Source organism: Falco rusticolus, chromosome 8 (genome assembly GCF_015220075.1).
Source record: "Falco rusticolus isolate bFalRus1 chromosome 8, bFalRus1.pri, whole genome shotgun sequence".
NCBI lineage: Eukaryota > Metazoa > Chordata > Aves > Falconiformes > Falconidae > Falco > Falco rusticolus.
This window is the reverse complement of record NC_051194.1, coordinates 61,216,687-61,477,892: the sequence shown is the minus strand read 5'-3', so window position 1 is coordinate 61,477,892 and position 261,206 is coordinate 61,216,687. Positions and strand designations below refer to the sequence as shown.

Here is a 261,206-nt window from a genome sequence, read left to right as displayed (position 1 = left end):
TTTTCCACTTCAAGCAAAAAAACCTAACCACCAACCCAGTGTTCGTAAGACAGTGACAGTGGCAGGAAATCTGGCTGTAAGTCTGAGCACAGGGATTTGACAGTAACAGTCTCTGGCTCCTTTGTCATGGAAAACGGCCACAGGTTTGAGCTCTGCCTGCACACAACTGAATCACACAATAAACAAGCTGCCAGTCATCCAGCAAATTCCAGTTTTGTGACTGGAAAACCAGAAAGCAAAGACTGGGCATGAACACAGCTCATCCTTCGCCCACCTGTGGCAAATCAAACTGCGGACAAGTCAGAACGAACAAGCAGCAGCTCCGTACAGCCACGGGCTGGAATGCTCCTCAGGTGCTTTGGAAAGCATCGGTTCATTCAGTACTGAGGTGGATCATCTGCCTTCCTCAACTGTGGATCTTTTACAGGATTTGTTTTCCCACCTGTCAAAACACCATCAGCTTTCCATTTTGCCACGATATCTCCTCATTTGGCCAAATAGGGCATTTCCCTTTTTGTCCAGAGAGAGCAATGTGCCTCCAATTAGCACAACAGTTTTCTCCTTTGCCATGAAGCATAAGACAGCCTGAGTGCCTAGACCCAGGATTCAAGACAGAGGTCACCCCAGGGGAGATTTCACCCCGTGTGTTGGCATTAAGCTCAGGACAGGATCTGGGAAGCAGCATTCAAACCTCTGGCTAATTCAGGCTTGCCATCAGCTTGGTGCTTGGCACAAGCTAGCAAAGACCACCGACCTGACCTGTGCATTTCACGCTAAGGGCTGTGATAGCCAAGAAACCCCTGGAATGGAGGCGGCTCAGCCCCTACCTCCTGCCATCACGCACCGGGCTCTGCCTCGCAGCTGGGGGCTCCTTAGGGACATCAGCACATTTGGGCCTCTCCAAAGGCACATCTGGGAAAGTGCCCACTATCAGCGCAAACGCCAGCGCGATCTTTACATCAGCATGAACAAGTTACAATACCAACACATTCGAAGTTTCATTTCCATAGTTTCCTTTGAAAACACATCTGAAAACTGACTGGGTATAAATCTGGGGCAACTGTTTCAGTTCAAGGAAATTTCTGCTGAAAATGGATTTGGGTGCCCTCCTCGGCAGCCAGCAGGGAGGCAAGATGGAAAAACGCCCGGACAATTCATCCCTGGCAGCTCTGCAGCTCTGTGAGCCTGCTCTGCAAGGGCACGTCCTCGGTCTGACCAGCGATCGCAGCGGCCAAACCCAAAAGCCGCCAGGCAGAATGAACCTCATCTGCTTCAAAGGGCTGAGCATCTCCCTCAAGTACTTGGCCGATTGTTTTCTGGTTTCTCTTTGTGAGTACCTGGGATGCAGTGCACAGAAAAAAGGGCTCCCCAGGGGACAGATACTGCAGCATCCGATGGACTCATTAGCTGCTGGATCAGCACATTGAGTCACAAAACCAGGAGCCCCAAACAGGTTTTCTTCTCTCACTATTTTTCAAACAAACCACATACAGCTTTCCCTGCTAACCTGCCTTAGTAACTCTGCTTTTCAGTTCAAGAGTAAGTATATCCATAAAAATTAAGAAAAATACAGAAAAAAAAAAAAAATTAAAAACTCAGGAGGGCTATAAGAACCTTCTGAAATGTTGTCTCATTAATTCTACAAACTTGGAACGTATTTCAAGAGCTTAAGGAAGAGTTTTTATCAGAAGTAAAGCTTGACATTTCAGTCTTCCTAAATAACATTCACCCACCCACCCAAAGGATTCTGCCGTTGATGGTACAGAACCGGAGAAGGACCCAATTTTATCTAGTAGAACAAATTATTCTTTCCTCCCTCTGTAAAAGAAATATTTTTGAGAGATAGCTGCATGCATCCCTTCACAAGCACCCCGTCCAGGAAATCATAAAAACCATAATTAGGAGAGGGAAAGGCCCAGTGTCCTGTGAGATTCAAAGGTTCATGTCAGATCAGTCCCCACATTAAGTGGTAAGTGACAAATCTTCAGTTTGAAGCCGTGTAGCACTAGGGAGCACATCAAGTATGCGCTGCGAACTCCGTGCATACAGGAGGCAATAAGTACAGTAAGTAATAAGCACCATGTGTTAGAGTTGTACTTAAGATACTGAGATTTCTAACCACACATAACATCTGTTTGTGAGGATCCTCTTTCCCACAGGCATATGAACATAGCAATGACACGTCTTTGCGCTTTGTGTGTCCTCTGTTACCAAGGACTCTGCTTAGAAAGAAAACTTGTACTTGGATTAAAGATGCTGGACTATGACTATTGTTTCAAAACAAAATTACCCAACCCAAACGCATTTGAACTAACTGTAGGTATCTGCAAACTTGTTTTCAGAATAAAACCAAGTACATTACAATAATAAATCCCACGCATCACATATTGAGGCTTAACAAGTTGCTGCAGACCGGGAATGACCATTCCTATCTGGTAGCATGAAATTATGTGAAATTTCTACAATATATTTATCAAGACTTTTAATGAGAAGTCATGCTTTATTATTGTTTTTCCCACTATTTAAACCTAGTCGATTATTTCCACTAGAATTTGAGAAATGAAAGTCTGCTCCTCAGAGAAGTGACCAACAGAAGGCGGTGTTAGAAGGGGAGTTGCACCACTTAGGCCAACAGAAGTTTAAAAGAGAATGACTTTATAAAAGCTCTCATCCTAAATACTAATGCTGGATGGTGTCCAGGCAGTTACAGATGAAGTTATTATGCATGTATTTCCTTTAGTTACATACCATTCTCTCACCTTTGTGATTTTCTTAAAGAAGAGCTTGAAGGGGAACTGACTACGTAAGTTTTAAGCTGCGGATCCAAAATCTTTTTGACTGCGAGCAGAAGTGCAGACAGATGGACAAGTCAGCCAAACTCTTTGCTGGCTGTCCGCCAGTCTGTGAGCGGTAGCAACAATGAAAGCAGTGTAAACAAAGAGAAGTGCAGCATGGAAAAATCAATGGCTAAAACCCTCAGAAATGAGATGTTTCTGGAAGTTCCATCTTAATAATTTTGTAAGCCTGAGAGACTTCTGCTTCCCCTGCTAGCTAAAGAAAAGAGATCAACTTATCTAGGGCACATAAGGACAATTATTAAGTCAACTTAATTGCAAGAAAAGCCAGTGGAAGGTAACCCAGCTGTGAAGGATGTGACCGCATGTGCCAGACAGATGTTGCCAGCACCAGAGTTCTTCCTATGTTCCCCAAATGCTAACTGCTCACTGGGGATTATGCATGGTTTATACGCAGGGAAATTGCAATTTCTTTGTTCTCCAGCTTTATTACAACTTACTGAATTCTTTTGCCGTGCAAATTTTCGCCAAAAAGAAGCAAATTAATAACATATGTATACGGCATGTTTCTGCCTCCCTCGTAGTGAATGCAGTGCTTGTGAAAGATGCTATTTGCAACCTTCTTGAAGCAAGGATCTCAAATCCAGCCCCAGCTACACCAGTGCGAACCAACTGCAATTCTACTGGAACAAGCAAGGCAGCAGTGATGTAACCGATGCCTCAGCCAAACTTTTAACTCTGTCCAAATAGAAACAGAGCAAACACGTCAATGCAACCTTCCCCTACATTGCCCCATTAACTCCTCATCAATGCAATTACTCAAGCTGTTCTACTACCTGTTTGAATCCAAGAATATACTTTATTAAATGTCACCAGATTAGTCGCTAGTCTCTTTGTAAAAATGTAACCTATACAAACACTTCCAGCATTCACCGATTGTGCATGATTTAGCTATTCTCTGTGATTATTATTCTGTGTAATATATAGATTCTCATTTTTACATAAACAAAACATACGTGTTATAATCAAATTCTGTATATTTATGGTGTGTGGTCCTGTGCACGTGTTGTCCCATAATATGTATTACAAACTGTTTGCTTACATATTTCTCATCAATAGAGGGTCACAGCCTGTCTTTTCTTCACAACATCCACTTTGTTATTTCACATTCACTCATTAAGAAACACTCTTATTGTGCAAGTAATAAACCATCTTTATCTCCCATACTGGTTTAACGAAAAAATCCCTGCTATTTTTCGAAGGACTGCACAAACCATGTTTGTAGTACGATCCCTAAATGTGTGCTTCTTTGAAGCAGAAGAGCTGGGCTGAACCGGGCTTGGAACGTTGAAAATACACTCTGTAAAATCTATAACAGCTGCTTAACAAAGATCGCTATTTTTATTCCTCAAACAGATGCACAGGCTTGGGCCTGACCACCCTCAAGCCCGAGGTACTGTGCCCACTTCCAGCATGAGGCAAAAAAAGGTAAAGAGAGAAGGACATAAATCCAAGCCCTGTGCCAAGCCATTCCGGGGGTATTACCTAGCAGACCACAACAGGTCTGAAGGTCACCTTTCGTGTACATAAATAGAGATATTTCTAACCGATGCTAAAAAACCAGACTGGCTACTTGCTGTAGGTGCCCTACTACGGTAGGACACGTCATCTCTGAAGTAACTAAAGAAGTTCAGTTGACTTTGAACTAAATTACCCAACAGCTTCCACACAGAAAAAGCACATTCATGGAAGTGATTTACTGTTGTAATATAACACGCAACTAGAAAGAGCTCACACATGTCCCTATGGTTTCTATGATTATTCTCTTTAGGAATGCACAACTGAGAAAGAGAGAAAATAGCTGGAAAGCTGCCGTTTCATCTGTATTATTTGCCTGTGAGCTCTAAAGCACCTGCTTCAGGGAGAAAGTACTCCTTTTGCCTTGAAAAATTAATGAGAGAAGGGGTCCTGAGAGAAAGAGATCAAAAAGGAACCTTTCTCCCAGCTCATCACCCATCCCAGGAGCCAGTGAGAGGTGCAACTGTACTTAGTAGAGCACAAGACTTGTCCCTGCCATACCTCTTATAAATACTGGGAAAGCAATGGGTGAGAAGGGTGCCGGCCCCTCTTCCCCATCTCATTCGCTTCTTAAACTCTATACAAAAATAACGAGAAGGGGCCAGATTGGTCAAAGTTACTTGCTGTACTGCCTGTTATATCTAGGAGTTACCTCAGCAGGAACAATCCTAGCAGACTATCAGACGCCTGATGAGGGTTACTGCTCCGTACTTTACAGGGAACCATTCTGAGTAATGGTTTAGTATCGTACGACACGTGCTGTTGAAGTCAACGATGCATTGGCAAGGCCACAGAACCAAGCAGGCTGTGAAACACAGGACAAGCAACGTAAAAAGGCAACGGAGAAGAAGATACTGAGGATACGTATGCTATTCAAGTCCTTGAAAAGAACACTCATCGCAAGGGAGTTCCTGCGATTCAATGAAAGGACGGATAAAACACATTTGCTGTGGTGGAAGAATTAGGGTTGGTAATTTTATCAAGATAGCATACCAGAAAAGAGAGAAGAGTCTTCAAAAGGCTGGATTCTTCATTGTAAACAAAGCTGCTAGACTTCAAGTAAAACTATGTGGGCTATAATGAATGTTTTTGACTGTACAGAGAAAAATGAATGGCTTGAGTCCAGAAACCATCTCTGCCTACATACAGAACTGAGTCTGTAGGAGATCCTTACTCAGCACGTTTCCTACAAAAGACATTAATTTATATTTACTTGTTTAAAGAAAGATAACTTTCTCCATGTGAGAAATTCCAGCAGACATGGGCTTGGAGGAATGACTGAGCACTGCAGAGACCACTGCACATTTCATGCAAACATTCGCCACCTGTTGCCATTTTGAGATTTCAAAGCTCTTGAGGAAAATGCATTGGGGTTTGGGTTTGGTTTTTTTCAGAGCAGAAACTAGAACATCAACCCTGATTAGTCTGCAGTTGTTCACCTCCTGACAGTGCAGTTTGAGAGGCGTGAGGCCTTAATCAAGCTCGGTCGTAAGGAGAGACTTCTTTTAAAGGCTATCAATGTTAATGAACAACTCGTTCTTGTTTCAACATTCAGACTGCAATATGGGCAAGTATCTGATTTCATCACGTCCCCAGTCTTTTGAGCAAGCAGATTTTATTTGCTAAGCATCAGTCAGGCCAAAAGGGATGAGGTTATCCTGAGTGGCAGTTGCTGGGCTTGGATTCTGGACTTTAGATTGCAAAATGTCCAGAATTTGAAGCATTTTCGCCTGAGCCACCTATGTTGAGCTTTGGGCTGTCCTTGTAAACCCAGACTAAAGAAAACTGTCCTGGAGCCTTGCCAGAAAACAGAAAGGCACATTCTCACTCTAAAAGGTTTTTATTTTTGCTTCTAAAAGCTAAAAAGACATGCTGAATCTTTGTGCCAAAGGTAACGATACAAACACAACTGGATGTACTAACGTTAGCTCCGGTTTTGCTATTCCTCGCTAGGAGCAGAGGATTCCAAATTAAAAGCCATGCTGAAAGCCAGAAAATACATATCACATCACTTTTTAAAAACAAACCCTTCAGAAAACTAGTCTCTTCACCTCATTCATGAGGTGAATTTATATATGTTCATTTTATCCTTTGATTAGTTTTTTATTGGTTTTTGACTATGCCAGTAGTCTACAGCTGCAATATTGCTGCAAAAACCATGCAGGTATTTAATTTAAAATCAAAAGGCTTTTGTGCCATTTTTTAAATCATGAAACCATTCCTACTAATATTAGATTTTTATGAAGCCTTTCAAACTTATAATTTTCATATACCATCGTCCAGATCATGCACTAAAATGCATCTCCTGTGAAATTAGAATAGCCCTGCATAATTATTAATCTATTAAAACAAGGCTTTTCAAATGCTTACTCACTGATCTGTTCTGTGTACTGTTGCACAACAGCTTCTCATGAATTTATTAATCACGGACGTATCACTGTTGAAACATTCAATATGTTACACTGGGGCTTCCCACTCCTTCCCTCAGGGTAGACTCCTTTCTTATTGCTCTGGCTCTGTATTATTGACTTTTCCAGTAACATTGCAGTTTAATCTTTTTGAAGAAAAAAGTTGCAACAGAAAGATATGCATAAAAAGGGGTACGAAATAGCAATTCATATGTTCAGCCACCTGCAGAAACCAAGTCCTACCCTCTTCAAGCAGGATTCAACTAATTAAGGGGCAAGCCCACTTTTACTTTCCAGTGATACTCATTTACTCCTCTACATCCTTTCCAACTGGAGTGGAAGAAGGGTTGCAGCTACTTCTGCAGCCTCTTAGCCTTCTCACTTTTTCAACCCTCACTGCAACCAAACTACCAGGAAATGTGAAATTCATATTCAGCAAATAAACTGTTTTCTGAAAATCATGCTCTAAGACCAGAGCTTTGCAGGTATCAAGTGGGGAAGGACTTCACCTTTTAGCCTGATCTTGCAGCTCATTAACAGTTCCTCGGGAAAGGCCGGTTTCGTACCAAATACCACCGGTATCTGCCACCATTCCAAATACAGCACAACATGAAGCTCAGATTCAAAGCTATTTACATAAAAATGTGATGGAAAAGTTATTATCAATATAGTCATCCCTTGTCCACATTACATGGGTACTTCAAAACAGACAGCCATTTCAGGGAATTTTGTTTAGACTAATTTTATCTCTGCACTTAAGAAAAAGCACATAGCAAGACAAACTTCCTGAAGCCCAAGCACAGTGTAGGACCACGCCATTGCTTCACACAGGGTTAAATTCACCACTACACTGACATCCAACACAAGAACACCCAATTATCACTTCCACAGCAAATTTTTCCTTTAGGACACACAGCTTGCCTGTCCTCTTTAGCAGAAGACTATGACACAGCTGAGGAAGCTGCTCCTCTCTACTTATATTTTCCTAAAGGACCCACAGAAATGTAAGCTGAATAGGAGAAAGGAAAAGAGGAACAGGCTGCCCCTAGGTGCCAGCTTTTAAACCTGGGAGAACACCTACCAGCTACAGCAGCTGGAACGTATGGATGGGAGCCCCCAGACTGCCTCTGAACCACCTTCGGTACGGCCAAGGGTGTAGTCATGGCAGAACAGAGCATAACAAGGACTGCCTGCACGAACTGAAGTCATGCTTTAATCTTCACTGCAAGCGTTCTCTTAGAGTTTGTGTTTTGAGCCATAATCACTCATTTAATTTAATATTAAGCAGTTTGTAATTTTAACTAGAAAGACCATGCATGCCTATAGTCTTGTCTTGAAAAAAAAATCAAAAAAGTAAGGCCAATCACTAATCTTAGATGTCATATTTTTCCAGCGAGCACTTGGTTGTTTTTTTTTTTTTTTAAAAAAAAGAGAAATCCTGCTTATCTGCTTGTGTCCTTCCATTACCTGTGTCAAAATATCTTGAGCAGTATTTCCTCTTCCTTTTTTTCCTCTCCCTTTCCTTGTTAACCAGTTAGCTATAGCTGATTTCAAACAGAATAGTAATCTATGGTAACTAATTTTATTTGCACAAGGGATGTGTTAAATATTGTCTTATTCTCTTTCTTCAGCGTACTCTTCATAAAAAAGAAGCTTTACATGTTCCAGCTCCACAGGATGCCAAGCATAGACATCTCCTGAGCAAACAGAATAAGTTACTCAGTGTAATAACTATAAAGACAAGAATAAGATTACAAGAAAACATCCTCTACAGCTGTAAACACTAGCTGCAAAGCTTAATACCACCATAACATTTTCATGCTGGGCCTATTCCGATGCTTTCTTTTCTTGCTAGAGCAAGCAGAATTTTTTCCATTATTATGGATCTGCTCTGTACTATTTTTGTAGAGAGGAAGGGACATAATTATAAATTAGTCTGAAAGTCAATCAAAACTAACACTGGATCATGCATCTCTTGTTTTAAGGCTTGACACACACCCCCCCAAAAAAAAGGGAAAAAAAATCAGAAGTGAACAGCCTGGGGAGTTTCTTCTTTGGCAGAACTAGAGTAAGGCAGTAGCCAAACACATTGTTACTGGCATCCAGTCTTGGAAATATTAAGCCAGCAAAATCATAGATCGCTTCAGTATAATTAAAACAGATGCTCAAAGGGGGCACTGTGAGGCTAAGTGAAGAAATTATACAAAAAGTATTTTAATAATCAAAATGTCTCGAGCAATCAGGAGGGAGGGGAAGTGGTATTTCTATGCTTTGAAACTAAATCATGAAAATGGAAAAAGCAAAAGGCATAGTAGTAATTAGATGAGACTTCTCCCCCATGCCCTAAAACAGTCAACTTGGGCTAGCGCTATGTGTTAAATCCTGTATTCTGTAGGCCTTAATTTTCACAAGCCCTGCATCTTTTGCAAACATGCAAAGATTTTATGAAGAATTGTAAGACATCGACCAAGGTCTGCCTAAATGCAAGCATTGCCATTTTCTTTAGAAAGCTGTTAGACACTTTACTGTCATCGCTCAGATAGGCAAACTTATAGATATGTAGAAAGTGTTTATAGTGTTATCCACCATATGCGCTTCACTGTAGCTGCTTTATTTTGATTGCAGCAGGGGAAAAAACATTAACCAAATTAATGATTGGTTAAGGAAAGTTCATGCCTAAAACCATTAGGGTCATCTCAACTATTCTTGTCAAGCTCCATATGGTCTCTATAGGAAACAATTATCACTTTATAAGGAAACATGAATTTCTGTCCAGCTTGTTCAGTTTCTAGCGGAGTTTGGATGTGTCTGTTCATTCTACTATTTTGAAATCACTCTCCTCATTTTTTAATGACTTTATGAACAGAGCTATTGTCTCCTGAATAGAGCACTATGTCTGATTTACACCTGTATTAAATACTCCTTATGACTCCCCTCCAGCAGTACAGAGGACTTTCAAGGACCAGTATGAAACTCAGCCTGACTAAGGCCCCTTGGCAATGCCAGAATGGAGGGGTCTCGTTAGAAAAGGAGAAGTTAGGCTCCCTAACGATTAGAAAAAAAAAAAAAAGCGAGCTACAAGCCATATGCACCGATTCTATTTCTTCATGAATGGCAGTGATCCATATGGTGACATTTTCACTATGAATTCCATGTGTGTTAGCAATATTAAGTAATAGTTTTCTAGTCTCGTGTTCAAAATCGGCACATATGTTGTCCTCAAAATGCTATAGAGGACTTGTGGCAAGGAAGTTACAAGGCTTAGGCATTGGTAATCTGGTGGCAGGATGAGGGTAATTCAGACCACAGCATTTTTACAGTCACATGTAAGTCCATGCAGATAAGATACAGTCTTGGCATACAAGATACAAGAAAAAAGTACTCCCCTTTATCCAGCCTATGACATGGTTCCTACAGTCCTCAAGGTCAATGGCAGAAGAAGCTTCCTACAACCTCTCCTTACAGAAAACTGAGGGGGATCATAAATCAGGTCAGTATGTTACAGTTGTTAAAAGAATGAATAGAAGTATTAACTTATTTCAGGTCCAGGATGTTCTAAATTGCTGTGCTGAAACACTTCCAGTGGCTGCAGACTGAGCTCTGCTCTGCTAGTCACAGAAGCCAGAGGCATCAAAAACTGCACACGGGCAAGACCGTCCTCTGCTGTATGCTTCCAGCCCTTTTCTACATCGCCTTTTCAGCATCCTGATCAGCCTGGTTTCTAGGCATCACACACAGTAATTGTTCCACACACTAAGAGGTACCCTACATGTCATGGGCAGATCTAACTTGTCTTCTTACCTTAACTTCAAATAAACAGGTGATTGTTTTACTGTGATGCTTTTTGTTGAACAAATTTATAGGAAAATATCACTTCATCACTAATTAGGGATGAATGTTAATCCAGCAAGTATCTTATATGCATTGTAAAATGACATTCTAGAATGGCTTTAGTTTTTCAGAAAAAGGATACAAGACACATTAGTCTGGGAGGCAAAGGATTTGCCTTGTCATCAAATTTAAGAGATCAGTTCTCTATTTGTCAAAATTATTTTGATTAGCCTTATCATGCATCTTATACAGTAGAAAAACACAATGGGGAAAGTAAAAAAACATTCATTCACCAGGTAATTTTTCACATGCATAGAAAAACCACTCTTGATAATAGAGTATCACTACCCACTCTGAAAATCTGGTATTCAGGCTATCATAGTGATCTCATGGTTCTGCTATGATTCATGAATATAGAAATCCATAAAATGCTTTCATTAATCCCTGATGTTTTTACTGTATGCAAAAGGCATGCAGCTTAAATACCAAATTGTACAATAGGCTCTAACCTCCTGTCGCGACTCCCTCCTGAGTCTCACTGGCTTAGGGAAGGAAACGAATGACTAATTTGAACTGTGTCAATGCAAAATTTAGAGACAAGTTAGGGCAAAATGTTTTGCAAGGCATGACTATCATGACTATCACATTTGAGTGAATAAATGGTATTCTGAAGGCCACTGTTCACGACCTTTTTATGTGAATGGGAAAGCATTCAGCTTTACCTCACTGAAAATAGGTTGTGCAACCCCCACACAAACTATTGCAGACAGGAGGCGAGGAACAAAAATGAAAAGTGGTATGTTAGGGGAGAGCAATGGTTTCTTTTATTAAAAATGAGTGATTTGCCTGTATTTCCACTCCCCCCCCAACCCCACCCCCAGTCAGTGAAGCTCATTTACGTGCAAAGTTATAATTACTTTGTTGTTGCTCGGATGGGTTCTATTCCTTTTGTTTTCATTAAGCTAACAGTTAACAAAAAGAGTAACAAAAATTAAAAAAAAAAAAATCACCTAAGCAGACACAAAAGGTACATGGTGACTCATGAGCTCCATGTTCCCACTGAAAAGCGATGATTGCTGTCCTGCATAGCTGCTTCCAGAGCTATTGGAATGGGTCCTACTCACAGGAACCTAAAGAAATAATAAACTGTGACCTTCTAAAAATGAAACACTTTTGTGAAGTTAAGGATATGGTTTTCCACCTCCTGAATCCTTTTGGCTGCTTTCTTTCAAGCGGCAGTAATCAGGCGATGGCAAACACAGGTGAGCTACAGAGCTGGCCCCAGCAGCCAGCTGTTTTCAGGAGGTTTGAAATGTTTAGTTGCTTCTATCTCTCTGCCACCTCAAAATTATTCATTCTTTCCTGATGAAGTGCTTCATGGGCTTACCCAAAGGTCTCCAAAATACCCAGGAGATACTGGGGAAGAGTTGCCCATCAACATGAGCATGTAGGAAGTGACACAGCTGGAGTGTCCGCTCTGGGCTCATGGGGGCTGGGCCATGCTGCCACCTACAAAGAGTTAACCAGCCTGGCTAGACAACTGGTCACAGAATGTCGAACTGGTCGGGGTCGAAGGTACCTCTGGAGCCCATCTGGTCCCTCCCCTGCCAAAGCAGCGTCACCCAGAGCAGGTCGCACAGAGTCACGTCCAGGCGGGATGTGAATGTCTGCAGGGAAGGAGACCCCACAGCCTCTCCGGGCAGCTGTGCCAGGGCTCTGCCACCCTCCAGGGAAAGAAGTTCTGCCTCACGTTCAGATGGAACTTCTTGTGCTGCAGTTTGGGCCCGTGGCCCCTTGTCCTGTCGCTGGGCACCACCGCGAAGAGCCTGGCCCTGTCCTGCTGACACTCGCCCTTGAGGTGTCTGTAGACATCGATAAGGTCCCCCCTCAGCCTCCTCTTCTCCAGGCTGAACCGGCCCAGCTCTCTCAGCCTTTCTCATCAGGGAGATGCTCCAGTCCCCTCGTCATCTTCGCAGCCTCCGCCAGCCCCTCTCCAGTAGCTCCCAGCCTCTCTGGAACTGGGGAGCCCCGCACCGACCACAGCACTGCAGCCGCGGCCCCCCCAGGGCCGAGCAGAGGGAGGATCCCCTCCCTCGACCTGCCGGCCACGCTCCTCCTCATGCCCCCCGGGTCCCACCGGCCCCTTGGCCACCCGGGCACACTGCTGGCCCGCGGGCACCTTGCTGCCCCCCAGCACTCCCAGTCCCTTCCCCAGAGCTGCCCCACAGCTCAGCCCCAGCCCGCGCTGGTGCCGGGGGCTGTCCCCCCCAGGGCAGGACCCTACGCTGGCCTGGGTTGGGCTCCATGAGGTCCCTCCCCGCCAGCTCCCCAGCCTGGCCAGGCCTGGCCCAACGGCAGCGCAGCCTCTGGGGTGCCAGCCGCTCCCCCCGGCTCTGTGCCATCACCACCCCGCCGAGGGCACCTCTGTCCCCTCGTCCCGGCCAGGGTGGAGGCGTTGCAACTCTGCCTTCACACCCTTGTCAAAGACTTCCAGAACAAGACAACGTGCACAGCTGCTGTTTCACCAAACCCTCGCAGAGGGCTCACGCAAGGCTCTCGCCTCGGCAGAAGGTCAGCATCGGCACTGGATCTCTGCTGCCAGCCCCTCACAAGCACCATTCCTGCCCCGAGCCGTCAGCTGAGGTGAGTACCTCTGCTCTGTCTCCACCATGACACTGATGCGCAACAACTGGATTCAGTTAGCGACGGGGTTTTACTGGGAAACAACGCCCTGCCAGTAACTGCTCCAGCAGAAAGCACTCCTTGTTTACCCACAGAACACTTTACCTCAGATTCCCAGCCCCTCTGTAATGTCACTTTTGTTACTGATGCTTAGAAAACAACCAGCATGCCCGTCTTTAAAGTTCACCATAGAACTTTTAATTAATCAGACCAAGGGGGAAAAAAAATAGAAAAAAAAAAAGGAAGCAGTGTTGGCATTACGGGAGATATGCTTGCAAGCTTTTTTTAAAGCTAAATCAGGACTCACCATCTTGTTCTCTCCAACACTACCAATTTTCTTTCCAAGCTGTAATGGACCTTTAAGCAGCACAATCATGATAGTAAGTCCTGTAGCATTCAGGGATATTTGCCAGAACAAAGATAACATCCATTTCTAAATTTAAAAACCAAGCAAAAAAACCCCAACATTTTTCCTTTGCAATACAAAATCAAAACTGTTAGTCCTTCTTTTTTTTTTCTTCCTTATTTTTTAAAGTAAGTTTTAAATTAACTAGAATGCTGGAAATACATCAGGGGGATTTATTCTTCTTATTCAGATTTGAAAGATTAACTCTTCAATTATTAAATTGTATTGACACCTGATGACTTGCCAGGCAGTCTATTTTTAAAAGTACATGAAAGATTAGTGTAACCAGTATACCAAGAACATTTAGCAAAACTCTGCCATGGAGAAATGTAGAATTTGTGTTTGCGATCTGCTATATCAATTTACAGTTAATCCCAGGCTTGCTCTCAGGGGGGACTCAGGTCACTTTTTAATGGCCTTCAACAGCTGCACATACACGACCATCCTCTCCCCAAACCACCATGCAACACACAAGTATTGTTCCCAACTACAGGTACGATCCAAATCCTTACTAAAAAGTTCTGATGCCTGCTTTACATTCAAAATTACACAAGTTTTGATATCTTGTGATATCACAAGTTTGTCTATCAAAAATAAGTGGGCTGGGAGAGGGCTATTTCAAACTACTTCTACATTTCTCTAGAGCCACCAGCAGTTCCCTTTGAGGTCCTGCTAAAATCCTGGTGCCCATATTCCAGAGGATTTGTGCTTTGCAGAGCTCCAGGGTGAAAAGAGAGACAGAAACCAGAAACCTCTCCAAAGCATCATGTTCTACTTGGTGCTACCCTTTGCAGACTGAGGCGAGTCCCTCTAGGTTTTGCTCCTCCAGGAACCATAGGTGGGTTAGTAAAACAAGAGCCCTTCATGCAGGTCCCTGTCTCCTAAATGTCTCACCCTGCCTATAAAATTCAGTGAATTCTGGGAGCAGATTCTCAGTATGCACCTTTCAGCATGTGTTTCTTCAAGAAATTCAGCATGTCTAAACCCACCGGAGCACATCTCCCCGCCAGCATCTATTCCTAGCCAGAAAGTCTAGGAGAGTTTGCCCTCAGCAAATGATGTCTGATGATGTCTTTCAGAATCTCCTTCTGAAAAACATCACCCCAGGAACTGTTTACTGCTGTATCTGAACCTACTAGCTCCAGGCTACAAGGGCCTGACATAGTATACCAACACCAAACACAACTTAGCTCATTCAAAAAAACTCTATTAACGTAAATAAATTGCTACCTCAGAACTCATTCCATAGGCCTGACCATGCTGAGACACAACGGGACATGAAATAAAATAAGTGCTAATAAAAGCAGATGACCCCTTGAGAATAAGCTTTATTTCAGTGGTAAATTCTGCATGGTGTGAGCCGAGGCAGGAGAGGATTCATGCACACCAGCAGCCAGCTGAGATGGCCCACGATGACTGATGAGCTTTTGAGACATCATGACACTAGCAGGCACCAGCAACGCGGCGGCGCAGCAAGAGTTAAGAGCATGTGCTGTACTTCACTGGTGGGAATAGTTTGGGAAAACAGAAATAGTAGGAATAGGATCCCTTACAATGACTTCAGTTTTTATTAACATATTTTTACAGGATATCCCAGTTAAGCCAGACAGCTTGTTTACAATAGGGCCCTGTCCAAGGACAGCTTAAAACTATTATACAGTACATACAGAAGGACAATACAGTCCCAGTACAAGCTACCAGCAGGCAGTAAATCATGTCAAAGCCTCATGTTACACCTGATTAACTGCTTGGCTCCGGTACTACAACCTATTCCAAGAATGCTTCCTTCAGTGCAGTTCAGAGTTGTCAGAGAATTTATGTCATCTGATGGCAAGTTACATAAAATAGTGCCCCAGTGTATCATTTAAGAAGCATTACTTGGCATGAGCTGCAAGAGTGTGTGCTTCACACCTGCGGTATCCTCTGGTGCTATGTACTCCTTAAAAAGGGACTCCATTTAGATGTCTCATTTACTAGGAGAAATCACATCACCTCTGTCCCAGCAGGATCACCTAAGCCTGGATTACAGCTCTATCTGAAGTATCTTCATCAAACACATCCAAAATATTATCACTCATGAGTCAGTCCATCCTCAACATGGCCACTGCAATTAAACTAAATTTCCCACAATTTTTTTATTGCTTCTCTGAAATGCCTTAAAAATAGATACCCTCATAAAGTTAAAGAACTTACATTTTTCACTAGATTTTTTTTTTCCTTTTTTCTCAAAGGAAACCTTGTTTCTGTGAAGCTCAAAATCAACCCAGGCTACTAAAGAAGATGATTTCAAAAGCATCCTAAGGTCTGTAGATTGCATACTAGTCAAACACGCAAGGTACTGCGAAAACCAAGAAATAACCTTTACAAAGTCTGCATTTATCCAACTGCCAATCAGCAAGGCATATGGCATTAACTGAAATGTCATGTGTCTTGATCAAGAGCTAGAGTCCTGTAAGTCAGCAAAAGTCTTGAATTGTAAAATTCCATTAGCTCTTTTTCCAGAGCTGTGCAGGTACTTAACAGAAAGCTGGAGGTCAATTTTAGGAGAAACTCCTTCTACACACACACACGAACAAGTCCAACAGTTCTACAGGGTTCTTCACACTCGGCCAGCAGGAGGCTTGTTGATATTCTTTCATAAGATGAACCGATCACCACCTTTTTTTAAAAGTACAGTCTCATAATTATTATCTCTTTCCTAAGGCAAGGCAAGCAACACTTCAGCTTTACCCTTAATTTCATAAACTGGTGAGCTGGTTTGTATTTCAGGCCTCTGCAGGAAACATAAACTTAGTAAAGAGGACAATTTCTTGCATTTAGCATATCGCAACACACATGGTGGGCTGAGCACCTGAATTCCTCCTCTCGCATATTGAGTGAGGCAATTTCTTATTTTAACAATTATATTGCAGATCCCAGTAAAACCTTTTCTTTGAAAATTAAACAAGAGTTTAATTAAAATAAGAATATGCCTTCTAAAAATAACAGCAGAACAGCAAAGCACACATCTCTGGACTGTAAACCTATTTATCTACATTTTCTGCTCAGGCATAACAGCATTTCCACAGCTATCACAAGAAAAGCTATTAACAAATGGAAAGCCTGATATTCAATCACTTTCCCTGGTAGAAGATGACGAAAAGTTCTTCTCATTTTAGTATGGAGAAAGACCCAAACTAAATACTAAGGCCATGGTGAAATAGAAATGCAAAATCTTGTAGAAATCCAGGTATGGACAACAGCTGCAGTGATGTTCAAGGCAGAGAACACCTGAATGGTACCGCTGTGGTGGCCTTTAGACATAAACATCTGTGGAGCTGAGAGGCAGGAAAGAAACCAGCCCAGGTTCCCTAGCAAGGCACAACGTGAGATGTGAGCACCAAGCACTGGGGAACAGCAATCTGAACTGGAAACTCACGCAACAGCATCTGTGGCAGAGGGGCTTTTGGGTAAGCAGTTAATGCTGGGAGAAATGATTTGGTATGGGTTAACTGAGGCCAGCTTTTCAGAAAACGTGTCTCTCCAGATCCTGAGTGGCACAGGACTTGTACTTACAGATGGCACAGCCTCAAGGGACAGGAGCTCTGGCACGACCATCTCTGATGCTGCCACGTTTTTGGACTCCACGCTCACAGCTGCTTGGCTGGGGAAGGAAGAAGGCAGAGGCAGAGGGAAAAGCTCAGCCATTGCTGAGCTCAGTAGTCGTAAGAGTCAGCAAAGCTTAACACAAGTGCTCACAGGGTTTAGCAAATTGTTCTCCAAGCCTTTGGGTGAGATATGACCAAAGAGCTGTGCTGCCGTGACACGAGCCACTGGGCACAGCGTAGCAGTTCAGACACAACATACAAGATCTCCTTTGTGGCTATAAGCAGTCTGACTGCTCGGCAGAAAGAGCGGTCATGTTGCCTAGGTCCTGGAGGGTGCTCACCAGTCGCCACTGCCATTTCATTGCCATTTGCGGAGCTCAGCATCTTGAGCAGCCTTGATCCTTGCAGATTTGAGCTGAACATCTTAATCAGCTCTGGTTTGGAAAATACAAAATCAGTAAATTTGCTTTTACCCAGCTTGCTAATCTCCAGGTGGTTTTATTTAATGGCAAGAAAAATCAGAGGTTCAGTCTCAACTACGGTTTCAGAGAGTTCAGCTCTTCAAAGTTCAAGGTACAACTGAAAATCTGTGACAAAAGCTGGCTGTGCTCACTGCCTGGCTCAACTGCCTGCAAGCGCGTGAAGTGGAAGCAGTGGTATCTGCCTCTGCAGACTTGGTGACTAAGTGCAGATGTGATTTTCTTTTCCTGGTCTTGCAAGTCTTCACCCAGAGCATCAAATGCCAGAGCCATGATGTGTTAACACCACCTTTCCTGTTGAGCTGTGCTCTACCACTCCACAGTAGGTCTCCAAGAAGCTGTGCGCCTCTGGTAATTCAGCCTGCTAGAGGCACTCATAAGGCAAAATTGCACGGAAACTACTGTATTCCTTTCAAATGGATCTATGCCATTTCTAAATTGACTTTCAGAAATACACCAAATACACCCAGGGGAAATAAACTAACAATGTGGATTGCTGCCTGAAATCATTATACAGATAGCTCAGGGCGTTCAGTGTTGTGATGAAAGAAAGGAAACAAGAGAAAGAGATTAGCAGAAATAACATGGTTTAGTAAATCCCACACTTCCCCTGCCACAACAGAAAGTTTGACATCACCTAGATCTGTAAATACAGTACTGTACATGTTGGTTTTCCCAGTTTGGAAATCCCTGTTGATGGAGTTCAATATTACACAGGAAACATGCCGACAGTAGAGGGCTAGCTACTACTCTTACTTAGACATAACTGCAAACTTGTGACATTATCATTGTTTCACTGCACAGCTTTGTAAGAAGTGATTTTACTGCAAATAAGACTGCCTTCTCGTAAAAAGGCATGTACATTCAAGTGCAGTACTGAAAGACAATTAAAGTTTTGCCTTGCCAGTGTATCAGAGTAGATAATTCTTGCTGAGGAACAACACAAACATAGGTAATGGACTTCAGGATGTCTCAAAGCCAGAGTTAGGAGCTGAGCTGTCTAAAGACATAGCAAGCCTCAAAATCCTGACAAGCTTTCTCTTATTTAACTTCAACAGAATTTAAAGGGAACTTGGGCACCATTCATAGGGGAGCATAGTTTGATGAAGCTCTGGAAAATAAGCCTTTGTTTTTTTTAGTATTTCCTTTGTATTAAATATTCATATGATAGAGTTACACTTAAACAATATAGTGGCAAGTTTTAGCATGTGCACTGAAATGGTATTTTACCACCTTCAAATAACCAGGAGGATGGGATATCGGAGACACTAGTCCTGGCTCTATTATTCTTCCACTGAAACTACACCTACAGTATTTCAGCATTATGACAATTTGCACTTGCATCATATTTTCCCTTATTAAAAAAAAACAACACAACTCGACCAGTGTTTCTACAAGCAACTCTTGCTCAATTAAAATGATATATCCAAACAGATTTATGCTACACCCTGTTTTGTCATGAAAGTACTTAATTCCAGGCGATGAGCGTATGTGGGTGTCTGCTCATGACTCTGAACTTCTGTTTTGCATGTGTTCCAAAGATACTTTCCATATAGACAAAGTCAATGGGGACGAAGCAGGAAAAATTGAATTGTTAAAATTTCACAAAAGGATTAAGAAAGTTATGTACAGGAAAGGAGTTTATTTCAATGTTAATCTTAGCAGGATTCAAATCCATATTTTTTTTGGATTGTTTATTTTAGTTATACATCCATTGTATGTTTTAGTTTTTTAAGGCTTGGAATCTTGGAATCCATGAGAGACAAAGTCACAGAGTAGCAGCTAGACTGTGAACACTTAACAAATAATAAATGATCCAGAAAGTTTTCCCCTAGTTAACAAGATGCTTGTAAACATTTTTAGTGCTAAACTTGCCAAATTACACTGAATAGACACTTGTTAGTGTGCTGTTACCAGTATTTTCTTGGTTTGGTACATATCCCATCCCTACATGCAAATTCCGACAGAAACACTGGCTGTTTGCGATTCAGATGTCAAGGAACCCTCAGACCTAATTGCACGGCCCGCACTCCCATCCCCTCCCCACCCCCCGCAAAAAAAAGTAACAGGGAAACAAACAACAAATGAAGAAGGAAAGAACAAAAATTGGCAGATAATGACTGAGGTGATCTTTAAAGTGACCCATACTGTAGTCAAATACCCTTATTTATCATGATGATTTTAACACTTGAAATTAATCTACTTAAAAAAAGGTAGATAAGGCAATTCTAATTATACCAGAAACCCCTATTAACAAAAATAATGCCAGTGCCATCACAATAGCAGTCTTGTACAAAACCAAGACCTTTACAAGCAGGACAACACACTTGCCAGACAGATGCAGGTATCTGCATTTTAGATGCAGGTACAGATGGGGAAACAGAGGCACAGAGCGCCAGACACGTTACCTTAAGGGGCTCTGTCTCGAAGTCTGAGTCAGAGGCGCAGCTGAGAAACATGACTACTTCTTCCAATGATGACCATTACTCTGTTGTCACCTTTTATTCCCCCTTCTGCACTTCTAGTGCTCATACAACTGCACGTCCATTTACTTTTAAATAATAAGCACTTTGGGTGAGAGATGCACACAATGTTCAGCAACATTGAGTCAGGGTCTCCAAGCACCATTGCTACACACACAGAGTGGTAACACTCCTAAGCCTGGCTATAGGATGGATGGGAAGAAATGACTGCAAGAGGGTATTTCTATTGTAATAAAGCTCATTACATACTAATCTAATACTTCTCTTTTGCATAAATGATGCACAGCCTCACCACTCTGAAGCATCTGTGTGGTCATCATCATGCTTCTTTTTCCTCCAGCTTAAACAAACATATCTGTTTGAGATTAAGATATAAACGCTAAAAAAGAAGGAAGAAAAAAGCTAATTAATAATTAGCTTTAATTAATAATTAGAAAAATCTCTCTGAAGACAATATCAAAATAGTAAAGCAGATACTAGAATAAACGAAACTTTTTATTACAGTGGAGAAATGCTTACTGCTGTGATCTAGCAGATACCTGAACATCGACAGAAGACCAAATGGGCTTCTACAATTTGAATCTGAACTTTGCTCCTGGACTGCCTGACGTGCCTTTTCCAACCAGCACTCTCTAGCCTATTTTCCATATTCAGAAAGAATATTTACAACTCATGGAATAAAATACTGATCTCATGTTTTAATGGATAACAGCTCCTTGGATAGTCTGAATCTCAGTGTGAAACATGACTTGCTTTCCAGTATACTGGAATTAAACACACCTCATAACACCCGTTACTTGGCTTAGTTTCAAGAGGTTCTCCAGGTCCCACCCAGTTGGCAGACTATGAAGCCAAGCCAATGTGTAAGCCAGTAAAGGTAGCTATGGGAGCAGGATCTGGTTTGGAAACAAGCTCTATCGAGCGTGTCCAGAGGAGGGCCACAAAGATGATTAGGGGGCTGCAGCATCTCCCCTGTGAGGACAGGCTGAGACAGTTGGGATGGTTTAGCCTAGAGAAGAGAAGGCTCCAAGGAGACCTTACAGCAGCCTGCCGGTGCTTAAAGGAGGCCCACAGGAAAGGTGGGGGAGGACTCTTTACCAGGGAGTGCAGTAATGGGGTGAGGGGTAATGGTTTTAAGCTAAAAGAGGGTAGATTTAGATTGGGTATTAGGAAGAAACTTTTTACTGTGAGGGTGGCGAGGCACTGGGGCAGGCTGCCCCGAGCAGCTGTGGATGCCCTGTCCCTGGAAGGGCTCAAGGCCAGCTTGGACAGGGCTTGGTCTAGCAGAAGGTGTCCCTGCCCATGGCAGGGGGGGTTGGAACTAGGTGGTCTTTAAGGTCCCTTCGAACCCAAACCATGCTATGGTTCTATATCCTACCAGTATTATCTTTCTGTAACATGAGGTAGAGTCTAATTTTATGTACTGTCTTTCTCAACAGTATCCTTTTGAATGGCAATGGAATCCTTTTCACTCTTAATTCTGGTAATTTTTTCAGGATCTCTTTATAGCCACCTCCTTGCTAATGACTTGCTACCTAGAACAACGTTAGCTTTTGATAAAGAAAGGCACATGGAAAACAGAGTCTTCACCTTGGTGAACTCCGGCAGTATAACCACCTTGCTTGAACACAAACGCATTCGTGCAACTCACATGTGGCTGCCTCTGAGTCACCACACAACTCCCACATCAGCACACAACCTCCTGTCATTTGAGGACCTCATTAAACCTATCAACACTTGTATCTCTTCAGACTGATGACACAGGAAAATTTTTGAGACAGCAGCAGGCTTTGCTGTCCCATAGCAATAATCTGCTGAATTTGGAAATTCTCTTCATAGTTGTTGCCCCTCTTAATGCTAATGGATATGTAATGTAGATTGTAATATATGTAATTTAGATTACAACATTTATTCAGAATTAGGATCCTCTGGTTGAGAAAAAAATACGCAGTTCACAAAGCAATGTAAAGATACTTGTTCTCAGCAGAACTGCAAAACAATAAATCTTCAAATAAGCAAAAAAAGTCTGATTATTCAAAAAACCCACTCTAATTACTGTGGTTTGCTCAGTTTTCTTTTGAAGATGCCTAACATATGGTTTGGTTTACACAACACTGGTAGTGAGCTCAAGACAGAAGATTCAAATCTAGCTGCAGAAGTATGCAAAATTTAACACCATGCATCAAGATCGTTCTCATCAGCTGAGTCTGGCCATTTAAGTTTGCATGTATAGCTAATCCCTATTGCAAAATATTCTTTTAATACTAAGAGATGTATTTTTATATTTTCATATGTATGGCTTGTAGTCATAACTGATGACATAGGGACTGCCAAGGGGCGGAGATCACTTTCTTCCTCGGACAGGGCAGTCCTCTCCTTCCGGATGTGAACTTACACGCCTGGCTCCAACAACCTCAAGATAAAAAAAAGTTTGTGTACAAGGGAATGGCACTTCACAAGACACAGTCTTCAAACTACTCAGCGTACAAGCTCTGGCTGTACCTGCTTCACTCAGGAGGTGCCCCCAGGGCTCAGCCCCCCATGGCCATACCAGTCACCGGGCCATTGCACAGCCACCTCTCCCAGCAAAGGGAGGCATGACAAGCAGGTTGGGCAAAACCCCTCAGGTGTCTGTTTTCTTTCTAGGGCTTCAAGGAAAGAAGTTACAAACAGAGCCTTCCACCACAAAATACTACAGCCTTCATTAATATCACAGCTTTTGGCGCTGCTCAGCCCCCTACATCTCCCAGTGCTGTGACCACTCCATGCATCCAAATACAGCATTATGTTACTTCCTTCTCAGTAAAAGCACTTTAAAAAATAACAACATATAAGTTCTTACAAAAAGAAAAAATACCACAAGAGATACTAGCATCGGTTTAACCGAGAACCTTTTGCTCAGTTCTCAGGAGTTCAGAGAACTCAGCGGTTTCTTTTTTGACAAAAGATAATGTTAGCGGTGTAGGTATAGCTGTGGTGTTGGAGCAGCACTTCTCAGTCTCTGGGTCACAAGTAGGTCATAAACCTTCACACAGCACTTTGCAAAACAACTATACACAAAGTAAGATATGCGTACATTCCTAGGTATGGAAAGAACTAAACAAAATCAGCACTAGAAAAAGGATAATAATTCAAAAGCTTTGGCCCATTTTTTTGAGTGCAAAAGGTAAGTACTGTGGCAGCACGCCACAATGCAGTTGTGATAAAATTTTCCCCCCCAGAGAAGTCGGGCAATTCTCAGATTTTTTCCAATTAGTTTAGGTGGCCATAAGAATAAAAAAACCTTGGAAAACACTGATCTAGATGGCCTCACTATCAGGATTCCCTGTCTGAAAATCTAAGTCACAGATTCTCACCAGGCAGATGCTGCAGACCCTGAACCAGAGGAGAGAAGAAGAAAATTGAGATCACAGATCTCCACTCGCATTGGTTTTAGGATCAATGATACAAACTGTACAAAGAGGAACTCTTTATTCTGCGTTCAGAGCATTGAGAAAGGTGAGAAATACATATTCATAATTTCTAATGTTTAACGATGAGCCAAAGAACATCAGAAAAATAGTGATTTATGGCTTGTTGTTTAACAGACTACCTTCATAGTACCTACCATTTTCAGATTTTGGCAACGTTTACATTACCAGACACTTAAGACAGAAGAGAAAAAGGTTTTTTTTTAATTCCTGTTAGCCAGCGTGAGACTAACACAAGACTGCTTGCTGGGATGCTCCCGCGGCTCAGAAAGGCCTGACAAGGACAGATGCAGAAGTACCCAAGCAGTTCTTTTCTGTGCCCCATCCACCCAGCTTCGCCACGTACACAGAACAGCAACAACACAGCAGTTTGTTGCTTAATACAAGGCAGCTTATAAAAGAAAACTTTAGCCTCATTTTTAATTAAAGACAAGATCCTAAACACACTTAAAATGAAATCTGGGTGGCATTTTGGAGCTGAGCTGAAGAACGCAATCCTCAGAATTCCTGCCCAGTCTTCTACCCCCTAGAATTTGTGGGTGTCTGAGTAATGCCACTGAAATTGTGCCACCCATACCCGGGTTTGTTCAACAGCTTGCTGCCCCTTCAGCCTAACCAGTTCTGAGTCAGGACTCTTCAATTTGGCAAGAGCCTCGGCATGCTCTAGCCCCAAGCACAAGCTCAAACAACACAGGACACGCACCAGTCTCAGGGGGGAATTCCTGCTGTAAACATCCCCCTCCCCTTCAAATCCATGCACTGTTTTGCAAATAAATCAGTAAGCCAGTATTTAGAGCATTCATCAGGACTCAAGGACCTGGTGTCATTTCCTTACCAGACTGAGGGAACTCAGATGTGCTTTTTCTTCTCCTCTCCCAGCAGACTCCTGCAATGCTGAAACTGCAGGCTGCTTCAGAGTATTACAGCGAGAGGATGAGGAGAACTTTCTCCCACAGCTGAAGCTGTGCCACTTCAGACCAGGAATGAAAACATCATTATGCCCAGCCACAAAGGCCCTCCACTCTTACTGGGAAGATGATGGCTCTTACTGGCTTTGATGCCTGCTGCACATATGCCAGACATTGCACCTTCTTCATATGAAGCACAAAGTCCTCAGGCTGTGATAGCAGACTGGCCTGAATGACTACAGGCTACAGTGAATCAGCAAGCTCCCTCCTCAAACCAATCTATTCCTCCAGGAGAAACAGGAGAACACCCATTCCCACCTTCAGAAGCCTCATGATCAGAGTAGCTTTGGGGTCAGTGCAAGATATAAGCTTGAATGACCACAGGCTGACAAAATAATTGAGCTTTGGTCCTACCTACATCCTTTTGTGGCTGCAAGCTGCTTTCCTCCCTACTGGCCTTTCACCTCACGCTGGCCAGCTCTACAAATAACTTTTTTTTCTCTTTGTGAAGACAAGAACAACAACATGAGTTTTGTTTACACCATTAGAACAACTTCCAATGCTAAATTTTCACATAGGCTTTTAGCTCTTCATGTCACCCCTACACCCGTAGACACTCCAATTATCTCCCAGTGAAAACAAGCTCGTTTTCATTTCTGGTATGAACCGATCATACTAAAAATTTTGAAACATACTATAAAAAGCCACTTGGAAAATTCAGAAACAATAATGATTTTCAAAATAAATACAAGATCATTATATTCATCCATACTGGTCCTTTTTCCTCACTGCCATGGGAATTACACTGAGTGAGGGACATGCCAGTTTGCAGCTCAGCTAAGCTTCCCATCACAAAGGCCCTTACCTACAGCATGCTGAGGGACCGAGATCCAAGGAAAAGCAGCTTTACAGGGGAAAAATAAAATCCCACCTGACTTGGACTGGTTCTGGAAAGCTGTAGAGGAGTAGAAGGATCCAAGCAAATACCACTTTCATACATCTCAGAAGGAAGACAATGAGCTCATAACAGGCATGGGATCACCATCCTCCTTGTGATATCCAACAACACGATTACAGCCAACTGTACAACCACTTCAGATTTGTTGATATCTTATTTCTTAGCCAAGGAAAAAGCTGATGTTGTTTCTGAAGATGTGTGCTTTGTTATACAAATAATATAAAAAGATAAGGAGTTTCAGAGAGTAACATAAATCAAGAGGTTCTTTTGGTACCAGCAGAGTTAAAACCTGTAACTTTCATACAGAATATTTCAAGTATTATCAAGCAGAGATAATCAGAGTTTGGTTTAATTGCTCCCATTGTGAAAAGACTTTATTAAATTAATTAACCAAGTTATCCTCTCAGAGCACAATCCATTACTAATTCTAAAATTATTGATCTTTTCATTTGGAAGTCATTGTTGGGCATCAAATTGGTTTTTGCAATTAGCATATACTAGCAAGCTTAATAAAACTCAAGGACTCCTCTAAGGACCTAAGAGACTGTAAAATGAAAATATTCCCAAGTATGCTCAGAAATTACCATTATGCATAGTCATCTTGATCCCAAGCAAGGAAGGCAGTAAGAACTTAAGTAACTATTGACAGCACAAATCCCAAATGAGCTTACTATGAAAAAAGTTCTCTTTTTTCCTGTCCAGCCGACATTGACTTACATACTAATCAAATTGCATCACCAAGGGTGTTCATTTTGCCCTCCATGTTCCACCTAACAGGAACATATATACAGAACCACAGCATTCCCCAAATCACACTGACTTTGTATTCCTTTCTCACACTCTACTTTGGAAACCACTAATCACAAAGTCTTCAGCTTCTGTGAAAACAACAAGTGATCATTACCATTTGACAGGGAAGCTGTTGTATGAAATAACAAAAAAGCTTCCTCAGCACCCACAGACTACACTGAGTGGAAAAGCCTATTAAAACAGCACGACTAGCATTCCTAACAATCTGCACGACTACAAACAAAAAAGGAAACCTGACTCTAAAGTAATCCAGGGAAAGTAAAACTTAAATTTGCACAGTATCATTTAGGAAGTAGAAGGCTTACAGCAATTGTGTGTGTGTATATAGTTAGATAGCTAGATAAAGCAACGAAAATTCCTGAATAGTTACCAGAGAAGGGATACAAGGCAAAGCAGATTTACAATTATACTTCACATATGCAATTTTTCATTATCAAAAGGAAGTTTCATTCACGCTAGAAGGTAATTAATACAAGGCCCCCAGAGTTGTTCCCCTTTTCCTTGCTCTTCTTTCTTTCTTTCTATTTTCTTTGCCCCCACCTTCTTTCCATTCTTCCTCCATTTCTCCACACATGCCCTTTCCATTAAAAATGAGACTGGGATTCAGGTGGAATTGAGGCCTTTCAGATAATTTCTTCCTACCTTAATTTTGTCAGTGTGTAAGTTTGCATGGTGACTGTAGGACCCCAAGTGGCACTGGCTTTAACTTCTACAATAGAGATGTACCACAGGCTTCTTTCTCCTTAGAAGAATACCTTCTACCCAGAAAAAAAACCTCACCAGAATATCCAAATCCTTCCTCTTGAAAGCCAATACCTCGGCATTTTTCCAGGATACACATTAAACCACCCAGTGCAAAATTGCAAATATGACATCAAGAGGTAAAATGACAAATAAGGCACACATGAAAACAACATACATGTTGTTCAAAGGTACCAATAAAAGAAGTGGACTCCTGATGTCCCAGCTTGAGAGCGGAACTTCTTACTTTGATCTTGCTATGAACTGGTGCAGAAGATTTTCTCCCCAGGTGGGGAATGGCATAGACCTTCCATTAGGGAAAGAGGTCTGGCCACAGGCACAAGCCCCAGCAAAAAGCCTCAGAAGGGAAACCGTCTACCTACAGGGCACTCGTTCTGACCTGTTCCTGCATTGCTGAGTGGTTGCTCTACCTGCACCTGCCAAAAAAAGCAAAGCTAGAGACTGCAGTATTGAAAGGCCATGCTGCCATGAAAGCAGACAGCTGAGCCCAGCTCAGCGGGAGAACACTTCATTTTCTGTAATTCCCAATTTCTCATTATCCTCTACATGGCAAGTTAATTACTTTTCTTCTAGCTGATATCAGCTTGCTTTTGGGGAGATATGTATCTTTACTTCATGTGGATTTATACATCCACACATATGGTTCATTCATTACTGGAAGGGGGGAAAAATGGTAGGTTTTTCAGCAATGGAGAACAACCAAACAGCTAAAAAACCCCATCTTTTCTAAGCATAACAATAATTCCTTTAGCTACACACAAACACTGCTAAGACGTCTTTCCAGTCTTCATAAACATCTTGTTACAACATGTAACTTCAGGACAACATTGCTGTTCCTGTCTTTTTCTCCAAATAGAGGACAGTTAGGGATGTGACCTGCACGCACAACTGCTGATTTATGCTGTGCTGACTAGGAGGAACTACACTGTCAGCAAGACAATTTCTCATGATTAGAGTGTTTACTAGTCTCACCGAGACCAGAAGTCCACGTTCTGAATGTAACAAGAAAAGCTGTGAGCAGCTCAGGTACAAGACATAATGCATGTATAGCATGTATAAGCTAAATGTCTCTTTTACATAAAGATAGATGACACATACCTTAATTAAAGGTTAGTCAAGAAGCATAATGACTAGAGGCCAAACAGATGATAATCTTGATTACAGGTTGGTCAGACAGATCAAAGTAATAAACTGGCTCAGTTTTCCTAGAAACAACTTTGTGAACTCTTGATGAGAAGATTACTGTGTCCTGAATTCCTTCTCCATCACTTGAGACTCTTTCTTCCCTTTAAATAGAGCACACAGTTTAGACCCCTGCTTCTTATTCTCCTGCTTTGACCAGGGCCGAAACACTGGTGCAGTACAATGAACCATTACACAGTGAAGACTGACCTTGACCGGCCAAACTCAACAGTGGCTCGAGCCATCTCTGGCCTTGTGCCTGTCTGTACTCTCCAGGGCTGCAACCTGCACCCTCACCATACTACTGTGACTCCATGCAGCTGAAGAAACGCCTTCTCCTCCATGGGCTGACCTATGCTCTTTACTGCCTCGTTCCCCACTTCCCAAGCATCGTTTCAACCTGTCCTGCCTTGCCAGTGTGCCTCACTGAACTCCTCCACTGAGTGTGAGCCACAACTCCTTGCCCCTGAGCTTCTCCTTTCAGCCCATGCCACTGCCTCCCTCACACCCTCCCCGTGTGTTAGCTCAGCAGTAACCACTGCATGCCTTGGCCATCTCCTCCAGGATCCCACAAATGCAGCTCTTCTCCAGAGCTTCCTTGAACTGACCTAGACCATCTCTTTCTTCTCATCTCAGTCCTGCTCCACAGCAGTTTCCCGCACATCTCCAAGCATCATCACATCCTTCATGGTGAGCTCACATGCCCCACTGACCCTTCTTCCAAGAGCATAGAGCTGAGCCATACCACAGCCTCAGAAGGGAACCTCTCACCCCTCATCGCCCTGACAGTGTGCTCTGCTGCTCCACACCCTCCTCTCTCCCACCTGTGGTCCTCACACTGCTCCCCCATTCAGGCTGCCTTATCTTGTTTAAAAAACACGTAGATGTGGTGCTTAGGGACATGGTTCAGTGGTGGGCTGGGCAGTGCTGAGTTAATGGTTGGACCTGATGATCTTAAAGGTCTTTTCCAACCTGAATGATTCTATGATCTTCCCCTGCACACCTCAGGCCTTTTCATCCTCAACCATCCAAACTCTAACACCATAGGAACACAAGCCTCTTTATTCCCTACACCTAAATAAAGTGCACTTGCCTTCCAGTCTCCAACGAGCTTCTGTAAGGCCCCAGGCTTCCCCATGACTCACTGTAATGTCACAAGCGATTCCACTCATTTTCCAGCACCCCTTGCCGTGAGGATCACACCCTTGTTCTCCTGCCTCCACAGCCATAGCTGATACACCCAGCATCCTGCACCCTAACAGCTGGTTCCACAGCTGCTCCCCATCCTACCAATCGACCTGCCTGCATTGCCGTACCTGCCAGCAGTGGGGGGAGAAAGGAGGGAAGAGGGGAATAGGAACATCTGCCCAGAAACTGGTCTCTCAGTCTCAGATGAGGAATGACCTCAGATTCCCCTGGGTTTTGAGAATGACACCTTACCGAACTTTTTTCTCATGGCCTCTTGAAGCAAGCGTGAATAGATATTTGCATCAGATAATAGGAAGCATAACATCATCTGAACAACAACCACTCCACCATATAGCTTCTTTTCTAGGTTAAGCAGAGAAACAGCAAGCCACAAGGGGATCGGAAACCTCTTACTGTCTTATTGAGGATCATATGAACTACCTGTCATCTTATCGTTATGTATAGCAGTTACATAAGGATGCTCAGAGAATGAGTATTTAATCTAAAAAGAAAAATAGTTACCAATGTTTATTTAAAGGCTAAGGAAAAAAGTACAGTGCAATAGTTCCCCCTACTGACAGCACAAAATCAAATTACTAATCAATGTTATTGCTGGGTGGTCCTCAAACTACTAATTGAGTGTCCCGATGCTGTACCTACACAAGCTTACGGGTATGCAGTAAACAATGTGAAAATCAGCTGCCTTAGAAAATTATGAACATTTTCCAAATGCTAGAGAAGAAAATTTGATAAAACTCCAGTGGATCCCTACCTGAGATTATTTATCACATATACAAAAATGACAGTATGCAGTCCTATGGAAAAATTATAAAATGCACGTGAGATATGTATTCTGAATGAAATTCCAGGATATCCATCAGCAAAAACAGAAACATAAGTAAAGTGCAGCTGTATAGCTTCCTGTGCTTGCTGAAATCTAAAGGACAGATGGCAGGTCTAAGCAGAGACTTGCCAAACTCCAGCTGCATTTGGGGTCTGACCTCTTTGGACAAAGAGCAAGTCTGACATTCAGCCTGGTCCCCAGTTCCCAGCAAAAGGCTGTGAAAATACTGTAATTCTGCTCTAGTGTCAGCTTTTTTGAGCGAGTGGCAGCTGAGTTAAACTGGAACCAACAACAGGCACTTACAGAAGTCAAAACACAGTTTGGGACTAGATGTGCATCTGGTCATGAACAGCAACAGAAGCGTTCCTCCAGCCTTATACGCCCAGCTTTTGTTTCTGGGTTGTAAAGCTAACATGATTTTGCACTCTGGTCTTTTAACAAAAAAGTAAGAGGCTGAAGAAAATCCTCTAGTACAGCCTATCCTTATCTCATTTGAAAAAGATAACGAACAAATACTCAATGATACAATGTAAAAGAATAATAGAAATAGAGAAATATGCACTGAACCACACAATTCTATAAATCGGAATTTTGCAGACTTCTGTTACTATCCAGAACCTCTGTATACAAATTCACCTTAAAAATTGCTAAATGCTACTAAAGATAATGCCAAATCTCATTTCAACCACACGTACAGTGAATACGGTGCCTACCCAGCCAATATGCAGACATGAGTCAGCTGCTGACACCTGCATGCTATCTTCTAGGAGTTGTCTACATAGCAAAGTTTCTCACATCACTTTCAATTCTCCTTCTGCTCTATCTGGAAAACATTACACATCAATAGTGACAAGCACTTTCCTCTCAACTACAACTCCAGCACCTGGCTTTTTCACTTGAACAAGGTTTCACGTGTCTCCTATGACAGAGTGTAATACCACTTGGTCGGCTCCTGGCAGCTTTTGTGAGCATGTCTCTTACTCCAGGTTTGCACAGCCTGGTGCAGAAAACCTTCAGTCATGACTGAGGTTTCTGGCAAGACAAAATATGATAAATAAAACAATAGCCGGTCAAAAGGACCCTCTTTAGGGCAGACTGCAGCTGCTTTGCGTCACATCAGAGCCTCAGCCCTACCACCCAAGTTCTGTGCTAAAGTAAGCTGGATTTGAAACGGTCATAATTTAGCATTTTCCACTCGCTTTGGTTTTAGCAGCATTGCACCTATTGTAGAAATCCTTTTCCCAAGAATATACTTCTTTAGGGAAGAAATACTCGAAGCACATCTGTTGCCGTAACTCTCACTATAAGAATATTATTTACAGATATGACATTGGATTGTTAACTCCTTAATTAGGACAGGGGTCAAATCTTTTATTTTGGAGAGAAGCTCCTGCATCCCAGGCACTACCTGAAATGAGGGATGCTGTTGGGAGCCACAGCACATGTCATTTGCATGTTCTACCACCAAACTTCTGGAAGGACTAACATATATATATATGTGTGTGTGTGTGTGTGTGTAACAACTGCTGGTTGTTATAGCAGGAGCTTGGTGGCCGGCATGTGCCTTGGGAAGCTGCTGGGTCTGTGCCGAGGAGCCTGGCTCCCCAGGGGCATGGTGGCTCCCGCCATGGCAGCCCCCGTACTACGAGCTGGAAAGGTTTTAATGTTTTTAAAGTCTCCTGAAGATAAATAACTTCTTTTCTCCTCAGAGCTTTTCTGAGATGATTGCTTCTGTTTTGCTGGTACCCACATCGCACATTCCACAGCACCTGAAGCCCAATGGTACTGAGGCACCGGGGAGGGCTGGTGGCTGCCCGGGGGTTCTGAAGCACCCAGCACCGCTCACCCGCAGCCAGCCTGGGGTGGCACCGTGCGGGGGAGCGCGGGGCTGCCCGGGGCAGGGGGCTGTGCAGGGGCAGGGGGCAGGCCGGGCCCAGGGCCCGAGGCCACCGTGTGAGGGTCCCCAGGGCTCAGCGCCGGGCCCTGCCCGCGGGTCACCCCAGCCCCAGGCAGCGCCGCAGGCCGGGGCACAGCGGCTGGGCAGGGCCGGGGGGAAAGGGCCCGGGGGGGCGGCTGGGGCCGGCTGGGCACCAGCCCCCGGCCTGCCCGGGCGGCCGAGGCGGCCGGCAGCGCCCTGGCTGGTGTCCGGAGCGGCGTGGCCGGCAGGGCCGGGGCAGGGACCGTGCCCTGCGCTGGGCACCGGTGCGGCCGCCCCTCGGGCCCCGGGGCAGCTTCGGGCCCCTCACGTCAGGCGGGACGCGGAGGGGCTGGAGCGTGTCCGGAGCGAGGTGGGAGTCGGTCCCTTCTCCCCGGGAACGAGCGGCAGGACAAGGGGAAACGGCCTCAAGCAGCGCCAGGGGAGGTTTAGGTTGGGTGTGAGGGAACATTCTCCACCGAAGGGCGGTGAAGCCCTGGGACAGGCTGCCCAGGGGGGTGGCGGGGTCACCACCCCCGGAGGTGCCCACCCGCCTAGCTGCGGCGCTCAGGCACGGCGGTGGGTGACCGCCGGCCCCGCCGCTCTCAAGGCCGTTCCCCGGCGCGGAGGCCGGCCCGGGGCTGACGCACAGGAAAGCCGCAGCGGCGGGGCGGGCGCGGCATAAAGCGCGGCGCGGCGGCGGGCGGAGGGAGGCACGGCCGCCCGGGACGCCGCCGGCAGCAGGCAGGGCCCGCACCCGCGGCTCAGGCAGGTGGGGTGCGGCGGGGCCGGGCCGCGGGGCGGGGGCAGCGGGCCGGCCTGCCGGGGCAGGCGCTGGGGGAGGCGGAGCGGGACCCTGCCGGCGGGCCGGGCGGCGCTCCGGTGGCGCCGGTAGAGATTCACCTTCAAGCTGGAAGAGGGGAGACCTAGATCAGAGATGAGGAAGGAGATCTTCCCCGTGAGGGCGTGAGGCGCTGGGGCAGGCTGCCCCGAGCAGCCCCGGCCCTGGGGGGGTCAAGTGGAACGGGGCTGGGAGCAGCCTGCTCTGGTGGCAGGTGGCCCTGCCCAGGGCAGGGGTTGGGACTGGATGGTCTTGGGAGGTCCCTTCCCAGCAGCCAGCCTGTGGTTCTACATGTGGTCGCGTTAGAGGCTCCCGGACAACACCGGCAGCCTTTGGGCAAGCACTCGGCCTCCCAACGCTCCATACCCGCTGTCACACACCCCTGGGCTAGTTGCTTTCAGGGACGAGCCACAGCAAACCACAGCTATCTTAGCTACTCGTGTGGCTGCTTTTGTGCAAAAGGAAAACACATGTGGGCATGTATTGTACCGAGCGCTACAAAAATCCCGTTTACAAGCCATACCCATGTGCCCTGCAAGCGTTCATGCCTGTGAGCATCCCCCCATGTTACATAGAAGGCCTAAGGGGGTTGCAGCCTGGACAAAATCTTGCTTTGCTTTTCTTTTTTTTTTCTTTAGGTAATAATATTAAGTTTTCTTACTAATCTTTTTAGAATGTCCTAATCACCAGGATTCACCAGGAATTGCAATAAAAAGTCCTGCTGAAATTGAACAGGCTTAAAAATCTTAATTTCTTCTTTTTCTGAGCATGAGTTACTAACACCTCATGATCTGGTTCCTTGTATGCATCTCAGGAAATAAGGTCTGTGATTGTTTGTGACTATCAGTATAGCAACAGAGATAGCGAAACGCTCCTGTGCGTTACTCCTCCTCAGCAATTTCAAGAAACAAAGTAAATGTTCAGGCAATATTTTTTCCTCTCTGAACGGAAGTAATAAAGAGGAGGGAAATATCACTGGGCACATTTCCACTGACGTTACATACAGTGCCCTTCATACCACACACAGAATCATCCCATCCAGCCTTGGTTAAGGAGAAACTAAAACCTGCCAATCTCACTTTTGCATGAGTAAGTACTCATGACTCCACTACACCTTGGGATACTTTGTCTTTTTATGTTTTTTCCTCTGACTTAAGGAACCACAAAATGAAAGACCACAGCATTAAAAGATTAAAAAGTTTAAAGTTCTCTACTTTAAACTGTTGACATCCTGAAACTGTAATTCAGAACTGGAAATAGGAAAGCTGTTTATAAAAATGTCAGCTTTCTATAAAAACATCAATTTTGATGAAATTCTTTTTTTTTCGGGAAAAAATTCTGTCAAAAATATTCAAGCAGATATAATATGTTGACCCACTGCAGTACAATCTTTAGCCCATGACTGGATTTTCTGTAGACTTAACACAAACAAACATTCTAACAAATGGGAAGACAGCCTCTGGTATGGGATCACGGTGTGGGCAGAGCCCACTTGAGGACCAGGATCCCAGGGCACAGACCCTAGGGCATCCCTCTTCTCTGCTCATCCACGATGGCCTGTTTTCCACCCTACTGTTGACTTTTTATCCCTGTGCCACATCTAGAATTACAGCCTGGTGTAGCATGCCCTGAGGCAATGTTTTAGCTGTAGTCTTTCCTGCATTGAAAAAATCACCATGAAAATGGTGGGTTCACCAGTGGGATTAATGACGAGGCAGCACAACCCTAGAGTGCAGGCCTCCAGAAGGTAATGTTCTCCTAAGTAGGGAGTCAGTCACTTGGGCTGAGGTGTCTATATGGAGAGCCTGCACACCCAAAACAATCCTTTTAGCCCACAGAGTGGAGCAGATACTAATTCAGCCCACCTAAAATCTGGAACAACCAAGCTTCTAACTCCAGAATCTCAGTAAACAGCCAAAACTTACTCGGGATAGGTTTTTTTCAGTAAGAATTTCAGAGCCTGTCATTGGGTGATGCTACTCTTGCTTGTCTTACAGGTTTCATCTAACTTTACACTTCCCAATTTTTTTTTTCTTCAACTCTCAGAATTCTATGGCAATTGAAAATGGAAAAGAAGTACTAGATCAACAATTCAGGCTGTAAAACGTTTGTTCTCAAAACAGAGAATGTGGGGCTCTAGGAACAGCACAGTAACATGCAGCCGTTAATGGCTTTAGGAAAAAATTTGAGTGATATAAATTCGCTAAGAGAACAAATTGATTGCTTTCTACTACCATAAGAATAGTTTTACTTGGATTTGAAGAGTACAGCCCTAAGATGCCTTTCTTAATGAGTGATGCTGTGTAACTCTCCTTGCTTTCTAAGTGTCATACAGTACCCCAAAACATTTGCATTACGGAAGGAAACTGGTGGAGGTGCCCAATCAAGTGTGAGAGCTAGAATTTCTTTTAACAGTCTTGCTCACTGTTCGCACCCTTCCCTTTGACAACTAACTTTAATCAAGTACCATCTGCTGTGAAAGACAGAATAAACAGGAACATTAAAGTATGTAATGAGAACTACAATGAAAATAAGTGATTTATACTCATTGGATCATTCATTCATGACTTTTCAATGGCAAACACGTTTCATCTTTTCTTTTGCAGTATGTCCCAATGGAGTCAAGTTCAGCAATTGGAAATCAAGTTTCTGGAGCAGGTAGACCAGTTCTATGATGATAACTTCCCCATGGAAATCCGGCACCTACTAGCACAATGGATAGAAAGCCAAGATTGGTAGGATTAAATTTATTCCCTCTCTTATGATTTCAGTCATGAACAATTCTTTCATTATCTGGCAGATTTTAGGGTGCTTCTTTGTCAACTGCGCAGGCATCTGCACTTCAAGTATAGTATCCCACTAGTTATGGATTTAGCACGTTGAACTGTTGGAGTTTAAATTTAAGGAGTGTCTGGAGATGAGGTTTCATTTGAACTTACTCCTAAAGAAAATCCAATAATAATGGTTTAGCAAATTAATGGTATTACAGTTTTTTCATAGAAAAAAGTAACGTAAGTTATTTTTCAATGGAAATGTTATACATTTACCTCTTGCAGCATAAAATTATTCACTTGTCCAAAACTGCACTTAAAGCTGGATATATAATTTTGGGGAACAAGCAAGCTATTTGCAGGAACTGTTCTCTATGAGGTGAATTTATGCACGAGTTTTATCTTAAGAAAACTCCAAACTAAATGCAAGAAAAAGTTTATATTCACTGTAGCAGAAAGAGACATCTCAATTTTCAAGCTAAATCCACAAGACTATTGAAGGACTATTGCAATTAAACAAATATCTGCCGAGGAATGTGATCTTTCCTTACAGTTTATAGCTCAGTGTTTGTGGGGCTGTAGGAACATGGGAAACTTTAAAGTCTCCTTTTTGCCATATTTAGCAGGCATCTCTCAAATAGGCATCTGCCACTTGCAGGGCAAGGAGAGAGAATATCCCAAGGACAAGGATGACATATAGTCCAAAGTCTATCTTCCTCTATTTAGCTTGCTAATGTTATTGCCCTTCATGTGCCAAGCTGTTCCATAAACAGAAGAACCAGTAAAGCCTGGTTTTGTGTGTCTTTGTGTCCTGCATACCCTTCACCAGTAGTCAGAGTCTTCCTGTATCCCCAAATAGTTTGGCTGAGTGAAGGCTCATCTGGTGCCTGGTGTGAAGAAATATATCTGCTGACTGGCCATCTGGCTGTTGCCTCCTGGAGCAAAGTTATTACTGCCATTTTCCTCAGTGGAGGCGCTAATTTGGATTACTCTCCTCTACCAACCTGCCAGTTTTCTGTGAAATTTGTAAGAACATACTATCTTTTAGACTTCAAGCCCAGTGTCAACTTTGTCTGAAACTGGGCAACAAAATCAGAAGTTATATCTGTGTGACTGACAGAGCAAGAAGGACTGTATGTGTAAGCCCCATTTCCTTTGAGAAGTGGGCTAAAAATGCTTAAATATTGACCGGACCAGAGACTAGAAAACGCCGGTTGTCTCCCCTCTGGCTGACTCCATAGCTGCACGCTAACATCCTCACCCTGTCTTTATAGCTGCATATCTACTTGAATATAAATAAAAGGATCATAAAACCAATCATTCACAAACCTCTAACTATATGCAAGTCGCTATATATTTAAAGGCTTTTTTTCTGCTAGATTTCTGAACAGATTGTAATTTTCTGTACAGATAGATTGACACAACATTTTAAACGTGTGGTTCTCATTTGTGGATTCTTTAGGGAGGCTGCATCCAACAATGAAGCAATGGCAACGATCCTTTTACAGAATTTGCTAATACAAGTGGATGAACAGCTGGACCGGGTTTCCCAGGAGAAGAACCTTCTCTTGATACACAACCTGAAAAGAATCAGGAAGCTGCTGCAGGTGAGTCGTTACTTCAGATGACAAATTGCACACTCTTACTGGTTTCTAAAGGTAGTGTCCAACCTCTGTTGAACATGGTTTGTTCCTGTGCACAGCTCAGAGCAGTCCTGATTGCTATGGACTCTAAGCAGCTATGGGAAGACCAAGCCTTCAACAAGATAATTCAAAATAATAATTCCAGTATCTGTTACTTTGTGGAACAATAATTCACATTTTAATGCATGCTGCTGAGATACAGGTGCTGTGACTTCTTAGCTCTGTGTGTACCTGTGTTCCACTGAGTTCTTGAAAAATAAGACTATGTAGTGCTTATGGATGTTCCTGTTTTGTACAAATGTAATTATCACCTTTCAGACACATACAGATATTTAACTATGGAATAAAAATGCATATTTGGGGCTTAAAGAACCCTGAAAAAGAAAACCCTGTAAATCATTAGCATGTGTGCTATTTTATGCGCAGGTGGGATTATTTGTTATGAATGGTTTAAAGGTTTTTCCGTTAGGCTTCTGCAAAATGATACTTATTTTGATTAGCTGAATGTTTCTCTAATAATTGTTTATCTAAATGCGAGGATTCTCAGAGTCCCACTTCATTAGTCACCTACTTCCTGACATCTCTCTGTCTGCTGCATAAAACAGATACACATCTGAATTTAATGAAAGTTTGGGTTTTCTCTTCTTTGATGGTGTTTTCCATAAGTACTTAAATGACAATTATATGGCTTGCAAAACATTTTCTCTATTTGAGATATATACATACATATATGCATACACACACTGGTCTGGAAAATCTTAGCATGACCATGCCAAATATTTTGTTCTCTTTATGGCTGTATGTCTTTCTATTGTTTATCCCTAATGGTGGCCTCTTAAAAATGTGACAATATTTCCATCACTACCACGATTTCTTCCAGTGTTATGCAAGCAGTCTCATGTAACTTAAAAATTAAAGTTGTTTTTTGTTTCTTTTCTGGTTTGTATAGCAGCACTATCCATAATTTCAGTACTGCTCAGACACACCAGATTTACTTAACTGCTTTTGGAGTTAACTAGAGAAAGGTTAATCCTGTTATTTCTGTCATGGTCTTGGCACACTTTACCACAGCAGAGCTGAGACAGAGCTGTATCGCCTTATTAAAAGTAATCTGCCACAGCAGCATACACATGGAAAGAGCATTTCAGGGCACTGAAATAAGCAGTTGCACTGGTGTATTCCTGGCTTAAAAGATTGTGCATGTATGGTTATACCATCACAATGTGCACATGCAGAAGGACTTCTATATATTTACCTACAGGCTGTACAAAATTAAAATCTCTCACTGGTCCTTTGTCTCTTCACACCATTTGTTTTATTCTAATATTTTTACCAAAACTTGAAGAGGCAACTCTGAATGCTCTGTGAAATTTGGCATATGTAATCAAGCCTTGGGCACACGCACCTAAGTTTACGTAATAGCCAGCATGAAAATGGCCAGAACAAAACTCATTTCATTAAAGTCCTGTTTGGACTTAAGTTTGGAAATTCTATTATATATTTCCAAAGAGCATGAAGCAAAGGAGGCTAATTAAAAAAAAAAAAAAGAGAAAGGGAATTTTAAGTGATTTCTGATCAAGTGGTTTCTCAGGTGGCAAGGATCTGAGCCACAATTCCAGAACAAGCCAAAATTTTCAGCCAAGCCCCCCCCCCCCAACTGTATAGCTAGGTTAGAGTCACCATATACTAATTGCAGCAGCGCCAGCATCAGAGCTGATCTTTTACTTCTCTAGATAAAACAACAGTAAAGGTCTATGTGGAGCAGTCTAACCCATCATTTCGCTTGATTGCTGGCTCAGAAAAGAAATGCTGCACAAGTTGTGAGGTGCACCAACTTATTTTCCCCATCACCCTGTAGCACTGTAAGGCCCTGACTTGGCAAGCTTTCTCAAGCAGCATGGTCTCTCTGCTCCCTTGGGGTGCAAAGGTCTGTAGGTTTGCAGTCTAAAGCATAATGAACTTCTTGAGAGAACAGGTGTGATGCTGGAATGACACTGCTTGTTAAAAAGGATCTGAGTCTTGAGCTTTGCAGTAAAATGTTTCCAGCTCAACAAAAAAAATTATAAATACAACAGCTCTCTCCACACTGATAATGTTGGCCTTTCTCCGTTACATCAAGTCAGTATAACCTGTATTCAGATAAAAACCTACTCATTCAGTTTCAAAACAGACATGAGAACCACCAGATGCTGAACTGCACTTTCACTATTAGAGCTTTTCCTGATTTCTTATGACCTTTAGCGCTATCAGCCACCGTCTATTCTAATTGCCAAAATAATTTCTATAGGCTGAAGTAGGACCAGACTCTTAAAACAGTGTTGTTACTATTGTTATTATGGATAAGGCAAATAACTTAAAGTATGTCTTAAAAAAATCTGACACAACAGTGTTTTTGATTTTTGTGCAAAATATTATGTTACAACTTCTAATTTTTAGAACATTGATGATAAATGCATTTTCAGCCAAAGCATGGGCTGCATGTTGTATAGAGCTGCACAGGCAGTCGCCTGAGTTTCAGCTGTTAAAATTATTTCTTTATTGGTTAGGAAAGTACATCAGGAAAAAAACCACTATAGTAGTGGTAATCAGCTGACATCCTATCCTTGTTATTAACTGTCAAGTATTATTAATGGACTATGAACTGTACATGACACATAGTATGGACAGTATCAGCTGTAACGTCCTATAATTTGACTATGCAAATTATGTAATTATGGGGCTAATTTTTTTTAATGCCTCACTGATTATATTTTATTGCTGAATACATGAGAAGCTTGGAACTGAGCATTTGGCTCCTCACCCACAGCTGGATGCATTTGCAGATACCTAACTCTTGCAGCTTGAGCTGGCTTGTGACAGTTCCGTGACACAACAGCAGCAAAAGGTGACTGATGTACACAGTACAGCACCATGGTCCCTGTTGTACCAACATCCCACCTAGAGAAAGGGAGACTGGAAAGGTGTGCTGTAAATCTAGCGAGATTTTTCACCAGCTTTGATGGACGGAGGACTGGGTTCCTAAATAAGAGAGGAAGCTGCCTTTGCAAACAACTTGTCATTTCTAGTGACTCTGCAAACAGTGTTGGTTTGATTTTCTCTGAAGGTTAGTTATCATGAGCCCACCTTTATCTTTGCTTTGCTCTCTAGCGCAAGCACTTCTTTGAAATTTCACAGTTCACTCCTCTTCCTTCCCCTCTATACCACACACACAGATGTACAGGCACATGTACAGCATGCACACACACACACAAAGCTGGTCAACCTCAATACATGATCTAAGTGCAATGTTTGTTCATTATTTTGAACCAAATTTTGTTTAAATATTAAATAATACTTGTGAAAATAGATAATGCTGGAAACCAACATTTATTACTAAGTATGTGGAGTAGTACGTTGAGCTGTGGTATAGGTCCCTAAATACTATGACAATAGCAATAATAAAATAATTAAAATTAGAGAACACACAAAAGCCATTCAAAAGCAATCTGTAGTTCTTCACAAAAGGCAAAATGAGGAACTAGTGTTTAATTAGAAATACAACTAGATCGTTAGCGAAGAGCCGCCGTAGAAGAGGAAGCAACGCACACTTTACAAATGGCTTGTGCAGCTGTTTGCTAGACAGCAAAGGACTCGTTAGAATCAAGATTCCTGGTGCTGTTAATGAATCTAGAGAGGATTATGCCTATGAGTTGCCAGCACTACAGCCAAGCACACCCCATCTCAAAGATCTCCCCGGGCTTCATTTTTGTTATAAAATGGAGAAAACTTTATATCCTGAGCTTCACCTGCAACATCTTTATGTAAACATCTTAGTTGCTCCATGAAAATAACACTGGAAGAAGTGGGAGAAGTGAGAACTTACCCGCCTCAAACTTGCAATACAAAGCTCTGTGCAATCTTAAGCATTGTGAAGGGTAGGAGTAGAAGCCTCAGTGGGAAGATGGGTCTGCCTGGCACCCTCGCTTTTAGGCCACAGGACCATCCCTATTCTCCCACCATTAGAGAAATAACTATGGAATGCGGCATTTCTGCTTAGACTGCTGACATTCCCAAAATAATCTTGTTTGAGGCAAAAGGAAACACTGACCAGCAAAACCACGCAATTTGACAAAGTTATAAGCACTTGAAAACAGGGCTGAGAAACTTAGCTTAGCTGCTGATGTTATTGCTAGCCATCAGTAGTAATTTGCTTCTCTATTTCTTGCTTTCATTGGAACGGTGCTTCTTGACATTGATCTGGTGTAAATGCACATATTAAAATCAGAGTCAGTGTTTTAGGTTAAAATTCTTCATGTTTACTTCTTACATTATTATTACTTCTCTAGTCACTAAATTGAATTTATTTCTATTACAGAGCAGCCTTTTGTTGTTGTGCTCTTCGGTGAGACACAGTACAGCACAGTCACCTGCTAAGGTTAAATTCCCTGTCCATCTTCCTACAGAACTCCTGCGCCCCCACCAGCAGCAGCAGTTCTGGAAAGGGATGAGGAGAGAAAATGTTTGGAGGCAGTGGGAGAAAGAGGGGGAAAACTATGTCTGTGGTTCTTTCTGCTGCTTAAAGCCTAGATGGAGAAAAGCAAAGCAGATTAGTCACAAGGAGATGGTTTGTGCTGTTGCCATGCCAACAAAATGTAGAGGGCAGATGTTAAGTTCAGATGAGCTGCCTAGCACTTCTAGGAACAAAATTGCAGATGCAACAGTCTACATGATCTTAGCCCATGAACAATGACATCTTAGTTTTCACAGGAAATGTTTTTAAATGAGAGCATGCCTGTCCCTGATGCAAAGCTCCTGTGCAATACGAGAGTAGGTTGAGTACACAAAGACAACTGGTGAAATAGAGACACTCATGTAAGACACACACTGTCCGTGTTCCTGACTCACATGCCAAAATGTGTGGTTAGGGGAGAGCAGCCAGGCTGCAGTGCGCCAGGGGAGCCAAGGCAGCGAGGGCTCAGAGTAGCCTGGGGATCAGAGGTGGCCACCATATCCCAGTGCCCCACCGCTCTGTTTAGGCATGGTGCTGGCAGGCGATTGCCTGTGGATCCACGGGTAATCCAGGGATGTTCATCTCGGGGATGTTCTTCCCCCTCCAGCTCCGAGCTGGAAATTTGGAGGGCTCAGCAGGTACCTGCTAGCCAAGGCATAGCTCTGCGGGATGCAGCCTGGCCCGTGCATGGCTCAGGTGGGCTCCCGGGAGCTGAAGAGCCGCTGGCTGGGCTGTGCTGTGCACTGCAATGGGTGCGTGACAGCTGCGTCAGGGAAAGGCAGAAATTCCTAGAAACGTCCTTCTCATAATTGAAGCTCTCATTTATACTCTGCTTTCAAGATAACTTCTGAAAGCAATCCCTTCTCATTAATGGCAACATGCATCTGTGTCACATCACTGTTTACGGTATTCAGGGGAAAATCTGATTACATAAATCTTCCTTTATAAAAGTGAAATAACAGATTTCAGGAATAATAAGAAGGGCTGCTCTGCTCATTACCATTGAAGCCTGAGTTAATGAGTATACTATGTGCTCTGGGAAACAATTTGCTGTAAATTATGTATATTCATGATATTAATTTAATACTCACAGCAGATTCTCAGGTATTGGTGAACTTTACCTGCTCACTAGCCCTGCTAGAGCCTAAGATGAGGGGAGGATCTGAGCGAGCAGATCTGTGTGCACACCATTAACACCCTGGGGACTGTGCTTTCAAAGGGAAAGGTCAGGCAGAATCACCAGATTTGCTGATTCACACCAACCAGTTATATAAAAATGAGCTTTGGAAGCACTGTAGTTACAATGTGGAGCTGGGAAATAATACTTGAGTTGTATTTCTTTCTCCTACACAGTCCTACTTTCTTATGGAAAGATCTGAAATAGCATCTGAAAGTATCTTCTGTCATCTTAATCAACATATATTAACATTACAGCACTTCTTTCCATAGAAAATTCCCCTTGTTTCTAAGTAGTACAAACCAACAGCATCTGACTTTACGCAGTGCTACTTAAAACAGTAACATGGTAGTGTGTTCCTGGTTCTGTTTCATATTCTTGGTTATATTGCCCAGTTTGTTTCCATCTGTAACGAGAATTGAACGCCTTTCTGCTTCTTCAGATAGAACAAAAATGAACATATAAAGCCTTTTTACTTCAGGTGACTGTTTACGCAAGTCACCGTACCAGCAGCGTAACATGCATAAGGGATCCTAAAATTATTTCAATACATCAAAGAAAATGGACAAAATAGCATTAGACCTGAAATAGGACATTCCAGTTGGCACTAAACAAACAATTCTAATAAGTACTGTGGTGAGAAACAGTTGCAAGGAATGGAAACATAGCCATTGATGTTTGAGTTGCAGTTTCCTGTTAAGGCTTACAACAGGGTGAGAATGGAACAAAAGAGAGAAAGTTTCTAATACACCACAGCAGATCCATTTCAAAATGTTATTTACATGTATTTAGCGCTCATGTAACCCACCAGATCAACAAAGCACCAAATTATAGCAGGAAATGCATTTTGAACCAGTGTGTCCTGCTAATACAATTCAGATTGATTTTTTTATATGAGCATCTTTCCCCCAGTGAGCTTTCCAGTTCAACCATTAAAGCTGTTTACAAAAAATTTTGTCATACAGATGGGAAATCCCACACAGAAATCTGTATGCTAAAGCAGCTACCTGTCTGCTGTTAGCAATTGCAGGCTGGTGACTGAACAGCGGCTAATAAACATTTTTTAAAAATGATTAATACAAGACTGAAAAAAGGTTAACTTATTAGAAGTAAAATATTTTTGCATTCCTATTTATTATTTAAAGAATGTGAGTCTAAGTTTATAAATGTTTTCAGTTTGGTTTTGTAGAATGAATATGAGTTAACTTACAAGTAGAAGTAAAAATACAAGCAAACAAACTAAACAACCTCTTCTGGGCTTTGTTCATTCTGGAGTATTAAGGGCCCAGTTGCAATCAAACATCTGCCTGAGAGATTAGTTGATAATACGCACATCTTCCTGGCCAGAAGATTAGGGGGTGGGGTTAAAAAAAATATCTGTTCTCTCCCTCCTCTGCTGTTTTACCCTTTTTCATAGGGAGCACTGTACTTTTATTTCTTCTGAAATAAACCTCATTTAAATAAGAAGCATTGCTACGTTATTAGTCCCCCTGGCTGCACAGCTTTACTGTCTGATGATGAGATCCACAGCCATGTATTTTTTGCAGCTGTATCTCACCCTACCTGCTTAGAAACCTGCTGTTCCGATAGATCATTCCTTGACTGGTTGTAGTGTCTGCTGTGAGCGACTCAGCAGTGGGATTTGGGGGCAAGCTGGGGGATGGAAAAAAAGATTTCTGCCTTCACAGCTCATTCAGTATGGTTTCACAGCTTTGCCTATTACAGTTTGGTTGCACATGCCCTAAAAAAAAGCTATGATCTTTTGGATGTTACACGTTTTGCGATATGAGAAAAGCAGAAGTACAACACTACAGACCTATGTATTAGGGCTTCCCACACATCATAGGAGCTGTCTAAAACAATGAGGTTGCCTTTAAGTTCTCTCATGTAATTTGAGAGGGGGAAGGGGAAATCTAAAAATAAAAGTCTAATGAGAGCAGTCTAAATAGATAGTGTCACAGGTACTTCCTCTTAAAGACCTAGATAAAACAGAGCCATCTTTCCAGTAGAAAGAGATTTTTTTGAGTAAGAATACTGCCTGTTTATATACAGGCTTTCAAAAAACTCCCAAGCACTTTACTTACATCAGAGTAACACAAAGACTGACTCTTTCTTTGTATTCTAGCACTGTCTTCATTAGACTTTCTGCCTGGATGCATAAACAAAGGTAGAAAACAAATGAAGGCAAAATGTTGTTTGTCATATTTGAAGGTGAAAACGGGAAGTAAGCGTGTATGGTTATGCCTTCCCACGCACACATTTCTTTGAGATACACAACTATACCAAAGGTTTCTTTCTTTCAAAAATAAAATTATAGAAAAAGTTTTTTTCTCCCTGTTTCTTAATTACATGAAAGATGAGATATCTGCTTATCTAGACAGATGCTGGGTATCAGACAGTAAAATAAGCATATCAAATGAACAACAGGGAAGGTAATGTATTTTTGCTTGAATTTGTAATCCTGTTTCCCTTCTTTCCATGTCCCATCTCCCTTCCATCAGCTTTTTAAAATATTCATTCAACTTCAACAAATACAGCAATAGTCATACTAGTCAACAGTTCCATGCCTCCAAGTAAAGCTGTTCTTGTATACAGTTAAAATGCTCGAGCAGGGCTTTTACAGCAGGAACAAGAAAAAAATCCAGCTGATGTTTTTCATTGTTTAAAGAAAAAAAAAAGAGAGAGAGAGAGAGAGAGAAAAGCAGGGAAAACACAACCAAATTCTGAAGTGCTTTTTCGCAATTAGAAAGCACTAAAACCTACTCAAGTCCTTTTCAAGGTCACCTTGAAAACCAGGAAATCACCAGGTAAAACCCTGACTGACTTTCTAAAGGTTGCACAGCCCTTCCTTGTACATTACAAGTAGAGACTAACAGTCACTAATACCTAATCCTCTAATGTAATCACCAAAGAGTCAGAATACTCCAGTAGTGCATATATAGTATTCACTTATAGATGTGCAGAGTATATAGAGACCTTTGACACATGAAAAGCAAGTTGGTCAATACTACTGTGGTTGGGAGTGATCTACTTTGTGATGGAGCAGGCCACAGGAAAATTATCTAAGTTTTGGGAAAGTGAAAAATGGGAAGAAAACTGAAAGAATGACCTTCTGGTCTAGATTTGTTCATTCTTCTCAGGAAAAGCAGTAAATTCCAGGTGCTAAAACTGACAGCTGTTTGGTGTTCTTTTAAAATGCACATGTATTTTAAGGTGTCATAATACATATCTTAAAGTTTCTCCATGATCTTATAGCTTACAGAACCAAATCCTGTGTTTTCCCAGCCACTGTTTCATCCATCTTAACAGATATTTGAAGCTGTTTTAAAGTTTGGCTGGAGGGTCTAAACTCTGCACACTGTAATCTATAAATTATTTTTGCAGAAATGCCTGTTTTTCTTAATGGTCTAGTAAGATACTATCACAACAGGTGCCTCTGGAGTAGAGAGGGTGCATGCTCAGCAGTGGTAGGAAGGTTTTCTCTCGGGGAAATGTCATCAGCATTCAGAGAAAATATTCACCTGTTCAGAATGAAAGTTTAATTTCCTCTGTTTGCTTAAATTTAGCATCATGCAAAGAAGCCAGCCCAAATCAGATGATTTGCTGTAAACCATAATATGGAAGACCTCAGCAAAATGGAAGAGAACAACAACGACAGTAATATTAGCGGATGAGACTAATGTTTCCATTTGAAACTTCAGATGAAAAGCGAATCCTCATTTTCTCTTTGTTGGTATTTATCAAAAGAGAAGTATAAGTTTTCTCTGTAAATATCTAAACCTAATAATACAATTTTGCATAACTACAGGATCCACACCCATCCTCCTTTCCTGGCTGCCAATTCTCATGTCACGCTAAGTTAGGATTCCCCCATGTCAAGTCTCTCTTTTCTTTTTTTTTTAATTTCCTTTATTTTCCAACTTATACTACTCTTTCAATGATAGGAAACAATTTCCCATTAGTCATTCAGAAGCCAAAGTCATTTGGAGCATATTCTGCCCTCAACCAAAGACAAAATGGAAATGCCGAGCACCAAGAGTTGGCAGTAGATGGATAATAAGGCACATTCTGAAGCAGCACGCTGTGTAGTGTAATTACTTCTGAGAAGTATAAAACATGGAGAGAAAAAATGCAGTGTTATTATTTTGACGGAGTCGAACAAATCGGCTATTGTGACTCTTAGTAATTATTGTTATTTAATAAGCTACAATTATTGAGATACTTAATGTCACAACTTATTTATTATTTATCAATGTATTATCATTGAGTTGCAATCCATCTGCTAGGTTGCTGCACCAGAGGCTGTCAATATGGCACGTATGGGACAGAGGCAGCTGTTGGAGGAGGCAGAGCTGAGCACCGACAGGGCGATGCCCACGCAGGTGGCGCACACTCAGCTCCGTGCCAGCGGTCCTGCGCTCAGAGCACCCAGCTGTCAGGAAGGCAGGCAGGGCCCGTTCCCAGCCTTGGATCGCTCATGCTGCCCATCCACCGTCACTCCAGCTTTTGTCGGAGGGGCTGCTGCTCCAGGAGGGCAGGTGGCTGTTCCCTATTGACCTGCTTGGTGTCAAACTGAACCAAGCTGAACGAGCACCAGACAGGCACAAGTACAGGAATCACTCTGGGTGCAGCTTAGTGCTAGAGCTTTATGAGTTAGAAAAGTGAATTTTCACTTCAGCTCTTGATTCAGATGGTTTTCTTTTCATGAAACAAAGAAAAAAAGAAAGAGCTTTTTAACATTTTGCATATGAATAGTATCTAGAAACGCTAGGAAAGTCCCTGATACCTGGCATTTTTTCTGGGGGATTTTAAAACATCCCACTGTCAGCAAATTTTTTTGAAGTGCCTCTCCTACATAAATGCATTTTCCAGCTCCAAGAGAGGATTTTTATTTCTTCTTGACTTAGTTAAATGAATTTTTATTTGACACCTTTTTGTCACAGGGCAAAGGCAAAAGGCAACCTTCGATGCTTAGAGTGCCTGAATTGTGTTGGGCGTCGGTAAGCTGGGACTAAACACTTCTCAAGCTTTGTAGCTTCAGATAGCCTGCAGGTACCAGCATGTGGTACGGGCCTCATGTACTAGCTCTCTACGTGGAAGGGGGCACCCTGTTTTACCAGCAAAAAGATAACAACAACAAGCAGAAATTAGCAGACATTAACTGAGGAATTAATACACACATCAGTGGATTTACACCAGTCACAGATTTGTCACCACAGCTTTCATCCCAAGGCTTATTAAAGACAGGACTTCTTTCTCCTCTAACCAAGGCGCAGACAGATGGGACAGGCTTAGCGGTATGGCTGACTGCAGCCGAAACAAGGCAAGCCTCTTCCCCCTCTGCCAGCCAACCTCTCCCGACTTCACGTGGGCTAGTCCTTAACAACGAACTCATCCTTTGCTGAGCAGCTTCAGTCCACCGAGGAGCAGAAAACCCACTCAGCAAAAAAGCCTGAGTGGTTTCCATCCCAGTTAGCTTGCTAAGGAGTCAGGCACTGGGCCGGCACCGCGCTGCCTGGAGCATGACCGTTCTCTGCAGCAATTAATTTGCTCCGGCTGTTGCTGTTGGGCTCTACCTTCACCTTACTTCCACATGAAGCTCCACTCCGCTCAACCTTTTGCAGGAAGATCATAGCCATGTCCCACAGTCCTGTATTCCCTTCCCAAAGTTCCATCCTGACACTACGCAGAGACTGCTTGGGAATATGCTCAGTAAAGGGGACCAGGGATATATTCCTGGAGCTGAAGTTCAGTTGTGCTGAAGGAAGTGTGCAGTGAGAACAGTTATTACCCTTAGACCCAAGAAGCTGGCAGGGAGAAACGAGTGATGGCAGATCTTTGGCACTGTTTGCCATGGAAATCTGCAGTGCTTAGTGTTTCATCTGAGACATAGCATGTCCTGGGGTAGTGCTACTCACCACTTCTTTTTTTTCCAGACAACCTCCTAAAATCACAGTCTAGCCCATAACGCCTGTTCCTCAGGGTGATACAGATGATTGCTGGAGTTAAGCACCACCCTGTGCTGCGTTTAAAGCGCTCAAAGGATGCCCAGCACTGGGGCTGCTTTGGCTGTGCACTGGCTGCACTATGGGGCATGTACTTTATTTGTCCTGAGAAGACTTCAGAAACCCTAGAAACATTAGAAAGCTTAGTTTCGTTGCTAGCAATGCCATGGCAGTCACGGCTGCTCTAGAAGGGAATGTTCTGTACATCAGTTATTTAGTTTTTAAGAGTCCTATGTCTTTCACCTTAGCCTCAACGCAGAACCACAGTATAAGCAACAGCACGGTATTTAATACCAATTCTCCATAATTACAATTAACATTTTTAATACACTGTTTCTTTACCTTGTAATTGAAGTAAAAACATATTCTGGAAAAGTCTTTCACGTTACTTGGATTTCATGCAAAAGCACCCAGGAAACGATTGAGTTTTGTCTGTCTAGTAAAAAGTGTTAGAAATATATGTTTACTGTCATAGTAGTTGGCATATAGAAGCAGTGTGTTAACATTTCTATCAGATGTGTTCCCACCCTGTTTCTAATACAACAATTGGTATGAGATATCAAAGGGAAACACAGCATCAATTTAAGTATATATAAACTTACTGTGCCACATTCAGAGAAAGCAAGAATAAATGAAGTTCTGAGTGGCAGCAAAATGTGATGAGAATAAAAATTAATCAGAAAGAGGAAAATATAACGAGTCCAGAACTGGAAACCATGGAGGAAAAGAAATTAACTGGATTAATTCTAGTGAATGGTTGAAAACGTTATGAGCATTGAATACAGGCCATCTGAATGAATGGTATGTGAATACTGCATAAAAGGCATGAAGGATGTTGAGAAACACTGAACAAATATGTGACCATGAAAGAAGCTGCTTGAGAGTCCTCAATGATTCCAATTTGATAAATACAGCACAAACCACTATGAGCTGAAATTGACCCAGTCCTCACTCACACATCAGCAGTTCTGTGCCTTATTTATGCTGGTGTAAAAACATAAGATATTTTTTGGTTCTTTGATTTGGGACAGGAGTTGCATCTTCCTTCATCTTAGGCACATTATTTATTGAAGGAGAAAAATTGTTCAGAGACATTAAGATTTGTCTTCTGGCTTTATGCTGAAGAAGCTTTTCTGCTCACATCATTACTGTATTGATATGCTTACAACTTTTGGTTGGCAGAAGTGCTACGTGCTAACAGTGACATCCTATTTCAAATGGAAGACATGATAAAATCGTGCCCAGAATGGGCTGACAGGAAAGCCCTTTCAAAACAGCTGCGTTAGCAGTGGAGCAATTTGATCTTCACATGGTGCACATCTCAGAGTTGTATCTTTATAATCTCCGTAGAACACTGTTAAGAATATTTTATGGCAATGGCACTAACTGATGCTCCACTGCAAGGCTGAACCAGCACCAACAAAGTTCAAGAACGGTAGGGGAGTCTTTTCCACCCACACCAAGCTCTAGCTCATAGACACTGAAGCACATGGTGATTTCCAGAGGGACACCCTGAATTCTGAATTTTTAAGAGTTGTATTGACTTCTGCTTACAGGGCAAATATCATGGTAATCCCATGCATATAGCAGTGATCATCTCAAACTGTTTAAGAGAAGAAAGAAGAATATTGGCTGCAGCTAGCATGCCTGTACAGGTAATGAATTACATTGCATTAATCTGTTCCATGTTAATCTGCTCACATGCTCTTAGGACCAAATCCTGCCCTTTCATTCCACTACAGTGATTTGTGTGCTCTAGGGGTTACCAAACATTACCCTTTAAAACTCATGTTTGTACTTCGTTAGTGGCTCTACTGCTGCAAACATTGCTATAAGTGGACTTCTGTGTCACAGCTAATCTTCTGAGACTTTAATCTGTGGGAAAGGCTTTAAAGAGATTATTCTTTGCAAAACAGATGTGTATATTGTAAATTATGCAATGCATTAATGCACATCAATTATGTAATGCAAAACACATTCCATCTGATATGTGGAAAAGGCGTTGACAGGGTTTTTGTGTTCTTTGAAGAAAGAAAATATAAAATTACATATAAAACCTATTTTGGGGAAATTGTTACATAGTTAAAATCCAGATACAATTTTTAAGTCAAATGTGTCCTTTTTAATCACATATGGATATAATACTTACTCTTACAGGGTGTTGTGACATGGGTCTTTTTCAAAAATCTAATAATCTGTATCTCAGTCTCTATAATTTACTGGATATTTACTGTTTGCATTATACCCAAACCTTTTCACCTTTTGGATTTCAAAGTTAAAGGAGCATGTTTTTATTTTCTGTGGAACTAAACATATTTGTCTGTTTACATCAGTCTCCAGCTGGTAGAGGACCAGATTCTGAATTCCCTCTCTATGCTAGAACTTGCAGTACAGTTGCTATCACCTGTTATTACTCATCCATTCATTATATGTTCAATGTGTTCCAGGGCCCACTGGAAAAGTCTCTGCAGAACTCCACGGTTTCAGAACGACAAAGAAATGTAGAACACAAAGTGTCAGCCATCAAGAACAGCGCTCAGGTATTTTGGGTTGGGTTTTTTTTTGGTCCTGTTTGCTTTTTACACAGCAGTGATTTCCGTACAGACATACCTGAACTATCTTTAAGCTAGGTAGCACAAAAACTTTTGCTAACAAGCTCTGCCACCCATTTTCCACTATTCTAAGAATCTCAGCCCCGACTAACTACTCAGGACATACCTGGATCCTCAGGTTTTTACAGCTGCTCTGGGTTCAGTGTGCAAGCTACCTGTTTTAAAGCTGTCGCACTCATCCCTACGCAACTTGAAGGCAGACCACCAAGTGCAGTAAGAACATAAACCACTGTCTCTAAAAAGACGTGGGGTTCAGTAAATGCATTTCTGCAACTTCACCTCTTTTAGTAGCTGGCCTTCGTGACCTCTGAGTCACATACCAAGATCTTTGTAAAACTGAAGGCTGTGTGACATAATTATGTTTTGGAGACATGAGGGTAGAAGAACATTGGGAACTGATGGTAACAATTCTCCAGGAGTTTCCCATACCATTGCAGGGCAGAGGCAAACCTGTAGCAGTGTCCCACAGAGACCTTGAAAGCTCAGTCAGAGAATACCTGCCCATTCAGGTCAAGGCAGGATAAGGATTCAGATTACCTGCAGCCTTTTTGCTATCCCACTCCCAGCTTTGCAGCAGCCTCAGTTTAGAAGCTGTATTTGAAATATCTGCCCATATGCCGTTCAAGAGCAATAGTTCTGGTATACTGGAAAGAGGTCCTAGTATCATCCTCTCATCAGTGTCTCCCTACGTGGTGAAGAATGGTTGGAGAGATGAAATCCTTGGAAGGATAAAGCTAGTTTTAGAAGAATGTGATACTAGATTTCTACCTATGTATAAAGTTATGAGAGTGGCAGAGCACAAGCAGGCAAAGCTGCAACCTAGCAGCCTACCATGCTGCTCCTTCTGCCTGCATGGGGAACCACAGCTATCCCTGAAAGGCCAGTGAAAATGAGAACAATTTCTAGATACAAGGGGGTTTTTAGTAGGTAATTAAGTTGAACACAGAAATCAGCCAGCTCCTTGTGTATGTAATTTCATACCTTAAACATATAATTTAAAAGTTTAGTCTCCAAAATAAAGAGTAAACCAAAACGGCTAATTCTGCATGTCCTAATTTAGCAAACAAGTTTTTGTGTTTTCAAATGCTTAACATGCACATCCCAGGGAACTAAAAAGGATTGTTTATGAGTGGCTGGCAGAATCGAGTCTTCCTATAAACAGCACAGAAACAGACCTTCGAAGTGAAACAAATGATCTCCTGCAGTTTTATTTTCCTTCTTTTGATGTGTCTTTTTTTGAATTATTGTTTGGTTACTAGAAAACACCTTCTAGACTTTCTGCAGTATGCAGGAGAACAAACTCTTGCAAAAAAGCTAAAACAGCAAAAATCTTTCATTTCTTTACTTGAATTCTTAAGTAATTAAATAAAGTCTCTGAGCTCAGCTCCTGCCTCTGGCTCCACCTTTCTTTGCTTTGCACACCCCATTCCCATTTCCATTGAAGTCAATGCAAAAGTATCCATTTGCCCTGCTTTAAAGTTCCAAGAAGAAAGTTACATTATTGGCCTAATAATTTCAGTTTAGCTCAGGCTAAATGTAATAATTCCTACTTTCCACTTTGTCACTGAACTAGAAAACACAGAGTGGTTTAGCTGTATCAACTACTGTTTGACTGTGGGAGAGAGAACAATAGTTGGTTTTCTGAACAAGCAAAACAAACCTGTAGTTACAAATGTGCATTTATAATTCAGTTGCCTTTTCAAAGTTTACAAGATATTAAACCGGAGTTCCCAGAATGGCTTAAAGATTTTCAGATGGTAGGAAAAGAAAATACTACATTATGTATTTATCCATTACAAAACAAATTCCTTTTTATGTCCCTGTGAACGCACAAATAATTTTGCTTTCTTTTCCCTGGGAAAGATGACTGACCAAGATGTTAAATACTTAGAAGACTTGCAAGAGGAATTTGACTTCAGGTATAAAACAATACAAAGCTTAGGTAAGAGTTCTTACATTTTTTAGATTCTCTAGGAAATGGCTCATTCCGCAACTAGACCCCAGGATTCAGGGGGTTTTGTGCATTAGCCAGTTAATATATATAAAGATAAAAATGGATTTTTAGTCTATATGAAGTTATAGTCTTGGAACATAATGACTCTTTTGGGGTTAAGAGAATCTTGTCAAGCAAGTATAGTTATTTTCTATAGATAAGCTACATAATGGCATGAAAAATAGTACATTTTTAAAGGAACCTATTTTTTATTTCTTGGCCTTTGACTTGGCCCTTCCTTGACAGGATGTGGAAGAGCCTCTTATTTCTCAGAGCAGTTATGCAAAACTGAGGTTTTAGCCTCTAACTTGGCTTTCTGTTCTTTTGTGACCACAGTGGCAATAGCCAGCTGGTAAGCGCCCTGAATGCATGTTCGGCCAGCCTACGATGGCTGAGATCTGCACGTGGCAGCAGTCCTTGCATGATCTCTTTCAGAAAAGAAACTGAGGTCCACTTGTGTCTGCTCGGGTATCTTCATATTATCTCCCTTTGAACAAGCAAAGATATTGGATTTGAAATATTCAAGTTCTTAAACGTGCCAATCCTTATGTTTAAGGCTGGATATGGCCAGGCAGCTGGAAGACATCAAGATGCCACGGTTGTTAGTCAGGCCAATCATAATTACTGATCATGCAGATGATTGAAGCCTGCCCCACTTGCAAATTAACACAAGCTTATATCAATTACTTTCAGGGCTTAACATTTCAGTGTACACAAATGCTCTACACCAGCACAGCTGACGTACAGTGCCTTACAACGTGTGTGTAAGCAATTGCTGGGGCTGTCTGCCTCTATTGAAATGTCTACCCTAACGTAATGGGAAAATGTCAATCCAGAGCTTAGCAGAGACAAGGTTGGCACCAATTTCTTTTTTGAAGGTAGCATGAAAGATGCAAGAAGAGCAATAGGTGGGGGGAGGTGAGGGCAGAGGAATTGCTGCATATGAAAGAGCATGGGGCAAGCTTAGGGAAGCTTGAAACTAACGTGTGATCCAGAGAAGGAAAAAAGTTACGGAGCAGGGGAAATACCCAGTAATCAGTACTCCTGGCTGCTGAAATCCCCACAGTGAGGAACACTATCTCTGTTTCAAATGCCTAACCTCCACTCCCCCAGCCAGACGTGTAATTCGCATCAAGTCAAAAAAGCTTTCGTCTAGCTACTGACACCACACGCACGTTTCACTAGTATACAGATCAATCGGTGATCTGAGCAGATGCATATAACACGTGAATATGCACATGAGTAAGGAGTTTGTATATTTCTAGGTATCATCCATATGTTTTCTATGTTTTCTTGTTCCATATGCACATCTAAAGAGTGGAGTCATAAAACCTTATCTTAAACTTGTACTAAAGTTAGTCCATGCAAATGAAATTACATAATCTGCTGATTTTCACAAATTCATGCTGCAGTCTGGTCATGGTTTTCCCCCTCTTCCCCTTATAAACACGCACATGCACCCACAAACACATTTATACTGACTTTTTTTTCATCCCCTGCAGAGCAGAGCGACAAAAACAGCGCCCTCATTAAACAGGAAATGTTGGCCTTGCAGGTGATGCTCAATACTTTAGACTTCAAGAGAAAGGTTAGTGACATGTTTTGTCATTTGTGGTTTGTTTGCTTTCTCCCCTCATTCCCACACCAAGCACTCAAACGCTTATGTGTGCCTTTTAAAATTCTCCTCCCAGAAGAACAGACAAATAACATAGGAAAAATCCACGAAAGGTTTGGGTGGGCATGGGTGATTCTGACTAGCAGTTAAGTAATGGCTCAATCAAGGTTACGGTTCTGCACACCTTAGAAGTGAGGTGAGGGTGTCAATTCACAGGACCTCTTATGTACTGTGCCAAATGGATAACTTAGCTGGCAATCTGTAGCTTTTAAAGTAAATAAGAAGTACTGAAAGTAAATGTAATTAATATTTGCAAAGAAAATATACCAACCCCAACAACCTACCAACGGTACCTTGCTCCGTGCAGCAACAGAGACTTGTAAATATGACAAAGATTCCCCAGGTCACTTCTTTACTGGCACAGAAAACAATACATTTAGGCAATTTGTTTGAGTCCGTGTAGTTTTTATGGTTAAAAGCGAGCAAGCAAAAACCCAATGCACTGGATATGATGCAAAACAGAAGGAGAACTTTTTGACCTTGATGGTGCTTGCAAGTGTCAACATCTTGGAGGTGTTATGCCCACAAAGAATGCAACCATCCTCCCTCCCACCTCTCTACCCCCCAAAAAAACCCCCAAGTTTTACCAAGGAAGAGTTCATAGAGATTCAGGATTACTTTCAAGGGATGAATCCAGTCACCTCTGAGTTAAAGAGGCCAAAATGGTAGGGACTAAATACATTTACTTTCAAAATAATTGGGAAAAAAAGATACCTAACTGGCACTTTCTGATAATTGCTGAATTTTGTGGCTGTTCCCTGTGGTCAGTTTATGACACCTTTCCTATTTTACAGGAAGTACTCAGTAAAATAGGGCGTGTGATTCATGAAATCGATATGCTTATGAGCAACATGCTGACTGAAGAGCTGCTAGACTGGAAGAGACGGCAGCAGATTGCCTGCATTGGGGGGCCTCTCCATGGTGGGCTTGATCAGCTCCAGAACTGGTAAGCTTGCCTTGAGCTTGTGTTTCCACTGAAAACCACAGGAAGTCTGCTGCACATGAGATGATCATTCCTTTAGATTAGTTGCCTTGCTACCTTGCAACAGCAGCAAATTAATTAGCAGCTAAGCAAGTAAATAACTAAAAATACAATTTGTTTTGGTGGGCAATGTTTGCTATTCGGAATTAATAACGTTACAGTGAACTGCTGAGCCTGAGCTGTGGTTGTTGCTCATTTTTTGGTTTGACAGTTGTTCCAGATACATGATGCATACCCTCTCGGGAGTTTTGCTTGAGTAAGAACCGTGGTGGCTGTTTGTCACTGAGGACAGTGGGAGTTTTGTCTAGGCAGGAGCTGGGTAGACACTTTATGCTTTGACTCACTAGGTACGTCACTCCTCCAGAATTCAAACTATGCAAGAATTGAATGGCAGTAATCTTGTGGTGACAACGACAAAGGTGATTGCAAATAAAAAGAAAATAGCATTATATTTAAAAAGGTAACATAGCCAGAGAATGTCAATGTCCTGGTCATTTGTCTCCCATCAAACTTCTCTTCTGGAAAAGGCGAAGTGAAAAATAAGAAGAAAAAAAAGAAACACAACCAATAACCTTTTTAGTTTTGAAGAAAAAAAGTATTTTTTGCCTTTTTTGTATGTCGTTGGTTTTTTCCAATGAAGTTGTTAAAAATAGCTTAAAAGTGTGATTTTATATACACATACCCTATTAAACGGTTAGCATGTGTGTTTGGATTTTATTTTCCTTATTGTTTTATACTTTGTCAGTCTTGGTGACTTGCTCGTTTTAGATAAATATTATCCTTTTAAAGAATACATTTTGCAAATCTACTGAGCTGTAGGAAAGAATTAAAATTGGCACAAGTGCCTTGCATGTAAAACATCAGGACCATGTATTATTTCTTCCAAATTATCACAGACAGCATTGCATTGCTGTTGATGAGGCCTGTAGCAGAAATATTTATCTTTGAAAATAAAGTAGGTAATTTGCCTGATGTATTTATACACTCATGTAAACAAAAGGTGAATGGACATGAGTTTGGATAAAGATTGAAAGCACCAGGCGGTACCAATTCTGATTTCCCCAAGCAAGAACTTCAGTAGCCATTGTGTTCCAAGAAGTGGTTTAGATGCAAGATTGCAAACTGATCTTTTGTCTTGCTGTAGTTTTACGCTGTTGGCAGAGAGTCTTTTTCAAGTTAGAAGGCAACTAGAGAAACTGGATGAACTGTTGACCAGACTGACTTATGACGGGGACCCGATCCCAGTGCAGAGACCTCAGCTGCTGGAAAAAGTCAACTTTCTGCTCTACAACCTTTTTCGGAAGTGCGTAAGCCATTGTCAACGTATATAAATTTACCTGAAGTGGCACAAATTTATTGGTAACAATGAGACCATATTGTTAAGAAGAAAAAAAAAATGAAAAAAGTTTGATTCTCTGAGGATCTTAAAGACAGAGTTTCCAATATAAAAAGTATGTACAGCTGTCATCAAAACTCCTAGAAGCTGAAGGTGCCAGGCAGCTCCTAGTGTGTGGCAGTTAAGGGTTTGTGACTAAGTCCTGACTCTAAGCAAACACATAAAATCCACTTATTTCAGTAGGAGTTATGTATGTACTGCTGAGAAAAGTCTTTGGTTTTTTTGTGGGGTTTTATTTATTTATTTTGGGGAGGGTTGTTGTTTTGGGGGGGGTGTGTTTGGGGTTTTTTTTGTGTTGTTTTTTTTTTTTTAAGTAAAGTGGCAGGTGCTAATTTGTTCCTTGTCTTTCCTCTTCTCCACAAAGACATTCTTCCCACCCATTTCACTCTTCTATTAATAGATAAAATATTATTATCATCAATCCTTTTGCCTTTTGTACTGGCTATACTAGAGATATACCACAAGTGACTATTTGAAAGCAAAAAATTATCAATTGTTTTTTTATGAAAAATGAAAAAAGATAAAATGATAGTTTAATTTCATTGGAGCCAGGATCAATGTATTTTCATACTCTGTTTTATGGTTCTGATAAAACCCTTGGTCTTTCAGACTTTATATCATATAGACCTGGTATTTTAAGACTATGGAATTTTCTTTGGTTTGGTTCTTAATGTATTCCAAATATCTGTTTGTTATGGGAACAGTTCACCTAAGACCACTGGATCATTTTGAGAACTGGGAGATGGAAAACATACCTCCCACCTCATCTGTGGAGAAACAAGTCTCTAAGAGATACCAGCACTTTTTTTACCCCCCTAATATAGCTGTTTATGTATATTCCTAACAATCTGTTTGTTTCACTTCCTTCCACACAGTTCATTCGTGGTTGAAAGGCAGCCCTGCATGCCAACACATCCCCAGAGGCCAATGGTTCTTAAAACGTTAATACAGTTCACTGTTAAATTAAGGTAAGGAAAGGACACAAAGAATCCAACACAAACTCCTTCATTTGCGTGCTGCATTTTATCCTGGGAAAATTGAGAAAGCACAGCAGACCAACTTGTGTCAGAGATCCTTTTGACTCCTGAGAGATTTTCTGGAATGGGGGTATAAAGGCCATAGAATCTGTCACAGTAAGTGGCAATAAAGAGTAAATCAGTGTGAGGAAGAAAGGCAGATTGTGACTGAAAGGCAGGACCTTTAGGGTTCTGTATGCATTGAATTCCTGTTTTAATGACTTTGCAAACTGAGCAAGTAATGATCTACATTGTACAAGCCAACATCAGACTACTCAGAGCCACTTTTGCATTTAGGAAAGAGTTACTTCTGCATTTTGGGGGGCTCTGGTGAATCAATGACAAGTTATTTCTTTCCCACTAGCTCCTTGCCCAGTTGTGAAAAGAGCAGAGATTGGAGAGGAACTCTCATCTCGTTTCCACCTTGCAGCATAAAGAATGCATAGAGGGCTGGGATGTGTGGAAAGGGTACATGGAAGGAAAGTACATCTGCACATCTACGGTGCAATCACAGATTATACAAATCCATATCTTAATTATTACTTCTTTGTTGCCTCTCTAGCCATTCCCTCAAACACATTCTAACTTTTCTACATACTTGCAGGGAGGGTGAAACACCTACCACTGGAACAGCCCAGCTCCTCTTTCTGAGTATACGGCCCTGTAAATCATGATACAATCCTAGATGCCTAATCTGTTTTCAGATTATAATCATTTCAGATACTTTAGTGTGGAGCTACTGGTCTCTAATATTTTCTGGTGATAAATGTATTCTGTTAATACTCACTTTTATATTTTCTGTTTTGAAGGTTGCTAATTAAATTGCCAGAGCTGAACTATCAGATCAGAGTGAAAGCAACTATTGACAAGTAAGAAACTTTACAGTGAAGATATTTTCTCTCCCACTACAGAGACAAGTCAGGTTTTTCAATTGCTACCCTATCTGATTTAGAAGTTGCTCTAAAGAGAGAAAAAAACACAACCCGCAGTTAAAACATCAGGGTAATGCTTTTCTTTTTTTGATGTGGAAGATTTCTCTGCCAATGTTTTTTTTAAATCTGTTATGCCTAATTGATGTTTTCAAATTAGAGGTAAGAAGTCCATTTAAGATTTGTTTCAAGACTTTGATAAAATTCATCATCCTGAAACAGCAGCATCACACAAAAACTTTAAATCAAACTGTATTGCATTCATGGGATAGTTTGAAATACTTTCAATAGTTTGAGATGGGATAGCTTTGAAATACCACTTATCTTTGCTTATGTTAATAGGCCCAGTACCTTCAATGCAGCTGCTCCAAGTAGTACACAAAGCTTGTGCTTGAAAAGGCCGTGCTGTAATTAGTAACTATGGTAGTTTACAGAATTTTACCCCTGCCTGAAATTAAGGCTGCTGCATAAACTCCTCCTTTCTAAGGTGTTTGGTTCTCCTTTGTGTTCCCATTATTTCTTACAGTGATCCCAAATGAACAGGATCCCCAGGCTGATTGTTATTTCCTGAGCAAAAAGGATCTCAAAGCCTGTCTGTAATACGTTTGTGAAAACAGTGTTAACGCTGCCTGCTGTATTTCTATTTGAGTTGATGCGTCTTCTCTTCGCAAGGTGTATTATTCTGAGCAATACCCAGTGCTGTAGAGCAATCTTGGTCACGGATAGGTCAGGGCACCCTAGTGTGATAAGACATGGGGCTGAAGGCTTGCTGACAAGGTATGATTTCAAAATCAGCAAAGGTGATTCAAGTCCTCGCCACCCCCCATCCTCAGCCACAGGTACGAGCTACCTCCCTTCTTCTGGCTGTTGTGCTTCTGCAGGCCCCTAAAACCCACCTTGCCCACACAGACATTTGGCCCAAAATAAGGAAGGAAAACACTCGGTGAGGAAGGAGCAAGAAACAGGCCAGGATTGATTCTTTCAAAAGCTGTGTCCTGTCCAGTCTGCTGCTGTGCACATGGTCTCCCAGTACACCGCAAGCTATCACAAGCTATACGCAGTCTTGTATTGTCCCAGAAGACAGGCGTGCAGGCAGTTAATACTGCAGCTTTGAGTACAGAGTCAAGACTGGTCGGGGTTGAAGGGACCTCTGGAGCCCATCTGGTCCACCCCCTGCCAAAGCAGCGTCACCCAGAGCAGGCTGCACCGTCATGCCCAGGTGGGTTTTGAACATTTCCATACCCACTTCCATACCATTTTCATTCCAGTGGCAGGGAACAAGCTAGATTAAGCATACTGCTTGCATCTAGCCAGGTGCAGAAGTTTAACTGGACAGTACAAATGTGGGTTCTTTAGTTAAAACATTGCAGTTGTATTGGTAACACAAATCAACTCTGAGAAGGCAAAATCTACCAACTCAAGATAGGTTTCTCAGTACAAGTTACGGCTTACATATCTACTGATTCACAATCTGTTTTCTCTCCCCTGCCCCTCTTCTATTTTAGGAATGTTTCAACTGTGAGGTAAGAAAATAAAAGATCATATTTCTTAAATTATCCCACATGACTTTATCTGAGTACGTAAGTGTAATGTCCTCCCGTAGTAATCGTAGATTCGTTCTGTGCGGAACACACGTGAAAGCAATGAACATGGATGAATCCGCAAACGGAAGCCTGTCAGTAGAATTTCGACATTTGGTAAGTTTGACTGCTTTTGTCCTTGTCATGTACCTCTGATAAAGAGATAAACAATTCTTTATGCAGGGACAACTGCATTACTGTCAAGCCTACACTCATTTTCTCTTGTACAGAAAGTTTACTCCTATAACCTCTTTATCCCATTCCATACTTTATTACCTAAAATAAGACTGTATGTTTTCAAAGAAACAACAAAGCAATTCCTAATTAATGCCAGAAAAGGAAAAGATTAATCATGGTGAATTACACAGCTTCTCAGAAACTGAGTTTTATTAAAAAAACCCAACCAACCAAATCTCCCAACAAACCAACCAACCAACTAAAACACCAAAACCCAACCACCACCACCACCAATGCTTTAGATCTGGTTGAAATGAATGCCTGCAGTAACTGTCTTTTGGGAGACTAGAGTACCGCTTCTGTAACTTCTCTCATCCCAGGGAGTCATGCTTTCTGACTAGACTCCTTCACCTATGGTGGGGTTTGGTTTTTTTGGCTTAACCACGGATGCAGTACATCAGTGCAGTTTTGCAAAAAGAGGTAGAGATCGGTGGTCTTTAGTGCTTGTTTGGATTACATGCTTCACAAACACCCTAAATAATGCTTTGTTACATTAACTTAGTTTCTTAAAAATTCTTTAAAAATATCAAAAGACTATTCACTGAATAGACTTTTCAAGGCATAGTGTCAAAGCCTTCATTACAGAGTATTTGTGTACTGTAAATAGAACTTTATCGTAAGAGCATCACAGTTACAAACTATGTTCTTTATATGTACTTCTGTCTATAGTTCCTTTGGCACATAAATATTGTTTTGCTTTATACAGCAACCCAAAGAAATGAAATCAAGTGCTGGAAGCAAAGGAAATGAGGTTTGTGCATTTATTTTATGTTATTTTTTATTACTCTCCCAAGTATTTTAGATTAGATTTTATTTAAATCAAAGAGCAACCATAAGTTGTTAAATTTTGAAATATATATTTTCCTTATAATAAGACCCAATCATCTTACAAGAGTAAGTATGATGAGAACTTTTCAGAACTACTCATAGAACTTTTAATTACGTAGTTCGCATTTCTATATTTAAAAAGTTACAGCAGAAGGTAGGAAGTAATAATCTGAGTATATACATTCCTCTGTAAGGCTGCCTATTTGGTAATTTACATTTTGAAAAAAACCCAAGCTTTTTGAGGTTTTTGTTGAAGCAACGTTTCCTAGAGGAACGGTTCTTTAAATGCATATTCCATTGACCAAGTTCACAGCTGAAGTAAGGGTAAAATTAGATTCGCATCGGAGAAGTTTGTGTGCCTCAGCCAGGACCACATGTGCCGGGGTGACCAGCGCCCCCGCACCGGCGGGGGGCTCCCCTCTGGCGCTGGCACTGCACTGTGGCACCCCAGCCCTAAAACCAGCCGGTGCTTGGCAGCACCCAGATTTCAGACACATCCACGTGCCGCCTGGCAGACGAGGTGGAACGCTATTGCAAGGGCGTGCTTCCTAGCGGAGGAGCCTAAACCCGCACGTTCTTGCTTTAACGGAGGCCAGAGATCAGAAGTGTTGGCGTCGGGGCTAACCCACACCCCAACGCCGTGGCCCTGCACCGCAGAGCGCTCCTTCTGCCCCTGTGTGTCCCCCAGCACCCTGCACGTCCACACCACCGCCCCGTGCTCCCCCCCTGCCCAGCTTCTCACCCCTTCCCCTTCCTCGGCACCCGCACAGCTCTACCCTACAGCCCCCTGCTCAGCTCCGGCTCCCTGCAAACCCCAAGTCCACTGTCTGCCCCAGACAAGAACCCGAATCACAGGCCAGAAAGCCCCTGCCCTCGTGCCCCCACCCTCGGCATCGCCGGCACGAGGGGGGCAGAGAACCACATCGCATCCAGCAGCTGGAGGTGGCAGGCAGGGGGGCAAAGGCACGAGCACACCCAGACCCGAGGGCGGCCGGGGACCGTCGCTGCGCATCTGACCTTGCTATTGAACAGCAAAAACCTGCAGATGAATCTCTGACTGAAGCCGTCTCTGCCAACACTACCAGAATAATTAGTGTCTCCCAAGGTAACTGCAGCCCTAAGAAGCTTCTATGAACGCCACCTACTGACACAGGAAACGAAACGGCCTGTACTGGTTTAAGGTGTCTCCACACCAGTATAACTTTTTTTTGTCACAGTAGAAGGGTAAAGTACTGAGGGTAAAGTTTTATTGACAAATTTCAAAAAAAGATTTCAAAACCAATAAAATCACTCGTATCACTGCCCAAATAGATAAGAGTTATACAAACACAAAAGTTACTACAAGTAGTATTGAAGTACAAAGCAAGGGTGCGATCAGCATGGGGAATTTTAACCAAACACCTAAAGCAGAAGGTACTTGTGCACGCTTCACTCGGTTTTCTGCACGGAGTAACTTGCAACCTGATTAGCAAGACTGAAACTCAAGGCTCCCCTCCCTGTTACTTTGCCACTTGCAGAGTCATTTGCATGGAGACAAGCAAATGCAAAAACGTAGGTGTAAAAATGTTGGCACTCTGCTTTTGGTAGCATTTTACTCCCCCTTTCACATATTGTGCTTTTATATCTATAAAAACATAGGGCTGTGGACCATTAGGGCAGCTGAGCAGCGACATGGTTCACTGCTAACTGATTTCCTCAAACAGCCTCTCCTTGGTCAAATCAGGCTGGGAAGTCATGATTAAAAAAACCAGCCACAATGTGTTCATGCTATTAACAGCAACCATAGTAATTTCAAAACTTGGTTTGTTATAGGATTTTAGTAAGTGGAGATTGTAGTTGTTAAATATGAGTTGCCTCATAAAAAAAATGTGGAAGCTCTGTATTTGAGATTATTTGTCCTTTCACATAGATATGGCTGTTTGCCTAGATGGTCTTTCTATAAGAAAAAATGAAGATTTTGCAAAATCAGAATGCAGAGGAGTGGAAAGGGGAGTTTCACCAACACTTTTCAACTTTGTGCCCACAATACAGGTTGAGCTGGATTGATTCTACCTGTATGAAGATATTTGAGCTCATTTGATGGATGTTTCATGTAAAAGCCTTCAGCTCTAAGCTGGATTTTCCCTTTGCAAGGCAGATTATTATTCAGATGCCTGAGGATCTCCTGTGGTCTCGGTCTCTCATTTATACAGTACCTTTTATTGCAGCAGCCTGTACCTGTGCTGCAGGAGGGGCTCCATGGGAAAGATAAGGCCACAAGGCACTTTCCCAAGGAACGGTTTTATTTTACATTGGCTGACAGCAGAGTATTTCAGTAAATGGAAGCATTTTGATCTCAGATTTTTTATTGGGATTTTATTTTTTTTAAGTCTGGCAACACAAATATGTGATGGAGAGGGGAAAACCACAACAAGAAATGGGGAAAGGACAAATATATATTTATATTTTAACTTCTGGGGGTGGAAATGTATTTCAAAAGATCTCTTTCCCAAGGGGCAGAGATATGCATCTTTACAGAGCCATGCTGGTTTGTAATCAAAACAAAAGACTTGTACTACAAACCTTAATCAACTATGACAGATATTTTTTCTTTTCATCCAAGAAAAGCTTGGGGTTTTTTTAATACCAGATTTACTATGGATTAATTAATTAGGCCTCTACTCCTTCAACTAGTACTGTCTAAGTATGTTTAAAACAAACCTGTGATCCCAGATGAGGGTCTACATGTCATTAAAACTGTGGCTTTTTGTTTTATTTCCGGTTTGTTTCTCCTGGAAGCTTGACATCTCTGTTTAAACTGGAATTGTCAGTCAGTAAAGAAACTTCAGGAAAACTTGAGACAATCTTTATGAGTCACAAAAAAGAATGTGAATTTTTGCGTATGAATCTGTGTTTTAAAGCATCATTTTAGAAGAAGTTAAAAGCAAAAGTTAAAAGTGTAAAAGCATTGCTTTAACAATGTCAAGGGGTTTTTAGGTTCATCAGAAAAGAACATCCACTAGACTTCTGGACTAACTTAATGCCAAAATAAAACAAATAATTTCTTTCCTTCACTTCCCTCTTTTCCTGTTCTGCTTATATATTTGCTACATGTTTTCTTTCAAAGTTGTGTTATCTCAGCAGTCAGATGACTAAAACAGTGTTAAATGCCAACTGCATTCACAGTTTTATAACCTGCTTACTTCCTCAGGGCCCTCACATGGTGACAGAGGAACTGCACTCCATCAGCTTTGAAACACAGGTCTGCCTGTATGGATTGACTATAAATCTGGAAGTGAGTATTCCAGCCAGATTTTCTAGGGCAAGAATAAAAAACATTTTCTAGCAGCTTATAGAACCGCCGCCGTGTTGGGCTGGACCTTCAGCGGTAACCATAAGCAGACCCAAGATTTTCAGAAGTTCTGGACAGAAGTGTACACTTCAGGAAGGAAGAGGGGGCGAAAAAAGCAAAGCATAACACAGCGCTAACACTTTCCTCCGCTGCATTTACATACCGCATTCATTCTTTCCATCAGACCAGCTCTTTGCCTGTGGTGATGATTTCCAATGTCAGCCAACTACCCAACGCATGGGCTTCTATTATTTGGTACAATCTGTCAACCAACGATCCTCAGGTAAGTCTTCAGTACGCAAGTACCACCCTTCTGCATTTTCATGTTTCTATTATTTGGTTACCAAATATATTAGTTATAAAAATGTTGTGTTTCGCTCTGAAACTGGCCTGACTTTTTTCACATACAGAGTTACCAACGTAGTATTTTAATGTTGTTTGCTTCACCATTTGTTCCCTGCCCAGATATGAAACCACATGAACACTTAGCCTTCCCTTTTGCAGGCTAAAGCAGTAGTTTTTAAACTAAGAAAAGGTGATAGCCCTTCTCCACAACTTTTCTAATTTGAATATGGATGCAGCTGACCAAAACTGTACACGGTACAGAATAAATCGACTAGTGCAATTCAAAAGTAGGTGTATAGGTGGGGGGTCTGTAATGTGCTTAACTGCTGCTTTCCCTCATACGTTTTATAGGAGCTAGTGCTTTCTACGGAGAAGACTGTAAGTGTCAAGTAGCCCTTTCTACTGGCTCCAACTGTGAGCAAAAGCAAAATTGTTCTTTCTCAGCTCCAGCTGGCTCAGCACATATTTCAGATTCAGTTGCTGTTACTCTGCAGGTTGTAGAACAGTGGTGTCAATAGCTCTCAGGCTTTCAGCTGGGGATTAGCAGTCACCTAGATGTTCAGAGGAGAGAAAGGGTAAGACAGTTTACAGTGGCGTGCACCTAGGAGTGATGGGAGGCCAGCTGACCAGCAGCCTGGACTGCGTGATCACTCCGTGATACTTCAGAGAGTTTTTGCAGTCCTCAGGATGGTCATTACGTGTACAGTCCAGAAACCAAATGAAAAAACCTAAAATGAGCCAAACGATCCAACAACATACCGCTATATGAGGGTGTAACAATTTAAGATTCCCATGCACCAAGCTTGACAAGTGAGAGTATCTGCATTTAGTGGACAAGATTTAAGCATATTTTCACTGTCTTAACATTCGATACTATCAGAAGCACAGCAAGGTATTTTATCATCCAAGATGCACGCACAGACTCTTGCTTTCTCTAGGAGTCTCGCTCTAAGCTCCGCTCGGGCACTCCCGTGGACCTCGCTGGGTGGCTGCAGGTGGGAGGGCCAGCACATATTTGCTCCAGTGTATCCATCCCACACACCTCATTTTTAACATTTCCAGATTGTGCTCAAGTACAAGTACTTGCAGCCTTCTTTCACAGCCTGCAGTGTATTTCATGGTTGCTAACTCTCTAAACAAAGCACTAATTCTGTTGCAGAATTTATCATTCTTCAACAATCCCCCTGCTGCCACTTTAAGTCAGCTCTTAGAAGTACTGAGCTGGCAGTTTTCATCGTATGTTGGTCGTGGACTCAATTCCGAGCAGCTCAACATGCTGGCAGAGAAGCTTGTGGGTAAGTGTGTAGAAATACACAGATTTTATTTGCTTTGGGCTCTTATATTGATAGTTACAGGTAACGACTTCAAACGTGTCGTGGTTTAACCCCAGCCAGCAACGAAGCCCCACACAGCTGCTCCCTCACTCCCCCCCGGTGAGGTGGGAGAGTGAACTGGAAGGGTAAAAGTGAGAAAACTCGTGGGTTGAGATAAAGACAGTGTAATAGGTAAAGCAAAAGCCGCGTGCGCAAGCAAAGCCAAGCAAGGAATGCATTCACCACTGCCCATGGGCAGGCAGGGGTTCAGCCATCCCAGGAGAGCTGGGCTCCAGCGCACAGAACTGGGACTTGGCGAGACAGATAACATCACTTCAGACATCCCCCCTCTTCTTTCCTTGCTTCCTTCCCCAGCTTTATGTGCTGCACATGATGTCCTATGACACAGAATATCCCTTGTGTCAGTTGGGGTCCACTGTCTCAGCTGTGTCCCCTCCCAACTCCTCGTGTCCCCCAGCCTCCTTGCTGGTGGGGTGAGGAGCAGAAAAGCCCTTGGCTCGCTGTAAGCGCTGCTCGCAATAACAAAAACATCCCTGAATTATCAATGCTTTTTTCAGCACAAAAACCAAAACATAGCCCATAGCAGCTACTATGCAGGTCAGCTCTGTCGCAGCTAAAATCAGCATAGCATGACCTCTGCTTCCAGAGCTGGTGTCAAAAATGCCGCAATGACATTTTTTTTCTTTAAAGAAAAGCACGCGTCAGCTTATTCTTACCACAAAGTGATTCAACTTCTGAACTTCCAAGCTGCTAAGCTGAAGAAAGAGGGCATCAGAGTCACACTGAACTGCGATGTTATTTTGTTTCCTTAGCAAGTAATTATCTCTTGCATCTGAAATCAAAAGGAAGTCTTTCTGCTTGGTTGGTTGGTTCAGGTTTTGTTTCATTTTAAATACCCGTCCTTGTGAGTGTGTTTAGTTCTGGGACCCATCCTGCACTGGTGACAGCACAGCAAAGAGGCCCTGTACCTTCAGCGAGATGAACTGTTGAACCTTGGGTCTGTCCCCCAGAAAGGAGAGGTCTTAGGGAAAGCTGGCAGGAGAAAAGAAAGCTTTATCTGTTTCTGGAGAAGAAATAATTATAAAATATATTGTGAGCTGCAAGAAACCCCAAGCTGAGGGTAACGATACCTCTACTGCCAGGTGAGAACAGAAGCATTTGTCAAAGACAGGGGAGAATCTCTGCTCTTGTTGTTTTCAAAAGCTGGGAAGCAAAGATGGTTTCCTTGGGTAACAGTCACTTTTCCTGATGGTTTTTTTGAGATTTCATGCTGAGTGAAGGTAATGGAGTTGAGAGGTGCCATTGTAAATCAGCAAGAATCATAAGAAAGAAAACAAGTCATCTTAAAATACAGAAGCTCAAGAAAGAGCGAAGGCCAAGAGAAGTAACACTCCAGCTAAAAACTAAAATTGAGCACACTGTTGCAGAAACAAAGTCCCAGACTACTTTAGGCAAATATTCCCAAAACTACCATTATCAGCTGCTACAAAAGGATACAGAAAAAAAAATAAATTATCTACAGCCCCTCTGTATGTCCCTCCCATTCCCTCTCCAAGTCCAGCTGTACTGTACCCCACTCCCCCAGCTATACAGATACCAAGCTATATCTATTGCAAAACTTCAGAAAAAGAGTCACTGTTTGGTGTTTTTTTCAGGACAACAAGTCAGTTACAATGATTATCAGCTGTCCTGGGCAAAGTTCTGCAAGGTACGGTTCCAAAGGTAAAACCACAGTCTTACTGGCCACGCGCGTGCCTGTCTCTCTGATGCTACCGGTAAGATTCCCACTTGCCATACGTGGGACTTGTAGCCCAGCACAATCACATTACTTGTAAAAACCGAACTAGGAAAATAATATTTCCAGAAGTTTAAAACTTGATCTAAGAGATCTACTTAGTTACATTGCTACAGATACCAGAAACTGTCATATAATGTGCCCCATATATTTCTGTAAATGAGCAACAGATTGTGCTATCAAAGCATACAATACATTTTTCATCAAGCACACAGTAATTTCTTTCATACGCTCAGTTGTGACCGAATTATTTCAAGTCAGTCAATACAGTCAGTATTTTTGATGAGGAACAGACAAGTTATTGAGAAAGAAGGGTAAATCTATTTTATAGATATTAACTAAATTATTTAAACAAGTATAGAACCTGGGAAAGAAATTAAACTTTCTCGCCATCGTTTCTCTCAAAACATCATTCCGTAACCAGGAGGAAACAACAAGTGCAATTTTTTCCTCTTGAAAAATGAGCCACTTCCAGTGCTTATCTTAACAATCAATTGGGTTTATGTCAGGCTGAAAGAGAGACATTACTTAAAACCAGCAGTTCAAATCTGTCACTCTCACCTGAACAAACTAGATTGTTCTTAAGAAACTGAGACAGCCGTGTCATGTGGATGTTGGGTAATAACACTCTCACAATTCTCATGTGTGTCATGTCTGTTTGTGTTTTGGTTTGGTTTTTGTTGTTGTTTTTTAACCATTAGGAACATTTACCTGGAAAGTCTTTTACCTTTTGGGTTTGGCTGGAAGCCATCCTGGACTTAATTAAAAAACACATACTTCCTCTTTGGATCGATGGGTGAGTGACAAGGAAACTGCTGTATATTGATCTCCCTCTGCTTTGTCTTTTTTCTTTACTGATCTCAGTTTTAGCTATGCAGAAGAGAATTTGCAAAGAGTCTAATACTTCTGTCTCCCACTTCCCATTTTTCCTTTCGGAATTTTTTGCCAAAAGGGAACACTCTTTAGTGTTTAGTGCAGGTTTAGCTCTATTTATCAGTTCTCTCAGTGTACAGTAACGTACTGTGATAAATTTCATCATGCTTCGTAGTACTGTGAGCTCGCTGCCATACCCACACGTAAATCCCATGAAGCTTTCTTCACCATTTCAAGACCATATAAAGCTTTTGTAACCAGGCTTTGAACGCCTATATAAAGTTTGGCCAGATGCACTGTGCAGATTGAAGTACATATTTTTTCCCCCCAAAAGTAAACCCATGATTTCCTGTTACACTTCAGGTACGTGATGGGATTTGTAAGCAAAGAGAAGGAACGAATTTTGCTCAAAGACAAGACACCAGGAACATTTTTATTAAGGTTCAGTGAAAGCAATCTGGGTGGAATTACCTTTACTTGGGTGGATCAGTTAGAAAACGGTAAGTATAGCTTTTTTTAAAAGATAACATAAACCTCAACCCCTGCAATACACCATACAGGAGCCACAGTTTCTTTGGCTCAAACGTAAAATTTGTGTGTTACCATGTCTTAGTGTGGTTTTGGCAAGATACAAGTATCATATTTACTGAAACACAAACCAAAACTCTGAAACTCTACCTCTCAATTCTTTGTATTAACTATTTAAGTTCGTTAGGAGGTATACCTGCTCTACTGCAGGCTTTAAATTTGTTTCCACATGTGCAGAAAGTGTATCTTGAAAGATGCTAGCATTGGTGTGAACAGGTAAAACCCACACCTGTGTAAACTGAAAAAAAAAGGCGAAAATACATTCCAGCTGCAGATGTTGATCTGCTGTTTATCAGCGGTGATGGTGCCTTTGTGTTTTTACAGGAGACGTAACATTTCATTCAGTGGAACCCTATAACAAAGGTCGCTTATCTGCACTGCCTTTTGCCGACATTCTGCGCGATTACAAAGTTATTATGGCAGACAACGTTCCTGAAAACCCTCTGAAGTATCTGTATCCAGACATTCCCAAAGATAAGGCCTTTGGCAAACACTACAGCTGTCAGCCAAATGAAGGTTGGGGTCCATTTCTCTGTTCACCCTTTCTGCAAAGCAGCTGCAAAGTCAAGAGGCCATTTGAGGAATGTGGGGAGAGGAGGAGGAGAGCAGATTAAGATGCCTCCCTTAATCAGCATCTTCAAGAGAATGGTTTTAACGTGTCTGTCACTTAGACAGCATCATTTTGTAAATATATCCCTGGACTCAGAGATTACATTAGAGGTGATGACAACAATATTTAAAAGAAGCTAAGAAATAGATGTTCGTGTAGGTAGAAAGAGTCCAAAAATAGGATATTTTTTTTCCTGACCAATGCATTAAAAAATTCAGTGCTTGGCTGTTCAAAGGAGATGAAACTGAAAACTCATTCTGCTTATCAGCTTCATAATCATGTCACGCTGTAGTGTACCGTATCTGTAATTCCAAGGAAATTCTGTACTTTCCAAACAGCTTGGAAGACCGGCTTTATTTAATTTCATTCATTGGAACCCTACAACAAAGGTCACTTATCTGCACTGACTTTTGTCAACATAGTGCGCTATTACAAGGTTGTTCCAGCAGACAACATTCCTGAAAACCCATGGCGACTGCAATGGAACATACAAAAAGGCCAGACAAGCACGGGTCCAGATATGTTCAGGCCCATGCTCTTTCTTGCCCAGGTTACAAGTCAGGCCATTTAGCTCAAACACTCCCTCTCAAAAACACCCTCAAAGCCTTGATTTTCTCAATAGTTAATACACCTTCTTCTGGACTTTCCATATAAAAGGTTGCAATTCCGTTTGAATTCAAATTCCTACACTACTCAAAAATATTTGGAGGCCACAAACATTTTTCCTCTTCACTTTAATTCAGCGGGCTTTGCCTAATTCTCCAAAACTCTAAAAATATTACGTGTATGCTTAAAAAACATTGCTGAATCTGTACCTGTAGAGAGCGAGCTCCACGCAAGCATTTGCAGAACTGAAGTCTAGAGGCTCAGAAGTACCAAGCACGTAGAGTTATAGCATGTTTGCTTTTGAAGCCCTAACGAGACCTCTTTCATCCCTTGTGGTATTATATTCTGAGATGGCGAAACATATCAAGGGAACACAGTCAATTATGTGACTAAGATCTGAACTGAAAGACTAACCTCAGGAATTCCCCTCATTTTTATGGCTGCTTATTTAAGCATAAACAGGGATATTTAGTTTTTAATACATTATGGTCTTTGGCACTTAAAGCAGATAATGAACTTCAAGTAAATAATAAAATTATCAGCCAATATTTAATTTCTCTAATATTTATTTCTAGTCTCAAAGCCCTCAGATGGAGGAGGCAAAGGTTACGTTCCTTCTGTATTTATCCCAGTCTCCAAAATGTAAGTACCCTTACAGATGTATTACACTTCAAATATCATTTTTACTAAATCTACATACTTTTTCAAAGTTTTCCCTGCCTCCCTTCCCCCATTCAAATAGTTCAGGGTAGCAACACATCGTGTGTTTCTCTTTGGCCAAGGACGGCTAAAGACAAGAAAGGGAAGTAAAGAACTTCACTTCTACAGTACTTTACCCATCTGTGTGGCATAACATCTACAAAAATTGAATTCAGACTTTATGGTACTCTGATCTACTTGTCTTTCTCTGTCTCCTTTTTCTCTCCAGCAGCTGATATTACAGAGCCAGGCTTATCCTCTCTTCCCTTGGTCCGATCTACATTTTTAAACGTATACCAGGTTGTTGGCATGTGGTTACAGGGCCACCAGCAAGCCCGAGTACAAGCTTAATTAACTTAATAAGCATTCACCATACTCCACTGCTATGCATCAAGTTAGAGGAATTTAGGTTGCTTTTAAGATTATTTTTGTGTTTTGTTCTCGTTTGTTTTTTTTTTAAGCTTAAATGATTCTACAGATCCACATTCTCCATCAGATCTTCTTCCAATGTCTCCAAGCGTTTATGCTGTGCTGAGAGAACACCTGAGTCCCACAGTGATTGAAACGGCCGTACGTTGTGACCTTTTCCATTCTTAAGTTACTACTAAGCAAATGGGGCATGTACAACACAGATGCTAGTTACTGCTGCTTGCACAATTATGAAAAAAATAGACTTGTATTATATTCTGAATACCACTTTTATTATATTCTGAAACAATGGTGCTGACATGCCCTACTCTTAAGCGGGACAGGATCCTGCAAGCATACTTGAAAGGACTGTGTCATGTGAAATTGTCTGACTTGCTGGCCAATGAACCGTGAATGCCATAAATCAAAGATCCCAGAGTTCTCGCACAAACAAAGCCTTCACACTGACAAATACATAACAATTACACTAATTCCATAAATAGCACAAAGGACTTGACTTGTTCAGGGAAGCTGCACAAGGAACATAAAAATTTCCAATTCAGCAAACTTGCACAACTTTTCCATGCTGCAAGTTTCTACATGGAGTACCAAAGTCAGAAATTAAAAGTCAACTAAAACATTTAGCAAGTAAAACTAATATTCACTAAGTATACCGAAAGATTGGGAAAATATTGTACCAAGGTCTTATTAAAAATATTTTCCTCTTTTACTTACTGACCAGAAACTGTGTTCTGAATCATCACAGCTCAGAGTATTTAGAGCACTGATGTATACCCACCGCGGGTTTGTCCAGCAGGCTTCTGTCAGGAAACACAGCAGTGGCTTGTCTTTAAGAGCTTTAAAAGAAACCCTCCTTTTTTAATATTAGCTCTCAATTTTCTTATGTTCAATGATTTATGTCTTAAAGTGGTTATGTATTTAAAAGCCTGTCAACTCCCCTCCAAATGCCTCTCTGTAAACACTCCTCCTCACACACAAACAGAACAAAACTAAACCAGAATCCTGACTGTCAATGACTGGAAACACACTTAAACCTTATATACAAATAGAAGAGTTCTTTAATATACACCAAGCTGGAGATCTGTTCAAGAACAAAATATCTTTTTTTGCTTCTTCACCTTTTTCTCTGATAGCGCTCATGACAGACTAGTTCTTCAGCTAAAACTAAAGTACTAGCCTGAAGGAAAATTCTGCGTTAAAAACTACCCCACCCAGTCTGAGAAATGTCCCCACTCATCTGTTTGGTTTACACATGTGAGAACACTTCTGACCTTCTAAACTGCATCTGTGAACTATGTACGCATTTGCATTTCCCAAAGTTTCAGCAGTGAAAATAATAGTTGACATTGCTTTTGTTAATCATCAGCCTTCAAATGTTTTTAGTTTCTTTTAGCATGCACAGTAATTCTCAAGGAAGCTCCGTCCAGAGCTCCCAAACAAGCTGTGACCGTTGCAATCTTTTGGGGTCATAACCGCACAAAAAGAACATGTTTGGTGATGAATTGGGAGTCTCAAATACAAACGTTGCAATTTTTCAGGGTGCTAGAGAAGTGGTTCAGTGCTGCTAGATGGTAGGGGAATTTTTGGAGGCTTTTACTAGAAATGTTTTCAAGTTCTACAAATTGGAGGACAAACTACAAAAATACAAAAATAAAAAACCCTACAAAAATAGTTTTGTAAGGTTTTTAAGGAGTTCCTTCCTTCCTTTTTTCCATTATATTTACCTTGCTAAACAGAAATGAAGAAAATACATAGTTTTATTCTTTATCACTCCAAATTCACACGACAATCTCCCCTGGTGAAGAGCTTGCCAAGCACAGTAAGCAGACAATCTGCATTAAAGCAATACTTTTTCCTCCATGAGATGCCAATAAAAAAGCACCATGTGAGATGCAGAGAACAAGAGTGAAATCTGCAGCAGGACTATATCCTACAGCTCCATAACTCAGTCTTAGCAAGATGTACGTTCTGCAGTCTTGCTGAATTCCCCTCTATTGCCCCCCTCTGCAGATTCCCCTACCCATCAGGAAAACAAGCCTCCAGTAAGAACCCTGCTATGCATACCCATAGGCTGCAAGAATCACAGAGGTTCATATAAAAATATATACAATTTTTATTGTAGGAGTTTGCCATGCAGTGCTTTCTAATCAGCATTCCTGTATTTTGTGAAGAACTAGTAACAGGATGCTCAGATCCTTATCATTTTTTGCTAGTTACACGATCAAAATGACAGTGCAGCAACCTTTAGTCAGAGACAGTTTCATTTGTGGTTGTTTTTGAATGAACAGCAGTAACTGCCATGAGAATAATCTTTTCCCTTCTTTTCTTCTAGCTGAGTTCTCCTTATTCAACTGACTGAAGCTCACATATTGGAAAAATAAGTAATCATGCAAACACTGGATGCGTTAAAGATGCAGTAAATTTTTTTTTTTTCATCATCTTTGTAAATCAGCATTTCCTGGAAACCATTATGATGTTACTCTTGGGCCTCTTTCTGTTATCAGCACTCTCTAAATCAGAAATCTTCTCAGGGATTACAAATAGCCTCAGAATTGTTATCGTCACTGATACATAGCCAAATCCTTCCCAGCTTGGAAGTCGTTTGACTTTAGTGGGGTCCAGCAGGGATAAATTTTACTTGCAGAATTGCTGTAAATATGAGACTGTAAGAACAAAATGTTTTGCTTCTGAGAACAGCATATAACTAAAGACATTAATGTGTTCAAGGAAATTAGGATTTATTATGTTCCTCTTTAATCATCATCATGCACTCCGTTGGTTTAGCTTTAGTTTTAAAATAAAGATTCTCGTCTCCCTGAATTTGAACATCCCATAGGTGTCTGGGGTTTGCTTTTTTCCAAAGATAAACTTATCTTCAGCATAGGTTTTTATCTGCTACCACAGCAGAAGTTGCAGAAGGCAGGCAGGCAGACAAGGCTGGGAAGAAAAGGGAGTTCCAGAAGGGAAACAGACACAAAACTTAGGGTGGTGAAAAGGCTGGCTTCATTTTGCCAATGGAAGAGAGGGTTAGTAAAACTCGCCCCTCTCACAAAATAATTGTAGAAGTAAATCTATTTTTGCATGAAGCAATCAGATACTACAGCAAGTACTATTGTAAAAGTCTACAAAGAAAAAATCCTGATCTGACAGAGTTTGGATACTATCTGGTAAACATGGACTGGAAAGCACAGTTTTAAAAAATAGTTACTGAAGAGCTGCAGCATTTGCTGACCACTGGGCAATTTATGCTACATGACAGAATATTACACCCTGGTCAGAGACTCATTTAATAAGCAGAATAACTAGTTTTTGTATAAATGGTAAATTGCCTTTTACTATTTTTTTTTTCCTTTCAGGCACTGTTTATTGCTGGGTTTGGGTTGTTTGGTTTTGTTGTTGTTTTTTCCCTCCTAATATTATCCCTAAAACCTCTGTTAAGAGAATAATAAACAGGCAATTCCAAGATTGCTGTATCTCATATATGAAGGCTCATTCGAGATTTAATTCTTGTCTGCAGAATACATAGTTAATGTGTGCAAAGTTTTTAAAATACATACAGTTGAGCATTTGCATCTTACAGTCTTCTTGAGTAGGTACAAACTAGACATCTGAGATGAAAGCCTCCTTGAATCAGTTAGACCTGGATATTACTTTCATTTCTCCTTTTTTACTCACTCCTCTTCCCGATGCTATTGACGTTCGTTGAATGCAAGTGAATGGAAACAGGAAAATGTGGTATTCCTATGATACATGGGAGTAATTCTAAACTAACAAACACATCTCTGTTTGTTAATCTGGGTGATTGAAAGCAAGCTGCAGATAATTCATTTTCTCTCAGAAAGCATCATGTATAAATAATTTTCCAAAACAACAGGAGCAATGGTGTATATAGTTTGGTAACATCTGTAATTTATATGACCAGCATGAATAAAAACAGATTTTTGGCTTAAAGTTGCATGCCTGGACTTCTGTGGAATTTTTTCAAAATACAACAAAAATAGTCTTGCCTTTTTTTTTTTTTTGTTGATCTCAAGTCTGAACATCAAGCAGTAACACAAACTTCTAAACCAGCAAGCCTAACTTCACCTCGCATCAGTTCTTGCATTCTTTTCATTCTAACCTGTTCTCACAGTCTTAATACAAACAAGATGGTGAGTACCCTATACTTTTGACCATCTCAACCTCTTAAGTAACGTAAAAAAGGTCCAGACATGGCAGATGTGAAACAACCTTCTCCCTCCTTCCTCCCTACTTGGTGTGCAACGCAACTCTTCAAGACTCTCAAGTATTGACTTCAACACACTATATTTTGTGTTGCTGAGTAGCATCGTGGAGCAGGTTTTGGCATTACAGTTTCTACTAGTTTTAAAACAGATTTTGCAAGGGGTAGATTTAACATTTAATTGAGAGGCATAGGACTTCAGATCAGTTCACTACTTTAAAGAAAAGATTGGAGTCATTTTCTGCAAGGTAATATATACAGCGCAAGCCTCCTTCCATTAAAGAGTAAGATTTTTTGTCTTTATGCCACTATGAGTAAGAATAGGGTTCTCTAGTGAAATGATGGGGGTGGGAGGTAAGAAAAACACAGATTCTTCAAATACAGCCAGGAGAAACGAAACATCTGCTTTTAAATACTTTTACTAACTGTGCTTGTGCTTTCACCGTGTTTTGCAGCAACAAATGAAAAAAGAAATTGTGTGATTGTTTTGTGCTGTGTCTTGCTGCATCACCATAGTGATTCCATTTTAAAAAAAAGTGCAAACTGTCAGTTAACTTCAACTACAGCTTTTATTTATACCCACATACACTACTTGGTAGCATTTCATGCCATATTACCAAACAGACCTTGTACTTCTTTCTTCCATGGACTAAGAATTATCTCCTCCGAGGACAGAGGAGGATACAACAGATACTGAAAAAGATCCAAGTACCCTGGAGATCTGCATGAAAGCCTGGGTGTTCATTCTTCCAGTCTTTGTTGGCACTTCATACACAAGACAGAAACCAAGACCACATGTGTCTAAGTAGCAGTAACAGTGTCCTAGCAAATAAGACTTCTGCAAGAAAGGTGACATGAAGGGAATCTTCTAATCAAAATACATTTTCCTGAGAAGAAAATACTCAGCAAATGCCAGGAACAATTGAAACAATCAGCTGCCTGCAGTTTATAAACACTTAGTTTCTGTAACTTACATGGATATCTGGGTTGCAGTTTGTAAACAATTACAACTGTGTGAGTACAATCCTTTATGGCACTTGCGTGCCTTTCTTCCACCTGTGCATTGCAGCCGGTTGAGACAACGGCCACCTTCACGGGCTTCTGCGCCCCAGCTACTGCTTTCCAGGACCAGCCAGCCATGCCACCAGCTGAGTATTTTCTTACTGCAAAGGTGAAGAGCAGGTCGCTTCCTATTCCTTACAGTCCAGAACGACTTTTTAACGTCCAACCTATCAACCTCGATAAACCATGATAATGAGGCAAGCAAGCCAGCGCTGCTCGGGCAGGGAGAGCCGGGCCGGGCCGGAAGGCAGGTGTCACCACGCCAGGGGCCCGCGGCCGCCTGCTCGGCTGCCCGGGGCGGAGCGCTGCGGCGGCCAGCTAGCCCTGGGAAAGGCGATACGGGCCGCCGGGGGGGGCGGGGGGGGGGTGAAGCTGGGCCGCCTGTACTTTCACTTTCGCCTTCCCCTCATCCAGCCGGTTTCTGGGTCCTCGCCTCCTTCCCAGAAGTCACGTGTGGCGGCTGTTCCCGGTGCCCCCCCCGCGCACGCGCGCTGTGCGGCCCGCCCTGCCGGGCTCCTGAGGCGGCCGGGCCCCAGCCGGCGGCTGGCCGCGGGGGAGCCGCGCCTCAGCGGGCGGAGCGGCGGGGGCTGCCCGGCGCAGCTAAAGGCGCCGCCGAGCTTTACCCTTCGGTATCTTTCCTCCTAGGGCAGGAGGAACCACCCCACAGCCTCCATTCCTCACAGGGTGGGAGCCCGCTCCTCACAGGGTCACAACAGCGTCGCCCACCTGCAGGGCGGCAGCCCCTGCCTTCCCTTCGCCTGTCACACGCGCTGACAAATCCTACTTTTTAACCCGTCTTTTAGCCCCTTCTCGACAGCTGTACGTTCTCTCGCGCGTTTACTAAACTTTTAGCGCAGCCCTGCTCGGCAGCGCCAGAAGCTGGCAGAGGCCTGGCCCCAGGGACGGTGCTCAGGCTGTTTCTGCCTCACCGGCTATCGCCAGCACCGCCGCACTGCTGGACAGCTTTTTATTTAACGGGTGCGAACCTCTCTCCGCTAAACGCGCGGCGCTTCTGCCTGCGGCTGTCCGGGCCGGGCTGCGGGCACCGGCGGGCTCCCCTCAGGCTGCCGGCGCAGGGAGGAGCGCGGCGCCGGGAACACGCCGCCGCCCCCAGGCGGAAAGGGAAGGGGCTGTGGGCGGGGACAGCCCGGCGCCGCCGCGCGCCCATTGGCCGAGGCCTCAGCAGCCGGGCTCCCATTGGTCCGGCCGCCGACCGCCCGCTCCCCGGCTCTGCGGGTATTTCAGAGCCGAGCGAGGGTCGCGGCGCGGAGTCGCAGCGGAGCCTCGACCTACGGGTAAGTGCGGGCCGGGCCGCGGCGAGCGTGTGAGGTGCGGAGCGGGGGTGGTGGGGCTGCCCCCTACCCTCCGCTCCCGGGGAGCCCGCGGTTCGGCGGCCGCCACCCGGGCCTGGTACCGGGAGCGGCTCTGCGGGGTCAAACGCCGCTGGAGCGCGGGGGAAGGGCTGTGGTGCGGTGGGGGCCTGGCAGCGCTGGGTTAGCGGCCGGGCTTGCAGAGCTCAAAGGCCTGAAAGGGCTGCGTGCTGCGCTCGAACGGGGGTGTTGGAGCACAGACCCGCGCAGCTCTCGCCGCCCGTCAGGGGCGCCCAGCTGGGCCCTTCTCCCCGGGCACCCGCGGGCTGTGCCCCGGGCAGGCAGAACGGCCCGCGGGCTGCGCGGCCGACAGCACCTCGCGCGGCAGGTGGCCGAAGGCGGCAGGGTGAGCCCTGGGCCGCTGTGGTGGTCTCTAATGCCTTCTCGGAAGGTGCCAGCTTCCCACTTTTGCAGTGTCTCCCTGCTCACATCCCCAAGGATTATCTTTGCTGAATTATTATTTTGCTCTGTAAGCGCCTCTTTGTATGGTTATCTGCCACCGCTCCCTAGTCCCTTCCTAGTCTGGCAGCTTTAAAACACAGGAATAGTGGAATAAGTCTTCATTTAAGCACTCGGGGAAAAACCCCATGAGACTAACTTCATGCATTTCGACAAATTCTTCCAGCTTTCCTCACCAATGTCACATATAACTGTTTGCCTTGGTACCACTACAGCATACACAAATGCTATGTTACCTATAGTCTGAATTCCATGCACATCAAAATCCTCAAAGCCCTCACTTTAAGCATAATAGCATTTTTAAACTCTCATTTGCTTCTTATGTAGCATGTGCCATTTGGCAGGCGAGGGGACTGAAACACTAATGAATTTGACAGGAAGCCACATACAAGATAGCCCTCTGCCCCAGTGCTGCCCTGTTCTTTGGATGGGTCCAATCACCCTTTTTTAAAAAAAGTTACAGGTGGACTTCCATCTTACCACCCATGTTCTCAGCCTGAGCTGTTCCTTGGACATATCTTTACATGCCATTTCCACTACAAGATGCTAGCCTGCAGCCCACTAACTGATCTGTGGCTGGAGACTGTACATCAGAACATAAAGCCACTCTGTCATAGAAGTGTTACTGTACAGCGTGGCTTCTCTCAGTCATATTAGTTCATTTTAAGTAACCAGTGTCCGCTCCACACAGAACTTGAATTTAGCCTGAAAATTCAAGGGCATAGCAGAAAATTTTTCTTTCCAATACTTCTCCATTTAAAGTGGCTTGAGATCTAGTCCATTTTCAGAGCAGGCAAGTGGGGACACAAGTAGCCCTTGAAAATGGACCCCTAGAGGTTTCTTTTATTTTTCCACTCACGCTCTTGGTGATGGGAGTACACCTGTGCCAACAAAACGTGAAACTCCACATACTGGATCTTGATCCTGCGGAGTATAGGTGTCAGACACACAGGTCCTCATTCCCACATCCCTGCTAAGCAAGATGACAGTTGCCAGTACTCTAAATGCTGTGAGAAGGGGTTTAAAAGAAAAATGCGACTTCTCAAAGGGAAGTGTGATCTAGGTTCAAGTTATTTTTCACAGAATAGTGCACTATCCTAACTTGAGTGTTTTGTGTTTAAAAAAAAGTTAAACACAGAAGAAGTTGTATTCAGTTTTAACGATTAGCATCTAAAACTGTTACAGCTGAAAATAAAACGGTTTTGTTTGCTGGAAATGCTTTTCCTTCCTACTCCTCTGTCATGGTCTAACCACAGCTGGCAACCAAGCCCCACACAGCTGTTTGCTCACTGCCCCCGGGTGGGATGGGGGAGTCAATCAGAAGAGCAACTCGTGGCTTGAAATAATGACAGTGTAATAGGTAAAGCAAAAGCTGCATGCACAAGCAAAGCAAAACAAGGCATACATTCACCACTGCCCGCAGGCAGGCAGGGGTTCAGCCATCCCAGGAGAGCTGGGCTCCAGCACGCATAACAGGGGCTTGGGCAGACAAACACCACCACTCCAAATGTCCCCGTCACCTTCCTCCTCCTTCCCCCGGCTTTATATATTCAGCATGACACCATATGATATGGAATGTCCCTTTGGTCAGTATGGGTCCACTGTCACAGCTGTGTCCCCTCCCAACTCCTTGTGCCCACCCAGATCTTCCTCACTGGTGGGATGGGGTGAGGAGCAGAAAAGCCCTTGGCTCTCTGTAAGCGCTGCTCGGCAATAACAAAAACAACCCTCTTAACAGTTTTAAGTACAAATCCAAGACACAGCCCATAGCAGCTACTATAAGGAAATGAACTCGATCCCAGCTAAAGCCAGCACATCTCCAATTTTGCTGATGTTCATGAAAATCTTGAATGAGTTACTTTTCACTAGTTCAGTCCAAATACTACTAAAACATTTACACTGATTATTTCCCGCTCTCCTTCCTCAGGATGACTCAGTGGTATCAGCTACAGCAACTTGATTCCAAGTTTTTGGAGCAAGTTCACCAGCTATACGATGACAGCTTTCCTATGGAAATCAGGCAGTACCTGGCACAGTGGCTGGAAAACCAGGATTGGTAAGCGTAGAAGTGGGCTGTCAGGTTGTGGGTTAAGCAATGCAGTTACAGGCAGCAGGGGAAGCAAGCTGCTAGGTGAACCTTTGCTGGTACGACAGTTCAGTAGCTGTGTGGGTGCTGTAGCCTGTGTTCCTGCCCCTCTTCAGGGCTTTCTAGAAGGACCCAACACGTAGCATATCCGATTTCCCTTGGTTGGTCTGTAACAAAAATGGCTGTTTTAAAACCCAATCAATTACTACCTTGGCAGCTCAGTCTCTCACTGTTCACATACTGAACTTTTGCTAAGATTTTGGTGGAGTGTCTTCTTTTAGACGAGTGGTACAACATGCACATGCATCACGTTTGCTTTTTAGCTTCTTGATGTGCGTGGAATGAGTAAATGAAATTGCACAGAACGTGGCAAGCATAATAGAGAAAAACATTTCTGTGTCAAGGAAAGTAAAGTCAAAGTTGAGAGAATGAAACTGGTGTATATTTGAAGGCAATTCTTACTGCTTGCATCTGCTACAACTGGAGTTGGGAATTAAAAAAATTAGTCCTGTATGCATTTCTTGAACACGGTGTTGAAAGTGTGTTTAACACAAGCATGCCTTAAATTGTTCTAGGGAACATGCAGCCAACAACGTATCTTTTGCTACGGTGTTATTCCACGACCTGCTCTCACAACTTGATGATCAATTTAGTCGATTCTTGATAGAAAACAACTTTCTGCTGCAACACAACATAAGGAAGAGCAAACGTAATCTTCAGGTACGCCTGGGGTATAATGCCTGCACATTTGCTTGAATTGCTTCAGTAGTGCAGTTGGATGCCTTTAAGCAAACTACCCTACCATGAGGGATTTTCGCAGAGAATGTGTGAGAATCTTAATTTAAAAGCCAGAATTCAAATGTTGCTCCATTTTTGTTTTTAATTGGCTACAGTTATAAAGTTACCATTTCAGTACTGGTACAGTTACAGTTTCTGAGAACTCGAGGAAAAAGGAAGTTGTAGTTTGCAAGGTGTTTGCTATATTTATTTGGAGCACTTACTCGAATGTAGTTTCACTTACCCCACCCCTTGCCCAGCAGGTTTCCTCAGCATCCCAATAAGCTGATGCAGAAGAAACACGGGAAGAAATCCTGCCCGTTTAACTGCAGAGCTACAGTTAATAGCAGAGGACTTGTCATTAAACAGCACTTCTGTGCACCATACTGTACTGACAAAGACAAGGGCCAAAGTAATTGGTAGCAAGTGGCAGTTGGAGCATATCCTTAGTGGGCTTGATTACTTTCATTAGTCCTCCCCTCCTCCCTGTAGGGCTTTTCCATAGAGTCACCTTCTCCACAGCCTGTTGCCCACACACCTAGCTTCTCCTCACCACACGTCAGTGACTGGGGGACTGTTTTCTGAGGAGAGGAGACATGACCAGGCTGTACTTGTAAGGCCTGGTGACCCCTCGGGGCAGCCCCGTTCTGAGCGGAGCACAGGCAGTACTCCGTCCAGAGCATGTTTCAATTTTATATGCCTGTGGAACAATAAGGTTGAATTTGTATCCAGCCTTGACTGCGTGTCCATAAGCAGCAGGTAACAGATCCCCTCTGCACCACTGAGCAAGAGCTGTACCTATCAAACTGGAACAACTGCTCTTCAAAACCAGCAGCTGTACTTCAGAGCTGTGGGAGGATGGCTCTCAAGAGACGAGCTCTCTCCCGGATTGTAGGGTAGTATCTCACTTCTCCCACTACCGTCTCTGACCCCTACCCATTTTGTGCCAAGTCCCATCTCTTTGTACACTGATGAACTAAAAATAGAAACTCATTCTTGGAGATAGTTTCAGCTGTCACACTTGCTGTAGGCTTGGAGCACGCTATGGCCAGCGTGTGCCCCAAGGCTCACAGTCACCCCCTGATCTTTTTGCTGATCGGTTTAGTGAGGGACAGGAAGTTATGGGTAGGAACTTTTAACAACATACTGTCTCTAATGCCAGGATAACTTCCAAGAAGACCCAATACATATGGCAATGATCATCTACAACTGTCTGAAGGAAGAGAGAAAAATACTGAACAGTGCCCAGCTGTCAAATCAGGTAACAAGTCTTTGAATGTTTACTGTGGTTGTATCTATCCTTTGTTATTTGGGACAGAGGGACCAGAAGAAGACTGAAAGAGGAAACAGGCTGTTCTCTCTCTGCCCTGTTTCTTAAAGACGGAAGAGTGAACACCAACAGCTGGACAGTGTGGTTTGTTTGTGCTGTATGAAGCTTTTGGAGGGGAAATGGCCAGGAAGTAATTCTTATTCCTTGACTGATGTAAAAGCTACACTTTTTTTAATGCTTCTGTAGCATAGCCTGATGTAATAAATCTGATGAGCACAATTTAATAATTACTGCTTGCCTCATTTCTCCATCAAGATTTGATTTTTTTCTTCTGCATTTTACTCCTGAATTTAATCCATATTAAGCAGCTGAGCCTTATTGCTTCTGTGAACTCTCTCTCTGGGAAGATGATGCATCATTCTCCTTCCCAGTTATCTCCAAGTATTTCTTTTTTTTTTTTCTTTTTCTCTCTCTAAGTGAAGCCCATCTCTGAACTATAGGTAAAGCCATATTCTTCTCCTTCCTTATCTGTTCTGACTTTTCATCTTTTTGTGTTTTCTTTGCAAGGAGAACTGTTTTGCAATAAGAACATTCTGCAGTTGGGAAAGGCATGCAAACTGTATAGCTAGATGTAATCCACTTACATAGTGATAGTGATGACTGACCAAGCGTGATACTGAAATACTTCCCTTTAGGGCAAAGCTGGTAGAGTGGCAAGAGCACCCTGGCACAGACTTTCAACAAGGAACCCAATACAACTGTGTCCAAAACAGCTCCACTAAAAATATGACTGACAGACCCCTTGTAGCTGCAGCACAGCTGTTCAGTTTCTGTTCTGGCAAAAGCAGTCATGACTGGCTTTCTAGCACACAATGTATTTGAGTCATTAAAGAGGGAAATAAGTCCTCCTATACTTACTGTTGGCACTAGGTACGACAGCATGCCCTACCTCTGCTTTCTGGTGAGTGTTCCTATTTCCCAAAGCCGAGAAGATAAAATGCAGAGCAAGGCCAATTAATAAGCATCATATAAACCAAAAGGAGAATGTTAGAGTATGCTCAGATCGCCTGAATAGTCTGACTTAAACCTATGATGGGGACTTTTTGCAGTTTACCAAAATAAATACCTTAGATGACCTTAGCTTAAACTGAAGCATTAGTCAGACCAACAATGCATACCTGACTGTCCCACACTGGAGGGACAGCAAGTTTCTAACACCAATTGTTTCATTCCACACATTAACAGTACATCTTGTCTTTCAAATTACTACAACTCTCCCTGAGCAATATCATGCAATAAACTTCCTGAATGATATTGAGGTCAGCTTTCAAAAAACCTACAGAGTTCTAAAAATGTGTTTCAATGGCCTGTAGGAAAGAAACTGCACACCAAGTTACCCTTTTTGCCTGTCAACAGACCTATCTTGTTCTTGCTTTTAGCCCGTTTCTCCCCGTATCCAGTGTGGATGAATCTAATACCTGATGTAGACATCATCCAGCCTTCAGGGTGGTGGTTTTCTTGAAACACATTTAGAAGATACATGAAGATAAGCAAAACAAAAAAAAATGGATTTGTGCAGAGAGAAAACAGAATATGTTTATAGCTTTATATTGCTACGGATGAAAAAAAAAAGCAGCATTACCTCGCAACTGGCATTTTTAGTCCTGCCTTGTTTCTTGCAAATTCACCTGAACTCGATTTTATGTTATAAAGCCTTAGTATAATTTATCAGAACAAGCATGCTTCATCATGTTGTTTGCCAACAAGAGCCGCTAGCTTACATTAATAAAAAAAAAAAAGTATTTACTGTCATGGTTCACTCTGGTTTGACTTCTGCTGTTGTTCTGCTTGCTTCCCTCAGATGGAAGTAGGGAGCATACAGAACACTGTGATTGGGATGCTGGACAAACAGAAGGAGCTTGATGCGAAAGTTAAGGCCGTAAAAAACAGCGTTATAGTAAGTATAGTATGACTTCGGAAAGTAGTGTTTGTTGATTCACAAATGTTGAAAAGCTTTCAGTACGTAAGACTTCTAAAAGGACAAATAAAAATCAGGTAATGGTTTGGTTTTCAAGGCTATAACCAGTGATTGAAAAAAGAAAGCAATTGTTTGTCAGTAACACCATAATGCAGATTGGTATTTGACTAGTTTAGCAAGATCAAATTTCTTGTGCCTGAGTATTGGCAACAAAAGCATTTTACCTATCTGGAATACTGAGGAAAAACTAACAAATCATATACTGACCAACTTGTTGTAAACTAGAAGATAGATTTTCATTTAACACATACACGTTTGTCATCTTAACAAGTAGTGTCATGACAGAAAGCTTTTATCCAAGCAATATCTAAGAATCTGGAAGTTTGTTTAAAAAGCTGTGTGCTGTTCCAGGTTTTTCCACTGTAGCCTAGGTTCTTCTAAACTCTGGAACTTATGGAAAAGCCCTTATTGTCTAGCCATATATTTAAAATCACTAGATTTTTAGTTAGCTGAGAAGAGGGAGGAAGAGTGAATAGAAGGTGATTAAGTGTAGGGTTATTTCCTCTTTGGGAGTTCCAGGAAAGGGCATTACAGAGGTGAAATCCAGTTCTGAAGCAAAGGGCTAGTACCAGGTAGTTCCTAGTCAGAAGTAGTCTTGCATTACATAAAAATATTGAATAATTGTGGCCACCCTTCATTTGTGCTTTATAGGACGTAGAGCAAGACATCAAGACATTAGAGGATATGCAAGATGAATATGACTTTAAGTGTAAAACCTTGCAGAATAGAGGTGAGTAATTTATCAAGGACACACCCTACTGCATATAATTTGTAAGAGTATAAACTCTGCTGCCTTGTGTCAGGAAACGAAACCTAACGATGTGTAGCCAAACATACTGGGAACGTCCCTCCTCTTTAATTCTACTTTGATAATGCCCCTCCATTAATGCCAATTTACACCAAAACCTAAATTCCTGAAAATGCATTCTCTGCATCTGTCTGTTTGTACAAGAGAGCCTCTTTTTTTAACACAGACAGCATTCCTTTGTCCTTTATATCTCTTTGCTGCTAGAAGCTGCAAGCCCTATAGATTCTGTCACTCTTCAACCATACACCTAAATAGTTAAGTTTAGGCTTTTCTTTGCCATCTTGTATTTCACAAATGCCTTCCTGCTTCAAGTTTTGTATTTTCTTGTGTACTGAGGGAAGCACATGCAGCTGTAGGTCACACTGGTTTTATTATATAGACCTGCCTTTTTCTTTTTTTGGCTACTTTGTTCTAGAAAAGGCTTCAGTTTCCAATACAAATTGGCAGTTGATCATCCCTCAGAAGAGGGATGTGTTCAGAAGATCCCAAGGGGAGCACTGAACCAGGATCTTGCTCTCTGTACTCGGGGGCAGGGAGCACTTGTGTGAGGCAGACAGGAACCCCTACCCTCAGGTCGGTGGGGAGCAGAGGTGGTAGCCAGGGCGACTGTAGGACCTGTCTGCCTGTGCTGCCTCAGGAGGCTCCGAACAGCCTCCCTTGAAATAACCTGGCAACAGAAGTTAACCGTTAGGTAATGTGAATGATTAACACCTGAAGTCAGCACGAGAACAAATTGCTCAGTGTGTATCTTTACACAATATAATCATTATTTTACATAAGGTTCTTGCACTAAAAAGCAAGCAAACTCACATCTCAATTACTTTGCTGGGATAGTGGCTTTTCCTTGCATTAGTGCTTTAGTTGCAGACTCTGTCCTTTCAGAAGCGGGAAAGGAGGAATCCAAAAAAAAAAAATCTAGGAGATAGTAAACATTTCCTCCCTTAAGCTTTAAAGATACACTTCACTTGATGCTGGCCAGGCAGGTCCTCATGTACACGATTTGGACTTTTTTACAGAGCATGAGTCCAACGGTGGGTCACAGGAAGAATATAAGAAAGAACAGATGAATCTCAAGAAGATGTTTTTATCACTTGACCTCAAGAGAAAGGTAGTGCTCAAATTTTCTTTCAGAAGGCAACAGCACTTCATTTTGAACACATGTTCATTTTCATTGGATTGACATAAATTATAATAGAAAAGTTTTCTATTATTATCTGTTAAAGTAAGATTTCATTTTGTCCATCCTGACTAAAAATCTAGAATCCCTGTAAGCAATTTTATTTCTCTTCTAGCAACTTTTATCACTGTCAGGTAAAACTAGACAAACAACAAGAGGGAAAGTGTCATATCAATAGTCATGTTCTTGAGGAAAAAAACGATTTAAAAATTTGCAGCTCTAATGGAGTTAGTACGCTCCCTCTTGTTGCAGTGCTCAAATCCACAGCAAGTACTGAGTGATCCCAGATATACACTTGGGAAAGACATGGAAAAGATACACTGGCTCTTCAGAATTTAGCAATAGCGACTATGCTTTGTTTCTCCACTTAATCTAGCAAATCCTCCAGCTAAAATGCATGCGTTTCTAGGAAACATCCTCTGTTGACAGAAACTATTACTTTGAGGTGCTTGCAGAGGTTTGAGAGACAGATAGCATTAGCTAAAACAGTACTTAGTTTTCCTGTATGAAGTCTTTTTAATAAACAAGGTAATTTAATACTCTCTATAGGAAGTAGTGAACAAGATAGTACAGCTGCTGAACACCACAGAGCATACTCAGAGTGCTCTTATTAACGAGGAGCTGGTGGAGTGGAAGCACAGGCAGCAGACTGCGTGCATTGGTGGGCCACCCAACGCCTGTCTTGACCAGCTACAGAACTGGTAAGTCGTAGTCAAGAACTGCAGCGGACAGGAACCTGCAAGCGTGTTATGAAGGAACACCAGATCCGTGAAATACACCGATTATTTATATTACGCATTTTTATTCTGTCACAGCATAACTATGTTTCATTGATTTTATTACCTCACCATATTTCCAATGGGTGAAAAGTGTTCTCTGTGCACTGCCTAGTCCTTAGGGACAGTCACCTGGCTGGTGTCTCAGCACTATTACAATACACAATCTTATTACTTTTAGCGTGCTTTTGTAATTGTAGGTTCACCATTGTTGCTGAAAGTCTACAGCAAGTTCGTCAGCAGCTCAAAAAGCTTGAGGAACTGGAACAGAAGTTTACCTATGACCCTGATCCCATCACAAAAAATAAACAAGTTCTGCAGGATCGAACATACAGTCTGTTCAAACAGCTCATCCAAAGGTAACAGACAAGAAGAGTCTTTTTGTGCTTGCATGAATAAATGGATGGAGAACACCTTCCCTTCTGTTCCCTCAGTATTTCCTGCATGCTAATTTGGCATTTTCTGAGGTTTTCCAGGGCTTGTCACAAACAGTAAACTGACTGGCTTTGATGTTTACCCTATCTAGGTTTTCCACAGGTTTAGGCTCATGGAAAGGTTTGTAATCAGTCATTTAATCATAGCTCCTGCTAACTACAGTCTACATTGACTACAGAATCAGACTCGTAGTGTTTTTTTGTGCTTTAAGCTTCAGCCCTGCAAAATTCAAGTAAATAGAGGCAAGAAGCCACCCGCAGCACCAAGCTGTGCCCAAGATAAATACACACTAGATTCTTCAGCCCTTTTTTCTCTGGACACATCCTTTGTCTCCAGCATGGAGAGGCCAGCACTACTGCTGTGTCATCTCTAGGATGTGAGTTACTATAGCTGATAGTTGCCCCACATAAGACCAGAGTCCCATTCCATAAACATACAACAAACAAAAATCAATGCTGTAGAAGACTTTAACCTAGCAGGAAAGAGCAAGGACTTAGATACAGTAGGTAACACCCTGTTACAGGGGTCCAGAACCCACATTTCTATAGTCCCGTTCAGGTGCTTTGACCACTTGCCTTTCATTGGAACTGCTTTTCAGTGAAGTGATGGCAGTGAAGAGCTGTAGAAATCCAGCTGCTGTTTAGTTATCTTGCCTGTGCTTACAGTGGAAGGAAAAGTCTCCATGCTGCCTAGGACTCTGTAGCATTAGAAACGCTTCAGGATTTGTATCTACCTAGCACAGTGTTACATAAAAAGATGCTAGGGATGGCAGCAGTTTAGGCTGTTACCAGAACAGGTTGGCCTCAGGGGTTTGTGGGCTTAGCCAGCCCTCATCAAATCCGCACATAGCTTAATCTAGCTCTTGGGCACCTATTTTGACATAGCACTGTAACCAGAAGAATTTAGTGAGCACTGGGAATGGCAAAGGAAGCAACATTCCTCACGTGTGTTATGCTACGTACCTCAGTGTTTACATACTGTTGGATTTCAGGGAAGTTTGAGGTAGCAGTCTCCCTTCTCAAGCCATCAATTTATTTAGACAAAGCCAAGCCACATGAAATCACTTTATGCTCGCAATATTTCTAGCCCCATCAACAGAAATGAAAGAAAATTACAATCTCTGTAGACTGAAATTGAACAAATGAAGTATATAGTACTGCTGGTAAATCACCATTCCTGTAAAGTTTAATTTTTTATGCAATTTCTTATTCCTTAAGAACACTGATAAATCAGAGTGCCTTTAATCTGTTCTTTCCATAGCTCCTTTGTGGTAGAGAGGCAGCCTTGCATGCCAACACATCCGCAGAGGCCTTTAGTCCTGAAGACAGGCGTACAGTTTACTGTAAAGCTGAGGTATGTTTTCCCCTTCCCACTCATTGCGTGGTAAGCCTTTCATGTCACCGGCTTCCTCCAGCAGAGCACGTTGCACATCTTACGCTGTAGCCCAAGTGCTACGGTCAAAAGGAAGCAGGCTCCATGTGGCGTGGGGGCATCTTCTAGCAAAGTTTAACTTGCAGTCAGCTTCTACTCTTTACCAGAAATGGGGGGTATTGAGTGTATGAGAAACACAACCAGAGCACTTAGTCATGCAAAAGAATAACTCATTTGCCCATCTAGTTTCCTTTTTAATTACAATCGTGTACGAAGCAAGCCTGGAGCCTGCATGTGGCCCCGAGTTGTGCAGCTCAGGTATATCTGTGATAAGTAATACGATAGCAGAGAACCTATCTTTTGCAATTGGCAATAGTTTGGGTTTGGTTTTTTTTTTCCCCTCTTTCCAGGTTGCTGGTGAAATTGCAGGAATTGAACTACAACTTGAAAGTGAAAGTTTTATTTGATAAGTATGTTGCATTTTTCTCATCCCTTTATACATTAATAGTAAACAGTCCCCATGTTCAGAAATCCAAAAGGCTGTCATATTTTTAAGTGCCGAGTTGGCCAGCAGCAGGCTGGTTCCCCGTGGCAGCAGGTACATCCCATCCTCCCTTTTTCTTACCCATACCCTTGCTCTAAATCTCTTTCTGCCATTAGAGAAATGTCACAAAGTACAGACGGCCTCAGCTTCTTGCCACCAGCTCTGCTCAGATGCACCAAGGAGAGCTCGCTTCTGCTGAGTGCGGGCACAGAGCAGCACTTAAGCAGCATGTGCACTTCTAAACTTCACTGTTGCAGATGTTTCAGTTGGGCTAGCTCTAGGTGAAAGTGTAGAAACTGTTTTCAGTCACATAATTTAGTTGTGTCTTTAAAATACCTTCCTTTTTGGGTAGCCTCTAGTGATGAGTCTAGCTACCCCTAAAGCTGTCTTTGAATTAGGGGTATAAACGAGTCTACCTTTAACATGTGAGACATCCTTAACTAGTGAAAAACTATAGCAATAGCAATCTAAACAGACTATTACCAATATTTTGTAAGCAAGTTTAGCTTTTTATGAGCAATACAGTTCAGATGAATTCAGCATTTACTTAAAGGGCAGGGAAATAAATGTAACACTGTCTCCAAAATAATGACAGTGGCTGTGCTTTTAAGAAAGCAGATGAGGTTTTGTCTTCCCATTCAAGTCTTTAGGGGGCATTCCATTCGCTTGAGACAGCTCTGAGGTCCAGAAACTTGCATGGAGTAGGGAAAAGGAAAACTAATTCTTATGTGGATGTGGGAGCCGAGGCTTTGAGAATTGCACCAGATATAATGCAACTCAGTAAAATCCTGAGAAGTGGGAAAACCAATTCAAGTGATGCAGCAATTTATTCTGCAATATTGTATGGTTTGAAAGCAAATTTAGAATGACAGAGCTATATTTTTTTTCCTCAGAGCAAGAGTTGAAACCTATGTGGTAAAAGGACTTTGATTATGAGACCCTCATAGCAAAATTTAAGCCTCAGTTAAAGACAGCCTGCATAGCACAATATTTGACTGCTTGAACCAATTGCCTCCTCTTGTGCACAAAAGGCTTCAACCAGTTCTCATCAGCTGTCAGCTGCTAAAACACTTAGTCTGTGGCAACATCTTTGAAATATTTTTGTCTTTTTTTTTTTTGACAGAGATGTAACCGAGAAGAACTCAGTCAAAGGGTATGTAGCATCGCAGTTCGGTATATTAATGTTGGGTTTTTTCAGTGAATTTGAGACTCAATTCTTTTCTGTCTTCATGCAGGTTCAGGAAATTTAATATTTTGGGAACAAACACAAAAGTAATGAACATGGAGGAATCTACTAATGGAAGTCTAGCAGCAGAATTCAGGCACTTGGTAGGGGATTTTTTTATTGGCACATCCATTTAATTGTGTGGGTAGAGGGTGTGGTAGGAAGGATAGAGATTGCTCTTACTGAAGTCACTGTTTACTTTTGTAAAAGAGGAACTGTGATCATCTCCCCTTTTTCTTTGTTCTTCCCTTTTTGAAATCTTTGGATCAACTGAAGTGCTGTATCTTTTGTCGCTGAAGTAGGGCCAGAAATGCATTTTCTACTATGTAGAAAAGTATTTTCTACTATGGAGCTTGTGTTGCAATGAGTTCTTTGGAGGAGGAAGAAAAAAATCCTGGAAATGTTGTTCAGAACAGACACTGTCTGGACTTTATTGTCCAGTTCAGAGGGTACTTTGGTAACTAGTATTTCATCTGATCCTTCCCGATTCACACTGCTGTTCTTACAAGGCCTCTTACATAAAGTCATTACATCGTAACGGTGCAATATCTGTTTTCACAGATGAATATAAAAGAGTAGTAGTTACCTATAGTTTAATCCTACGGCTTTCACAGCTTCGACCCAAATGGAATCAGACACTAGTGCAGCCAGTTTGCATACAGTTGATCAACTAGAGCATGCAAGCATTTCCATCCTCTACCACTTTCATTTGTGGCTGATATAAACAAGTGACGGGTTTTTTTTGTTCATTTGCAGCAACTGAAAGAACAGAAAAATGCAGGGAGCAGAACAAATGAGGTAAGCAGCACAAACATTTGAGACAATTCTCCACTCAGCCTGATGAAGAAACACACAGGTTGACAGATCAATCAATAGGAGTTCAGGGCTTCTAGGAAGTGATCCACGTAGGAGGCATCTACAAGCAAGAACTACTGCCAGAATGCTGTTCCTCTGGACTCTCCCTCACTGGCATCTAGCTTAAACATTTTGGTTAGGACTTTCTGGCAAGGACAGATTTTTCTGTGGCTTCTAGGTAGGAGCCAAAAACCCCACAAACAACCAAAAAAGGTGCTTAGAGAGTACGAATTTTAACAGGCAGTTTTAGGAAGTCAGCAGCATCATTTGACTTTGACCTGTAAACTGTTTCTGAAGTCTAGAGCAAGTAACCTTAGGCAGAAAAGGTTCCCCCCCAACCATGATAAATCCCCTTACCTTCCCCCCAGGCAGTTTTCAGTCCCTGAAAGGTTTTCCCTTTTTTCTTTTTCTTTTTTTTTTTCTTTTTAAGGGTCCTCTCATTGTAACAGAAGAGCTTCACTCTCTGAGCTTTGAGACACAGCTGTGCCAGCCTGGCTTGGTAATAGACCTAGAGGTATGTCCTACATGAAACAGATAGACTTTAATTCCTGTATTTCACTCATGCTGACAATATAAACTTTTTTTTTTTAAAGCGCTGGCTATCAAGCACTTTCAGTTATTTCAAACTATATGAATGAGATTCCACAACATCTCTGTATAGACACATGCAGTGAGAATGCTGTCAGATCTCTGGGTAAATAAGAGTAGGTGTTCTTTGCAGGCTGTCTGATAACCAACCCTATGTTGTAAGCTCTAGGTATCCATTTCCCTTTATTTCAGAAGCAATATGCTATGTACCATTACTATCAGTGCTATCATATCTGACACTAAATGAAAGTCTTCATCAGATAAAAGTCACCTAAGTCTTTCTAGCATTTCATCATACTAACATTTTCTCCCTGCGTGCAAACTTCAAGTGAGAAAGTGAAGACCATGCAAGGAGGGACTTACGATGGCAGTGTGTTTGAGGATAATCTAGAGGAGGACTGCAGTGGCAGCGCACGGTAGTCTGACATGTTTCCTTTTGTACCCTTTCAGACAGCTTCCCTTCCCATTGTTGTGATCTCAAACGTGAGCCAGCTTCCAAGCGGATGGGCTTCTATCTTATGGTTCAACATGCTATCTACTGACCCCAAGGTATTTGCAAACCCCCAAAAAATGCATCAGAAATGCTACGTGTAATTTTCAAGCATTGTCTCTATATTTTTTCCATGCAGTAACTCTTAATGGCTTTCAGGTGTAGCAAGAGGCACAGTGACTTCCCTATCCTAAACAGAGCAACCTTCAGATCCCACATAAGGATAGTATACATTGTGTTAGTGTATACAGTACACAGCGAGAAGCCAAACATTCAAGAATTAAAATACAGCGCATTTGAGTAATCTAGGAATTCTACCCAGTGGGAGAAGACACATCCAAAGCAGAGCCCCAGAGGTTGCTTTTTGCTTTTCCTGGTAAAGAGTGCCTACCCCCGTCAGACTAGCAGCCTGCACTCGCTGAGCTGTCTCAAGCTGACATCCATTCTTAAGTCTTCGTTTTGTTTTGGCAATACACTTATTAATTTAAACGGCATTCCAAAAATCAATGTTTATTAACTATAGATTGTATTTTTCCCTTCCATTCTAGAACTTGTCCTTCTTTCTGAATCCACCTTATGCAAAGTGGTCTAAACTTTCTGAAGTTCTGAGTTGGCAGTTTTCTTCTGTAACAAAGAGAGGACTTAATGCAGATCAGCTGAGCATGCTGGGAGAGAAGCTACTTGGTATGGCCTGCTTCCATCACAGATGTCCTCTTTGAATTGAAGCTACGTCTTCACTGCAATCTTATTTTAAGTTTTCATTTCCTCTCACACCTTTTCCCCTCATACAGTATCACTTTAGAGTAGTGAAGCGTTTTCCAGTTTTCAGTATGGTAGAATTTGTAGATGAAGGTCAGGTCATGAGAAAATCCACAGTTCTAACTTAAGTCCTATGTATTAGGGCAAGGCAGATTGGGGCTACTTTTGCCTTTTGAAGAGCCACTAAAGTAGTGCACATGTTCAGTCAATCTTCAAGGTGTGGCTGTTTCTTGACTTTTTTTTTAAGCCATCTCCGTTAATTTTAATTTCACACATGCCCCCAACTACGGTGGGGGCTTACTCTAACAGCATAAATACAGCTGCAATACCAAAATGCAAACACTATGAAACTTTTAAAGGACATCAAATGGAACATCTCCCAAGCAAGAGTCCTTAGTAAAAGCCTAATCAGCCACGAGCTTTGTTTCCAAACTCCTTGTCAGTTTGCCTGATAGGCAGAGCACTTGACACCGCTACTGAGTTTGCATAGTAGACTAGGTTAAGATACCATTGTTTCAGCATATTCTACCAATTTAGGTTTCAGGAAGCATTTATATTTAAAAGGATTTGATGTTAGTGGGTTTAGGTGGTAAGTACAGCATTCAAGTAGTCTTTTCCTTTAATTTCCCCAAGACATAAGATCTGACAAAAAGCTTACCGATTTAATAGATTACTTTTTCTGAACTCTTCTGGGAGAGTAATTTCTTTAGTTTAATTAACCATCATGAAGACAAAGTGACCACTGACACATTTCTGTAGTCACTTAGCATTTCAGAACTTCAGAGGTTTTGTCAAGCTCTGGTAGCAGCAAGGATGCTATTTAAATCTCTACAGCTAAAAGTAGTTCACTACTGAGACTGTTCAACAACCTGGATTTTTTTTTTTCCTATATTCAGGATTCACTAGTGCAAGGGGACACAGAATCTAACAGGGTGCCAGGATACAACTCATCTGCTGGTTTTGTGATGTGAAAGTTGACAGAATCTTGCTCTCTAACACTAGCGGCACAGAAACCAGCTCCCTAATCCTATATATATTTTAGGGAGATTAGAGGAAAAAGCAGCATACGCCCGACTTCATTGAAACACGTAGTGTGATCTGTAACAGAAAGGATTTGGCTCCGAATACAGTCAGGGTCCTCAAAGCGCTAGCTAGCTACTGTAGTCACAGCATAGGATTTGCTTTGCTGTTTGAACATGGTTATGAAACACTAACATAAAAACAAGGTAGGGGGAAATGATTGCAACAGGAATGACGCGAGTCTGTGGTTGGGGCAGACCTAGGAGTCAAGAGTTTCTGGAGCAAGAGCCCAGAAGTCACCAGAACGGAGAAAAAGTGCTTAATCCCAGAAAGATATTGTAGAGTCTGCTGCGCTCCTACAGCAAAGCCTATGGGTTGCAGTTCTCTCGTTCTGCTGGAGAAGAGATGTGCAAGATTTCAGTCTGCTTCCTGGAAGCATTTTGAAACTGGCAAGTGTTAGGTGTAGCACAGCACAGAACGCCTCAGAACAAGTTGGTTCCCATTATGCAAGGTCTGTTTAATACATCTGGTCATTCTGATGCAAACTTCTCCAGAGGGGAACTTTGCAAGCCCTCTTTGCCCTAGTCATGAAAACACAGTAGTCCTTTTCTTTTCTTGCTTAGTACAACAGCTCAGAATTGTAGATAAACGCCGAGAACTTGGTGCTTTAGGTGCTTTCCTTCCAGCCTAAGTAACTTGCACAACATGACTGAAGTCAGTTTATTCTGTTCAGGGCCAACAAGCGGAGGATCTCACGATGGCCTTATTCCTTGGACAAGATTCTGCAAGGTATGAACACAGTTTCAAAACTGAGATGAAGAGGGAACTCTTGGGTTGGTTGGGTTTTGTTCCCCCCACCGCCTGGTGCTTTCTTTTTCAGAAGTGTACCCAAATTATTCTAGAGTTTATATGGTTGTGGGAGGTTTTAGTGGTGAGGTTAAAGTAGCAAGAGGAAAAAGGGCTTGTAACAGCAAGGAGCAGATGATTTTGGATTGCTTTTGAGTCACATAAAAATGTAGAATAATTATAATAAAAATATGTAGAAAACCGCATCTTTCAAACACAGCATCTTTGTTATTATTAAAGCAGTTGCTGTTAATAGAATAGCTCTCCAGTTTAACTATTACAGAAAATTTTTACAAAACCCCCACATGGCAAGATGCACGATTCTTTTGCCATTGTGAAGGGCATTTCCCAGACTAGAGGCAACTGGATTAGGCTAAGCAGAGGGCAGCCAAGAGGGTCAGCGTGATGGCAGAAAGCCACATCATGAGATTTCATAACACTGGCTGCAGCAAGGCAGGAGGCTGCATCACATTTTCTTTGGCTTTAGACCCTAAACTGGTATAGATAAGTGGGAAATGACAGCAGGCAGAAGCAGAGCAAAGCTCTGGTGACCTACAGGTACTCAAGGTCATTAATACGAGTGCTTCTGAGGAATTGAAATCCGAGTTTGAACAGAAAATGTCTCTGAGCTGTTCTGTTCGCCAGCCTTGTTGAAAGCCCCACAGTGTTGGATTATTTGGATGTCCCAAGAGCGCCAACAGGGACAGTACCCAGGCAGAAACCAGAGCCATTCACTGGCTCTTAGACCGGTGGTATTGCACGAGAGGTGATGGGTCCTGGCTTTGTGGGTACTGTAGGCTCATGTAGGCATTCACTCACATTGCCTCTTGCCTAGAATTCTGTACATGCTTCATTCCCAATAGTTTCTGTCCTTCTGGAGTAGAGAAGGAGAAAGAAGGAATTCTAAGAGAATACAGGGAATGTGGGGAAAAAAAGGGGAGAAAAATGCTGGAATAAGTAGATGCTGGCTCTCAGCACTGACAGCTTGCTTCCTTTCTGCTTAATAAAACTGATGTTTCATTATCCCTGTTCTCCCCCCTCCCCCCCCACCTTTCCCTATTCTGAATTTCAGGAAAATATAAATGATAAAAATTTCCCGTTTTGGTTGTGGATTGAGGGAATCCTGGAGCTTATTAAGAAACATCTCCTGTGTCTCTGGAATGATGGGTAAGATGTAGTTATTGCCTCCAACCTTTCATTTAGGCTACAAGTTGCATCCTCAGGTTGCAAGGTTGTTTGAGAAGGTACTTTGGATCCAATAAAATAGAACCTACAACCAGAAAAATCTGAGGCAAATTAATTCTAGTAGGGAAGAATCCTCTAATGAGGCAGCTGCTTAAAGCAAAAACATCAGATGACCAAGCTGTCCCACTTAAGTCACAGAGCAAGGCTTTGAATGTTAGATGGGTTTTTTTTTTTTGCCTCTGCTCACACTGTATGTAGGTTCTTCCCACTGTCTAAAACGGAGCCTCTCTTGTGTTGACAGGGAAGACTGAAGTACAACAAAGTCATCATCCATCTTAAAAAAAAAACAAACAACAAAACATACACCACAAAATCCAACAAGCAAAAAGCCTACCCCACAAGCAACCATCGTGGTGAGCCTCCTGAGGGTGGCAGCAGCCAGATTCTGAACTTCTGTGTCTACAATATGAGTCCAGAAAGTAGGTTTTACTGATTTTAGTAGAGTATTAAGTAATTGCTGCCACAGACAGGTTTAGCCAGGGTCACAGTGACAAAACCCTGTCGACAGCACGCTCACAGCAGAGCATCCTAGCATCCCACAAGCTTGCAGGATCTACAACAGCAGGGTTGCTCTGTCTTGCTATATTCAGCAGAAAGCTTCCAATTACTACCCCCCAGCTCCAGATCGGTTCTGTCGAAGCCCTTTATAGTGCAAGCCTTGTTTCTCTGCCCAAACCTACGTATTTCTTAGCTAAGCAGACTCCAGTGCAGTGGGAACTTCTGCTCCCATTACTGAAGCAGAGTTGCAGTTCTGTCCTGTTTGGTGTTCCGCCTCAGCACGGCTGTGTGCCTGCAGGGTTGGTTCTGCGTGTGGCTTTGATAGTATACAGGCTTGAACAGCGTTACTCATTGCCCTCTGTTATGAGGGCAATCCCCTGCTTAGGGTTTAATGGAAGAGAGGTGCGAGCTAAATCCCGAACGCAGTCAAACCCAAAGATTTACTACTCTTAGGTTTCCCCCTCTCAGCTGGCTTTGGTGGATAGTCACAGATCTTTGTTTCCTAGAAAGGCAAGAAGGGGAAACTGAAGGGAAAACTCCTGTCAACTGCAACGATACTTGAGTGGGAAAGAGACAAATCTATAGTATCCACTAGGATAGAGACTCCGCTTGAATACAAAAGAATAAGTATTACAGCCTCAACAAGCATTGTTATACTTAAGGCATGGAAAGGCAAAACACTTTCATTATACACAAGATATTGGCTACTAAACACATTTGTTACCCAAAGCATGCCATTTAAAAAAGAAAAAAACAACACAACAAAGCAAAACAAACCCCCGTAAAACAGGATAGCTTACAGCAACTCAAATTCTAAGCAAGTCATGATTTTAGGTGGGTGTGTTGTTGTTTTTTTGCAAAAGGCGCTTTTCTTAACTGAACGGACAGAAGGACAGTCGTACTCAAAACTTCATTATCGATGGAGTATTTTAAGGAATAAGAAGCAGTCCAAAGAAATTCTGACCTTTTTAAACAAATCACCCGGGGTTTGACCAGGGTTGTGCCCTAGTACAAGTATGGCTTGTGCAGCTCGCTCCCCACTGCCTGTTCATTTCCTATAATTACCCCGTTGGCCTCCTCGCCAGTGACATTCGCTGAACATAGTGAATTTGCAAGGTTAGTCACACAGGCTTAATAGCTCATCTAGAAAATGCATGCAAGGAATAAAGCAAACCCCACCCCTGTACGAACACAACCTGGTAGCTAGCAAATTCTGCTTCATCAGCCAAAAAGGAGAAACAGCTGTTCCTTAATACACTTTTGAAGTTAAAACCACTAGCTGGGATCCAACCATATTACATATAAATTCACTTCTGCCTCCACAGCCCAGCTTTGACAGTAAAGAACAAGCTCTCTTATTCTGAGCTCAGAAAAATATTTGTATAAGCCACAAGGCCAAAGGAACAGTGCCGAGGAAAGCTGTGGCGATTCATGGCTTCCACAGGGCAGCTCCAGCCTATCCATCCCACTGCTGGCTTTCCAGCTCTTCACCCGATAAAACCTTCTGTGAGGCTTTTTACAAGTATTTCAGCTCTTCCAAGTGACAAAAGCTTTTTAGTTTTCTCTACCTAGCTCAGCACAACTTGGGGTTTATGTTGAGGTGTAAACTCAAACTTTTTCTTTTCAACATTACAGCTGCATCATGGGTTTCATCAGTAAAGAGAAAGAACGTGCTTTGTTGAAGGACCAGAGCCCAGGAACATTTTTACTAAGATTCAGTGAAAGCAGCAAAGAGGGAGCAATCACATTTACGTGGGTAGAAGGATCTCAAAATGGTAAGCCAGTAACAGAGAACATCTTTGCCTTCAAAATATGTTTACATGAGAACAAGAAACCTTCACACTCTTCCACACCAAGAGCCAACATGATACACCACCCTCGCAAGCAGCAGGCCACAAACGGCAGCAGACATAGACCTTAGCGCAGCACATGAGCCCCACAGCGACTTGTTCAGGGTTTCAGCTGGGGCTGATAACACTGCCCAGGTACTGCTGCTGGCCTGGAACTCTGCTGAGGACAAGCTGCCTCCCCCCCCTCCTTAAGTTCTTTCTTAGCAAGACACCCTTAGTACATACACACCTGCTTCTCCCTCCAAACCCATATCAGCTTCCTATCAGAGATTTATTTCCCAGGATAAGTTCGCTACAACCACATTCAGCGCTCTGTATTATTGTTCTCTCCCACTGCTCCTCATATACAACACTCCCTTCTCAAACAGCTTTACTTTAACTCATGGTCCAAAACATTTGATCCTCCTCACATTCTCCATAGATAAAGCACATACTCACTTCATTTTCCAAGCAGTTCTCCTTCCACCAATTTCCAAAAGGCTGATGAGGAGCTTGCTTCTTCAGTTAGCTGGACTGTTCTCTCCTCCTTTTTCAAGGAAACCTGGAGACTCAAAAACTGCAAAAAGATCCCACCCCATCCAGCCAGGGCTCCTCTCTTATCATACTACTTAAATCAGCCCCACCTGCCAGGATGGCACAGCTGCTAGCATTCACTTGGATGAGCCCAGGATCTACAACAGCTGGAAGAGAAACTGCTGAATGTACTTGAATGACTTCTTTCCCTTTGCTGCCTTCATACCTGAGACATCCAAAAATCAAGTAAAGAGAAAAGGCTGATAGTATGTGGAACATTCAGGGAGGTTTTATCTTTCTCTTTCTATGATGCATAAAAGCTCCAAGTGGTATCTTGGGATCAGGCTTCCTGATAGGCAATAGAGTTGGAATGACATCATTTGGAAGAAGGTTGAAAAGGTAGCGCGACTTAAATTAGTTGATGAAATACTGCAGTTAATTTCCACAGCCAAGTCACCCCAGTCATTCTGAATGCAAACTGCACCAGGAGCCATCACTACGTGCTATCCCCCCGTATGCTCTCCTGTCCCACAAAACAATTATGCTCCTTTTGAGAGGCATTAAATATTTACCTGTGGCACAGTAGGTGTCATCCAGGCGAGCCTTTTGCTTATGGGACCTCTGAATTTGTGGAAGTGGCTGCAGCTTTTTAGGACAGTTTTAGAAAAAAACTTTGAAACCACCTTTAAGAGTCACTGCTTTTCTCCTCTGCAGAGCCCCAGTTCCATTCGGTAGAACCGTACACCAAGAAGGAGCTCTCTGCTGTTACGTTCCCCGATATCATTCGCAACTACAAAGTGATGGCAGCTGAAAACATTCCTGAAAATCCACTGAGATTTCTGTACCCAGATATACCCAAAGACAATGCCTTTGGCAAATACTACTCCAGGCCTAAGGAGGGTGAGTGCTAAAAATGGCTCGTACGCTGTCAGTGCGATGTCTGTGCTTGAGGTGCTTGGGCACTGTGTCGGTTTGGTGGCATCGAAAGAAGGGGTAGCGCTTGGTCGGAGTGTCCTGGCAGCCTGTGGCACGCCGGAGTGCTGCCCAGCTGCAAGGCGACAGCTTTAGTAGGCTAAGAACAGGTCTGGTTTTAAAGAGGTGCAGCATGAGATCTAGGCAGATCAAAAAAACCCCAAAAATAGTTGTCACTGGCCCTTACATGTGAGCCTGTGAGGTATTTCGGAGATGTAGGTTCCTGCTAGCAGCCGGAACCATGGCTCACATTGGACTGGCACAAGGGCTGGGCCTGCCTGGGCGGCCTGGCAGCACGTGTTGGAGAGCTACACCAGACTTTAGTGGGGGCTCTGTTCCCCGTTTTCGATAGGGGAAGAGCAAAAAGGAAAATGTGTCTTAAAAATGGAATAAATTAACCATAGTGCTGTGTTGATAGAGCTACATCAAACTGTAGCAGGGCTTTTGTACCCTGTTTTCTATAGGGGAAAAGGAAAAAGGAAAATCTGACTAAAAAATGGAATAGGTTAACCGTAGTGCTGTAAAATGCATGAGAGAGACTTGCCCCTTATCTGGGTCACAGGCTTTATTTTTGGTACAATAAAGATGGCAATGTGAAGTAAACCTGCTGAAAAAAAAACCCAAGCTTTTTTTTTTTGCTTTTTTTTTTTTTGTCTCCTTGAAGCACCAGAGCCTATGGATTTGGATGGTCCCAAGGGAAATGGCTACATCAAGACTGAGTTAATCTCCGTATCTGAAGTGTAAGTGGAATGCTGGATTTCTAGGAACTGATCATAACTTTTTTAGCTGTGGTTCATGGGTATTCACAGTATTTAAGGTGTAGGCGCTCCTGTCAAATCCCTCCTCTCTCAGAGGATCTGATCACACTGCGTGCATGCAGCGCAGTGTTCGAAACACCAGGTTTAGGTAAAAACCCTAGAAACTTGCAGGTAGTTGTACTGGCAAGTAATTTCTTGAAAAGCAAGTTCTTACAGACTTGTTGGGCTTCCATTAGAATGTAGATCACCGGGTAGGCCCAGTTTTCGCTTAAAGCCATGCTGGCTTCGTAAAGTGTATTGCACACAGGCTCGGTCTTCTTCACAAGAGACCTCATTAGTGGCCCTTCCGGACTCAGAGCCGGACACGGCAGCCCAGATGTGCCTCACTTTTACAGTGAAGGTTTTTCCCTGCTCTTCTCCTCCTATTAGCCACCCCTCCAGGCTCCAGTCTCCAGAAAATCTGCTCCCCATGTCTCCTGAAGAGTTTGACGAGGTGTCTCGGATGGTGGGCCCAGCAGAGATTGACACTGTGGTATGTATCATAAACCCTTGTGGGAGGCTTGAGCTGGGACGTGCTTTTTTCCTTTGTTTTTCCCTTCGGACGTACATCAGACACTTGACAAGCTAACGCTTCGGAACGAGTCTGTTCAGACGCGTAGGAAGAGCTGGGAATCCCGAGTTAGACTGGGATTGCTATCAGTTGTTCTTTCCCCTTGTTTGTGGGGATGAGGGTTAAGGACAGGAGGGGGAGGGAAGACGTGGGGCAGGAAGGAATAAGGCTGTGCTCCTTCCGAGGGGTCTGGGTGGGGAGGGAAGCTGGAGCAGGCGTGCAGCTTGGAAGCGTTGCTGTCCCAGCGCTGCTGAGGTACCACCTGTTAACAGACAGCAGCCTCGTCCTTTTGGGGTGTACTTCAGAAAAAAATTCCAAATTGAAGCGTGGGGTTGTCTTTTTTTTTTTTTTCCCCCATGGTAGTTTGATCCCAAGATGTGAATCTGCTGCTCTTTGGCGAGGACCTGGTTGCGCTTTGTAGTTAGTAAAGGGCAGAGTATTAGGTCTTTACTTGGCTTGTTTAATTGACATCTACTTTTCTTGTTGCAGATGTGTTCAGCATATTCAACTTAAAGGCTGAGCTTTTTACTGCTGATTAGCTTACGCATCCTGCTCTGCAGTCAATGGCTTGGTGACACGCTTCGATTCTTTGGTTTCTCAACCTGAAGGTCCAGTAGCAGTTTTTAACTCATGGGCATATGGACAGCATTCTGAGCAGCCTCCTTAGGTGCACTGGTTTTGTTTAGAAGTTCTTTGTTAAAGAATTGCCAGTTGGCGAGATACTGCGCCAGAGCCGAGTTAAAGAGGAAGATGGGAATGAGAGGCAAGAGTGATGGGAGAAACACGCATTTTTTTGTTTAAGGGAATTAGTTAAATTTAATGTTTAAAATAGTTGGCTGTATGTAGGCGGCTTCAAAGGAAAGCTAGCTCTTCTGCGGAGGTTCTGCTCAGAAAGCTTGCACCTTCTGTGGGAACTACTTCTCAAGAAATTTCATAGCTTTGAATTTTCATCTGCATCACAGAAGAGAAACGCTCTGCAGGTATACACCACACTGAACCCACGTGCTGCTGAAGTTTGACCCGGTTTAATCATTTCCTAAGGGCATGGTGCAGCGAGAGAGCATAAGCCGAAAATGTTAGCTGGGTTTCATGTTCGCTTGTTTCTTAAGGCAAGGTCTCCTTGTGTAGGACATCTAGCACGACCTTTCTCACGAAGAGCACTTCTTAGGCCACCACCTTAAAGCTGTACTGGAACATGCTGAGCTTGTAGCTCAACGGGTACAACCAAGACTAAAGCCTCTGCAGGCTGCAGCCGTGCTGCCTAGCGGCAGCGTCGGCCAAAACGAGACCTACTCTTAAAGACTGCAAAAAGGGCTGGAGGTTGTTTTTATTCGCCCTGTTTGATCTAGCAAGGTGAGGATCTGGTCGCTCATATCTTTCACAATAACAGATGTGCCATGTAGGTTAGAACAGGTGGAATGGAACTTCATTTTCTCATGTACTATGAACCAGGGCATTTGTTTTAACTGTTGATTTGAATAGCTAGAAGACCTTACAGGCTTTGATAATGAAGTGTTTTTGCAATTAGGGATAAAGCAAAGTGAAGAAGTTAAATTTATACGGAGCAATAGCTGCAGGGCATGCCATCTTTAGCACTTAAAGGATGGAGTTACCAGAGCAGGAACAGGTTTGTTTCTCGGCACCTTTGAAGATAATTAACAACTCGCAGTCAAGAGGCAAGGCTCTCTTAAGCAGCTGGTCTCTAGGATGCAGCCGAGCGGAGGGACAGACCGCAGGACCCCGCACACAGCACCTTTAGGTGGCCCTGCTTGAGCAGGGGGGTTGGACAAGGAGACCTCCAGAGGCCCCTCCAACCCCAGCCCCTCCGTGACACAGTCGCTGCTGCAGCTTCTCCAGGCGCTGCCATCTGTTCCCAGTGCCTGGCAGGGTGGCAGTGGCCAGTGTCACTCACAGGGACTGCAGTGCTGCTTTGCTGCCCCTCAGAAGCGCTGGATCGACCAGCTGCTGCTCAGAAAAATAAATGGCTGGTTCAATTTAGTGTGCTGTGCCCAGGAAGACTGATGTGCCCCGTGCAGTCAAGAGAAAGAAAATCCGAAGGACCTAGAGCACACAACGTATTTAGCAATGCTTTCCATTTAAACTGACTTTTATTTTTGGTGCCCCAGGCCCCTGAGGTTAACAGTGCTACAGAACATCACGGCTGGTGACCTGATGCCTTTATCTTACTATAACTAGCTGAATGTGTGTCTTTACTGTAACAGAAAAATCCAGTATTTGTTTGTTGAGCTACATCTCGTACTCATGTTCTGTATGCAGCTGTTTATTTTCACTACTTTTATACTTCCAGTTTTATTGACGAGGGTGAAATTTTCTTGTGAGATTTAAAGCAATCAATGGCTTTGTCTTTACACAGCCAGTGTTTTTTTCCCTGATGGAACATTCTTTTGTCATTTTAAATAAACGGAACGGTCAGTTGACGCTTTTGTCCCTTCTCTTGTGTTTTGCCTACTTCTACTATAAAGATGACGAGTCTGCCAGTAATTCACTGTGTATCTCATTTTAAACTTGTTTGTGCAACTGAACGGTTACAGCCCTAAAGCCTAAGGCAGTGGAGATGCATTTCAGTCAATACAGTGCTGCAGGTCAGCCTGCAGTACGGGGTTCTTAGGAGGTAGCTATTCTCATTTGTTTTTTAATTATTTCTGGTATCGTATCACTGGGGTTTTTTTTCTTCCCCAACCAAACTTCAGTAAACTCAACTTGAACTTCTAATCTGCATTGATCAGCAGGATAACCAACCTACAGGTGAACGTTACGAGCTATCAAGCTGGTCCACGGCTGCGTCATTTCCCATTGGGGCTACCCAGTGATGTGATTCCTTGTCTCACACTTGTCAGGCTTTTACATTAACTACACAGCCAGAATAATAATACAGGAAAGAAACAGTTGGTGAGATGGAGGACAGCAGGAGTAAAGAGTAGGCAAGAGAAAGCTAGAGCTGTTGAGGGCACTTAGCCAATCCACTTAGGAATCCCAGAATTAACAGAAAGCAACCAGTGAAAGGACACCGCTCTAGAAGCATAGGTAAAAAAAACCAACAAACCACAGAACAAAAAAACATCAAGAAAAAGCAAACAAAACAACCAGCACAAAACAGAAAAAAGCAAAGCTCCATCTGATAAAGTCATCCTGAGTTCCCGTAAGCCTCGCACCGTGGATGTGACCAGAGGCAGTCGCATAGATAAGCAATAAAACCCACCACCACCTGGGTATTTCCATTTATTATGCTGTAAAAAGCAACACTATCTGGATTTTATTTCTCAAAATAAATAACTTTCATTTTCAGAACCAGTACAGCTCAAGTTTAGATTCATTCATGGGGAACTGCTAGAAATACATTCATCACTGTCTATTCCCCACGACACAGAATCTAAGAGTCAAGATCAGCCCAGTCCGTTACCGTGACCAGAAGTACACTGCCAGGAAGTGGAGTCACCCATAGTCCAGCTCTGAAGCAAAAAAAGCCCAAAACCCGGTACAATACATTTTGTTCACGAAGATAGGCTAATTAATGCTAAGACTATCACAATATTTCTGAGTACAAAGCATTAAGTTAGCTTAACGATTTTAGGTTGTGATACAGAAGAAACATGTATGACAAAAACCCAAAGGAGCGGAGAATCCTCTTTGGAGCGTAAGGAAGTCAGCGTTTGAGAAGATAACCAAAAGCTATTTACGGTAAAATCTACATGTCAGTGTCGTGAATGATCAACAGCCAAACCAATGTACTGCATATATTTATATTTATAAATAACGCCATGTCTAAATAGCTGCATCGCTGAATCGAACATTACAAAATAATCCATCTTCTCACAATGAGGAAGTACTAAAACGAACCAGCAAAAATGCACTGAAGCGAAGACCGGCTAAAAGCACTCGGTATGATTCAGGAAAGCGTTAGGCTGAGGGACAGCCGTGATCTTTAGTGTTAACTCAGTTAAAACCCTTCTTTTGGTTTGGTTGGTTTGGTTTTTCTGTTAAATATATGTGTATTATATAATATACCTATCTTTTAAAAATGCCAGTTTGAGCAATGCAAGTTTCAGTTAAATAAAGCTAAACCAGGTATTTTTCAGAGCAGCTAAAGGATATGTTTTAATAGGAAAAAAAAATACGGAGGAAGTCAGATTAGCACTGAGATACAGAACATTAAATCAGAATCCATCTGAAAATATTCCCCTGCGCTGAAGTTGACAGATCTGTTGCCAGAGAAAACATGTTGGGATCCAGCTCGGAGAAGAGCCCTTGTGCTGCGCAGTGACCGCTGTGGCTCAGCAGGGAGCCAGAGGCCACCTCGTTTAGTTCTCCCTTAGAACTAAAGGTGGCTGTGACACAGGATGTGAAAAGAAGGGGTTAAAAGCCTTCAGAAAAATAGCTGATCTTTGGACAAAAAAAAGAAAAAATACAAGGAAAAAAAAAAAACAACAAACCCCAACAGCTTAAGAACAGTAAGATTCTTGAGAAAAAGTGTTTGATAACCATGCCAGCCAGCTTCGCGATGCTGTTCCAGGGCTTCGCACTTTGAGACTCCCCCAAGATTTCACCACCATGAAGACAGTCACCGCTTGTGACGGGTACCAAGCACTTTTCCCGTGGCCTGTCCTCCCTGCAGGGAGGCAGTATGGCTATCGACGAGAGACTGTCCAGGGACCCCGGAGGGTTCGTTCTCAACTACACCGACCTGCTGGGCCACGCTGGAGAAGGTGCTTCTCCCTGGCCCTTAGTGTGCTCATCTGCAAAAGGAGGGTAACGTGGTTCAGACCATCTCTATAAAGTGCTCGGGCCATTCTAGAAAGAGTTTGGACATCGTTTCAGGAGGATTTTGCTGCCTAAACACAGAAAATTTAGACTTTTGAGATCTAATGACTTGTACGCTATGCGCTAGGATAAAACCAGCCGTACACGCAGTCCTCAAGCACAGTCTCCTTTTCCACGTGCTGAACGATTCTCACCTAACATTCTTGTGCTAAAATCCTTGCCTACGTCCAACAACGGTGGTGCTTTGTGAATATCGAACTCTTAAGCGACCACTCACTCCTGAGGCTCCGTGCCCCACTATCAACAGAAGCCGCTGCACGTGGGGCAGGGAACTCTGGCACGTGCTGCTTCCGTGGACAAGCAGCATCTGCCTTTCCCACGCCCGGGCACGTGCCGAGCTGCCATCAGCGGTGCGACAACAAATGCCACCATTCACCGCAAAAAGGCATCACCTGCTTGTGCTCCTGACGCTGAACTCCTGCTCTACACCAGCAGCATCCCACCGATGCAACAGCCTGCAGCGCGAGAAGAGAACAGACCCCAAAAAATCGGGCTGCCCTCCCGCTCTGCTCATGCTTTGATTGGCTCTATGCTCCTTAAAGCTGTTTCACTCCACCCGCGTTCCTGATGACAAGCCTAAAGTCAGTCACATTTACAAGTAATATTTGGTTTGGTACTTCGCCCTTCCCGTACTTCCGCTGCCCTCGCCGGTTCGCAGCCCAGGAGGGCTCCGCAGCTCGCCGGCCTTGCCGCAGGGCGAACGGAGCGGACGCACCCGCCTTCCCCGGCTGCAGGGGAAGCACTTTAGCAGCTGGGTGTGCAGAGAGAGGAGGGAGGCAGAGGGAACTATAAGAAACTCTCCCAGAACAAAAACAAAAAACCCCACTAGACACTGTCTGATGTTACAAGTCACATTCCCCTGTGCCATTTTGGTCAAATAAACCTTAAAACAGATTCCCTGACAAGACTATCTCTAAGAACAAGCCTAGACCACTGACAACTGTCACCTATATACTCTTGATATTTATATTATGTAAACAAGGTTGTGTGGAAATCTCTTTTGTTTATTTTTTTCCCCAAGGTAAGTGCAGATCCTTAACACACCCAGCCTAAATCTACATCAGCATCCTCAGCTTTTGAAAAAAAAAAAACCCTCACTGACGCTCATACCCGACAGTACTCTGGCTCACCTTGGCCATACTGGAAACAGAGGGCTACAGAAACAAAAATTCAGCAGAAAAATTCCTGACCACGGACTAGAGTTCACACAGAACACAAAAATAAATTAAGTAGTGCACAGTAAAGCCAACAACAGCTAAATATTTTTATACATCAATTATATGCAGCATGAGGTAATATTGCTCACATTATGGAGGGAGATTCTTAGTTGGTTTTGTTTCGAGAGAAATTGGATTTGTCCTGTGCGTATAGAAACTCCTGTAACATAACACTGAAGTAACAGAGACTTCTGTAAAATATATACCACTATCAGATAGAAACACACACGCTCTTCATTACTTATGTATACCACAATTAAATAGGTGATTGGATTCTTAGGATCTAGCTGAAGATGATTATAGTAAGCCATCTAGGTTTTTATGGACCGTTCGGTTCTCCTTCCCGTTGTTGCAATCCTCTGAGGGCGTGTATTGGACCTGATATTCTTGGAGAATTTTGAATACATCGTGGTGTCCAAAATGTAAAGCTTCGTCCATAGGAGTGTTATTCCACCTACAAGAAGGAGCAGAGCATGGCCAACATCAGCACCCACGTACGGAGCCCAATGCACCGACAACCCGGCTCTTCCCACGCGGCGCTAACCGTTCAGCCAGTTCTGGAACCGTGAAAATACTTTGGAAGCCGAACTGTGAGCACAACCTCTGCTTTTAACAGTTCGCCTTTTTTTGTTCCTGCTGGCTCTGCAGAACCTAGAGAGCAGCAGTAGGGTCCCGTCCCTGCTGCTCCCCTGCACCGGCTCAGTAGGTTCCCGGCTCGTTTGCCCGGCACCGCTCCTCACGGGGGCACGGAGATGCTCCTGGGGCACCTGTCCTCCAAACCGGCAATGAAGCCACTCACCTGTCTTTGGGGAACGGATTCACTTTGCACGCTTCCAGCAGAAATTTAACAACATCCACATGGCCTGTAAGACAAGGAGCCTTGTGAGTGTATCTACGTGTATGTACCTCCATGTATACACAGACCAAGTTTCAAAAAGCAGGTGATGCCACCTACGGTGAGCGAAGGCACTCTAAGGAAAGCCGGCCACCACTGACAGCCAGCGGATCACCCGTGAGGAGGCATTACCTTCTGCAGCTGCCACATGCAGGGCTGTTCGTGAGTCATAGTCTCTTTGTTCCATATCCATTCCTGACAGAGCAAATCTGAATAAATATAAATAAATATGAAAATATTGCAGAGGAAAGTCGTACGTAATTACAACAAGTTACCAAACTAGCAGGGAACATCACCCCTATGCTGAAACGTCTGCTGCAAGAGGGTCTTGTACCCTCGGTTGCAACAAAAGGGGCCCTTACGGCTTTGGCTTTAAAAAACAAGGTAGGGGCTTAATTGTCTTTCTGCTTTCCAGTTGTCATAAGGAAGAATAAAATGTCTGCAGGAAATGTAACAGTTAAAGTATCTGATCTAATAATCTAACACGGACAAGCTAAGTCATGTAAGGCAAAGTGATTTTATGCCAGCTGAGGACATCCAGGGAGGACTACCACGTCTGAAAATCCTCAACGGTGTTAAGCTGTTGGCAGAGTTCTTTCAGCACACTACCGTGCCCGGCGACAGCAGAGCTGAACTACACACATTTTTCCGCCTACTAATGATATTCACATATATTCTAGCCAAATTTATACGCTTATTTAGGATCTTTTACCATTATTACTTTAAATGTTGCCAGACTCTATGCCAGATTTCAAAAGCAAAGCTAGATTTCCTAACCCCTCCAACAAGAACGCGCATTTTCCAGCCTGAATTCTTGTGGCAGTTTCAGAATTGAATTATAAAGCAGGTGAGAGTACAGCTGGGCTTTTTGGCTATCACTATAAAAAAAAAAGCTGGTTGAGGAAACATCTTTAGACCATCCAAAGCGATGGAAAACAAAGGGGCCGCGGGATAGTGTGAGGGTACCTTTTTGGTAGTTAGGTTTGGGGGGACGACGGACTGGTCAGTTGGTTGGGTTTGGGGTGACTATTCCATCCCCCGGCAGCTCGGATGTCCCCGACACGGACACAGCACATGTGCGCATCCCTATGGAACCAGCAACCGCGGGTACCAAACAAGCAGCATCCCCATTCCCAACCCCGCACCGATTTTTACCTCCGGAGTGCAGACACGTCCCCCGTGTAAGCAGCAAACAGCAGATTTATCACAGACTTCACCTACAAAGAGAGATGAAGACCAGTTTATTGAGCTTCTTTCCACCAAAAGAAAACAAAATGTAACCCCAGAAAAGTCCAGCATGACCAGTTGGTCCAGTGCTTCGGGACCAGCTGATTTTACCCCCTCCCCTGGTGACACTTTGCAGAACAGCGTAAAAATGAGAGAACTCATTCCAGCTTGCGCCGCTACTGGCACTTTTAGGTCTGTCTTTCCAAGGTGGAAGTTGTAAGGACAAGTAAAGGAACGACAAAACACGCGTTTCTACTCTACTGTGGGTAAAAAATACGAGCTTTGCTGTATTGACAAACGGTATTTCTCTCTTTGATGCTTTGTAATGCAATAGCCAGGATCACTGTGCAATCGCTCTGCAAAATTCATCAACACCTCATAACAAACTCATTCCAGAATTTTATTTTTTTTTTTAATTAAACAGAGCAGACTCCTAATGCTAGGAGAAATCTGTGTTAGCGGAAATGAAGAAATGGCACCGGTTTTGCTTTGTATTACATATTTTGCTTGCATACTTCTAATATAAGGGCTTTCTTTGAATAAATATTTTTAAGCAATTCTATCACATAATGAGCCGCCACAAGAAAAGCAAGGTTTCAAGGCAGACAAAAGCAGGATCTTTTTAGATTGAATAAAGTCTCAGACAAGTAGTGCTTTTCTCAGCTACGTAATTAGTGCTAATAAGAAACACACTGTTTGGTTACACCAGCCTTGTCCCATGCACATTTTTAACACATTCTGGCTATAAAAACTCTACAAGTTTTAACTAGAGCCAAAACTGACAGGATAGATGGTTTTAAACATCCCACATCAGCTTCTTTCATGAACTGATATAGTCACTTCTAGGCAGCATTTCACAGAAATTTCCAGTGCGTTTTCTAAATGCTGTGCTACTGTTTGGGTCCACAAAGTCCTGTCACTGCTACCAGCCAGGTAACGGAGGTGAAGAAGAAAACTGATGCTGCACTGACCTTCTAGAACAAGGAGGAGAAACAGATTTTTTAAAAAAAAAAAAACACCACCAAAAATAACCCCCACCAAAATCACAAGCTAGTCTCCCACAGATTTCTGCAAAAACACTGGTGTGTTTGCACAGGGCCACAGCCGAGCCAACATCTGCGCCTCTTACAAACCCAAGCAGCAGAATTGCTTGTTATTTTTTACACCTCAGATATGTGCTGACGCAAAGAGGGGCCGAAGCCAAAGGGGATGGAGGCAGAAAGGCCGGATGGGAATAGCAAGGGGAAACAGAGCCCCTCGCCTCGCTCCGGTGCCCACGAACTCCTGCAGCTCCTTTTGGGTTCGCACAAGGATGCTCGTGTGGCTCCCCCCGCCTCGTGCAGCGGGGTGAGACCTGCAGGTCTCCGTCGCCCCCCAGGGGCTCAGCACTCAGCACCCACCCCGAGGCACCTGGGTCCCCCTTCAACCACCCCAAACCTCCCTTCCTTTCCCAGACCCTCCTCAAAAGCACTATGGAGGGCAGGGTTGCTCCTCACGGAGGGGGGTGGGGGTGGTGTGTTTAAAGCTTGTATGAAAAAGGAAAAAAAAAGAAAAGGTGGGGGAAAGAGAAGGAGGAAAAAGAAAGGTGGGAAAGGGAAAAAAAAAGAAAACCCCATCACAAATCGACCCAGAACACCACAGGACATCAGCATGGGCTTTGCTGGGACACCAAGCTGGCCACCCCTGGCTGAGCCCACCCCCTACAGCCCTCCTGCCCCCCCCACAGTGGGGCTGCCTTCTCCCCTGCCCCTGCTCCGGTGCAGAAGCGAGGGGGCCGGGGTCCCTCAGCACCCCGCAGGGATGCCGCGTCTCCTCGCTGCAGCCCCAGCGCAGAGCCCTGCGTCGCCCAGCCCTGCCAAGGGCAGCGAGCACCCACAGCACTCCCGTGAGGCTCTCGACACAAAACATCCCGGTCACACCAACCCACGGCATCCTGCAAGAACACACACGTGTTTTAAATACAGCCTGCAGCCCGGCATCTAACACAGGCACGGAAGGGGAACTGGGCTTGATCATCTCTAAACTTCTGAAGATGCTCCAGGAGCCTTCCTCGCTGGGAGAGGAGCTGTACGCTGCTGGCGCCCTGCGGGCAGACCCGGCAGCGTGGGAGCCTCGGGCATCCCAGGCCAGCAGGTGCCCAGCACCCCGCCTCTGCAGGAGCCAGGATGAGCAAAAGACGTTCTGCCTGTAACAAAAGCCATTTCAGAGGTTACCAACCATGTTGGCTGGGCTTCTTTATGGTTCTGGGAAATGCAAATGTCTATTAAAATATTTAAACGAAACTAACACACATTCCTTCCTTACAAAAAAATAACTTCCCAAGTGCACCTCGGGCCAAGAATCCCTCTGGATTCAGCTGAACCTTTTGCTGAGAAGCCATTTTTCTATAATGATGTGACAAAATCTAATTTGGAGATTGCTGAGGCTTTCTAACACAATCTCTCAGGCCATGTCTCTCAGCAACCCGGGAGAGGTTACAGCCGCTCCTGCCTTAAGATAAATAATGTAAAAATCCAAGGTCGCACTATTATAACACGGAACTTCTTGACAAATCAAACCAAAAAGAAATACAAATCCAGAAAAAAAGAAAAAAAAATAAAACCACTGCTTGTTTAGTTCAGAAGGAGGAAATACAACTGCTCTCTGTACAACAGTAAAGGGAACGAGATACAAAAAGCAGGAGACAAACAAGTTTAGCACAATTATTAGCAGAATAATTATCCGGAACTGGTCAGGAATGAACTCAAGGTGAAAAAAGCTGCATGTAACATTCAGAGCTGAAACAACCCCTGCAGGGCTACCTGCCCCCACTTCAAGTGAGACTTCAATGATTTTATGGAAGAATGAGGTTGGATTTGCAAGCAACAAAATACACCGACTCTGTAACCGCCCCCTACTCTACCAGCAGCATAGCCCAGGCCAAAAAAAATGAACACGTTTTATAAGGTATGAAGCAAAATTGCTCAAAAGGCATCCCTAAAGATGGGCATAAAAAGTGAATTCAAGAATAAAATTTGAAAATCTGCAAACACAAAATACATTTCAAATTCAAGGTAAGGAGACATTTTCCATAAGCGCCTTCTCAAAAAACCCTTAGTTTTCAAGGGAATATTAATCTAAGTAGCACAAGGCAGCTTCATGTAAAAGGTTATCATTGACACTCAGAAAAAGTTATTATGCAAAAATAACTTGCTGTCAGCAGCTCTGCATCTGCACGTTTCAAATTCAAAGTAAGAATATAGTTTCCACGAGCATCTTCTTGAACATCCCATAGTTTTCAAGAGAATATTAACCTAAGCAGCATGTGTGTATGTGTATATATATATATATTAAACTGTCATGTAAGAGGTCATCTGCATTGAGAAAAAGTTATTAAGCGAAAATAACTTGCTGCCAGGATCTGCACAGAATCTCACTGAGGCTGCCATGAAGTCAAGCACAATCAAGACTTCAAAAACGCACGGAAAAATTCTCTACCCCCCAACGCACAGCTCACTCGCCGGAAATAACAGGTCTGTTGCCAAAATCAAGAGCCCAAGAAACTCTGAAGTGGGAGCAGCAAACATGATTGCGGGGTTTGTAACTGTAGAGGAGAGAGGAAAAAAAAACCAAAAAAAAAAAAGGCGCAGACGACAGCTGAGCTTCACCCATTCACACTAAGTAGGGCACGAGGGACCAGGCAACTGATTTAGGTGCTCAGAGCCTTTGTCAGCGGGTTTCTCACCGAGCGGTACCTTCTACGTGCCACGGTCAGTGCTGGTGTTTCTGTTTACTGCGCTGATGACCACAATTTTTCCCTCATCTTCAGAAACAGAGAATCTACCTTCAACCCAACAGCCAGGAATTACCTTTTCCTAGTGCGCACAATTCCTCCACTATGAGAACTTAGTAAAAGGAGAAGGGATGGAGCCCCTTGGCTACGGATGGACACACGCACAGCTATACGCCGCTATCAAACCCAGAGTGAAAGCTGTTCCACCTCTGGTCAAACAGGAGATAAAAGCTGCACGTGGCGCCCCGCAGAACTCGGCAGCTCTGCTCATCACCCCAGACACGGGGAGCGCCGCTCGCTCAGCCGCGATGAAACCCTCTTTGTACAACACCTCACCGAGCGCTGGGCACCACCCTTGCTGCCCAGGTGGTACAGGTTCCTCAGGAACACTCGTGTCACTCCACACTGAAGATCAGAAGCCCCAGACCACACACCTTTCATATTCACCTTCAGGTTAGGAGGTGTCAGAGGTCTCGGGCTCAGCGGGATGAAGCTACGATGGACCCAATCTAATGCCAGCAGTGGTCCTGCTTCGCGTCAGAGGTGGCCAAATAACCACCTCCAGAGGTCCCTGCCAACTAACAGTCCTGGGAGTCTGGGGGTAAGAACGCCAGCAGCACATGACAGAAAACCCAAGCCCGCTGCTGCTGCAGAACCACACCGAGGTCCAGTGAAAGCGCGGAAACGCTCCAGTTCAGAGTGGCGGGAGGTCACGCGGCTGCGGCAGACAGTTCAGATAAACACTGGGGGCCAAAAGGAAAAAAAAAAAATTTAAAATAGGAAAAAACCATCAATCCAAAACCCCAGAGCACAAACCGAGTGAGACACAGCACTGACAGTTAAAGGAAAACCGAGTGTAAAAGCGGCACCTAGTCCAAAGCTTTCACACTGCAGTTATTTTAAGCATCTTCTGATTGTGCTGCAAGTTCCAGAGAAGTCTCCTTCAAGCAGCAGGATTCAGATGCGAAGCCAACTGCGTGTGAACGGAGGAAGCGCAGCAACAAGCACGGGCTGTCCCAGCCTTCCAGGGAGCCCAGCGCACAGCACGCACTCCCCACTGTCCCCTCTCTGCCTGCAAACACGCTCTCAAAGTAGGTGAGAAGCAAGACACGATGGGGTTTGGTTTATTTTTCAATTTCTCAGTGTACCCACCTGAAAAACCTAATGAAAAAAAATCAGTTTTAACTTCAGTATTAATACACTGAAGTTAACTCACCGCAAGTGAAATTTCAACACATGGATAATTGATCGGAAAGGCTGGGCTGGTACGTGGAACAGCCTTGGTGGAGCAGTCCTAACAAAACAGTCCTTCCTAGCTGAGCTGCGCACCCAAATCCAGCCCACATGAGCAGACTTTAATTTAAATAGTCTTAGTCTCATGATGGCTAATAGCAAATCCCCGTATAAGGCTGAGATGAGAATCACTTCCCCCAACACAGACCGGTTTAGAGGACTTCTTCCTTTTTAACGAAGAACAGCAGCCCACGGATCACTGCCAGCTCTAACGCTATCAGCGGAAGATCTCTCCAACCACTTTACAGAGCACAAGGCGCTATCGTTATTGGCGCTTAGCTGGGAAACTGAGGCCCGAGGGATGGAAACGAACTGATCTGGCAAACAAAGAGTGTCCTGGCTCACGCGCTTCAGCATTACAGGACAACAACCAAACCTGGAGCAGGAGCCGACCCCAGGCAGCCGTGCCCGGACAGCTGGCACGGCCCGACTGCGGCACAGAAGGGGAGCTCTGCTCCGTACTCCGCTTGGGTCAGGAGAGACAAGCCAAACAGCTGTGCATGAAAAGGAAACAAATCCTCTAGGAAAAAAAATTAATTTAGCTCAGAGCTGGATTAATTCCATGAGCAGCTCTTAGCTAGAAAGGTCACTGAATCTGGATTTTCATTTCTGACTGTGCCCTGCTTCCCGAAAGCACTCCCCCGCCTTTAATTTCTGTGAAACCATTACAGAATTTACAGTCTAAAGACATATTACTTCCAACTTCACTGTTTCTCCAGGTGGCAGAGGAACACAGTCAAGCCCAATAGTTTAAAACGGTGCTGCTAAAGGCAATACAAATGAGGATGCTCCCCCCAAACCCCCTCATCTTTCCAGTGCTCTTTACATCACATTCAGGGACAATGCCGCAGGTTGGCCTTCAAAAAAGATGCCCAAAATATTAGGGGGAAAAAGGTTGTTTGAATGCATGCTGTTTCTCAAGAACTTTGCCATACCTGCACTTCACTAGGCACCAGGCCCAGCGTGCGGGCAGGAGATGCTCGAATACAAGGGGCAGGGGGGTGAAGAGCGAGCGGCACTAGCTGAAAAACACAGGCCACCACGCACCTCTCGCGTTTCATTTTTTGTGCTTAAAATGGGACGCAACGTTCCTTTTGGGAGTCCTCCCCACTTTGCCAACCAGCTTTAAGAACTGAGCTTTAAACGATCCCCTGCGCAGTACAGAGGCGCAGCGACAGACCGGGACCTAAACGTCAGCTCTTGCAGCTCAGGACTTCCCTGATGACAAGCAACCGTCACAGCGACGCCAGGTCCTGAGGCACGGGGATCTCCGAGCGGGTCCAAGACCCTCGGTGCACGGTACCCCATCACCCGACCAACTGACAGATGCTCCCAGCCATAGGAGAGCTGTCCTGAGATGGGAATGAAGCTCTGCAGCTCTTCACCAGTGCAGAACACACCAGAATAAAGAGCAGCCCGGCTTGCCTGGAAGCGTCTCCGAGGCTCAGCTCTCCAGACCACTAAAACCTACCAACGCTGCAGCGCACTTAATCTGCGTTTACGACACCTTGGCCATCGTCCTTTGGCACCTGCAGCAGAACCATGGCTGTGGCGGCACCTGCTTCCCTGCTTATACCAGAAGTCTGACGGGTGTTGTTTCAGAACGGTGGATCCTGGCAGCACATCGTTACGACCAGGAGAAAGGCAGGAGCGCAAAGCGCACGGTGATCAGTGCCTCTTTGCACAGCCCTTGCTCGCCCCACCAAAAGCCACCGCTGCTCAGCAGCTGGGTGACACCGACAGACCGGCCACATGAGCAAAGGTCCTGCTGGCCAAGAGACGCGGTGCCCTGAGGCCGCAGCCGCTGCCCGGCCAGCCCCGCTTCCGCACCCATTGTCAACGGCGCACGGCGGCACTAAGCCGGCTCAGCGCTGGATTAACTCCGGCAGGCAAAAAATAGAGTTTTAAGCTGTTTAAGGTGAGCGAGTCCCTAGCGAACGAGGATTAATGTTTCATACTGGGAAGAGACAGGCTACTCTGAACTCTCCCTGTTCTCCTGACCTCTACAAATGACCAACTACTCATGAGTAAGGCAGGAGCAAAGAGTTTACGTGCGCCAAGAGGGACTGCGCAAAGTAACAGAAGCTCCACATTCAACAGAAATTCAGCTTCGCAGTGACAGTTCTGCTGCTTTTCCGAAAGCCGATTCCCCGATGAGGGTCTCCGAGTATGAAGCAAGAAGCGATCATTCCTCCCGCACTCCAGAACAACGACGCTCATTTTATCAATGGAAAAACGTGCCTGAAATCTAAGATGCTGATATAAATTCTGAAACAGCAGCGGTGACCTATAAAAACCAGAAAAAGTAAATCTAGAGTTGTTAAGATTTAAAAATAAAAGTTAGATAAAAAGAAGTTAAACAGTTTAGTCACCCGGGTTTTACACATTAACTTGTAGCCCAACTACGCTGAAGCACAGCCTACAGATGAGTTTCATCACACATGTAAGGTTTCAAAATAAAACTGAAAAAACAAAACAAAAAACCCCAAACCTGCTCAAAACGAATCCTGAAGCTTCAACGCTGAAATTAAACCTAGAATGCAAATAGTCCCTAGAAGGACGAAAATAACCCAGGGATGAATGTCAGAGAGGAATGCAGGTATCTGCGTGTTCAGACACTAGACAGGAACACTTATATTTTAAAAATGATCATTTTTTGTATTTACAAATAATTTGCATTAAACTGGAGTCTGCTCTCCGGGGTCCACTGACAAAGCTAGTGTTGGAAAAAATAATTTAAAAAAATATCACTATTCAAGTCTAAAAGAGACAGCCACACTCATCCTTTAAAATACCACACCTCACAGGAAGCTAAGCTGTATTCTGTAGGGAAAGAAATCTCAGTCGTAAGTATCTTTGCAACTGAGCCTCTGCTTAGTTTCCCATGAGATACAGTGAAAGTTATTACCTACAGGGAAGAAAAATATTTACTATTAAAAACCGTAAACAAATACCCAATGTATCACTCCGTCCTCCCACTGAAGCTTCTTGCAGCTTTTAAAACTGCTGGGTGTCAGACCGGCACAAACAGATCTGACACCGGGCGCACCTGAAGGATGGGAGCCGGCACCGCGATGCCAGGGTGGCAGCGCCGGAGCAGCGTGGCCACGGCACCCTCCAGCGCTGACGCCCGCCCTACCCGCGCCAGCAGCCCGCCGGGGTTTGCTCACCCAGCCCCACGCCGGCGTCGGTGAGGACCAGCTCCGCGGCAGCCGCAGGGCTCGCCTGGCCAGGTGCTGCCCCGGAGCATTCCTAGGGACGGACAGCCCGGGGAGGCACTCCAAGCAGCCTCTGGATTAAGCCACGACGTTACCTTGTTCTACAGAAAACTAGCAAGTTACATAAGAAAACGTAATTTCTTTAAATAACTTTGAGGCATGCAAAAATAAGTCTTTGGGCTTGAGTAAGAGCGATCAACAGATCACACCTACCTCTACGGCCACCAAATGCGACTGCCTCTGACGGAGGCTCTTCCCCCAACTTTAAATGAACACAAGGCTCATGAGAAGTTTATAAAGCTGGAATTTCCTGGAAAACTCTTTGTTCCCATTGTACTATAAATAATTAAAGGATACACTTACACACATTTGTATATTATCCATTATACATATATATATATATACACACACACCCACTGAAATATTTGAAAGCCCAAACAAGGCTAGCTGCCTCTGTAACACTTTCACTTCCTCAGGACTTTTTCCCACACCTTTTTATCCTATTTTCTGCATTACTAATCCTCGTTTCCTCATGTAATTTGGGGAAAGCACAGAAACAACTCTAGAATCTGCAAATATTTGCTCTGCTGTGTTTTGAAACTAACACAGAAACAAGACTTGGTGAATATTCCCCCCCCCCCCCCAATCCATTTTCTAATGCATCAACCAGCAATTTCTTTTCCTCTAGATGGTGCAAGCTCCTCTCTACAGCACAGGACAGAGGATGATCCCCAGCTCCTGCAGTTTCATGAGCTGCGAGTGCAGCATTTATTTTTGGAGTCAAAACTGCAACAGCAACTTTCAAAGCTGCTACCATGGAGTCTATTTTTGGAGTCTCCCCGGTGGAATTAACTTGAAATGCTGCTTGCACAGCGATTATTCACATAGCTTGTGCCGGCGGTGGAAAACTAACAGCCTCACAAAACACTTGTTTGTTCTTCGGTAACTGCCACGCCGTTTTGGGCAGCCACGTCCAAACACGATCCCTGTGTACACCGAAAGCTTCTCCTCCCATGACTTACGTCTAGACTGCAGCCACGCAAGAGGCTGTGTTTCCACGTGTACGTACCCCAAGCCGCTTTAAGCCAACTGTACTGCTCTAGCTGCAAAAACCTACGGCAAGCCAGCCAGCCAGTCCTGCACCCAGCGTCACGGAAGAGCTGCTCCATCTCCCCTCTGCTCTATCAGCTGCTAACAGGGTACTAACAGCTTCCGTCTGGAAGCACTTAGGTGTGTTACCTGCGTTTAGGACTGCCACAAAGACCCGTGCCAGCACTCCAGAGCCGACACACAGACCCTTCCTGCATCTGCATAGTTGAGCTGATCGCAGAGAAACACAAGGGATGCATTATTTTAGGTAATATTACTGCTTTTTTTCTGTGAATTTATTAAATAGTCCACAAAAATGCTGGATAATTTTTGACATTTAAAGGGGGTTTTGACCTTTAAATTATTGATCCAACTACCAATCAGGATGGCAGCCGTCAGCAGCTGCTCCGAGCAGCTAGGTAGGCTTTGGGAGACAAACCGCTGCTCAGTTAGCAGTCTGCTAGGAAATCTGTGGGGGAGAATTTCAGCGCCAGACTGTGCTTCAGGCACAGGGGAGGGAAGGTGGGAAAAGTCACGAGACTGGTGTTACTGTTTGCTAATAAAGAGAACAATTCAGCAGAAAAATTATGTCAGCCTGAGATATTTTTTTTTAATTTGCATATCCAGCTGGACAAAAATCACAGTAGGATTTTATCTTTTGTTACAATTTAACTCTCAAAATGGTTTCAAATCCAAATTCAATCTTTTAAAATAAAAGCTGGTCATTTTCTTCTTCTGACTTCCTACATTTTTTAATTGGCTGGTACATACTGCCCATGGTAAAAAAGCCACATTCTATGATCCTAAAAGCATCCAACATCTTTAACATTTAACGTTTAACATCTGAGAACAGAGCAAGGCGTTTTGACTAGGTTCGGATCGGACACAGGAGCACTAATGTACACACAAGCCGGTACTGGTAGCTCCGTCTTGGTATTTGTCACAGGAGCTTGTGCGTGTAGCTGAGTATAAGAAACATTTCATTAAACCAAATACATACACTGAGGATTTCTCTTGAAATCAGGAAAAAAAAAAAAAAACCAACCAAAAACCCATAACCCCCATCCTTCAGCCTAAGAAGAACTGTCAAGCTCCTTTACTGGAAGGCTTATAGGCTGAAGTGGCCAAAGGCAAGGGCAGCCCTCCTGGAGGTGAAGGTTGAGCAGAGATGGTTTCCCTCTCCGCCCCTCCTCACCCACCAGTTTACAATGGATTTCTACCATTCCTATTTCCCCTCATTCAAACCTTTTACAGATAGCTCAAAACGTCTGAAGTACTAGATTATGCCACCCAAAACTGCAAACAATTAAGAGTATCGATACCACATTTTACAGCAAACTGAGTTTCTTTGCCCATCTCCACCTCAGGTCCTACTTTCACCAGAATGCTTTAAGTTAACCTAGCTATTTAAGAGCATCTAAAAATGATACTTGTTACAAACTAGCACAAGACCATAACTGCTTGGCCATCTTTTCTGGTCTGTCATGGTACAGACCAAAATTTCCGGAAAATGCTACAAGCCTAACGAGGACGCAGGAAGCAGTAATGGGGAACAGAAGGTTCCTTCTCTTCCGATCAGGTGTGGCCCATGAAAGCCAGACTCAACCAGAATTCACCTCTTATTCATAACATGGCCATCAAGTGGACACAAATTTCCAGAAAAGAGTGTCTCTCACCGGTATTCCTCAAATCAGCATCTCTCTATCTGTGAAAGGGCTAATTCATCTTAAATACTAACAGGCAGGAGGTGCAAGCTCTTCAAGGCGTCAAAAAAATATCCTTTAACTCATGGAAAAAAGCAGGAGTTGCAGACGGGTCTGAGCTCAGTTCTACAAGTAGCTCAGCCACTACATGCTCAGAGATTATTACATTTAATTCTTCTGATTTTTAAATGATAAATGAGAATTAGGAACTTGTAAGTGAGATTTATGATACTATACTTTATCGTAATATTTCTATATACTAAAATATATAAAAAATACTATATATTTCCAGTATAGATCTTACATCAATAAGCAGTAAGGCTACTTTGTACTATGTTTAGGTTTTGCTCAGGTGCCTGAAAGACAGTAACACAGTCAGGCACTGACTGAACTGTTCCTGGAGATGGCAAGCTACGGGGGCAGAGACCTTATTTCATCACAACACACACTGTGAATCTGCAATGACTTAGTACTTACACTTCCGGCTACTGAGATTAATTCTAAAGCATTATTAAATGGATGCTGTTTAAATTATAGATAAGACTATTTAATTAAAATTAATTCAAGAGTTAAGTAATTAAGCAAAATGTTTACTCGATTAAGTGAAACATCTACTTACCTCCAGTGAGATTCTTTCAAATAGACCATGCCCATCTATGCCACTCCTGAGACGTGTAAACCCCACGGGGTAAGCCCAGGCTATTTTGCCCAGCCATGTTTCTCAAATCCCAGACTCCCACCACCGCCTCCCCCAACGGAGGCAAAAGAATCAATCCGTCACCAATACTGACTCCAGAACTTGAGCTCCAGAGGCGGAGAGCGGGTCACACAAACCGAAGTTGAGTTGAATCCCTGCATACAAGCCTCTCCCCCAAGAATCGGGGCACTCAGGACGATTTTTACTGGAAAATATTACTAGTATCATAAGGAAGTCCGGGGTGCATGGACGGGCCAGTTCCCTCCTTTCCTGTACCATCATTAGTGGCAGGGCACACTCAGCCTGACAGCAAGAAATGTGGGAAGAATAGCACATGATAGGTTTTATCTTTCCCCTTTCTAACAGACAAAACCACTACCGAGATGAACTGGTTCAAGGGGTATGCAGAAAAAACCCACACAAGTCAGAGCTCGAAATTCAGAGCCGTTGACTCCATCAGTATTACATTACAAGATCCCAGGAAGGAAATTCCTCCAGCTGGAAGACAATTCCTGCAAAAAGGCCTCAGGATTTTCTTACACACAACTATGGCACGTAACATTAAGAACAGGTCCTAGGATGGACACAGCCGATGTTGCCCCGTCACAGATGCCCCTGAACAACTCACAGATGATCCTAAATTTTTCAACACAGGAGGCCTTCAGCAACTCATGTGGAAGCTTCACCAGGGCTTAGATGATGCTGCAGTGACCGGGGAGCTTCCCTCCCTGCGCACGTGCACGCCTGCACAAATCGAGGAGTCTGGCAGAAGAGTAGCTCGTCTCGAGAGCTGCTCCCTTACAGATGTCTTACCCTTTGCTTCATACCCGTGACCTTTGCTTTGGGAACGATTATGTTGATCTCAAAAGGTACAAATCCTGGGAAGAGAAGAGACGCTCGTGTACCAGAACTGCCCGACTAGACTACAATGAGCTTGGTCATGCTTGGTTCCACCAGCTTTTTCTGATTTCTTCTGGTATCAATGAATCAACATACCTCTTACTTTTGGAGACAACAGCATTAAGCGTATCACTGACAAAAGTCCCAAAACATGAAGTAAAAATTCAAATCATCTTTAACTAGATTTAAGACCTAAAGTTGGTTAATTTCACATACATTTAACAAAACAAAAAACCAAAACCAACCAACCAAAACAAAACACAAAAAAAACCCCACACACCACAAACCCAAATCCCCCAAAAACCTTTCAGGGGCATTGATAAGCTCATAAACTGTGCCAGCAAGCACCATTTTTGAAGACCTAATGAAGAAAATTCAGTTAGTGAATCAGGCTGTTCCAGAGAACTGTGACTTACCAAGAGGGAGTAATAGCAAAATCTAACCTGGCCCCTGTCCTGGTGGCAAAAGGTGTTACTGCTGGGTTGTTTGTCACAAATAGTACCAACAAAGGAACAGAAAGCAGAGAATTTTAACAAAAATTTTACAAGATCAAGTGAAACATTTGAGGTTGAAAAGGCACAAAGACTTTCACCCTTCAAGTCTGAAGATGAAGGCCAAGCGAATTTCCAGTTTTAGGTGGTATGCATTTCCCATCAGTAGTTTGGGCAAAAATACTTGAATCTTGCTGCCATGTCCAAAGCATCAAAGTTATGGGAAAGAAAATGAAGGACCCTCTTTCAAAGGCTTTAACTGACTCTGTTGTCAAACTTTTGCAGCATTTCTTATCAGTAACGAAGTTTTGCCTGCAAGTTCGACTGCAAGTTTCAAACCAGTAAAATAATAATTCTTGTAGTAAACTATTACAGGAATCTTAGGGTCATCACCATCTCATGATGCAGACTTTGGTAGTTTCTGTTCGGCCCTTTCATACGCTAATCCCTGCAAACACTTCTGCAACAAAAAGCATACAGAAACCTTAACAAGGGGAATGAACACCGAGCAGTTGACTCTGGGTGCAGGAAAAAAACAAGAGCCTTTGAAGTAGTGGATACAGACATTACTAACACTGCAAGATTTGGGACCAAAGGACTGGGATCAACCACAGTCCCATGAATAAAGCAGAATGCTGATGGGCGCTTTACTGACGCTAGCTGTATTAAGCAGACAGGACAAAAGAACGTCTGCCTTTTCAAGGACCTATTGACTACAACTGATACCCACACAACCGAGTAGAATAACGCTCCCGCTTCCCAGGCTGTAGGTACTTCACAAATTACGGACAACAGTTTCCTCTTAACTACAGGACTTGGAACTGGAATTGTTCCCAAAATAGAGGAGGATGTTCCCAAAGATGCTTACTGAAACTTTACTAGCAAGAGACTGACTACACCTTACAGGCTGAAAGCAGAATAGGGGAAATCTTAACAGAAAACTGCACTCTGCTCCTGTTGGGACAGTTGTTTCTAAGCTATTAGGAACGTGTTTCTATAAACCTCCTAATTTTTAGACTACTTATTCAGGACCTGCTTTCCTTGCATTGGAAATATTTCTTAGCTTAAACAGTTCTTGTGCCTCCATGGCTTTATCTCCATACCACGGGAACAGTCGTATTATTCCCCATCAGCCTTTGCTAGATGGGGCAAGTGTACTCAGCTGTTCAGCCTGCTTCCCCATGTCCTAAATCATAATTCTTGACCCTTTTCGGCAATGGCATAGGTGGCTTTTCTTTTCTTTTTTAAACCTGTTTGATCAGAACAACTCATTCTCAGACCGAAATTACTAATTTTAATTAGCTGTCTTGCCATAATTAAAGGTTGGAGAAGTTTAAAAGAGAAGCCCTTTAAAAGCAGCATGAAATGCACCTCCCATACAGAAAGCCAAAGCTACATATATAACCAAAACCAGATCTAACAGGCCAAAAAAATTGATACGGAATGAGTAATTTCTAGGCAAACAATGAAGTTGCCTGCTTCAAGGAAAAAGCTGGACTAGTGAATGACATCAACAGGAAACAAGCAACATTATCTCTTCCTATCACCCCACTTGTGTTCTCCGTTCATTGTTTGATAAGAGCTCTGATCACAAGAGGTCCCAACAGTAACATGCTGTCCCTCAGCAAATAATATACTTCCACGTTTGCATTTAGCCTTTTACGCTTGAATAGAAAAATCAAGTGAATATGGCATTTTAAAGTCCTTAAATCACTTTATTTTCAGTGATATAATAAAAAAAAATAATTTAGGATCCAGTAGGAAAATACAGCAGGAGGTGAAAACGTTTGCCATTGCTGACCAAAAGCCGTTTTTTACCTCTGCCACTTCTAGGACTCCCTAAAGGCCAACAGGTTGCCACAGGACAGTAAGCTCATCATGCACAGTGAAGAGTCCCCATCACAAGCTAAAGAAAGGGAAATTTCAGCTGGAGGTTAGGAAAAAAAAATAGTATATTTGATAAAAGCGGTAAAGCACAGGGACAGGTTACCCAGTAAGATTACTGAAACCCCATCCTTGGAGGTTTTCAACACCTGACCGGCCAAGTCCCTGAGCAACGTGATCTAACCGATGTTAGATCCTGCTCCGAGCAGGAGGCTGGACCGACTGATCTCCACAGATCCTTTCCAAGCTATACGACCTTATGGTTTCAATTCTTGGGTTGCTTACAGGCACTAGAACCTCCTGCACTTCATACAAAAGGGTTACGATGATCATCACCAGCCAAGTAAAACTGACCTGATTTAAGAAGGGATATAGTAAGGTAAGTTCCCATGTTACAGGCTGCACAAGATCTGTAGTAACACGTGCAAACTTCAAATTCTGTACACCAGCTGTTCGGCAGCTCAAGGGAAAAGCCTACTTAATGATAGCACCTAGCTATTAAAGAACTTTACAAAGAAAATAAGGTATTTGTTGACTGCATTACCAAAACAATTATTTCAAATTTTCAGAATATTCAGCAATATAAAAGTAAGAATCAAACTCATGCAATTTCACTGAAAAATCATGATGCCAACCAGATTAACAGAAGCATGAATAGAGAGGACCAAAACCAAAAGAAGTCAGACTGCATTCCAAGTCTGACCAAGTAACTGTGAAATTCACATACGCTGATCTCTAGCAGCGGTACTACCAACTGCCCGTAACTTACAAAATAACAGTGCTACCTAACTGGTAGCTGTAACTGATCAGCTAAAGGGGTCAGAGGACATCTGGAAAGAAAATATGCAGAGGACAGCTTTTGCCTTCTACAAGCCAGGAGAGCATGCAGAGGGCCCCACAGAAGGCACCAGCTACGTGCCAGCTAGGTCAAGAGCAGAGCAGAGCAGCAGCTAAACCAGGAAGCATTGCCTTAACAAGAGATGTGGTCCCCCACGTGCCTGCTGCATAAATGAAATACATGGAAGTAAGGGCTGGCTGGAACATTTTTGACAGTAGAAAAGCATTCTAGAATTATTTTCTTTTCCCCTTGTCCTTCCTCCAACCCTGTTTCCTCATCAGCCTTAGTGCCGAGGTGTCAAAACGTCTATTATTCTCCCAACGTGTAAACATGCCTGTCTCTTCCTTCTTAAAAATCTCCATGGTCCAGTTAACAGCCTCACTCTAGGTCACGCATCCACGTCAGCTTCATTACCTAAATTAAGTTCTGTTTAAACTACTTAAACTGGTGCAAAAACCCCAAGAAAACAAACCAAACCAAAAAAACCAGCAAACTTCCCACCGGCACACTTTTGCCAGCCTGAAGTCTATTGTAAGGCTGCATTTAGTTAAACTGCAGCTTCAGATTAACACTACACAAGGCCTGCTATTGCACGTGCATTTTCAGAAGTAACTGAACTCTGTGCAGAGCTCTGCCACTCAAGTCTTGCAAACACTTCTAAATGTGAAGCGTTCAAGCGGTATCAAAAGTCTGCATAAAGCAGTATTAGACGCCGGTAATAACATCAAATTCTACTTGCATGAAAACCAAAAGGGAAGAGGGCATTTCTATTTTGCACGCAGTATTCTCTAGAAGGAGCAAATGGTAAATCAGAAATTGCTTGATTTAAATTAGGTAGTTTAATAATTTAGACTGCAACAAACTATTCCACATAGCAGGATGTAAATTCCTGAAAGAACACAGGACGGTGCATGACCCATCCTTTAAATGCACATCATTATACACACTACTTAGTCATGAGTTTGCTAGACCGGACAAGAAGCGTGGAACAGAAGATACTAGCAAGATCAAAAAAAAAAAAGGTAAAGTTTAGTTATTTTTCTGCCTGCTTTAAAGACTCTTGCCATGCCTGCAACTACTATAACCTTTCTGTGACATTCCAATTCCTCAAAGAGACTCCGCACTGAAGATAATGTATTAGGTGTATCTAGGCATCCCAGGAAGAACTGCACTGAAAAGTCTGTTCTTTCACTACAGTAACTGCTTCTGAACTCCCACCAGAAAACTAGAGAAATATTTAAACAATACACAAAAATAAAACAGTAAAACAGTAAAAGCCTACCAAAACATTACACGCCAATTATGAAGCTCATAATTAACTACTTTGCTTACAGCTAATTATTGTGCATCAATGACATGTATGTATCAAGACCACAAGAAATAAGAACAATGAAAAACCAACATACTCTATAGTCCCCCCCCCGCCCACCCTCTTCTGACTCCGTTGCCTTTTTATTCATCTGCCCACCCACTGGTCTTTTGACAAAATTGCACAATGAAAAACAAAATGTGAGAGCCAAAATAATTCCATAGTAGATCACCGGTGGTTCCCTCTTTGTATCTACTACTCTTCCACCCTTCCTTGTCTTTACGACTTTCAGAGAATACACTCTTTTGATACGTGGTATTTTATGTACAAGGAACATAAAGCCAATTTTAGAAACACAGTACAAGTAACTGCAGTTTATAAATCAATCTACAGAAAAGTTAAATTAATAATTACGGCCATCCTCAGTACAGGCAGATCTCCAGTGACAAAATCTTGCCTCGGAATCACCACATTATAAATACATCTACTATTCAGTCTCTGAAATAAATTTTCACAGAAAGACACGTAAGCCTGTGACAAAGGGCAAGTGCTTTGCCAGGAACCCAGATTCAACAAACCATTGTTCAGATCCTACTACTGCTACTACACAAGGATGTGGGGTTTGGACCACCATCCTTGCTATACGTAATTACAAGCTGTATTTTTCACTTCATAGAGCTCAGGATCTACAGTCGCCACCCTGGCGCTGGTACCATTAACCATGTATTTTCCAAGTGACTGAATTAGTATCTTTAAAACCACACAAATACGCAGGGACATTAATACCCTACTGCACCGTGACATTTTTATTAGAAAAGTCACAGTGAGAAAGTTTTGCTACTTTGATATTTGCTTTCAACTTTCCAAGATAACAGTACAAAGAGAAAAATAATTAGATTATTGTACAAAATGTTTAAGAAATCTTGGGAAGATTTTCAATGACTGGTTTAACAAAATCTGCTTATTCCACCTACTTTTCCAGAACTTTTTCTCTCTTTTAGAACGGAGTGCTCGCTATCTCACTTCAGTCTCAAAAATGTATTTGAACAAACCTGTTCTCCATTGAGGGAAAAAAAATACAATAAAAATCAGCTTAAAATAAATTTATTAAACAATACAAAAATAAGCATGCTGGAAATTGGATACATAAATAACATACAATGCAAATGAAAAATGGAAAATGAGACAGGTAACTTAACAACTGAGCCAAAAGGTACAACACAAATGCTTAAAATAAAATTTTAAAAAGCATTTACATTTCTAATGAAATGTTAATGATGCTGACAAAGAAAAACAAACAAACAGCTAAAATGCTTGAATATCAAGAATTGCTATTTACTGTAGCACAGGTGAACACTAAAACCGTTGCAGACTTCAGACATTCAATGACTAGCCTCTATCGCCACATTCTTCCAGACCCGCTCACCCAAGGGGACGCAGGCGTCCTGGCAGCCCCTGCCATGGTCCCCGCTAGCCGCGTACCCTGCCAGCAGTAAAAGCCACCTGCAGACACGGCCGGCCAGACCAAGGAACTGTGAAGTGCAGGCAAGTTACCAACTGGTCCAAAGGAGTCTCCTCCTGACCCCTCCTAACTAGAGGCTGGCTTAAATTCTGAGACGGGCTTCTAAAGCATATATTACAGAACTGTAATCTCTCTCTCGTAAAGCTTTTGTAAGCTGTAACCTAAATAGTCTTATTATGCGTATTTAAGACCTAGTAGTTTCCTTACTTTTATATTTCCCATGCACGATTTGCCTCTACCACAAGTTTTGTATGTCACTGCCAAACATAAATATGGTTAAAGGTTTTATTTTCAAGTTGAAACCCAGATGGAACAATTTTCCATCCTCAACCACATTTTTAGAATTACATTCAAATAGTACTAAACCTCAGAAAACGATATGTGGGATTAGATCAAGCAAATCTTGCATCATACATCTTCCTTTTTTAATTAAATCAGTAATTTCACCTGCAACATGTCATCACTGTAAATACTTTTCATTAGCAGCACAGACACATTATGGTCCCTCTTGCAACTGAGGGTCCCTCAGGTAAAGACATGTAACCCTGCAGGGTCTGAACACCTGTTGTGTCTCTGTAACTACTAGTTTACTGTAAAATCCTCAAACAGGTGAAACTTTTGTAATTCAAGACTTTGCCTTTACTTTATTTTCAAGATAAGCACTGACAAATCTAACCTTATCATCCACGATAAGATTATAAACCAGCTATTATTCAGCAATTTATGACTGACGTTTATTACTGACATCTGCACCACAGATTTACCTCTTCATCCCAGCAGGACTTCAAATTCACTGAAAATTGATGTTCTGTATTCTTTTGCTTAAACATTTTAATCTAGGCTTCAAAGACAGGAAACCCATCCTTTGACAATACACTGCTAGACAATGAAGATTATTCAGGGTTTAGTCAGAGCTTACTTCAAATGCTTATGCAAGACTATCCATACCTAAACACGAGTAATTAAGAACAGCTTGCTTTCACAGAGAACATCAGCTTTGCTTTATGCATCTTCCTGAATTCATAAACATCCAGATGGGTCAAAAAACAGGGGCAGGAAAAACCTAACTCCTCCCTTATGCGGAACTCACATATGAATGCTCTTTGGAGTTTTAGATAAACTAAAAAGGGAGGAGGATTGGGGGAGGGGGGGCAGGGAGAAGGGTTGGAGGTGTTATTAAGGAATTATCTGTCACTGGCTCTTAAAAATCCTCAGCGAGCTAACACCACTCATCACTACCTGGACAAGTTCTCTGCAGTTTTATAAACCAGGACTCTGCGTAATGTGTACTGGGGGTGGGATGTCTCAAACTATCTACAAACTTATAAAGGGTTAAAACTTCTACAGAATAATTGTCTGAGATTTTTAGCATCATTAATAATCTAATAGCTACAAGGTCAAGAATTTAGCAAGCCTGTGCCCTCTGTCCAGCACCGCCTACTGAGCCTATTCGAAGCTTATATACAACCATTGCAAACTACACCCTACTCAAGAGATTCAAAATTATCAAATTATGCAGATGAACTGGTGCGGCTGCCTGTAGAAGAACGCAAGTCCTGTTTCTCAGCAAGCTGACAGCAGTGCAAACTCACTATCATTTTTAAAAGTAACAATTAATAATCACTTTTTAAACATTTGCTCACGTGTAAGTAAATGGAACCTCTGACCTCATATATGAACACGCACATGCATTTGGGGTTGAAAAATAAGTTAATTGTAAACAGCTTTAATAATATCTAACTATCTGCTTGACTCTGAAAATACGTCCTGCTCACTACTCTGTTGGTTACTACTCTAAAACCCAGATTGCTTACATTCCTCTCGAGGGTGGAGCACAGCATTATTAGTAAGGCAGACTTCTGAGTCATAACTACCAGCTGGCAGTACAAGCCGCTAGCAAGACACTCAAAATAGTTTGGTAAGAAATCTTTCTGCTGCATTAGTTAACCTGCAAACAAGGCAGGTTTTTCTTCCCCCTTCTCCCAGTCCTCCCCAGTCATTTTTGCTTTTTTTATTTTAATGTTAGTATTAATTACTAAAGGTCTGATAAAAAAAAAAAAAAAAAAAAAAGAACAAACCACCAAACTTTGCCAGCCTGGCAGATCCAAAGGATCCATTTCTGTTCAAAGCAATTTGAAAGCTCATATTAAAAAAAAAACCAACAACAAACAAACAAACAACAACAACAACAAAAAACCAAGGATATGGTAATGATTCAGAACCTATCTCCACTTAATATACAATTATTTAGAGATTCATGAATTTGCTGTATTTTGTTGATGCTATTTTACTTTATATTTTAATTAAAATTCTTTTATCTTTACCTGCTGACCCTGATCAGAAGACACGTAAGTTCTTGCTTAGCTCTAAAGTTAATTTACTTAAAATTCTCAGATATGAACAAAAGTTAACAGATATACACAAAAGTGGTATATCTTTGAAAACATTCAGATTTACCTTTTTCTAATATGTTTTAAGTAACTACAAAAGCCAGTTAACAGGTTTGGGTTTTGTTGTTTGCATGTGCTTCCCCCCGCCCCCCCGCCCCCAGCCCCGGCCCGTGAATTTTGACAGTCTTTTTGGTATAGCATACAGAATTTACACAAAATGTATATATAAATGAAACACCAGGTAAACAATATTCAAATAAAAGTTAAATCTAGAGATGCTTGAGGATCTTTAAAATGAAGAATTTAATGAAACTAGAACCCATTCATTTAGTTTTGCTCTCCCCGACCTTCCATTCTATACACTACGGTTCTGGAGATGTCCTCGTTTGATTCAGGTGACACTTTTTTCCATACTGTTTCTTTTAAAGCAAGTTCTTGCTGGAGATTCTCATAGTCCATTGGTCCAAAGGAATGCTAGTTGTTCAAGCAACATACATTATTTATTAGTGTATTTGAAGGAAAAAAAAATTAAAAAAATCCATACTTGCAGTCAATGCTAACAGACTCAAGTTTTTCACCTCTTCACACAAACTGTTATTTTCTCTTTTCCAGTTATCAAAAAATTCAAATTCCAAATCAGGTATTTGTTAGATGTATACATGCAAATAGAAGCACTTTAAAGATCATTCTACTGTATCTTTTCCTATTGAAAACTTCATGCCTTAGTTAAAACATTAGTGGTAATAAAAGCAAAGAGGTTTTCCTGATCTCAAGCACCCTCACACTTTTATCTTTCGTACATGATGTAGGTGGAGTGGATTCAGCTCATTCCCAGACCGCTTCCTTAGTAACAGGCACTTGCCTACAGCACTAGAACGCCTAAATTCACTGCCTGTGCAACTCTCAGCAAGTCATGTGGTCTCAGAGATATCACTGTGAGAAAATGCTAAACATACATCCCATGCACTGCAGCACAGAACAGACAGGCTAAGCCCACCAGCTGGTCAAATCTTTATTAAAGGCAACCAGTACAGTAAAACTCTTTGTAACTTTTCCAGATACCATATACTTAGTCTAGCAAGGGAGATGAACTGCATGAAATGGAGGTACAAATCGAATCCGAAATTCTGCTGTACAAAGCCCTGTGATAGTGTGGTCCACCCAGGTAAGTGTCCACTAATAATGTAAACTAGGTAATCTGAAAGCTTTGATGCAATACATGTCATTGAGCAGTTTTGCATTTAGAGAACTTTCTGTATTTCTTCTGACGTCTACAAGCGATACTCACTAAACACACGTATTAACTTACCCGCTGATCACCACCTTCTCTGCGAGGATCAAGCTTTTTTGCAAAGTGTCTCAAATTATCGTAGTTATGGAAATTGCACAGAGAAACCAGATCCTGCAAATATTTAGAGAACACACATTATTATTTGTATATGATAGTCAAATGCACGTGAGATTGTGATAATACTACCACTTATGTTTTACATCATAACCTACCAACACCTGAACTAGTAGTAAGAGAAGCTTATTAAATAAATCAATACCAATGACTGTAAGGCCCTTTGAACATAATACAGTGGTATGATTAAGCTCTAATAACACCTTTAAACTCCTTTTTAAAGTAGTACAAAACCAGATATTTTGCTAATTACTACTTGTTTAATGTATTTCTACTCCAGCTGTATGAAATGCTTCAGGGACAGGAAGAATAATCTGGGCTAGTCTAGCACATAAAACTTCAATCAAAAGGATGAAAAAAGAAAATGTGTGACAATAGAGTTTAATTCAGTTTGACTGGAAGGTCATAACTACAGAACTTCACTATGCTGTTGCATTTTTAAAAGTGAATGTTGCATTCACGTTACTTGTACGCCATGATCATCTATCAGTTTTTAGGTCTAATTATAATACAGAATAAATGCAGTAAATCCTTCACCTACCTACTGTTCTATGATTTCACATTTAAATTATCAAGACCATTTCACATGGAACATTAATATTTAAACCTGGATTGGTAACTTCTTAGTACTCTTAATTTGCAGCTGTACAGGTGTTAGATAAATAGGAGTATATAAAAAGTTTTAACTGCTGCTCATCCACACAAACTAAACCCTTGCGTACTGTAAATCCCATGCTGTTGTCAATAAGCTAAGTGAAGACTAGTTATACAAGTGTTCACCCTACGAACTGAAGTCCACCCAAACTAGTATCACTGCAGCTTAACTGTCATCACTAGTTTTACAAAAAGAAGGGGGGGGAGGGAAGAAGGGAGAAGAAAAAAAAAAGTGTCTAGTTATGCCTGTAACTTCCAAAGCATTACCAATAATCTTACGTTTCCTGTGAGGCTCTAGATATCCTACTATTCCCTTTTTTTGGAGACTTTTCCCTCCCTCTGCACTTATTATTACTTAATCAGTATTGCAAGGTAGTTTTAGAGAAAAAATAAAAAAGGCAGGTAGTATTTTTTCCATTCTCCTCTCCTAGAAAAAACTCTTTATTAATCATTACAAAGTACTCTCCAAAATCTCTCCTGCTTCTAATGCTGCTATCAACAGGCTGCCCACAGCCCTTTCAAAAGCAAGAGACGAAGCTAGGAAAAGCTCGCCCAACAACAGGGCTTGATCTATGAAGACATATTTTATATCAGACTGTTTACAAAAATCAGTTTAAAAATATACATCAGAATAGCAATATTTCATTACAATCTTTCTCTCGTTACAATGAAACACAAGCTGCATTTCCAATGTTTTGAAAATTGTTCACCTCGTGAATGGAGAGGAAGAGAAGTCTGTAAGCAGAGCCCTTCAGCTTACAATGCAGTGGACAAGAGACCAGCTCTTCCATTACTTAGTAAAGTGCTCCTTTTCAAAGCTTTTCCACAATAAATTTCTCCACTGTTTCTGGCATCGTATTTTCTTAAATCTCATTGAATTAAAGTGTTATTTATTACTAAAATACAGATCTCTGTTCTTCGACTTTCATCTTTGGATCAGATGAAACTTGCTATGTACGGAAGAGTAACAAATCACTCTAGTTCACTCAGCTATACTAACTGCAGTTCCGTAAACAAAGAAAAAAAACCAACAACACACACACCCCCCAAAACAACAAAAAAAACCCCCAAGGCAAAACCAAACCACTAAAGGCAGTGCTGCTTACGTGACAAAAGTGAATTCCTTTAACGCTGTTGCCCATCTTGTCCAAAGGAGGTGACCAGCACATCAATCCCATGACATTAGGAACAACCAGAAGAATCCCACCAGCAACTCCAGACTTTGCAGGAAGACCAACCTATAGAATAATTGCAGAATTACTGTGATCTGCAAACATTCTTCGCTATTTTAACACAACGCATTAGCATTTTACTGAAGATTATTATGCAGCATTTATAAAACATAGGTCTGGAACACACTCAGAGCTGGGAAAGTAGTATTACTGATCTCTTTTTAGACAACAACCTGAAGCACAGTTTGTGGCAAACAAGAGGTACATGATCATAGTTATTTCCTCTCCATAACACAGAGAATCAGTAACACAGTGAAAAAGGTAATTTAAATGTATTTTTAGATTTAAAAAAAAGCACCTACAACTAAGCAGCAGCACACAAGTGTATGCCATAAACGGTTTGCAACAAGGTAGTAGTACAAAGCTATATACGTAACAAAAATAATCTTGACTGGAAAAGGTAAAAAATAAAAACCCAAGAAAACAAAAGAGTCTGCCCATGAAAGTATACAATCACCTCCTTATTTACAATCCAGCGAGTTACTGCTTTTTTCCAATAGGAACTAACTTGTCACACAGCCTCACAGCTCTCTAAGCAATACCTTCTAGGTCACGTGAAGCACCACAATCAATTTAATGTGTACACAACAAGGAAAAACTAAAAATGCTCAAAACAAAGTGCTGAAAGCACAAATAAGATGCAGTACATCTTGCAATAAATACAGAAACATGCTGCTGGAAAACAAAAGCATGGCAAATATATACGACAGCCACTTTCACAACACATGAGGACAATTCACGAGCCTGAGTTGGTGAAGAAAAAGCAACTGTCTGCAAAGGCTTTCTGCTATCCTTTACCTCCTGTCCAGCAGGATTGCTTCAGTTATAGTTTCCAGTTACGTCTGCATCAGGACCTGTTTGTCTCGTGAACAGCCTTTAAGGGACAGTACTTATGTTTCTACATGAAAAGGATTCCCAAATGTGAAGTGGCAGAGACCAGTAAGTGCCATAAGGTATGCTGTACTAGTAGTGCCATGAATCCTAGGTGAGACTTCCCCACACAATGTGCTCAATTACTAAACAATTTACGTAACACCCTTTCCTCTCCCCCAGAAGCAAACCAGCCAGCCCTGGAACACGGAAATCAACAGCACAGATTAATCTTCCCGGTCAGCTATAATATTTGAAAACTACTTACATGGAAGGCAAACTGCCCTGAAAAGTCATACATGCCACAGGAATGCATTAAACTCAGGGTATTCCGGACTGCTTCAGGACTCAGGACTCTCTCACCAGTGATCGGGCAAAAGCCACCGTTAGCCAAAGTTGCTGCCATCACACTTGCTGATTCACATGTTACTTCTATTGAGCAAAGCTTATGAAAAAGAAGTAAGAGATTATAAGAATTGATACTTCTAGCACAGCAAGGCCAACTATAGCAGGATCATCAATATAGAAATACAGAAATTTCTATAGAAATAACATCTCATAAAATAACCTGTAGCATAACATTCGTTAGATGACGCTAGTCGCATCAATTAATATGGTCTCAATATTCCTACTTTACAAATCCCAGCGATAGTGTTTGTAAGCCCTCTTAACAGTTTGGGACACTAATTTTCATGGGTTAGTGTATCTGCTTGATACCTCCCCCCACCCCCCTTATATTCCTTTGAGAGGAAGAGGTCCGGGAAACAACCTCAGTATTTTGCATCTGCTTCAATGGCAAAGCCACAAAATGACTGGTTTGGTTTTTTAAAAAAAAAAACGTCGAGTTTGTTTTGTGTGGGATAGGGTTTTTAAAGCCTTAGAAGATCCCACACATTATTAATAGTACATTTAAAGCTGCAAACTCTAGCACATGCAAGTCTTAATACCAGCACTTCCTGCTGATGCAGCCTTATTTCACTTTTCTCTTATATATACTTTACGATATATTAATGATACGACCACATGATAGTTTCTCCCAGGATCCCTGCTTCAGTACAGACTATACATACTTTGGTGACACATCAGGAAATGTGATATGATGCCATCACCTGATGCTGCCTCATTTCTGCAGAAACCAAAAGATAAGTTGGTTTCAACCTGAAGCTGAAATGCTACTCTGAAAAGTAAACAAACTAGTGCTCGTATTCTTGCTTTTGCCAAACAGTCATTACATGATACTTGATGAAGTTACCTAAGCCAAGTTTGCATGAGTAGTTACTACCTGGAATTCTTACTTTCCGGATGCCAAACTCAATACATCCTAGTCCAATCAACTGGAGTTGCAAATCAAGAGATTGTCAGAGACGCATCTAAAATGGCAACTGTGTTTTAAACATATGAAGTATTACACAATATCACCTACTTTGAAAAAAGTGTTTCTAGGTTCTCAGCTTAAGCGCCTGCATTTTGTACCTTGGTTCTCTAAAATGAGAATAACCCGTCCTCACTTTACAGAAATAATAGGAAACTAAGTTTATTCCTGTTCAGAAAGTTCCCAGTTATACAAGGGAAGAAGGAGCATTACAGAAAACCCAAAGAAAAGAAATAACTAGCCTTTTAAGTAGAATCCAAGTAGAGTGTTGGAAAGTAAGCATTGTACAGTGAGGGGGAAAAGAAAAGAAAAAAAAAAAAACAAGAGAGAATTGCCACTCATGTATGAGCTGCCCTTTTTGCAAGTATGGAGTAAAACAGGGATTTTACAAGGGGAAGAAAAATACATGCAGTCATGAAATTAGAGGTCATAATGTATGAAAATAAGGCCAAATTAAAATACATCAATAAAGTTAGTTTTGACATTTCTTAAGGTATGAATAACTTTGCACTCAGAAGCATACCAGGACTTGAGGCAGCGGGATAGGAAGCATTTAAAAAGCATGTTTAAACAGTAAATTCAAATAAATTGTCAGTTTTGTTCTGTAATAACAGGTTCAGAGTAGACTATTAGCTTATACCTAGATTCCAACTCAACAAGAGGTCAACTAAGGCTAATCACAGACACCTTACTTCATAAACAGCCATTCAATCTAAAGATCAGAGCAGGCACATCCCAATACAAAAAACTCAGATTAAATCTGCATTTAAAAAACCACTGTTTTATATTTTGCATGAGAGCAAGTCTCATGAATCAAAACCAGATTCATTTTGAGAATATTTTTTTTTAACCTATCCCAGACTGGCTGAATCAGTAACACAACCTGAACTGCCTCTTGAGAACTATACGCAGCATGTTTTAACATTAGGAAACCCTTACTGAGGAAATACCTCCACACTTGCCAAATTCTCACTTTGTGACAGTTGCAAATAACTTGCTGAAAGTGAAAAAGAAAAAAAATGGGGGAGGAGAGAATATATATGACTGGTTTCTTTTGTTTTACTCATAAGCATTGAATTAAACAAAAAGGAGGAGATACTTAATATTGTTTCCTTTATAACACTATCCTTGAGCTTACAATACAGCATGCATATACTATTTTAGTTACACACAGTTTAACATACTTCACAATACAATAAAGAATAGCAACCCAAAGAGGCAGAAGTATTATGTCAAACTCTCTGAAGTAATACATTTTAAGCTTCTAACTACTAGTGTTGTAAAGACTATTGCTACTTTGCATTAGCAATGAAGATGCTTAAGTACATCACCTAAACAAAAGCAAAACTGGATACAGCAAATATACATCATTCATTTCCAGAGTTTTAACAGAAGCCGACAAGTTTAACTGTAAGCCATTAAAGCCTTTATATCTATGAACAAATCAACTTCTACTGCTTGTAATAGTAATTCTTTACAGAGTCTCAATTTTCAAGTCAGTTACCTGAAAATAGAAGTCTAGTATAGCAACCATATCCGTGCCTTCAGGAAAGCACTGTGGAAGAAAAATTGAGTCTTTAGGTAAAGTTATTATTTTTCTTTCTACTATCACTTTTAGAGAGACATAAATTAAGTTATATTCTTGTCAGCATATTAAGCATTAGGCAGATTTTAAATTAAGTATTTGTTTTAATGGAAGAAACGGAAATCACATCAGATTTAAAAATAACAATGCAGAGACCTCAATAAGCCAGGTATGAAAATATTTTTCAGTACAGCTTTCAGCATATTTAAATCAACAAACTGCAAAACTCATCGAAGAGTTTTATGAAGTCATCCTTACAGCACATATTATACATTTTATGACAAACAAAAAAATTATTATGGCTATGATCCTGGAAGAAGATAACGGGTGTTCTGTTAAAATGACAGGAGCATCACACTTCCTAAATGACAGTATTTTGAGTAACAGTATGAAAGTATATACAGCGTAAGAATAATTTAAGCCATGCTGTACATTAGCAAAACTAAAAATCTTCAGACTATGAAAAAAACCCAGCACAGAGTCTTCAAAATACAACAAACAAGAGAGATCAACCTTTTTTTCTTTCAGGTAATAGCCGATTGCAAAGTTTCTATCTCCACTCTCTCTTTCAGACTGGAACCTTCAAATAATAATAAAAAAAAAATTAAAAAGACAACGCTTCAAAACTTTTTTTTTTTAAAAAAGGTGAACTTCAGAGACACGTAACATAACTCAGTAAAAATGCACGTAAAAGATACACTACTTGCAAACACAAACATTCTAGTAACGGGACAGGAGTTGCCACAGAAGCTTATCCCACTACACCCAGTTGGAGTGAACTAGCTTGGACAACTGAATACACACAGTCGTGGTTACCGACACAAATGCTTTCTAAACATTTGATATGCAGCCACCGACACGCAGAATTTATTTTTTAATACGAATGCCAGGAAGATAAGAGTTGCACGTACAGCTCTCGCTGCCATAGCACCAACAGAGCACTAAGAATAATGAACTTCACAGAGGTAACCAATGCCTCTGCGTGAGATTTAGCCACACTGATGTTAGAGACATGCACAACTGAAGTTCTTGTGAATTTTAAGCCAAAAGACACCCTCTAATATTAGGGATGAAATGACGGTTTCAACGTAAATAACTGAACTTTGCCAGAAACTCAGTATGTCAACTACTAGTTGAGGCATTTTCCACCTAACTTCATTATGTAAATAAAAACCACTTACGTAGCATTACTGAATCCAACATACTCATTACCAGCCATTTTATTCATGAATTGCATCACCTGTTAAGAGACAGAGGGGGAGGGAAAGGCATGCTAACGTTTTCAGACATTGAGAAGTTTTAACTGATGAACTTTCAATCCAGCCTTACCCTAAATCTTGTAACACAATTTTACAAATGCAATCCAAACCACTAAATGTTTAAACAGCCAAATACAGATAAAAAGAGGAAACATTCAAAATTACTAAGCTTCCACTTGTGAAATTCCTTGAGACTTTTACCACTTAATTTAGTTAAAAAAGAATGATATAACATTAACTTACGTAGTCAAATTTTTCTGCGTTATTTGCTCCTTGCTGCAAGAAAAGAAAAAATAATTTACAAAAATTGTTAACATAAGAAAGAAGTTAGTTCACTTAGAAGTATTAGGATTTTAATGCATATAACTAAGGTATGAGGCTAAATTAAGAATAAGGTACTACGATCATTTCATATATTAATGAAAAAAACTAAAGTGTTAGATAAATAAATCTTTAATTATCATTTAAATTAAATAATCCTATAAGAGTCTTAGCAAACACCTGTATGTTGAAAATGAATTTAAACTGAAAAAGGTATGCTTTATTTTAAGTGCTCTCTGTTCAACTTTACATGTTTAGCATAAGTGAATGTAGTAGGTTAAAGCAAAAAATACAAAACTAACAACAATCAGGATAATTATAATGAAAACACTAACTTTGTACAGATTAGTAACACAAAGGTATTCTGATATTGCCAACAGAGCTGAGCATAGGAAAGTTCAGGCTACTGAAGTTAAAATATTTCCATAGCTAGTGCCCATGCTAAGAATTTAGATTGAAGACTTAAAATAAAGTGTTACCCCTTACTATGAAAATAATTGCATTTAACAAGAAATATCTGGTTTGATTAAAAAAATCTGATTAATGTACTACTTACTAAAAATTAAACTGTTAGAAAAACATAATTTGACATTGTAAGAGTTCATCATGGTGCTAACAATGTAAAAAAAATATCTAAATCCAACTCAACAAGGATACTAATGAAACTTAGTGTTGGTTGGCTTGGGTTTTTTGGGGGGACAAGGGGTGTTATTTTGGGGCATTCCCACCCCCACCCCCCACCCCCACCCCGCTCCTTAAGAACATTCTCAAATTTAGTAGCTACCAGTTAAAGATGTATTAATTCTTTACAGGTCTCTGATAGGTGACCTTTCACAAATTCCTATAGCAAGACACTGAAAGAAGGGTGGGAGGTAAAAAACAGCGCATGGTCTCCTGGGGGGAGATTTTAATTTTTTTTTGAAGTAGCCAAGTAGAATTTGTTTAGGAGCTTTAAAAAACAATGGCAACACATACACAAGTGGAAACAATGTATCTGGAGAAGATGTTTTTATCAATAATTTTAGTATTAAAGATAACTCCGTTTAGGTAACAAAATTCTGCTTAATGTATCTCCAACAATTCAAGACGCTACTTGCACTGTATTTAGTATGGGAACGGGGAAGGAAGTGGAAAAAACTGAAGCTTTATATCAACCAGTACTTTACTTAATGAAATGCGTAAAGCCAGTCTCATTTCCCACTCTGTATGTGGATTAGGGTGTTGCAGATAAATCTTTGAAGCCCATGCATCAGCTCATCTACAAGAGGATGTGCAGTCATACACGTACGATCACTAGCTGAAAGGAACACCACACTGTTTTGTCAATATTATGCGCCAGTGGTTACCTTATGCTTAAAGGCCAATATCCTTAAAGGCAATAATCTCTAGCTAATTTGCAATAAGATAAAAAAACCCTCATGATACATTTCATCAAAATGTTCCTGTATATTATACCAGAACACAAGTCTTAAAAATTTAACTCCAAATCTGTTCAATGAAAAATAATTAAAAGAAGAAATTACCAACTTCATTGAACTGTTGCAGTTGTCAAAATATTCCATAGATCCTAATGCTGTAAAATATGTAACAACATTTAAACCACAAAAACCTTTTCAACCTTTCAAATGCACAATGAACATCTTTTTCTGGGAAAGTGGGTCAGCATTAGTTATGGGATGCTGCATTGATAATTGTATGGTTAGACATGTATAATAAATTGAAACAAGTTCTTTGGTTAAAAAAAAGAAAGAGGGAGAAAGGGATCATGCTTGCTGCAAAAATATAAATACATAGTATTTCACCTTTTTTTTTTTTTTGCCCAGTTGAAAAAAAAATTCCTAGCCCTTCAACAAAAACCTGGCTTTACTAGCAGCATACAGAATTGGTGGGCAAAAGACTCAATGCAAACTCTTTCCACATCAACTTGTTATAAAAAAGGTTTCTTTTAAAAATTCACATCTAACCTTGTACTTTGGGAGGAAAATCTGTACGCTAACTCAGATGATGCATTTTTAGTCCTTTACGTTCCACACACTTGTAAAGGTACTTTATATCAAACACAAAAGCATCGTTACTGAAATTAGACTGCTCGTATACCTAAAATTTTTTAAGTAATCATATGACCAAGACTTCAGTAGGGATTTAACAGAAAACTTCGCTTCCATACACATGATGACTAAAACCCCCAACATATTAGTTTCCCTCTTTCAGCAGCTGACAGAGGTATGCTGCTCCTCCTAAAAAGCTGAAGAGACACAGAGGCAACACACAATCTACAATTAAAATTCAAGTGCAAATATAAAATCCTAACATTCAGAACACTTTTCCGTAATATTTTAAACAAATACAACAGACAAGAAAACTTCTGTTCTTGCACGAGTACTACTTATTTTTAGCTTGACTGCATAAGCCTATGAGTTTGGGGGCATTGCAACAATATCTCTTAAAAAGCATTTTTATTTAAGTTCAGGTGCAATTCAACTGCCTAGAACATCAAAGGAAACATTCCATGCACTAACTCCACAAACACTTAGCACATTTACTGGAACATATGTTCATATACACACTTACTGTACACATGCTTGTGTGTATATACATATGAAAAAACACTTCTAAATGAATAAAAAATGAAGTTGAGAATGTTACGATTGAAGCAGTTTGATAGGCAGAAAATTCAAACTTGCAGAAGACAGCTCAATACAATCTTGTAAACACTTAAAACCGCAATGGGCACTATGGCTGTCAATCATAAATTTGAATTTTTTGACTGTGTCAGGTTTTAGTGATCTTCCCTTTTTTTGCTCTCCTTAAAAAAAGGTAGAAATAATAAAAAGTATTTCTACCAGAAAAATAAAAGCACCTGCATAGGCTGCATGCCTACAGGTACATAGCGAAGAAAAGACCCACGGATACTTACCAGAGCTTGCAACACAATTAGGCAATATCTATTAGAAAAGTAGCTAGTATTAGCCACTTTTCATGGATCAACATTCAGTGTTCATACAATTAGACCCCGTAAACTCTTACCATGTGTCTCTAGTTAAAGTAACTTTTCAATTTTGAATCTAAACTAAGCTAATAAAAACATGGGAATCATGAGAAGTTTATAATCTCCTAATAATGTAAGATTATTCAAAAATTCCTTTCTGGAATTTTTTTAAGCCAAGTTTATAGCCTAACACTATACTGTGGTGAAAACATAAAAAACCATAAAATCATAACGCTATGTCAGAGCGCGAGAAACTTCTTTTCTTACAATTGTGCATCTTACATTAACTTAACTATCAATGTCTTTATTTTAGTTTTCTGTACTTACACACGTTTTTAACCTTATTTGTTAATCTGGGCCTGTTCTGTGAGAACGGCTGTCTTGACAGCTTAGGATGTGTTTTCAGCTCTGAAATACTTGAGAGCACACTGTCACAGAGAGCATTTGACCCATTAAGACCAATACTATTACTATTTCAAATACACGCAAGAATTATTTTTGTATCCTTCAAGTATTAAATGCTTGCATATGTGACCACTGAATACGTGTAATTTCAAATACCACTAGTACATATTCTATGTCAAGCATCCAATACACTTGAGTTATAATAAAAAGTGCAGAATAATGTGAACATACATTCTATCCAAAATTAGTTGCTACAAGAAACTGAATAACCCAGAACAAGAGGAAACTTCAAGCAAAATAAAATACCTGGCAGAGAAGATCACAACACCAACACGTTTTAAAGCGGTATGTATGTACATTTGCACATCAGTCTATCAGAAAAGATAACTGGATTGGGTAGCACAGAGCAATTAAGCTACAGCTGTACTATTTATTGTAACTATATTGTCAAATTAACCCAACAAACCATGCATTTTCCCACCCCTCAGGTATTAGACCGTAACTGTATAGGTTTCCTAATAACTGCATCCTGACAGTAAACAGCCCCTTGGCACAGCTGGACAGGTTTTCCCACCACTCTGCCTCATTTATTTTATGACATATTTAGAAAGCTCTCCAGCATATCAGATACACACCTCTTCATGTTTTATACAAGAAAGAAAAGCTGTCATTGGATTCATTTTTTTCAGCGTCAGTAAGATCAGCACTGTCATCTTCTTGTACACCACATTTTTGCAAGGACTATGAATATTGCTATGCCCTCCTGACGTGTCTAAATGCTTCCCACGTTAATTCATCACCGCAGACTACTTCCCTTCACCAAGCCGTCGAGTTTACCGTCACTGGCTGCATAAGATCCTGCATGTGGCTGTCAGCACTTCGAGGATTTATACACACTGTATTTGCCCAAACCTTTGCTGTTAGACTAGGAAAGCTTTTATCTACAGATGGGATCTTGAAGCATACCATAAAAATGACTTAAGATTAGTCCCTTGTCCTCTGGTGATTCCTTCCACAGCCATCTGCCGCCTTCTACATATTTCACTCTGGATCCTTCATCTCATTTGTACCTCTAACACGCTACCCTCCCCGGTCAATAAAGATTCATGGAAGTGGGTATTGCTGACAACCACTGATGCTCCTGGAGCTGACATGCTTTGAGAGTTGAGTTTAAGAAAAAACAACAGATCAAAGCATTGAAATCTATCCATACTACAGGCAACAAAGACTTTTTCCAGTCAATGTGATGTACAGAAATGTGAGTAGTTACAGAGCACTGAATCCATACTAAATCTGTACGGGACCTGAATCTCCTCCTTTCCAGCACCTGCATTTCCTTGGAGACACGGAAGAATTGACCATTTTATTGAATATCACTTTTCCACAAACTCCTGTAATTGCCACTACAATTTTCTTTTGATAACAGCTATTTGAAAACTGTTGTAACTATGTAATTTGCATAACTAGTAATAAAGGCAAATGGCTGTACAATTACAAAGGGAAAAGGTCCTTAGGGTTTTGCTTTGTCCTTAGGTCCTTTTGCTAAAGCATTTTTATTGTAGATACATGCTTTAAATTGCTGGAACAGTCTGTGGAGTGTAATGCAAGTACAGTTAGAAAAAGCCATGAGTTAAGGCACTAAAATGTAAATACACCGTAGTTCCAAGCACATGGAAGTGGGAGAATCATTTAAGCTGGTAAAAGTATGATACAGTCATGCCTAGGTAAGCCAAACAAATGTAAAACTTAACATGCACATATACTTCATTATTTATTGTTACAAATGGCAAGGACTAAACAGAACACTACAGTTCAGGTCTACGCTCTGTTCCAAGGAGTGTATACCAAATTCTTAAGACAGTCAGAACTGGGTATGTGATGCTAAGAACCCTTTTTTCCCCGAAAAATGTTACCTAGTTACGTATTCTAACAAAAAAATACTGTACTCCAAGCATCATCTCTTATGATGGTAATTTGTGTCAGTGTCTAGGAGCAGTTGTGTCCAAGAACATGCATACTAACAGCTGCTAAATTCAGTACAATGTATGTGAATTTTGAAAGACTTCCTGTACCAATTTCTCAGGAAGAGATAAACTAATGAGTATCAAAGGAGGTAAAAGCATTCTTAACACTGAAATACAGCAACAATCTCTCCATAGCTATTAACATGCCATCATTAGATACATCTGCCCTACATGGTGAATCCAACCATATTTAATAATCCCTTAATTTTCCTGGACTCTAGGAGCCATACACAGTCTTCAAGATATGCAATTAACACCTCAAATAAACAAAATGAATGGAGAGGAACTGAGGGCAAAGCATGGGTTAATTGAAGCCACCTTTTCCAGAAAAAAAGCAAGTCTTAAGATTAGATCAAATATAAATGTGAATTATTTTAATCACTGAATAGTTACTAGGCAATATTGTTAACTTGCAGATTGTGAAGAAGTTATTTCATGAAAAATATAACTATTAAGTAACTTTGAACCTGTGACCCTCTATGTAATTTTCTTCAGAATATGTTTAGTTTGGTTAGTTATTCAAATGACAAAGGGTATCTTAGTGGAAGCAGCACATAAAATACTCTACATTTTAATCACACCAAAAACAAATAATGGAGTGTGATAAGATATGCGTCCATTAGACGTGCAGTTACCACATGCAAAAACGATAGTGCAATGCAATACTCTTCATAAGAACATTACAGAAAAGAAAAAAACACCCAAAAAAACCCACCCAGCAAAAACAATCTCCCAACCTTCTAACAAATATCACAATTGCATGCAGTAAACAAATCTATGTTATCTGTTCAGAAGTACACCATTTATCAAGGACTATGTGCCTGCTACAAGAGGCACATGCTTGTGTTTTTGCCTTATGACCAGTAGGGCATGTTGTAGTAGGGCTAACATTTTGACATTTCAGACAAACGTGTTAAGTCAGGTTTTAAAATTCACTATTATCCAAGTGAATTTCAATGCTCAGTCAACCTTTAAAAAATATTAAATGTGAATAAATTTACCTGTCATACTTAAGGCCATTTTCTTTCACCTACAGCTATTAAAGATAAATGTCTTTAAGCAGGAGTTCTTACACCTTCTTTAAATATAAAATAACAGAAAATCATGATCTAAGTAATTTTAAAATCAACAATTTGGAAATAGGAGGTAAGAAACACACTGTAGCTAATGGACTTTAAAACATAACTAAGAAAAAGGCTGTAAACAAGAATCTTAGACCTCTGAGGTAAGAGTATTTACTTTTCTACTTCAAAACTCCAAGGGACTGACATGTTCCCCACAATTCTAAGCAGGTACCCTTAGGAAAAAAAAATAAAAATATATATAGCTTTTTGCACCAGTGGCTACCAAAAAAAAAAAAAGCAAAGCAGAAAATACTAGTAAAGTAACTAGCAAACATTAGCATTACACGGAATTTATGCCATTTACAACTTCAAGAGATATATACAGAATTTTCTAAGGAAAAATAAAATACAGCTTTCCAAAAGGTTCAAGATCATGGACTAAAGATGTGAAGTCATATTCAGCTATGGCTTACTCTGCAAAATACAGGTGTTTCCAAACACGCTTATTTAAGAAAGCACATTTAACATCCCAACAGAAACTATGCAACATAGAAGTTAAACATAATTTAGTTGTACAGTATGTTAATAGCAGACAAATTCAGTATTAAGACTGACAAGTAAATATAGCTGCATTGCTCCTGTACAAAATATAGTATCTTTCATTTCTTCTGCACAGCAAGAAATACTCTTGTAACTTTGTGCTATGTAAGAGCAGCAGACCTTCAGAAACATATTTCTAAGTGCTATGAAGTATATTCCTGAGGACATACTCTTGGCATTCAAGAAATGTGAGGCAATTCTCTCAAGAGACTATCAAGTGTTGTGCAGTTAAAGAAGGAAACAAAACTAAAAATGCTCAGGAAAAAGAAAGTCAGTCAGCTGCACTGTTACTTTTTAGGAGCTGCTTGTCTAATACTGCATCTGTTTGGAAGTGTTACTACTTCCAAAACAGCAAAGCCTGTCTGCTTGCTAATGAGTAAACTGCCATCAGATACTGCACACAAACAGTTCATAAGCTGTACAAGATACTTTTTCTACATTCCATTAAAATACTCTCAGAGAAACTAAAAATGAACTTTTTACCTTGATTAAAGACGTGATCACAATTGCTCCAGCATTCACCATAGGGTTATGAGGCCTGTCTGTGAAATACAGTTTTCAATTACAAATATATCCCAAGACACATTTGCCAAACAAAACCAGTCAAGTGTTTAAATGAAAAATGATAAATACTAATGTGTGACTTAAAGCTATGATTATGGAATACAATCCTAAATTTAAAATACTGCAACCCAACACTATACACATTTTTTTGAGCAAGCTTAGAACACTCAGCCTTACGCTAATTAACAGCCTAGTAAATTAATCTGTTTGGCATCATTCCTTTTCTTGAAAATTTTTGAATCCTCTCCAGTGTTCCAAGATCTGATCAATGCAACATTTGCAAGTGGAACAACCCCTAAAGGACTTTCCAATTTTTCCTCCAAGTTATCAAGTCTCAATGATTTTAACAGTGTTCGAACAGGTCCTTAAAAAAAATAATTTAAAATCCAGTTCTTGAATTTCCTTATTGCTGTATACGAATACAAATCTTGATTTATTTTTTGACAATCAGAGGTTTCTATTGGCAGCTTTTGAAATCCAAACAATTTACTCAACCTCACTAGAATTTAACTTACTTTATAACTGACTTGCATATACCTGCTACACTTATGTTTTTCTTTTTTTCACAATTCTCCACATTAACAGTATTTTTGCATTCCCGGTCATTCTTGGCTGCTCATGTAAATGAATATTTTTTTCCCCTTCCTTCTTTTACAAAAAAAGCTTCCTTATCAGCTGCCTTACTTCTCCCAAACACAAGTTTTCATTCATCAACATTTAACTCATATAGGTTGGGGTTTTTTGTTGTTTAACCAACATTTTTGCTGTGTCTTTTAACTAGGAGGCTGATTTTTGAGGGTTCTGGTATCTGAAAACCTCAACCATTTCTCAATACATTAATATTGTGACAGGTTTGAATTCTTTTTAATTTGCTGTTACTTTGTATATCTCCAAATTTGAAAAAAATACTAATTTAAAACCCAAACAAAATGTTCACTATTTTTATATATAACACACACACACACTAAAAGGAACAGAGGTGACTGCTTTTTGGAGATTAGTCCAATCTTCACAGTATACACACACACACACTTTCCCATCAAAATTACACTGGTGATCGTCAATGGCACTTAGCCAGCTATAACTATCAGATTATCTCCAAAAACTAATCATCTCAAATTCCTTTTAATATTTTTCAGAAAGTCAATATTAAAAGGAACTTCAAAAAAACATTATTCTATTAGTAAAAAGGTAAGACAAGTATCTTCCGTCCAAAAAAGAAAAAAGTGAAGCTCTGCTAAGATACAAGCTTAATGTCTGTGTACTTTTAGATGTTAGTGCCATTCCTCTCCTCTCTGACAGGGACTCACAAGCTGGTCTGATCTTCATCTGATTGTACTTAAGATCCACCTGTATCGAACATGCTGTTCTACTTGTGTCAGTTACAAAAGCAACTTGGGTCAAATATATTTGACTTTTTACTAAAACTAGATTCTGAGTCAGAAAAATGTAGCATTTCCAGAGCTTCCTAACTCTGTCTCTCCTTATGGACCAAAAACCTGAACACCAATCAAAGATGGTGCAAGTCCAATGACTAATCACAAACTGCTGCTCAGACAGGACATCTGGAGGGCATTTTCTCCACCCTCCCACCCAAAGCAAGGCTATTGCCAAGGCTCCATCAGGTCAGTCACGCCTTTAGCTAGCAAAGTCTTGAAAACCTCCAAATACTGCAAATCCTCAACCTCTCTAGCAATCCTGTTCCTCCAAGAGGACAAGCCTACCCTAACAACCAACCTGCACCTCCCAAGCCACAGCGTGGGGCCCCTGGCCCTTGTATCATCTGCCACTACTAAGAAGAGTGACACAAATCTTCATCTTTGCAATTGCTCTTCAAGAGTTCCAAGTGGCTCCCACGGGAGCACTTTTCACCCACTCCTTGGGAGTTAGGTGCCCTGGACTCCACAGCACGTTGGCAGCCCTCCACTACAGCCCCCTCCACTTTTCCAACAGTTTCCTTGAACTGGGGATCCCAACTCACACTCCAACACAACTTTATGCATGATCAGAACAGTCTGCCAGCCTCGTTTCTTGCTCCAGCTACACTTCTTTACAGCTTCCTCTCATCAGCATCAGTATCATTCCAGTCCATAAACATGTTAATGACTTAAATCACATACAGCCCATTCCACAAGTATTATGTTTTGCTCTTGACTCTTCTGCACATCTCTACGGTTCCAATCTGCCACGCAAAAAAAAAAAAAAAAGTATTCCTAAACTCCACATCACATGCATATCTGAATAAAAAGGATGTGTAATGTTTACTTAGCATTCAGCGACTCAAAAGCTTATCAATGTGGTAAGTCTACACACAGAATATAGCCTCTGAAAGTATGGTGCAACTCATTTCCTTGAAGATGTCACCACTTACCTTCAATGTCACAAGGCATTCTTGGTTACCTTCTCCTCAACCCCAAAGACTCCTGTCTCTCACTGCTTAACATCTCAACTACACATACCAGCTCTAGCCAATTCACAACTAACAAACCTCCATGTGCTGCCCTCACATGAAAAATGGCAAGGACCTTCTACTGAAACGAAACACAGGCTTTCCTGAATGTACTTCTGAAATGAAGCTGTGCTATGTTCCGCCCCATACACACCTTAATGAGTCAGCAAGGAACACATTGTGGGAGCCTTAACAGCTACAGCGAGGTACAGCAGCCCAGCTGGCCACACGCTAACAAAAGCGCTTCTCTGAGGGTCTCTCCAGCTCTTCCTTAACACAAGCACATCACAGAGCTGAGCAGAACACCTTCCGTTAATCTACTACTGCCTCTTCTAAGCAGAAGAACTCCTGTCACGGTTATCCAGGTCCCGGAAAGTTATTTTCACTATTATCTGCACAGCACCAGATAATACTATCCAAACACTTCCTATACATAGATATCTGTAATTGACAGATAACCCTTCTATCTTGCCAGAGTAGCTACAGGCTTCCCGGAGAGGGGGTCAACACCCCAAGCTTGTCAGTGTTTTAGAGGCATTTACAGTGCCCTTAATAACATCCTTTAACTTGGTAAGCCCTGAAGTGCTCAGCAGTTGGCCCAGATGATTGGTGTAGGTCCCTTCCAACTGAAACATTCTATTCTACTCCACAATGAAGAACCTCTCCACAGACTTACGATATACTGGCCTTTTTTAAGGGCCAGGATGTCTAAATAAAATCCTACAACATTCTGAAAGACTCCTGCTAAATTCAAAGAGATGTCTTCCACTCTTGTCAATAATACTTTCATTCCATGGTATTTTTTCACCTCTTAGGCATGTATAGGTTCTGACACTACCTTCATTTTAAGGAAGTCCCCTCCTAAAGCAGCAGCAATTACTAATTTACCTAACAGTGGGTGCCATCAGCAAGGGGATTCCATGTTGTACAACCACAAGGAATGAAGACCGATACTGTAATTGCAACAGTTTGCCAAAAAGGTGAACAAATTCATCTATTAATCTTTAGAAAGAGGTATCAAACTCTGCAAAGCTGACACACCACTAAAAACCATAAACACACATATACACTGTATAATAAAGGCAATGATCTGCTCAGACAGAAAAAATAAAAATCTTCTATGCAGCTTCTCTGGAAGTCTCTTATACTGCTGTACCATCTCATTCTACTTCAGAGTAAATTCATAGTTTTATCCTTAATGAAAAGCACAACTCATAATAACCCTTTGACTTTAACTGGGATGCCCTGATTAAGTCTAGCACTGATTCAACCATTTGTCTCTCACATAAACAACCCACTAACGCCTCTGAATAGTAAATATATTCCTCACCAATGCAGTGCTCTGTTTCTCCTGTGGGAAGGAGATGCTTATCTAGAATAGCTCTTTACATACAGAACTGCAATACATTTAATAGGTATATCTAAATTCAAAATAAAAGAAAATATGATTTATTTAGTTACCTAAAAATCTCTCCACTGGAGACTGTGAATGGTGATTAATATGTATTTTTTAATACCTTAAAACTTCTTGTCCATTAGCACAACTGCTCTACCAACCTGCCATGCTGCAAACTATGCCTTTCCCCTAACAAACTCAAAGTGATTTTCCTCTGCCAGTTCTTCTGACCTTTTTTGTCCACCACTGGCCTTAGGCCCTTATTGTATGAAAGGGCTTGGAGCCTTTCAGCACAGAAAGCAGAGGTTGCCCCACATATGCAACATAGTTTCAACACACAGAACAGTTCATCATGGCAAGTTCTTTCCAAAATTACATCAAAATTTGTTTGTCGAACAAAAACATAAAGAAAGAATTCCATCTTTGATTAACAAAATTCTTCAGCAGAACAGGTTCCTGGCAATCCCTCATTCAATTACAATGCAACATTTATTACCAGACTAAGTTCCACAAACAATTGTATTATTTGACTAATCCTACAAATTATTATCATCAAGAGAAAGACTCATGTACGGATAAGAGATACTAACTGTACATATATACAGGTACTGTCAGTCATGTTGCATCCAGAACTCAATAATCATTAATCAGTTTACAGCTTTCTTCATGCCCATGACGAGGAAAATTGTTCCTGATGATGCCTATTTCAGACATATTTTACTATGCAAAAGCCCTGAGCTATTTCAATCAACTAGAATAATCTGTATATAATTAAAATGGGCATTGCTTTAGTCCTCCAGAAACCGGAATTATTTGATGGGCCATATTATTTTTATCAAACAGAACAAGTTTTAAAATCAAATATTCACACGGCTGCAAGTTTCAAAATTTCCATTGTACAGTGCAGACCTTACTCAAAACATACATGATTCTTCATAACACTTTTTGTTATAAGTTGGCATTTTTAGCTATGATTTAAAATGGTCTTGTAATATTCTCCATTCTTTTCAGCTTGAATCTCAGTACTAGTAAACACAGAAATGGAAGAACATCCTCTTTTAGGAATCTTTAATGTAGTATGTATAAAAAACAGCTTCAGATGCATGCCAAACCAGTTTTCAACTACCTGCATGTCACTTCGTGAAATGCCAATTACAAACATGAAATTCATCCATATCACAATAACCAGAAAGCAAACAGATTAAATATCTATATTTTTATTTTCAAATATGATCTTCAAAGTACTCACACGTGTTCAAACTGCCGAATACTCTGCATATCCAAACTTCATACATTAATTTAAATCTACAAATGTAATCCCTTCTACCCTCCTCCACCTTCACTTGCAGAAACCTGACTTCCCTTTCTTTCCTGTAACTGAAATGTTCCTATTTAATCGACTTCTACCTTTTAGTCTTTCATTTAAGGACTGTATAGATAAGAATGTTCAGGTTAGTTTTAACACATTTTTCTCATGTCAGCTACACTGGCCATATAAGCATATACTTAAAAAATCAAAATTTTTAACAGATTAATTAGTCTTGCCCATTAATTTCATGCACACTGGAAAACTTACAATAATCCCGTTTCTCTTATTGCGTAAGAGTCTTATAAAACCTTTTACAGTCTAACAGTAACATAAAAGATCACATCCTAACAACTGATCTTCTCTCATAGTTCCATTTTAAAAGCAGCAATAAAGAGAAGAAAATAATTACTATACTTTCTGTCATTTCATTAAAAGTAAAAAAGCCTCGGAACACCGGTATTGATCCAAAAGACAAAAAAAAAAAGGGCAATTTTCAGCACCATCAAAACTTTTTCTTATATGTCAGTTCTCTTAGGACATGAAAGATAGTCTTCTTCACACTGTACAAAGTTGTATTTTGAAAAACTGGGAAAGCAACAACAAGACAGCAAAGCTTGGCAAAATGCTTAATTCCCTCTTGACAATATATACGCATGTTGGTATTTCATTAACACTAACATAACAAATAAAATGGGTCTTGACAATTTATTTTTATTTGTAAGTTTGGAAAGATGATTTTAAGGTATGTACTAAATATAATTATGTATCATTAATATATTAGTAATATAGATATTTAAGAAAGAATTCAATACAGTCCTTGACAAAAATATCACCCAAGCCTTATGCTGTTAATTAAATATTAATTGTAATACCATGGCAACAGAAACATTGTCTGTTTTCTGACTGAGGAAGATCCATTAGAAGAAACGTTTGTGTTTCAGAGATAACATCCAGTATTTCCTCTAAGGCTACATGAGTCATCCTTCTCAGATTTTTGCCATGTTTTTAAAAATAACATTTTCGTGCTTGAGAATTCATATAATATGAAAAAGAAATAATTTAGATAAATACTGTGCAAGAAACTCTTGCTGAAGCACTTCTGCCACAGGAAAAAAAAATAAATAAAAAAATGTTGTTTTGAATCAGCAGTCAAATTTAGTTTAGAATAATCTGTGGGAAGATGTGCTCATTTTTGCCTTCTGGAAGCCACCCAGTGCTGGCCTTTGGCACCAGCACCTGCTTCTCAGAGGGCGGAGAAGGGAAGTGACATACACATTTCTTAAAAAGGAACCAAAGATTTTAAATTCTTCACCACTTGGTACCAACTCAACTAACTAACTATATAATTCAAATGCCTACATTATCACAATTCTTTGGTTTCTCCTACAGCTGGATAACTATCAAATAGAACAGAAGTAATCAAGCATCTTTTGCTAGCATTCTAAAATTAGGCAAAAGCAAGTAACAAAGGATAAGCCTACCCTTCTGACAGCAAAATATTTTGGGACACTGTTTAATAATAAGACTTAAGAAGAAAAAGTAAAATAAAGAGACTGAAAAAACTGAGTTGCTTGGTTTATAATTTTCTAAAATTGAGTATTTGTATTATTAAGTATTATATGTATCTTACCATCTTCATTCAGGAACAGTTTGTTGAATCTCAGTCCACTAGGCTCTTTACCAACATATCTGTGCACATACTCTGTGCCAAGATCGTTAACAGCAATAGCATATTTCAAAGGCTTTACACAGGACTGAAGACAAAATGGAACTTTGGTGTCGCCAACAGAATGCCTGGGAAAAACACAGATGAAGAGGTTTGAAATTTCCTGTTTGCCAGCTGTGGCAAGTAAAATGTTACATGCTTCATCTGTTCTTCAAAACGCTAGGACTATTAACAAAAACACCCCAAAAACCAAAAGTGTATTATTACTAAGTCTCATTTTAAAGAGCATAACAAAAAGATGTAAAGGTTTTAACAACTGCCTCCATAAACGAGGCATAACAAAGTCTGTTGCTGGTGATTACTGCAGATGTAAAAAACCAAAAGCATGTTCAGAAATGGGTTTGTACCAAAACAAAACAAACAAACAAAAAATCACCTCACACCTCTAGTATCACACTTACCCCACTCAACTGCAAACCACATACTCACCAGGGCAAAGCTGACCTGAATATAGCCACTACACGTATTTCTATCTATATAAACAAAGATCAGATCCAATTCACTTTTGGAATTTGAGGGCAAGAATTAAATAGCCATATTTACAATCCCTTTGCTAATGGCCTAGGTATTTTATTACCATTATTAAATGCTATCTTTTGGAAAGTTTACTTTCAATGTCTGTCAGACTGCATTGAAGAATGACTCATACAAGCAGCATATGCCCCATCTAGAGCGAAAAGCTCCAAGCAGCCACTTCTCCCATGGCAAGATCAGAAGTGTATTTGTTTCTTTTCATTGCAGCAAACATGATGTTTCAGAGAAACCTCACCGAATTATTCTGGCATTATAATAACTAACACTACACAACATTAAACATTACAAGAATTAACATTATAAAACACTTCATTAGTACATGTTATAAATAAAGCAAAATGCCAATTTAAAATATTCAAAAGGAAGAACATCTTTACTTTTAAAGCTGTTTTACTATGGATAGATGGTAATTCAGGCATTGAAGCAGGAAGCTGAAGAATACTTCAGCTCACTTGTACAGCTCCTCCCCTAGAGATTATATAGCATATGGCTAATAAGAAACAAAGATCATAACAGATCACATTAAAAAGAACCTCGATCCATAGTCACCATAAGCAAGTCTAACGCTCTCTCTCAGGAATGCCCCATTTACCCAGGACATACTCAACATCTACAAATTATGGTACTCAGAATACACAGTATGACCATATCAAACCGAGGGCCAGCAGAGACACGCAAGCTGCTGAGTATCTCACATTGTCTACTCACAAAGGTAGGTACAGAATAGTTTACCTTACCTCATAGCTAGGTGGTGAGAGATACTCCTTTACATTTAGGCTCCTAACTGTCTCTGCCACACTAAGTTACTAATAAAAAATAAAAATAAGGTAACTCTAGCTGTATCTAAGACCTATATACGCCCTTACAGGAGAAAGTTTAAACCTGAAAAGCAAAGTTATGTTAAGTTCCATCCAGTTCCCACATCTTCATTTTCTCTGTAAAGACATACAGCAGTCTTATAATAATGCTAGAGTAAAAGCATTAAAGTGTAGAAAAGGAACTAACTTCTAAGCACACTGTGACTTACAGAAGAAGTAATACAGCTTGAGGCACGGGTACTATTAGACAGAGCTCTTCAACTCCCAAAGATTAATACCACGTAAGCATTGTCTCTATCCTGTCCTTTGATTATCATCAACATTACCCAGAGCTTAATTATTTGGATCGTAAGTGCAATATAATACAGTTTTAAACAAAGTATTTACAAATACTGTTTAAACAATATTTTATAATAATAGCAAAACAATTCAGGTTAAACAGAAAAACAGAAAAAAGTTAAGAAACATGACCAAATGGGTTTTACTTCTTAAGTAACTCCAGTAAAGCTTTTTCTTTATTAAACCACAAGATATCACAAAGTGCTGTATGAGTCAGATAGTTTAAATAACTGAAATAGCAAAATCTAAAAGTTAGAATGTACCTCTGTCCATCCACTGTGCAAAGTGACACACCCCACAAATCAGGGCTGAACTTGGCCAGCTGTGGAATATAGTCAGCAACCTATCACAGCATGAAATAAAAGAGAGACAGTACATCCAAAATACTTAATATATGTCAATTAAAACAAACATCAATGGAAAGGACACATAAGGTTCAAATGAATTATTCCACTAATAATCACCTAGCATATCTAAAACTTCATTACAAATTACTATATTCACTAGATCGTTATCAATTAGAACTTTTTTCAGCATGTTCTAAGAGGAACCTCTGTTCTGTGTTATAGCACGTTTAGCGTTTTCAAATCATATAAAATTTTAGCTTGTAATCAAGTTTGGGGGTTTAAAAATTTTTTGAAAATAAACACTAGAATAAACTTTAATTACTAACATAGGTATGGTGTTGACAATTACTTCTGTCACACAACCACCCAGTTGTGCAAAGCAGCACAATTCCTTAACAGGCTAAAGTTTAATCTGACAAGCTATATAGCAGTTTAATAGTTTACCTAAAATATAGAAAAAACACCCCTGTTTCTCATTCTAACCTCAAAACCGTAGAAGGCTGTTAAGAGATAAGGAGCTGTATTTCTATCACACTTTACAACTTGCAGACATAAATGAACTTCCAAAACCATTTCACCAAGTTATCAGTTTAATATTTTGCTAAAAATGTTAAGAAAAATCCGTCTACTTAAAGAACATATTTGCTTAATATCAAGAAATCTACAGAAGTTTGAAGTTGAATTTACAAACAGGTTACCTTTCCTCCAGATTGTTTTTTAGCACTTTCATACAACTCATCAATATGTGAAGTAAATGACATAAAATCTGGAATGACAAACTTCCTCCTGAAAGCTTGAGTAAGCAACACAATATTACTTTGTACACACCTGCAAAAAGTTAAAAAAGTTTATTAGTATTTTGACAAAGTACTGTCAAAAAGCATACCTGAGTAGCAATTACATGCTATTTAAGTAAGGACCATCAGTCCCCTGAAGTTACATGCCTACAAGAACAGGTCTTCATCAGAAAGACTCTTCAATTTCCTACTTCGTAAGTTTTATTTTTTTTAAAGTATTTAAAATTGTTTCATTGCATTCATTTTCACGCCTTTTTACTTAAAAGGTCTTCTTTTTGAAGCTTCCACTGTGAGGCTGTACCGCAAGGTACTACAAATTTGCCTTCAAGTAGCATCTAAGCTTGCAAAAGGGATCTAAGCCACGCATTTCTTGGGATCAAGACATGCGAAGCTGTTTCTAACCCAGCCTCTGCCCAAAGAAGTGCTAACTTCAGAGTTAGATGGGACCCGAGAGATTCAGGGTTGGTTTCTCTTGCCTCCAACTGGTTTTACCACGAACAGAGGGAGAACACTGCCAACAGACCAAACTGGAATGAGTTTACACTCTAATAAAAATAAAACTCTGCAGAAGTACTCGATAACATCTTCCAAACTAAGCAAAAGTTAGCAGTACTGCAAGTCTCTTGCTTCAAACTACCACCAGCTGAGGAATCTTTGCTGCCTTTTAACCCAGAACACAGTTACGTTATTGTCCACACCCTCGGAACATCAGCCCATCTGGTACATTTAAAAAACTGATGAAGTGAAAAGGACTTATCTAGGAGAAGCAGAAGAAAGGAAGGATCAAAACACAAGCTGGGACAAGCTGCTGAAAGTGGTGTGTCTGTGGGTTAGGTTGAGCAGGAGCAAGGGTGGGAATTGGGAGCCATTAACACGTCAGTTGAAATATGACCTGATAAAGAGTATTAACAGCCTTATCCCAGTGCAAGAAAGAGGAAAGGAAGGTTTAACACCAAACAGTTTCCTTAATGTGTTCATACTATGCTTTCTGGCAGGGTTGACAAAAGCAGAAACATACTGTTAGTACAGACAAATGGAAATCTAGGCCCATACTATGAAGGAGTAACATAGCCTTCCAAAGAACACTTATTCTGAAAGTAAAAAATTAATTTTTAGGGAAATATTTTATTCTGAATAGATACTTCCAATAATCCTACTATTAAAAGTCATTATCAGTTCAAAATGAAGATGCATGCCAAGACCAGTGAACAGACAGAACTACCTTCCCTTTTGATCCCCCTCTTTCAGTTTGAACTCCTTTGTACTTAGCCCGAATTCAGCTGACAGCCATTTCTAATGCTGGTAGGCACTATTCTCCAAGAGTGAAAGAGCAACAGCAGAGAAGTCTGTTGTACACAGTAGCCTCTCAAGAACTGCTCTGCCTGTAATACACCTCTCATTAGTCTACGTTAAAATTGCAGCAGAGTTGGTTTTGTTGCAATCTGTCATGCCTATCCACTCTTTTTTTATGTATCTTGCAAAAAAACCTGTTCCTTTTTGTTCCCAGCAGCCTCCAGTTACAGTTACCTATTCCAGGTGCAACAACCCCTTTCCAAATGTACTTAATAACAGTGATGGCAGCGATGTGTGCAGAAGGAATAACAATATAACATGGATTAGGTTTAAACTTCAGATGCACTTCTACATTGTCTGTAGCACCTGCACAGCATTAAGCACTCTTGTTAAAGAAAAAAAAAAAAAAAAAAAAAAAAGACTGAGGTTCACCAAAACCTATTAGAACAACTCAATACAAAGCATGGAAAACAAAAAGGCGGCAGTATCCACTCAAATACAAACTTTTCTCTTAATTTTTATAATCTCACCCTAAAGATTTCTGTCTTGTCAAATCCCAATCCAAGCATTTCTTCCCCTATTTGAAAACATTTCTTTTCAATCTATAACCCTTCCCTGATCCATTTGGGTTAGGAAGATTAGGATGCAAGCCTTACGATCTGTAATAACTTTCCATGACTTGTATAACCTGAAAGTAAAGTTTGGGGTTTATTTTTTTGGAAACAGAACTTTTGGTCTCTAGCATAAACTTAGGGTCATTTTGTTTCCTTTATCATTCAACTTGCTACGTTTATCCATTCCTTTCCAAGTTCTAGCTGGGTTTGCTAATTATAGCTTCCCTACACGAAGTAGACACTGGCTAAAAACACAGTCTGCACTCCCACCAATTCTGAAGAACTGTTTGGCTACCTATAAATCTAAACGGACACCTTTTCTCCTGTTTAAAGCATTACAGAAAGCAAGACTAGGTCTGTAGAAGTGCTACATATATTCAGACATTTCAGAAAAAAAAGTAACATTCTTTTGACAAATGAGGTATTAATGGAAGTCCTCCTCGTCTGCTGTCAAAAGCTTTGTAATTGCTCAAATAGAATGAAAACGCTTATTAATATGTCGGGTTAAACAGATCTAAAATGAAAGTTTTCCTCAGGATTTGCTACCTAGATGGAGAGCAGCACAGCCGCTTGGCAGCAAACAGATAACTCTGAGATCCAGCAACAGATTGTCAGGTTTTTGCCGAGAACATAACATCCCCAGACTCCTACCCGCAGAGCGGAGGTTTGGCTAACACCACCACAGTTCTAGGTCAATAAAGCGGGACAGGCAGCACCTTGTGACAAAGGCTAAATCTGCAATGCCAAGGAAGTTATTCTGAAAAAGAATCAGGATTAAACCTCAGAGTTATAACTGTCACTCGGTAGCTATCATCTCATTCGAGTGTATGCCATTTTCAAAATAGCTCAATTCCAACAGCCTCATGCCTTTCCTCCCCTCCCCTGCCCCACCACTGAACAAAATATTGTTAGTTAACAAATCGGGCTTTTTGCAACTCTTCTGTTTTTCTGTCAGGAACAAGATGCGAGTTAAAGGAAAAGCTAAAAGGGGTCAGAGGATTTCTTACAAAGATTATTAGAAATTTTTCTACAAATTGGCAACAATGTCATAGAAACAGATCAAAAAAATAGGATATGTCAAACTATGCATGCTTCATGAGCAAGATTAGAGTATACAATCTTCCCTATTTATTAAGTTGCCTAAGTTTCACCCAACAATAGTTAGATGGCACTACTACTACTTTATTAAGTAGTTACCATAGCTAGGGTACCAAATAAAAAAAGGAAAGAAAAAAATCTACATAGCAAGCTAACTACCATGCTGCACTGCTTGCAGCAGGCTGTCTCAGCAAGGTACCGTTCATGCTACGAAGATGTGTTACGTTATATACATGCAACAAACAGCTAATTCAAGAAATCTGTCAAGCACTCTCTCTGAAACGTCCACCAGTGAAGCCTTCAATTCAAGAAACTCCGGAGATGAAAGATTAAAAACCCAAGTTGTAACATGGAGATTTTTTCCAAATTTTTATTTAAGTGGAGAGCACTCTAAAGCCAGAAGTCTTCAAGATAAAGCAATTTTAGTCAAATTGGAGTGTAATGTTTCGAACAACTAAAAAGGTGTTTAAACTTCTGTTAGACAGATGGTACAGATGCATGAGCTAACAAATTTTACAGGTAATTTCTACTGGACTCAATTGATTTAGACACGCTTATGCTACCACTACTCCATGTCACTTATTCTTGATGCTTTATTTGATCTAGCAGCTTTGGATTCAAATTCAACAGCAGAATTAAACTACTTTTACATTTAGGGAACCAATGCTTCAAAGTCCTGAAGCAAGTACAGGTGAGTAGATACATTATTATATTTCTCACCTTAAACACCTGGGAGAATAAAATACAAGAACCTTGTATGGGTCTCCACACAACAAATGCAAGGTGCCTAGGAGGAACAGATAACTGAAGTCTGGGGTTTTTTGATTTATAAAAAAGGGTAACAACCGCTGCTGCAAAGGAGAATCTGCTGTGCAAAGAGATGCACCTTTCCACCGGCTGTATAGCCCTCATGTTCAAAACTCTTCCTACAAAAGACGCAACCATGTTAGCTCTCAACAGAGTACCACAGTAACAACCACGCCCCCAACACAGACGATCAAATCCTAGAGATGTGCCACAGGACACAGGCTAACCTTGCTAATTAGCAATCACTTGTCCTTTTTTTAATGTAGAGCCCTTGCCTAAAACATAATCCATAGCTTACTGTTACAAACAAGCCTTCTACTATAAATGTAATGCATAATAGCAAAACGCATTTCCTTTCCAATCCAACCACACACCCAGGAAGGTTTCTGACTCTGTAACAATTTAGAGTTTTTACTGTGATGACAAATAACCAGTGAAAATCTGGTTCTTGAATTTGAATATAGGAATAAAGTTAGTCCACACTGTACCCTTAAGACGTATCCCACATATGATTAAGGATCTGAATGGTTTGCAATTTTGTCACACACACAGATACTCATTTTTTTTCCCCCAATGTACTTCCAAAAATGTTTATATATCTTAGAAAATATAATATATATACTTTTATGTTTTTTACAGCAACTACTTAAATATATGACATAGTATAAGCATATATTGTATATATTTTATAGTCTGATATAACATATACACAATTATGTATGTAAACACACCTTTTTATATATATGCACATATGTATTTTAAATTGTAACAGAGGAAATAGCACTAAACAGGATTAGTTCACAAAGGAGCACGTTTGGAATGAACTGAAGACAGCCTAAACAGTGCTTATATTGTTCAGCTAACTGACCACAGACTTATCTTAAAAAAAAAAAAAAAAAAAGCATCACTAAAAATATGGCACACAAATCTTTTCCAAAACAGACCAAAGCAGTCTCTACAGTCCTAACTACTCCCATCTCTACAGATCTTGAAATTTCACATCACTATTTTTCACATACTCTTTTTTAGGATTAACTACATACATGCTCTGCACACCTCACCACACAGAAGCAGCATTTTGAACTTCAGATTAAAATAATTGATGATGTAGAGAGAGAGGTTTTACATACTCGTACTAAATACTCCACACCCCATCAATAAATTTACTTTGCATCTGACCGAGAGTTGCAGTATAGGATCAGATACACAAGCTAACAAACACTGATAGATTAAACTCTCATGGAGATCACACAATCTGTCTGCTGCATGAAACCAGAGAACGAACTCGTATGAAAATAGCATCAGTAGGAGCGTGTGTTTGACTCCCTTTCTAATCACACATTGATTTATATACCTTGTAAGACAGCAGTCAGTAACAGACAACATTCATTCAGAATTATATAGTTATATTATTGACAGAAAGTTTACTTTTTAAAAAGGTCTTTGTCCAGCATAACACCATCTGAAGTTGTTTGAAGGGTCAGTCTTAACATATCCATACACTCTTTCAATCGGGGATCAGATGTACGTAATCCTGTAGATTTGAGTGCCTATTACAATAAAACAATAATTACTAAAATGAAAAGATATGCTATTACAATCAAGTTCTCTACTGCTCTGTCTCATTTATCAAGATAAAGAAACACCTGCACTGTGTTATCAACACAGAGACATTCTGATACCTTATCAATCCTTTTGCCATTTCAGCTGCACTTTATGTCAATGGACTAATGTCATTTGAAATCCACAGCGGTCCGACTATATTCTACATACATCAAAACAGTACCCGGCCCTGCCACAGACACAGATGCTCTCAAGCACACTCTTTTTGCACAGCAAAGTAGTGAGTAACAACACTAGTACACTCACTCTTAGAGAAACACTGTTGGGGGGGGACAGGGGTGGGAAGTTACATTTCTTGTTGCAGCTAACCACGTGTAAAATTCTTTGGTTTGTATTCTTGTATCTAAAGTATTAGAAAAAAAATCTTGTAGTAGTTAGATTTCACACAGCACTCTGGAACAGTAGACTTACAGTTATGAATTTATGAACCGGTATTTTTTCTTGTCCTTCTGCAATGGTATAGAAAAGTAGATCTTCTAAGCTAGGAAGGAGACCTTGCTTCATTTTACTAGGGGAGGAGAAAAAAAAAAAAGAAACAAAAACACATGCATAGATTAGTTCAGTGCATATTTTTATCTATACACATTTTTTATTGTTGTATTATTCACAAGGAAACACATTTTCACTCCCAATGTAACCGCTACCACCAATTTCAAAGAACACTTATCAGTGAACACAAAGCTTAATTCAGCTTTAAATATGGAAAAAAAAGCTAATAACAGAAGTAGCATATACATTTCACAATATTCACAACATTCTTAACTGCAACATAGTCATGTTTTTACTGACTTACATTTATTGCTAAGATTACAATTAGAAATATTTTGAAGCAGGTTTGTCACGTTTCCCTCGATGTTACAGAGGATAGACATGTTCCTTGCACAGAGGATGAAGTATTTATAAAACTCAAAGATCTACATGCTTCGTAATCAAGCTGGAAGAGCAGACTGACCCAACGGTTCCACAGGCAAGAGAAAAGAGATAATGAATGTGTATCATTTTCTTCAAAATAATCCTGGTTTTAGGAACTCCTAGGAGGAGTCCTAAAGCCCTTGTCTTTCTAGGAGCTTACGTAAGCCACATAGTTACAGTGAAAGCAAGCAAAGCCTTCTGCAGCATACATAGTACAGCAACCTGAACCAGCTCAGGCACCAGAGGCACGAACTCCCATCAGGCATACTTAGAAAGGTAACATGCAGTACAGATACACCTCTAATGCTCACTATGCTTATCAATGTAAATACACTGGCTCTCCAAGCATTCCACGTGTTAAAATAGTTAATGTGAAGGAAACCTACCAAATTAAGCATCAAGATTCCTTCTAAGAGAAAGAGGTGTAATAGCTTTGCCTCAAAGCCTTTGGAAGTTTTCTCTAAGTTTAACCTCAGAGCTACACCTTCCCTTAATATTCCAAAGCACTCTGCAGCAGGCAGGAGCACAAGTCCGTACTCAGTTCTTTACGCTTCCCCTGCAAGCATGGCACCGCAGCATACAGTTGGCATCACAGCACACAGCTGGAACATACACCTCCAAACTGCTAGGGGCAGTGATAGCAAAGGGCTTTGGATCAATTCTTTTAGTCCCCTGATGTGCTCAGGTTTGTTTCTAGACAAAGTCAATTTAAGAAAGCCAATGTTCTGATGTTTGAGAAGCAAAAATAAATTCTCCAGTAAATGCAGGCATAAATTAACTAAAATGCAGAGTATGCAGTCTTACATTATTTTAGCCATTAGTTTTAAAGCTTATGTTACTATACTGTAATGTATAAAAGTTATTGCCCACAACTAGAATGCTCGGTGGCAATTCGTCTGTTTTTATACATGTATGCATGTGCGTACAAAAAGCAGGTCTGAATTCCGGTCATGACAGTTTTCACAAGATAAGCAATTCTTTGAATATCAGTACTTAGGGTTGTAACTACAGAAATAAAAATGCAACTAAGCACAGATCCTCAGTAGGCCAGTACAATCTTACAGACTGGCATTTAATCCTTCCTTCTCTCCCAATACTAGCTTACTCTACCCCAACAACAGGTCAGATTTATAATTATTTTTAATACAAATCTGATTATATCCAAATACTCTTTTAAATTTAAGGCAACCTCTAGATTACATTCGCCTCCCTCCTCTCCTCATAACTAGCAGCAAAAACCAGTAGTAAAAAATCTCACTTCTCATTTTCCAATTTATTTAAAACACTCTACTTACATACTAAGAACAGAAGACAGCTTTGTAAGCCAACAGAACTTTCCTTGTCTTCCAGTCTGGCTTTTTTTTTTTTTTTTTTTTAAATGATGCTGGCTGACTAATGCACAGACAGGCTGGCAATTCAACCAAGACAAATGCTTGCAACTACCTCAAGCAAATTACTGAACACCCTTTTTCCTAAAGAAAAATCATGTCTTCCACGCAGCACATTGTGCTTTCAATCTTTTGAGAACAGTATGCCCAGTCAAGCCAACAGAACCAAAGCTACTGACACACCAATTAAAGCTTCATCCTGTACCTGCATCTGAACTCTGCAGCTACGGGTTTTTTTAAAGCTACCCCGAGTTACACAGTCTACACCCTGTATTTTCCCCATTTACAGAGCATTTAACTAAGCTCCCCAAAGCATCGAGGTTTCACATTTCAAGGAATGCCTCAGCTGTAAGACTCATTACTGGATTGCTGATGGTCTGACACAGGAAATTTTCGTATTTCACTTTGATGAAACGAGCTGGCAAAGGCATTGAGAAACATGAACTTATGACTTATTTAATTACAAGTTTCTGACCTATTATTCAGAATTTTACAGCTGTTCCTAATGTGGCATCTCTATCTGTTAGGGTGCAGAAAAAAAAACTTCAGACATTTGACCAAGATTCTGATCTGTCTCTTTGTAAGATTTTAGTCTATTAAAGAGATGAGCACCTTTCGCAGCAGAAATTCTCTCTTGACACGGTTTCCGTATCTTTCACATCTGCTGTTGTTCAACCCTGGGTCAGTCAGCCTAATTTAACAATGGATCAGCACTGACTGCCAAAGCAAAGAGGATGGCATTCGATATATTTACAGAAAATTGCTCTCTGTCAAACAGTCCATCTTTTGATAAAGGTTATCAGCTAAATAGAGGTAGAAAGGCTTGCTCTGCAGTTTATCAGGTCAGTGATGTCAGTAACTGATGTTTGCTTAATCTAAAAGCTGTGTTTTGGCACTATGAGCGCACTTAGCAAGATAGTGCTGTTCAACACATGTTGTAAAGAGCTGTTTTTCAAGTCAGGTAACTTGCAATTGCCAGTCAAATTAAAGTGGAAATTCCAGTTTATTCCATTTCATGAATAATGACTTTTGATACTGATTTCCCTGATTTAAAAAAAAAAGCACCAGACTATTACACAATTAGACTTCTTCAGTGGTACGCTAACCTGTGGACTAGAATACTGGCAGATGCTCCATACTGGTCCTTAAATATAAAGAAAAAAGAATGCAGGAATTCCAAGCACAAGGACTGTGTGATCCACATTGTTCCTTCCTTCAGCTCTTTGTAATTCAGCTCTTGTTAAAATTAAATCCTTCATGGAATCTGGTATAAGCATTGTACTGATACAAAACAATTTCTACAATATAAAAGAGATTAAATTTCAAATACAGTGAAACACTCCTACTTGGTACTTCAAGACATAACTGCCAAATGCAGAACAGGATTTATGAAACAACAAAAGATACAAAGATATGATGCTGCTAATTATACTTTCAGGTTCTTTATCAACCATAAGACACCAGTCATAAAAATTTAAGGTCACAAGAGCAGTCACAAACAGTCCCTCATGGGTCTGTATTGGGACCAGTACTGGTTAACACCGTCATCAATGACATTGACAGTAGGATCCAGCGCACCCTCAGCAAGTCTGCAGATGACACAAGCTGCATGATGTGGGTGACACGCCTGAGGGACAGGATGCCATCCAGAGGGACCTGGATGAGCTCCAGCAGGCCTGTCTGAACCTCATGAGGTTCAACAAGGCCAAGTGCAGGGTCCTGCACATAGGTCAGGGCAGCCCCCAACACAGGCTGAGGGGGTGAAGGGACTGCGGGCAGCCCTGCCGAGAAGGACCTGGGGGTGGTTGGGGATGAAAAGCCAGACATGAGCCAGCAATGTGGACTCACAGCCCAGGTGGCCAGCTGTATCCTGGGCTGCATCACCACCAGCATGGCCAGCAGGTCAAGGGAGGGGGCTCTGTCCCTCTGCTCTGCTCTGGCGAGAGCCCACCTGCAGCACTGCATCCAGCTCTGGGGCACTTAGCATGGGAGGACACAGACCTGTTGGAGCAGGTCCGGGGGAAGCCACAAAAACGACCAGAAGGATGGAACACCTCTCTCCTATGAAGAAAGGCTGAGGGAAGGTTGGGGTGGTTCAGCCTGGAGGAAAGAAGGTGCTGGGAAGACCTTATTGTGGCCTTTCAGTACTCACACAGGGTTTACAAGAAAGATGGGGACAGACTCTTCAGTAGGGCTGTTGCAACAGGACAAGGGGTAATGGCTTTAAAATAGAAGAGGGTCGATTTGGTCTAGATATAAGGAAATTTTTTTTGGTTGGTTTTTTGTGGTTTTCGGTTTTTTGTTTGGGTTTTTTTTGTGGGTTTTTTTTTTTTTTTTGTACGAGGGTGGTGAAACAGTTTACCCAGAGGTAGATGGGGTAGATGCCCCATCCCTGGAAACACTCAAGGTCAGGTTGGATGGGCTCTGAGCAACCTGATCTAGTTGAAGATGCCCCTGCTCATCACAGGGGAGTGGACTATATGGCTTTTAAAGACCCCTAATGACCCCAACTATTCTATGAAAGCTACAAGGGCTGAAACCCACAGTCGGTAGCCACTCTATATAAAACAGGCATCCTGAAGAAGTTATCACCATACTACAGATAACTGATCTCCAACTAAGAGATATAAACATTTGTCAAGCCAACAAGTACTTCCACAGTTAAGATACTGGTCCCTAACAGTGGCGGGTAACCTGGGAACTTACCAAGATTCCGACAAAACTAAATATTTATAAACAGAGACCAAAGATGGACATATTTTAGTAGACATCAAAGTGTTTATGTTGAAAACAAGGACTGTTGCTTCAAAACCTTAGCCTCTAAGGAAGTTGCCAAAGGTCTAATGAAAGCAAAGTTTTAACATTTTCTTCTATCTGCAGCTATTATATCCACACTCCAACAGGAGTGGCAGAGAGATGAAACACTGCCTGGTTACTATACAGTTATTCCTCTGGAATCTGGCCTGGACACAAAAGCAAAACTCATTATAAAAGGTATTTCCAGAATTCAGCCCTGTCCTTAAAAAGGAGCGCTACCACTCCCTTGTCATCTTAAGAAAAAAAAATAAATTAATAAAACACTTGCATTAACCATCTTCCTATATTCCATACACTAGTACCCATAAATATTGCAATGTAGCTATACTTTAGAAATCAGGGTTGTTCACATTTTGCTCCTTGTTCTCACCTTAAGGCCTTTGTAATTTAGAAACAGCTTATACTAAGATAAACTATGTTTGATCCTACAACGCACACTTACGCTGACAGTGAACAGTGCACAGTTATACTGAAGTAGAAGTAAACACTTTTAAACATTACAGAAGTTTATAATTTAGGATTTTACAACTGGGTTATTGTTTTTAATTATTTAGGCATTAACATAGGTATGACTGCATTTTAATGCACAGCCTTCATTAATCAAAAATACCAGTCTATGACCACTCTCAGTTGAAACTCAATTTTTTTTTTTCTTTCCAAAATGTATCAAGTCTCAGGTGGATACACAGAGTGAAGGCTGGATTGCAGGGACAAGGAGGTGGTGGAATATCTTTAGGAAAAAGATGCATAAGGGGATGTGGTTATGCAATGGGATACTAGTTATTTCATCAGCCACAGACCTCATAATTTATTCCCTCTATAAGAAATTAAAACTGTTCTAAATTTCTGTACAGTCTTTGCACAAATTTTCGGTTTTCACTCGCAACTCCTACTCTCTGTACATGAGGACTGTTGGGCAAGCAAACAAGCAAGAAAATGTCAGTGCTGTCCTTCGATACCGTAGGCTGTTCCAGTATCCTAGAGCCATGACCTTACAACCAAATAGGAAAAAATAATCCCTCAAAACAAACAAACAAAAGTGTATGAAGGACTACTGTCTTCCCAGTTGGGTCCACAAATCATGGGCCAAACACAACTCAAATGTTATATACTGCTGGATGGCAAAGTGCTACAATCAGCAGAACACCCAGACTGCACTGACAGCCCAGTTGTCAATTTAGTCTAGGAACCTGTCTTCTGAAGATCTTCACTTTTCTTCTGAGCCCTGCACTCTGCCTTAATATAGCAATGATTTCCATATCATATATAAATGCTTAAGCAAGATTTTTTAAATTCTTCAAAAAAAAAAAGTATCCAACGGCCTGGCTAACGTGCCACCAGGAATTCCTGCACAGCCTGAACTGAAAAGAAACTGTTTCCAGCTTTTTCCTTGTTCACAACTATATGCTGTATGTTTTATGTAATTGCTCCTTGCTCATTTTGCAGTAAGGCTCAAAGAGGAAGCATCTGACTTTCAAATACATCCTTTTGTCAAAAGCCAAAAATGATTAAACTGCATGTAACTGGTTTGTGACTACACAGGTAAATCCTGTAACTTCTAATACGTCTGGTAAAGCTAACTGATGCTAGCTGTAGGAAGCTGTTCTAAAAAATCAGTTTAAGAAAATGTTACCTCTTTAATAAATCACCTTCTCAACATCCTCCTCAAAAAACCCTCATAGCTGGCATACTGTTTTTTCCTAAGTTTTTAATGGTACTGTCTGCATTTCTCATTGAAAACACACCTACTTGAGCCGCATCTGATTAATTTTTTTGTTCCAAAGCATTGTGTAAAGTCAATTCAAAGATGAAACTTCATATATGTTGAACAACAGTACAAATATAATAACAATACAGATATGATAGTGTATGATATTGTATGTTATCTAACCTGACCAGCATGCATTTTTTACTGAGCTTGACAGCAGAAATCGTAAGTGATGCCTTTATGGAAGACTATATCCCACTGAAACAAAAGGCTTGAACTAAGCCAAGCAGCTAAGACATTTGGTGGGAGAAAAAGAGGAAGATAGCTTCCTTCCCAACCTACCACATTGAAGGAGTTAAAGTTCATGCCAAAAAAGGAAAGAAAAAAAAAAAAAAAAAAAGACCCCACACAAAACCTGAAACTCAGAAGCAGGACTACTAACAAGCTAGGAGCTGAAGCCTTCCCAACTGACCTTGCAGAATGTTTTCCAGACTTCTTAGTATTAGGCCAAGAGAGACTGCTCAGTGTTAAAACAAGGTACTCCTTCCTTGGCCTTACTTCCTCTGTCTTTTGCTTTTTTCATCTAGGTAATAAGCATAGCAAAGCCTGGGAAAGCAGCTTAGTTTAACATTTTTATTATGCCACCCCATAAGCAGCACAAAGAAGACATGGGTTGCCTACAGGAAAAGCCAAGAGGCATGTTCCAAACCCACACAGAGGAGATAGGCCTTCACGGGGCTCACAGTTAACCTTTTACAAGTCTGACAGCTTATCGGAGATACGAAGCGTACCCACATTCAAACAAGCATGGGCAAACTGTCAGCTGGGTGGGGTGGGAAATGAACAGGAGTTTTTCAAGACCTGTGTAATGCTGAGGACCAAGAGTGCAGAGCACTAAGGAGAACCATCAATCCCTTTTCCTCATCATCACACTCCATCCCTGGTATCCACTACTGGTTGTTACCAGGGTCACGAGCCGGAGCTGATGCCTCGGTCCCTGACCATTTTTTGAGCTTATTTAAGGTTCTAAGTGAAGGAATACTAACTGCATAAGCGTATACAGTTTTATCATTCTGTTACCTATGTGCACCTTTGCGACTGGGGGACAAATCAGGACCTCTGGGCACAGGGACATGTTCCGCATCCCCGACGGGTGGCAATACCTAACCCCCACTGCACTAGATGTGGACGTGGGAGACGGCAGCGCTGCAAAACCGCCCAGGGAGACCCACACACCACGCACGCCGCCTTTAATAATTAATGTCAGATGACACAGCTTTCACTTCTCTCGGAAAACAGCTTCTGCAGGTAGCTGCCCTCGAAACAACCACCGAAAGCACGCTGCCTGCGGCCAGCCCCAGCCCGCTGGGGAGCGCCCCCCGCCCGGGACGGGACCCCGCGGAGCCCCGAGACACGCGCGCTCCCCCCGCCGCGCGCCCCCGCTTCCTCCCCGCCCCCCCCCCCCGGGGCTGGGCAGCTCCTCGCACCCACCCGCGGGTACCGGGCCCTCTCCGCCCCGCGGCCGGGCACGGACCCCCCGCCCCCCGGAGGGGCGATGCCTGCGGCCCGGCCCCCGCACCTGCCGGGGAAGCGGCCCCCGCCGCCGGGCCGCCCCCTTCCGCAGGCACCACGCGTGCGAGGGGAGGAAGGCGGCGCTCACATGGCGCCTACCGCATCCCCCGCCGCCCGGCCCGGCCCCGCCGCGGCCCGCCCCCGCCGCCCCCCTCGCACTCACTTCTCCCCCCCGCCGCCGCCGCCTCCGGCCAGCTCCTTGCCGCCGCCGTGGTTATTGGTGTGGCCGCCGTCGGCGGGGGGCTCGCCGGGCGGCGGCGGCGCCCCCTTCCCCGGCTCCTCCAAGGCTCCCTCAGAGCGAGTGCACAAACCCCGCGCCGCCGGCAGCCCCGGACCGCGGCGGGAGGCGGGCGGGCTGGCCCCGAAGGCGGCCAGCGGCGGCGGGAGGCGCCTGGGGCTAGCGCCGGGCCCCGGGCCGCCCCCGCCGGCTGCCCCCGGCGGGCCGAGCAGCAGCAGCTCCCGCAGCAGCGCCGAGCGCCACAGCCGTATCATGCTGCGCCACTTCCCTCCGCCGAGTGCCTCAGCGGGGCGGCCTGCGGAGCCTCTCGCGCCCCGCCGCCCCCGCCCCCCGCTCCCCCGATTGGCGGCGCCCGCGTAACTGTCAGGCACGCGGTGAGCTCATTGGCCAGCGGGGACGCCGCTCCGGCCCGGGCCACGCCCCCGGCGCGGGGCGAGCCTGTAGGGCCCGGGCGCTGCGGGGGCGGGCGGGAGCAGCGCCCCCCGCCGGCGGGATAGCCGCGGGGCCGGGCGGCGCCGCGCTGAGGTGAGCGGCGGCGCGTAGCGGGCCGGGGGCGCCGTCCGCTTCGGGGCCACCCCGCCCTTCCCACCGCCTCCATTTTCTGTCGGCCCCGGCCTCTGGGCGGGGGGAAAGTTTGAGTCATCGCCTCCCCAGCGCCGGCAGGGCCCGGGCCGTGGCCCGGCGCCGGGCAGGGGCGCCGGGCGCGCCTGGGGGTCCCCGCAGGCCCCGGGGCAGCGGGAAGCGCTCCTGGCGGCTCTTCCCTCCCTGTGCGGCGAGGGAGGGGGGTTACAGACGGGTTGGGCTTCGGCGGTGTCAGGTTTAGGTTGCTATGGATACGGGCGACTTTGTAAAATTTTGCGGTTTTAACTATCAAGCGCCCCGCTCACAGCGGGCCGAGGCGCCGGCGCCGAGGGGAGCGCTGCCCCCCAGGCCTTCGGGTCAAGGGCGGCCCTTAGCGCCTGTGGGCGGCTCCGCGGCCGCGCAGGGAAAACGCAGCCGCGTAGCTCGTAGGCAAAAGTTGGGGTGGAGGCCAAAGCGCACAACTCTTGGAAAAAAACCACCAAAACACAAAATAAGACACGAAGCAACGCCCCTGCAGACCTAGGTGTGTTGGGCGTGGCAGTTCTTCAGCTTCACATCCTCTAATGTTTAATCCCAGTGTGAAAATGTTGCTGCCGCTCAGCGACAGGCCTGCGTTTGGGAAACGCCGGCCAGAAGGCCGAAGCGAGGGGGGTAGCAGAAAGTAACGGCAGGGCTTCAGTGCCAGGTGTAAACGTCACTCCTTACCCATACTTACGCTTGTGTCACAGCATCCTGACGTGCTGCCTGCCAGTATACGGCATCTTGGAAGCCACAGATTATGCAGTTACTTGGAGAAACTCTTTGCTGGCACAACCAATTGCTAAATTTGTCCTAGGTCAGTACAAAACTGCATTTGCAAATTGTATCCATTGCGAGTAACAGTAGAAGAGGAGATCTGTTGTCATCCTACTTCATCAGTAATGCTGATGTGGAAACCAGTGTTTCAGTAGTCACCAGCTTTCTCACTTAAGAATCACAGACTTCTGAGCAAAAGGGTAAATGCTTCTGGAGTTCTCAGTATTACTGCTGAACGTCCTCGTGAACAATTGCCCCCTGCACTGAGGTTTATTTCTTTTGGTACATTTATTATGCTTGGGGGAGGCGGGGGTGGAAAAGTCGTAGTTCTGAGTTAAAATGATCTGGCTGCACACTTTTACTGGAAATGTTTTACCATGAAGATGCTGGTATTTTCTTTTCCACTGCCCCACAGGTTGAAGGCTTCAGCTGTCTAGGCATAGTAAATTGCTCTTAAAGAACCATGTAAAACACAGAGAGGGTTTTGTTACTTGTTTTCCATGCACTCTCATGCACTTTCACGTCACTCACGGAGTTTGAGATCATCACTACAGGCAGACATTGAGAATAGCCTTTGCTTATACATACAGTGCAGCACAATTGCCCACAGGGGTTCCCTATGCTAATAAACTGTCACAACATCCATGAGAGTTTTTGGAATCAGATTTAAAGATAGCTGATAATCTATGCCTATAAAATGAGCCTCAGCGCACCAATGGTTTTCCTTCCCACGGAATAAGAAAACTTGAAATATCAGTGTGGGATGTGTAATCCTGTGCTGCAGTGACTTCACGTACAAAAATGCAAAGTACCTACAGTTCCCACATACTTATTACATTACCTATTGTGTTTCCTGGAACTACTTCTGGATTTCCATTTGCTAAGTCTTTTTGGCAAGCCAATAACTGCCTCTTTTATCCTGCCACCCAAAAATAATATTTCTAATTTTTAGAATTCCATTATGTAAAAGACTCTAAAGACAGAAGTCTCTCAAACACCTTTTCCATTCTTTCTATGGGGGCTACTGCTGGAAGACCAGAGACAGCAAGTGCACTTCCAGTATATGCACTTCTTGAACTAATTGAACACGCAGTTCTGCAGACACTTACAAGATTCCCCGCTGATTTTTAGTGCCAAGGTGGTTTTTTTGGTGTGACAGCTGCGCTCTTTCACAAGCCAGCTGTTCAGCAATGACCTGGTTCAAAAACTTGTCTAATTCATCTCCTATACTGTAGCAGGGGAAGAATAGGAAGAATGCAAAATGTAGCGATTTGGACCTTTCCTTGTAGTGCTCTGGTTTCTGTTCAAAACATTGCAGATAAGGCTGTGGGAAGGAAAAGAGAAAAGTACTACATTAACAAAAATATTTGCCTCATGACAGTATTGCGCGTTACACATTCTTGATCCTATGTGAACTCTTCACTTTTACTCTTTTTTGTTGGTTTGTTTTGGTTGTTTTTTTGGTTGGGGTTGTTTGGGGGTTTTTTTGGTATGTTGTATGCTATTGCCTTATTCCTCTCTTTAATCTTTTGTTATCACCGTCACATCAGTAATCTCCCAATGCAAGTATTCTTCAATAAAGCTCACCTTAAGAAATTAATCTTCAGCTTCTCTCCCTGGAAATTCCCTTGTGCGTGTTTTAGCTCTTGAGGGCAGAAAAGGCAAGTTGTTCTGTGTGTGGAACTACAAATACACAGCTCAGGAACAATGCGAAATGATAAATATAGTTTCAGATTCACAAAGTTCAAGGGCAATAGTGACTCATTCCCTATTCTGAGAACTTTTACTGCATATTTCAGGCCATCATTCCTTGCTTCCACTATGACTAATCCTGAAAAGTTTCAATCTAGTGATTTTGTTCCCTCCTCCCAAAGGCACAGGTATCCTAGAGAGTCCTAATTTAAAGATTTGTTGTTGTTGGTTTTATTTTGCTTTTAAAATAAGCCATGAGAAAGGTAGTAAAGATAGCATCATAAATGGAGCTGTTTGCTTGTGACGAGCATTATACATACATTAAACCTGTGAAACTGACTGATTTGTGTTTTGATCCAGATGTTAGGCTGGGCTGTCCCACACCTCAGTGAAACCCTCTTTAGACTTCCCTCTTGAACACAGTCATATTACTCATCTCTTTGGAAAGAGAAGACCATCTGCTCTGCCATTCTGTGTTTCACACAGGATCCCAAGAGAAACAGAAAATTACAAATATGGTTTCTGACATATTGCAAAGAAATCTGAAACTAAAATTGCCTATAGCTTTTATTTTGAGTTGGTTGCACAACTAGCAGTAATCATAAGCCAATGATTCTTTTTTTCATTTCCACAATACATGTACTTTTGTAAGACAAAAATTATGAGAATTTAAGACAGCATGGTTCTTCTGTAGAGAAAAAGAAAGTGAATCTTTTAAATACGCATTATTTTTTAAGCCCTTCCCTTAAGCTGTATTGCAGCAAAATAGTATATCCCTCTAAAAATAATCCATATTTCAGAGGTTTTTCTTTCTACAAGGGGCATAGCAGTCTTAATCTTCTAGGAGAAAGGGCTCTGAAAAGCAGGTGGAAAGAGGTCTTCCCAGTTCAAGCACATACACTGTTAACAGCTTTCAGGAAGGTTAAATCCTCCCATCAGATCGGCAGGGCAGATCTCAGATAAGCAGCAGAAATTAAGGATTATCTTGACTACGGCATGAACTGTTTACTTTGCTATTTTAAATGGTTATGTTGGCTCCATTTCATATGTTGCTGGGTAATGCTCTCCAAAAGAGAACTGAGGACCAGGCACCACAATTTCTAATCTATTTGAGTATTCCTACCGATTCTAGCAGCAGTTCCTAAAAATATTTTTTTTTCTTTTGTGAGGCTAATTTCCCACACATTTGGGTAACATTTTGATATTGATTCAAAGAAAGGTGCTCAGTCACAAGAAACACTCCCCATTGCCTTGTGCAGAGGATACGGAACAGCTTCCTCTAAGCATTGAAGTGTGAGCAGTGAATAAAAGTTACTATTTAAGAAAATGAAAGTTTAAATGTTTAGGCATAATACTTCAGAAATCTGCCAAGGAGATAAACATTCAGAGGAATAATTTACCTGGAAGGTAATGGTTGAGGGAGTGACATCAATGAAAAAAACAGTAGAAAAAAATCAAAATCATCTTCCCAATCTACTCCATCAATAGCTCATTTCTCATCCCTCTCATTCCAGGCAAATATGGGCAGAGAGGAATTAATTCAAAGGAAAGCAACAGAAATATTTGCAGGATTTGCCGAGAGTGACATGAAGAGATGCTACAAGGGCCTAGGGCATTCCTAGCATGATCAACAGACAATATATGATGTTATTAGTGTATATGACAGAGCGAGCAAGTGATAGAAGTATGTTTGTTGAGGGTGATCTGCAAAGATGGGTACATTTTTTTTTCCTATTACAGTTGTTCCTCATGCACATTATTGGTTATAGCACTTTTGAGATGCAAAATTCTTCACACATCGGAACATTCACCTTCAGAAGCCAACAGCTTACCTACCAGAGAAGTATCCTTTGCTGCATCCAGCACACATTATTTGTGCTATAATACACCTAAATCATAGCGTGACCACTCCCTTGCAGTCCACCCACAATCATATTTAAAGCTGAATTCTGACAACATCTGCCAAACTGCAGTCCAGGTCTTGATACTACAGCAGGCCCCGGAGCCTTGGATCTTCTGTTCGTGTTCCCGATCCTCAAATATTAGCCCTGGTAACCTTGTGCTAGCAAACAGAAACAAGTGACAACATCATCTGGCTGCTATATCGTATCCCAGATGTCTGTGCCGAGCGTGCATGAGAGACCCTGGGAGCCCAGGGGAGTCTGCAGACTCACATCTAGCCGCTTCTGAGAATGGACATGTAAAACTGCTGCCTGCGTTTAAGCGAAGGTCAGAGCACTCAGGCTAACCACAGGCTGGCTCGTCACATCCAGAGCTGCCCAGTGCTGGGTGGTCGCTGGCTGTTTGTCGTGGTGTGACCCCGGCCGGCAACCAAGGCCCACACAGCCACTCGCTCACTCCTCCTCGGTGGGGTGGGGGAGAGAACTGGAAGGGTAGAAGTGAGAAAACTCATGGGTTGAGATAAAGACAAGTAAAGCAAAAGCTCTGCACACAAGCAAAGCAAAACAAGAAGTTCATTCACCGCTTCCCATGGGCAGGCAGGTGTTCAGCCATCCCAGGAGAGGTGGGGTCCAGCACATGTACCAGTGACTTGGGCAGACAAACACCATCACTCCAAACATCCTCACCTTCCTCCTTCTTCCCCCAGTTTTATATACTTAGCATGATCTCCTACAGTATGGAATATCCCTTGGGCCAGTCAGAGTCCACTGGCCCGGCTGTGTCCCCCCAGCAACTTCTTCTGCACCCCCAGCCTCCTTGCTGCTGGGGTGAGGAGTAGAAAAGCCTTTGGCTCTGTGCAAGCACTCTTCTGCAATAACAGGAACATCCCTGTGTTATCAATGCTGTTTCCAGCACAAATCCAAACCACAGCCCGTATCGGCTACTGTGAAGAAAATGCACTCTATCCCAGCCAAACCCAGCCCACCGTTAACATCTGCATGTGCCCCCCCAGCCCTGAAGTGATGGAGATGACAGCGTGCTGCAGCCACAACTCATCCCAAGCTGGTTGCTTTCAGCTCTGGATCCCTGCACCTTATAAAAAGGCACTCGGAGAGATGCAGTCTTTCCACCAGAGACACACGAGGGAATCCCATTTAAGGGTCCCATGTAGGAAACCCCTCCCTCACACACCTGGGTTTGCCTGTTCACAAATCGAGGCTGACATTCCCTGCGGCCGTGTAGAAGCTTAAGCTTACAAGGACACCTGGGCTTAGGAGCAGGGCTAGCCATCCAGGAGGCAAACAGAACAAGGCAAAATCAAGCAAGCGAAACAAGCTGTCAGACTGTGATGGAAACTGTCTCGTCATAAGAGGGAATCCAAATAGTTTAAAGGTCTCCGACCTCCAGAAGGCTCCTCTGGAGTACACAGAAACCACTCTGATGGAGCGCAGGGAATAACGCTAGCACCAGCAAAACACCACTGCCTCTGAACTGGCAAAGCAATCGCAAAACCATGTGTTTTCTTTCTGCCTTGATATTTTTGGCACCTTCTTTCTGTTGCCACCCCGAGGAAAGAAGAACAGACACTTCAGGTGATTTAGAGCTCAGCCTTCCTTTGCAGCCGCCACCGAGTCACAAGCCTCCTTGCAAGTTGCAAGACTGTTTAAAATCGCCTGTTGGCTTCAAAACAACCAGTCCCATAAAAAAGTGACCGGAAAACAGCCAATGTTTTTTAATTCTTGAAGGTTACATCCGTCAAGGTAGATGTAACCTTGAAAAAAGATTTCGCTGCCATTTAATTCTCTTTTGATAAACACCCAGCTTTCTTGAGGGAGTGAAAGGAAGAAGGCAAGGAAGCGTAACGAAGCAGATCCTCTTGGTACCAGGGGACAAGCCTGTGCGTTGCTGGTGACTGCAGTAGCACACAATGTACCACCACTCTCCAAGGGTATTTAATATTTAGACAAGGACTTTTGAATAGTTCCTCAACCAGTAAGGCCAGTAAGGACTGGAGATCTGCAAAACTGGATTCAAAGTTTTTTTCAAAAAAAGCAATCAAGGTTGTAAATCAGCCTGGATTAAGCATGCAATTTTGCTAATAACTAGTATAGTGCTTAAATGTGTGTATGCTCATCCTAACTTCCAAGAAGACATTCATATTTTTTTGTAAGGTGTTTTTGATGCATTTGAAACATTTGTGAAAGCACAAGATTTGTGCTTCTTTAGTTAACTGCTGTCACAGAATATCTTCACATCCTCTTCAACCACTCCATGATGCTCCAACTTTTCAGACAGGGCTCAAAACATCTCTCACCGAAGTCAGGAGTTGATGGAAAAACACACAAGAAAATAAACTCTACTTTTTAAATAGTATTTTTAGCCCTCAGCATAGTTTCCACAGCAGTATTAAAACCCAATTATTTGGGCTTTTGCCTCGACTGCCTGGGTTGTGCTGTTGAAATTCAGAGCATCTCCAACATTACATGATCTCTGGTGGCAAAGTCACTCATTCCCACGCACATGCTGTGGCTTGTCACCCCCTCACAGTTGCTCCGAGACAACTGTTGAATTGGGTCATGGTGCAAACTGCGTAAGTGAAACAACCTGGGGTAAAAAATTGATAAGTGATAATTCTCCTCTTTGTGAAAGAGGAGTTTGACATAATAAATCTGTGAAACATGTCTTGAGCAGCTTTGCATTAGGCATGCTGTAGGATGGCTCAAAGGAAAAACAGTAGCCAAGAAATGCTGAGAGTTTTGCTTCTCTCTGTACACTTGGCCTTGCACCACAGGAAAGGGATGTTGTCAGAAAACGGACTTCACAGCCTTCCTGTCCCAGGCAATTTTTAAATGATGACCGAGTGCTTGGATATTTTGAATATTTAGATAAATTTTCATCTGGTTGCTTGTTCAATGAACAGAGCTTCGGGCAATTAGATATCCTTCTTGTAATAAAGCACAAAGCCAAAACAGTTGTCTGTCTGGATAATATAGTTATACTACTTTCAGGAGGAAATCCAAGCAGTTCTGGAATTACTAGAACACAGCTTATTCTGTCACATACTTGACGCAAGGTAACCTTGTAATACCCTACAGTAATCACCCAAGACATCGTGGGCATAACTGAGAACAAATCTAATAGAACCTACCTGTAGTCCATTTGATACAACTTTTATTTTTGTGTCTTCAGGCTCTTTGCTGCGTTATACTGAACTCTCACTGGACACCTGAGGACCAGCTCTGCTAAAATAGAGTCAGAACAGTGGTGTAGCTGGGCAACAAGACCAGAACCAGGCTGTGGTAGGAAGGATATTTTGGGCTAAAATGACTTTAAGACAAGTGAAAAATGAACTGTCACATATTTTGGGCCAGAAGGCATGCAGAATGGACACATGCAATTATTCACATATCTATGGTCAGGAAAACATCAGCCAGCACCTTTCTATTTCCTCCCCAGTCTTGACTTACTGCCTCATGTCTGCAGCAGAGCTACAAACTCTCAGGATAGGGCACATGTCTTCCTATTAGTCACCTTTAATCAAGATGTTACATTTGTTTTATTTCTTGGACTTCCGTTATGTGTATTCTGATGCAGTTCTTCTATTCAGTTAATCTCACCTTGCACAATTCTGCAAGCTTTTTCTCTGGCTATCTTCTAAGTTGCATCTCTTTGTCTTCCAGTTGATACACTTTAATAGAGAAAGCATGATCCAGGAAAAAAAAAAAAGCTTAAATAGTGACTCATTTTGTTCTGCTTTACCTATTAGTTACATCATTTGATATGTCAGCATATTTTATTAATAATGTGAGATTCTGAGTTGAAAAAGCGCAAGCAGTAGGACATATTGCCTCTTTACACAGCAGTATGATTGAAGAGAAAGTTAATAACTGCTCATCGTGGCTTACTTAATATACCTTGATGTAAAGCCAAATAATTCTACCCTTCGAAATAAAAGGTAATTCTTAAACTACCACTAGTTGTTAATGATTACTAGAACAGGAAATGATCAATCATAATCCACATGCTAGAGAGTCATAATCTTCCAGAAACATCCTGAACATAGAGATTATACCCTTTATTTTAACAGCTAACAGGGAGAAGTTTAATTTTCATCTCAATGCTAATTTGCACAAGAACCATTAACTTATGAAGTTAATGAACTGATACATCCACCAGCTCAGTCCAAGAGCCCTGTACCCTGTTCCCTGTAGAGGAAAGCAGAAGGACACACATACTGGAAGGCTGCTGATCATTTCCCAAGAATTTGGCATGGCGTTCAGCCCTGCTTAGGATAAGCAATTGTTTGGAAAAAGAAAACCACAAGGAGCAGTGCTCTTCCCACGTAGTAGTTCTGAAAAAAGATTGCTGGTGGTTTTTTGCATCCCTGAATAGGTGGCACACAATTGGCTCCAACACCATCTATTAAACGTTACAGGGAGGAGAAAAAATGTGAGCACCTTTAATAGCATTACAGCTGTGCTTCCTCGCTTGTGTCTGTCCCTTGGACACTTCTAATGTTTAGGCAACATTTATGGGCACCTTGAGACTTGCCACTTAAAAACGGGAAGAGTATCACATGCATAAGATGAAGGGTAGAAGCAGACTGTCACCCAGACGGACAGTCATGAACCAAATTCTAAGTTAAATACTGCTGAAACTCAGCTTTGGGGATTTTGTGCGGCAAAAAGAGCAGCAGTAGAGCAGACTGGCTTCAACTTGCCCGTGGCAGGATGAAGCTAGTTTCTCTGTACCTCTGTTAACCTACTGGCCTTCTCAGCTCAAGGGCATGGGTAACAGGCAGCAGTGCCAGCAAAGGTACCGGTGTAACCTTTGAATGCATGTTTCAGAGTTCAAGTAAAAAGTCAGCCTGCTTGTTCCAGCTAGAACTCAAACCCCTCAACCTTCAGCTCTCAGAGGCTTGCAGACCAGAGCTGCAAACGGACAGAGAAGATTATTTCCAAACAATCTGGCAGCCCGTTACACATTACCTCAAGGCGGAGAGGGCAGAGGGATGGCTCCCTCTCAAGCAGAAAGGGGTGTCCTGGGAAACAGTCTGTCCACTGGCTCATGGCTTGCGTGCGTGCGAAGGTCTGGGTGAGTTTGTTAAAAGGCCATGCGATGCCCAAAGAAGAGGTCATTTGTATAAATGCCTCCCTCAAAGGTGGCACAGAGATGCTAGGCTTCCACTGAGGCTGTCAAGAGAGCTAGGGGCCTGAAATTCTTCAAAACTGGCCTGCATGAGAATAAAATTATTCTTGACTGCTTCACACTACCTCCCTAAAGAGTTACATACTTTGTTACTGTATAATAATAAAGCCATGAGAGAAGTGATGAGGAACGATGCTACTATTAACCATGAGGTATGTAGTATTTTTAACAAAGCTAATTAATTAATAAGCAAAAAAAAATTAAAAATCTATGTTCCATAAGTGATCCTCTAGGGATGAACTATGCCATACTCTACTAAAAAAATTCAGAACTCTAAGTGCAAGCTTACACAGAAGAGCAACCATTTAAAGGGGTATATTTTAATAAGCAAATAATCTGTTTGCTCTCACTGTTGTGAATCTTTTCAGTTTTTACTCATACTAGTGCAGCAGACCAAACATACCTACGCATGGACAAAGTTTCTTTCCATAGCATTTTGGGCATCCTTGGTAGAATTGACTACAACAATTTACATTTTAGCAGCGCTGCCAATCTGTTCGGCTTTCATGCGAGACAAGGCAGTGCACAGTAGCGCTGCTCCTGGCACAGCCACAGCCAGCGGTGCTCTGCATGCCACGCTGAACGTTGGAGAGATGGGCTTTTGGAGCTGAGGTTGGTGTCGTAGGAGCAGAAATAGTTTAGCAAATAGCCAGACGCAGAGGCAAGCTTTGCATTTTTAGAATTGTCTTTCAGAACTAAACCTTGCTTAAAGCAAGTGTTCTGACGACACCGGGGAAAAAAAAAAAAAAAAAGAAAGAAAAAAAAAAAAAGAAAGAAGGCTTTAAAAGCTTTTTTTGCCATGAGGAAGTTCATCTTTCATGAAACCTGGAGGAACAGATGTTACTGCGTTCCCAGGCAAGTAAAATCTGGAAGGAAATGAACATCATTATCCAGGAAATGGAAATGATTGGAAGCAGCTGTAAACTGGAGCCCGCTGGCTCTCCCTGGCAAGTTCTGTGGCCATTGCTCGTCCCTGCAAAACAGGGCTTCTGTGTCCCTTTAATTCATTTTACACTGCTGGGGACACCCCCAGGAAGGCTGGCTGCTGCAGCCCCGCTAGCATACTCAGAGATTAGCTTAGGAAAAGCACAGATGCTGTCCTAATCCTGTGTGGAAGCTGTGCTAGAGTGCAAACCCTGTATTACCCAACAGGGTCCCTTTTCTGACTCAGTGGAAAGGATTCCCTGGATCCCCAAGGCGTTGTTTGGTCAGACACAGGGAGGATGTCTGAGCGAGTGGGAGCGCGGCTTCATCAGTTACACCACCAACATGACCTATCTGAGCACTCGAAATAACAGTTACTGGCACGTTTCGACATTTCTGGGCAGCCTTCCTGCATACAGGACCGACACACTCGCTGTGAACCCAGGCAGCTATTTGGCTCTAAACCCCTAAGGATTAACACAGACCTGTGCAAGGCTTCCCCTCGACGTTCTCAGGTGTGCATAGCCAGGGTCCCTGTACCTGTGCTGTGTGTCCTGCTCCTCCTCACCACAAAAACATCCCTCCTAGCTGCAGCTGGAAAAAAAGTGCCGTCATCATCCTCACCTTGCATTCCTTAGTTCAAGAGGGATGTGGAGGGGCTGGAGCGTGTCCAGAGCTGGGCTGGGGGCTGGGGCACAAGGCTGATGGGGGGGCGGGGGGCACAGGGGGGGTTCAGCCTGGAGAGGAGGCAGCTCAGGGAGGACCCTGATCGCTCCCTGCAGCTGCCTGACAGGGGCTGTGGGCAGGGGGGGTCGGTCCCTTCTTCCAGGGAACGAGCAGCAGGACAAGGGGAAACGGCCTCAAGTTGTGCCAGGGAAGTTTAGGTTGGGTGTGAGGGAACAAAAGGATGGTGAAGCCCTGGAACAGGCTGCCCAGGGAGGTGGTGGGGTCACCACTCCTGGAGGGGTTTAAAAAACACATAGATGTGGCGCTTGGGGACATGGTTCAGTGGTGGGCTGGGCAGGGCTGGCGTAACGGCTGAACTTGACCTTAAAGGTCTTTCCCAACCTAAATGATTCTATGATTCTATCTTTTGCGACCTGCCCAATGGCCGTCATCGCTTCCAAGGAGCTGAAGATAAATGAAGTGAGGGCTGTCAGCAATCTGACAGTGCCCCAGCTGCACAAAACAAGCTTTCCCTGCCCCAATGAAAGTGAGCGATAAAAGAGGCTATAATACTATATAGCTGTAGCAACACAAATGCAATGGCTTGTGTCTGGAAAGCGTTCGCAGTAATATGGATGGTGTTACTAGCCACTTGCATTTTTGGATGTGCTAAGTCACCCCAAGAGCTCCGACACAGGGCAAATGGAAGAGATCCTTTTTCGTTCATCTGGAGGCGAACCCCACCTCTCCTCCCCCTGCCGTGCTTAATTCAATATTGGAGCCCTGCTGAGAGGACTACCAGCAGTCAAGTGCTTCATCAGCTGCTTCAGGACACGCAGGCATCACCAGCCATGGCATTGAAGAGACTGCACGACAATAACAAAGCGAGCACAAGTTATCTTGAGTGAGCAGGTCCGTGCTCTCCAGCTGGCTCCAAGCCCCAGCTCAGAAGGTCACATAGCTGACATACAATCCTGTGAGTCACCCACAATACTGTGTGTGTCCGGCATTACTCATGTGGTTCGGCAGCATCGAGGGAGGTTCCTCCTCCTGCCTCGCCACCCAGAGTCAACATTGCTGTACGGAACATACAAGACGGGAAAGCCACCAGAAGACATGTGATGGCAGCTTGGCCACCTTGCTAGTCATCACCACCTCCTAGAATGGCAGTACCAGACAAGGTTAATACCACAAATGTTCCTTGCAAAGCTGCCTCGATGGAGACTATATATCAACAGAGGCAAAATGCACCTACCGACACCGAAAATAAAGATTTACAGCCCCAGTCAACTAATTGACTCTCTCAAGTCCCTGCTTAGATACCAGAATGTGTGCAGATCTCAGCCAGACATTCACGAAACACCAGGATAGACACCAGGTCTACACAGCACTGCAACATCAGGCCCACCAGGTAATACAGACTTCATTAATGGTCTGCACCATTACGCCCTCTGAATCTACTCCCCAACCAGACAGTCAAAGCACTGGAGATGTGGCTGTCACCCTGGCAGCGCTAGGATGTTGCCGAGCATCACTCCATCAAACAGGTGCTGGGTCAAAGCCACTGTTTTCCTGCTAAACCACCGTTTCTGCTCAGGCTGGCGGGTACAGGAGCTCAAGCCACAGCCTGCAGCAGCTGCTTGGGGTCCGACGGGAAAGCAGGTGCTGAAGATGCACATAAAAGTGACAGGCCACATTAATCACAGAGAAAGGCAGGCAGAAAGCTTGGATGCAGTAGGTCTTCTGGCAGGAGATGGAGCAGAGGGGTTCACGAGCGAAGGAAGAAGAAAACAACAAAAAAGAAACCATGCAAGCACATGTGGAAATTATAGCCCTCAGCCTGAAGTCAGGCCTGAGCCCCCTGAATTTTGCCTAAACTTAAAACATGAAACAAAATCCGTGTACACCAGAGGGAAAGCATGCTGTTTCAGGAGCAAGAACAGGGAACCGACAGATGAAAGAAGCAGAAGCAAGGTGAGACAGCAGTCCCTCTGGATTGCCAGGCCTGACTCCATCCGTTCCAGACAGGCACTGCCAGTTAACCTGGAGGAACAAGCGCCACATCTGGAAGGAAAACTGCCTCACTGGAGCGTGCAAGAGCATATAATTTATTGACGTAATGACAACAAAAGGATGATGTTAATAGGCAGGTAGCTATAACGAGAACACAGTGACAGAGATAATTCTCAGCACACCTTTCCAGGTGCAAAAAGGAATGGCCATGGTGGTTGAGCAGTCTGTTGACCATACAGACAGATGCTTAAGATGGGTGCTCGAAACCAGGTTTTTTTCATGAAGAGCACAGCAAGTAATAGCCTCACATTTTTTTCTGTCAGGATAAGGTGTGGGTTTTCCACAGCAATAGGTTCTGATGACCACCAGCTCAAGAACAGCTGGGATTTTTCTTCTGCAGTGAAAGAAAACTTACCATACATTGCAACTTTCAGCTGGAAGCTGTCATCCGGTAACACTGGATAAAGTGCCGCAGAATTCAACATTTTGCAACAATACCAACTTGGAGCCCAACATTAATAAAGCACAGAGCCAACACCAAGGCTGTTCCGTACCATTGCAGAGGCGATGCATGCCTGTGAAGGCTGTGCTAAGCCAAGGAGATGCTAAGCCATGAGGACGTAGTGCTCAGTACATACCACACAACTCTGGTCGGTTTGGGGGCTGTTGCAGGAGTGGTGCTACCAGCAGGACCTCAGCAGCTGCTTTTGCCCATCCTCGCTATCAGGTTAGTGCCGCAGCCAGTGTGGCGGCTGCCAAGTGACAGCACGAGCAGCCACCACCATCATCCCAGCAGATGCTGCCGTTCGAAACAGCACGAGTCAGGTGGAAAATCAGCCCAGACGAGCCTGTGAGTCAAAGGCAAGTCATACTGTATGCCTGAAACAGCTCATCTGTGTGACTGTCCATCCCAAAAAGCTACATTATGCACTTAGGGATAGATGCCATGTGGAGAAGAGTGCTTAGGAAAAGCACACACACAAAAAATAAAAATCAGAGATTAGGGAAAAGATGCTCAACACTTTTCTAGATGCTGCAATACTTTCAAGAAGCAAAGCTGAGGGTTTTAACCAAGGTTCATACAAAAGAGCTTATACCCCGTTTCCCAAACCATGTGTTAAAGTTACTCATTAGCAGTTCACATCCAGGCATGGGAACATTTATTCAGGGCAGGAATACATGTTTGGTTTTATTTTCTCAGAAGCATGCAGCTTACATCTGAGGAAGATCAATGATTAACTCCAGCCTAGAGATGGAAGTGTACAGGTTTAACTGTGCTGAGGGACAGGTTCCTGATCATGTTTCTAGATCTGACGGGTTTTGGTAGAGCTTGCTCCCATGCAGGAGATTAAATACCAGCATGCAGTGAAGCAGTCCCACTGGGAGAAAGGACACCATACTGAGTACTGGTGGGGATGAGCTAGGGATTGATGTAATTTAAAATCAAGTTTTTACAGTTTAACAGAAATAATGTTGTGGAAAAGGATTTATTATTCCTAATTATTCCGAGGGCTTCAGTTTTGCTAAAACGTGTTAAGAGTTTTTGGCAAGGGTGCAATGTTTCTGCACCTGTGCTCTGTGGGTGACGTTTCAGACCTCTACAGAGCCACTTACGTATGTACATATTGAAAGCGGGGAAACATCCTTGCGCTTCTGCAGACTACTCTTGACATGTAACATTAGGCTCATTCATCAGAACTAATTGAGCTCTTGGATATCAGATGCTTCCATACAAATAAAGTTTTTCAGTGCACAGCAGTGTGTATATATATATTACCATTTTATATTGTCGATCCTTTAGTAAGGGGAGCTGTAGCTTTCATGTAATAACAACAGCTTTTTATCATTACCACCTAAAAATTATCCCAGCTTTATGGATAAGGGACAAAGGAACATCACCCATGCCTAGTAACAGCAACGGATGGTATGCGAGTGCTTTCACAAGCAGGTTTCACACATTGGGTGACCACTTGCCCTCAAGATGTATTCTGGAGCTGAACCTGCTTCTCCAAAAGTCATAACCAGGTTCAGAGCATCTCTGACAATCTGCACTAAACACCTGCCTCGGAGGAACCTCTCCCCTCCAGGGAGGATCCATCTAACTCCAAAGCAGATGGCTGATCAAGCTGAACCCCCAAAGCGCTGGAGGTCTCTGCTGTGTGCCGTGGTCTTCCGAGCTGGGCTAACACCAGGTAAGATCAGGTGAAGCTCTCCTGTCGGATGGCAGCCTGCACACAGCAAGCTGGCAGCAGTTTCTCAGTTTTGGCCCTTATTTTCTAAAAAGAGCAAGGGAACTTCCCCGCATCTGCTCGTCTGCAAGTTCGGTTTCGATCTGACAGCCTGCCATCACAGCACCGCAGGAGGCACAAGCAGAGCCGGCGGCTGGAGCACTGCCACGATGCCCTGCTTTGGGAGGCTGCCTTCCGTACAAAGAGGATCTTATACTCTCCCACCAAGGCCACGATTCATCCCGCCCTGTCCCAGCAAGCCCTCTGCAACTGCTGCCTTGCGGCTGAGACGCCGAAACCCAGGGGAGTCACATGGCTGCGTGGCAGATGTTAGTGGATCTATTTAAATTGATCATGCTTCAGACAAAACTGGTGCTGTCAATGTCTATTTACATTAAGGTTTCAGGAACATTTCATAACCACTTACCCTTTTCATTTAAAAAAAAAAAAAGTTTTACCTTCGTTACTGAGCCAGCAGTCTTTGCAAAGTGCCTTTGCTGGCTCTGTAACGTGACATTAACTCAGGGAGGGACCTGTGGCACCAGAAGGGGACCTAGCGGCTCAGTTTCCCCCCTCCAAACCAGTGGGCTGCTCGGTCTGCAGATGGATGAGGCTCTTATGGACCAGAGCATGGATGACCTGTCCCAGGAGCCAGAGAGGACGGCTCAGACTGCAGGATGAGGTGACAACCAGGAGCTACAGCCGGCAACACTTCCTAAACCAGAGGAAGGAGCAACCTGCACCTGGCTGAAAGGCCTGGTAGCCCAGAAGATGCTGAGAGCTTCCAGCCGAGGAGAAGTCAGCTAAAGCACTGGTCTGCAGCAGAGGCTCTCTGCACTGCCTCTTACAAAGGAGGCTCCCATTCAGGCAGGCTTGTAGCTGCTCCTTCGGCGTGACTGCACACACTGCTCTTCAGGAGGAAGCCGGTGGCCTTCTTCACGCCTAGGTTTTGCAAAGTTTGTGTAAAGAAGCATTGCTGTTCTGGCCATCCCTGCAACCTCCCGCACTGCCTTGCTTTATGGCTTTCTGTGCTGGGGGGGAGGCTCGCCGGAGAACTGCGCTTTCTGGCAGTTCCCTTATAAGGCAGAGCTCGGGGCTTAGCTATTCCCTTAGTCTTTAGTCTTCACTGCAAAAATAGACCTCTGCACTGATATCCATTGTACCAGTGTCACACTGGAAAGAAGAAAACAGAATTCCTCTTTTTTCCTTTGCTAAATGTCAGCTGACTTCACCATTGGGGGAGGCGGGGGGGGGGGGGAGATCACCCCACCTTCCACAAACAAACAGCACAGAGAACGTGTGACATTTGTACCATCACCTTTGCCCACCAACAGTAGCTTGCAAACTCTTCAGTGCCCATCTCTATCAGATGTTCGTACAGGGCTTAACTCGACAGAGCTCTGCCCCTCATCCCTGGTCCCTGGGCATTACAGCCGTGTAACTGAAAACAGGGAAAGCCCCCCCAAAGAGTGCCCTGCGATGGCCTGGGGTACCAGGAGGCTGGGCTGGGCCCTTATTCATCCCTCCCACAAAGGGTACCAGAGAATCAGTAACAGTGCGGCAGCAGCCCAACGAACCCCCTGCTGAGCCTTTAACCAAAACCAACTATTGCCTAAAATCCAGGGGCTGCAAAGCCATCGGAAGGTTCACTTACTTCAGTCACTGCAGCGGCAATCCCGAGAGGCAAAAGGAAGGGGCTGAAGGATGCTCAGACAGTGGGCACATACACATCTATGCTACACTCGAGTTGGAGGCCAGCTTTACGCACAACTGTGTCTGTGCTTGAACCTGTACGGCTCAGCCCAGACCTCGTGATGGCTAAACTTCCACAGGAGCTGCAGAGCTGTGAGGCTGTGCTTGGTTCTGCACAGGATCGCGATGCCCTGGGTGAAGTTATTCTGTGTCAACCAACCTAAACCGACAAGCCTTAACAATTAACACCTCACTGCTGTGTGAAGTGGATTAAACATTTGCCTAAAAAAATGTGCTTTTCTTAAAGAAAACCTGTTGCCTGGATCCTGTTTTAGGCGTGGGTTCAATGAACTAGTGAAGCAAGGTGACAGAGAAGATGATAATCTGCAGCCAACAGGGCAGCTGAGGACAGCAAGCCGGCAGCCAGGAGTATCTTTAGACTTCAGCTTCCTCTGCCTGAGTGACAGCAATTACTTTGGGACAGCAAAATGACAGAATTTATAATTTCTTTGTAAATGGTTAGCACACACACACCCACACCGATTTTTCTCTGTGCCTACCATCGGTCTGCTTAAAGGTTGACAACTGGAGCTACAAATGCAACACTACCCTGCTCCGCAAGGCGACTGAAAGGAGCCCTTGTGTGCTCCCCAGCTTGGAGATGACTCACTTCCACAGCTGAAAGGCCGTTAGTTATGTGGTGGTTTCTCAAACCCCAAGAGCATCCAGCTGGAATAATGTCACAGGGGAAAAAAAAGGTCATGTCGGCCAAAGGGACAAGCTGAAATTCATCACCCTGCAGCTGCTGCCCGCTTTGTTACCTGCCCAGTGGAACACCACCTAAGTGTCCTGTCCTTTTTGAAGGGACACCGATGAGTGCTTTGCAAAAGGAGCATGTAACAGACTCTCCCTCCCGAGTCCTGCGGTCTTTCCCCCCCCAGCAGCGCCCGTGCCCAGTTGGCAGCGAAGGGCTGCCTCCGTGCGCCCTGGCAGCGGCGGCACGTGAGCCCTGCTAATGGGTGCCTCGAGATGCGCAGAGTCAATGGGGGATTTACCACTCTGCCCAACACTAATCTCATCATAATCAAAGGTATTTGTACATCAGCGTGCGCTTCATTGCAGATAACCCAGGCTACCGTGTTACGGGAGGTTTGTCGGTCAGGCAGGGCACGTAGTATCTCCCGTGGCTTTCATGGGGTATCTTGCAGTTACTATTGCAGCAGTGGGAGCAAAGGCCAGGAGATCACAAAAGCTACTGGAGGACTTTTATTTTGCTTTATTTATATTTTTTTATTATTTTTGCCTGGTAGGTTCGTACTGTGAGGAAAGAGTTGTGATGCGCTTTTGTGTGTGTGTTGATTCCCTTGAGCGGTACCACCGTGTGTACCGCGGCGACAGCTTAACCCAAAACAACATTTTGTTTGTGCGCGAGACAAGGAGGAGGAGAACCGAGAAAGGAACATGCTGTAAAAAACAACGCGAGCTGGATATGCGGAAACGAGGGACGTTTGTGTTTCTTCCACAAAGTCATTGAAGCAAAACAAAATAAAACCTGTTGTAACTAAATTCAACTTGCTGGGAGCCAGCCTCCCCGTTTCCTCCTGCGCCTGCCATATCGCAGTTACTTCTGCATTTAGCAGCACAAGGCACAGCCCTTCCCTGCCGCAGCACCAAAACCAGCCCCAGCTTCTCACCGCCTGGCACAAAGTTTGAGAACCGGCAGGTTGTCAGGCGCGGCCACTGACAGGGATGTTTCACCGTGGAGAACAAACAGGCAAACCAAAAAGAAAACCCTCTCAACCGTAGAAAATGTATCAGCCCCAGCATTTTCCTCATGCCACTGACATTCATTATGCAAGCAATAACATTACCCAGCAAACATCCCAACTGTATCAGGCACTTCCTTGCCGCCCTTCCCCTGTTTGCTGTTTGCTTTGCAAGTGCTGCAGGGCAAAGATGTGTCTTCCAAGGCTTTGAAGTGCACAGCACACTGTTGGCATCATATAAAAGCATCGTAAAATATATCCCAGCATATTTATTATTGTTAAGGCTGTTGCTGTATTTGCTGGTTGTTTTACCGTGCATTGGCTATCTCTGACTTATTATAAGCTCAATATAGGTTTAGACAAATGCAAAGGTAATCTAGAAAACGCAAGTGATTAACTAATTTCCCCGACAAACACGGTCTGCGGAGAAGTGAAATAGAAAGTGCGTCATTTTACATTTTAGGAGAGCAATTAGAGCTGATGAGAAAAGCTGTCCGGAAGCACAACCTACAGGTATAAACCGATACTGCACTTCAGGCTCAGGCCGGGCTCATGGAGAACCACTTGGCTGGTGAAGATAAAGCCCTCCTTACGGGGTAAAAATGGGTGACGGACACGGAAGGGATACAAGCTTCACAGTTCCCAAAGCATACCATCCAAACGCGCTCTCACAAGGGTGAAGGTCTGCCACTCACCCTCTCTGGGGAAGGAAAGAGGATTTCCAGACCAGTTATGGACACCAGCACAGGGTACTGGGACAGAGGGTGAGCAAAGGTCGAATCATCATATTAATGATGATTTCTCCTTGAAGTTCATCTTCCCTTGAAGTGAATTAGGCACTGTAATTTGTAATATCAAAGGAGTCAGGAAGACTTGGGCATTATTTAGGACAGATACGGAGAGGATAAATAGCCAACGGAGATGCAACTTACCTCCAGGTGAGGCTCCTGGTCTGCAGGGAGCTTCTTGAGTAGCACTGCACACTGGGGGCTCACCCTGCCGGCTACCCCTTCTGTCTCCATCCCTTTTCCCACAGCCATTTCACAAGAACTCCAAACTCCCTATTCCTGCATCCCCAGGGCATCACTGATTACCTGGCAACACCAAGCATACCCCCGATGGCTTCCTCCAGTCCTACCAGCAGAACCCCAGCAAGCTGCTCCAGCCAGAGGCCCCGGGGGGCTGTAGGGCACCCACACATCATGGGCAGGGCTATGCTGGTGCCAGGTTGCCCTGGTTATCTAAATCATGGGTGGGGGAGGAAGAGGAGAGACCCCGGCAGGTGCTAGTGCTCAGACAGCTGTGCTCCCAGCTGTGCTCCCTGGGTCATGCACTAGAAATGAGGGGTCCCTTCAGTTCCCCCCTTGCCGGGCAGCTATCTATCTCCACCAGTCTTTTGACTCCCAAATATATGAAAATTTCAGTATGTGTCTGGAAAAATACCCATGTTCAGTTGCTCCAGAACTAATGAACAAGGGTCCCTGCAGTCCGACATCACTAAAACCCCCTGATTTTCAGCTGCAGGGCAATTTTTCAAAATTGGCTTCTCTTGAGGACTTTCAAATGGGATGGCCAACAACCACCTACAACTCTTCCAAATATCAGCCTTAACATTTGCCCCGTGAAGGCCGGGTACTACTTACTGCTGAGGAAATCGACTGGAATAACTATTTCCGAATCACTGCAGACATTTTGTTCGGGGATAAAGGGAACGTTCTTTCCTTGATTTCTCTTGTCTTGTCTTTTTATTATTATTATTATTATTTTTTATTTCTGGGTGGAAAGTCATATGGAGGCAATCATCACACGGGCATCTGGGAGAGATTCCAGAGCAGAATCAAAGAACATTTTTTTTCTCTCTGTTGCTATTCCAGTAATTTTCATCGTGTGGAAAAATCCTGACAACAGTGGAGCTCGCAATGTCGCTTACCTCTCTTAGGGCGCAGAGAGGTGTCACATACAACCTACTTTAGATCTTAGCTGTTCCAGCTACACACGTGGTGAAGGCATTCTGGTGGGCACATGGATCTGGTAGAGATTTCCAAAAGCATTGGGATCTGCTGCAGGAGTTCTCCTGGTCAGGCAACCTCCCTGGCTTCTGCCCATCCCTGCTTGCCAGCTCAGGCATCACTGCTCCTGTTTTCAGGAATGAAAACCAAAAGAGAGATACCACAGGGGAAAAAAATTAATGTAGGTTATAAAAAGACAGGAAAGGTGCCTTTTTATAAAGCATGCAAGTATATATTCGTATGTGTGTGTGTATATATACATAATTTCCTCTGCACTCTCCCTAAGAACCAGCAGGGTGTGCCTGCAGACCAGCTTTCCTACACATACGCGTTCTCATTTTTTGCCTTAAATGATGTAAGTTCTCTCCTTTATGCCTCATAGCTTGCTTCACTCAGAACCAAGAGACTACCAACCAAACCAACAGAAGAGGGTCGCCCTGCTGACACTGCACCCCTTTGGGCAGCTTCTCGCTACCCGTACAGCTACACTTTGGCCATAGGTAAGATAAGCAGGAAGCCGAGACACGGGAACCACCTCTGGTGTTCTAAGAAACATAAAATTCTCGTAACCTCCTCTTTACGCTGCCTGCTCTTAGGCGGAGCAGCCTGGCAGCCTCCCCACCAGGAGCTCACACACTAGCTCTCCTGGCAAGGCAAACGAGGGCACCGCAGCCTCTTCTTCTGCCCCGGTCCCTCCAGCCCCTGCTCAGCACCACTGAACCCGGTCACTTCTCAGGCTCACGGGGCTTCTGAGAAGTGCCCCAGCAGCAGCACAGCCCAAGCTGCCTCCGAGAATCCAAATGCTGAATTGCACTACCCCTCAGCTAAATCTAGGAAGAATAATACTTTTATAGTTTCAGGCAATTTAGTTTACTGCTGAGTGATACACACAAGGAATTGTGCTGTGCAAAAAGGCACGAGAAGTAGTTTTTTATGCCATTTAAAAGCGCTTTAGGCTGCTCAGAGGAACGCCCCATTTTCCCCTGCCACTGCACATTGCACTATTGCACACATCGCTCTGTGAATTCACCTCCACTGACCCAAAAGAGCTACAGCTGGCATTTGGTCTATTTTTGACACTAATGCAAAAAAGCTGTCCTGGATCACTAGCGAGCACCATCTGCTCTTTGCAACTGAAGTGCCATCAATTCACACACCAGGGCCAGGAGTTTCAAAAATAGCTAGTCTAAAGTGAGATGCCTCAATCCATATTTAGACACCTGCCTGGCTTTCAGGCAGAGCTGAGCGTGCTGCAGCTCCCCTTAGCCTCAACCTGAATTCGGTGGCCCCTGTGCTTGCAGCCTCAGCAGGCTCCTCCGGGTTTCTCCAGCCTGGGGACTAGCAACAAAAGGACTGGTTTGTACTAAATGCTGATTTCACATAAGTGAAATTCTCCAAAACATCCAGTTGGAAGGGACCAGATTGCTACTGACTCCATTTCTTAAGCCAGAGCTACCTTTTCGCTCAATTACTTAACCAACCAAACAAAAAAACCCGAAACAAACAAACAAAAAGTTAGAATGGTCATTTTCACCTTACGGAGATAATAAAAGCCTAACTACAGTTTTAGTGTTTACAAGCTGGAAAATGGTTTGCAGAAGCGATGGGAATGCCATGCTAAATTTGCAGCTACAGCCTGTTGCGCCCTGTTTGGGTAAAGGACTTTCAGGAATGTCTGTGTTCCTACCACACTGATGTTCATTTTATTCTGAAGAGGACCAGAGAAATGCAACCTCATATCTGCTGTGTAGGTCCAGGAAGACATTTCTATACCAGTGGAGATCTGACATTTATACAATGCAACATAAAAATCCCGAAAGCTATAAAAGATGTTTTCACTGTATTAGTGACTATCATTTTGATGTGAAACCCACTTTAATGAATACCTGACAACTAAACCTTTTAAAAGGAATGATTTCACTTGACATGAATGCATTCAACTCCTGTTTGTTGAACGATATTCTTCTTAAACAGCCAGCCAAAGAACTTAGTGACACTGTAAATCAGGGCTTTGCAACCCCCTGCAGCACCCAGGACTGTGCCCGAAACCTGCCGGTGCACTCGGGGCGATGCTGGATTTAAGAATAAGCTTAGGGAGATTTGTATAAGCAGAGGGAGGCCTTCAGCAAGTCGCTATTTGTTATGTAGCCAGAGAGCAGTCCTCACCGCAGCCATTACCGAGTATTGCATGCAGAATATCTTTTTTCAGCATATTTCCCCCCGCCCCCCCGGCATTGAACGCGGCGTGACATGAAGCCAGCCTCTGCGGGCCTGGTGCTCACTGCCCTCCGGTCAGCCCTGGCAGCCTGGCATTCCTGCTCAACTCCAGTCTCACCTCTCCAGCTGCAGCAAAACAACTGTGGAAAAACGCTTTGCAGCTCCACGGCCCTTCCAGGCTCTGCAAAATGCCATACAAGCACACCCTGGCCGAGCGGGTCCCTCCTGCACCAAAGCAGTCCACCAGATTTTGGCCGGGGGCCCCCGGAGGTCAGCACGCCCACAGTCACGGGGTCTCCATGCTCCTGCTCTCCATCGCTGCTACCTGCCTCCTGCAAAAGCTAAGGGAACATAGAGGGCAGAGGTTTCACAAAGCTGATACCATCTTTACAACAAAACAATAAAGCATAAAATAAAAATCGGTGACGTTTGACGATAAAGCATAAAATAAAATTTGGTGATGCTCGCGAGCCCTGTTTCACCATGAAAACATGGTCACCTTTCCTTATGGCAATGGCACGAAGCTACATTGCATCGGTCCCCGCCAGAGCACTTCCTGTTGCCACTAAAATAATTTAAAGTTTAATTAGTTTAGGAGTGAGGTTTTTGAAAGCTCATCTTCTGCAGAATCAAAGAGGTCTAACGTCTAGAGAGATAAGACCTGTACGTACAAGTGCCTTGGATGAGAACTTTCCAACCTGCCAAAAGAAGTCAGAGTTGAGAACACTGACCTGGAGCATCAAGAAACCCCGTACGGGCAAGCACTAAGAGCTGCGAGCTTTTTGGAAAAATAAAAAGCCACAAAGCAGCTCTTGGTTCCGAAGGGTGGCCATGCGTTTTCTTTACCAGCAGGTGTCACATGGAAATAAGATGTCATCTCAGCTGGCACCGCATCCCCTGCCCGGCGGCAACACGCCTGTCCCCAGGTCAGGGTGGCTGGGGTACATGGGCCTGAGGGGGGATAAATGGAGTCACCCCCCAGCTGGGCAGGGACCGTGGGCGTTCACGGGCACGTTACACCCCACGGAGGGGACGGAGGGGACCACCGGAGCCGCCTCTCCCTGGGCAGCTCTCTGACGGGACGCAGCACTCTCCTTTCTCATGGGGCTCATTACCAGTATAGGGCAAAGATGCCCGACAACTGACCCTAGCTGCTTCATTAGGGGCATTAACATTACCTTACGTGTGCCTTGTCATTTTTATTTCTGGGAAACATCACTCTTCTGTGCCGCTTCAGCCTGCATCGCTCTTCACACTGGGCCGAAGCCGGGTCCTACAGGCTGCCTGGTGCCAGGCTGTCCCCTGCCCAACCCAGCGTAAATACACGGGTGGGAGGATTAGCAGGACGCGGGAGAGCGCGGGTCTGAGTGGCGTTCCTTTTGGAAACACCGAGACTCCCAGAGCATCCCTTTCCAAGATGTGAGTTGTGAATGGCGAGCAAAACCCCCCAAAAGCAGGTAAATAATGACTCCGCACCTCACAGCGATTCCTGAGCTTCAAGTGAACGCTATGTAGCTCATTTTTAAAAGCACTTCAACACAACGGGATCTGAGGAAACCCGGATCTCTTCTCGCCCAGCCCTCCAGAAACACAGTGGCCTGCAGCGTGGCTGCACAGCCTCCACACCAAGCCCCCACTGGCAGAGCATCAGCCCCTGGCAGGAAACCTTCAGGGCCACGTGCCAGGAGCTCGCCCAAACTTCTGCCACCACCTGCACCGCAGACTCCCCTGCTCCCGACCTGCACAAGGGACCTGCCAAGGGCGTCCCTGGGTGTGCCACGGGCTGGGGCACCTCGGTGACAGCCACGCCGTGCGACCTCAGCTCCACAGGGGAAACCTGTTGGGCAGCAGCACCCAGATGGAGGGACTTTGGCCTCGAATAAGTGGCTTCAGCTCTGCTGGACCACTGGTAAGAGGGAGCGACGACCATCGCTTTGCTTTAAAGGAGAGCCCTGCGCTTGAGTCCCTTGGCGCCTGGGAAGCAGGCATCGCCCATGGGAGCCCCCATGCAACCAGCCACCGGGCTGCAGTGGCACCTGCCGAGTGACTAGGAGCAAAGCAAATCAAGACAATTATAACTCTATTAAAAGTAAACATTGATGAGTACAGTTCATAAAGTCTTCTTGAATTATGCCATGCTATCTTGCTTTGGAGATAGGTTTTGCTCCTAACTTCTGCTGCCAGAAAAGCAGGCATCATTTCCAGAATCCATACAGCCCTGTATTTTGTTCCCCTCCTGGAACAAACAGAAAGGTGAGGATGGATGCTTCACAGAAATCAGTTTTCAACAGCCCTGTGGAAGTACCAACATCTGACATGCCCCTGCATGGCTTCAAGCTACCTCAGGCCCATCCAGTCCTTGCAGGCTCCGTCAGCCTATGCCAGCCTGAAATCCCTTGAAATAGGAATGATGCATTTATAAGAACTGGTGGTTGGTGTTCTTCTTTGAGCAAGAGAAGAGGCTTTCAATAAAATAAAAAAAAGACCAAGAAAAGCATGGGATTTACCGAAAAGACATGCTCCAGCGAAGCTTTAAAACTTCAGAATAAAATAATAGGGCGACCAACACACTCACTGCAGCTGGGGGGAAAGAAAAGATGATAAAAAGGCAAATTAAATTTCTGGCCAATGCTTTACTCGTTGGTCGCAGGACTACTTGTTTTCCTGCATTTCCACTACAGGATGGCTTTTGCTCCCTGCCTCCCCTTCTTCATTTGGTGGGCAGGTTACCAGGACAGACCTCAGGGAAGAAAACCACAAGAGATTTTTGTGCTTCACTTGCTCTGAGCAAGCAAACAGCCCAGCTCGAGCAGCACAAGCGGCACAGAACCGCCCATGGCCGTAGCACTGCTCTGCAGCACCAGCACTGAAACAACCCATGCTCATTTTTGCCAGAAAAGCAGCACGCTTACAACTGAAACCGTCATCCCAGGACAGAGATGCTCTGTCAGGGGTGCAGGGTGGGATAACCCATGCACGCAGGCAACACGCGCCCAGGGGAGAGGAGCAGAGAGAAAACATACACGCAGAAGTGTTCACATGATTCTGGTGCCTTTGCTGCAGTGCTGCGTGGCCACATCATTCACATCATCTCTCACCATCCCTCTATTTTCCCACCAACTGTTTCCAGCTCTCCCTTTCCAGCCCTCATTCACCCCGGGAGCGGCAGCCGCAGGAGGCTGGTGGCAGGGCACTCGTCCTCGTGCAAGCCCGCTGCAGCGGCTGCGGGCAGCAAGCACAAACCCCGCTGTTCCATCGTCCTCTCCGGAGGACGACTGACTGTGACACCCCAACATCTACCAGTGCTCAGGTAGGGAGAAAATAGGAAAGACTGATATAAACAGATTGAGTCTGTAAATGCTATGTGGGGCCAAACCGACTCTCGCAAGGCAGAGGCAGCCGCTCCTCAGCTGATGCAGAGCATATCAGTAAAGGATGTTTGCTCAGAGATAACAGCCCTGGGGAAGGAAAGCCGAGCCTGGTGACAGAGCCCAGATAACAGGGACTGGAACTGAAAACAAGAGGAGGAGGAAAAATCAGAAGAAAATTAAACGTCATCTTTTTCAACTGCATATGAATGGGCATTGGATGGACACTAACGTTGCACCAGGCTTTGCCTGGAAGCGGTCACTCCATACTCCAACATATTTTTGCAATGACTATTTCCCGGTGCTTTTGTCATCCAGCGCAGCACCACCAGCGCAGGGAGCAGCGCTGACCCCTTCGTGGGGCCCAGCGGACCCCTCCCCACCGGCTTGGAGGGCGAGGGGGCTGCAGGGGAGGCAGGGGCGCAAGTGCCCCGGCTGCAAAGCTGAGCCCAGCAGCAGGGCTGGCGGGTCCTGGTAAGGGGCTGCACCAGACGAACCCTGCTCCGCACCAGTCATCCTTATCCGTTGGGGCTGGGAAAGCACCAGGGGGAGCACGGTTGTGTTCCCCTCCTCAAATTTCTCTTCTCTTGCAGAAAGACCAGGCTACAGGCACATGGATCGTGATTTTCTCCATACAAGCCTTTCCTGACCAAAGCCCAGACAAGCCAGAAGTGTCCCCAGCTGCTACAAATGACTTAGCCCCTTCCCCTTTACAGGAGGGGAATTGTTATATAAAAAGCAGGTAGGGTTTTTTTGTATATGATGAAAAATTTTTTTGTATATGATGAAAAAAATCCTTTTTATTCTTACAGTTTTAGCCACGCGTGTCAGAACTTCTCATGCCTTGGCCAAGCCATTCTGCCCCTGGCGGGTTTGCTCCCACGGTGGCTGGGGTCCCGGCGCAGCAAAGCCCCTCTGTATGAAATCTTCCCTTTACAGCCCCTGAGCTGCACTCACCTCTGCACGTGCTCGGGATGCACTACGGGCCCGGGGCAGCCGCTGGGACAGAGCTCTGCTAGGGCAGGGACGGCGTCTGGTGGGACCACTGAGCCTCCTGCATCCACGATGCATCACCCAGCCTGTTCCTTTCCTTCTTCACCTCAAAGCTCCATTTAATTATAAACGATTAAATTGGATAATTTTTTTATTTTATTTTTCTCCCCAACCCAAAGGCCCCTTTCGCCTGCACAGCACAGGTAGTGAGGGGCGGTCAGGGTTGTGCCACCACCGGGTCCTTCAGCAGCTGCTTGGCAGGGCAGCCCTGACAGACCTTTCGGTCTAGAAAAAGAGGTGAGAGGGGTGGTTTGGTCTCCACAATTCCCAAAACATTCAAAGTCAAAAGCTTCAATAATTATACGATGATGACATTTAGCAGGAAATGGTATAAAAATAACACTTGTTTACCTTTTCTGAACCAAAGGGGGAAAAATAATAAATCTGTGGGGTTTTTAGCAGAAAATAATTTGTGTGAGTTCACAGAGGAAAGGCACTCTTTTCTTGTTCCTCCCCAGTTGCTGACTGCAGCTGGTCCACTGCTGGGCACTGGGATGGGGACACTGGCAGCAGCCCCTTCCCCTGTCCCTCGGGAGACATGAGGTAGGTGAGCCAATGCTCCCCACTGCCCTTTTTTGTGGCTTAAAACCAGAAGCGAAGCTCATTGAGCTTTGCTGCCTCGGAAAGCCCATCCAGCTCCTGTCCCTCCCTCAAGAAAATGAAAGGCAAGGGGGGTGCTGGCCCTGCCTCGCGGTGGGACCCCAGGACTGAGGGGGCTCAATTCTGAAAGGCCGCCAGGATCTCAGCACCATCCCCTGGAGCACTGGGCAGATCCACAAGCCCATCAACATCTTGACTGAACCACAGGCACCGTGAGGTGGAAAACCAGCAAGGCTGCCGTCCGCTGCCATCCCAGGTGGCCAAGGGGAACAGCGAGAAAAATTGGGCTTGATTTCTAACTCCTCCAAGAGCCTTAAAAAAAAACCCCTACAAAACAAAAAAAAACAACCAAAAAAAAACCCCCACAACCAAAACCAGACAGACGCAGGGAGTGGAGAAGCAGCAAATAGCGGCATGTGAAGGTGCGGCGGCAGGAGGATGAGTCAGTGTGAGCAGGCTGGGGCGAGGGCTGTGCGTGGGATGGGGGAGCAGGAATGTGGGCGAGCATGGCCCGGCACGGCACAGCCCCACGGGTCACGGAGGCTGCCTGCCCGCACGGCTGAGACTGCGGTGTGCCCCGGCCAGCCCTGGCTCGGGGTCCTGGCAAAACGTGTCTGCTCCAGCTGCCGTGGGAAAAATAGAAAGAATAACACAAATAAAAATAACAAAACCAAAAATGAAAAGATAACAAAAAACAAAAGAACACCAATAAAACCAACACAGATGAAAAGAACAAAAATAAAACCAACAAAAATACAAACAATAGTAATAATTAAAAAAAAATCATCACCTGATTGATTTTTCACAAAACCAGAAAGCAGAAAAATCCACCAATTCATGGCTCCAGGCTCTCTCCCGCATCCTGAGCCTGGGGCAGGTTCACAGTCCCAACCTGCAATGTTTGTCCCATGAGATGCCCCCCCCCGCTCGGTGGCACGGCCAGCACAGCCCGGCCCACGGGGCGAAGCTTTGGGGAGCAGCCCCGGCTCCAGGGAGAGCCTCGGAGCAGGGGAGGGCTCAGCCAGCCAGCCCGCTGGAAATAGCTTTCCAGATTGAGCGATCATTGTAATTAAAACAGAGTCAAGTGTCATGGCAGAGCAGCAGCTAAATTACAGGTCTGAGAGGTGGGGAGAGGCGCGCTGACTGCCTGGCAGTCCAAGACGGTAAATGACAATCCGAGCTCCGACACGCTGTAATCGCACCCCGGTCCGAGGACAGACAGCAAGAGAAATTTGCCTCCAAAAAACAATCACATTGCAAATTAATTTTTCTCCCTTTCTAATCCATGGTTTGATATATAAGTATTTTAAACTGCAATGGGTGATACCTCTGTAGACCAGGGATTGTTGAAAACAAAAAGGGAAAATTAAAAGCTATGTAATAAGTAAACCTGGGCTATCTCCAGTAACTTATACTCCATGAAATTGCTTGTAGGCGATGTCCCAGGAATTGCAGCAAGGTGAGCACCAGGGCAGCTGAAACTGCTGGAGCTGCAGCCCACCTCCCTACAGGACATCCATCACCCAGCCTGGGAGCATCCCAGCCCCCCGCCGTGCGCCTGCCCCTTCCTGCTGGGTAGGGATAACCAGCTGTAAAAGCACCGGGACTGGGCAGCCATTTCAGCACGACCCGGTTTAGCAACAAAAAGCAAATCATTGCAGCCAGGACTTCTCTGGAAAGCGAGTGGGAGGGGGGCACAGGAGCTGGCAGGGTCCGGCGGCAGCGCTCGGCAGAGGACAGTGCTGCTCTCATGCTGGGAAATGCTGCAACCGCGTGGGCAGCGCATGCTAGAGCGGATGCATTTAGAAGCACTTATACTGACACTTTTAAAAATACGTACATTTTACACATCTACTACTTCAAGAGGGCGGGTTTTGGTTGGTTGGGTTTGGGGTTTTTTTGGTTTTTTTTTTTTAATTATTCAAAATAACACCCTTTCTCCCTGCTAAAATGTGCTTGGTGTAGCAATCGGAGTGAAAAGCAATCCTTTGGTCCCTCGTCTGTGCAGAACATTAAAAAAAAAAAAAAAAAAAAATCAATAAATTATAAAACCTTCCTTCCACAGCCATCTGCTTGGGGAAGGAAATCCCCACTCTACCCGTCTCCTGGCAGGGCCAGCTAGGGGTGTGCAGGGCAATAACAAGTATTCACTCAGCAACACCTTCAAAAGGATCCATGGAAGTTCTTTATTGAAATACCACTAATAAACACGTGTGGTTTCCACCAGGATTTAATAGGTTTTTCTGGAGCACACAGATAATCCCAGGCGGGCAGATATGTGCAGTCTGGAACCCATTTGTAGGACCTGGGAGGACATCCCTCCTGGGAGCTGTGTTTGAGTGCACAAGATCCTCACGGCTCAGAGTATCACGGAATCACTTGGGTTGGGAAAGACCTTTGAGATCATCAAGCCCAGCTGTTAACCCAGGAGATAGCTGCACCGTTTTCCTTTGTTGGCAGCAAATCTAATTAGAACTCATCATTAAGTGCGGCAGGAAAATGCGTAAGGAACCATTTCCCGCTCATCTCGTTTTCACAGAATGGCAAAGTTGGCCTTGGAAGATGAGTTTTTAAAATTCTTTCCCCCCCAAAACCCATCAAAATGACTAACAGACTCAAGTAAATTGATACAATTATCACCTTTAACATGGAGATGAAGCTTAAACGTCAAAGCAGAGACACCAGCCCAAAGCAGGCCATGCGCGGAGATCTGGCTGGTTCTGCAGGTTGGTGGCCACAAGATCTGAGTTTCCTTCGTCACTTATTGAATGAGGATTTTATTGATTGATTTGTTTTAATCAGATTTCTCTTGTGTCACACAGACTTATCAAATCTGATTGGCAGGGCATGAAATAGCAATCCCTAAAAACAGCAGCGAGGAGGAGAGTCTGGCTCTACCTCCCCTGCCCCGAAAGCTCCCGCACGGGGCTGCCAAGAGGTGGGGTCCCTCAGAGATGGGGTCTGGGCTGGTGCCCCACAGGGATCATGTCGACAAGCCGGTGTCCTGTTGGCCCTGCTGCCATCACAGGGGCACCAAGGCCAAGAGCAAAGGAACTGAATCCTTGGAGGCACTTGATTGCAAGTGGTTTGCATTCGCTGCAGAGCGCACAGCCCAAAGGCAGGCTTTCTAGAGTAGCCCCATCACGTCACGAGTGGGAACCAGCGCAAGTCTTTAGAAGCAATAGCAGTGGGTACTATAAAAAAAAAAAAAAATTAAAAAAAAAATCAATCCCCACCGCCTTGAGCTTTTCTGTGAGCTCTGGGCACAATCCTAGTCCCACAGAAGCGTGTGGGAGTTTTGCAACTATTCCCAGTAAATGTAGATCTGTTCCTCTCTCCTTGTTCCCTTACCAGCTCTGTTTGGCATCGCTCCCTCCCCTTGGCTCGCCTCCCCCGGCAGAGGTTTGCCAGGGTCAGCGCCCACGGCTGCGGGCAAGGCTTCGCCGCCTGCCCCATGCCCCCCCTGGGGTGCGCAGGGCAGCTGGCAACCTGCCAGTTTCCAGTGAGCTGCCACCCCAGCACCTCCCGCATCAGCAGGGGTAACTGGGTCCTGGAGCCCAGCATCCGCCAGGAAACACCCGCCGGCCCCCAGGCTGTCGGGAAGGAGCGATGCGGGAACACGGCACTTGCAACCTGCGCCTTTAAATTCATTTTACTATTACAGTCATTTCACTAACTACTTAATTGCAGCCATCTATCTGCGTCTGTCTCGGTCCGACACCCACAGATGCAGCTGCCCACGCAGCCACCCACGCCAGCCCACGCTCTGACTCATGCTCCGAGCCGTCGTCAAAAAAAACCCGTTCCCTGCCGAACGCAAACGCTTTCTTCAAACATGTGCTGCTACTTTGATCTATTTCCATAGATTCCTGTGAGTCATCTGATCTGTCTCTGATCTAAACCCAGTAGACTAGAGCCTACATGTATGTTGTTTTGCATGAATTTGGCTTGTGTGGAGAGCTGACCCTGCTGTAATGCACAGGCATGCGAAAGCCTGGGAACCTTTTCCAGGAGTAAATTGCTTACTTATCCAAAAAAGAAGAGCAATTGTTTCCTAGTAGAAAGTCCTATTGTGCTCTTTAAATAAATAAATATATAATTTTAAAAAATACATATATAGTGGGGATAGCATTATTCTGAGATATAAGGTCACAGTGATGCTCAGAAACCCTTCCCATCAAATCCCCTGCGGTGCTTTACCACGCAGCCTTTCCCCACCCCAGCAGCTCGATACCCGCTCCCTCGCTTCGCAGATGGCAGCAGGGTGATGCCAAAGCTCAGCGTGCCCGCTGCAGCAGGGCCGGGAGCCAGCCTGCCACTAGCAGCGCAGCTTAACGAAGGCAGCGGGGATGATGAGCCCCAGGCACCTCGGGGGCCGGGTTGGTTTGGCTGCTGCCGCAGGCTAAGGCAGCGACGACGCCCAGGCTACCACTGAGATGCCTGCGCTCACCAAAGACTTCACACCAACTACCTGGCAGATTTGTGGTCCCTCATTATCCTAAATCCTGGGAGCTGTGCCCCAGGGGTACCCAAATTCCTCCCAAGGGGGTATTTTCACCCAGTGATCTACCCATACCTAGCACTTGCAGGCGAATCCACCAAAACCACTGGGGAACGTTTCTAAGACCGTGACCTCTTCAAGCCACGACGTGTTTTTTGGGGACACACACGTGGGTAGGCGGGGATGCTCCGAGGATGCTCGTACCCAGCTGGAGGCCGTTTGCCAGGTCACACCAGCCTGCCCTGAGCTGCCCCCCGCCCCAGGCAGCAGGACCACTGGCCATGCCTGCACTCGTCCTCGCAGCTGTACCCTCCGCAAACACTGCTGCTAAACCCGTCGTTGTTATTCTCATCGCCACAGCTTCTCTGTGCACTGCAGGCAGGCAGGATCCCTTCCTGAAGGCTTCGCAGGCATGTAGCAGATGGTGCCTGTCACTAAACGCAAATAAATGCTTTGGTGCCCTGATTTATCTGCACAAACACCACCTGAATGTTCGAGGGCGGGAGGCCCAGTTAGAAATGCCTTTCTTAGTGGTTTTGAAGTCAGTGGTAATAAGCACCGAGCACATGGAGTTCACACTTTTACAGAGGGTATGTTATATCCCTATCGATAGCTTGTTTAGATTTGCACAGATGCATTTGGAAAATAATTTAAAAGACAGAAAGAGAGAGAGAGAAGCCAGATGGGTTGCATGAAGCTGTCACAAGGATCGTTCCAAGACATGCCTTAAATGCTAAATATTAAGAAAAAAACCCCACAAAACAACAAACCCCCCCCCCCAAAAAACAGAAACGTGAAATTTGGAGCCTACACCTGAGCTTCCTGAAGTCGGTGGCAAAACTCTGGTTGTCTCCCTGGGAGGAGAGGGCTGCAGGCATGCCATCAGAGACAGTGCCCAGGACCAAATTGCTTCCTGTTGCTCCCTGGGTATAAATCCAAATTAACTCCTTTCTGCAGATTAGTAACTGAAAACCAAATCTTGCTGCTAGATTTAAAGATTCCCAGTGGCTGAAGCTTGGGCTTACCCTTTTACTGTCCCCATCCATCTAGGTATCCATCCATCCATCCTCCTAACAGGTCTCAGCATTGCCATCACGCCTGGCAGCAGCGGAGTAGGGGGGTACCTGTGCACCCCCTGCAAAGCACAGCCCAGTTGTAAAGCAGTTCTGGAAGCCAGAGGTTTATTTAATCAAAATCAGTGGGGCTGGGCAATCCCTGCACCCGGCACGGCTGATCCCAGCTCTCCCCGGAGAGCAGAGGCAGCACCGCATCTCCCAGCTGTGCATCACAGCAAGCGCTGCACCGTGCATCACAGGGAGCTGCTCTGACGGGGCGGAGAGGGACGATTATTATTTTAAACATCCCGGACTAGTGAAGCACAGATTTCAATCAGATAATTTGTCATGGGAATAACATCTGCATCAAGATGATGACCAGCCTTCACCACAAAATACAGCTGTGCCCCAATCCTGGGCATCCCAAGAAATGCCCAAAATAGGCTGAGCATCCCAGGGAGCACGGCATGGCTCGGCAGCCGGGGGTGACGCCCCGCCGCGCATTTTTCTTCCAGGAAATCTATAATTATGTAGCACTTTGGTACCGAACAACCCCTTCTCCCTTTTTTCCCCTACTTGTTTTTGTTCATTTTCTTTCATTTTGTTTGTGTTTGTTTTCAGGAGAACCGGGGGAGGAGGAAGAGAAAGGGGTAGAAAAAACATTGCGTGATTTGATTTCAATTGCATTGCGCTTTCCCTGTGATTTTTATGCTTGATGGGAGCAGTGCGCGCAAGCTGGAGAGAACAGCACATTTCACCAGCCTGACAAATACTGCCCAAATTTTCACCAGCTTCACTGGAAGGAGAATCAAGTCTTTTGAATAGTCAGAGCTACAATCTGCGATACCAGGGGTTTTAAGGAAAATATATTATATGGCAACTTATGTCTTAACAGCCTCCAATATTTTTAGTGTGTCGATGGCCATGAGCATCACTGAGCATCACGCTCAGAAAGAGGGACACAGCCCTTGCCAGTCCCTTCTGAGTGGGAAGCAGTAAAGCAATCAAGGCTTAAGAGGGAGACTTTTAGTCTTCCAGGTCTATAAATAATGCATGGTACATTAATAGAATTTAAAAGAATCATCAAAACACATGGAAACTGCCCATTTCCCCCTTTTCCTCTTAACAGATCAGCTCTGCATGATACAACCCAGAGGAGCGGCAGGTAAAACATGATTGTTCCTTCAATTATTTACATACACATCTTATTTATTTAAGATCAAGACAAATACTACTCGCATGTCTGCTCTGCCGGCATTAATCATCTCCTGCATCCCAGGCTGCCGAGGATGTGGGAGATGGAAGGAACGTGACAGCCGCGCGCGTGGGTGGGCGCGGAGGTGGGTGTTTGCCTGTTGGAGCAGAGGTTTGGAGCAAGCCAGTGTGAATGTTAAAATTCAGAGCCTTCCCAGGGTTTTGCACAATGCTCCCCATTTATTTATTTATTTGTTAAGTTTCTTTTATTGAATAAAAGCCATTTAAATTATTTATTTTATTTTTTTTAAAAAAATTAATGTAAAATTTGTGATCAAGATGCATATTGTTGGGGTTTGGGGCTGAGCCTCTTGGGGTTAGACAAGACATTTGTTTCTCTTTGGTGGAGGCTCACACGTCTGTGGTCTCTGAACACCTCTTTTCAGGCTGGCCTCTGCACTGCCGTGCAGTCCTTGGCACCCAGCTGCTCGCACCACGATCCCTCCCCACCTCCCGCTCCAGCGCCTCGGCCATGTCTGAGCGGGGAGCGTTTGTTCCCACTCGCTATGGCACAGGGGAAAGCTGCGCAGTGAGAGACGGCGTCGGTACAGCCTGCAAAAAACAGCGTAGATTCTCGTAAGCTCGGGCATGGCTGGCAGCGCTCGCGGCGGGCATAAAATCCGTTTGGAGGAGCGGAAATACAGTTGTGGGGATGCGCCATGCCATGAGAGCCAGGGCATCGCTCCAGAGCCGGAGGCAGCCCCAGACACCCGGTAATGGGGGTTACAGTTACCCCTCCGCCACCCGCTCTCAGCCTCCCTCTGGCCACCGAGTCTTAAACTGGTCCAAACTCTTTCTTGACCATTTATTTGGCTAAATTGAGAATGGCTAATTTCACTCTGAAAGTGGTCCTAGCCCGTTTAATGAACATCGCTTAATCCCATTTCTAAACAAAGGCAGCCAGGATGGCTTTTGCACCAACACTAGCAAACCTGATTACAGGAAACCTGATTAATTTAGTAACTCCTAAATTAAACACCTCAATCTCAATCATAGCCATACCCGAGAGTCACTCCTTTAGATTAAACCCCAGCAGCAGCTTACACCTTACGGGGCAGTAGCCCACCTCTTCATTAATATCTGAATGCTACATCTTATTTAACTTAAAGTCACAGAATCATTGCAGTTGGAAAAGTCCCATCGTAAACCTGCCACTGCCAAGTGCACCACTAAACCACATCCCTAAGTGCCACGTATCTTCTCACTTTCCACCTAGCTACAACAGCGAGGAAACCCATAACGTCCCCTATAGGTGTAAGGCACGACCCAGCTGTGCCCCCATGGGAGGAGGAAGCTTTTTTAGCTCTGTCAGCAGAACTGCCTGTCGGGTACCCTCTGCCATGAGCAGAGCCTGAATCGGTATCGCAGGACTGCTGGTGGGCTGCTGACACGAGATCAGCCTCGCACGGGACGCGCTGACAACGCGCAAAGCTCACAGAAGCAGCAGAGCAAAAGCTGGTCTCATCCCCCTTTACCTTCTGCTGACAAGTGCCGGCCACAGGGAGGAAGGCTTCCATCTCTCCAAAGCCCTAGGCAGCGTGAGAGCATCCATCCTCTTGCATCCTCCTTTCTCCATCCCTCCCAAGGAAAGTCCTCAACATAGCAAGAAGAAAAGAGACTGAAAGGTAGCCACTGCCTAAATATGCTTTTTGCTTTCTTTTCCAAAGAGGAATTTTAGCAAAGACCCTGAAGTGGGAGCCCAGGGAGGGACAGGCTGCATCCCACCCTGCCTGGAGAAAATGCAATCAGCAAAGCCCCTGGAGAGCAAGGACCAGCTGTGCCAACACCACCAACTTGATTTCAGCTGGGTAGCTAAATGGGGGTAGGAAAACAACAACAACAAAAGAACAACAAACATACAAAAACATGAATGTATTTGGTTTCATTCACCAAGCAACAAAAGGGTGGTGTGGGTATAGCGAAGGGGAATCCAGGAGGATCTGCAGAGCAAAAGGGGCCTCGTGCCTTGTCTTTCTCCTTTGAAATACATACAAAGAAGAGCTTAAAAGGATGGTTCTCCTATCTAATGGTGGAAAGAAAAATATAAACTTGGTGGTTTTTTGCCCTCAACCACAAAGACTGCAAATTTATTTTGGGAGAAAGCAAAATGGCATCTCAGAGCCTAATACATTCGAGACTCCAAGCGCTCCAAAAATAAACCTGAGCATCACAAGACAGGCAGCGCTGTGAGCAGGCTGGGTGCTGGGATCGCCTGCCCCTGTCGCAGCACATTGAGGGAGGCTTTACACCGGCGTCGCCTGGTGAGGACTCTGCCTTCTAATCCACGAAGCACGCCTGATATTGTGGGGAGAAACCCTGGCTGTGCTCAGTATTCCTGCTGTCAGAGAGGGGCTCCACATAGCGTCCAGAGCCCTTGCTAAGGAGCTTAAGGAAAACTGAGGGACTGGGGAAAGAAGGTGGGGGAAAAAAAGGAATAAAATACAGGATGACACACGGATGTAATGGCTAACAAACGGCTTAGCTGCTACCTGTAGAAACACGCCTGTTGAAAAATACCGTATCAGTCGACTCCTGGTGCTGGAGGCTGCACTGGACACCTCGTTCTTATACAAAGCAGGAGGTAAACAGGGTCCTGATGGCAGAAAATTGGGGGGTGAGATGTGTTGCAACAATGGAAACCAATGGCTTCTGGAATAGTCAAAGTCAGTATCAAGCTGTGCCAGGCTCCAAAGGGCACGTTGGGTGAAATTAGCGTTGGTGCAATGTGAGCAAAGAGGAGAGGGGGGATTCTCTGAGATGCCACTGAGGAACCCGCTCATTGGAAAAGTTTGACAAAATTAATTCATCATTATCAAGTCAGTCTTGACAGAAGCTCTTTGACGTGTTTCCTGCACTCCTGGAAGTTACCATCACCTTACAGGGACGTGGTGTCTGCCAGCCCCAGGTGCGGTGTGTGGTAGGACGCAGCCCCAGCAAAGAACTGTCACTGCCGCGGGGAAGAGTTGGAGCATCCCACTCCTTCCTCCTTCCTCCTCACGGTCCGGTTGTCGGCATGACATCCTTACCCCTGTCAAAAATACAGAGGTGAGGATCCCCACTGTGTCCCTGTAGGGGGCCAAACCACAGAGCCCCCGACCCTCGGAACAGAGGCGCTGGGGCAGGCTGCCCCAAACAGCCCCAAGCAGCCCCGGCCCTGGGGGCTGTCAAGGTGGGACGGGGCTGGGAGCAGCCTGCTCTGGTGGCAGGTGGCCCTGCCCAGGGCAGGGGGTTGGAACTAGGTGGTCTGTGAGGTCCCTTGCAACACAAACCATGCTACGGCTCTCCACAGGAAAGGAGGATGGATTTGGGATGTAGGGCTCGGCCCCGGCGGAGCAGCTGGCCCACGAGCCAGGCAGCCTTTCCCACAGGGTCTCCTCTGCCTTGTCTCTGTTGAAGTTGATTTGTGTAGAAATGACGAAACTGTTGTTATGGGTAGATGTTAACAGCAATATCTAGACAAACGGCATGATTTCAGATGCTGTGTTAAAGCTGTACACCACCAACATCTGCGCTCCTGAGTAGGGTGAATAAACACACATGTCTCTGTGGGATCACTCCCCTGACTCGCTTTTTATCCTAAACCCTGGTAAAATACTCTCACCGCCACTGCAACTCGGTATTTAGGCTTTGTAGAAAACCACCACCAAACCTTTGCATTCAGCAGAACAGCTTTGGGAAGTGGGGGGCATTATCCAGCATCCCTGGCCCTGGGCACAGCCCCGGCTCTGTGGTGGGGATCCCAGGGGTCCCCGGCTGTGCTGAACGGGCTCCACAAAGGCACCCAGGCTGTCACTGCTCCTGCTCCGCTTTTCTCTTTGGGAATATGTACACTCATTAATCACTACCCCGAGCGGCGTGATGGGTTGGGATGGCTTTAGGTTTTGGGGGAGAAACAGCGGTTCGGAGCGATCTGGATTTTGCCATGTCTGCACGTCTTCCCCCTCACTCCAGCAGAAAGCAAGGAGCTGTGACAAGCGGGGGTGCAGCATCGCCCGCTGCCTGCGCCCACTCGCTTCAGGAAGAAAACAGCCTGCTCGCGGTTCCTCCCCGCTCGTGTCGGCTCCCAGCAGCACGCCAGGCTTCCAGCGAGGTCGGGAAGGCGTGCCAGCCAAGCGCACACATGAAAAGAAAAAAAAAAAGAAAAAAAAAGAAGGAGAAAAAGGAAAGGAAGAAAAAAGAAATAAGAAAAAAAGGGGGGTTGGAAAGGAAAAAAAGAAAAAAAAATTACATGAGGAGGTCACAGGTCAAACATCTTATTGATTATCATTTTCGAGGATGGTGATATAGGAGTGCTTGAAGGGGTTGCACATCATCCTTAAGGGATGAAGCTCACCAACAAGGAGTAACTAACTAGCCACGAGCAGAGGCTGTGTGTCAGAGTTACCTATTTGCTGATTATTTTCCCTGGATTTCCATCACACGAAGCTGGTGGCCTGTCCAAAAAGCTCTGGGCTCGGCACTGTTACGTAAAGCATGTATGTCCAAAGTTACCCACCCTGCTGGTAGCCTCACCCCCGGCATTGCCCAGATGTGAGCTTCAAAGCAGGGGGAGGAAAAGGAGACGAAGGAGGCAAAGGAGGGAAAGGAGGCAAAGGAGGGAAAAGGAAAAAACTTAAAAGAAGGAAAAAGGTAAAAGAAGGAAAAGGGAAAAAAAGGGAAAAAGGGACAAAGGGAAAAGGGAGAAAAAAGAAAAAAGAAAAGAGGAAAGAGGGAAAAAAGAGAAAAGAAGGAAAAGGAGAAAAGAAGCAAAAAGAAAAGAAGCAAGAGAAGTGAGAGAAGCAAAGAGAAGAGCAGAGCAGGGGAGGGCACAGAAAAGCAGAAGGCAGCGGTGGCGCTGAGGTCCCCAGGCCAGCGCATGGGGCAGGGGCAGCTGCGGGGCAGGGGGGCTCATCCTCCGGCGGGGAAGGGAGCAGGGTCCCCTAGTACAGCGAGGGGAGCAATGGAGAAAGGGCTCTGTCCATCTCCCACCTCCCAGCCCCCCGCAGGCCAGTGCCTGGCTACCCGCAGTGTGCAGAAACCCATCAGGGTCACCAAAAGACCGTTTCGGGAGACAATTTACATACACAAAACAATTAAGGGCTTATTTGCTGCTCCTCACCAGAGCACCCAAGACTAAGGCTGGCCAGAAACCTCCCGAGGTTGGTTCCAGCAAACCCCCCCGGCTGGCTGGAGCCGCTGCGCCGCTTGGCTCCTTCCCCAAATCCGGGAGGTCATGGCCACGCGCCGCCGCGGCCACTTGGCCTCTGCGATTTTGGAGTGAGGAAAGTGAGAGCCCCGCTCTGGCAGGGTAAGGAGACCTGCCCTCCCGGACCAAAGCTCTTGAGCGTGGAGAGACGTTGGTCAAAGCCATCAAGTAAGACTGCAAAGGCTGTTTGCACGCAGTTTCGGAAAAAGCCCAACCCAATAAATCTCTCTCGGGAAGAAATCCTGCAGCTTCCCCACGTTCATGGCCGTCAGCATCCCCCTCCTTGTCCCAGCAGAGCAGAACTCTGGGCTTGTCCCCCGACGCAGGGCACACCTGCGCGAGCATCCCTGCATCCCAGGTGGCTGCCCGCCGAGGACCCCCAGCTAACAAGAGCCGTTCCCGAATTTTTGCTCAAATGACGGATTTTCCATCACAAAGGCAACAGGATTCAGTTGATGTTGAAACACACCTGTTAATGAAAACTGCCACTTCAGAAATTAGGGATTCACCATTAAAAAAAAAAAAAATCATTCTTATTTTATGGAGTTTCCTTCTAATATTATTTTTACCTTTTAAATTACATGGCAGAAGTAGTTATTGTATCATGTCATATTATGACAAGAATAATAGTTGAAATATTCTCATTTTATTTTCCATTACAATCACAAAGAGCAGCTGTTATCTGGTACTAGTTGAGACATTTTTAACTTTGTTCCAGATCAAAGTGGCTCCTGCCTGTGCCCTAGCGAAGCTGTCAAACCGTTTTGTTACAACAGCAATGAGAGCCACTTTGATCTAGAGGCAAGGAAGGTTAATCAGTATCAAGCCCAAACTGCTTTTAATTAAAAAAAAAAAAAAATAGAAATTGTCAAAGCTTTTATGTCAGGTTACGATGTGTCAGTGATTGTATAGCACATAACGCGCTGCCTTCGCAAGTGTGACACGAAAAGCTGGGATGGCAAAACATCCCCATGCAATAACAAACTTTTGAGACACCCAAACAAATTTTCCTCAAAATTCTGAAAAAATTAGATTTTTCCAAAATTCCAATGTATGGAAAACTGAGAATATTTGGGTCCATTCTAATTCAGCAGGTATAAGTTATTTTCCTTCATGACATTTCGTAAGAATCCTGAAATCTGATGAGCTTCATACCGCTATCACTTACTGGGTTTCCTGAACGTCATCTTCACATGACTTCTGCTAGAGCCTAAATTCTTTAGCAGAGTGTCATCACACAAATTTGCTGAAATCGTTCTGAACCAGCAGATCTCCATGGGGGAAAAAAAAAATTAAAATAAATCAGATTTAATGAATCCGGAATATTTCAAAGGCACATTTTGGTTTCATTGAGAAGATCCCAAGACGAAGAACCAAAGATTTTCCCTTAAATGTGTGATACGTTCATAGATTAACGTAGCAAACTAAAACCATTTTGCTGAAAATATCAAAATTAAGTATTTTTATACCAGTTGCATAACAACCAGCTTTGAGAAGGTCAAAAGACCTTTCAGAACCCTTAATTTTCAGATTAAAAGATTACAAGTTTAGGGATGAAGTACCTTTCCCTTGGTCCCCTCGCCTGGCCACCTCTTCGGGGGAGCAGGGGAAGGAAAAGCCCCTCACCGGGGGGGAGCACAGCCTCGGGGGGCTGCGGCGGCTGCAGAAGAGGTTGGAAGAGCCGTGGGTTTCTGTTTTGCTCTGGAGAACGAAGTTCCTGGAGGAACCCTGCCTCCTGCCCCTGTACCATCAAGCATCTCTGCTTTCCCTGCCATTTGCCACCCCTCAGCGCTGATCGCTGCTTTTATTTATAAAATTTTATATAAAATATGTTTATATATATATTTTAATATATATTTTATTTTATAGCTGTGTATTTTAAAGGACTGTTTCAGCAGAGGCAAAGCACAATAGCTGGATGTTAATGCAACTTGGCATCGCAACAGTTTTGGGGCTCTTTGGTTTTTTTTTTTAATTAATGCTCTACTGTATTACAAGGAAACAGTTTCTCTTCTTTTATTACCGTCCTAACCCTGAGCCAAGTATTAAATAAGATTTAATTTAATTACTTCTTACATTCTCCTCTCTCGCAGGATTATTCAGTAACACAAGGTTCTTCCCCAGCTCCCTTTCTCGCAGGCAGATAAAAATCCTGCTGATGGTGGCGGGAACACACCAGACACCTAATTTACATGCGAGACGAGTTATTGAGTTATGAAAAGTAGAGATATTTTCAACAAGTCCTGTGGTTCACCTTTTGCTCTGCCGCGAGTTCACACGCTCTGCTCTGCGTGCTCTTCTGCGGTACGTGGCCAGCCTCAGACCCAGCCCACGCTCAGCACCGCGGGGCTCAGCCCACCTTCGGATCCCTCCTCAAAAACTAAAGCTTGGAGCTGCGCATCCAAGGTTTACGCACTGGCATCCCCCTATCCTGCTGGCATCACTCCTCTCCCGCATCCCCAGCTTTCCTCTACAGACTCGCTGAGCCAGTCTTCCTTACACCTGTGTTTTGGAGGAAGGATCAGTGGTCCCAGGGAATGCCTCCGGTCTCCTCTTTGGGCACACTCCTGCTTGGATGTGGATCTCTGGCGCGGTCAGCCCCACCGGGCACTTCCATGCAGGAGGATCCTCCCAGTTTGTTCATGAGACCATCAGGTAGGGCCCCACCAAGAGCCTTGCTCAAGACCAGGGCTACGGCATCTATTGCACCCCCACACCTCACCGCTGGAAAACATGGCACGAACTGGGTGTGCCGCAGCTGAGCGATGTGCAGACTGCTGAGGAGATGCTTCCATTGGGATCTGAAGCTGTGGAGTCACTGCTGCATGTGCCCAAGGTAGAAACCAACCGAGTGGGACCTCAAGGGACTGGGCTGCTCGGACACAGGTCCCCGAGGGCACAAGCTGCACAAACACAGCTTGGAGCAGGATTGAGCCTGAGACTTGTCCCTAGTGGGAACAGCTGCCTCCAACGCAGCCTCAGCCCGTCCCTGGTGCTCTGGGGTTACCAGCAGCCATGAAGGATGCTGCTGAAGTGCCAGACACCACTGACGTTTTGGCACCACTGGCCAGGGCTCATCACCTTGATCCATCCCTTGGGTGACCAGGAGCAGCAACTCATGATGGGCAGCCCCACCTGGGCCCAGCTTTAGGAATCTGGTGGATATTTTGGCTTTTGAGTGGGTGTCTCATCCTTTTGAGGCAGAAAAAAATAACTTAAATGTTGCGATTAGTTACTTAAAAATCCAATGACATTGACAGCCACAGCCTGGATGGAGCACGGGGAGCAAAGCCTTTGCAGGGAGCCCTTGGGAAGGGGAGGCACAGTGTCCTGTCACACCCATCACCTTTGAGGAGTAAAAAGAACTGTGTCCTAAGCTTATTACGGGGAGGTTTAGGTTGGATGCTAGGAAAAATTCCTTCACCAAAAGGGTGGTGAAGCTCTGGGACAGGCTGCCCAGGGAGGTGGTGGGGTCACCTTCCTTGGAGGGGTTCAAAAAACACATAGACAGGGTGCTTAGGGACATGACTCAGCAGTGGGCTTGGCAGTGCTGCTTTGAAGGTTGAATCTCATGATCCTAAAGATCTTTCCAACCTAAATGATTCTATGATTTTATTAGCTATGCAATGCCTGCTCCATAAAGCACACACTTCTAGCCAAAGATGGAGACCACCACCCTGAACCAGCAAAGCACAGCAAAACCCGGAGCCTCAGGACCAACGTGCCCAAGAGGGTGAGCAGGACCCAGTCCTGAAGGTTTTGTTCAGTCCGGAGCAGAAAAGCCCCATGGGCTGAGTCAGGCTGCTCTGCTGTGAGTCACATCCACCACTACCACCGCACTCCTGCCGCCAGGCTCCCCTGGTGGGGCTGAGCCCTGCCCCACGCGCCCACCGCCAGCACTGCCCACAGCATCCGTGCCGCCCGCACCTCCGAGCACACCGCCTGCGTCAAAACCCACAGCGATGCTCCAAAAGCAGAGCAAGGAGAAGTTTTGGCCACAAGCGGTACCCGGAGAAGATGTTGAATGGCAGCAGCTCTGCGAGGGGAAGGGAGAGATTGATGGGAAGAGCCAGGCGTGGGGGGAGAAGCCTGGGCAGGAGTGGGCGTGTGGTCCAGGTACGGGCGACAGCGTGCTGGGAGGCTTTCGTGTCTGCGAAAAGCACTGTGCGAAAGAAAAAAACCCAATGTTCGAGCAATGAGGTGAAAGGTCTGAAAAAAGCAGCGAGCGAGAGGGAAGGAGGCGGAGGAAACGTGGGCGCAGAAGTAGGTGGTGCCACATAGCAAGTTTCTGATGTAGCCGGGAAAGGCATCCAGAGCTCCCGATTCCCAATCCCACACCTTCACCAGGAGACCATCTGTCCTCTCCCTGGGGGGAAGGAGCCCCCGGGTCAGGCGAGAGCGCTTCCCTCATCCTGTGAGAAATAGCAGGCGGCACCCAGCCTCGGCACGTCGCCGCCTCTCGGGGCTGCTGCCCTGGCAGCTCTGCGCCCAGCTGGGGCTGTGCCTGCGGGTCCCCATCCTGCCGGAGCGCAGCACCCCTCCACTGGCACCAGCCTGCTCACCTGCCGCCTGGAGTGGTGGCTCGGGAGACGCTTTAAAAGCATCAGATGATGGTTCTGCTGGGCTTTTTCCCCTGGTGCACAGCCAGAGCTAACCCAGTTCCTCCCTCTGAAGCTTTTTAAAGAGGGGTTGGGGTTGGGCTTTCGTCTGATGCAAGGTTGTCTTTTGGGAGGACAGACATTCCCCCAAATTGTGTTGAATGCAGACGGTAGAGCAAAGCAACCAAACAGTTCAATGCTCGGTGTCTTTTTTTTTCTTATTCTTTGTTCCCCTCCCCCCCCCGGCTCCAGCCTTAATTCAAAGGAAAATGTTAACAATTCTGAATAGCAATTCTTTTTCCTGGTATCATTTGTCGTTGTGGGAGCAGGCACGAGATTCACTATTTCCCTAAGTCCTGATGCTCAGGCACCACTGGAAGAGGACTCGCAAGCAGCGCTGGGAATGCCTTCGGGCTTGTCTGCACCGCTCGGCTGCAGCGAGGGCACGTCCCCATCGCACCGACTCCATCCCCTGGAGCTGCCAACAGCCCGTGGATCACCTGCCCTCACCCTGCCTGCACTCGCTGCGGCAGGTACCGGTGCACAGAGCCACGGGGGTGACCTGCAGCAGCTCCAGAGAGAGGGCACACGGCCTGGACAGGTCCTTCTGGAGGGTGCCAGCCTACATGGCCTGGACAGGTCCTTCTGGAGGGTGCCAGCCTGCTGGCATGGTGAAGGGGAAGCATGCTGGTGGCCCAGCTGTCTCCTGTCATGCAGACCACGCTGGCCAGTGTGATCCAGGAGACTTCTCATTTTGAGCTTTAAAAAGCAACGAGCTGTAGAGGGGATGCCTACATGGACCGAAACGATTCTCTGATTCGATGTTGGAAGACTGGATGCACGCACCGTTAGGCACACGCAGCTTCTCATCATCGTCATCATCTCCCTCTAGGGGTATGAGGTTAAGTGTCCAAGGTCGGGAGACTGAGATACTGCTCATCAGCTCCGAACATCAAGGCGAACACAAAGAAGGCGGCATCTCTGTAGATAGTTTAGCAGCACCCCATGGGGGGGGAGCTGGGCGAGCACAGCAGGTAACACATCCCACCGCTCCCCTGACGTGGCAGCAGAGCTGCCCCGAAGGCCCTGCCACCGACACGTGTTTCAAAGCGCTTTGCAAATACGACAGCCCGTGAGGAGCGAAATACTTCACGCTAACGTAACGAAGAGCGTGTACAGCAGGGGGGAGCGGGCGGCCATGCCCAGCCTCGCTGCGTGCCCGGCACAGGGCACCAGGAAAGCCGGCGGCCTCAGGCCCGTGTCACCCGGTGTCCCCTGCCAGCAGCACACACCTGGGCGCACAGGGGTGCCGGCACCTCCTCGCCCAGCCAGAGCCAGCAGCAAACCAAAGCCGTCTCTGTTCCATCCCATGGGAATGCCAATGCCTGGCAGCGGCGGAGAGGCCCCGCCGGCTGAGCCGTGCATTTACATGTCTCCGCTTTCTGCCTGCGAAGCGCGGGTGCCAGTTTTGCTGCGTTACCAGTAATAAACTTTTAATGCCACGTATTCAGCATCCCTTGTTTGCCCTGTAGGAAGTTTCTCTTCATGCATCAGACTCGGAGAACAAAGCATGGGCTGTTTAGCTGCAGGATTTAACCACCTGTTGTAATACTTCGTTGATCTAATCTTTTAATTAAAAGCCTTTCAGTTTGGTTTGCAGGTTTTTTTTCCCCTCCCTGTGCCGAGCGCAGTTTGCCACCTGCTTCAGCAGCTCCATCTCAGCTGGGGAGCTCACATCCAGCCTCTGACCGGCCTCAAATGCATGGAAATGGCTAGAAAAAGGCCAAAGCCCACCCCAGCGAGCGCCCAGCCTGAGACCCAGCACCATCCAGCCACTGCCCGGTACAGGGAAGGGTGACAGTAAACGGCCGCAGGTAAGCAAGGAGCCAGCAAGGCAACGCGCCCAGCACCCACCGCCCCCAAGCCTGCCGGCCTCTGTTTCAGGGAAGAGACAAACCGCCTTTGGGAAACGCGATGGGACCCTGCTCCGTGGGCACCCAGATGGTTTCAGACACCAAGAGAAAGCCATTTGCATGAGGATGAGATTTCAACTTGGTTTCAAGCACTGACATGAATTCTTCTCCATCTCATAATTAAAACATCTGCAGTTGCATCAGAGATCTGCAATGGCTGCACACTGTAAAACGGCCACTTGGAATATCATCCCAACTTTTTTCCTCTGCAAATTTAAATCAAACCCAGACTCCACCAGCCAGCAGATGTACTTTTTAGCCTTTTGAGTAGGTCACTCTAGAGGAGGAAAGTCAGCAAATAGAAAAATGAGATTTGGGAAAAGGCAAAAAAAAAAAAAAAAGAGAAAAGTCCAGCTGCGAGATGCCAGCCCTTGCCGAAGCCACGCACCAGTACTGCCTTCCCCAGCCACTCGCGACAGCTCCCGGGCAAGAAGATACCAACCGCTCTCCCTCCCATCTGCAAACCCTTGCTCCTGTCCAGCTTTAAAAAGTTTTATCTTTCTGAGAAGTGCAGTGGTACCCTGCTAAAACTGGCCACATGCTTAACGCACCAGACTCATTCAAAATCTCTGTATTGACGCTGTTTCTGGCATTTCACCTTTCTGTGCTAGCCACAGAGCTGGGAATCCCACGTGGCCCAGCCAGCCCTATGGAGCCACCTTCAGCTAACCACTGCTGCCCAGGAGAAAGAAAAGCCAAAATTTTATCTAAGACACCCGCAGCAAGGCTTTGGGCACACCAAACAGCTGCAGGTTTCCATGCCTTTCTCCCTGCTTCGGCAAGAGGTATATTGAAAGCCAAGAGACCTTCGGTGCCATCAGCATCCACAGCACCCGATGCTCTCCTCCGCATTCCCGAAGAGCTGGTGGGTCCGGCCGGCGAGGCAGCCGGGACACAGTGGAGACAGCAGCTCCGTGCCGTGCCGCCGAGACCTGTCAGGATGTATCACAACACGCGGCGTGTCGTGTCTCACCGCTTCGTTGAGCAACAAGCAGGGAAAAAATAGGGGGGGGGGGGGTTGAACAGGGAAAAAAAAAAAGATTCGGATCTAATATGTGAGTGGGCCGGTATGTGCAAAAGAGATGAATATGAACTAAAACATGCTGGATGCTACAGTAATAACCAGGCACACGCAGGAGAGGCTGGAAGCCAGCCAGGGAGGGGAGATACCGGAGGGATGCTGCGAGATCCGTCTATTCACGGCAGCCGAGCTGGAGCTCCTGGGTGAGCGCCAGGTGGATCCCCAGGGCACCGTGTGGGTGCCAGGCCAAGCACCCAGCGGGACCCCGCACAGCCGCCACGTCGGGGCCGTGTCCCCTCCCGGGATCAGCCGGGCAGTTTCGTTTTGCGTGCCGGGAAAAGGCTGGATGGCGTCCCTTCAAAATCAGGCGGTTCCTCACACACGCACTGGGTCGGGTACACCGCGCTGCCGGGTGTGGGGACGAGCGGCCTCAGCCGGTCCTTGACAGACACCAGAAGGTGCCCCCCCACATTTCTGTGCTAAGGGGGGACCAGCTCACGCTTCTTTTTATGGCACGGCGATGCTGAACCTCAGGGCCCCTCGAGTAGCGACTGTGTGTCCATGTGAGTCCCCTTCTGGGGACCAGCAGGAGGAGGTCACAGCATCCCCCCGGCGCACCCCCGTGTCCTGCCCCTGGGGGTGGCAGCAGGAGGGAGAGCTGCCCCCCCGAGAGCCCGGGGGCGGTCGCCACGGCCCCCTTTCAGCAGTCAAACACACATATTTGCAAAGCGCAAACTTTTCATGGCATATGGATGAGTCATTACGAGGTTTCAAAATGCGTAAATATGATCACGACCTAATTCGGTGTGTCACCGACGAACCGCCCTGAAGCCGTGGCGTTATTCGGCTCTGCAGAAACCTCGGAAATTCCTGCCCAACCTTGTAATGAAAAAATTCATTTGCATTCATGTCACTGCATGCAAAGAGTTAATTTATATTTTTTTTTCCTTTCCAAATTTTGGCACCGGATTTCAATGGAGGCTTACGTGCAGTTTTACAACCCAGCACTGCTATGTTTTGCACCACCAATTTACAACCGAGTAATAAGTAAACACAAGAGTTTTTTGGCAATGTAGGATTTTCCAAGGTGATTAAATAATTTTCTAAATAGCTCTGAGAATGAAGCTGTCTAAAAACCCCCAGGTAATGGGAATTCAACTGCATCCACACACACTCTGAAGATACAGGACTGAAATTTACTGAGAACATAAAATACTTAAGAAAGCAAACACGATTCAGTAGCACCCATTGCAATGTAAATGACACCCACCTGAACCAGCAGTGCCCCCTGCCCCACCAGAGCCCACCGCAGGGCTGCACGGCTTGGGTGAACACACCTTAAAGACCGCTGAAGGTTTTGTTCAATGGGCAGAAGCACTCGCCAGCCCCTTCAGCACCCCCAGCAGCCCCCTCACACACACCAGAGAGGTGTTTTTTGTGGACTTACCCAAACAACAGGGAGATGGGAGCATCATAGATTTGGCTAGGGGGGGAAGGGGTTGCGGTGAGCATTGGCTGGGGCACCCTCTGAGGACCCCGAGGATGTGGCAGTAGCCCATGTTGGGGCTTCCCAAGCTTGCTATAAGGCTGCTGGAGCTGCCAGCTTACCGAGAGGCGGGTGGCCGACCTCGGCTCATCTCCTGGGGCTGGCCCTGCAGCCCCAGCCCATGTGGGAGGGGGCTGGCCCTTCGGGAGGGCTGCAGTGCAAGCGGTGGGGTAGGGCGAGCAGGTCTACCCCGGGGGCAGCCCTTCATCCCGGCGCAGCTGGGCAGGGGGAGCACCAAGCCCCCGGAGGAAGGGCTCTGGAAAGCCATCCCTCCTGAGCAGCTCGAGGAAATTCATATTTCATGTTCTGCTCCCTCTCTGCCCACGGAGTTCTTTCTCGTGGTGGTGCGTAGGTGTATGTGAGGGATTTATCCTTTCCCCACTGAATCACTGCAGCACAACATCTTTTCAACCCTTCTGTACAGCAGAAAGGAGCCTCATGGCATTTCTCCTCGTTTTCCTGCTGAAGGAGACAGCTGGTGAGCTCCGCAGCGTGACCCGGCTGCACCCCAGCTCAGGGGGTCCTAGCCCTGGCAGAGGCGTGCTGGGGGGCTGGACCCCTCCAACCAGCCGGCACCCCGAAACCCCAGCCCAGCACGCAGGTGCTAGGGATGCTGCTGCTTTTCCAGCTGGGAACACAGCTCCGCGCCCAAGGGAAGGAGCAGAGCAGGGCGCCGGAGCCCGGGGTGCTCTCCCCACCGCCCCAGGAGCCCAGAGCCAAGCCGAAGTGTTACCGAGTCCCAATTACTGCAGTAACGAGCATTTGTGCTTTAACTAGGGGCTGCTGGAAGACGTTTCATCACTGTGTCTGAACCTGGCATTTGTGTACGAGTTTTCTGTATTTCGAAACGTGGAGGAAACAAGTTTTAGCAGCAGCTGTTGCCATGGGCAAAGCCATCGGCCGCCAAAGGCACGGCCACGAGGGGTGCTTTCCCTGCTGCCCCCCACAGAAATTTAGAAGAAGACACAGGAGCTCCAGGCTGGTAGCCAGCCATAAAATTTGACAATGTTTTTTTTTTTTTGGTGCATGAGAAAGAGGCACCTCCTGAAATTTCAAATTAACATTCCCGACCGCCCTGTAACAGTGCTTTATCCAGCAGCGCCGTCCAGCTGGGGACCTCGCAGCACCTGGGTGAGACCCCGGCTCTGTGGGGCTGGCGCAAGCCCGCGGGCCCCTGTAGGACCATCCTTGCCCAGCATCACTGCGTTCCCTTCAACTTCGGTTAGTCGCTGCTCAGCTGAGATCAAACTCACCGAAAAATAAAATCTAAAATGTTTTCCAGATACACTCGCGTGCAATCTGGAGGGTCGATCACCAATGTGTGGCACACTCTGCCCCATCCTCATCCCCTCCAGGCAGCAGTGCCTAGCGCCTGCCTTCCTCCTATTCCCTCTCCCAGCACAGGGCAAGATCACGCTGGAAGTGCAGACAAAAACCAGCAAGCATTAAGCCATTGGCTCCAGTTTCCCGTATTTCATCTCCTCTGGGCTGGGAGAAGGCAGGGAAGGGGATCGCACCCTATGCTGACCCCATTAGGCCCACCGGATTCTCCCCTCCACTTTGACCCATAACTAACATATGCCACCTCAGCAACCCGGGCAGTTTCAAAGGCTTTTGGTGAGGTTCTCCCCCCTCCCCTCCCCCGGCTTCATTGGGTATTTTTGCTCCCCAGTCTGTTTCTCTTCCCTTTCCACACCCCACCTCCCATGCAGCTCCTGCCCTCCCAGCAACACGTTACACCTGGCTATGGAGCGGCAGGTGAGCGGAAACGCGGCAGACCACCGAGACAAGGGTTGAGGGCAGCGATGCTTCATCTCCTCAATTCCCCAAGACTGCTTCTAACTGCCTAGGAGCACCTCCTAGCAGATCCACTGTTTGCATCCTCATGCAAACACAAGCACGCACAACAGCAGGAGGCGGAGAGGACATCAGCAGGGACCGCCACGCTGCAGACCCTTCCGGGGTTTTAGCTCTTCCCTCTTTGCATCGGCGCGTGAAACCCTGCAGGCTGTTGGCACCTGTAAATGAGGATTCAACCACAACAGCAGGAAAAGGTTTCCTCCGGTGAGAGCTGCAATTCAAGCTACTTCCTCCTCCCCTATCCCCAGAAAATTAACATCTCCTTTTAGAAAGCGCAATTAAAATAAATAAATAAATAAATAAGGAAAAACCCTGGGGAAACTGAAGAGTTCTCACGGTGAAATTTTATTTTGTAAGCAACAATATAAACATGTGAATAAAAACAGGCATCATTTGCAGGGCTGGCCTTTGATCCAGTGTACCCTGAATCTAGCACCCCTTCGAGAGCAGGTGGGGGCACGCCGTCACCTGTGACACCAGAGGCTTGCCAAGTTGCAGTCCACCAAGACCTTTGTCGTGGAAAGACCCATAGCCTGAATATCTGCTGTTACCAAAGGTATGTGCAATCTCGGAATGTAGGCCTCCCACCTCCCGCCCACCCCCCACCCTCCCCAGGTTAAAAAAAAAAAAAAAAAAATCATACAGCTGCAAACGAGTAAAAAAAAAAATTGCTTCCAGCTTATTGAGACTGAAATGGCCTGTTGGACTATAAACTGAAATATCATTCTAGAGATAACCAACTGGTCGTGACACGAAGTACTGTATTTACAACTCAAAAATGTAACTGTTATATACTTTAATTTATAGCAAATTTAATACATTAGTGTTTACAAAATAAATTCTGGACTCAACTGAAACAGCGTGCTGCTTAGCAAGTTCTTTTTTCCTTCCTCTCACTTTAATCGAAGAGACCAGCAAGCTTAAGAGCTTCTTCTGTGATCCACACACTATTTTTGATCATGCCAGATGTTGAAAATCAGAACGTTTCCTGCATCTCTAGTCTCGTTGCTTGGTACCTTCTATCACTCAAGCTGTACAGTTCGAACCTTAAGCTGTCCTTTAACAAGTTCCAGACACGTCTCGTGAAAGCTGCTCAGATACTAACCAGGGCACTGGCTAACGTTACAAACTCAAGAAGTATCGTATCCGTATTACTAGCTCACACAACAGGAAAGAGGAAATATAACTACACATTCAATCTCTTATTTCTAAGAGCAAAGCTGCAAACTCCATTGCTTAAAGTAAGATACTTCAGTAAGTGAAACAGTACCATACAGTTCAAGAAACACTTTTTCTTTTTAAAAAAAACCAAACATCTTAATAGTATAAAAAGTTGTTTACTGGTGTTTCTACTATAAAGCTTTGTTCCACAAATCAAAAGTGATAAAATAATTAGATATGTTTACAGTGATAAGAGACTGCAGTGTAGACATTTCAGCTCACATTTTGCTGACCGTTTCAGTACGACACAGACTGTGACTGAATCGTTAATACAGATCTATGACACAGAGCAAACTGCAGACATGAAGTGCACACCTGAATATGGAAGTTTACCCACTGGCACGGTAACTTACTCTCTTCAGCCCTCCCTTTCCCCTCCAGAACACGTTGTAGGCAAAAACTGTATTCAGAAACTGAGGCATGTAACTATTTTGACTGCAGGAAAGCAACTCTTATTGAGGGAGTTGCGCAGAGGAAAAAACAGATGCACACAAACACACCACAGTAAACTCCGAAGTTACATGCCGAGTATTTCTCCTTAGATAAAATGACATCTGCAAAAGTGAAAATGTACAAAAAATAAAAACTGTCAAATAAATAAAGAATACAGATGTTAATTAATCACATATATAAAGAAACGTATTGGCATACTGTATGCAGTATACGGTATATTCATAGAATTATGTGGGCTGGACAGCACTTAATAAGGAGTCACACGCTGAAGACGTAACTCCTTGTCTCTCTCCTCCAAAAGATCTTACAGTTTCTGGGTATCAGGTGCACCCTTTCACACCAACGCATAAATCCTGCAGCGTATTTCATCTTTACCACACCTAGGATGCATGTTTGGGTTTAGTTTTCAAAGGTCCACAGAGAAGTCCAAAAGAGTTATAACGGTCTGAATCACAATTTTTGCAGCCCTGTCCATGCTACTTGGTCTCTTGGGTTTCCTACCAAATGAGATTTTACTAATTGTACGGTATATCAAACCAGTTTTTCCCCAACGAAATGGGAGCCAATCATATGGACTCTTCCATACTCTAACTGGCATTTCCTACACTCCGAACTGTAGGTAGGTATTATGCTGTAAGTGTGTTACACAAAGGCTGCGGAAACCATTGAAAGTGATGTAACAATAGTTAAGTATCAAGTATGTCCGCTATAATACAGAGTCAGGGTCTAGGTCTATCAAATGCTATTATCCACGTAACATTTTAAACCATGAAATATTTTATGTGTTTTCCTTTTTTCTACAAATATTGTCGCAAACTCGCTGTTAATTGTGTCACGAGGTTCGCATTCCTAATTCTCCAATGATTTTTAATTCAAATGTTTAACAACCATATCTACGCTAGGTACACTTAAAGAAGACATTGAAATTTCAAGTAAAATGAACTGTAGCCACATCTACTGGACTCAATACACGTCCCGACATCTAGATTTACTTTGATAAGTTATACAAATACATAATACATTCTTAAATAATGAAGACCCACAATATTAATTTGTGAATCTTCCCACATTATAAAACCACTTTTACAGGAATGTTTATCCACCTGTATTACTGTTTTAGTTTGCAGTGTCTCTTGCTTTCCTGTTTCCACAGATTACTGTACCAGTTCTTAGGCTTTGGCTATTGAAATCTCTTATTTGAATGAGGCAACACTGGTTATTAAGGCTGGTTGTTTGTTTGTTTTTTTGTTTTTTTTCTCTTGTGAAGTTTCATTCTTTACTATGACACCATTTTTCCAGAGCAGAATGACTATCTTGTGTCTTCAGGTTCTGTTTTTATGACCTTTCTTTCGATGTTAAAAGCCGAATGAGGAAAATCCTTTAAAATACCAAGGCCTTCTGCATTAAGAAAGAAAGAAAGAAAGAAAAAAAAGATGTTAAAAAGACTGCTTGGAAAGAAATATATTCTATTCTTAATTCAAGGAAAAGGTCCATGAACCATATGGATACTGACAGTTGAAGGAATAAATTCTGCTGCCTCCTACTGGGCTTTAACCCACCTGGGTTAGAACCACCTCAGTTACACTGTGGTGATGACCAAGAAATCACACAGATTTACTTCAGTTCTCTCGGCGAGCAGGGCTTAGGGGAGATGCACTCTTCACTTGCATTTTGGAAGGGAAGCGGTAAAAATCCCCGACTAGAAACCTCACCAAGTGAACTATCACTGGGATTGGGACAAACTGCAAAAAGAGTGAGCTCAAGCAATATACCAAAGAGGAAGATGGAAGATTCTGCCCAGCTTTCAAAACAACTACTTTTGCATCTTGCCTTTAAAATAACGACTTTCCCACTGCGTCTTCCAAATGCAGGTGGATTTTATTATTATTCCTAAAGTCGAGCGAGTCTGAGGCTTTATCTCAGTGCACCAAGTACTAAACTGAAACCACCCATACAGATTTCACACAGGGTTCCTGCTGCCTTCTATCCAACTTAGAACGAGTTTCTCCCAATGCCAGAGGTAAACGACAAGATTGCCAGTGAGCAAAGTCAGCGAATGGGAAACCCAGTTCAAAAGACTTACTGCACGACTTGGTTCTCTGTACAGAAACAGTGCTAGGTCCTTATAAACCAGAATAAAAAAAATCTTTTTGTAAAAATTCCAATTCCTTTACACAGAGTGAAGCCGTGCTATAATCAAACCGTATTACAATGGCAGCAACCAAAGTATTTAACAGCAGTAGTTTGGACCAATACAGCTCTCCGAGGCCAGGCACGTGCCTGAACTTGCTCATCCGAACCTAGTTACTGCATCCTTCTAAGCTCTTCCTACATAATATTCGATCCCATTCTAGATTAGCAGGTAACACTCCTCTTGAACTTTTGTAAAAGCCTTGATTAAAACGTTACACACAAAGCACGCCAGGCTGAGCCACTACTCCCTTCTTCATTCAGAGACATCACCTATCGGTAAGTTCATCACCGGTTTTGTAAGAAAAGGTGGGTAATTTACAAGGGACAGCACTAACCCGAGGACTGGGACTTTGCCTCACCACCGGGATAAAGCCGGATCAAATCACTGCACAGGGGTTTTCCAACATGCTGCTCTCCATCGAGTGAAATGTGCTGCAACTGTCTACTTGGCAGATTTGACATTCGGAGATTCAGCGGTCTTTCACCTGGAAGTCATTCACAGTGAAACATTGATGCATTAAAAGCAAAGCAATATTAAAAAACAGGTAGAGACTTAAGGACAGACTAGTTCTATCAGTAAAAGTGCACCCTGAATTCCAGCTGCTCAGGGAAGATTTCTAGCAAAACAAGGCTTATGTAAGTATGCCACTTGGCAGACTATTCCACAGGCACAGCTAGAAAGGGACACTCAGCCATAACAAAAAAAAAAAAAGTTAGAAAATAGAACTCTTATTCTGCTCAAAAACCACTTTGAGTTCCTAAAAATTCCCACTCCCCCTGCACAATGGAGAAATGGCATAAAGGAGCCTGCACTATCAGAGAGCTGGATCTACACACATCATTCTTCCTGTATACTTGCATACACCATTGCTTGACCAACACACACAAACGAAAGCCTACATTTTAACACTTACATCTATTCTCTTAGTCGCTCCCCTCTACTGCTTCTCTTCCCCTTAAACAAACTAGCTCTTAAAAAAGCAGACACAAGAACTTCTGGTCATATGTCTTGTGTTTAACATTTTGCCTCATTTCACAACAGTAAAAAAATAATAAATAAAATCCAAACAGAAAGCGTTCAAACAAAACAAACACTCTTAAAATTAACTCAAGCTAAGGAATAGCCAGTTGGTAAATCAGAGATAACCGCAAAACTGTAAGCTTTTTGAAGAATAACAAGCTACTAAGAACATAATTAGAATCTGCTTAGTTCTAAGTAATTTGCATAGCCAGCTCCTCAGGTTTTCTTCCTAGACTGCACAAACAGGTAAACAGAAAGGGGTAGCAACTACATTATTTGCTTTACTTTCATTTCCGCAGAGCAGAAACACAAATGAAATGCAACATTCTGCTCTATTTTCACAACTCGGGACAAAGCTAGACCCAGGTTCTGCCCTCTTCTTCCCTTCCCACGTTACCCGTCGGGAAAGCAGTTTGCCCAGCCAGATTAGTGTAACAGAGCAGAATCTGACTGTACATCTGATTGCATTATTTTGACTGCAAGCACTTCAGGGCAGAGATCTTGTCTTGTCCGCTCAGCCCTCAGCGTTCTATACTAGATAAATAATACCACTGACACAGGTTGCATAACATCAAATGTATTTGCTAGCAGCAACGCCGTGCCTGGAAGGTACCATACCTTGTCCATCAGCATTATCTAATGACATGCCATTGGGGCTGTGCTCTTCGGAGTTTTGTCTGTAACACCCTGTGGAAAGACGTCTCTCTAATGCCGCCTGGTTGCAAAGAAACTCCATCTGTTTTGCCATCACCTTTTCTGACTGCAAATAAAGCAAAAAAAATTTCTCTACATATACATACATATAGTGAGTCAAAACACGAGGGAAAAAAAACGGTATCAGATAAGACTAACAGCCTAGATAGAGGGTTTTGTTGACTCATATGTACAGATGTGTGCTTTACGGTTTCTTCAAAACTATCAAGCAAACAAAATATTTTTGCACCCATAAAGATTTTCATACTGTACATGTGAGTCACTCAAGAATACTTAAAATGCAAGCTGTTGCAGTTCATCCACACGGAAACGTAACGTTAAAATTCTGTTCTTCAAAAACACATAAAAATCGCTTTCCGCACTTTAGGACTGCAGGTTACGTGAAAAGAATCTCAAGGAAAGCAGAAAATGATGTCTTAATTATCCAGTTATCTCTGTTCAAATACATGTCTTCACAAAGTATTCCAAGAGCAATGGCAACATCTGCTAAAAACTTATGCCAAGATTTTAACAGACATCTTGGAATCTTTATTTTAGGAAACAGCACTACACAAGCTTAAAAATCTGCCATTCTGAAAGTGTAGGACGACAGTATGTTTGTGGGGGAAAAAGGTGTGAAATGTCTGTCTAGAAGAAGAACAAGACCTATACACCTCTAGAGAGTGAAACTAAACAATGCAGTGCAACGTGGGAGGAAATGGCGTCTGAATGTTTGTCATTGACTTTAATGCCAAGAGAATTCTAACTTTCACTATAATCTTGTTCTTAAGAATGTAAATAAGCATCTTGCAAAAAGAAAAAGAAAATCACAAGTCAAGAAAGTTGATTTAGAAGAGCCACAATGAAGAGAAGAACAGCGTACAAACTTAACATCTACAATTGACAGGAAAAAATTCATTTCTTTCAGGTAATGCTGTAATTGTTTCAGTGAGCACAGAGGGCTATTAATTGCAGAGCACTTCAACTTTTTCTTGGGAGGTGATGAAAGTCCTGACTTCCCACGAAAGCCTGCTTACTCAGCATAGTTCAACAATTTACAAATACAATGACAGCGTAACAGTCCAGCAAAATCTGAGCTTCTCCAGCACCGCGATGACCCTGAGAAGCAGGGTACTGACACGGCTGATACTTACTTTACTCTGGCTTAGAGCTCCTCAGGTTCTGCAGAAGAACACTGACAGCTCAACCTTGGTCTTGTGAGTCAGGTAAAAAAAAAACTATTTTCCAAGCCTCTACTTTCAGGTGGGCTTTAACTTTGCTATTCTGTCACTCCTGTTACAACTTTTGAACTGTAGAGTAATTTTTAAAAAGAATCAAAGAGTTCACATTCATGTCATCTTTGTTAATTAGGATAAAACCAGAATTTTGAACTGCAATGTTTCTGATAACCATAGAAAAACCCTGCAGAGCCACAGACACATTTAAGCCTAAACTAAATCTCTAGCCCACTGTTGGTGGGTCACTAGCAGTGACCAATGAAAACCTTAAAGCGTATACAAGATGAAAATAAGCTTGCAAAAATCTAGTTCATGTAGTTATTGTGCAACATCAGAACATGTAGCATAATTGCTTTTTGATGTATCACAATGAACAGATTTGTACGACTGTACACTACTTTGCAATAGAAGAAGGTAAAAGACAGGGTAACACATCCAGTCTCAGAAAACAGGAGTGTAACTCCTAAATGTAATCTCTTACGTGAAAATTCGGTGATTACATTTGCCCAAATTGGCTATACAAAATAAATTTGCTGCAACTTAGCATGAAATCCCTCCTTGGCAACAACTGGCAGTAGGAGATGCGTATTTTGCCTCAAGGCTGGGATACACTACAGAAAAGACAAAGAAAGAATTGGAAACCTGTCTTCATTTATAAAAAGCTTCCTGGATATACTCAAACACACTGCACTTCCACCAGGCTAGATGTTATTTAGAAAGGCCATCTATCCTATTAGGTCCAGAGGTTCAATGTTTCCTAAAAATATTGGCCTTTCTTCTTCTAAGAAACGTCAGAACTGAAGACTCCAAGATCTCCTACTCTATTTCTCTAGACTCAGCAATTTGAACTTTCCATTTATAGCTAATAACGCAAGCAACACAGCACATACTGTACCAATAGTACCCTACTTGCTCCCAACAGGCAACTGTGTGTTTCAAGCATACTACACTAGATCTTAACTCCTTGGAACTAACAAGGGTAAAGCTGTAGCACTGTGTCAGAACAGTTTCAGAAGGTAAACCCAAATTAAGAGTGAGGCAATCACAGCTAAGCTGGGTAGCCTTTGAAAATTTACGGCAATTACTGTAGTCATCAAAACAATACACTGGCATCAATGTACAAAGATACGGCCTGTATTATTCACAGTACTAGGTTTACCTGGGAATTAAGAGCTGTTGAGTCTTCACTCTTTCCTTTAGCTAAAGCAAGTGGCATTTTGTCTTGCTGATAGAGTGCCTGGACCGTGTCCTGGAAATCAGGATAACCATCCTATTGAGCATAAGAAGAAAGCAAACACCAAGAGGGACATGTTACTGTTTTTTCTTCACCCTCCCGGTATACTCAAAAGAAAAAAAAAAAAAAAACCACCACCAAAAACAACAGAATAACACATTCCTGAAATTCTGTGAAAATCCTGGACTGCGATTTACCTGTTCGTGCTATCCGCTTCATTTAAGTTTGTGCATAAAACACACACAGCCACTCTACAACAACTGCTGTATGTCTAAAACGGCATACACAGGCAATCACATCTCATCTCTCACAGCTGCAGGTGCATCCAGACTACTGTTGTCACTGACGTTATACATTCAGCCTTGCCAGGCAGATTTAGGCCTGTGGTTTCTGTCACTCATTACATACAGCAGTTCTGGAGATTTTTATGAAATCAAGTTTATATGTACTTGAGAATAAGCTGCAGAAGTTGGATATACTAACCTTGAGAAACTGAGCAAAGCCTCCCGAAATGCAACATATTTCACACAGAAGCTATACTAGTGTCACAAAATGAAATGCCATCACTTCACAAGTAGGGTAGCAAAGACTTTATATACTATGGGAAATCACTATTCAATAATTCTTTCAATCTTAAATGCTTATGACAGGCAAATCTCTTTTGCAGCTTGCATATGTACCAATAAAGCAAATGAAGTTGCTGTGAAAGCCTGCCAGGCTCCATTAGAATAAATTAATCAACGAAGCAAAAGGTTCAAGATAAGAAGTTTATCCTGCTCGGCATTATAAAAGGAAAGCTCATGGAAAATAGAGGAACATCCAGTAACGTTTACAAAGCACAATACAGGTGACACTGTTAAAATGTGAGAAGAAGCTAGAGATCTTGGGACAGACCCAAGCCTGGTAACAGTGGCATCTGTCACTGAGGATCTGTAGACCCAGATACCAAAAGTATACAAAAATACACCAAATTAGGTATACTTTCCTTGTGGATTCTACAGGCACGTGCATGTAAATATCAACTTTTTTTTTTTTTTTTTTTACAATAGCTGGACAAATGGATTACAGTCCAAGAAGAAGAAAAGCCACCTTTCAGAAAAAAACACAGGAAAAGGACTACAAGGTCCATGCTGTTGGCAGGCTGCCCGCTGACCTGCAGAGTGGTGGTCAGACCCACGTCGGCTAGCCAGACCCTCAGTGCAACGTAACGCCAATAAAGCTATTCTTTATGCTCAGGAAAGGAAAAGAAAAATAAAAAATAAAATATCTGTCTGAACACTGCATATTGCTTTTATCCACCCAACATACTCCCTCAGGGAAAAATATAAAGGTGATAGGTATGTAAAATTTCCAATTGCCACAAAACCTCATCCACTAGAAACAAAGGCTTTGCAGTGTATTTCCATGAGCACTGACCATCTTCATAGCTAGACGTGAATATGTTTGGGAGAGGAGAATGATTATGTGTAGGAAGATGAGAAACTGAACACACAAAACCCCATCACTCAGGATCCTATTTTTGCAACAAAACAGGTAACGCTGCTCTTTATAATGTATCTTGATCGCTTGCCAACACAAATCCAAAGGCTGTTTCCTAAAAGCAGGGCTGGCTGCCCACTGCCACTGGCTGCCGTGACTGTCACCTGTCAGTCACACAGCTGACTCTCAGATGACAACGCAGCACTGGATCAACTTCCCAGAGCCCTTCCCCACCCCTGGCTGCTCTTCTCCCTGCCGCCCCATCGGTAAGAGCTGCCAGGGGAGCTGGCTGGGCCAGGCGACCACCTACTCTGCCTCACCGTCACCTTTGCCTGGAGGTTCCTCTTCCCTCTGCAGCCAGGAGGGCCTGCTGCATGCAGTGCAGCATTTTTGTTTTGCCATGCTGCTGCTCAGTTGTTTTTCAAGCTGCTTGGTGCAGCAGATGTTCTCAGTCCCACATGTGCTTTTTCGCTCCCTCTAATGACATTTTTTCTATGCAAACAGTAGCTTCTACTGGTTTTGCTGTTTTTGTGAAAAAGACGAATCCCACACTTCAACTGGTTTTCTTTTCAACCTTCACAGCCATGGTGCAGGTGGGCCTTTTCTCTCCTCTCCCTCCATCCGTGCCAGCACCAAGGGAAGACATGTCCTCACAGCCTCTGCTCAGGTCTCCCTGCCCGTGCCCCCTGACTCCCATGGAGCTTTGTGAAATGAGCTTTTGCAAGCCCTCCCCATCCCTCTTGTTCAGCCCAACGAAGACACTGACACGTGGAACAATTCCTTCATGCCACAGACAGCAAGAATATTTTTAAACTTTCTTCCTCTGCTCTCTTGGCTGTTCGCACTGCCTGAAGGGGAACCTCGTCAACCCCAACGCAAAGCAGCAGCAGCGACGACCAGCCTCTCCTGCCGTGACTTCTGCATGATATACCCGTGACTTGTTCTGCTTTCTAAGCTGGTGCCACAACAGCTCACGGCTATGAGTGGTGCTGGTACTGAGTCACAGAAGATGGCAAAACAAGGGGTGCCCCTGCCCCCCAACACCTACGCAGGAGAGATCCTTGCTCTGCAGGAGGATGTGCCATTTCTAGCCCCTTTTGCCTGTCCTGCTCTTTGTCCAGAGCAGATTTAGGAGCTACAAACCCTTTTTCCTCATCTGCTTCCAAACCCCAATTCATTCCATTCCCTTTTTCACTCCCTCCACACCTCCAGTCTGTCATTTGCCTGGAATTTTTTCCCCTTCCCCTCTCTATACTTCACTCCCACAGCTCACCCACCCACTCAACGAATAAGAGGGGGAGAGCTCGCAGGGGAAGAGAAAGGCTTTTACAGGTAATTTGATGTAATTCATGGCATATTGTTTCTTTGTAATGCTTGTGTGAGTTTCATATTCATGAAGAGGATAAATTTACAATGGTGGCTGCAAGCCGGCAATGTTGCAGCTTGCACACACAGCTCTGCTAGCTTTGCTCAAGGATGACCTTCAGAGTCTCCCTGGGTTTTTTTCATGTGTTTTTATATTTCAGGAAATTAACTCATCTTTTTTTTTTTTTTTTTTTTTAAAGTAATCTTTTACACTAGGCAAACAGTGTGTGAAGTCTTTCCAAATTCAAGCACTAGTATTTTAAACCACGCTGTGCGGAGACATTAATGACTAATGGGTAAAGGAATGGTGAATCAAAACACAGAGTTTAGCCTTAAAACAAGAGTGGCAAAATGACCTTTACCACAGAAAAAAGAAAAAAAGAAAAAAAGACGACAGAGCTACTTAGAATGACAACAAAAAAAAAATAGATCACCCAGCTTCAGATCCTCTGCATGTTATTAGCATGAGCTAACAGAGCCACAACGAAGCATTACAACTTTAAAAACAGGATAAGGAATTCTTATCCAGAGCAGAAGGAAAAATCTGCAGCATTTGCTACCATTTCCATTTTTACCTCCAGCTTTCTAAAAACAAACAAAACACCCCACCCCCAAAATCCCCAAAGATACTACTAAAAAAAGGACTTTTTCCTAGTATTTTCAAAACGCAAGCCCCAAGAACCTGAAACACCACATGTAAAAGTGATCTACTATGGAATACTGCATGTTTTTAAAATGTCTTTGAAGAAAAGTCCGTGATTTCCAGTGTACCTCAGAATCACAATGCACTGAAGTAATGCTTTACTCCTTAGAAGGCTCCGTTTGTAAGGAAAAAGACATTTATGCTGATAACAACACTGGTTGCTTCATAATTAATAATGCTATGCTATCAAATGAAAGATTATTTCATTTAGTTTCAATTTCATGTTTTTGAAAAAAAGCCCTACTTCTGAAATAAGTCATTTGTACAGTTAGGACATGACATCTTCACAAGTATTTTAAAATACGACTGGACTGGCCATTTTAGATAAAAAGAAAACCAAGTAAACAAATTTTCTCAGAATTACTGAACTAAGAAGCATCTAGAGAAAGCAGGCCTTGAGACTCTTACGATTTCACCATGCAGAAAAGGAGAATGCACATTCCCTAAGGCTGCCCAAGTTTCCTGCTCCCCGAAAAACCTAGTTTCTGCCCACATTCTTCAAGATTTTAATTTTACTTTTTTTTTTTTAATGAAGATCCTGTGGAAAAAACCACCTCCCTTGCAGTGTGTCATTTTAGATACTTGCTCATCATCACTTATTACTGAATGAAGGAAAAACTTCCTAATGCGGAAATCTAATCATCAGTGAAATACTATTTTGAGCAGAGGAGCGGCAGCTGCCCACTAACTCTTACAAATCAGGACCAGACTGGACAAAAGAGGGGGGACTCAAGCAACCACCCTGCCATGTGCTGGTCAAGGCAGATAATGGTGAAAGTGGATAAAATCGTTTAATGCAGCTTTTCCCCGCCCTTTTTTGCGGATCAGAAAACAAGCATAGGTCAAAGCAAATCAAATCCTAACACATGTAAATGACATTACTGACTTATCAAAGCTATGCATTTTGTATTATATAAACTCAAACAACAACTGCATGCAGACTGATAGAACTTAATAAATAAATAAAAAAGATGAACTCCTCTAGACCTGTTCATAATTGGCTTTTCAAAACTGACTGCTCTCACCGGGGTTTGCTTCAACAGGAAAAACCTTCGTACAGGTAACAAAGTGTCGCACTACTGAAAAAAATGAAAGCCTTACATTTGGTGCATCATTTACCCCAGGATGAGTTACATATGAGAAATGCATTCCAGAATATGCTGCAGCTTTCCTTTACAGTTCAAGAATATATCACATATCTGTGTCACATACAAATCTAGCTCCGGCCTAGCCTACATCCTAATGCATATTTAACCTACACCTTTTGGAGTTGGCCATGCAATAAAAAAAACCCCAAAACCAACAAAACACACAACACTACAGATGAATTAAGACACCCCTGTAGCAGTCAAACAGTAATTTGTTTAAAGAATAAATTAAAAGGGAAGATCTGCCACTCTTATAAGGTACATAGGTATACATACCTACTCTCTCCCTTTTTTTAATTAGAAGTGACTTTTAAAAAGGCTACAGATTTACTTTCTGGCAGTGGTAACTGAAGCAAATGGCAAACTACATATATGTCGCTCCTGCACACCTAACGAGAAAATCCCAGCATCTCCCTAAGCAATATCCTGTGCAGGTATATACATTAGCCACGTATAGATGTGCTTTTTACACAATGTTATTTACAAAAAACTGTAAACTAACATCTACAGGCCCAACTATTTGTGTTGGCATGTATAGCCCTTAGCTAGCTTTTGAATTTTCAATACAACCAGTTTTATAATTTATGCCGTAGTCAGAGATGGCTGGTATTCCACCATCAATCCTTATCCAGAACTCTGGATTCTGGACATGATCAAAAGCTGGCTCAAACAAATTAAGCAGACCCCACCTCACACTGACTTAAAAGCAGGAGGCCTCTTGGGAAGACATTTCCTACAGTGCTCAGGCTTATTCCACCACAGGAAGCCAGTCAGTCCCATTCCTCCCCCTCCTACTCAGAGTGCAAAACACTGCGAGTAACTTTACCATTAAGCAAATCCTACTCTTTACCCCTGCTCCTACAGGTTTCTCCATCAAGCACTTATATTTGCAGAGACAGTGGTGATGTTCTCCCCCTCTCTCTCACACCCATCAACTGTCTGTCAAATGTTTTTCTGACAAATTTCCTTAAGACATATCCCTTCAAACCCAAAGTGAATTTTAGCACGCATAGGTCAAAATACAGTACCTCTAACTTGATTCTCTTTGGCGACAGCTCATCCCTTTCTCCACATTTAGATCTAGAAGAGAAGACACGGTACGTTATCAGTAAACAGCACGTTAACCCTGACCATCAGAAATAATAATGAAAAGAGTCAAGGGGGAAAAAAAATAATCAGGTGAGAACAAGTGAGATGCACAGAAAAAGCTTCCAATTCACTTGGCAGTCAATGTCACACCAGTATAGGAAACACAAGCGCCTTGTGTTGTTTTCAAAAGTGTCAAGATACTCATGGACTCTTCTTCCAAATAGGAAGGAAAATTACCTGAGCACAGAGAATTACAGAAATGCCTCTGACACTGCTTATCACCGTGGAAGAAAGGGGAGCAAAGGAAAACCATAAAAAGCTCCTAGAAGTACAGGAAAATGTATTTTGAAAGGATATCACATTACAGGTGAGGGAGTTAACATTTAAACACAATATGAAGTATCAGGATTTTCAACAATATTAATTCTAAAGGTTTAATTACATTTAAAAGCTGTTAAGCCTTTGCTACCATTTCATAACAGCAGTTCGCTTAACAGAACAGTAACTGAAACTAGGACTCAGGTTCAGTTCCTTCAAAGCAAGTTTGTAAGCCACTCCCTATGACCTTATCTTTTTTCATTCCCTGGAAACTAATAAGCCAAATCTGTACAAGGAACAGAAATTTTTGATACATTGAGCAGCTTTGGCTACTCTGCCTATTTACATTAACATTGAAATGTACAAATGCCTCAAATACTTGGAAATGCCAAACTCCCAGATGCCTCTCAACACGCACTATCCCCACAATTTCTGGAAAACTAGAGTGCAAATGAAAAGGTAATTCAAGACAGCTACATCTTAGCAATTTAAAAGCTTCACGACTCAAATAGCATTTTCCTACCCTCCTCTGAAGAGCACTTTGCTAGCTAAAGAGCAAGAAGAAAGTATCTCTAGTGCTTCAGAAGAAGTGCTATCAGACTGATTAGCTCCCTGAAATTAAAGGTCCTTTGAGTTAATTAAAACCTTACTTGGTGGTCCTGTAAGTATACTTGTATGTAACTTCTCGAGAGATTTGCCGAGCTAGTGCGAAGAGTTCATCTCTCCTGGTCAACAACGCGTTATCTTTTACACACAGCTGGGCGGCTGCTTCATTAACTGTTAGCTGGAAATCAAACACAGAAACAGGGATTCATGATTTTGCATGTTTTCACCCATTGTGCTTGTAAAAGTACCGGTTCTTCGGAAATAATAAAAAATTTCAATTGCATGTAAAAATTACCTATAGTTGTATACTAAACCCTGGAGGGTTTGTTCCATTTATTTATACCCTTACTAAGCCAGGTAAAGCTCTGGGAAAGGAAAAGACAACAAATGTAGTTGGTGCATTTAATGTCCTTTAAAGTAAAACGTTATTGTAAAACTCTCTCAATGTGCACTGCTTGTGCCTCATCCCAGCATTAATTAAATCTCAGTATAAAACAGTAGCTCTGAACGTTCACGGTGTTTGGCTCCCAAAGCCTGGTTTACAGGGAATACTATTTTTATAAACGCAATATGCCCAGGACTTGAGGGGAAAAAAAAAGAAAAAAAGAAAGAAAAAAAAAACCCTGACAGTGTGGGTACAGATGGCTTTCCCTGGTGAATACAGCATAAATTCTGTAGAAGGTGATGGTTTAAGAAACGATTAAACTTTTTTTAGCTCTATTTCTCACCCTCGTGTTTGTGAAGACTATCTTCAGACATGAATCAAATGTAACTTGTTTCAAGGATGTTTTCCTGAGCCTGCCAGGACACATTTCTAGTGCCTCTGCTGCTGCTGGCAATAGTTTCGGGGGGGGGGGGGGGGGGGGGGGGTAGAAAAAAAACCACCAACCCTCAAGTTAAGGCTCAAAATGGTTTCAGAACACTCTTCAGAAGCCTAAAGGAAGTGGTGATACTGTCATGAATTATACCAGCTTAACAATACTGCTGTCTGAAAAGCCTATGGTCAACACGTATGAACAAACCCCAAAGTTATTAATACAGCAAGACGCTGAAACCGAGATGCTGGAGAGGAGATTGCTCATTCCCTGCTCCTTTCACAGTAAGCAGGGCCTCAAGAGACATGTTCACTTCTTCCTCAGCTGAAGAACAGCCAGTACTTGTAATGAAGCGTAACAGCAGGAGGCCAACAGAATACTACAGGTGTTTTTCCCGAAGTGCCCACAACTCTTCTACCCTTTATTTCTAGAAATTAAGCTGCTTTGAATGGGCTTGGCTTCCTGCAAATGAGCACAGCTGCTTTGCTGCTACTGTCAACAGCATGCTCTGTCTCCGTCTCAGGCTAGTGAATATTTACAAAGCAGCTAGGTTGTCCACAGCAGTCAGCATATTCATGACAGACTGAGATGTGCCACCCCCAGCCCTTCAGCTGGCAGTGCGAAGCACAGCCGCAGTTCAGCACACAGGGCTACGGGGCAGAGGACAGGTCGGACCGCACACGTGGGACCTCAGACACCAAAACCCTGGCTCATACAAGAAGCACTTTTCATGGAAGAGAAAAGAAGGTGAAGCTCAGGACAGACCAGTAGGTCCGCAGTTAAACAGTGCCTCTTGGGAGAAGGCTAAGGAACTCGCTACCGGACCCTGCAAAACGTTAGCTGTGATTTAAATCACCACGGCCAGCAACTCACCCGAAACACTGCACACTCCAGCCCTGAAGGATGGAAGCTGCCATGTGACACCAACAACACGCAACCATGCTGCCCTCTGCCACAGTGCTTGATGTCATCCAAATTAGAAAAAAATATACTTTGCCTAATGCGACACCTGCTCTCCAGGGAGGTTGGAAAAACAGAAACATGTATCAGCAGATCTGGGACTCTCTCACTGGCCTGTACCCATGCAATATTTCTAGTAAAACCTCACACAGAACTGCTGTTCCTAGAATTTCAGAAGCATTTTTTCCTGTGTTTAGCATAAAGGCCTCTGATCTGAGTAGGGCATTTCCTGCGATACCTGAATGCTAATCAGAGTGCAAACATGTCTTTAACAGGCAAACTAGATAAGTTGCCTGATCCTTTAGTCTCTGTACAGACTGGGGAGAGAAAAACAATACAGAGGTCAGATGTACCAGGGTGGGAAGTTCAGGTTTAACCTGTGAAATATCTCCAGATTACTATGTTCCTACAATACAACCTACTGAAATAATAAAACTATTGTCCCTTGGAGAGGAACAGTTGTTCTACAATGTCTATCTTTTAAGAAAAAAAAAGGGGGGGGTGTGTGTGGAGACAAAATTAAAAGATTCATACAATACTGATGAAAAAAATTACCAGCCAAAGCAGACATTGATTTCTGTAGCAGTGATAGCTACTACTTTCCCAAGGATGAATAATATGGTTAATGCTTACAAAATAATTTCAGATGGTTTTTATCCCTCAAAGTGCTAAAAGGTTGCAAAGAGATGAAATGACTGAAAACGCTTTGGGTAGTTGTTGGCAAATGCTGTTTATCCTAATGTATGAGAAAAGCCAAATGTTTATTTGTTTGTTTTTCCTGGTTTCTTCTTTCAGGTCACATCCAGACTTACTGAATTGAAGTGCATCATGGCTTCCTGCCTTTTCAGGAGGCATAATACTGCATATAGAAAGCATTGCATGCCTAAAAATAAAGATTCTGTTTGCTGGAAGCCTTAGTGATATGGAGAAGCACGTAACCATACAGGCTCTACGGAGAGGGATGGGTATATTCACATTTGATGGAGTTCATAGATTCCTCCACTAAAAAACACATAGTTAAATACCAAGCCCTACTGTTTCGGTGAGTCAGCGAAAGAAAAGAAAGAGATCGAGCTAGACAAAATTTATTACTTGCGTTTCTTATTCCTACTTCTCACACTATTAAACAAGATTTTTTTCGGTTTTATAGGCACCTAGACAAGCAGTGAAATACTAACACACAAATTACAAATCTGACTCAAACACGCACAGGTCACCAAGTTCAAGGGCATGCCTTGTACTCATTCCTCCTCCAGTCCAACTTTAAACATAAAGTGCTCTCCGTGCTTGAAAAGCTATGTAATACCGAGACAATGAAATGGATTAAAGACAGCGTATTTATTAGTTTTGGAACACCTCTGAAAGATTCTGCATCAGATCTTATGCTAGATCTGTGCCTTATGCAGATAATCCTACCAAAAGCACCCACTTCCAAACCAGCTCAGTGTCTACAGCTCTCACTGGCCTCTAATGGCTGCTCAAGCCCTCTGAGACACTCCAGTGTTCATACTGAAACACACTCAAACTGAAATTCTCGCTAATTCACCACTAGTAATTCCACCAAGTCTGATTTTAATTTGCATGCAACTCCACTCTGCTTGAGGAGCCAGAGATACTCTGATCTTTACATTAAGAAGCTAACCACTACTTAAGCTTTTTAAATTCATAGTGAAGTTTATTCAGCTGTCCATTGCCAGCTGCAAGGAGAAACCTTGAACTGTGAGGCAGAATGACAGCCTTGGAATGTATTAACACATGCAGAAAGACAGTCTCTGGACAAGCAGAAACTTACCTCCCTGGTTGTTTAAGGTCCTTCCTTCTGAGCAGCAAATTGTTTAAGCCATCAAAAACAAAAATCCATGGAAGTTGAGTTTAAAACAGGCAAACTCTGGTTTAGCAGATTTTAAACCAAAAAACAACCCAAAAAACCAACAACAAAAAACAAAAAAAGGAGTCTCGTTGCTACTATTAGTGTATTCTCTGCTTTAAAATAGAAACTGAGAGAAAACTGTTCAGGACAAAACTTTCTGAAATCTGGCCTCTTTAAGCAAACAGTAAACCAATTATGAGCAAATTCTTCTTGCTTGCATGTGTGCAGTTCCCATCAAGTTCAGCGAGGCCCCACATGCGTAAGTGAGGCATAAGTCAACCACATCCTCCTTTGATCTTGTGCCCTTAATCATAATAGCGATAGAAATATTTCCTAAAGCCAAACCATGCTCTCATTCCATTTTTAAACATGGTTTTATAATGATGTAGTGAAGATCTTTAGTGCAGCATGAAAAAAAATTAACATAGCAGAGCAGTCGTCCTTTCTTCCCGTTCTTTGCTACCCTGCTCCTTCAAATTACCAGCCCACTATTCGCTCCTCCAGCTTCATAGAGCCGCTCCTGAGCCTAACCACATGCCCAACAAAAGCTGCCCCCAGCGCCCACCTCCCATTACGCTGCTGGATGCCAGGAAACAATCTTGCTAGAAGTCCGCCCAGATTTCAGAGTGTTTTCTGCAGCCACTACCCCAGGAAGAGATTGTGAAAGCACCTTGACTGCCTCCATCCTCAGCTGGGGAGAACCCCCTTTCTCCGAATCCTGACTCTGCAGCAATGTACACAGGGCATCTACACAATTAATCCGTTCAAATCCTGCCTCTGTGTCATATGCAACTTGTTCTGCTAAAGGAGAGACTTCCGCAAGGTCAGGGGTGTCGGACGAGATCTGTTCCTGCACACTGGATGAATTCATAGATTCTAAGAGTACAACATAAAGCCACAAGGCATGTAAGTGAAAGCTGCACAACTAAAACTGTGTGGTAGAAGTGAGGCTGACTACTGACAAGTTCCCTTGGAAGCGTCTCCCCAGTCTGCAGTAAAAGCCCTTGTGAAGTCACTGCTGGTGATGTGCAGTTGCCTTATAAATGTAAATACATAAACAAAAATGTAAAGAAATACGCCTTGTTTCCTTCTGCCCTTCTCCTCTGAAGCATAAAGAGAACCTAGTCTTATGCTATGGATCACACACCTACAAAACTTCTTCTTGAAGCGAAAAAAGGCTAAAGCCAGTACAGTTTTTTTGGCACTCCTGTAACATAAACATTGCCTTTCCTTTTGGGAACTAAGCCTTACATGCCAAATTTTAAATCCAACTGAAATTTTGCAATCACTGTTAACTGTGAAAATGCTGATGCAGCATTCATATCAACAGTGTCTTGGCACTGCTTTGAATTAATGTTTGTTCTCCTCTTGTACTGTACTTTGGCACTGGGGAACTATTCCCCACACAGACACACCTATTGTGTTACAACATACGCGCTGCGAGCTTCAAGAACACCAGAAGAGAAGGAGGCCTGCATGGACTTTCAAGGACAAGAGGGAAGAGATGCTCCACAGGTATTAAAGGACAAACCTTTAAATTACAGCCACCCATCAATACTGGAGACAGTCCTTTCCCTTCCTCCTCACACAGTCTGCACTTCACTTGACTGGCTTAAGACCACTGCGCCCAAAAAAACCCACAGGCTGTATAACTAAGCGTCACCCCAATTCAAGCACACAGAAATCCCACCCGCACCCACCTCCCAAGGTTTAGGGACCTCATCAGCAGATTCCTTTTTACCTCAAGGGCACAAGCTACAGAGCAGGGTCTCAAGGTGAGGGAAGACAGCAGAGGGTAGTAGCCAAGCAAGGCGATCCTGTTACCAGACACAAGCGATTTTAGTTACTGATCTTCCAACCAACCAGTCTACTCTCAAAGCTGCAAGGGAATATCAAGACAGGACTGCTTTAAAAACATGCCAAATGCTTAGAATCCCAAGGGCCACGCTCAGTGCAATAGTGGTTTGCTATTTCGGTACCAAACTGTTTAAACCCTCTGTCTTGACAGGCTGCACCAGTGACCAAGCAGTCTGATGACACCGAGCTGAAGTCATCAGCGCACGCATGCACACGCCCACCCAAGAAAGGGTACTCCTACTGCACCAGAGATTTCTATCTCGGGGCAGGACGGCCTACGGCTCCTGTAAGACACGACTCTCGACACCCAGCGAGAAGCTCCCATACAAAAAGCACACCCTGTGAAAAGCGTCTCATAAAAGGCATAGGAATAGGGGAGGAAGCCCACAGTCGCTCAAGGTATTTTTACCTCGTGGAGGGTGAGATGCTTGCCATCCTTTCTTTTCGAGTCAAACCTGCCATATATTGCACTGTACTTCCTGATCTCCTCCTCTTTGTGAGGGTCCTCGTCACTCATCTCAAAGATGTGACCAATCATCTTTGCCAGTTTCTTATTTGTTTTCAGTAACTCCTTGACTTCATTCGAGTCACTTTTGGGCAGGGAGGGAACCATACGTTCTACGCATTCAGCAACTGACAGAGCAGCGGCGGCATCCAGGGTCTCACTGTTTTCCTTTGGTGAAGCTGGAGAGCCAAGGTCAGCTGGGGAAAGACTATGTTCGCTTTCTGTGGTGTGGTGCCCCTGCCAAAGTCTCGGTTCACTGCCACTCTGCAGCGCTAAGTTCCCCACCACATCGGATTTGCTTGCGCCCACGCTTTGCACGCACGTTGTGGCAGCACATTTTGGAATCTTCAGGTGAGGCTCTCTGGTGCTGCTGTTCCTTTCGTAACTGCTGCAGGATATCCCCAGCCATGCAGGAGACCCTTCTGGCAGCTTATATATTGGAATGCTGCTGACCGGTAATGAGGTGAGAGGCTGGTTAAAAAGACCAGGGTTTGTGACCCAGTCCCTCAAGGCCTTCTGCAGCCTTCGGACATGAAGTGGCTTGCTAGCCATGCCTACGAGAGCCATTATCTCCAAAAACTCCTCTTCACCTGCTTCACAGAGCTGCTGGACATCATCACCACCCTGCTGAATGAAGGCATCAAAGTAGAATAAGAGATTTGCTTTTTGTAGTATTCGATACAGCTGCAGTTCCCCAAGGGTTCTGGGCAGAGCTGACGCCATCACGGATGACAGAACCTGCAAACAGTAAAAAGAGAGAAGATGAGCACTGGCACACCAATGTCCAGATGCATTCCCCCTACCACCCATCCTTCCGTAAGGCTGTCAACTCAGAGGAAGGATTTCTTTCTCTCATTATAAGAGCATGCATGGAAAAGAAAAAAGGGGTGAAAGTTCTTTTTTTTTTTTTGACTAGTTAACTTAATGGAAACATTTGTGAAAAAAAAAACAAAACCAACAAATCGGCAGATAGTTGCAAAGCACCTACAAAAAAGATGATTCAAACACGAAGCCAGCTTGTTTTCAGCGTTCCCCCTTCATGTTTGCTCCCAAGAATGTCATTCAATATTGCTCACTGCTTCTACTTGACTCTTTTATAATCTTCAGATCAAGATCACAGAACACTCTGAAGAATCACTGAATACTTGATCCCCTGAAGAAGAAAAAAAAAAACAAAACAAAACAAAAGCTCATCAGTTTTGATTCTTCTTAATTCTCCAGTCATTTAACCCCATAGCAAGGTGGAGGACTGGAAAAGGAAAGCAAAGAAGGAGAGTGCTTCGTAGAACCGCAGAGGATTAATGAGGCTGGATCAGTAAAAGGGTGTTTCAGAACCAAGTGATCTTAATTATGGAAGCAACATCCACAGGCAAAGCACAAATACTGATAGGTTCCAACACATGCAGTTTAAAAATGTTATTCTGAATTCACCTACCCATTCCATTTGCTAACAGCCCTGCATGTCACTGATATACATGACATGAAATACCATCCAGCAATACAGCACAGCAATTGAGCTCTAAGGGCTCCCAACAGGCAAACTGCAGCGGTATTCTACCCTTACGGCTGCAGAAGAAAACACTTCCACAAGTTTCAACTTCATAAAACCCATTACCCACAGTTATCCTGCAAATAATAAACTCTCCAGAGAATTCTAAGATCTCACACACACACCTCTTCACTCTACGATGGCTTTTGCAACTACAAGCGGACAATTTCCAGTATAACTGTATTAAGCTAAACCATCAATCAATAACGTCAAAAGCATGTAATTTATAGTTGGTTGGGAAAGTAACAGAACTAAAACATGGAGCTGGTCCACTAACATTACTCAGACTCTACTACCACACCGCACTTCAAAAAACACACAGTAGTAACCTAAAAATCAGCACTTACAGAACCATTTGCACACACTGGGGGCAAAACTGTTCTAGTAACATGCAACCCCATCCCCAAACCTGCCATGCAGGAAATTATTTTTACAATACACACTTTTGCATATTGGGGTTTTTTACGTGTCTTTTCTTCAGCAACTCAAAATAAACGTACAGATGTAACAAACAGAACTCAGTTTCTATTCAGGAGGCATCTGCTGAAAGATCAGGCTTTTGCTACAAAACTGTGATTAAACTCTCCTAGACAAAAATAAAACACGGAGGCCAACAGCAACTTGACAAAAATGTACGTGGCAGCAACAGGATACCTGCAAACAATGTCTCCGGGAAGAGAGACAGAGCCCTGGAAAAACTAAAAAATACAAAAAAACCCCCACCCAAACCAAAGCCACCAGCTGCACTTATCATTCTTTGTACGCTGCTATTTGTAAAACAGAACGGACAGCAATTGCTGTCTAGATCTCAGCAGCCACCTGAAGGAGCTGCTGGTGAGCTCAAGAGCTAATAAACTGCACACTTTGGAACTCTGGGTGAAACTGGAAACATTTAAGAACTACATATTTTAGAAATACAGTTCAGCTTTCAAAAGTAATAGTTAATTACAGAAAAACAATTAAAGCACTGTCTACACTCAAAGATGGCAGAGGAAGCAAGGAAAATGAGGAAAATCACTCAAGGTAAACCTTAAAACAGTATATAATGCAGTATTTTTAAAATCGTCATTACTTCACGGAATTTCTAGAAAAATCCTCCCATTCCATACGAACTCTGACAAGACAAACAAAACTAACAGCTTACGGTTTAGTGGTGTAAACTGCTCCTACCCTCCCATTTCAAATGATGTTGACTTTCCACCATCAATACCACAAATTAACTTATGTGGCTGTTGAAAGAATACCCATTTGTTCTGAAAAGTCATTCGTCTTGGTGCAAAATCTACATAAATCTACATAAATGGACTTTGTGCAGAGAGCTAAATTGAATCCTGGGAAGACGGCGGCAGTGAAATTACATGCAGCCCAAGAGCTCCGGGCAAGGCACGGAGCTCATTTTTCCAGCCCACAGGCTGGAAGAGCAGCAACAGTCCACGAGCAACCCTTACCTAGAGGCTGCTAATCAACAAATCTCCTCATGACAGATAAAACTGGATTAATATGTACTACGGAGGCGTCAGCAGTGAGTCCACAGTTCAGGCTGCATTGAGATTTGCATTTAAGGCAAGCCTGAAATCCCTTTTGTTTTGTACTTAAACGACTGATTCCGTTTTCCAAATGTAGTATAGTAACTCCTGAGAAGGCCACACAGATTTTCTATTTATGATTGCTACTGGTTTCTGCAGAGAAGGCATTTGCAAACACTCTTTCTTTTAGACCTCTCTTCTCCTCATTAAAGTGAGTTCCTTCTGCACTCACCTCAACAGTATCCCAAGTACTTCTGAAACTTTTACAAGGGGAAGGCTCCCTCCCCTTTCCAAGCCAGCCTCACCAGCCTGCCAGCTACGCTGCTTCGCTGCATTTCCGGACATTACCGGCCTGCTCCAACGGTTCGGCTCAGCTCGCAGCCTACAAAACCAGGAAAGCAGGTAAGCTGGCCAACCTGGAGGAGTAAGGTGAGGCTTGGGAAGAAGACAAGCAACAGATAAGGTTTGCTGAGAAAGCAGCATAGCACTGCCTGAATCAGAAGAGACCGTTAACCCAAAGGACACGGGACGTTGCTACCTATCCAGCTAGAGCTGAGCCTTAGCACACCCACTCAAGTCTCGGCGCCACACAACTTTCGGGTGACCTTTAAGCTTCATCTAAGAGACCTAAAGCACTGCCTTCCCCCACCACTGTTGCTCTCACTTCTCGGTGCAGCAGCAGGGGCCGTGCTTTTGGGGCAAAGGGTGAGCACGAGAAGAAGTTACACAACGAGAAGACACGGGCTGAGCTCCCAACCAGGAGACCTGTGTATGTCTTCCCGCTGGGAAGAGCACCTCATGTAAGACCCCGGGGTGTTCCCCTTCTTCTACAGCCTGCTCGGTAAACCTTAGGCTTTCTAATCTGCGATCCCAAACGAACCTGGTTCAGGAGTAACAGCCTGGTAACGTCCTCTGGCAAAACCTAAGAAGCTAACCAGAACCATCTGCTGCCTTAGGAGCGAGCAGGCAGATCTTCTACGGTACGGCCAACTGCAAACCCTTTTACGGCAAAAGGTGAGAACGCACAGCTGGCACGGGGAGGTCTGTAGGAATAAATAAACGCAGGATGGCAGCTGAGCTGCTGCTGCTTCTTTGCTTGTCATCCATACCGGTAAGGAGTATGGGAACACACAGGGAAGAGCAGCCGTCTTTTACATTTTTTTCACACAGAGAACAAAGAAGCTAGGAAATTCCCCCTAGCAGACAAAGCTGTTTAAAATACACGCAAGGTCATGTACTGCTATAGCCACGGAAGAACCAGGAAATCACAAGTCAGGTTTTAGCTCAGCCTTTGCAACCCCTAACCATACACCCTGATCTCCCACGTTACCTCATTCCCATCCACAGCCCATCACCGCACACGCCATGCCCTCCTCTCCAAACCCTGGATGTCACCTGAACTCCGACCACACACACAACTCCTAGGAAAAAAGGAAAACAAACCCCACAGGGACGCACCGCAGAGCACTGCTAAATATTTGTAAACAACCAGTGCAGGAATCACAACCTACTCCCGCAACCGGCTCCCTCTATCAAGACAGCTGGAGGTGGCAGCAGCCCAGTTCAGTGGCAGCAGCCCAGTTCGATGTCTAGGCACGGGAAAAAACCCGTTTCTTCCCGGTTCAAAGCCGCACATTTCCCAGGGGTGGCAGGAAGATCCGCGGCTGCAGCAAGCAGGTGGTGGATGTGGGTGAAGCACAGGGAGAAGAAAAACTCGGGAACCACGGGATGCCAGCACGGGGCAAGGCCCTCACCAGCAGTCTTCCTGCTTTTTAGGGCTGCACTAGAAGTAAAAGCCACCGAGCAACCCTGACTTTTTGAAATTTTTAATTTTTTTTTATTATTATTATTACTTCAGGTGAATTATATTTGAGCTGTCACCAATTAAATTAGGAATACAGGGAGAAAGTGTGAAACATCACATTCCTGTATTTTAGGCAAAAGTGATTATTTCATAATATATCTTGATCACTTTGGGCGTTTTGAAAAGTCTCTGAAGACAAACCGGATTTGGATTCGAGAGCTAGCTGCTTTGCATATTCATTACATTTTTGCAGCGTTTCCAAAGGACTTTTAGCAGAAGAAAATTACATGTAGCTGCAGAAGCGAGACTTCGCAAATTAAATAGTCTTGTCTAGCTCCGAGATGTGCCAAAATACAACCTATTAAGCGAGTTTCACATTCAAATACAGATGCGTATCTCGCCGCAACTAATAAAGAAACTTGAAACGTGCAAAAAACAACCGCGTAAGGATAAAAAGGGAGCCAAGATACCTCACGGTTCCCAGGCCAGCGCGGCCCGGGGGGTGTTCGCCCCGGGGGGCCGCCCTGAGGGAACGGGCGCAGCAGGCAGGGCGAGGGGGCTGCGGCCCCGACCCCCGCTGGCCGCCCAGCCCGCCGGCAGCTCCCCCGGGCCGGGCCCGGCACCCCCCGGGAGGCAGCGGCCAGGCGGGGCGGCCTCGGAGCCACCGGGCCCGGCCGGGCCGTCACGTCCCGCCAACGGCCGCGGGGCGGGAGGTCGGGGCGAACCACCGCGCGGGGGACGGCGGGGGGGGGAGAGGCCGCGGAGGCGCACGGCACCACACTGCCCGGAGGGGGGGGGGGGGGCGGCCGGTACCACAGCACCGCTGCCCCCCCCGCCCCGGTACCCCCGCGCAGGGCCGGCGGCCCGCCGCCCGGGAGCCGCCCCCGCCCGGCCCGCCCCGCCGCCTCGCCCGCCCCGCCGCCTCGCCCCGCCGCCTCGCCTCGCCTCCCCTCCCCTCACGGCGGGGACGTCGCTGCACTTTCCGCCCACTCCCCCCTCCCCCGGCCCCGCGCCGGATTTCTCCGGGAATCACCCACGCAGGACCCGCCCGCTCCTTCCGGCCGGCCCCCGCGGGACCGGGCTGCCCCCGCTCCCCGGCCGTCCCGCACGTACTCTGCAGCAGGCTGCCGCCGGCCGCGCGGGGCTCCCCTCGACGCCGTCCCGGGGCCGCCGACTCAGCCCCGCCGAAGTTGCTGCCAGCGCCCCCCCCGCCTGCGCGCCGCCAGCCCAGGCTCCTCCTTTCCCATCGACGGGGCGGGTGAGCGAGCCGGTCCCCGCCGCCGCCTCGCTGCCGCCGCCGCCCCGCCGCCCCGCGCAGCTCGCCTGCCGTGCGCGGAGGCCCGAGCGAGCCGAGCGGCGGGCGGGAGGCAGGGAGGGAGGGCGGGCGGGAGGCAGGGAGGGAGCGGCCTGCAGCGCCCCCGCCCCCCCGGGCCCCGGCCCCGCCGCCGGCCCCCGCCCCGCACACACGCCGCCCCCTCCCGCGCGGTCACATGGGGAGATCCCGCGCGCGATCCGCCGCCCGCCCACGCGCGGCCGCCGCGTGACGCAGCGACTGGCGGGGGCGCCGTCGCGCGGGGGAGGCACGGCAGCGCGCCCCGCCCCCCCCGGCCGCCCCGCACTGGGACACCCCCCGCCCCGGGACACGCACCGGGACCCGCCCTCCGCCGGGATCCCCCCCCCGGCCGCCACGCACCGGGACACGCACCGGGATCCCCCCCGCCCCGGGAACATCCCCCACGGCCGCTCCGCGCCGGGACATGCACTGGGACCCGCTCTGCACCGGGGCCCCGCCTGGCCGCCCCGGCCCGGACCCCCAGGGACACGCGGTCTCAAACTGGCCGGGGCCGGGGCGGGAGCTGCCGCCCGCCGGGCCGGGCCGGGACCGCGGGGGGGCCGGGCTGCAGCCCCTCAGAGCTGCGGGGCGGCCGGCCACAGCGGGGGGTACCGGAGGTGGTAGCGGGGTGTAAGCGGGGCCGCGGCGCAGGCAGAGGCGGCAGCGGAGCCGGGCGGTGGGCTCGGTGGGACCCCGGCCCGGCCCGGCCCGGCCCGGCCCCGCGGGGCGGAGAGCCCCTCCTGCCCGTCCCGAGGCCGCGGCGCCGCCCGCCCCGCCACCGTCCCGCGGGGCACTCTGCGCTCCGCCGCGGCTGGGGCACCCCCACCACCGGCCCTGCCGCCCGGGGGGTACCGGCCCGGGGGGTACCGGCCCGGGGGGCGGCAAGGGGCTGCAGGGCAGGGGCCCGGGGAGGGCGGGGGGGGGAGGAGCAGCGGGAAAGGGGGAAGGAAGGATGGTAGGACAGAGGGAAAGACAGAAGGAAGGAAGGACAGATGGAAGGGAAAAAGGAAGGATGGAAGAAAGGATGATAGGACAGGAGGAAGGAAGGACGGAAGGAGAAATGGAAGGATGGAAAAAAGGAAGGAAAGAAGGCTGGAAGAATGGACGGACAGAAGGAAGGACAGAAGGATGGAAGGAAGGAAGAAGGGGAAAGACAAAAAGGAAGGACGGATGAAAGGACAGTAGGAGGGAAGGAAGGGAGGAAGACAGACGGACGGACATCGGCTAGGCGAGATGGGGGCACGGCGCAGCCTGTGGGATGTGCCCAGGTGGCGCGGCAGGTGGCTGAACCCCAAAGACGGAGCAGGAATAGAGGCCGGTCACCCTTCCCACCCGCCTTCGGTCTGCTGGGCCGCAGCGGCAGCACGGGCTGATGGCCACAGCTCGGGGCGCTGCAGGCGGCCGCATCGGGGATCCCCACGAGCTCATCGCCGCAAAGCCGTTCCACTACACAGTGGTAGTTTTTAGTTCGTAAAAACTCAACATACAACACGTAAGGATGGGAGACTGCATTCTGGCCCCTCACCGGAGCCTTGGTGACCTAGGGTCAAAACTTGGTCTTTTTTTTTTTTTTTTTTTTTTTTTTTTAAGATGCTGGTATTCCATTAGAATTTCATATTGTAGGGTTTTTTAACTCTCTGCAAAATAGAGATGTACAAAAATCCATGCAAAATACCAAGTATCAAATCAAGTGAGGAAAAATGATATCATGCATTTATTTAACTGATGGAGAGTTGATTAACACATGAGGTTTTAATAACTTTAGTAACTTAAATCATATTTAGTGCAGATAGTAGAGAAAGGATGGGGGGAGGTGTGTGGCAATTAGAGAATGGGGAAAAAAATCCTCAATAAAACATGCTCGTCCTGTAGGCAACATCCGACTTTTCCCATAGGCAGGAACACTAGCACACAGGGTTTCCTTTCAGTTTTCCTTGCCTCCCAATCCATACCTCAGCTATCAGATGGCTCCGTTGTAACTCGCGGCTGCCGGTGTGAGCAGGCACCGGCCGGCTGGGAAGCTGAGTCCCAGGCTGACTCTTTGGTAACCATGTCCGGCTAAAACTGAATTTCCCTTGCAGTTTTTCCAACTAGCAGGCTACCGACTTTGTAGCATCTTAATGACGCACCTATGGCAAGTCACTGTCACAGAAACTCCGTAAGTACATCTAAAAATTAATATCTGACCTAGTAGCAAAGTTTAAAAAAAGTTTTCTAAAGATGCAGGGCTACATTCTGTCACTAGGGAAACACAAGCATCTTTATTTCATGTCGGTTTTACTTTGTGACCCCTAAACTCTGAGCTTGCGTTCCCACGTGGGGTGTTTTCCTATTTTCCCATCAGCTGCGGCCATGGAGCTCACCGCTTTGCATTAGGCCCACGGACGCGTGGTGCAGCCTGTGGTGGGGAAGGGTGCCAGAGGCTTTGCCCAGCCGCACAAGGCCCCTCTGTCCCCTCGCCTCTCCCCCGGCCCACAGACGCATGGCACGGATGGGTGGGTGGCTGGCGGGAGCGAGGGCTCTGTCCGCGCTGCATACCCTGACCGAGGAACAGGCACACCGCTCTCCAGGCTGCCGGCAAGTCCGTGCCACAGACCAGCCGTTGCCGGCTCCTAAAATCATCCCGCGGATGAAACCCATGGCGCAGAGGGGATGCTGCGCCAGGAAAAATACCTGTTGCCTGCAGAGACGGGCAGCACCTCTGCAAAGCAGAGGCACAGCCAGCCCAGCTTTTGCCCGAAGCTGGACTGGCCGTGGTTGTCTCCTCGACCCTGGGGTGCGATCCGGTGTCCCGGCGGAGCAGGCGAGGAGCAGAGCAGCTTTCCTCCCTGGCATGCTGTGGTTCCCATGAGAAAACTCAATTGCGCATTGCCCAGCAAAACCACAAAAATGTTTGCAGCGCTGCCTTCTCTCCTCCCACTCAAAATGTTTTTGCATACGCCTCTAGGCACTACAATCACGGTAATTAAAGCTGTAAAATATTATTAGTATCACACTTCTATAGACTTTTCTCATCTTAAACACTTTCTATACCATGCATCCAGTGCAACAGAAACACAGACAGAGAAAAGGAGCGGGGACAGCACACACTGAGGCAGGAAGCCACATTTCCACCTGGGATGCTCAATACAAATCCCTTCTCCTGCAAGGAGCTCCCAGGACACCCCTGAAGTCCACCCAGGGTGACCCTGTGCTGGGACTCGGGCAGAGACCCTGCACACCTGGAGCTGTATGTGCCTGTCCTAGGGAAAGGGAGACCACCGCCGCTGCTTCGGGGGCATTCGGATGGGTTCACGGAGATTCTGGCAAGCTTTAGCCGTGCTTCTGACTGCGAGCAAGGCATGACCCAGCCCTGTCCTGGCTACTGGATACATCAATAGGAGAGGGCAGAGCGGACCCTGGCCCCCTCTGCGGCACGTGCTTAGGCCAGGGACGGCGGCGTACCTGCTCCGGTCTGGCATCCCGCGCTGGGGAAGAGGAATAGGACACCCGTGCTCTGCCGTCTCCCTTCACCAGGAGATCTGAGAATGCCGGGCAAAAAGCCAGAGGCAGCCAATGAGACAGATTGAGACTTCCCCAGCAAAAAGAAGTGTTTTCGCAGCGTTTTTTAGCACTGTCCCATCATTAAAACTCAAATACTTCCCTGCCTAGGTACTGTTTCTGTTTGCAACCCACAAAGGACAAACTGGCACCGAATCTGATCCCTCTCCCAAATGTCCTGACATCTGGAGGTAAAAGTGCCCTTCAGAAGATGTCTGCCCTGCACAAACGGGAAGGGAAGAATGGAAAGAGTTTTGATAATTTTCTAGCTGTTTTTACGCTTCTGTATTTCGGTTTTGAAATGGCAGTACTGAGAGCAGGCAGGTGAATGCAAGGAATTGTAATGCTAAGCAAGTCACTAACGCAGATGGATCCAGTGAGGGGGGTAGCAGAACTTCAGCTCAGAAGACAACCTCCTTTCCTAAAACGCTTGCAAGCAAGGGTATAAATGCCAAATTTTAAGACCTTTCCGTAGTGTGAGGACCACCTAGCCTGATCTTCACCATACAGCTCCTACAGAGTGCTGAAAAGCTTGCCATGACCGTCCCATGTAACGCATAAAGAGCACACCCAAATCAACCCACCCAGCCTCCTGCACGCGCTTTTCCTACCACCATGCCGAGGTACCTGGGTGGCTGTCATTAAAATCCTGGCCAATCCCATGAAGTGATTTGGTTCCTCAAGACCTCCAAAGAATGAGGACTGGGTTCACCTGTGGGTTTCCAGGCAGATCCTGCTGCTCCTCAAGGACTCCCCGCAGCCACTGCCAGGGAGATAACGTGCTCTGCCACGGAAAATGTGCAGGGCTGAGCAGTGTGGGGAGGCAAAGCACAGGGTTAGAAAAGGGGAGGTGATGGATGTGCTGTCACCTCTGCAGAGCCAGGAGTAGGGAGCATCTCTGCAGAAGCAGCCCCTTCCTTCCCTGCTCGGCACACAGACCTCACTGGTACAGTCTGACTCTCTGGTGTTCTGCCAGATTAAACAAAACAAAACAAAAAAAGATTGGAATCACACATGGCGTAGGGACACTTTCATAATATACAGAAGAAATCTGCAGATGATCAGTTCTCTATTTCCTCAGACTCCCCAGATTGCAAGATTGACGAGGAATCCGAGTAGGATACAAGTACCACAGAATCAAAGGGAAAGAAAAAAAGAAAATCAGCAGCAAGCAATTATATTCAAGGAGACAAGACGGCAAGTCAGACCCAGAGGCAATTCCAAGGCTGCCAACACAGCAGCTGGTACAGCTCCCTGCGGAGCTCCACGCAGAAGTCTCCGTGGTCGGTCCCCAGCCTCCCCGACTGCCACCAGAGAAGGAGGAGGAGGAGGAGGAAGAGGAGGAGGAGCAGAGCACAGGGACGTAGGTGCCACTTCTCCCCAGCCTGCCTCCTCCTAGCAGGGCACAGCTGCTAGCTGGGGTGTGAAGCTTCTTAACGCCTGTGAAGAAAACACTCGAGTTCGCTGTTGATGCGGGAAGAAGAGAAAAATGCATTGCATAAACACAAATTTTATTAAACATCACTGAAGAGGCTGCAGGCACTGGTGGCTGGACCATGTAGCTGGGGCCAGAGATGTCTGCACCCCTTTCCTAGCTCTCATCTGCCTACGACGGACAAGTTATTTCATCTTCCAGCACCTCAGTTTCCCCATCTGGAAATTAGGATAATGATTTGACTGCTTCCTCAGTGAAGCAATGCTAGACCTGCTGATGAAGAGTGCTGGGTCAGAGGCAGGGATTATTATTTAGCATCATAAATATTCATACCATTGTGCAACAGGTGGGACTTGCTGAACAGACAGCAGCACTTTGTTAGAGACCATGCCCCAGAAAGTTTACAGTCTCCAAAACACAATAAAAAATATATATATCCAATGCAACGAAGGACAAATATGGAGCAGGACACATTTTTGGCAGCTACAACACCTGACAATGCACGGCTGGGAGAAGAGCTTTGAAGAAGAGCTTGCATGCTCGGCGCATGTAAATTAGAAAGTGACTTCAAATGAAAACAACAGTACCTACCCGCAGAGAAAGCTGTGCAGGATGGGGTGGAGCAGAGCTTCCAGGGGGAAAAAAATAATAATTTACATTTATTTAAATTTGACAGGAGGGTGAAAACCAGCAGAACAGGGTCAGGGCTGGGTAGGAGAGGAGACAGCAATGTGGCGAGTGATATCTATTGATTTGCAATTGAATAGATTTTATGGCCAGGAGCAACTGTTTAAAATCATCATAGCCTCACCTTTTGTACCCTGAAGATCAAAGAATTTCTTCTAGTCATTTGAATTAGATTAATCCTATGTAAATAGAACGGTGTGCTAGTTATCCCCAGTTGGAGGATACAGGTTCATCAGCAAGCCAACTGTCCATAAACCAAGACTGCCAAAACTTCTTTTTTAGCCTTCATCAAAACAGGCACAAACCTGGAATTACTCCATTTTAGACTCGTGCCTGCATGGTGGTTTAGCCTTGCCTGTTTCAGTCCCTCGGGAAACGCGGGTCCTGCTGCTGCCCTCCCTGGAGGTGCAGAGCCGAGTGCTGCTGGTGGTCAAACTGCTTGTGAGGCCACCACCCCGCTTCTTGCAAGAGTGAGGAGGTACTGGTGCTTGTGCTACTCCAGCACCACTTGGGAAGAGCTGGGCAAAAACATCTGATAGCTGGGAAATGTAATGAAATGGGGAGCCCTGGAGGAACTGAACATCTTTGCGGGTTCAGCCCGCATCTGACAAAGAGCTTCATCTGAGGGAGGAGGAACAACTGCTGAGATGTCAAAAGACACCATTTCAATGTCTTCAAAATAGCAGGGCTGAACTTTTCGCTTCGAAATAGCCTGTTTCTGATAAAAAGCACCCCAAGATGTAAAAACAACAGGGAAAAAAAATGGGGAAAAAATACTTTTGAGAGCTCAGTATGCAGAGTATTGTGATGGTGATGGAATCACCGCCTTGGCTCAGACTCACCGCTTCAGTCAATAAAAAATACAGTTCCAGGCACAGCAACAGTGCTTGTGGTTTGGGACACAATTTTACTTCCGTGCCTTTCAGCCATAAAAGAAAAAAGGCCATTCTTTGCCCAGTGTGAACGAAGACACAAGGGAGTGGGGCGGGGGAGGGGGATGGGTGGAAGGTGAGAAAATACATTTACTGTGAGGGTATCTAGTAGTAGGTTTGCTAGGGCGAGGCTTGTATGAGACCTTTATGAAGGGGTGGGAAAGCATCAAAGGACTTGCGACCCTCCCTGTGTGGTTACCATTGCCATTGCCACCCCTCCCGCGCTAGCCCCATCCCTCATCCCAATGGCAGCAATCCAGTGGCCGCCACATGAGCAAATGAGGCACCAGCAGAAGCTGCAAACGCCAAAAACTCAAGAGTGCAGTGAAAGGGGAGCATAAAACCATCCCTTGGAGTCCCAGGGTATTGCCAAGACAATTGCTCAGGACCCTCCTTCAGGGAGGGAAAAAAAAAAAATGATTATTTATTATTTAATTCTCAGTCTGTAAAAATAGCTGGAGCCAGCAGCAGGAAGGGATGGCGGGAGCCGGCAGCTCCGGCATGAGCGACAGCGCGCGCGGCACTGCACCTCCAGAGTGGGAGTTTGGCTTCACAGCCAGGCGCTCGGATCTCATCAGTAGCCTGAGGGGGTTTGCAGTTTGTAACTTTAATCTTTTAATCTGGCTCCTCTCCTGGGGCGCGTGGGCGAGCAGCGCGCGGTGGTGGGTTCATCCTCTGACACCTCTCCCTCTCTTGCTGCTCACCGTGCAGTGGACCCATGCTTAGGACACAAGATGAAAACCAAGCCTGTGAGGTGGCAATGGGCTGAGGGATCAGCCCAGGGAAAGGGCTTTCAGCAAATGAGGAGACAAGGCAAGTCAGGGCCACCAGCTGCCTCCATTATGTGAGGATGGAGACAAGAGTGCCAGATAATAATTGGAAAATTGTAAAAAAAAAAAAACAAAAAACAAACCCAAAAAAACCCTAAAACCGCAAATGGTGGCATGTGCTCACGGTTGAGACCACAAGGGTCCTGCCTCCACAGGCAGCCAGCAGTGCCCCCCCAGTATCCCCACCAAGAGCGACATCCCATGCTACTCACAGGACAGCCCGTGCACGCTCGCTCTGTGGCTTGCTACAAGCCTCCTGCCACTGACATTTAAAGCCAGAGAGCAAAACCTCGACCCTGAAGGAGTTATTCACCACTTACTTTGCCGTGGTTAAGAAGAATCCACGCTGAAGTCCCTTAAAAAAAAACCAAGCTGGCTTTCCAATGTGCTGTGCACTTGCGTTTCCTGAGCTCCTGGTGCCTTTATATGGACCTGAGTGCCTAAATGTTGACAGGCATGAATTGAAATGCTCGGTGCCTCAGTTTCTCCATCTCTCAACGACAGCTGAGGGTGGTTCACATCACAGCATTTTGGGAAGCCAAGTGCTTGCAAAGAAGCCCAAAGCCTACAGGTGAAAGCCTGAGGGAGAGGGGAGCAATGATTATCCTCCAGGCCCTTTTTCCAAGTAAGGAGAAGGCTTCTGTGCCTTCCAGCTCCTCTCTTGGCAATGATCTGCGTGTAGGCAGTGGTCATAATCAGGAAGTGCCTCCTCCAATTTACAGCTGGTGGTACCACCTGTGCCTCTCCAATTCCAGCCAAAACAACCACCTCCTCAAACCCACTTGTAAGGAAGGGCAGAGGATCCAGCGATGACAACTCAGAGGGAAAAGCAAGACTCAGGTTTAAGTGCTGACATTTTCCCTAGACGTGTACCACTGTTTACCAGTAGAATATTTTCCTTCTTCTTGTAAAAAGAATGGCCGTGTCTGCGGAGAGAAGGCGACCCCGCCATACCACAACAGCCAGCAACCGGTAAGTGATAGGGCAGACATGGGACAACAAGAAAAGGTCAAGATGCTGAAATTTGCTGGGCCAACGAGGGACCAATGTACGTGCCTGTGTGGCAGCTGGAATGGAAGAAAGTGGAGTTGTTACTCATCGCCTCAAGTCTGCCAAGGATTTTCTTTCTGGTAGAAAAGCAGCAAGTTAGTAACTGCTGGCGAGGCAGGGAACATTTCTGTACAATTGAGATGTAGCTGTGTGTCGGGGAGATGTACACACACATACCTCATTGATATCATCCTTTTGTCCACTGCGCTGGTTTTTGCTTGCTAGGTCCTCCCTGGCCTTTCGCCTTGTTGTGGCCAAAGCCACCTCCCCACCCACAGAGCATCCCAAGAACAAGTTCTGGATTAGCAGGCACTGCTTTAATCTGCTGCAGATCTTGAATGGAGCTCTTTTACTCTGGGAACTGGAAACCTGAGGTGATTTTAAGTTACAGAAATTTCTAAGAAGTATATCTCTGGTCTATCTAGTATCAGAAGGGGAAGTCTTGCTGTTCCCGTTGATGCAACCAACACCAGGGCTTCCCTGACTTTCATGTATGAGACAGTCTGGACAAAAAGAACAGAGGTCACCACTTTATAAGCTGGCATTCATTCTGGATGCTTTAATTTTTCCAGGTATATGTCCCTTGTGTGATGTACACTGTGTTCCTGCTCTGGTCCTACTCACAAAACGTAGGTGTAGGTTGTCTTCTCCAGAGCACGCAGGGCCCAGAGGCACTGATATTCAGATTTACTAAATGCCTGCACTTCCAGTTAATCTGGGGCTGTGGGTGCCAAAACCTCAAGAGAGTCACTTACGCTCATGGCAAATATTGTTTCAGCCTTTCTAGTGCCACTGGAACAGTAATAACCTTTTGAGAAGACTTAAGGGCTCTCTAGAAGCTATACACAGGAAAAACAATGGGATCAGAATGAAAGCCAACGGTTTCTGATACCAGATCACCCGCTTCCTTTCATCATTATCTCCTTCTCAGTAGCTA

At 43.8% G+C, this 261,206-nt stretch overlaps 4 protein-coding genes and 1 long non-coding RNA gene across 11 annotated transcripts; 2 read left to right on the top strand and 3 right to left on the bottom strand.

Annotated features, from left to right (window-relative positions):
- Positions 1 to 32,986: 32,986 nt before the first annotated feature.
- STAT4 (signal transducer and activator of transcription 4) lies at positions 32,987 to 77,027 on the top strand. The gene is made up of 24 exons (XM_037398234.1): positions 32,987 to 33,058; positions 35,734 to 35,862; positions 37,361 to 37,505; positions 50,769 to 50,867; positions 51,660 to 51,752; positions 53,688 to 53,766; positions 55,320 to 55,405; positions 56,287 to 56,438; positions 57,619 to 57,777; positions 58,746 to 58,838; positions 59,696 to 59,755; positions 61,321 to 61,338; positions 61,419 to 61,512; positions 62,339 to 62,383; positions 65,651 to 65,734; positions 65,976 to 66,074; positions 67,296 to 67,431; positions 69,126 to 69,178; positions 69,967 to 70,061; positions 70,502 to 70,638; positions 71,051 to 71,242; positions 72,518 to 72,584; positions 73,103 to 73,211; positions 75,403 to 77,027. Exons 2-24 carry the CDS (start codon positions 35,735 to 35,737, stop codon positions 75,427 to 75,429), a joined length of 2,250 nt encoding a protein of 749 aa, XP_037254131.1. The 5' UTR covers positions 32,987 to 33,058; position 35,734; the 3' UTR covers positions 75,430 to 77,027.
- Positions 77,028 to 79,539: 2,512 nt separating this feature from the next.
- STAT1 (signal transducer and activator of transcription 1) lies at positions 79,540 to 106,132 on the top strand. Of its 2 annotated transcripts, XM_037398103.1 has the most exons (24): positions 79,541 to 79,649; positions 82,111 to 82,239; positions 82,845 to 82,989; positions 84,209 to 84,307; positions 86,178 to 86,273; positions 87,006 to 87,084; positions 88,179 to 88,270; positions 88,889 to 89,040; positions 89,316 to 89,474; positions 90,811 to 90,903; positions 91,332 to 91,391; positions 92,589 to 92,618; positions 92,701 to 92,794; positions 93,447 to 93,488; positions 93,976 to 94,059; positions 94,584 to 94,682; positions 95,172 to 95,307; positions 97,136 to 97,191; positions 98,321 to 98,415; positions 100,627 to 100,766; positions 102,069 to 102,254; positions 102,991 to 103,066; positions 103,514 to 103,616; positions 104,184 to 106,132. In XM_037398103.1, the coding sequence occupies exons 2-24, from the start codon at positions 82,112 to 82,114 to the stop codon at positions 104,205 to 104,207; spliced, it is 2,268 nt and encodes a 755-aa protein (XP_037254000.1). In that variant the 5' UTR covers positions 79,541 to 79,649; position 82,111; the 3' UTR covers positions 104,208 to 106,132. The 2 variants fall into 2 exon arrangements, with proteins under 2 accessions (XP_037254001.1, XP_037254000.1); XM_037398104.1 differs by lacking the exons at positions 102,069 to 102,254; positions 102,991 to 103,066; positions 103,514 to 103,616; positions 104,184 to 106,132 and adding an exon at positions 101,378 to 101,634 and having other exon boundaries at positions 79,540 to 79,649.
- A 787-nt stretch (positions 106,133 to 106,919) lies between these two features.
- GLS (glutaminase) lies at positions 106,920 to 173,410 on the bottom strand. Of its 2 annotated transcripts, XM_037398105.1 has the most exons (18): positions 173,033 to 173,410; positions 164,884 to 164,980; positions 164,278 to 164,399; positions 158,939 to 159,068; positions 158,157 to 158,236; positions 156,107 to 156,270; positions 149,242 to 149,300; positions 141,599 to 141,631; positions 141,278 to 141,336; positions 140,610 to 140,676; positions 140,016 to 140,066; positions 137,408 to 137,584; positions 136,144 to 136,275; positions 134,288 to 134,380; positions 111,801 to 111,862; positions 110,778 to 110,854; positions 110,550 to 110,613; positions 106,920 to 110,204 (listed from the first exon to the last, which is right to left on the bottom strand). In XM_037398105.1, the coding sequence occupies exons 1-18, from the start codon at positions 173,359 to 173,361 to the stop codon at positions 110,048 to 110,050; spliced, it is 1,953 nt and encodes a 650-aa protein (XP_037254002.1). In that variant the 5' UTR covers positions 173,362 to 173,410; the 3' UTR covers positions 106,920 to 110,047. The 2 variants fall into 2 exon arrangements, with proteins under 2 accessions (XP_037254002.1, XP_037254003.1); XM_037398106.1 differs by lacking the exons at positions 106,920 to 110,204; positions 110,550 to 110,613; positions 110,778 to 110,854; positions 111,801 to 111,862 and adding an exon at positions 133,258 to 133,452.
- A 6,752-nt stretch (positions 173,411 to 180,162) lies between these two features.
- On the bottom strand, positions 180,163 to 181,780 carry LOC119152867. The gene is made up of 3 exons (XR_005105954.1): positions 181,696 to 181,780; positions 181,484 to 181,609; positions 180,163 to 181,317 (listed from the first exon to the last, which is right to left on the bottom strand). It is a non-coding gene; the product is annotated as an uncharacterized LOC119152867 (long non-coding RNA).
- A 43,361-nt stretch (positions 181,781 to 225,141) lies between these two features.
- NAB1 (NGFI-A binding protein 1) lies at positions 225,142 to 251,827 on the bottom strand. Of its 5 annotated transcripts, none has more exons than XM_037397730.1 (9): positions 251,576 to 251,686; positions 246,568 to 246,736; positions 245,488 to 246,321; positions 239,621 to 239,754; positions 238,592 to 238,643; positions 232,794 to 232,904; positions 230,322 to 230,463; positions 229,018 to 229,167; positions 225,142 to 227,887 (listed from the first exon to the last, which is right to left on the bottom strand). In XM_037397730.1, the coding sequence occupies exons 3-9, from the start codon at positions 246,304 to 246,306 to the stop codon at positions 227,799 to 227,801; spliced, it is 1,497 nt and encodes a 498-aa protein (XP_037253627.1). In that variant the 5' UTR covers positions 246,307 to 246,321; positions 246,568 to 246,736; positions 251,576 to 251,686; the 3' UTR covers positions 225,142 to 227,798. The 5 variants fall into 5 exon arrangements, with proteins under 5 accessions (XP_037253627.1, XP_037253625.1, XP_037253626.1 ...); XM_037397728.1 differs by having other exon boundaries at positions 246,572 to 246,736; XM_037397729.1 differs by lacking the exon at positions 251,576 to 251,686 and adding an exon at positions 248,891 to 249,082 and having other exon boundaries at positions 246,572 to 246,736.
- Between the last annotated feature and the right edge of the window lie 9,379 nt (positions 251,828 to 261,206).

Excerpts from the sequence above, each read along its gene's own strand:
- STAT1 (XM_037398103.1), top strand. The coding sequence starts at position 82,112 with ATGACTCAGTGGTATCAGCTACAGCAACTTGATTCCAAGTTTTTGGAG. Across the intron at positions 93,489-93,975 it reads CAGGGAGCAGAACAAATGAG|GGTCCTCTCATTGTAACAGA; the intron begins GTAAGCAGCACA and ends TTTCTTTTTAAG. Across the intron at positions 98,416-100,626 it reads CTGTGTCTCTGGAATGATGG|CTGCATCATGGGTTTCATCA; the intron begins GTAAGATGTAGT and ends TCAACATTACAG.
- NAB1 (XM_037397724.1), bottom strand. The coding sequence starts at position 246,306 with ATGGCGTCAGCTCTGCCCAGAACCCTTGGGGAACTGCAGCTGTATCGA. Across the intron at positions 230,464-232,793 it reads CAACAGCTCTTAATTCCCAG|TCAGAAAAGGTGATGGCAAA; the intron begins GTAAACCTAGTA and ends CTTTATTTGCAG. Across the intron at positions 227,888-229,017 it reads GGCAAAGTCCCAGTCCTCGG|AAGGCCTTGGTATTTTAAAG; the intron begins GTTAGTGCTGTC and ends TTCTTAATGCAG.
- GLS (XM_037398105.1), bottom strand. The coding sequence starts at position 173,361 with ATGATACGGCTGTGGCGCTCGGCGCTGCTGCGGGAGCTGCTGCTGCTC. Across the intron at positions 140,677-141,277 it reads GTTGGATTCAGTAATGCTAC|GTTCCAGTCTGAAAGAGAGA; the intron begins GTAAGTGGTTTT and ends TATTATTTGAAG. Across the intron at positions 137,585-140,015 it reads TACTAGACTTCTATTTTCAG|CTTTGCTCAATAGAAGTAAC; the intron begins GTAACTGACTTG and ends CTTTTTCATAAG.
- STAT4 (XM_037398234.1), top strand. The coding sequence starts at position 35,735 with ATGTCCCAATGGAGTCAAGTTCAGCAATTGGAAATCAAGTTTCTGGAG. Across the intron at positions 50,868-51,659 it reads CAGCTAGCATGCCTGTACAG|GGCCCACTGGAAAAGTCTCT; the intron begins GTAATGAATTAC and ends AATGTGTTCCAG. Across the intron at positions 62,384-65,650 it reads CTGGAAGCAAAGGAAATGAG|GGCCCTCACATGGTGACAGA; the intron begins GTTTGTGCATTT and ends TTACTTCCTCAG.